This window comes from Tamandua tetradactyla, chromosome 1 (assembly GCF_023851605.1).
Source record: "Tamandua tetradactyla isolate mTamTet1 chromosome 1, mTamTet1.pri, whole genome shotgun sequence".
Lineage (NCBI taxonomy): Eukaryota > Metazoa > Chordata > Mammalia > Pilosa > Myrmecophagidae > Tamandua > Tamandua tetradactyla.
In genome coordinates, this window is record NC_135327.1 from 28759922 (window position 1) to 29048279 (window position 288358).

At 41.9% G+C, this 288358-nt stretch overlaps 8 protein-coding genes across 25 annotated transcripts; 2 read left to right on the forward strand and 6 right to left on the reverse strand.

The window, feature by feature from the left end:
• Positions 1-4474: 4474 nt before the first annotated feature.
• On the reverse strand, positions 4475-14085 carry TFAP2C (transcription factor AP-2 gamma). Of its 2 annotated transcripts, none has more exons than XM_077113332.1 (7): positions 13797-14085; positions 11722-12210; positions 11553-11604; positions 10051-10267; positions 9383-9501; positions 7570-7714; positions 4475-5985 (listed from the first exon to the last, which is right to left on the reverse strand). In XM_077113332.1, the coding sequence occupies exons 1-7, from the start codon at positions 13842-13844 to the stop codon at positions 5700-5702; spliced, it is 1356 nt and encodes a 451-aa protein (XP_076969447.1). In that variant the 5' UTR covers positions 13845-14085; the 3' UTR covers positions 4475-5699. The 2 variants fall into 2 exon arrangements, with proteins under 2 accessions (XP_076969447.1, XP_076969440.1); XM_077113325.1 differs by lacking the exon at positions 13797-14085 and adding an exon at positions 12439-13016.
• A 97847-nt stretch (positions 14086-111932) lies between these two features.
• LOC143644407 (protein FAM209-like) lies at positions 111933-113526 on the reverse strand. Its single transcript, XM_077113344.1, has 2 exons — positions 113176-113526; positions 111933-112282 (listed from the first exon to the last, which is right to left on the reverse strand). The coding sequence occupies exons 1-2, from the start codon at positions 113422-113424 to the stop codon at positions 112019-112021; spliced, it is 513 nt and encodes a 170-aa protein (XP_076969459.1). The 5' UTR covers positions 113425-113526; the 3' UTR covers positions 111933-112018.
• Positions 113527-117638: 4112 nt separating this feature from the next.
• On the reverse strand, positions 117639-167722 carry RTF2 (replication termination factor 2). 4 transcript variants are annotated; one of them, XM_077113391.1, is made up of 10 exons: positions 167538-167556; positions 161751-161826; positions 159828-159922; positions 159065-159158; positions 157270-157409; positions 153946-154024; positions 126018-126131; positions 119647-119701; positions 119444-119539; positions 117639-118469 (listed from the first exon to the last, which is right to left on the reverse strand). In XM_077113391.1, exons 2-10 carry the CDS (start codon positions 161751-161753, stop codon positions 118291-118293), a joined length of 855 nt encoding a protein of 284 aa, XP_076969506.1. In that variant the 5' UTR covers positions 161754-161826; positions 167538-167556; the 3' UTR covers positions 117639-118290. The 4 variants fall into 4 exon arrangements, with proteins under 4 accessions (XP_076969506.1, XP_076969516.1, XP_076969495.1 ...); XM_077113401.1 differs by lacking the exon at positions 167538-167556 and adding an exon at positions 165983-166247; XM_077113380.1 differs by lacking the exon at positions 161751-161826 and having other exon boundaries at positions 167538-167722.
• On the forward strand, positions 135977-146742 carry LOC143644420 (putative beta-1,3-galactosyl-O-glycosyl-glycoprotein beta-1,6-N-acetylglucosaminyltransferase 7). Of its 2 annotated transcripts, XM_077113421.1 has the most exons (3): positions 140044-141013; positions 142043-142138; positions 146247-146742. In XM_077113421.1, exons 1-3 carry the CDS (start codon positions 140044-140046, stop codon positions 146471-146473), a joined length of 1293 nt encoding a protein of 430 aa, XP_076969536.1. In that variant the 3' UTR covers positions 146474-146742. The 2 variants fall into 2 exon arrangements, 1 of the variants encoding a protein (XP_076969536.1); XR_013156688.1 differs by lacking the exons at positions 140044-141013; positions 146247-146742 and adding an exon at positions 135977-136156 and having other exon boundaries at positions 142043-142126.
• A 3511-nt stretch (positions 167723-171233) lies between the features above and the next one.
• Positions 171234-212573, reverse strand: CASS4 (Cas scaffold protein family member 4). Of its 2 annotated transcripts, XM_077113357.1 has the most exons (8): positions 212064-212573; positions 211432-211589; positions 189399-189821; positions 182868-182969; positions 180286-180366; positions 178098-179387; positions 177011-177088; positions 171234-174526 (listed from the first exon to the last, which is right to left on the reverse strand). In XM_077113357.1, exons 2-8 carry the CDS (start codon positions 211447-211449, stop codon positions 174119-174121), a joined length of 2400 nt encoding a protein of 799 aa, XP_076969472.1. In that variant the 5' UTR covers positions 211450-211589; positions 212064-212573; the 3' UTR covers positions 171234-174118. The 2 variants fall into 2 exon arrangements, with proteins under 2 accessions (XP_076969472.1, XP_076969480.1); XM_077113365.1 differs by lacking the exons at positions 211432-211589; positions 212064-212573 and adding an exon at positions 200579-201474.
• Positions 212574-221181: 8608 nt separating this feature from the next.
• Positions 221182-236103, reverse strand: CSTF1 (cleavage stimulation factor subunit 1). 3 transcript variants are annotated; one of them, XM_077113518.1, is made up of 6 exons: positions 235909-236103; positions 233395-233596; positions 226270-226547; positions 225916-226113; positions 224734-225124; positions 221182-221992 (listed from the first exon to the last, which is right to left on the reverse strand). In XM_077113518.1, exons 2-6 carry the CDS (start codon positions 233561-233563, stop codon positions 221733-221735), a joined length of 1296 nt encoding a protein of 431 aa, XP_076969633.1. In that variant the 5' UTR covers positions 233564-233596; positions 235909-236103; the 3' UTR covers positions 221182-221732. The 3 variants fall into 3 exon arrangements, with proteins under 3 accessions (XP_076969633.1, XP_076969639.1, XP_076969624.1); XM_077113524.1 differs by having other exon boundaries at positions 235884-236103; XM_077113509.1 differs by lacking the exon at positions 235909-236103 and adding an exon at positions 235707-235805.
• Positions 235092-256034, forward strand: AURKA (aurora kinase A). Of its 10 annotated transcripts, none has more exons than XM_077113486.1 (9): positions 235092-235150; positions 239817-239860; positions 239972-240251; positions 241545-241599; positions 242594-242785; positions 243660-243798; positions 252463-252611; positions 254796-254970; positions 255103-256034. In XM_077113486.1, the coding sequence occupies exons 2-9, from the start codon at positions 239822-239824 to the stop codon at positions 255286-255288; spliced, it is 1215 nt and encodes a 404-aa protein (XP_076969601.1). In that variant the 5' UTR covers positions 235092-235150; positions 239817-239821; the 3' UTR covers positions 255289-256034. The 10 variants fall into 10 exon arrangements, with proteins under 10 accessions (XP_076969601.1, XP_076969592.1, XP_076969572.1 ...); XM_077113477.1 differs by lacking the exon at positions 235092-235150 and adding an exon at positions 235835-235898; XM_077113457.1 differs by lacking the exon at positions 235092-235150 and adding an exon at positions 235839-236056.
• A 613-nt stretch (positions 256035-256647) lies between these two features.
• On the reverse strand, positions 256648-271198 carry FAM210B (family with sequence similarity 210 member B). The gene is made up of 3 exons (XM_077113537.1): positions 270963-271198; positions 259255-259430; positions 256648-259047 (listed from the first exon to the last, which is right to left on the reverse strand). The coding sequence occupies exons 1-3, from the start codon at positions 271146-271148 to the stop codon at positions 258831-258833; spliced, it is 579 nt and encodes a 192-aa protein (XP_076969652.1). The 5' UTR covers positions 271149-271198; the 3' UTR covers positions 256648-258830.
• Between the last annotated feature and the right edge of the window lie 17160 nt (positions 271199-288358).

A 288358-nucleotide genomic window follows, 5' to 3' on the forward strand; every position in this document is an offset into this window, starting at 1 on the left:
TTTTTCCTCACCACCTGAAGGAAATCTGTATTTATTGTTTGCCTTCTTTTGCTAGAAGTAAGTTCCATACAGCTAAGGACTTTTCACTTTTTTGTTCCACAGCACCTAAAGCTGTACTTGACCCACTGTCGGGGCCCAATGACCATGCCTTGAACAAATGAATGAGTCCAGTTCTCCTGCATGCTATAGGACCTGCAAGACCATTCCCTTTTCTGTACAGTGAAGATATGACCCTCAGCCCTACTAACCCTGAAAGTCTAGAGAATATAAAATAGGATGGGGTTGTAGGACTTTGGGAAAGTCCCTTCCTTCTCTGGGTCTTGGTTTCTCCATTTGCAAAATACGGTTAGACCAGTTTATCTCTGTTTCTGACATTCAATGTATGCAGGTGGTTAGAAAAAGGTTCTGTCTACTTGGTTCTGATAGATCCTCTCCCTATAAGTAGTGTCTCCCCATGAGTGATGGCTGAGTGCAGGAGAGAAGCAGAAGACATCCCTTCAGGTGGGTCAGCTTTGGAGGGTCACATGGCCCTGGGAGTGAAGAGACCGTTTGCAGGGACCACTCTGTAGACCCGATTTTGATCCCAGCTTGGCCCACAATTCAACAGTAACTTATTAACATCTATCCTGTGCTGGGTCTGGTGAGACAATAGAAAACTAAACAATCATCCAACCCTCACAAGCTTAGAGTCCCCTGGAGAAGACAGCAATGGGACCGCCAATTGTCCCAAGAGTTTGGTTGTCAATGGAATAGAAGGAGGCCAAGAGCAAGAGCACATTATCAGGAGAAGATGATGGAGACACAGAGCAGAGCCCTCTCCAGAGGCAGTCTGACCAAGTAAAATTTTGGAATCCGAAAAGGCTCCAGGCAGTGGTTCCTAAATTCTACTTACCATCAAGATCATTAAGAGCATTTTGTTTTTAATAAAATAGTTTCTTGATCCTACACCCAAAGTTTCTGATTTGGTATGTCAAAGGCAACAGAAGGGCGTGAGTACTCATTTTAATTCTTCTGAGTCCCTCTGATGATCTGCCAGCTTCAGAAGCTACAATTCCAAAAGTTAAGGTTGGGGTACCCAGACATACCCAGATACACAAAACAAGCAGAAGAGAAGAATGAATGGATCACAGAGGTATAGAATTTCTTTGGAGGAGGATGCTGAGTTGACTTCTGAGAAGCTGGCCTTCTCTGGAAAGGTCAGTCACTGGGGGAGGTGGGGTACAGTTGCCCCAGGAAGTCACCCATGCACAAATTGTAAAGAAGGAAGAAATGGGGAACTGAGGTTTTCATTTAACTATGAAGCATCTTTAAGCTGTTAGATGTGCCTGACCTGGATAGCCGAAGAGGAGGCTTTCTCATTCTTTGTGCAGATGACACCTCACGTTCAGGAAGCAACCCATGAAGACAATCGGGAAGGAAAAAAGAACTTACCCACAAAGCCCCAAAGTTCTTCAAGCCTGAGCAAGGGCCAAGAGGCTAAGGTACCCTCTTCATCAATCCTCCCAGCTCACATTCTCACACAGGAGGGCTACTCCTAAGACCACCTAGAGCTCGCCTCGGAAACTGAGCAGCCACAAGGAGTGTTGCACAAATCATGAAAGAATCACCAAAATTTGACCCCACAAACCTTTTCAACAAAGTTGTTCCTTGAACACGTCCCTGGAAATATGGCTTTCTATTCTTTTCTGGTACTGACCTCCTCCACAAGATACTATCCAGAAGAAGCCAGAAAACTAGTGTTTATGATGGTACCAAAAAATAATTGAGCATTCCAGGAACCTATGGGCTCTGTGATGGCGCTTTAAGAAAAAAAAACAATCACATGGTCGTTTGTTTCTGCAGAGGATAATGTTCCACGTTTCTAGCGGACATGGACTTCCACGGCGAGATCTACCTGCAGCAATATAGAGCTTGGGCACAATGCCAGCTTGGGTTGGCAAGACCGGAAAAGGGTCAGGCTTTGATGGCTCCTAGCATCAAGCCTCCTAGGGTGGGGGCCTGTGGATTCAGAGAAACAAATGAGGACTATGGACTAGAAGAGGAACCCATGGTAAACCGACTGAGAAAGGGAAATCAGTAACTGTCAATATCGTCAAGGAACAACATTTTATCCTGGGAAGAGGACATTCGGCATTGCAACGTCGAAATTTCAAAAGCAAATCTTTTATGACCTATTGAGGAAAACCCACCAAGCTCAGTTGGCTAGAGAAGACATTTGCTAAGGGTCACTGCCAGGCCAGAGGTAACAGAAGCCCCGTCACCTGTAAAACACACTTAAAGGAACCACAGGCTGTTCCTCATTTGTAGTCTTCCGAAGATCTCTTCTACCAATTTGAAAGGCAAGGCAAATTTCCCCCCCACCCCATAACCCCCAGCAAAAGGAAAAGATTGGAAAAATAATTAGTAACAGCAATGGCTACAGGAATTCACAGCAGCTGGTCACCAAAGTTTTTTCCTCAGACAAAATAGGCACCAGAATCCAACCACTGCCAAGTTTGAGAAGTGTGTCTTCTCACCCATCCATGACCCTACCTTACCTTGTTTATACCTTGTTTGTGTGTTTACATCTTAGAGCTTAACACTAGAACCTCCCAAAAGGTAAAGAATGGTGACGATTATTATGGAATCATTTCAAATAAACAGACCAGAGTAGTCCCTTTCCTTCCCTGCCACTTACATTGTATGCACGTGGAAGATAAGATAGCCAGAAGAGCTGTTGAAAACACCCTCTCCACTCATCACCCAGAGGGCTTGGGCACATAGACAACTGCCTGCGGACACAAGGGTACCTTACTGCCTTGATGGCCAACTCTATCATCCAGATACAATCCTGCTGAGCCATCTTAACAGAAATTTGACTTGAGCCTATGTGTGCTTTCAGACAACTGATCTGGATTTTATTTTAGTGCAACAAAGGGGGAAGTACAAGATGAGAAGTCCAAATTCAGGGAAAAGGAGTGGAAGCTTGGATTTAAAAAAAAAAAAAAAAGCCACCTTGGTCTATGAAAAGTAAGGGTCTACCCACATAATGGCCTCAGGATAGAAGTTGGAAATGCTTAAAGGGCAGGGGACAGCCTTTTCTCACAAGAGCCTGAGGGAATAGCTGAGAGGCAGCCCTCCCAGGAGTCCCCCCTTGGGAAGACATGGGGAGAGTTGCTTTGTGTGGCACCAGATCAGAGTTGTTACGGCCCGTCACTGGGCATCAGATACAAGCAACCCAGTGCCTGCCCAGTAGACTTCTGGTGGGAAGAAGGATCCAGAAACGAGCAAGTAGCCAGGCAAAAAGTCCTGCTTATGAGTCATTTCAATCCTTGGTTGACTTTGGGGCTTTTCCAGAACATTTTCTGCATTGCAGTTCAGCACAGGACCTGAAAGCCAGACTCCAATTCCAAAGCATGTTAAGATGCCGATAAGAAAAATGGTCTTTCCTTCAACCCTTTGCCCCCTTAACTTCCTTTTACACCCAAAATCTCAAGTCCTGATTGAGAAATAACTGCCAACTTAAGACCTCTTTTTGCTGCTCGAAAGCAAAGGCAATTGTGATCTTGACATATCAACCAGATAAATCCAACTTAATGGGAACATTCAGCCGCCAAGGACAAGCTGCCAAGAGCAAAGTATTAGGTTGGCAGAGTTTAAATTACTTAATAACATCTAATGCCAACAGTAAGGAATTGCTGAGCATTGGGTAGAGACTTATGAATTAAGGATTATGCGACTGAAGTTGAAGCAAGCCCCTTATCCAGTGTGGAAAATCCTCTTGCTCCCACTTCCCTTTGAAGCCCAGCCACTCAAGCCTAACTAAAAACATACAATTTCCTGGAGAATATGCCAGGCCACCTCAACTTGAGATCAAGTACTGGAATATATACATCCAAGATCTTTGCACGTATGCAGCAAATAGACAACCCTTGACAGACTCCTACCAGTACAAAGACCCAAAATAACTGTTTGGCCCTGGAGGACAAGCTGACTAGGGTGCCGTGGAACCAAAGATGGAGAACTTCAAGTCTTTGAAAACACCAATATCCAGACACAATTGTTTGCATTTGATTGAATGCCAAATTTTCTAAGGAATGTCTTCCCAAGGAATACCCACGATCACAATTCCATTTCCACTCTCACCATCTGGAGGTGGCCCCTTGACCAGAGTTGCCGTGTTAATTTGTCAGTATGACATTATATTTGAAACATTTAAAAAATATCTCTGGCCCTCTTCGTATCAATAAATGACCTTTACTTTACTCAAGCCTCCCTGTTGAGAACTATTGAGGGCTTAATGCTCTGTGTCAATTGAGTCAAGTCCCTCAAAGGAGATGAAAAGAACACTTGAGATTCCCTGCAGCACAGGACTTTACTCTCGGTCATATCAACGAAGCCACATCAAGCCGTAAATTAGCTCAGGCACTATTTCCACTCACCTTAGCGACTTTAAAAATAAAATCATAATCAGACTTTTACAGATTCTATCAAGAATACTTTTATTATACAGACGATGTGTACACAACAGAACTGTTTGGGGGATGTTTACAGGAATGGAGTTCAGTCACTATCCCACACACACCGTGCCACATTCATCTTAGGATTCCACCTAACTGGAAGTCACAAAAGTTATTGCTTTGTGAGTAAAGAGAGGGCTTCAATTAAGCAGAACCCTCCACATGCAGAATGGAACCCAGTATCCTCGCAAGACTTAATACCCTGTGTACATAACATATGAAACCTAAAGATGTGTTATAGACTACCCCATCACCTTTAAAAGTTAATATTAAAATCGAATCCCATTTCTCAAAGTTGTAAGAAGTTCACCAGTATTTACAGACCCCATTAAATTAGGCATAAATAAAATCTGTACACTCAACACACTTTCTCAAAATACAGAGCCTCCACGGGGGACTTGAGGACAACAGGCAGCAAAATGCTTCAGGCCTACCCTTTTTCAAGTTTACTCTAAAAAATCCAAGATCTGAAATAAATATGCAAATAAAGCTTTAGTACCCTTAAAGGATTATGTCATTTCAAAGAGTTTCTCATTTTGCAGAGTTAAACTTTCAAAAATTAAAACAAAACAAAACATAAAATCAGCAGGCTTTGTTCCTACAAGTGTCTTAAAACCAGAAGGCCCCCTTGAGCAAGGAGTTTAAAAGTGTGTTAAATGCCAACTATTCACTAGTTGTTAAGCAGACAGAACTTTTGCCTCCTCCAATTGTTAAAGGATTCGGTATCTGAAGAAGCTAAACACTTTTCGAAAATAGTGGACACAAAAACCAGCCGTTGTCTTAACACTGAAGAAAAAAAAGTGATTGTCTATCCAATTTGCATCCATTTGCCATTTTGACAAGTGATGTATGTGGCTTTTGTTAACTCAGGAAACGTTTAGCACCACTTTCAGAGAAAGAACAGGGTTCAAAAAAATAAAAAAGCTTAAATGAGTCAAGAACTAGTACTTGTCACCTTCTGATACTTGTCCAAAGTTAGGTGATACTTCAGCTCTAGAAATAACACAAGAATCCAGGAGGACATGTAAAAATCACTGCCGATCCAGAAATGAAATTAACGGAGGCTTCTTTTTGCAGGTAACAAACTCAGTCCCCAGGGCAAGAGGGGTTTTTCCCAGTCCAGTGGGGGTGGAGACGGATTGTGCAGTTGTGAATCGTCCTGTTCTTTTCCCGACTCTTCAAGCCCTTTGTTCACCCCCTTTACTTCCTGTGCTTCTCCATTTTCTCCAGGGTTTTGTTCGAATCAGCTGGACTCTGGTCTCCAGGGTTCATGTAGGACTTGTCAATTACTACCAGGGCTTCCTTTACGTAGTTCTGCAGGGCAGACACGGCGGCGCAGATGGCCTGGCTGCCAAAACCGTGGGTGATCAGGCTGAAATGAGACAAGCAGTTCTGAATGTTGGTCTCCAAGACAGGGGCGGGTCTGTTGTTCCCATTGGGTGTCCGGTCTTGATTGAGAAGGTCTGTGAATTCTTTACACACTTGCCTGTAAGACAGTCAAGACTCTGGTGAGCTACAGGTTCAATGGGCGCGTCTGCAGGACAAAACCTGAGGATGACACTACTGGGGGAGGGGGGCAATCAGTAATTTTGGACAAAGCCAAGGAAGAACAGCTGAAATCTGATCCTAATCGCTACGGTCGCTTGCACTCAGCACCTCTTCCGTGCCAGCCTGAGTTTTAAGCTCTTTTCAAGCACTAGCCCACTTAATCCTCTCCCTGTAATTAGACAAGATCCAAATATTCATCCCGGTCAGCTGGCCTGGGTCATCTCAGGTCAGGTGGTGCTGGTGGTTTGGGAGTGGAACCCCAGGCCATCACTTTCCAGAATTTAAGGATTAGATGTTTGCTTTGGTAGAAGTTGGTTCAAATAAACTTGCCAAGAACTGCCACGAAGAACCTCAGGGAAAATCAGACATCCCCCAGAAACTTGCTCTTTATAAAGTTTGTAAAGGCTGGCTTATTTGTTTCCCAACTTGCCTCATTTACCATAATTTAAAAATCAATTTACTATTGGTTTCTTTGAGAAATCCCACAGCTGCACTAAGGAGTTCTTGAGACATTTAATTGGTAAACAAAACATCACCTATAAATCTACCCTGATCATTATAATTTAAAGAGACAGAATCCAGAACATCAAATAGTTCCATCTCCCTACCCCATATAAGTGACAGAACCTTCCATATGAAAAATTTAATTAAAATCCAGTCTTAGCTATATAGCAAAACTGCAGAAAAAAAAAGAAGAAAAATTTAGAATTGCTATAACCCAAAGACCTCTTAAGAGAGAGACGGAAAGATCAAAGGTGACGGTGGAGTTATACAGAGAAGATAGGATTTAACAAATAAATATGAATGTTGAATCATTAAATTATATCTCTTTTAGTTGCCAGTATTTTAGAGCAGCTAGAAGTGAAAACCTGAAATTGTCAATTGTAACCCATATCCAAATCTGAAATATATTCTACAACTAATTGTGGTGCTGTGCTTTGAAATTTACAGGTTTTTTGTATATATGTTATTGTTCACAAAAGAAGAAGGAAAACAAGTAGATTGTGATAAAAAAAAATATTTAGGCCCTCTAGCCTCCTATATTCTGGACAGCTAGAAGGAAAAATCTGAGAGGATCTGGGATCTGTGCTGTAACTACTTGTCGAAAAGTGCTTTGAAAACTATTGCTTTTTAATTTCTTTGCATTATATATATATACTATACTATACTACACTATAAAGTTAAAAAAAAAAAAAGAGAAGTCCCGCATTCTTGATTGAATGTGACCAAGCAAATCACTTAACACATTTTTGTAAGTTACTCAAATACAATAATGAAAGTGCAGCTCAAAAAAGAAAATAGAGAGCAATATACTCATTTTGGAATCCCAAGTCATACAAAGAAGTTCAGATCTATTTTGATTTGTAAAAGAAGCTCCCTTGTGTTTTGTCTTTTTTCTTTTTGCCTAAGACAAAAGACATCCTCATTTATTAAACAACTATTTTTTTGAGCAACAAGGATTGTTTTGGACCCAGAGTGCCGACATGAAAACACAGCATCAAGTTCCAGGCTGGTTACTTACTGTGCAGCCAGCAGCATGTTCTTCCGAGTTGCCATCTCATTTCGTCCCCCTAGATGTGGTCTGGTTAAATATTCGGCCACCGGTTTACTAGGAAATTCTGCTTCACACACATATGCAAAGTCACGAGCCAAATGAACAGCTTCACCTAGAATAAAGTAATGGTAATAAAGGTTTGCATAGCCAACTGTCTTTTTTCCCTTTTTTGGCACTGTCTACCAGTTACTTCGCATGCTCAAATGCAATCCTTCAGCTGGTAGGGAGAACTTCCGGGTGCTCCCAACAGGTACTCTGAACCCAGGAATACTGAGGGTGAAATACTAAGTGAGGAAAGAAACCCCCCACCCCATTTTTAACTAATTGCAAAATTCTAATCAGTCCTTTGTCCCAAAACAGATAAAAATACAACCCCATGCTTTCTTTTAATATTTTAATCATTGTGAGAAGTAGGGAAGTTTAAAGGAGATGAGCACATGTGATAAAAGCAAACTGATTCTATCTAGGAATAAATGACAAGAAATGTTTCGCTGGGCACACTTCTTTCTAACTGGTAGAAAGTTGTTTTTAGGATATATCTAACAGGAGATTTACATATTGGGAAAGTTGAAGAATTCCAACCGTCAGCTTGGACTATCCGTCCCCCTTTGCCAAAAGTTTCTGCTGTGGGGGACACCAGGAGCTTTAAACATAGTCCTCTCCCACCAGTGAGGTGGTTAGTGTATTTTGTCTTTTATTTTTCCCAAAACCCAGATGGGTAGGGTGGCCCCCAGATTCACTAAATCAAAATCTGTGAGCCACCGTTGTGAGACTTACTTTCCTATTCACGCTGGCCAGCCTAGCCTGCAGGGGAACCTGGCAAAGCCTCACTTATGAGCCACACACCAAGAACCTGCCATTCTCTATGGACAGCATTTCTCCAGCAGGCAAGCTCCTTTCTCCTTGCCCTGACCTCCAGAGACACTCAAAAGGTAGAGCAAGGGACCTTGCCAAGTCTCTTTCAGCAGTTAAGCCATCAGAGCAGGGAAAGTGTTCAAAAGACAGCATTGCTTCATTTCCTCAGCCCCCAGCGAGAAAGAGCTCAGCAGCCTGGAGAATAAACCTCTTGGTGCTCGAACCCATCCTTCCCGTGTTCAATAAGAATGTGCTTGGTTTTTTTGGCTTTTAAAAATTTTACTCTATCCTTGCCTCTTCTTTAAAAGAAAAAAAATTGTGTTGCCTGCATTCCTAGCTATTTCCCAGGCTGTGGTGGGGTCCCTCCCAAGAAACAGAAACATCCTACAATCTTAGACTATGGAGAAAGGCTCACACAAAAACCGGTTTTCCCTGTTGATAGGGGAAAGGAATGAAGGAAGGGGAAAGGAATGAAGGAATTGGGATAGTCCTATCATAATAAAATGGGCCTTTCTCTTATGGTAATGGGGCACCATCCCATCATTCCACAGCTATGAAATGCAAACAGGAAATCTGCCTACCAGTAAACAACCAGCTTTTTTTTTCCATCAAGATATAGGATCGAGCCATTGGTACATCTTTCAGAAACTGGTTCATTTTTAACAGGAAATGTCTTGACACTCCGAGTGCGATTTCCGAAGTCAGGAAAACCATTTCTTTTAAACAACGATTTTCTGGGGAACCCAGAATAGAATATCTGAGCACCTGATATTATTTTGATGCTAACCTATTTGCTAAGGTTCTTACGATTTGTTATAATGAATTTATGACAATTCAGAGTGCTTTCACCTCTCACAGTTGCAAGCTTTTCTTTAGAGATTAAGCATTTGAGAAACCACGCAATTTAAAAGAACGCGAAACAGACCTTCAACTAAGGATGTCAGGAGTGTCACATGTGCAGCTTTCCGTCGGCCGGCAGGAAGATTCAACCCAATCTTGTCCAACTTCTCCCGCAGAGACCGGCCTCCATTTTTAGATTTGGCTCTGGAGAAAGTGAAGTGACTGTGGTTGTGGTGCTCAAGAAACTGCACTTTGAGGTCTTAAGGTACTAACCATCAAAACTGGAAAAGACTGTCTACATTATGTGGATCCTAGCTGAAAAGTCCTCATTTAATTCATCCGCTTAAAATTCAAAAACCCTTCCTAACATGGCCATTTTTTTTTAAAGTTACAGAGCACTGCAACTTGTACCAAAGCACTTAAATTTTCACTTATATAGCTGCAGCAGCCCAGTCCCTAGGGAACAAAATCCATCAAGCTTCCCTTCACTTTAATACAAGATACAACCACTTCATAGGTGGAATTCAAATTCTAACCAACGGCAATTTGTTAATGCGGTTTTAGCACTTCCTTCTACATTTGTCACTTTTCTAAAAGATAAGAAATGTACTAAAACTTTGTGTCTATTATAATTCAGCGTCAGGTTTAAAAGTTCTATCAATGTTAAAAATACCTCCCCAGCCCTCTTGGACCACATTTAATCAACCAACCACCATGTCCAGGTTTGTGCTCCCATGTGCCTTCCCTGTGTACCTTCTGAGAACACCTCCCAGTAATGAGGCATTTAAGCATTCAGGCGGCGACAGTCGCCTCTGTACTTCAGCAACTGTCACTTTATATTTGGATGTGGAGCTGAGGAGGGACAATCTTCCTGGGACTGAGCAGAAGACCTCACTGGGATTCATCACGGCTCCCACCAACTCCTTCTGACAGGGGAGACTCAGGGGGTTCTTGGTCATCGAAATAGGACCTGAAAACGAAGATCAGAACTGGCAATCAGACTGACACAAGAGCAAGAATGGCATTTTCAGAACCTCTGACCAAAGCTCTAAGAGATCTTGGAAGAAATAAAGTTGAATGTTGGGCTATAAATTGCAACCGCTTTTCTAAAAGCCATAGATTCTTCAAAGATAATGGAATCTGAAATTTACAGGTTAACACCTTGGAAAGTTAATTAGAAAGAGAAACCAAAGCAGCATGGGAAGGTTTTTTTCTAGCTACTATTAAAATTTGTGTTATTGGAAAATTTGCCTTCAGAATATTGCTTCAATACTAAATAGACCATAATTTTCCCTCCCAATGAACAACCAAAATCCCTGGACACATTCAGTTCCTTCGCCAAAACCATTCCGTGATTCATGGTAAATTTTAAAATACAAACAAACCCGTTTGAAGTTTACTGGGAAATTTATTTTTTGAGATGTTTTTCAGAGCTCTCTTTCTCTAATCAATTCAAGCAGTTCAAACTTCGATAATAGACCTTAGCTACCTTTAATTTTCAGTCTACTCCCTCCTGCAAACAGCCGACTGGTAATCCCGTCAGTATGTAACTTAATTTCATGAGCCACTCACCAAGTAATCCAATTTTCCAAATCCCCACCTCATCTTGCATAAACCCAACCTCTGTCTCGGCAGATCATTCCTGGTAGGCCAAACCGTTTCAAAACTTTTCTTGCAGGTCCTAATTGAGGACCTTTTCAGATGTGTGTGTTTGCAATCAGAAATAAAATCGCATCAAATCGGCACTTAAAATGTCAGAACCAACCACAAGACAGGGCTTTAAAAATTAGTCACATTGTTAACTCAATCTTGAAGATTTTCTATTAACACTAAAATACTGTAACAAATTCGGAGCTAAAAATGCTTTCATTTAATTCAGAGAAAACCTGTAAGTACTCTACTGGAACCCCATTTAAAAAAAAAAACCTTTTACAGAAAGAGTACACGTAAATTCACAGAAAACTCACCCAGAAAGTGAAGCTTCCTTATATAGCCCTTTTCGACAGTTTTCTCTAGAAAATTGCATTTTTAATGGCTTCCTTTTTCTTTTAGAACGCAATCTCCTCTTTTCAACTGCTTAATCCTACCTTCCTTGAATCCCCATGGTCCTCTCCATCCCAAATGTTTCTAATCGGTCACGAAGTGCCCTCCATGCCCTCCCCCACCTTATCAATACCTAGTAACCTCACAACACAATTAAGAATAAGTTCAGGTTGCAATCAAAGGGGGTGGGGGGTAACCCGCTCACTGCCTACCTTTGCGAATAACAGTCTGATCATGCAAGAGCAGGTGCGGGTCGTCGACATTCTGGGGAAGAAAAGACAAGTTTCCTTTAAGTCAAGGAAGCCGGGACCCGGCCCGGGTGAGAGTAGGGGGTGAGGCTAGAGGGCTGAAACGTTGTGCGGGAGCTGGGGCGCCGCATACCTGTACGTCGTCCACCTGGTGCGCCATATCGTGGAGCCCCAGGTTCTCCGCCAGGCTCGCGGGGTCCAGGGCGTGCGCGTGGGGCAGAAGCAGGTCCGAGCGGCGGTACGCATCCCTGCGGGATCCCACGGCGCCCCCCGCCTCCAGTCCCGAGAGGTGGGGCAACAGGCCGGCAGGGCGCCCGTGGTGCGGGGGCAGGCCGGCTCCGTCCTGGCTCTGGCGGCCAGGCCAGGCCTGCTGCTGGCTGCCAGCAGGCGCCGGTTGATGTAGGGGGTTGATGGCGGCGGCGTACGCTTCTCCCAAATGCGAGTAGGGGTCTGCGGACTGCGAGTAAGCCAGCTGCTGGTAGGGGGGTGGGAAGTAGGGAGGCGGCTGGTATTCGGCGACTCCGGTGTGGGAGAGAGGTGGCGCGGGACTGTAGAGATGTTGCCCCGCGGAGGAGAGGTGAGGGAGACGTGGGTTCCCATTGCTGCTGGCGTCGTGGCGATCCTGGGGGGAGAAAACAGAAGACCCTCTTAGTACGAAACCCGGTTAGGGCGAACCGTTCTCGACCGAGCGGATCCCGGCCTCTGCGCCTCCGGGGATGATCTGCCCGCACAGCCCCAACCCGCAGGGCTTGCTACGGGGTCGGGAGGCACCCGGGCGGTAATGCGCCCCGGGGAATTCGTTGTAAAACAGTAGGTCCAAGGAGAGAAAAAGGAAAGCTGGTGAAAATACCTGCGGTAATGCGCCCTCAAAGCCCAGCGGCGATTTGGGCACCCTGGAGCCCGAGGAGCCCGGAGGCGCCAGGTTTGAACCCCAGTCCTTGGGCCAGGGGAGGTCGGAGTCCCAGGAGGAAGGTGGCATGTGGCGTGCACAAGTACAGCGCACTCACGTTCACGAGTCCACACAAGTTGGCGTCGCCAGACGAAAGGCGGTGGGAGAGCGGAGGGGGGGCGCGGATAAAGCGCGCGGCGCGGGAAGTGCGCATCACGCCCACCCCAGGTACCCTCCCTTCCACGCCCTCAGGACAAAGACCTTCGGGCGGGCCAGACGCTCCCAAACTACCTCGCGCCGCCGGATCTCTCCCTTCCTCTACCCACAGCCACGCATACCCTGTTCAATTTGGTGTAGAAGGTGAGAGCGCCCTGCCCGACCCGGAGTAATGTTCCCGCACGACGGGCGCCCGTGGAAGAATGAAAGGCCCGCGAATATCGGGCACCCTTGGTTGTCCGCGCACGTCCCCTCGCCCCACGGCTGTCCGATTTAGTTCCTAAAGGATCTGTGCCTTTAGAGGGTCACAGGGGTGTGGGGTGGCAGGGACCCAGGCAGAACATGGCACCGTCGCCCCCTAGCGGAAGTGTCCCGGCCTGCAAGAAGGGGCAGCCCCTTGAGCTACCTTGCGCTCCGGGCCTCCCCCGGGCCCAGGTTCCCTCCCCAGGTCCTGGCGCTCGCCTCCCGCCGCCTGCGTCTTCTTCCTCTTCCCGCTCGCCGCCTCCCTCCCTCCCACCCACGCTCCGAAACTCTAGCCCAACCTGTCTGACAGGCTGGAGTACTCGTGAGCCTCACGGCCCCATCTGGCCTCAGGGTCCCCTCTCCCCAACACTCCCCCAGCCCCCCTTCTCTTGGAAGCCAAACTTCTGTCCTTCCCGGAGGTGGTAGCGGGGCAGGTGACAAGCCCGCCTTGGAGGAAACTCCGCAAAGGTGTCGCCGGCGGGTCGCCTCGTTTGACCCCCTTGGACGGAGATTTCGTACGTAAAAGCCACGTCTAAGGTTTGCAGACTTCGACCTCTTCCGAGAAAACGGGAAGAAAAGCTGTTTTCCTTCGGATGAAACCGACCGGGAAACTTTGTGGGTGTTATCTCCAGCCGGTTTCCGGGGGCCGGATAGTTTGGAAATGACTCGATTCAGAAGGGGGCCCCGGAGAAATGGGACGAAGGGGTGTCCCGAAGAATGGAACCCGTCCCACCGAGAGGCGGCGGCCGGTGCCTCCTAGCTGCTCCTGCGCCCTCGGCTCCCGACCGTGGACCGGTGGCCCCAACCACCCGGACTGGAATCGGGCCGGGCCAGGGTTGCGCCTCTGCGCCCCAGCTCACCTCGCAGTCCTCTTCATACTTCACATTATCGGTTATTTTCCACAACATGGCGTCCGGCGTCCCCCAAAACAGCCGCCAGTTAAATCCAGGCTCCCCCCACCCCCCGAACGGTAAATCCAAAATTGGGGTCACGGTGGCCAGGCGTCTGCCGCCGCCCTCGCCGCAAGCGCGTGCTTAGGTGTCCGGGTCACTGAACGCGCATTGGCGGCTTTGAGAACGTAGATGCTGCTGCTGCCGCGGGTGTAAACGCAGCTGCCGTGAAGCCGAGGAGCCGCGCCCGCACTGTCTGCCCGGGCGATAGCCGGGGGACCCGGGCGCCTTAATGAGAAGGAAATTATCATAACTCCTCCCCCAGGGCCGGCGCGAAGGCCCCGCCGCCGGGCGGGGCGGCCCCCAGCCAGTCCCAGTTTGGCTCCGCCCGCAACCCGGGCCTGGCGCGGTGCAGAGACCCACACCGCGGGGGACAAGGGAGGGGATCGGGTGGGCGGCACCTCCCTGACGGTCGCAGACCTGCGAGGCCGGCGTTCCCCAGCGCCTTCCTTAACTCACCCCCCTAGCCTGCGCGGACCTCAGACTCGCAGGTCTGAGCACCCGTCTCCTAAGTCCCTGCGGACCCCCTCCTTTGCCTGAAGTTCTTGCCCCCACCCTCTATTAAGATAGATGTGACTTTGGAGTTAGAGACCCACAACTGGAGTCCCCTTGTCACCTACTATGCGTCCTGTCCCACAGAGACATTTTCAGCTGGGGATCAAGTGGGGTGAGCCCCCAATCCCTCCAAGACACCCCTTCTTCCCCCTCCCGCGAACACAGCGCAGTCCGGGGTCTCCCCCGAGCGGTGGGGTTAGGCCGCCGCGGCACCCAGTGGTGCGTCTTCCGCGGCTGCTGCGGACTGGGTGGGGGGCGCCCGCGCTCCCTCACCCTGCCCTGTCCTGCCCTGCCCAGCGCCGGCTCAGTGGCTGGGTGCTGTGGGCCAGGCACTCAGAAGGTCAATCAGGAAAAGAGGTACGGGGCAGCGTACAACCCAACACTGCGGGCGGGTGGGACAGAGAAGGACCCTGCTGGTCAGGTGGGCACCTCATTTCCACAGAGGAAGGCACGTTAACGCTGCCTCTCCAGAATATGTAGATGCCACCCAAACTTGAAAACAACGGGAGATAGTAGTAAAATTTTTAAATAAACGAAATCCAATGGCACAGTTTTATTATAATGGATTTTTTTTTTCTTTTTAAGGGAGTGACTAATTCTCGAGGGTGAATTTTCTTCAGATGTCCCAACTGGCTCCCAGAGCTGTATCTAAACAATCTAAGGGCTTTAGGGGTTGGTGGAATCTATTTCGATTTGATTCTGATTCCAATTTTCAATAATCAATACAATCAGTTCGGTGTCCCCAGCCTGGAGTGGATGCGACTCTCCCCATCCTCAAGATGGAATCTACTCCTTCCGGTCCTCCTCGGATTTGAATTGTACCATTTATCTAGACCCAGATGGGCTTAAAAAATAAAATAACAATTAAAATAGGCGTCCTTCCTCGCCTTAGACAACAGCCCGTCCAAGGTGATACTCCTTCAAATGTGAAAACAAAACCTGGGAGTGAAATCACTTGGGGACTTTTCAGTCAACCGCATCTGCGGGACTTTGCACTAAGTAGAGGTAAGACACACGACCCTTGCCTGATAACCCCGGTTCAAAAACACCCGGCCTGGGGGCAAAAATAAAGAAAAAATAATAACGCAGAAGCAAGGCGCTAGCTAGACTGGTATTCTGGGATGGGAGCCCCAAGCTGCTGGGCAATGCGGGTTGCCTGCTCCCGCTGAGATATGGAAGGTTGGGGTCCCACGCTCTCCCTGGAAGAGAGGCTGCGGCACATCTTTCGGGTGCCCCAAATTCCCTAGACCCGAGGGGCTCGTCTCTTCTCCACGCTGGGCCCTCCTGCTAGAATTTGGCTCCAAGACCGGATCCGGGATGCAGCTTGAACAAGTTGGCTCGTCTGTGCCAACACTTTACCCCGGCAGGTTGGAGCCAAGAACGGGCAGAAAGGTGCCCACCCCCACCCCAGTATCTGTCTGTCTGTCCTTCATTCCCGCAATCAGCGCTCACCGAAGTCACGTGGAGGAACGCAGATTCCTCCCTGCCCGGGGAAGTCCTTGGCGGTGGCGAGGAGGGCAGATGGGCCCGCGCGTCTCGGCTCGGGGAGGCCCAGGAACCAAAGGTTTCGGAATCCCTTGGCAAAGACCATTCATTCCCAAGGAGTGCCCTGGATCGCTGCGCTACCCACCTCCCCCTCCAAAGGATAGCTTTCCGGTTGAAGTGTGACCTAGCGCACCCGATGCGGAAGGCGGCTGGAACAAATCATCTGCAGGACTGGACCCGGACTCCGAGCCCAAGGCACGCACGCTCTCTTTTCTGGGCTCCAGGACCCTCACCCTTCCTTGAACTCAGCTATTCTTTCTACTCAGCCAAAAGCGCTGGGAGCCGATGCTTCGGCACCCAGGACAGAACCGCCCTCTGTCCCCCCTCCCCCCGCCCGCCTAAAGCCCGGGCCTCTAGTGGGAGTGAAAAACCATGTGGGACTGAGCCCTTGGCAGCCAGCGCCCGGAAATGGTGCCCCCTCCAGACCCTGGAAGGTCTTGCAGCCGCCTAACTGTAAACATAATGTGGGGGTTCCGGGGACTATTCTCGCTCCACGCATCGTGAACAGAGGCAAGCAAGCAAGGAGAGTGGTTAAAGGATACCCCCACCCCCCTCCGCTCCCAGCGCGCTTGAATCCCCAGACTGCACCAAAACCTCGGATGGCCCAGGGAGCCAGACGGGAGGCAACCAGGTATCTACAAGAACAGTAGCGCTCGGACTTGCGCCACCCCGAAAAGGTGCGCAAATCGGGTGCCTCCGGCAACACTGTCCCCTGCCCCAGGCGGGAGTCCTCAGCAACCCCAGGCCGTGGAAGGTGGCCGGACGGGTAGAGCTGGGTCCAGTTGGCTTCCGACTCTTCTTCCCGCCCCAAGGAAGGGGGCGCCCGAGCAGCAGGTGGAGGCTCCCGAGAGCCCTCGCCGTTGCGCGCCGCGCGCAATCTAAGTTCTGCCCCTCCAAGCAGTTTGAGCTCTGGTAGGCACAGCAATAAGTGCCTGGGCTGCCGGGATCGCGCTGGGTGGGTAAGGTCCGATCCTGTAGCAGTCCGGGGGCAGGGGGTCCATTTAGGTACCCCCCCTCCACCACTACCCCCACGCTCCTTTCGCAAACGCTTGGCGTTAGACCCACAGCAGTCGAAGCCCACTAAGGCGCCCATCCTGGGGCGCCACACGAACCATCCACAGCCACTCCAAAATAGTAACAATAATAAATAGCAGATTTAAAAAAAAAAAAAACGGTGCGTGGGACTGACACGGCACACAACGTAGAACCCTCCTGTCTTACCACAGGGTTAAATACCACTGCTCGTTGCTGAGAAATACGCCGAGCGCCGTGCTTGAGGGGCTTCGCAACCTTCAGCTCTTCCTCACAAAAGTCTGCTTTTTACAAATAAGCAAAGTTAGGCGTGGTACTGACGAGGGCCTGTTGGTTTCCAGGTTTCCGAGCTAAGCCGGGTCTCGAACTCATTCCGGGCTCTAGTCCTGGCGCCCATTCGCAGAGCTCTCGCCAAACAAACGTGGCGGGTTTAAACTTTGCAACCATCCGCTCCATCTCACAGGAGACGAAGGCGCAGCTGAATTTTTTACTGTCCAACCACCGCAAAGCCACAACATTGCCAAGCATTCAAGGGCACCTTCCTAGTGACTCTCCTTAGACACAGGTCTGGCTCTCCCTCTCCCTGCCCCGGGGACCCCCGACTGCCAGAGGCCACATTTGGCAGCACGGAAAGAAGACGGCTGCAGAGAGCGTGTCACCTCTCCACTAACATCCCCGGGCCCAGCAGTCTGCACCCTAACCGCTCCAAGGGCAGGCGGGGTGACTAAGGCGGAGGCCGGGCGTCCCCCGAGGCCTTGTGGTCTCAGAGTTCTTGAACATCAGACACCTTCAGGCCAGTGAAGGCCGGCGGCTTTAACTGACTCGCCCATTCGCCGCAAGGCGAAGAGGCCCACTAGAACCAGAAGCGGGGTGGCGGCGACTCAGCTCCGCTCCCAGGAGCCACTTTGCACCCCGCACTGGCGCCCACCCCACCGCGCGGGCATTCCTCGCCCTTTCCAACCAGAGACTTCTCCGCCCGGCTCACCTCCCGGCCGGTGGCTGAAATCTCATCTGCCCTCCACCCAAACGCCTCTCTTCTCACCCTTAGCAACTGAAAATTCATGTTGTCAGCTCTTCAGCCCTGCGTGAGTCGGGACTTTTACGGACAGGAGCAACGCAGGGATCGCATCTACTAGCAAAGAGCTCCCCTAGGGCCGAGTCCGGTGTTAGAAAACCCCTGGGGCATTTATTTAATTATAAACGGGAGGGGGGAAGGGGGAACAATCTACAGCCACAACCAGCTATCGCGATTGGAAGACACACCTGAAAGGCCGTGGTCACCTCCTCTCTGCGCCCGCCTCCCCTTAGAAACTGTAAACTCCCCATTCGAAAAGGTTCTCTCCAGTTTTTGGAAAGATCTTCGTGTATGTAATGACACAAGCAGCACGCCTCGGGCTCCTTGAATCAGGAAATTACTTTAAATGTAGTTTATGGCATTCTAGCAAAGGACATTTTTATTTATTTAGTCTTCCAAACCAGATCCATTAATTAACATTTCCTTGAATTCGGAGTGGTTGTTGGCTTGGGCTTTCAAGGACCTGGCACATTGCTGGGCCCAGCTAAAATTGACCCAGGAATAGTAAATTCCCTGGGGGAGCCCATTAGGGTCCCAGTTTGAGGATCTTGGTTAAGTGCCAGGGAGATGTGTTCACACCTTGTCAATCACAGGCTATTTAACTTAAGGAAAGAGGCAAAGCACATGGGTTAAAAAGCAACCATAGCAACAACCTGCCGAGTACCTGGTAAAAGAGTGTACTTCGGCAGACTTAAGAAGACTAAAAAGAATTAACCCTGGTTGTAGGCTGTGCCCTCCGCAGCCCAGGCCAGGCGGGAGGAGATAAGACTTGCACAGAAGTTGGGACTCATTAGGTGGTGGGGGGCGGCGCCTTGAGGGTTTTCACACAAAATCCAAGGCAAACCCAACAGCTTCTCTGTGAGAGGTGAGTTGAAAACAGCCCTTGACTCCTCCGTCTGTGCTTTAGAAGAAAGAAAAGAGGATGTGGGAGTAAAACTAGGTTTCCACCCCCACCTACTGGGGAACAGAGAATTTCAGCATTTGCGAGAGGGTCTGTCCCCTGTAAGTAAGTCCCTTGAAAGGCATGGGTTTTGCAACACATCAAGCAGTTTTCATGATAGACTCAAGCACAGAGAGAAATGTGGATTTTTACATTGCTCAGAACAAAAAGGGATTTAAGCACCACCACAGTTTTGTGTAAAGGAATTTAAACATTTGCTCTGAACCATTTCTTTAGGCAAATAATAGGTAAGATTCAAAAATACAAAAAAAAAAAAAAGAGTCCTGGTTGAAGATGTAATTAGATTTTGATTATTCATATTTTTCCATTCTAAGAGCAATGCTTGCTGTGTTGTATAGTCCCACTGTGTAAATAGCTAACAGGACTCAGGCTCTATTTTCAGGGTAGCTAAATCCAGGCAACAAATAAAGCTGGGAGTGGGGTGTGGAGAGAAATCTGACTTTGTAAACTTCCTTATGGTTGGGGGTTTTGTCTTTGTTTTTGTGGAGGTTGCAATTTAAAATATGTTGTTTTAATTGTTTTGTTAACACCCAGATTTTTAAAAACTTTTAATTTTGAAATCATGTCAAACTTAAAGGAAAGTTGCAAAAATAACACACAGACAATGCACAGAACTCCAACCTATCCCCCAGATGCTCAGATTTACCAACTATGAACATTTTGTCACATTTTAAATATCATTTTATCTATGTGTTTTCTAAATATTTTAAAGTAAGCTGCATATGGCATATTCCTTCAACACTTAACACTGCCATGTACAATTCCTGAGAACAAGAGCCCTCATTTATGTGCTCCGGAAGTACAGTTATCATGTTCAAGAAATTTATCAATGGTATAAAGCACACAGTCCATTTGCCAGTTTGAAACTGTTGTGTACCCCAGAAAAGCCAGGTTCTTTAATCATGATTCAATATTGTTAGGTGAGATCTTTTTGATTAAGTTGTTTCCATGGAAATGTGACCCCCGCAGTTGTAGATGGGACCTTTTGATTAGATGGTTTCCATGGATGTGCGTCTCTGCCTATTCAAGGTGGGTCTTAATCTACCTACTGGAGTCCTTTAAGAAGGAACCATTTCGGAAAAAGCCTAGAGCCAACAAGAGACCCAGACGTTTGGAGTTGCAGAACCCAAATGCCCCCAGGGAAGTTGTTTGAATCCAGAGGCCAAAGGACCAGCAGACACCAGGCCAGTCATGTGTCTTCCCAGCTGACAGAGGTGTTCTAGACCCATCGGCTTTTCTTGAGTCAAGGTGTCTTTCCCTGGATGCCTTAGTTTGGACACTGTTATGGCCCTAGAACTATAAAGGTGTAACATAATAAACTCCATTTTTAAAAGCTGTTTCATTTCTGGTATATTGCATTCTGGTAGCGTTAGCAAACCAAAACAGTCCATATTCCAATTTTTTCAATTGTCCCAGTCACATCCTTTGGGGTATTTACTCCTCCATTCTTTATTAGATTCAGTCTAGCATCATGCATTATATTTCATTGTCATCCTCTTTGATCTCTTGTTTCTGTTTTTTTTTAAATTGTGGTAACATATATACAATATAAAAGTTCCCATCTCAACCACTCCCAAGCACACAATTCAGTGACATTAATCATATTCACAATGTTGTAACACCTAGATTTTAATTTAAAATTTAATCCAGAGAGGAAGATTTTTTTATTAGATGTTTCTTGGCCTTTTTTATTTTTGTTCCTGCTGTGATTGCATCTTACTTTTATAATTAAAAAAAAATGCAATAAGCACTGTTAAAGCCCAAATGCAGCGTTATCCTTTAGAAATTGGGGTTCCTGTACTGTGACAACACATAAGTTTGAAAGTTGGCACTTGGGTCAGATTCCAACCTTCTCCACTCCTCCTATTGAATAACGTCCTCTAGCAGGGTCCACAGGGAAAACCCCTTTGCAGAGGTCTCAGCCCAGCAGCAGCTGCATGCTGTTTTGTCAAATGTTTTAGACCTTCCCAGCCAAGCTGCAGTATCTTCCCCTTACCTGACTTCCTCCTCATCTGGCCCATAAACACTGGCTTCCCTGGCCCTGGGGCCAAGCTCCTGAGTTTGGCAAGTAAGAACTCATTTCAATAGGACTCCCAGCTCCTGAACAGTAACACAAAAAAGGCCAAAATGTCACCATGGCAACCCGGGGATCCAAAGACAAACCCTAGCCAGGAAAAATCAACTTAAAAGTAGAACCTAAAAGAAAGAAAAAAATAACATTCTTTAGATCCACTGTATAATATAAAATAAATATCAACTTTGTCAAACACATTTTGTACACCTATGATTGCTTTGTCAAATGTAAATCAGATAATAAATATGCATATTTTCTTAAATTAAAAAAATACATAAATAAATAAATATCATTTTCTCCAACCCTTTTTGGCTGCAGGCACACCAACTGGAAACACCAACCAATTTTAGAGAACACACATATTTGTTTTGTTTTGTTTTGCATTGTTTTCCTCTCCTGGATAAAATCTTTAGCCCCCAAGTCAAGAATTGGAAATGTCTTGTATCAATACTTCTTTTTCATGAGAAACTTAGATGCTCAAAGGAAAGTCGGAACTCTACCCTAATTTACTCTATAAGGAACCAATGAGTTTTCATTTTAGTAAAGATGTCCTACTGCTGCTTAAGTAGACCTGCTGCATCCATTTCCAGTTTCCTTTATTTGCCAGCTGGGAAATTGTCATCTTTTAGAATCTCAAACATAGCACAAAAAAGTGGCTTTCAAAGTGGGGTTCGAGGACCAGCAGCATCAGCATCACCTCCAGATTCCCCAGGTCCCACCCCAGACCCATTGAATCAAAACTTCTGTGGTTTGAGTCTGGCGATCAGTGTTTTAACCATCTGTGCAGGTGACTCTGGTGCATGCTGAAATTTGAGAGCCCCTGCATAGATGACTCTAATGAAAACAAGTATGAAGTTATTTCTTCCCTTATAGACTCTGAAATTGTGTTTAGCACATCACATTTCATGTTTCAAAACCATAAATGCATAAATTAAGGGACTTTTTTGTCCCAAGAACCATTTACCCTACTCAAAGCACTCATTTAGACCTTTGATTTTGTTTTGTTTAAAAAAAAGATTTTCATTCATGTACCCAATGTTATAGAAATTCTGTAGTTCATATGGATTTGGGGGAAAAGGGAAGAGGAGACAGAAATTTATCTTATTAACTCAAGTAGGATTTTTAAAAAAAAATTTATTAATAAAACCAATCAACATACAATATGAACATTCTTTTTGTTTTCATCACATAGTTGTATATTCATCATCATGATCATGTCTTAGAGCATTTGCATAAATTCAGAAAAAGAAATAAAAACGGAAAAAAAATTCATACATACCATACCTCTTACCCCTCCCTTTCATTGATCACTAGCATTTCAAACTACTAAATTTATTTTAATATTTGTTCCCCCTATTATTTATTTATTTTTAATCCTATGTTTTACTCATCTGTCCATAAGGTAGATAAAAGAAGCATCAGACACAAGGTTTTCACAATCACACAGTCACATTGCAAAAGCTATATCATTATACAATCACCTTAAAGAAACATGGCTACTGGAACACAGCACTACATTTTCAGGCAGTTTCCTCCAGCCTCTCCACTACATTTTGAACAACAAGGTGATATCTATTTAATGCATAAGAATAACCTCCAAGATAACTTCTCAACTCTGCTTGGAATCTCTCAGCCATTGACATTTATTTTGTCTCATTGCACTCTTCCCCCTTTTGGTTGAGAAGGTTTTCTCAATCCCTTGGTGCTGAGTCCCAGCTCATTCTAGGATTTCTGTCCCACATTGCTAGGAAGGGTTATACCCCTGGGAGTTATGTCCCACGTAGAGATGGGGAGGGCAGTGAGTTTGCTTATCATGTTGGCTGAGAGAGAGAGAGGCCACATCTGAGCAACAAAAGAGGTTCTCTTGGGGGTGAATCTTAGGCCTAATTTAAGTAGGCTTAACCTATCCTTTGTGGGGTTAAGTTTCATATGAACAAAAAGCTTGGGGGCTCAGCCTATTGCTTTGGTTGTCCCCACTGCTTGTGAGAATATCAAGAATTCTCCATCAAGTAGGATTTTTTAAAAACTAATGGCCTCTTAAGAATTAGCTTCTTTCTGATTGTGATTGCTGGGAATGGGAGTCCAAGTGAACTCACTCATTAGCACACATTGTCCCTAATGGTTACAGAGTATCTGGACCAGAATAGAAGTTTAGGAAAGAAAATCCTGTTCCACTTCTTGATAGTCTTACCAGGTAATCCATGGGACCTTTATTCACTTACTCAGCAGGCAGCTGGCCAGTGCCTCTCTTAGCGGAACAAGAGGTCAAGTTCCTGCCTTGGAGAATCTCAGGGTCTTGTGGGTGAGACAGACAATAGAACACACACATACATCTCTCATGTCAGGTGGCCAGAGGAAAGGACAAGGGCCCTTGGCCTTGATGGGGCATTTCAAATGGCCAGGTAAAGGAGACCATTCAGCAGAGACTTGAATGGGGAGTTTGCTTAAATTTCAAGCACCAGAAGAAAATAAATAAAATAGAGAGTCCCCAATTTTCCACCCTCCATGCCCTGAGATGAATGTCATTAAAATACAGATGCATAATTCCACTCTTTTTTTCTCTTCACAATCTACATTATATGTGATGTAGAAGATATAACAAGCATTGCATCAAATTTAGATATTAAGCAGAATGCCTTTTTTGTGTTCATATTTTTTACTCATCTGTCCATACCATAGATAAAATGAGCATCAGACACAAGGTTTCCATAATCACACAGTCACAATGCAAAAGCTATATCATTATACAATCATCTTCAAGAAACATGGCTACTGAAACACAGCTCTACAGTTTCAGGCACTTCCCTCCAGCCTCTCTAATACACCTTTAACTAAAAAGGGAATATATATATAATGCGTAAGAATAACCTCCATGATAACCTCTAGACTGTTTGAAATCTCTCAGCCACTGACACTTTAGTTTGTCTCATTTTACTTTTCCCCATTTTGGTCGAGAAGGTTTTCTCAATCTCTTGATGCTGAGTCCTAGCAGATTTCTTTTTTAGTAAGAATAATATTGTCATCATTACTTCATCTTCTGCAACTTGCTCTTTTTTTACTAGGCAAACGAATGGGACATTTTTCCATGCTAGTACTTAGAGATTCACCTCTTTTCTTTCCTTGCTACTTGCTTGCTTTCTAACTTTCTCTACCACCACTACCTTTTTTATAAACTAATGTTTATAAGCCTCCCATTACAATGATTCTGATTTTATTTTTTTTTATCTTACACATTTTAGCAGCTAATAGATAACATGCTTACTACGTGTTCCATGCTATTCTAAGCCCTGGGCCTGTATTATCTCATTTAATCCTCACATGAATCTGATGAGGTGGGAACTATTATGATTTCCATTTTACATTTGAGGGAATCCAGGAGCACAGCAGCGCAGTAATTTGACCTTCAGGGCCAGAGGGCAACAGAAATGAGTGGATGAGATGCTCGGTGCTGACCTGTGTGCTGCAGGCTCAGCGAACACCCTTATGGCTGAGTCAAGCTTCTTTTAAAAAAGCCTGTGGCCCAAACCAAATGTATCCACAGGCTATTGGGGGCCTACAGGCTGCCAGGGAGAGGTTCTGGGAGATTGTATGGGGCCTGCAGAAGCAAAGGGTTATCTGTCAGTGAACCTCTTGGGGTACCTTTTCCAGGGAAGATGCCTGGGAATAGTTGTGTCAGGGCTCAGGGCATCTTAACCTACACGCACTAAAAAGGTCCTGCAAATTTACACTCCCAAGGGCAGTGTAAAACAGTGGCCAATTTCCTCCCAGTTACATCAACATGGCAGGGAGACTTAACCAAAGCTTAATTTTTCCAATCAGATAACCCACTCTAAAAGATAATGTTGCTTCTGATTTGCATCTTTTCAAATATTTACTACTCATCTGTATTACTTCTATGAACGTTTTTCAATAAGTTATCTTTACTGCCCTACTTTTTTCTACTATCTTCATACATTTTTGTTAATGTTTAGATCTTTACTGCATCTGACAGGGGGAAGGTGAATGGGCGGTGGGTTTATTTGTGATCTAAGGTAGAAAGCCCTAACTTTAATTCTTCCCAACTTGGGAGAGGGCCACTTATACTCAGCAAGTGGCTCCTTTAATCATGTAGTAAATTAACCAAAGTATGTGGGTCTTTTTCTGGATTTTCTAGTCTCATTGATTAAATAGTCTATCCTATGCCAATGCCAAGATGTTTTAATTAGCCTAGCTTTCCATCTCTGCTTCCACATCTGCCTCATCTCCTAGACTTAAGACTTCCAAGGAAGGCCAGGAGCAGAGGCCTCTGTGGTTCTCCTACAGGGGCAGGGGGCTGGCCCCCGTTGTCAATATCTGGAGACTTTTCTGATTGTCACAATTGGGGATGGGGGTGGGAGTGCTCCCGGCTCCTGGGGAGTAGAGTTCAAGGATGCTGCTAAACGTCCCATGATACATAGGACGGCCCCACGACAGAGAATCGTCCAGCCCAAAATGTCAACAGGACCGAGGTTGGGAAACACTCGGTTAACAAATCAAAATCCGGACGTGTGACCCAAAGGATGGTCACAAGGGCTGTGTCCTCCGATGACTCACGGTGGCTTTGGCCTGGGGCTCCTTCTGGCTTCTTCCCCAGGACACAGCTCAGGGTGGGGTGTAGCAGTGCCTAGAGGTGAGGTTGAGCGGGCTCTCCAGGGTCGGGGGCAATTGATTTTCAGGTGAGGAATTACTCTAATCATCCTCCTTTCCTCTGAGGAAACCTCCATCACGGTGGGATTCGCGATAGCGTCCGTAAAATTAACCCTTAGCATACATATATTTTTCTTTTTAATCTTTTTTTGGGGGGAAGGGGGTGCATGGTCTGGGAATTGAACCCTGGTCTTCTGCATGAGAGGCGAGCATTCTACCACTGAACCACCCGTGCACCATCTTTTTAACCTTTTATAATCAACTTTTGGGGGTCTAATTTACATATAATAAAATGCAGAGGTTAAGGTATGGTTTGATGAGTTTTGACAAATGTTTACCCCTGTGAAACCACTGCAATCAAGATGTAAAACATTTCCATCTTTCCAAATAGTTCCCTCCTGCCTCTGTGAAGTCAGTGACCCCCATCTCCAATCCCAGGCAGCCATGAATCTGCTTTCTGACACTAACAATTATTTTAAAGTATTCTTATGTCATAAAAGTAAAATATGTGTAAGTATATTCTCTTGCATGCATGGCTTCTTTTGCTCAGCTTAATGCTTTTTCAGGTGCTCTGTATTTTGGATGTACTGGGGGTTCCTTCCTTTCTCTGCTGAGTAGTATTCCATTGTATGGAATACTTAATTTGTTTGTTCGTTCACCTATTGACTGAGGGTTTAGATTGTTTACAGTCTGGAGCTATTACAGATAAAATTGCTAAGCCATTCATGCACAAGTCTGTGGACATACGCTTTAGTTTCTCTGGAGTAAATATCTAGGAGTGGATTGCTGGGCCATAAGATAAGTGTATGTTTATTAACTTTATAAAAAATTCTGCCAAACTTTTTTCCAAAGTGGTCATACCATTTTACTTAGCAACCTATGAAAGTTCCTTTGGTCCACACTCACCAACACTTGGCATTATCAGTCTGTTCATTGTAGCCATCGTAGTGGGTGTGAAGCAGCATCTCCTGTGGCTTTGCATTTCCCTAATGACAAATGATGTTGAGTATCTTTTTATGTATTACTAGCTATTCCTATATCTTCTTTGCTGATGCATTTGTCCATATCTTTTGCTCACTTTTAAATTGGATTTTTAATCTTATTATTGAGTTGTGAGAGTTTTATTTTAAAAATATTCTGGAAACAAATCCTTAGACACCTTTTGATTTTTTTAACAGCACCTTCTGAAGAGCAAAAGTTTTTAATTTTGATGACTTCATTTTTCCTTTATAGCTTGTGGTTGTGGCATATTTAGAAATCTTTGCCTAGATCATGAAAATTTTCTTCCTATATTTTCTTCTAGAGGTTTTGTGGTTTTTGTGCTTAGATTCAGTTTTGTAATCATTGTGCATTTATTTTAATATTGGCATAATTTATTGGAAAGACAATTTTTCCCCATTGAATTACCTTTATTGAAAATTGATTGACCAAATATTTGTGGATCTATTTCTGGACTTTTTGTTCTGCTCCATTGATCTATATCTATTCTTACACCAACAACACACTGTCTTGTTTATGATAAATTTGGCAATCAGATAGTGTTCTTTAAAAGTTTTCAAAATTGTTTTGGCTTTGCATTTCCATATAAATTTTATAATCAGATTATCAACTTCTATGAAAAATTCTGCTGTGATTCCCATGGGATTGTTTTGCTTCTATTTAATTGTGGAGAATCACTGTCCTAAAAGATCTGAGTTTTCCAATTCGCAAGCATAATCTGCCTTTCTATTTATTTACAGCTTCTCTAATTTTTCTCAGCATTCTTTTATAGTTTCCTGTATTCAATCATGCACACATTTTATTGTCTTAATTATTTCAAATTTCAAGGTGCTATTGCAAATGATGTGTTTTTTTAATTTAAATTTCTTATTGCTTATTGCTGGTGCATAAAAGTACAATTAATTTTTTTATATTGAACATGATTCCTGAAGTCTTGCTACAAAATAAAATGGTATGGACACTTTAGCAAACAGTTTTGCAGTTCTTAAATAAAGCTAACCATAGCCCTCGTGGCTATGCTGGAGGCTCCTTAGGATTTTCTATATAGAAAGCTTCAATTCCTCCTTTCCTGTCTGCAGAGTGCTCTTCTCCTGCCTTTCTGCCCTGCCTAAGACCCAGTCCTTCAGGGGCTCTCAGGGCACCATTTCAGTTCATGGGGCCACTGTCCTCGTTCTTTGTTGGCCTTGTGAATTCTCACTCTAGGCCTGTGCAACTTAATGTCCAGGCAAAGACGAAAAGGAATCCCTATGAAGACTTTCATAGCTCTTTCTCTGAACAGCTCCCTCCTCTCCATGACGCTATCCCGCAAATTCTAGCAGTATTCTTGGCTTCCTGGAACGCTTATATTTGCCCCCAGGGCACAGCTACCCTAATTTGTGGACCCAGTACAAAATGAAAATACAGGGCCCTAGGTTAAGAAAATTATTAAGAATTTCAAGATGGCAACCACAGAGTGTTAACCCTAGCACAGGACCTCTCTAAGCTCGGAACTCCACGCTACTGCACAGGTCGCTCACTCTTGAAGCCCAGCTGGCATCCTCCTCAACTCCAGGAGCTGCTTTGCTCGCTCGGCTCTGCTCAGCTCACGCTGTGCTGCAGTCAGGACAGCATCTTGGGGGGAAAAGCTGGGGCCCTGCAATGTCTGTTGTCCGACATCTGAAACCAGTTGTGTCCTATATTTTTGTCCACTTTTATACTTGTCTAGAGCTGGAAGGCAAGTCCAGTACAGTTGTTTCATCGCGGCTAGAAGTGGAAGTTATCTTTTCATATATTCTTGGTCACTCTGCGCCAGGTAGGCCTTAGACAATTTAAATTATTTTTAAAAAATTGGAGCTCACAAGTAATACATGAGTGTCTTTGCTGAAAAATTCAGAATGTTACTGGTAAGTCTGTAGACCAATTCAGTCCCATTGCCAATTCTGGCTCCCTTGCCTCCCTCCCTTCCGCCTCTCAGGAATTGACTAATGACATTAGTTTGGAGCGTCACCTGGTTCTGCACCTTTGCCGAGCATTTACCTCCATGACTGTGAACTCACAAACAATACCGAATAATGAGGTCAAAACTGTGGTCCTCATTAAGTGTTTGCCTAGGAGAAATGGAGACCTCTGTCCCTGAGAAGACATGTACAAGAACACTCTTTGCAGCTTTCTTCATGACAGCCATTTTTAGTTTCCTAGGCTGTTCAAGCAAATACCATGTCTAGGGATGGTTTAAACAATGGGCATTTGATGGCTCATCGTTTTGAGGTTAGGATGAGCCAAATGAAGGTGTCATCAAGGCCATGCTTTTTCTCCAAAGACTGTGGCATTCTGGCTGCCAGCAATCTTTGCTTCTTAGTATATCACATGGCAAGGTGCATGGCAGTCCTCTCCTGGCCTCTCCCTCTCTTCCGGGTTCTGTTGATGTTCAACTTTTTGGCTGCTCTCTCTGTGGCTTTCTCTCTCTCTCTATCTGAATTTCATTCTCTCATAAAGATCTCCAGTGACTGAATGAAGACCCATCCTGATTGAGGTAGGCGTCACCTTAATTACTAAAGCAGACTCATCAAAAAGTCCTGCTTGCAAAGTGTCCTATGCAAGGGGGGAAATGTGGAATTATTAATCTTCTCTACCCAAGGAATTCCTGACATTCTCTCAAGCATTAGGGACTCCTGATTTGATAAACCGAGCCCTTGATCTTGGAGCTAGCCCTTATGAAACTTATCTGTAATGGCAAAGCTAAGCCTATTTACAACTATGCCTGAAAGAGAACCTCTTTTCTTGCTTAGATGTGGCCTCTTTCACTAAGCCAACTCTGCAAATAAAATCACTACCCTCCCCTCTATATGGGACATGACTCCAGGGGTATAAGCCTCCCAGACATCATGGGACATGATTCTCAGGGATGAGCTGGCTCTGGCATCATGAGACTGAGAATGCCTTCTTGACCAAAAGGGAAAAAGAAATGGAGCAAAATACAGTGTCAGTGGCTAAGAGATTTCAAATAGAGCTGAGAGGTCATTTTGGAGGTTGCTTTTATGCAAGTTTCAGTCAGATGCTGCAAATTGCCATGGTATGTGAAGACCCAACCAACCGTATTCCTGAAAACCTGAAAAAATACTCTGGACTCTATCTAAGACTCTAAATGTTTTACCTAGTAAGTTCGTTTTTTCAGAAAGGTTTGCACCTTGTTCCTATGCCAGATAAACCCTGAAACCCAGAGGTGCAAGTCTCTCCAAGAACACCAATCAGTTTCACACCTCTACCCCATAAGGTCAATATGGGGTACCCTTTTCTAGTATGAAGAAGTTAAAATGGTCATTGCCCAGATATCCCCAGAAATTGAAAGAATGATTAAATAAGAGGGAAATTTCTCCATTTCTCTTAATGGAGAAATTCAGATTTAACAAATAATTATGACTCTTGCCTCATTATATAGATATTTCCTTTGAGTTTCTAATGTATTAGAATAGCTAGAATGAACTACCAGAAATTGTTGAGCTGCAATCCAGGAGCCCTGATCTTTGATGATGATTGTATAGTTATATAGCAACAATAAAAAAAGTCAATTGCCTGTGTTTGTATGGGTCACTTCTGGATGCTCTGTTCCACTGATCTATGTGAATATTTCTGACAATACTACACCGTCTTAGTTAACCTACCTTTATTGTATGTCTTTAAATTGGGTGGAATGCAATACTAGGGATCAATAAGGGGGGATGAGTGGTCTGGCATGTTTGGGATTTCCTTTTTTTCTGTTTATTTCTTTTTCTGGAGTAATACAGATGTTCTAAAATTGGTCATGGTGATGGCTGTACCACCATGTGATGATACTGTGAACCATTGATTGTATATTTTGGATAGATTATATGGTAATATGAATATATCGCAATAAAATTACATATAAAAAAATAATAAAACCCAAACAAACTAAAAAAAAAAAAAAGTCCTTCTTACATTGGGTTCATGCCCACAGAAATGGATTAAGTTTAAGAAGATGTTTTTCTGGGGTACATACTACTCCAAACCACCCCAAATCCCAAACTGGAAACCATCAAATGTCTGTTAAAAATAGAATGAATAAATTGTGACATACGTGTATAAGAGAGTCCTGCATAGCAAGGAGGAAGAATGAGCTCCTGCTGCAGACAAGAGTACACATGAATCTCACAGATGTGAGAGGTTAAGCAAAAGAAGCTGGAGGCAAAGAAACAAGAACAGGTAGAACTAATCAAGGCGGTTGGGATCAGAATAAAGGTTCACTCTGTCTGGTGGATGGGGCCATGTGGATTGAGAAAGGGCAAGAGGGGGTCGCATCAGTGTGTTGGCTTTGTGAATGTTGATTGAATTGTAGATTTAAGATGCCGCACTTCACCCCATGACATTATAGCTTGAAAAGAAAGTGAAAAAATAGCATCCCTGACCCCTAGGAAGAAAATAATTGAATCGAGTATGGAAATATGTGAAGAAATGAATTGTCCCCTGGGACTGATAAGAATAGATTTCAGCAAAAGTATTATAACTTTTGTAAGGTATATCTTATAACACCATATATATATATATATATGTTTATATATATAATTTTTTGTTTTTGGCTTAAAGAATGAGAATTTATTGGCTCATGGTTTTGAGGCTAGGAGAAGTCCAAAACCAAGGCATCAGCAAGACAAAGCTTTCTCCCAGCAATCTGTGCTATGCTGGGGCTGGCTGTTGGTGATCCTGGGTCTTTGGTTTTCCTGTGTCCTGGCAATGCACAAGGAGGCATCTTCTTTCTCTTCTGGGTTCTGTTGACTTGTCGCTTCTGTCTGTTCCCTGTGGCTTCTCTTTCTGCTTACAGTTCCCTTGGTTTTTTGTTTGTTTGTTTAGACTTTTTTGTTGTTGTTGTTAAGTTTTTTTATTTGAGAAAACAAACAATATACTTAGAACCACCAACAATGGGCATCTTAGTTAACTTAACCATAGGCATATTTAAATAAAGTATCCATATAATCATTGTAAAGCCTGTGTTTGCACAGTAAGTTTCATAAACCAATTTAAAATTAAGGCATCATGGAAAAAAATCCACATATTCAGATAACAAAATTCTTAAATTCTAAGTATTAAACACTGATACCATTTGATCAGCTATCAAAACTGTGAATGTTCTCAAAATATCAAGTAGAAAGTTCTTACAAATATCTGCATTGCTATAGTAATGACCTATGTTACTAAATATTTTTCTTATTTCAGGAAAACATGAAGATACAAATATTTTTGCAATTAACATATGGAAATCTTAACAACCTAAAATGGATATCTTAGTTAACTTTTACATAAGCATATTAAAAAAATCTAAATAATCATCATAAAGCCTGTTTGTACAATACATTTCATAAACCAATTTAAAATTAAAGCAAGGAAGGAAACAATCAATAAATACAGATATCAGAGTTACTTGTTAACACCATATTTTATATAACATATTTTGTGAATCTATTTAAAATACTTGAGACATTTAAATGAATTATATTTGTAATAATGTTCAGGTATTTAAGATAAAAATATATGGTAGTTCTTTTAAATTATATAAGGGAATTAAATTAATTACAATTATAATTAATATTTACATGTAAGAGGAAAAAAGTGTTTTCAAGTTTATAAATAAATATCATAGATTCCTATACTGATTTTTAAAAATTTCTTAATGTTTTTCTTCAAGTGTGAAATATAATATATATACAAAAAGCAATAAACTTCCAAGTGTATTTTAACAACAGATTTTAAAATTTGGCATGGGTTACAGTTCCACAATTTTTTGGTTTTGCTTTTAGCTGCTCCACTGGAGATCAGCAGAAATATCAATATAATGATTCAACAGTCATATTCCTTTGCTAAATTCTAACTTCTCTGTTATACTCTTCTTCTTCTTTAAATAACATATATACACAAAAGCAGTAAATTTCAAAGCAATATCACAACAATTGCAGATTTCAGAGTTTGGTATGGGTTACAATTCCATAATTTTAGGTTTTTATTTCTAGCTGCTCTAAGGTACAGGAGGCTAAAAGAAGTATCAGTATAATGATTCAGCACTCATACTCATTTGTTAAACCCTTTATTCTCTGTGTAACTCCACCATCACCTCTGACCTTTCTCCCACTCTTCAGGGGTACTTGGGCTATGCCTGTTCTAACATTTTCATGTCGGAAGGGGCTGTCAATAATATGGGATAGGGGGATAGAACTTGTTGCTGCTCTGGAAGGGCTGGCCCCTCTGCTGTTCAGGACTTATCTGCTCCAGGGACCCACCTGGAGGTTGCAGGTTTTGGAGAATTACCCTGGTGTATGGAATCTTTGTAGAGTCTTATGTAATGCCTTAGGTATTCTTTAGGATTGGCAGAAATGGTTTTTTTTTTTTTTTCTTTTTTTTTATTAATCAAAAAAAAGAAAAGAAATTAACACAACATTTAGAAATCATTCCATTCTACGAATGCACTCAGTAATTCTTAGTATCATCACATAGATGTATGATCATCATTTCTTAGTACATTTGCATCGATTTAGGAAAAGAACTAGCAAAACAGCAGAAAAAAATATAGAATGTTAATATAGAGAAGAGAATTAAAATAATAATACTAATTATATATATATATATAAAGGAAAAAGAAAAAAAACAAAAACAAAAGATACAAACACACAAACAAACAAAAAACCATATTTCAGGTGCAGCTTCATTCAGTGTTCCAACCTAGTTACATTACACTTAGGTATTATTGTGCTGTCCATTTTTGAGTTTTTGTATCTAGTCCTGTTGCACAGTCTGTATCCCTTCAGCTCCAATTACCCATTATCTTACCCTGTTTCTAACTCCTGCTGGTCTCTGTTACCAATGATATATTCCAAGCTGATTCACAAATATCGGTTCACATCAGTGGGACCTTACAGTATTTGTCCTTTAGTTTTGGGCTAGACTCACTCAGCATAATGTTCTCTAGGTCCATCCATGTTATTACATGCTTCATAAGTTTAGTCTGTCTTAAAGCTGCATAATATTCCATCGTAGGTATATGCCACAGTTTGTTTAGCCACTCGTCTGTTGATGAACATTTTGGCTGTTTCCATCTCTTTGCAATTGTAGATAATGCTGCTATAAACACTGGTGTGCAAATGTCCGTCTGTGTCTTTGCCCTTAAGTCCCTTGAGTAGATACCTAGCAGTGGTATTGCTGGGTCGTAATCCATTCTGCCATTCTGTCTTTTGATTGGGAAATTCAGTCCATTAACTTTTAGTATTATTACTGTTTGGATAATATTTTCCTCTACCATTTTGGCTTTTGTATTATATATATCATATCTGATTTTCCTTCTTTCTACACTTTACTCCATACCTCTCTCTTCTGTCTTTTCGTATCTGACTCTAATGCTCCCTTTAGTATTTCTTGCAGAGTTGGTCTCTTGGTCACAAATTCTCTCAGTGACTTTTTGTCTATAAATGTTTTAATTTCTCCTTCATTTTTGAAGGACAATTTTGCTGGATATAGGAGTCTTGGTTGGCAGTTTTTCTCTTTTAGTAATTTAAATATATCATTCCACTGTCTTCTAGCTTCCATGGTTTCTGCTGAGAAATCTACACATAGTCTTATTGGGTTTCCCTTGTATGTGACAGATTGTTTTTCTCTTGCTGCTTTCAAGATCCTCTCTTTCTCTTTGACCTCTGACATTCTAACTAGTAAGTGTCTTGGAGAACGCTTATTTGGGTCTATTCTCTTTGGGGTGCGCTGCACTTCTTGGATCTGTAAATTTAGGTCTTTCATAAGAGTTGGGAAATTTTCAGTGATAATTTCTTCCATTAGTTTTTCTCCTCCTTTTCCCTTCTCTTCTCCTTCTGGGACACCCACAACACGTATATTTGTGCGCTTCATATTGTCATTCAGTTCCTTGATCCCCTGCTCAAGTTTTTCCATTCTTTTCCCTATGGTTTCTGTTTCTTTTTGGAATTCAGATGTTCCATCCTCCAGTTCACTAATTGTAGCTTCTGTCTCTTTAGATCTACCATTGTAGGTATCCATTGTTTTTTCCATTTTTTCTTCTTTGTCTTTCACTCCCATACGTTCTGTGATTTGTTTTTTCAGATTTTCTATTTCTTCTTTTTGTTCAGCTCATGTCTTCTTCATGTCCTCCCTCAATTTATTGATTTGGTTTTTGAAGAATTTTTCCATTTCTGTTCGTATATTCAGCATTAGTTGTCTCAGCTCCTGTATCTCATTTGAACTATTGGTTTGTTCCTTTGACTGGGCCATATCTTCAATTTTCCGAGTGTCATCCATTATTTTCTGCTGGTGTCTGGGCATTTGATCAGATTTCCCTGGGTGTGGGACCCAGCTGGTTGAAAGGTTTTTCTGTGAAATCTCTGGGCTCTGTTTTTCTTTTCCTGCCCAGTAGGTGGAGCTCGTGGCGCTCGTCTGTCTGCACGGCAGTCGGCCCGGGAAACCGCGCGTGGAGGGCGGGGGGTGTCGCCGGCCGCCCTGGCTTGGGGGAGTGCCGGTCCTAATTGCCCAGCTGGCCCGAAACGCCAAGCGTGACGGGAGGGCCCCGCTATCCAACGTTCCCAGTCAGACCGGGGAGCCACGTGCGTGGAGGGGACCCCAGTCGCCAGCCGCCCCAGCCGGGAAAACGCGCGCCCCTTGGGTAGCTCACCGCAGCAGATTCTCCCTGCCCATTCAGCTGTTCCAGAATGGGGTACGCTGTCTTTTTGGTCTCTGTCGTGACTCCGGGAGCTGTTTTGTATTGTTTCTGTTTCTTTAGTTGCTTTTCTGGAGGAGGAACTAAGACCCGCGCGTCTTACTAAGCCGCCATCTTCTCCGGAAGACCAGAAATGGTTTTGATTGGGGTTTGGCAAGTTATGATAGGTAGCAATGTCTAACTGAAGCATGTGTAAGAGTGACCTCCAGTGTAGCCTCTCAACTCTATCTGAACTCTCTCAGCCACTGATACTTTATTTGTTACACTTCTTTTCCCCTCTTTGGTCAGGATGGCATTGTTGATCTCACGGTGCCAGAGCCAGGCTCATCTCTGGGGAGCATCTCCCATGCCACCAGGGAGACTTTCATCCCTGGATGTCATGTCCCATGTAGGGGAGAGGGCAATGATTTCACTTGCAGAGTTGGGCTTAGAGAGAGAAAGGCCACATCTGACCAACCAAAGACGTCCTCTGGAGGTGACTGTTAGGTGTACCTATAGGTAGGCTCAGCGTAAATTTCACAGGAGCAAGTCTCAAGAAAAAGGGCTTGCCCTATTGATTTGGGTGTCCCTAATGCTTGGCACAGTATCCAGGGTTTCCCTGGTGGTAAAATTTAACAGTTCCATAATTTTTCTCCCATCCCTCAAGGGACTTTGCCAATATTTTTTGGTTATCTGCTTAATATACTCTGGAATGTATCCAGGAATTATATTAAACTATACAGGATTAAAGGCCCTCATTCTTATTCTGGACTCCCTGCATTTGGATTGTTTAAATGATCTGTCCAGACAGGTTGAGTTAGATTATGTGCTACAGAAAACCTAGGTTCTGGACGTAAAACTTTCTTCCTTTGGTCTCAAAGAGTAGGTGAAGTTCTAAAATACATGCAATGTCTTCCTTACCCCTGAATTCTGAATTACCTTAATCCTGACATGATCAGCTTCATTTTTACCTCTAAATGCCAGGTTATACATATATAAAACAGCCTCTCAAAATCCAGAAATAGTAGTTACCACTCTAGACTAAATCCTGTATTGTTTTATTACGTGCTTTCTGCACTTAATACATCTTGGGCTCTATGTTCTAATATACATTTTTTTAAATGCTGCAGAGAATTTCATCAAAAGAACTCTTTACGTATGTAGCCCAGTGTCAGGCACATAGGAACGGTTCAATAAAAGGTGAATAAAAATTCAACTTTTCCCTAAAATGTAGGTTCCACAAAGACAAATAATTTAATGCTTCAATTTATCATTTATTCTCTGCATATAGGAATTGCTAATAAAGAGAAGCCACTCAATAAAGACTGCATGACTGTCAGATCCCTTTGAAGCTGCAGAATGCCCCGGTGAGTGAGGTCTCAGTTCTCGCACCCATAAGGGGGTGGATGACACTCAGAGAGGCCACGCAATGTGCCCAAGGCCACACACCAAATGAAAACCAGAGCTACAGCCTTCAGATTCTGAAAAACCTGACTTAGTGTTTAGCTGGCAACACTGAGCTTGCAGGGAGGGATTTATAGTCATGCAGAGGAACACAAAGGGAAAGTCTGGGAAGGAGCATAGACAGGTGGGGTGGAGCAAAGCAAAGGGGAAGCGTGAAGGGGAGACTGATGGCAGCTTCAGTGGCAGGGCCACTCCAGGCAATGCCCCACCCATGACGGCGAGACTGGAACCTCCACCAGAGATGTGGCTTTGGCTGGCTGGCCCCTTCAGCAGTGAGGTCACAACTATTTTTATAATAACACTAAGATGTCATTTGTCTTTTCCATTCTGTAGAGTGGAATTTTCCAGAGGCTACATAGTTGTGAGATGCAACAACAGATTGAAGGCAGAGGAAGATCTGAGAACCTGGTTGCCTTCTATTAAGCCAGACATTAAAGGGATTTAAAAAAAAAAAAAAAAGTAAAACAACACCAACATGCTCACTCAATTTTGGGGTGGGGCGGGGAATATGGGATACATGTGTCATCTTCTACAGCTGACCTTCCCCAGGTGCCAGGTCCACCCAAATCCCCACGCTTCTCTATCTCAGCCCCATGCCATCCCCTTGTGAATACGCAGCACATATTCACTGAGCGCCCTCCAATGTGTCAGGCAGTGTTGGGGGATTAAAATTAAGGAAAGAGATTAAATCCCCGGCTCCAGGGACTTATCTTTTGCAGTGGGAAATGAAGGGCAAAGGGCAACACAACTAGTGGGACCACTACAGGGTGATGCAGGCTCCAGAGAAGCAGAGGGACCCTGGGAGGGTGTGAGGCAGCCTGGCCTAGTCTGGGAGAAGAAAAGACTTCCTGGAAGAGGCCAAGCAGAAATCCAGAGGATCTTAAAAGACAGAAAATAGATTGTTAGAGGAAGTGAGCTGCGGGGATGCCAAGCTCCTGAGTTGGAGCAACAAAAGGGGAAGTCAGGCATGATGGACATTTGCACACCGGTGTTTTTGGTGGCAGTGTTTGTGATCCTCAATGAATGGAGGTGGCCTAAGGGTACAACGAACAGCAAATGGAGGAACTATGGTGTATACATATAATGAATGGACTACTGAGAGGCTGCAGGAAGGAATGAAGTTGTGAATCATGCAACTAAATGAATGAACCTTAAGAGCTGAATGTTGAATGAAATGTTAGGAACAAAAAGACAAATATTTTCATGCCTCAATCTCATGGACTAACTATAATATAAAAATTTGGTGAATTAAAGTCGAGAGCATGGGTTATCAGGTTGGGGCCTATTGTAAAGGGTCCTAGATTGTAAGCTCTTACAGCAGTCACATATATTCAGGAATTGTAGCTGTTAATTCTAAATTCTGAGATACTGAGCTGTTTGTATGGTCTTTCCCAGAAACTTTGGGTATTTATGTGACACCAGAGACTCAGAGTTAGAGCTTTGAAGCTATGAAAGTCAGTAGTACCCCATACAGGAACTGTTTAAAAAGTTGGTCAGACATTGAGTAGAGATATGGATAAAGCTGATGTGGATAGGACAAAGGTAATCAGAATACAGGGTAAGGATGGTATCGTCCATATTTAAAACTTCAACTTCCGTGTGAGACTAAAGGGAAAGATGTCTATTGGGTGAAAAATTTGTATTTTGGGTAATACATTTCCTAATTTAACTTGTATGGTCAGTTTAGTTGACCATCATAAGTACGTGGAATCTTGACTAGGGCATAAGATTTTGTTGGCTTGTCCAGGTGAGTGTGAGGCCCTGATAAATACCAGGGTGATTTGGACAGTGAGTAAAGAAGTACTTGCAAAGTCCCCTTAGGCGAATGGAGATAAAGGGGGAAATATTCAATTTCCCCGTTTGGGGAATTTCTGATATACTCGCAAAGCAAGACAGACAACCAATTCAACCAGCCAACCCCTTGATCTTGGAGTTTGCCCCTAGGAAACTTATTCCTGCAAAGGATAGACTACTAAGCCTACTTAAAATTAGGCCTAAGAGTCAACCGCAGAGAACTTCTTTTGTTGCTCTGATATGGCCTCTCTCTCTAAGCCAATACGGCAGGTGAACTCACTGCCCCCCCCCACCACCACCACCATGTGGGACATGACTCCCAGGGGTGTAAATCTCCCTGGCAATGTGGGACAGAAATCCCGGGATGAGCAGGGACCCAGCATCAAGGGATTCAGAAAACTTTCTCAACTGAATGAGGAAAGAGAGAAATGAGAAAAAATAAAGTATCAGTGGCTGAGAGATTTCAAACACAGTCAAGAGGTTATCCTGGAGATTATTCTTATGCATTATAGATATCACCTTTTTAGTTTATGGTATATTGGAGTGGCGAGAGGGAAGTATCTGAAACTGTAGATCTGGGTTCCAGTAGCCATATTTCTTGAAGATGATTGTATAATGATATAGCTTTTACAATGTGACCATGTGATTGTGTAAATCTTGTGTCTGATGCTCTTTTTATCTAGGATATAGACAAATGAGTAAAAAATGTGGATAAAAAATAAACAAATAATAGAAGGGACAAAGGATAAAATAAATTATGTATATGGAAATACTAGTGGTCAATGAAAGGGAGGGGTAAAGTATGAGTTTTTTCTTTTTTCTTTCTTTTTCTGGAGTGATGCAAATGCTCAAAAAAATGATCGTGGTGATGAATATACTGTATGTGATGATATTGTGAGTCGTCGACTGTACACCATGTATGGAATGTTTGTATGTTAAATTTTATCAATTAAAAAAAAAAAAAGAGTGAGGTCCGGGGCTCATTCATTCAGGTCACAAACCTTTATTCTGTTATCTACAGGGCTTAGCAAAGCATTTGGTGGGTAGGGGATGTTCAGCAAATAAGATGCTTTCCTTAAACTGCCTGGATGGTGGATGAGATGTTTCTTTCTTCTTTCCTCTGTTCACACAGCAGATACACTCTGAGTACAACTGGGTGCCAGATCTGGCTGGGAAGACAGAGAGAACAAAAAGGACACAGTCTCCCTGCTCTCACAGAGGTTTCCATCCAGTGGAGGACAGCAGATAAACAACCACACACGAATACCTAAGACAGGGTCAGATGTCACTATGGAGGAAAGGTGCGGGGTAAAAAGTGAAGGGGGCATGGGGTACCAGAGGTGGTAGGGGGGTCCTCTGTGTGAAGGTGACTTCCCCGCTGCCCACTCAGGGACCCTGGGGCTTCTGACAGCAGGTGCCAAACTGCTTGCTTTAAGATTACACTATTACCTTGCCTCGTTGAGTCACCTTTGGATAGAGCCTGTGACTCAAGCATAACCCATCCACAGCCTACTTAAGGCCTGAGGGCTGTGAAGATTTGGGAATCTCCTCCATCAGTCCCAGATAGAATCTACAGAATTTACAGAAAGTACAGGTACATTTTGTAAGGTAAATGCCAGAAGCAAAGCTATTGTGCAAAGAAAGGGTGTGTAGCTTCTAATGAACCTTCTAAAATGCTCTGACCAATGCAGTTGGACCTCCACCCCTCCCCCCCTTGCCCCGTCCCCAGTACTGGGGAGGAGAACCATTTCCTTATGGGATGACTGAAAAATGGTTGTTCACGATTGGTATGTGCAGCCTAAGCTGCTGGTGGAACTGGTATGGTTGGGGGCGACTGGCAGCTTGGCATGTATTTATGGATCTCTTGCATTTCTGTGTATTGCCTGTTCATGCTATTTGCCCGTTTTTTGTTCTGTTTTGTTTTTATTAATTAATTTTTAAATTAAAAAAAGACAAGAAAGAAACACAAACATTCTTAACATATGATCATTCCATTCTACATATATAATCAGTAATTCACAATATCATCACATAGTTGCATATTCATCATCATGATCATTTCTTAGAACATTTGCATCAATTCAGAAAAAGAAATAAAGACAACAGAAAAAGAAATAAAATGAAAACAGAAAAATATATATACATGCCATACCCCTTACCCTTCCCTTTCATTGATCACTAGCATTTCAAACCAAAAAATTCATTTTAACATTTATTCCCCCTATTATTTATTTATTTATTTATTTTTTTTTTTTTTTAATTTTTTTTTTTTATTAATTAAAAAAAGAATTAACAAAACAATTAGAAATCATTCCAATCTACATGTACAATCAGTAATTCTTAATAACATCACATAGTTGCATATTCATCATTTCTTAGTACATTTGCATCGATTTAGAAAAAGAAATAAAAAGACAACAGAATAAGAATTAAAACGATAATAGAAAGAAAAAAGAACAAAAAAAACAAAAACAAAAAACCTATACCTCACATGCAGCTTCATTCAGTGTTTTAACATAATTGCATTACAATTGGGTAGTATTGTGCTGTCCATTTCTGAGTTTTTATATCCAGTCCCGTTGTACAGTCTGTATCCCTTCGTCTCCAATTATCCCTTCTCTTTTTTTTTTTTTTTAATTAACGGAAAAAAAGAAATTAACCCAACATTTAGAGATCATACCATTCTACACATGCAATCATTAATTCTTAACATCATCACCTAGATGCATGATCATCATTTCTTAGTACATTTGCATTGGTTTAGAAGAACTAGCAACATAACCGAAAAAGATATAGAATGTTAATATAGAGAAAAAAATAAAAGTAATAATAGTAAAATCAAAACAAAACAAAACAAAACAAAACAAAAACCTATAGCTCAGATGCAGCTTCATTCAGTGTTTTAACATGATTACTTTACAATTAGGTATTATTGTGCTGTCCATTTTTGAGTTTTTGTATCTAGTCCTATTGCACAGTCTGTATCCCTTCAGCTTCAATTACCCATTGTCTTACCCTGTTTCTAACTCCTGCTGAACTCTGTTACCAATGACATATTTCAAGTTCCTATTATTTATTTTTATTCCATATGTTCTACTCATCTGTTGACAAGGTAGATAAAAGGAGCATCAGACACAAGGTTTTCACAATCACACAGTCACATTGTGAAAGCTATATCATTATTCAATCATCATCAAGAAACATTATTTGCCCGTTTTTTCATCACACTGTCTTTTCACCTATATTGTTTCAAGTTCTTCATATAATTTTTTTCTATAAGTTTGGGTCTTTAACCCATACGGAACTGTGAAGATGTTTTTATGTGTTTGTGGTTTGAGAGGGAAGCCTCAACTCACTATTTCCAAATGCATAGATACCTGATTGATTGCCCCAAAAACACTTATTTAAAAAATCCCTCCAATTTGAAATGTCACCTTTATCATGCCCCAAATGCCTTTATAGTCCCTGTTCTACAATTGTACCAAGCTGGATAATTAGAACTTTTGGCCTTTTTTCTGTATCTGGCTCATCTCATGCATATTAGCTTCCAGAAGAGCTTTAGAATCCATTTGTTCTTCCCCCAAACTCTACCTATACCAGTCCCACTTCCCCCCTCCAAAAAAAAAAGTCTTGTTTCAATTTTGAGTAGGATTATTCCGAATGCAAAAATGAATGTTGCCAGATCTGAGATCTTTATACTAACGAGGGTGAGATTAGGTCATTTATACTTCCAGAAGGGACAGTAAAAAGACAAACCCTTGGAGCAGAGCCCTCGGGTTAAAAAAAAGTGATACTCCAGCCAGGTGACCCAGGGGATTGCCACAAGGGCAGAGAGTCCTCAAATGAGTCACCCTGGCTCTGGCCTGGAGCTGCTTCCAGCTGCTTCCCCTGGACGCAGCTCAGGGTGTGGCAGGGCCACGGCTCCCAGGCTGGAGGTGAAGTTGGAGCAGGCGCTCCAGCTCCAGGTACAATTTATTTTTAGTTAACAAGTTATTTGTGTCAGCATCTTTTCTCTTACAGCTAGGAATCACCAAGTTTAAAAACAAAATAGCCAATTCTCTATTAATTGCAATGGGTGCTTTTTTTTTATTCTGCTAATATATGCACAATGCAAAATTTCACAATTTAACCACTTTCATTGTACAGTTCAGTGACATTAATTATATTCACAGTATTGTGAAACTGTCACCACCGTTTATTACCAAAACTTATTACAACTTCATTCGTTTTTATGGCTGAATCATATTCCACTGCATATGTGTTCCACATTATGGTTACTCCATTATCTGTGGATCGACAAGTTACTTCTATTTTTAAAAAATCATTGTCACTTTCATTCAATAAGCATTTACCACATGCCTATAATGCCCGAAGTTTGGCAACGCGAGTGTCAAACAGACTAGGATCTCTGCTCAGTGGAGTTAGCTGGCGGAGAAATGCAATAAACAAATAAGTCGAGTCCAACTACAGGAAAAAGTGAAGCAAGAAGAGGGAGATGAATCTAAAATACAGGCGACGGGTGGTGGTACGGAATGAGAATTTAAGGCTTAAAATGTACAGAGTTCCTATTTGGAATGATGAAAGGTTTTGGTAAGGGATAGTGGTGAAGGTAGCCCAACACTGTGAACATAATTAGCTAACTGCACAGAAACAGAGATCTGAATGTGATTAAAAAGGGAAATGCTAGACTATAGATATGGTAACAGAATAAATATTTTAAAAAAAATCTGTATAAAACTGTGCTATACAAACAATAGACCCTAAGTTAAACCATGAACTTTAGTGAATAGTACAATTATAAAAATGTGCTGTCATCAATTGTAACAAATGTTCCACACCAATGCAAGGCATGGCTGTTGGGTGGTATATGAGAATCCTGTATTTTATTCATGATTGTTCTGTAAACCCCAAACTTCTCTAATAAGGAAAAAAAACTTAAAACGAAAGAAACAAAGAAGAAGGAGTTGCAGTGAGCAGTGGGGGAAGGAAGAGTCAGAGCCGGTGTGATGTAAACAGGGCCAGCAGGGCAGGCTTTGAGAAGGGATCAATCAAAGCTTGCAATTACCTTATTTATGAATTTACTGGATTATTGTCTGCGTCTTCCACTAGAACCGCAGCCTTAGAAGGGCAGGGACCTGGCTTGTTCACAAGAGCCTAGCAGATGCCCGCCGTGGCGAAACCAGCCAGCGAGGCCCACATCTCAAGGGAAAAGAATGGGCTCAAGCGGATGACCAGCCACTATATTATGCGGCAGAAATACTGAGTATCAAACTCTGACAAGGCTAAGACACAGCCTGTTTTTCTTCCAAAACTGGTGGTTCGAGTTCAGGAGATCTAGGCTGGAGCCTGAGATTTTTGCATTTCTAACAAGCTCCCGGGAGGCACCCTTGTCTGATCCCAGGACCAAGCTTGATGACATTCATTTAAGTACCTTCCAGCACTTGCCAATTGTTCAAAGCTTTTCAGGCCTTCCTCTGGCCTTAGTTAAAAAATACAAACTGGATATTAGATGGCCAGGAATTATCATTACTGCTATTCATTTCTGCTGGGATGATAATGGTGTTGGGGTTGGCTGTCGAGGATAACAAACAAACAAGTCTTTATCTTTTAGAGACACCTCTGGCGTGTTTATGGATGAAATGGTGTAAGTCTGGAGTTTGTTTTAAAGTCCCCACGGTGGGAGAGGGAGGGGAATGGCAGCAGTCCCCGCTGGCTGGGAGTGAACGCTGGGGCCAGCTAAGGGCTGGGCCATTTTACAGTTCTCTCTACTTTTGTGCGTGTTTGAAAGTTATTATAATAATCAAAAGAAATAGAAGGAGGAGGTGAGCCCCATTTTCAAGAGCAAGGTGTCGTTCGGCTTGGAGTTGAAACAGTTTCAGACACGCAATGGCTGCTAAGTATTATTCTAATTGACATCATTATTATTTAAAATACTTGGTGGCCGATTTTTGTGTCTGTGAAACTACCGAGGCGCATTTTCCCGGGGAATAGGGTCATACCTTGCTCTCCTTCAGAAAGGTGTACATTCTGTTGGGGATTTCTGTCTTTGTCTTTTCTGCTTTGCTTTTCTTTCATTCTTTCCTCCACCCTCCTTTATTATTATAATTATTATTATTATTTTTTGGTGGAAGGGTTTTCATTCCTTTCTCCTCCAGCTGCCACACCCAACACATACCCATGCAACTTTCCTGCAGATGACCCTGTGCTATTAGCATTTTCTCTTAAACAGTATTTACTTACAAAGAAACAATTAACAGATCTAAGGAACCTCTATTCTCCGGGGCCTCTTAGAAGGGGGGAGGGTGGACGACTGGCTGATGACAGGGTCTCACGTTTCCTCCACGTCATAACTTTATGTTGGTTTTTGTTTTAATGTTTTTTTTTTAATTCCCCATTAATACATTTTGGTTATAAGAGATCCTAAAAATATGTATAGATATACAGCTACGGAACATATAAATGTCTGTCCATGTCCCAGCTTCTTCCCAGGAGTAACCACTATTCCTGAGGTTAGCAAGTTGTTTGTATCAGTGGGTCTCCTCTGGGGCACCCCTCTTACTGAGTAGGATCCCCCCAGCTCCTACCCAGATGTACCAACCTGAGGAAGGAGTTTGGTAAATATTCTTTGAGTCCCTCTTTCTATATTTTCAAGTACATATCTGCACACAATTTTTATGAAGATGATCTTGTTCTTTGCAATTTTGTATGAATTTACCACCTCACAATATTCTTGGCCTTTCTTCTGCGTTATTATCTATTGCCATATCTCATTCTTCACATGTGTGCAATAATCCACTTTATGGAATTTCATGAACAAATACAAACAATAATTTTCTCCTGGGATAGAGGAGCCCTGGAGAAGTGGCCAAGACTTACAGGGTTTGTTAGGTTAGTAACTGAGAAAATATTCCAGAAGAATCTAGCACGTTCAGTTCCTGAAAAAGTGGCAATGAAATCGATCTGAGGTCAGTGATGAAGGGGAAGAGCTGTGAGTTGGGACACTTGGCTCAGGCCCCAGCCAGGAGACAGGTAACAAAACAGCAAATGAACCACCTCTGAGAGAGCCCAGTTTTGGGGCTCAATGTTTCTCTGCTTTCTGGGACCAGAATGTGCATCATTCAGAGAAACGCAGCCAAAATGATGAATATGCAGTTCTTGTAGGTTGTGTGTTCCTTGCAGACACGGGATCCTAAGACAAATGGCAGTAAAGGTGTGCCTGCTGCATGCCTAGAAGATTCCATGCTAGCCACTTGGAAACTCTGCCTGTCAGTAGAGAAAGCCCTTGTCAGTCCTAGGGGAGACAGGCTCAATCAAATGCACCGGACTACAAAATGTGACAGTGTGATGGAGGAGGGAAGGTTTGCCAGGCAAGAGAAGTAGCATGTTTCCTTCAAAGTAGCTCTAACTTGAAAAAACTTCATGAACTTTCTGGCAGGATGACTTTGGATGAGAAAATTAACTGCTCTGTCCTCATTTTTTCTCATCTGTAAAGTAACAGCAGTCACACCTGATCTTGTTATCACTCCTAAAGGGGAGCCTATGCCAGTGAATGGACGGGGCACATGCAGAAGCTCCGGGGATGGCAGGAAGCTGCCTGTCGCTGCTCCCCACACTGGGCACCGCTGCCTTTGAAATGCCAGCACCTGGCTGGGCCTTGCTCCCTAATCCTGCCCCAACCCTAACCCAGACCAACGCGTCTGGGAACTGGGATGCGGGGTCGGGGGAAATTACCACCCATGTGTTCTTTCAATATCGTTTACCACAAACATGTGTCTTTTGATGATAATATCCACCAATTAAAATTTTAAGTTAAATGATTGACATCAGTCCAAAGATAATCAGGAAACTTAACGAAACAGAGTAAGGCAAGGGGCATCCCATCCACATGTGTAGGGGTTGGTAAGTGATAAAAGGTATCATTTCACATCAGTGAAGACATAATTGATAATTAATCAGTGACTTAAAGATTAGTGTTTGGGGATTTAACACCTTACTCAAACAAGAGTACAGGTATAGCAAAGAGTTAAAGTATGAACTGAAAGCCAGTATCTGAGATGTAAATAAATACGTTGAAAATTTTACATAAAAATTTCAAATAGGAAATATTTCAGGCATAAAAAGAAGAAAGAATAAAAGTGACCACCCGTGTACCTGCCTCCCAGCTTTGGAAGGAAATAAAGCAAGAGTTAAGCCCTGCTCCCGACCCGAGGTAAACAGAACTTGGACTGTTTCCCCCGTGCATGTTTTTAATCTTTTATTTCCCGTGTAGGTGTCCATCGATCGGATGCAGCACGAAACTCGATAGAAATGCTATCCACTCTCCGCAGCCTTGTGCTGCGTTTCGCCCTCATGGTTCTGTCTTGATCTGGGTTGATACAGGTCTCTTCAGTGCCGGCGGATGTAAAACTGCCACAAAAGCCGTAAGAGGAGGCTTATTCCCCGCGGCCACCTGGCTGCTTGCCGAGGTTGTTCCATGGATGCCCCAATTTGACAGAGGCCGCCGTGGAGGCAGAGAAGCCACCCCGGGGGGGTCGCGGCTGTGGGAGCCTGGAGAACCCAAAGTAAGAGGAAAAGAGGCCAGAATCCCGACCCCAGTGGGGCCAGCGTCCCCCACCCCGGGAGCCGGGAGAATGCAAATTTCCAGCGGGAATAACAATGGGCGACTTCAGCCCAGGAAAGAGCTGCGGTTCTCGCTGCGCCTCGGAAAAGGCCCTTCCCCCTCTCGTCTGGGAATCAACGCATTTACCCGAAGTGGCTCCTTCCCAAACTCTAGAGCCGTGGTCCTCAACCTGTGGTTCCCCGCCCAGCACGGTCACCGGAACCTGGGAACGCGTTAGAAATGGCAAGTGTCGGGCCGGCGGGGCCCAGCCCTTCTCCCGGGATTGCGCTGGAGTTGCCGGTCCCCGGGTTTAGCTCCCCTTCAGCCAGTGCCCCGCAGCGCGTGGAGGGTCAGAGACGCTTTACCGACTTGTCATGGACTGAGCCCGGAGGACGTGCTGCATACCTACTGCCGACAGTTCCTTAGGGCACATTTCCTCAGGGCTCTCCACGTGCAGGGTCTTTACAACGCGAGGGACACGGGCCCCCAACATACGTGAAAAGGCGGGAGAAGGTCTCTGGGCTGACCCGGTCGCAGGCCAGCGGGGGACACCTGTAAGGAGGACAGAGGGACCTTGACCCTGGGGTGCAGCTGAGGTGTAGGGAACCAATGGGGGGCCTGCGGAAGAACCAGGCGGACCAATTAAGTCCAAATTCTGCTGGGTTTAAATGCCTATGTTATCGTATTTGGACTTAATTGTAATAAAGTAATTCGTTTCTAACTATAAAAACCGGGCATCTATTTGGCCCCCAGAGCAAATGAGATTAGAAGGAGGGGAGGAGAAAAGACCTGAGGGTTTCTTTATGGGCTCTGCCCTAATCCAATGCTATTTTAGTTATTACAGCTTTAGAGTGTGTTTTGAAATTTTCAAGGTTTGTTTTACTTGAATTTCAAATAGTCCTGACCCTTTATAAAGTGACAAAATTCCAAAAGAAACCTAGAATCCATGAAGAACATGTGAATTTAGGAATCACTTTTCCCAAGTTGTGTGACTCACTAGATTTTTTTATTGCCTTCTGTTAAATTTAGAGATTGATTTGAGGAAACTTGAACATAATCATGCATTACTCCTTTTAGTTTTCTAATAAATTATCATAAATATCTCCATAAAGGTTTGTGTACCTTACATTAGATTTATTCCTAATTTATTTTTGTTAAGAATACATATTAATTAAGTCTAGTTCTTAATTCCTTGTGCATAGAAATAGTATTGATTTTAAATACTAACATTTTCCTAACAATCTAACTGAACTCCTTTATTGTTTGTTGAGTCTCATGGATTTTCCAGGTAGTCAGTCATATTGAATAGTGGAAATTTTTATTTCCTCTTGATCCTTATGCTCTCTTTTCCCCTTACACCCCCTTTTTTTCTTATCATCTATTAATTCATCGGTTAGGACCAACAGGACATTGTAGAATAAAAGCAGTAACAGTTCTAAGAAATGACGAGTATGCAACTATGAAATAATTGAGAATTACTGATTATTTATGTAGAACAGAATATGTTAATGTTTTTGTTTGTTCTTAATTTTTTAAATTAATAAATTAATTTTTTTAAAAGTAGTAACAGAGGGGAATTTTTGCCTTAGGTTCCTAACTTTTGTGAAACATTTTCGCCAGCATCATAAGATGTTCTATGGGTTTGTTGTGAATGCTCTTTATCTCTTATAGTAGAAGGGTTGTTGGTTGGTTTAAATTTGAACATTTATGGAACTTTATTAAATGCTTTTTCTGCATCCATTGACATAATCAAGTTGCCTGTAAATATTGATTGAATGAATTCTCTTAAGACTCTTCAAAACAACCCAATGAGTCAGGTCTTTGTTTCCACATCTGTAGAATGGGCAGCCGAGGTTCACAGACATTCTCTAGCTCACCCCAAGGGCACTGTCCTTCAGAAGAGAAAGGCAGGTGTGTCGGGTTTCAGAGTCTGGCACCTGCTAACACACCACGCAGCTCCCATGGAGGTAACAGAACCTGGACATGGTGGCATGCTAGTATGTGCTGAGGTGGTTGATGGGAGAAATGAAAGGGGCCAGGGATGCGCCAGGCACTTGGCTCCCTGGGAGCAAAGGTCTTCTTTGATTTTTGTATCTCCAGTGGCTGCCACGGTTGGTCCCAGAACTTAGCTGAGAGCTCTGGAAGTCCCCATCGAAACCCACTGCGGTACATCTGACATCATGGGCCTCCTCACCTATGACCTTATGATTTTAACAGAGCATCCCCTGTGATTTTAACCGGGCTGCCAGTTCAAAATAGCCCACCCAGTTAAATTTGAATTTTAGGTAAGTAATGAGTAAATTTTAGCATAAGTGTATCCCAAATATTGCATGTGGACATACTTATGCTAAAAAAATTCTTGGTTGTTTATCTGAAATTCAAAATTAGGACATCTTGTATTTATACTTGCTAAATCTGGCAACCCTACCTATAAAGAAATATTGACAAAAAATGTTTAACCTGAAGTTAATTAAGCCTATAAGCCTCACTTCCAGTTTACAGGAAATGTGAGAAGCAGGTTAAAGACACCAGGAGGGAAAAGTGAGACAGGCTACAAGGTGGCCCATTCTAAAGCTCAGCTAGCCAGGTCTGGGATGCTGTTCTAGGTGAGTGGGGCTAAGGGGAAATAATTAGCAAATACAATGAGTGAATTCTTATTTGATCAGGGGTGGTGTCGGGGTGGAGAGGGGAATGAAGTCAGGGGTGGGTGCGGGGCAGTGAACAACTGTAAAATATACTTTTGATGTGTTTTATTGAGCACTGATGGAGCTTTGCAACCCAGCTTTCTAAAGGAAGCCTGGGGTTGGGCACAGGAAGGAACGGTGGAGGATATTGTTTTGCAAATTTATTGCTAATAAAACACTTCAAAATAAAAAAAAGAAAGAAAGAGAAAATTGGGAAGTGAACAGCATGGGGTTGGAAGAGTCTACATTTTACTTTCTATTTTTTTTGTACTCTTGAACACTGATTTATTTGGATCATGGCCATGTCATATTTGTAATGAGAAAATAATTACCTTATTTTAAAATAAGACATTATTTTAAATTAACGCATTTTAAATGTAGAAGCATAAAAGCCTAACAGATAATGCTTTAATACAAGCCTCAGCTCTCTACACTTGTGCACCCAGCCCCACCCCTCGCCTCCTACACCCCAGCAATACTCAGTTTCAGGGCCATCTGCAAGCTGGGCTCCTTTGTGCTCCTTTGTGCTTCTTTCCTTGTAGACTACAGCTTCTCCAAGTACAGAGATGACTCCCTCTTCTTATCAGAAAGGACCTCCTAGATGCCAAGTTCTGTGCTAAAAGGGAAATGAGCCTATGGCACCATAGTTCGAGGTGGTGGATGAATGACCAGACAAATTCAGGCAAAACGGGTTAATTCCCAGCAGGAAGCAGTTCTGACCCAGAACCTTAAGTTAGGCTCTTTCCTGGCTGCTGATACCCACTGTTAGTCCCACTGAAGACAAGCATTTCCCAGTCATCTTCCTGGGCTGCTAAGCCAGCACTCTGTTCTCCCAAGATCTCTTAAGGAAAAAAAAATACAGAAGATTAACCTAAAGAGAAGTTACAACATTTTTTTAATTCTCAGTGCCATTTTTAGTTTTTAGGAGAACACTGGTTATTAATGAAGGAGTGGCTTAATTGCCTCTTAGTATGGATTTTCTGGACCTCAGCTGCTTCATCTGTCAAATGGGGCGCTAAGTCCCCCAGTGTCATGGGACAGATGCCACCAGTAAGTGAAGTAATATGTGTGCTAAATGCACAATCACCATCAGCTACTGTTGAAGCTTTCCACGTTTCCTGGTAAAGCCACATACACTCAAATAGGTATTGTTAAGGAAAAGAAGAAAAAGCAAGTTTCAAAAGGATATGTCACATACCCACTAGGATGGCTATAATAATTTTTTTTATTTTATTAAACATAACAGCATACAAACACAAACATTCTTACCATATGATCATTCTATTCTTGATATATAATCAATAACTCACAATATCATTACATAGTTGAATATTCATCATCATGATAATGTCTTAGAACACTTGCATCAATTCAGGAAAATAAAAAGAAAACAGAAAAAAATTCATACATACCATACCCCTTACCCCTCCTTTTCATTGATCACTAGCATTTCAATCTACTAAATTTATATTAACATTTGTTCCCCCTACTATGTATTTTTAATTCATATGTTTTACTCGTCTGTTGATAGGGTAGATAAAAGAAGCATCAGATGCAAGGTTTTCACAATCACACAGTCACATTGCAAAAGCTATATCATTATACAGTCATCTTCAAGAAACATGGCTACTGGAACACAGCTCTACATTTTCAGGCAGTTCCCTCCAGTCTCTCCATTACACTTTAACTAAAAAGGTGCTATCTATATAATGTGTAAGAATAACCTCCAGGATAACCTCTCAACTCTGGAATGTCTCAGCCATTGACACTTTATTTTGTCTCATTTCACTCTTCCCCCTTTTGGTTGAGAAGGTTTTCTCAATCCTTTGATGCTGAATCGCAGCTCATTCTAGGATTTCTGTCCCACGTTGCCAGGAAGGTCCACACCCCTGGGAGTCATGTCCCCTGTAGAGAGGGGGAGGGCAGTGAGTTTGCTCGACATGTTGGCTGAGAGAGAGAGGCCACATCTAAGCAACAAAAGAGATTCTCTTGGGAGTGACTCTTAGGCCTAATTTTAAGTAGGCTTAGCCTATCCATTGCAGGGTTAAGTTTCATATCAACTAACCCCCAGATTGAGGGCTCCACCTATTGCTTTGGTAGTCCCCACTGCTTGTGAGAATATCAAGAATTCTCCACTTGGGGAAGTTGAATTTTTACCCTTTCTCTCCATTCCCCCAAGGGGACTTTGCAAATACTTTTTTATTCACTGTTCAAATCACTCTGGGATTTATCGGGGCATCACTCTGGACAAACCTACAAAATCCCACGGCCTACTCGAGCTTCCATGTACTAAGGTGTTCAATTAAGCTGTCCACCTAAGTTATACTAGGAAATGCACTAGTCATAATATAAATTTTGTACCAAATAAACATTTTTTGCTTTAGTCTCACACATAAGTTAAAGTTTTAAAATATTATTTACCATCTGTTTTCAATACCCTGCAGTATTGACATTCCTTTGTTCTTCTCATGCAAAAACATTTTTAAATTTGTACATTTAGTCACTATCATTATACACTCTAGGCATTCCTAGATTATACCATCTCAGTCTTTATCATCTATCTTTCTTTCTGATTTCATTTGTGACCTCAGGCCTCCTCCCTCATTCTCACATTCAGCTTTATTCAGTGTTCTAACATTATTGCATTACAGTTAGGGAGTATTGTGCTATCCATTTCTGAATTTTTACAATCAGTCATGTTGCACAATCTGTATCCCTTCAGCTCTGATGAGCAAATATCTACCCTATTTCTATCTCCTGATGGTCTCTGTTACCACCTGAAATTCTCAAAGTTCATTCACTAATGTCAGTTCATATCAGTGAGACCATATAGTATTTGTCCTTTTGTTTCTGGCTAATCTCACTAAGCATAATGTCCTTAAGGTCCATCCATGTTGTTACATACTTCATAACTTTATTCTGTTTTACAGCTGCATAATATTCCATTGTATGTATATACCACAGCTTGTTTAGCCACTCGTCTGTTGATGGACATTTTGGCTGTTTCCATCTCTTGGCAACTGTGAATAATGCTGCTATAAACATTGGTGTGCAAATGTCTATTTGTGTCCTTGCCCTTATGTCTTCTGAGTAGATACCTAACAATGGTATTGCCGGGTCATATGGCAATTCTATGCTTAGCTTCCTGAGGAACCGCCAAACTGCCTTCCACAGTGGTTGTACCATTTGACATTCCCACCAACAGCCGATAAGTGTGGGATGGCTATAATAAAATTAAAAAAAAAAAAAAGGAAAATAATAAGTGCTAAAATTGGAACCCTAAAACACTGCTGGGGAGAAATGTAAAATAGTGCAACCACTATGGAAAATATTTGGTGGTTTTTCAAAAAGTTAAGCATAACATTATCATATATGATCCAGCACTTCCACTCCTAGCTATGTACCCGGCAAAACTGAAAACAGAACTCAAATATGTGTACATGTATATCCATTGCAGCTGCATTTGCAATAACCAAAAGGTGGAAAGAGCCCAAATGTCCATCAGTTGCTGAATGGAGAAACTAAATATGGTTATTCATATAATGAAATATTGTTCAGCCATAAAAAGGAATGAGGCTCTGATTCATGTACGCTATGTGTAAATCTGCAAAAGATTATGCCACGTGAACATTATGCCATGTGAACATTATGCTATGTGAACATTTATATGAAATAAATATCCAGAATAGGTAAATCCATAGAGACAGAAATCAGATTGGTGATTGCCAGGGGCTGGGGGGAGTGGGGGAAATGGGGAATGACTTCTTAATGAGGACAGGGCTTCCTTTTAGGGTGATGAAAATGTTTTGCAGTTAAAGGGGTGGTTGCACAGTACTACGAATATACTGACCACCACTGAATTGCTCACTTTAAATGGGTTAAAATGGTGAAATTTATCTCAATTTAAAAATAAGATATATTTGGTATGAGAGCATTTATATCAAGTTTGAAATATGCAGAAGAAATAGCAATACCTCCACCAGAAAAAGAGGATAAAAGCATGGAGGGAAGGAAGACCTCCGATTCTCAGATTGCTTACCTTTGGTTCAGGAAAAGCCCTGGGGTTCCAGTGCCTGCTCTCAGGCTCCCCCCCGTAGCTGGAGGTCAGCAGACATGGAGCCACAGCTTTCTTCCCTCTTCTTGCTTTAGGTCTGCAATTTTCATCTTTCAAATTTGTATCTTTCAAATCTGTATGTGATGAAACTGGTCCTGGTGTTTTTATCATTACCACCACTTCTCTTTTCTCCTTCCTTTTTTCTACCAAGGTCTCACTGTGTGCAGTCACTCACATGCTCTATCTCTCTTAGGGAGTAAAGAATGAGGTGTCTTTTTTTTTTTAACATGTAGAATTAATGTCATTTAAAAAAAATAATCCCCTCTTTCTCTATTGATGGGAAGTGACATCTTTTACCATGGACCAAATCCCTACTGAATTGTCTCTTTTTCCTTTTACAAGTACCAGGTTATCTTTTTTTCTCATCAAAAGTTGGAATAATCAGTACTTTTAGAGAAAAGGATATACGTGTTTGTGGTAAAGTTGAGACAACAGATCGAGAGAGCAATTTCCCAGTCCCTGTCAGTCTCCCGAAGATAAGGTCTGGGTTAGAATTCTAGGCAATATTAGGGAGCAAGAGCTCCACGGCAGTACCAGCATTTCAAAAGCAGCGTGCCCAGCCCAGAGACCAGCAATTTCCTGGCCAGTTTATTGGACATGGAGTCCTCCCCAACACTTGTATCAGGGGGTCTGAATGACACATCCCCTTCCTTCAACTTCTCCCCAGTGCATTCAGCACAAACTCCACTGGGCCAGGCCAAGGGGTCAGCAGCAGAGCCAGCAAGAGGGACCACAGGCAGTTTCCCTAATCTATCTGTGCCTGGGTTTCTACACATCTATAAGGAAAAGGCAATTCTCAGCCTCGTGACATTTCCTGGAGGAAGAATTGCAAAGCCCTGCACGAGCCCATCGGAAGTAGGAACTTTGACCTTAAAATGGGCCTCAGTTTACAGTGTTGGTTGCCTGGCCAACTGCATCCTCCTAGAATGGGATGGACATGTCACCTTCTCCACCTGACCTTCCCCACCTACCCAGTTCCACCAAAATCCCTCAATCCTGTGTTTCTCTAGCTCAACCCCATGCCGTCTCCTTTGCATCCATTCATTCCACAAATCCTCTGCATGTGCTATATGATCTACACGGGTTCTATTTCAGGCATTAGGGACATAACAGTGAACAAGATGGACTTTAAATTATCCCTGCCCTCCAGGCGCTTCCATTCCATCAAACAGACCTCATAAATAAATGAACAAAATATGGAGTATCAGAAGATGAAGAGAACCAAGGAGAATAAGGCAGGTAAGAGTTCAGGGCATGTGGGGAGCTGATGCACTGCAGCAAGGTGCCAGCCAACACGTCACTGAAGGGTATTTGAGTTACCCTCGTGGCAGGGTTTCATTTGTTTGTCAGTTTTTCTTATTTATTGTCTGTTGGTCAGTGCCAATGCCCTGTACTCTTCCACTCAGGTAGGAGCCGGAGGAGAGGGCTAAGGTTCATGGCTGCCTCTCCAGGGTTCACCTCTGTCCCTGGAACATCTGATCACCCAGTATTACTTATAGAATGGCAGGAAATCCCCACTCTATCAATACCCAGATCTCACGGGAGAATTATATTATAGTTTGAGAACTATATTGGCTCAATCAGCCCATTGAGGGTTGACTGATTTCCCCTTCAAGGCCCTTCATTCAAATACTTTCTAGTGTTTTGCCCATTTCCCAAAGCTTCCCAATTTTACTTTGGCTTTAAGACAAATTGAAAAATACAAGTTGGACCATGGAAATGAGAATGATGGGTGCCCAGATTTCAAAGAAGGTAGCAGTTTGGCTGAAGATGAATCTGATAGAGACACACAGCAAATGCTAGTTTTTACTGGTAGAAATGTTTTATTATCCAAGGGAGCTGACTGTCTAGGCATCATCAGGGTTATGATGCCACAAGCACAGGCACATTTTTCTAGGAAGAAGGGTCAGAGTCGGGGTGACTTTATCACTGATCGAGCAGGGCCTTTTTGAGAGTGAAAGGGGATGTTGTTAGTAGTTTTCCCAGGACATGAGATGTAAACCAGGATGATTCCCAAGTCAACCTGGATATGGAGCCCTGTGGTCCAGTTGTTTCCCACAAGGGAAGCGCAGGGGGATTTTTGTCCCCCAAAGGACATTGGGCAGTGTCTGCGGACATTTTTTATTATCACAACTTGGGGGGTTTACAGGGATCTAGTGAGTAGAGGCCAGAGATGCTGCTAAACATCCCATAGCGGCCGCCACCACAGCCTTATCCAGCCCAAATGTCAACAGTGCCAAAGCCCAGAAGCTCAGATCTAAGTAAGACTTTAACTCAAGACAGGGTGGAATATTCAGGCGTTTTTTTGAGGGGATGGGAGGAAATTCTAATTTACTTCCTTCACCTGTAGGTCAGCTCTGGCAAAACAATCTAACCTGACAGAGAAAGCCCTTCAGCTATTCACACCATTGTCTAGTTACAATGGAAGCATTACAGGTCTAAAGAACCTACCTTTTATAGTTGTTACCTTTTGTTCAATTTTGGTTGGTTTCAATGCTGCATTTAATGTGAGTTTTTTTTTCAGAATGGGATGAGTAATTCCTGAATACAATCTCTTTATAAAATTGAAGAGGTAACTAGACTTAGGCAATTTGCATTTGGAGGCCCTTTTCAATGTGGTGATATACATATCTATGTGCAAACATATATCATGTTAACATTTGCTTTGTGCTCAGTTATACTAAATCAGGTCGTCTGCCTTTGATACCTGTCTTTCCTTCGCCTCCTGATTTTTAACACCTGGGTGTGGTTCGCTTCTATTGCATGGATGTGCCCTGCTGCTCGCCCGCCCCCCCCCCCCCCCCCACTTTGGTGGACATTTGCATTACACTCCTGTGTCCTAGAGACACCTGTTGGTCTGGTTGATTTCTAAAGACAAGGTTCCAGGAATTGGAGTGGCTGAGTCATATGGTCCCCAAAGACTTTGTCTTGTGTAAAACTCTTCTGTGGTAGGTTGAAGTTTTAATACCAGGACCATAAATTACTTTCATCCAAATACATATATAAAATTTATTTCCCTCCTGGGGTAGGAGAGTCCTGGGAGGAAGACCAAGGCATGAAGCATTTGTCAACTATCTACTAGTTTTAAGCAGAGAGAGACACGATTTCAGCGGAGTTAAGAAATCCCATCTGGTTGGATGATGAGAACTCTGAGGGTCAAGTCCAAAAAATGGTAATTAGAGAAAAAAATTCCTGTTTACTGGGGATGGATGGGGTTAGGCAGCAGCCAGGAGCACAAACGGCACAGTGGGTCTGCCCTCCTGTGGAAGGCACATCTGTATCCAAACCCTTTTAGTGGAAGTAGAGGGACAAAGATGGACAGTGGCACTCACTAATTCTTGAGGACTTTCACGAGCAGCGGATGCCGCGAATGCACGTCCCCTCGTGGGATGCTAAGCGCCCCAGAGAACTTTGGTGTTGGCCCTTTTGAGGCTGCGTCTAGGAAGGGAAATGCTGCTGGTTTCTTGTGAACACACTTGCAAGGCGTCAGGCTAACCATTTTTTATAGACATGCATCAGCTGAGCCCTACAGCCCACTTCCCAGCAGGGACAGGGTAGTCGAGAGCAAAACAGACCCACGCTGGTCCCGAGGGGCTTCTGATAGAATAGGGAAGACAGGTTTAATTTTTGTAAAAAATCACGCGTTTGAACATTGTGCTGGGGCGATGGGAGGCTCCTCGAGTAAGAAGGATCAGAGTTCAGCCTGCCTCGCAGCTTTCACGCAGAGGGAGAGGTCTGCCCACTCTGTAATGGGCGGTGGAGGGGAAGGGGGTGGGTCTTAAGCCAGTGAACCTCTGAACTTCCCTCCTTGCACCCACAGAGTAAAAATAACAATCCTTCCACTGGCTTGCTGCCCTGCCTATATGAGTTATTCGCCTAAGGAAGGGCAACTGTGAGAGTAATAAGAACCACATTGGTAAGGGAGAGCAATCTCAACCAGGCCTATTTCAGAAGTCTGGGACTCAGGGCTCCTACTTGTCCACACAGGATGTGCCCGGGCGGGGCCCAAGTGTCTGTTCCTTCTCCCTGGAGGAGGAACCATTACTCCAGTTCTACATATCAAGAAATGGATTCTTCCCAGAGAAGTTACCTGCCTTTATTCACAGGGAGGTAGAAGGGAGGAGCCAGGATCTTTACCCAGGACTTCTTGACTCCAAAATCAGGGAGAGGGATGATGATGCTCTCTAATTAAGATTAGGCTACAATACCAGCTGTCAGGGTGGTTGTGAAGGCCAAAATGATCTCAAGTTGGCTGGCCTGGAGGAGGTCCTCCAAAAAATAGGAACGACTTTCTATCGTTATTAGTGGGAATTACCACCAGCATAATCCCTGTGTTAAGCAATCCTGGGACCAGGCAAAAGTCACTGAGCTGCTTGTTCCAGGAAATACCTGCTCCGGAAAGATAAGATTATAAACCGGCTCTCACCTGAAACCCGGGCCTCCACGGGCCCACCATTCCAAAGGGGTTAGGTCAGAAACTGTCCACCCCCAACCAGTTCTTGGCCTTATAAGACCCCAGCCAGGGCTCTAAAATCCTATAAATACCATTCCTTAATTTCCCCAATCTGAGACATTACTAAAACTTTGAAGTGCTGTTCTCCTTTAGGAGGGCTAATAAACCTAGCTTTGCTTGATCAACAGGTTTTTCTGGTAGAATTGAACCAATGGGATTAAGGTCTAGAAAGGAATTTTAAAATGGCTTTTAGTTGTTCTTATTCTACAAGATGGAAATAACCGAATGTGGATGGCCCATGTCTTAATCCGCAGGATCTGACCAGGCAAAGGAGACTTGGCAGATGTGATGAAGGTCAGGAGCTTGAGGTATGGAGAGGGTCCTGGATTGTCCAGGTGGTCCCAGTGTCATCACAATGGCCCTTAGAAAGAAGCAGGAAGGTCAGAGTCAAAGGAGATGTGAGGATTGAAATAGAGACTGGAGAGAGATGTGTGTCTGTGTCTGTGCGTGCACACACACAGCTCTCTAGTAGGATTTCTCAACCTAGAATCTGAAAAATGGGCTTCCTGAGCCTGCAACGGCCATGATGCTATGGGCAAAACCTCGGGGTCCTGTGTGCTCAGCCTCTCTCTGGAGCTGGGGCCAGCGCTTTCATCAGACCTTCCTAGGGGTTTGGATTCCCAAAGTTCTGAGCCTCTGATGTAGGAAGTCCTGAGAGGTGGGCCACTTGTCCTCTTCTGGCTCAGACGTGGTGCCCGAGGGGGGTGGCAACGCCCACTTTCTAAAACGGGGACCATGAACCTTCCCGGCCCAAGGGAGCTCCCTGCAACGTGCGTGTCAGCACTGAGAGAGTCTGTTCCATTGCAGCACACACGTGGGAGGTACAAACATGGGCCTCACCGCGGCCACAGAGGTCCCACCCACCCACAGGCTGGGGATCACCCAGCAGCTTGGGGAAACCATGCAAACCAAGGCTGCCTTTGAAAGGCTGGCATCCGGGCTGGACTCTTGCCTGCCCTGAACCCTAACCCAGACCACCGCTTCTGGGCCCTGGGATTGGGTGGGAGGTGGCCAATTAGTATATTACCTCAACACTGTTGAGCATTTTAGAAACAATAGCACTTGTTTTTAACATTCTGAAAATATTTTTTTTTTCTGGAAAAAACTAAATGATATGGTCCTCGTTCAAAGGTGAGCAAAAAATCCATAGAAGGGCATATCAGCACCTAAATATACTCGAGATTTGGGTACCTGAGAAAGGTATCATTTGCACACCAGTGAAAGCAAACTGGTTATCCAATAAGTCACATTAAGCCCCATTTGGAAAAAGAAAGATAAATGAGTACAGCAGAGACTTAAAGTGGGAAAAAGCGACTTGATGTGTCCAGCACATTCTCAGCCGCGGCTCCCAGCTGGGTCATTGGGAATGCAACCCCCTGTGAGATGACAAAGAGCAACAACAGCCCAGGAAAGAGCTGAATTAACCCATCCACCCCAATGGGTGTCCTTCCCAAACTCTGGAACAGATGTTATCAAATGTTAATGTGCACCAGAATCACCTGCATTTATTGGGATAATGATGGGTTTTTTCTTTTAACTTGTTAATATGGTTAATTACTTAATAGACTTTCTATCGGTACACTATTGTGACTTGCTGAGAAGTCATTACCCGTGGAGTGGATTCCATATTTGTGAGTTCACCTAAAATTTGTTACCCCAAAGCAATAGCTGTGGCATTTACAGACACGTGCAAGTGGTGAAAATTTGAGTTGCCCAATGTGAAGTTCCCAGCTGAGGTCAAACAAGGTGAGGCTCTGGCTTCTGAGCTCAGCCCAGGCTACAAACAAGTGTGCTTTTTGTGGTATATTTACTGCCGTGTTTTCTGCATTTTCGTGTTTTTGGTTGGTGATTTCACTCGTTAAAATGGCCCCCAAGCACAGTGCTGAAGTGCTGCCTCCTGTTTCTAAGCTGTGCTGTGCCTCTCTTCACCTTCGTTCAGGCCTGAGCTATAGTGCTGAGGCTGTGAGTCCAATGTTAATGAATTAACGATATTTATTAAACATGGTGTCCTTGGACAGAAACCCACCTAAAACAAGCTTACGTATCCATCACTTGACAAAAATGTAACCAGAGGCTCTCAGGACCCTAACCGTGAGTTTCCCCTAAGAACAATGGTTCAGTACTTGCTAATGCAGAATTCACAGCAACTTTATAGAGCAAAGCTACTGCAGATGAAGAAAATCAACAGTATATATGAATAGTTACTATTTTTTTAAACTTGTCATTTAGAAATACTTTGAAACTTACAGGACAGTTACAAAAATAATACCAACTCCATACAGAGAACTCCAGCTTACTTCTACCCTCCACCCCCAGATACCCAGATCCACCAATTTTAACATTTTGTTACATTTGCCATTTCATTCTATCTATCTATCTATCTACTACCTACCTATCTATCTATCTATCTATCTATCTATTATCTATCTGTCTATCTATCATCTATCCATATTCTGAACATTTGAGTGTAGTTTGCTTACAGCATCCTCCTTGAACACTTACTACTGCCATGGTACATTTCCTTAGAACAAGGATATTCACTTATGTTGTAGCGCACATTGCAGCAGACACGCCTCCTAGCTGACTGCAATGTAACCACCTTAAGTGCAGTTACAAAGTTCAAGGAATTTAACATTGATATAAAGTTTACAGTCTATATTCCAATCCTTTCATATGCCCCAATAATGTCCCTTTTCAGTCTTTTCTCCTCCCATGCTAGATCCCATCCAGAATCATGTATTACTTTTAATTGTTATTGTCTCTTTAGCTGCTTTTTCTTGTTCTTTTTTTAATTGTGAGAGCACATACACAATGTAAACATTCCCATCTCAACCACTCCCAAACATACCTTTACACCTTCCATTGCTAAAACATCCCCATGCCCCAAACAGAACCCCTACACCCATTACCCCAGCCCACCCCCCAAGCCCCGCAATCTGTACTTTAATTTGTCTCTATGAGTTTACATATTCTCCAATATTTTCTAAATCTATTATAATCTCTTTTGCTTTGATACCAACTTAACACCAACAGCACATGAAAACTATGTTCCTAAACCCCTCCATCCCCCCTTTATGTAGTTTTTGCTGCAGATTATAAGACCAAAATCTTATATCATTACCATCACATTTTATGGCTTTGTCTTACTGGAGATTTGTATTTCTTCATGAGGCTTTGATCTATTATTTACTGTCCTTTTCTTTCAGCCTTCAGGACTCTCTCTAGCATTTCCTGTAAGGCTGGTCTAGTGCTGACAACTCCTTAGCTTTTGTTTATCTGGGAATGTCTTAATCTTCCCCTTCTTTTTGAAAAACAATTTGCCAAATATAGAATTCTTCATTGGCATTTTTTTTTTGCTTTCAGCCCTTTGAATACGTCCCATCACAGGCTTCTTGCCTCCGTGGTTTCTAATGAGAAACCAGCCCTTACTCTTACTGAGGCTCCCTTGGACATGACACATTACTTCTCTCTTGCAGCTTTCAGAATTCTCTATTTTCAGCAGTCAACAATTTGATTATAATACATTGCAGTGTGGGTCTATTTGGGTTTATCCTGAGCATCATTGAGCATCTTAGATATGTGAATAATTAATATTTATAATATAAAGGACTTCCATGTACCTTCAGTTAAGAGTTTTGCCAATTTTCCCAATATTAAAAGGATCCACTCAGGACCATGCATTGTACCCAATTGTCATGTCTTTTGAGTCTCCTTCAACATGGGAGTGTGGTTCCTTAGTCTTTCCTTGACTTTCATGACCTTGACATCTTGGAGATTCCAGCGCAGTCATTTTGTACAATGACCCTCAATTTATGTTCATCCACTGTTTCTGCATGTTTAGACTCAGGCTACAATTTTGGCTGAAAACGGAAGAGATGCTGTGCTTTTCTCTTTGTGTCCTATCAGGTGGCACATGATTTCAACTTGAACCATTACTGGTGATGTTAGTATTGATCTCTTGGTGAAGATGGTGTTTGCCAAGTTTCTCCATAGTAAAATTACATTTCCTACTTTTGTAATCAATAAGTAATTCAGGGGAAGATTGAGGCTATATAAAATTCCCATTTCTATCCCATTTTCACCCACTCATTTTAGCATCCATTGATACTTCTTGCCTGAATTATTTCTAGGATGATTACCAAATGGTGCTATCCTAATTCCATCATTATCTCTACATTTATTAATTTGCATTATAGTATAAGGAAGAGCTTTCTCTTTTATTTACTCATTTTTTCATTTAAAAATTTCTATTACTGTGAACTCAAATATTCCTGTTTTCCTTAATAAGTTTTAATTTGTTTCTATTATTATTTATTTTGAAGTTCAATTTGTTCCAGATTTGGAAGTGGTAGTCCATTCAAGCTGTCTTCAGTGGCTTTTGACATGATCTCCAATCATTGAGTACTTCCTTATTTTCTAGCATAAAACAAAGTTCCAGGTTCATCTTGTTCTTTTCCTACTCCAACATTAGAATCACTCATTACCCCTAGGAGTCCTGGTTCCTTCATTGCAGAATGATATTTAGAAACCAATATCTGGGCACCAGGCATGTTCATCACTACTGGGATATACTCTCAGGCCTTCTTAGTAGACAAAGATGAGAAAGAGGTGTGTGTGTACACATTTACATCTATATTTATTTCTATTTTTACATCTACATTGAAAAACATGCATTCATATTGATCCCTCTGATTTCAATTCAATTCCATAGGATCCATTCTAGTGTTCCCTATTTACTTACTTGGACTTCTTTCCCTAAAAGTAAAAATCCTGGATTCCATTATCTCAATATATTTACTTATTCACTCCTATATGTAGCAAAGTTTCTGAACCAGTGGACCACTGTCCACTTGGACATCCTCTTGGGTGAGCTCCAAGCTTTCCCGGCTGCCACCCCAGCCTGTTCCAAGGGCACCATCTCATGTACATTACACATATTTAGTTGCATTTACCTCAATGGTATTTTATTTAGATTAAAAAATATTTTTTATTGACAAATCTTCACACATATATGTCCATACATGGTATATAATCAATGGCCCATGATATCATCACATGGTTGTGTTTTCATCACCATGATCATTTTTAGAACACTTCATCACTCCAGAAAAAGAAATAAAAAGAAGAAAGAAAAAACTTAAACATCCCATACCCCTTACCCCTCCCTCTCATTGACCACTAGTACTAATTCCGATTTTTGAGTTTGGTCTATGTTCATAAGAAGTCTGGGCCATGGCTTTCATTTCTCATAGGTTTTTCTCTGACATTGTATCATGGTAGATATTGCTTTATAAAAAGGGTTGGGGAGTTTTCCTTTACTTTTTACGCTTTGGAACACAGCCTCTGTGTGGGGCCATCAGTTTGCCAGGCGGCTGGACACTCTGGAAAAAGCTAGCCAGTGAAGCACCGATGTCGGAGAGAGGGTTTTGGACCTGCCATGGTTGGGGGACTCAGTTCCTAGGAGCCTCTCAGGACGGTGTTTGCCCCCCCACCCTCAGCCCCACCCACCGTGTTCCTCCATGGGGCTTCTGGGGAGGATGCTTTTGTTCTTCATTAATGATGGGTGTTGCTATCATCCCTCAGCGAACTGGGTATTTCCAGCAAGGGATGTCCCTACTCCTCTTCCCACGAGTATCCTGTGAAGGGCGGAAAGAAACCACAGATCTACTCCTGGTTCATTCCCTCCTGAGTTTTGAGCCATTGGCCAAGGGTACTCAGTGCTTCATTCCCCTGACCCTAAGGCGGGTGGTGGTGGGAACAGCCGAGGCCAGGGTGGATGAGAGGAGGAAGGGCTCTTCATTTACTTGAGCCCCTGTTCTGTGCAGAGGCACTGAGGCAGGAACTTTCATAGCTTGAATAACCCCCCAGAAGGCAAATTTTGTATCCTTTATTTGATTCTTCAAAGAGTAGTAAGTGGGGGTAACTTTTTTTTCCAGGTCACAGAGAAGGTCTGAGGAAACTCTGAGGGCTCTTTACCACCTTTTATCCTACTTCTGAAGAGCTCAAAGTACCCCAGGGGCTGTTCATTCCAGGGGCTATGAGCCCAGCGCCCCATCCAGTGGGTTCCGCCCTGCACCCCACACTTCCTAGTACTGCGCACATCCCATCACCTCTCCCAGCCCCGTCCTCATCTGTCAAATGGAATCTGCCTATTTACAAGGCTGCTGGGAAGAGAGAATGAGATAACAGGTTTGTAAGGGGCATAGTCAGGTGGTGCCTCTAAGAAAATGAGCTCTTAGGTCAGAATAGGAGGAGTGACCGCTGCCTCAAGCCCCCAGATGCTGGTGTGGGCAGTCCCTGAAAGTGGCTGGGGCACCTGGCCAAGGCCCTTCCTCTCCCTACCTCGTTTCCCCTTCTGTAAAGGTGGCGGTGGGGGGGCGAGATGGTCACTCACTGCCTGAAATTCTGCCCTCCGGTGGGCTGCCCGGGAGTGCCCAGCCCCACGCCCAGGTGGTCTGGTGCCCGCCTTCCAAAGGCCTTTCCTGTAGGACCCCATTCCTGACCTCCATTCTAGGGCGCGCTCCTGGGACCTTGGTCCTCACTGTTCAATCCGTCCGGAGCCCACGTCACCCACTGCGGGTCCGGGAGCGCCAGCTCTTGCGTCCTCCTCTCCGAGTCTTGGCTTCCAGTTACTTCTCGTCCCTCAACCTCCAGCTTTTCCCTGGTCTAACCTAATCACCTCCCAAATCCTTTCCAGTCTCGTTTTATGGCAGTACTGAAGAGAGATTCTTATTTCACCATCAGAAAAAATAGCAACCATCAGCCGTGTGCAGGAGTTTACAAAAGGCTTTGAAGCGGCCATCTCACTTCTCACTTGGCTTCATCCTGAGGGACCAGTGCAGCGGCCCTCGCGGCTCAGATAAGGAACCTGAGGCCCCTGGCTTGGTCAGATGGCTGGACTGGCCAAGCCAGGACTGGAACTTGGGCATTAGACCTGGACTCTGAGGGGACAAGAGACGTGGATCCAAATTCTGGCTCCATCACCGAACCTGGGAACCTAGGATCGGAAACATGCAGTTCCCAGGTTTGGCCAAGAGGTGGCGCATGGACTCTAGGCATTGCCGCTGGAGAGGAAATAGTGCATTTCGGAGCCACAAATGGGTGTTGACAGCCCCAACCCAGATCTTACCCTGCTCTCTCCAGACCTGGATCTGGTTTTACAGAGATTGCCGTGATCTTAAAAATAAGAAAGAAAGAACAAAAGAAAAAGGAAATCAGGTCAGGTGATCTGTTTAAATGTCCCAGGGCTTCTCAGTATACTGAGAAGAAAATCTATAAGGTCAAGATGTTCTGCCTTCTTCCCACGTCCCCGACGTGTTCTTCCACCTTTGGCTCCGTGGAATGCGGCTTTGCCAGACCTCCAAGGTGAGCGAGGCCTCTCATTTCTGTTGGTCCAGCCAACCAATCCCTGCACTGCAACTTTAGGGCAATACTTGTCTTTTGAAATTCATTGTCGGTCAATGCTCAGACCCTGCTCGGGCCTGCAGCGGAGGAGGAAGTGACTCGGGTCAGGCAGCTGGAACCTGGCAGGGTTAAGCCCCTAGAGCTGCTTGCCCCACACATGGGGACCAGGGCTGGGCCTGGAGCAGAGGTGCGAAGAGCTGCTTGTCCTAATCAGTCCACCTGCCTTATGGCTCCACTGATAAACCAGGGCCGGGACCAGAGATGCTTCCGAGACCCTCCCAGCCTGAGATTCTACCCTCCCGTGGTTCTGAGAGCAATTCCATGTTTGCTTCTGAGAATCTGAGATGTGCCTGGCCTTCTGTGTGCTGAGGAAATAACCAGTAATATGAAATCTGGAATTCAGGTTTGACAGTGATTTCTTTCTTACATTCAGTCATTCGTTCATCCATTCATCAAAGATTGATCCAGCCTCACTAAGTGACAAACACTTGGAATACAACTAGTAATGATGCAGAGGGATATAAAAGAGAGGCTACAGCCACCTTCCAACTCCCTCTGTGTCCCAAGCCCCCCAAATAATAATATAAACAACAACAACAAAAACCTAACCAAGGATATGTTTTAATTCCAGGAAGATGTAATATCTTAAAGGCAGGGATCAGTTCCACAGTCTGTTGTTGAGCAACTTTGAAGAAGAAAAAAAACCTATGTCCCACTTTTTATAAAACCCAGTTAAGTATCTTCAGGTGAATAAAGTATGCTTTTTATTAATCGAGTCTCTGCTTCTATTTATTTTCTGATGATCTGTCCCAATCAGTTGTTCACATAAATCATGTATCTGGTAAACTTTGCGGTTTTTTAGAGTTTATGTTTTATTTATGTTTGTATACTATCCTTACCCCATTCAGACTAATTTGTAACATAGAAGGCAAGTAACAATGGTGAGCTTTTTATGCAGACACAGCTCTCTGGACCCTACCTTGAGGAAGAAAGGAGTACATGACTTTGTTTTGTGTGTGTGATTTGATTTTGTTTTGGGGGAATGGGGCAAGAAGGACTTCCTGGAGGAAGTGACATCTAAGCCAAATCAAAGACAGAGGGGTAGGTAGCGTTAGTAAGAATGGGGCGGGTGGGTGGGGAAGGACACCCCAAGTGTAAAGGCCAGGCTGGGACCAAGGGTGCATAGTGGGGAGTGGCCACTGGGGGACAGGAGACACCGGGAGGGGCCAGGCCAGGAAGGATTTCAACCAAGTCAGAGAAGTTAGACTTCATCTTAAGAGCCATAGGGAGCATTTTAAAGGCTTTAAAAGCGAGGGGTGGACTCGATTCCATTTTCATTTTAGAAAGGGTCCAGTGGTAGAAACAAGGCTTAGCGATTATTTAAGAGATTGCTCCAGTCATCCAGGTGAGAGGTAAAGGTGAGATGAAAGAAGTGTTGGACCTGAGGGACATCTGGGAAGCAGCACTGGCTGATGGGACTGGCTGCCTGGGTGTCAGGGTTCAGGGGGTGGAGGGAAGAGTCAGGGACGACAGCTTGGGCAACTGGGTTGAACGTCGGTACAATCTCCCAATCTGGGCAAGACTGGGGAGGAAACAGGGTTTGGAAGAGCAGTGGGAATTCTGTCTTGGCCACATTGCATGTGGCACGCCTAAGAGCCCCCCAGATGGAGCGCTAAGTAGGCAAGAGGACACGAGTCCCATGGCCACAACCCATGGCCACCCGAGTTGTGAGGTGGCAGCAAGGGTGGAGATAGAGATGTGGGCGTCCTCTACCGTTCAGTCATCTCTAGAAGCAGGGTGGTGGGTGAGAGCACCTAGGAGAGTCCAACTAGAGAAGAGGATCCCAGGCCAAACCAGACCAGAATACACCATCTAGAGGGCAGGAGGAAGGAGAGGTGACGATAATGAAAGGTTGAGAAAGGGGGCCAAGGAGGAGCCAGGAAAACCAAAAGCATGCCAAATATGGGAAGGGGGGAGGGAGTTTCAGAAAGAAGAACGTGTCAGCTGTGTCAACCTCAGCTAAAAAGACTCTAGGATGGGGACATAAAAGTTTTATCATTCAACATAAAAGTTTTTTGGTGACTTTTGCCAAGAGCAAATTCGGTGGGGGTTGGGGGGGTGGTGGGAACCAAAGAAGGATGGGAATTGAGGAAACAGAGATAGCAGGTATAGCTCTTTAAAGATATTTGTCTATGAAAGGAAGCAGAGGAATGAGAGTAGAAGGTAGAGGAGGATGCACAGGTCAGAAGGGTTTTTGGTTTGGTATTTGAGGGGATGATGATAAGATGCAAGGCAGATGGAGAGATGGATGACTCAGGACAGAGTAATTCGAGACTTGACGTTCTTGAGAAGGCCAAGAACGTTGGGATTTGGGACACAAATGGTGGTGGTAAAACGAGGCTGTATATTTACTCTGTAGCAGGAGAAGGGAAAAAGAGAAAACCAAGGCAGGAGCAGACTAGGGTGACTACATGAATGCACCCTTGGGCACTGGAATTGGGAAGCAAAAGTCCTCTGGCATAGCGTGGCTTGTCTTCACAGTCTGAAACAGCAGGCCCAGGAGGTGAGTCGCTTTGGCCCTAGAATGGAGACCCACTCCAAAGCAGCTGATCTGGCTCACCTCTCTGCTGTTGGCAACCCTCAGCTCACACCCTGTGAAGATTACACACAGTGGGTGCTCCACCCAGCGAGAGGGAATCCAAACAAGGCCTGGAGAAACAGTTGTTACCAAGGGAATTCTTTAGCAATACTTCAGATCTTGTCTCTGCAAAGAGGAGATGAGAAATTGACAAAGGGCTTTAATCCCCCCCTAATCCTGCCCTGTGCCAACCTTGATCACTTGCCTGTCTTACTTATTTACTTACTTATGAAAAGGTATTAACTGACTTTGGGTATTTAAAGAAAAAGAAAGGGAGGGAAGAAAGAGGAGCAAAAGAGGAAGATTCCTTAACAACAAGGAGTTTTAAGGGCGCAGCTTCAGAGTGACTGATCCCATCCATCAATGTACTACCAAGGCATTGGTAGCTGCTCCCTGGGATGGAACCACAGCTTCAAGGAGCTCAGTTCAGAGATGCATCAATGACTGAATCCCGGCACAGTGCCTGTTCCCACCACCCACCTCCCACGGCAAGCTCTAAGTGAGCACCAGCTGTCACAGCTTCCCTCTATTGAGCACCAACTAGGAGTCAGATGCTTTAAATGCTTCCCAACCACCCTACAATGACCCTCAGTCTTCAGGTGAGAAAACCAGGTCTCAAAGAAGCTAATTGCCCAAGATGGTCCAGCTCGTGAACTACAAGTCCAGTATCGGAGTTCTCTGAAGGCCAAGGGAGTGGCTTAGCACAGTGGTTATGGAAATCTCTCTGCACCAAGAGTCCCTGGTTTGAATCCCAGCCCTGTCACTTGCTGGATGTGAGACTTTGGAAAGATTGCTTAAGCCCTGGGTGTTACCATCTTCTCATAAGGCATTTAAAAGGACTTACCTCATAAGGTGTTACAAGCTTTAAACGACTCATTATTTGCAGTAGCTCTGTTCTATAATGTCACCGTGAACCCTGAACTAGGGAAGAGTGAACCACTGCTCCCAGGAGAACACAGTGGTAGGTTCCTGTGCCTCTGACAACATTTTCATCAACCAGCCAATACATAAGCTTGTTTTATGTATGTTTCTGAATGACTCCCTCTTTCGTATATATTGTTGATTCATTAATGCTGAACCCATGGCCAACAGCACTAGAACTCATGCCTGAACAAAGCTTACCTAAAATGCATGCTTTCTCCAGAAGCCTTCTGGAGCTTTGGAACATGAGGCAACACTTCAGCACACTGTGTTCAGGGGCCCCCTTTTTTTGTCTTTAAACTTTTTTTTTATTATATAGTATAACATATATACAAAGCAAAGAAATAAAAAAGCAATAGTTTTCAAAGCACTCTTCAACAAATGGTTACAGGACAGATCCCAGAGTTTGTCATGGGCTACCATACAATCCGCTCAGATTTTTCCTTCCAGTTGTTCCAGAATATAGGAGACTGGAGGGCTTAAACATTTTTTTATCATCACAACTGACTTTTTTTCTTCTTTTTTTTTGGTGAAAAATAAGCTTTTTTTATGTATAAAAAAGCTATAAATTTCAAACCACAGCATCACAATTAGTTGCAGAAGATATTTCAGAGTTTGACGTGGGTTACAATTTCACAATTTTAAGTTTTTACTTCTAGCTGCTCTAAAATACTGGAGACTAAAAGAGATATCAATTTAATGATTCAGCATTCATATTCATTTGTTAAGTCCTATCTTCTCTGTATAACTCCACCATCACTTTTGATCTTTTCATACCTCTCATTGGGGTTGTTTGGGCTATGGCATTTCTAAATTTTTCATTTTGGAAGGGTCTGTCACTAATATGAGGTAGGGAGATGGAACTATCTGATGTTCTGGAGAGGCTGGGCCCTCTAGGTTTCAGGACTTATCTGGACTAGGGACCCATCTGGAGGTTGCAGGTTTCTGGAAAGTTATTCTAATGCATGGAATCATTGTGGAATCTTATACATTGTCCTAGGTGTTCTTTAGGATTGGCTGGAATGGTCCCAATGGGGGTTGCAGGTTATGATAGGTAGCAAGGTCTAACTGCGTAAGAGCAACCTCCAGAGTAACCTCTCAACTCTATTTGAACTCTCTCTGCCACTGATGCTTTATTAATGATCATTTAATAAAGTGACTAATTAACGCTTCTTTCCCCCCTTTTGGTCAGGATGGAATTGTTGATCCAACGGTGCCAGGTGCTCAGGGGCCATTTTAAACAGCGAAACTACCAACAAAAAGCCCAAAAATGCAAACAATATGGTGCTAAATAGTCTGCAAAAAGGACACCTGTTTATGGCATAAGAGCTGAAACACGAAGGCAGGGGGTAGCCTCACCCAGCCGCAGCTGGGCATACGCAAATCAGGAGACTCAGGTTTTTCTCTGGTCTGCACATGTCCATGGATGACCACGAAAGCGTCATGATTATTGATTCGGGAGTTACAAATAAATTCTAACAAGTAAGCAAATTCACAAATACAGAATCCATGAACAACGAGAATCAAGTGCATTTAAAAACACACTAGAGATGATTGTATACTTCGGGTGGTTTCTATGGTGAGTGAATACATCTCAATAAAATAAAATAAAAATACACTGGAGAAACTTCTGGGGGAGATGGTGGAATAGGGAGCTCTAGGACTCAGTCTTTCCACCAAAACTAGTACTAAATGGGCAGGAGCTGTCTGAAACAACTATTTTGAAACCCCAGAGGAACACTGTACAGCATCCAGGGGAGAGTGGGAGGAAGAGACTGATAAATTATACTAAATAACTGTAAATTGCTCTCTCTGCATGGTGGCCATTGGCACCCACCCTGCACTCCCATGGCTAGCTGCTGGCAATGAACAGGGGCATAAAAATCCTCTTCCTCCAGAATGGGGGTGGGCACAGTCAATCGCCGATCATGGCTTTTGATTAGCTAATTTGGATCTCTGGGTCCTGTTCTTAGAGGAAATATTGTTTCAACCCTCCCTGGACAGGGGAGGAGATTGTGAAGATTTAAAGAAGCAGAGCTTCCTCAGGATTGTGGGGGACAGTTAGCCGAAGGGCTGCATTTGCTGGACGGACTAGGACAACACTGGGGAACTGTTGGAGAAGATTTTGGTGCCCTTCTGATCAACTCCCCAGGACACTTTAGAGCTGGTCTCCCTCTGTGGGTCCCTGGCCCTGTGTCGACTGCACAAGACTGACTTGGGGAAGTCTTCTCTGGGGTGAGCCTCCTCCCAGAATTTATCCTGCAAGCAAAAGCTATATGAGACAACAAAACGTGTGTAAAAAGCTATAAAAGCAGTCTGGGATAAAGGCCTTCCAATCTATGAACATGGGATATCTTGACATTTGTGGTAGTTAGATTCAGGTGTCAACTTGGCCAGGTGAAGGTGCCTAGTTCTGTTGCTGTGGACATGAGCCAATGGCATGTGAACCTCATCTGTTGCTGATTTCATCTGCAGTCGGCTAGGAGGCGTGTCTGCTGCAATGAATGATGTTTGACTTAATTGTCTGGTGCTTAAATGAGAGAGCTATATGTAGCACAGTCCAAGCAGCTCAGCATACCTCATCTCAGCACTCACAGCTCAGCCCAGGCCTTTGGAGATGCAGAAAGGAATCACCCCGGGGAAAGTTGTTGGAACTCAGAGGCCTGGAGAGAAGGCCAACAGAGATTGCCCTGTGCCTTCTCATGTAAGAAAGAACCTCAGTTGAAAGTTAGCTGCCTTTCCTCTGAAGAACCATACGTTCACTAAATAAATCCCCTTTTATTGAAAACCAATCCATTTCTGGTGTGTTGCATTCTGGCAGCTAGCAAACCAGAAAAAGTCTTCTCTAATCTTTTTCACAGTGTTTTGTAGCTTTCAGTATACAAGTTTTTTTTTGTCATCTTAGTTGAATTTATTCCTAGATATTTTATTCTTTTAAATGTTAATGTACTTAATTTACTTTTTGGATTGTCATTGCTAATGTATAAGAATACAATAGTTTTTTTATGTGTTGCTCTTTAACCATGCCACTTTGCTGAATTCATTTATTAAGTCTAATAGTTTTCTTGTGTATTCCTTTGGGTTTTCTATATACAAGATCATGTCATCTGCAAATAGAGATAGTTTTACTTCTTCTTTTCTAATTTGGATACCTTTTATCTCTTTTTCTTGCATAATTGCTCTGGCAAGAACTTCTAGTGCAATGCTGAGTGGCAATAGTGAAAGTGAGCACCCTTGTCTCATTCCTGATCTTGGGGGAAAGTTTAGGTCTTTCACCATGGAGTATGATGTTAGCTGTGGATTTTTCATAAATAGCTTTTATCATGTTGAGAAAGTTCCTTTCCATTTAACTTGTCTACGTGTTTTGTCAAAAAGGTATGCTAGATTTTGCCAAATGTCTTTTCTGCATCTAGTAAGATAATCATGTGTTTTTATATTCTATTCTATTTACATATTATATTGATTGGTTTTTGTATATCGAACTACTGTTTCCTGCTCACAATATATAAAGATCTATAATTTTTTAAATATGCAGTTAGATTCAGTTTTCTAGTGTTTTGTTAAGGATTTCTTGCATCTATATTCATAAAGGAAATTGGTCTGTAATTTTCTTTTCTTGTGATGTTATTACCAGGCTTTAGCATCAGAGTAATACTGGCTTCATAGAATGAATTAAGAAGTTTTCTTTTCTCTTTAATTTTTTTGAAGAGTTTGAGAAGGATTGGTATTAATTCTCCTTTAAATGTTAGAATTGACCCACGGTGGAAGGGTTTTTTTTTTTTTTTTTCTTCACTTTCAGATAGTTTATTAAGAGGTAAGGAATGGGAAAGCACTCACAGCTCCCAGGATAGATTTTTGAGTGCTGAGGTCCACCCAGTGAACTTGAGACTCAAGTAACCAACCCTTGAAAATACATTTACATCATGGAAATAGAAGCGCCAAGCCTCAGCTGGCCTTCATGAGCAGGGAGGAAGGTAAAGCCCGTAATGAAAACATGGCACCTCTGGGCGAAGCAGCTTTTTCTTCATTTCCACTTGCCCCTCTCATTTGACCACAGACCCAAGCAGTCCCCCAGAATTTGGTGTGTGAGGCAGGGGAAAGCTCCTGTGCCTTCAGGCTGGAGCTGACCCAGACCTAGGTGAATCCATCTTCATTAAACACGCACATATTTATTGAGCACCTACTAAGTGACGGGAACGGAGTGCAGCATTAGACAGTTTGCAAAGATGTCTGCAAAGATGGACATTAGAATTTAGTAGGGAAGATAAGACCGATGCATAAAGCACTCTGATATATAGTCAAAAAGACTCAGTGCTCCCCCCGCCCCCGTGCTCCCACTTCCCTTGGTGCTTGTAACCATTAAAACAGTCATAACAATAACAATAATAGGAACCCGCTTATAGAATGCTTTCAGTGGCCTCCTAGGTTTTATGAAGCAAATATTATTATCACCTTATTTTCCTTATGTGGAAACCAAGGCACAGAGAGGTTAAATCACTTGCGCTGGAAGGTTTTTTATTATTGATTCAATCTCTGTATTTGTTATAGGTTTGTTTGGTATTTCTATTTCTTCTTGAGTCAATTTGGGTAATTGATGTATTTCTAGGAATTTTTCTGTTTCCTCTAGATTTTCTAGTTTGTTCAATTGTTCATAATATTCTCTTATAGTCCTTTTTATTTCTGTGAGGTCATTTGTGGTAACACCATTTTCTTTTCTGATTTTAATTATTTGGATCTTTTGTTTTGTTTTTTTTGTCAGTCTAGCTAAAAGTTTGCCAATTTTTTTGTCTTGTTTATGCTCTCAATTGTTATTCTATTCTTTATTTATCTCCACCCTAATCTTAATTACTTCCTTTCTTCTGCTATCTTTGTGTTTACTTTGCTGATCAAAAGACATCATTAGCAAAATGGAAAAGTAAGCCAAATAGGAAGAAAACTATTGATCTGACAAAGGACTGGTATACAAGATATATAAGGAATTCCTATAATACAGTAATAAAAACACACACAACCTAATTTCTTAAAGAGTGGGAAAAGATTTGAACAGATACATCACAAAAATGGATGGCCACTAAGCAAATGAAAAGTGTTCAGAAATCTTTCGTCATCAAGAAAATGCAAAACACTGTGTGCAAAGAGAGACTAAAGAGACATTGACAATTAAATGCAATACATGATCCTGAACTGGGTCTAATAATGGAGGAGAAAAGTGCATGGAAGTATTAAATGTTCAAGGAATATGGTGTATGCAACCCACTCTCAAATGTTTAGTAGATAGGTAGATAGATAAATAGACAAGATAGATAAAGAATGATGTAACAAATATGGCAAAATGTGAAAAGTTGGTAAAACCAGGTATCTGGGTGTGGGGGATATTTTAGAGTGCTCTATTATTTTTGCAACTGTCTTGCAAGTTTGAAATTATTTCAAAATAATAAGTTTTTAAAAATATTTGTAGATAAGTTGGGAATTTCGTTTATCAGAAGTTTCATAGTAGAGAGACCTGGGAGGAAAGTGAGCAAAGTAGGACAAGAGGGGTGTGTTCCAGGAGGCAGGAGAGAAGGCTGGGGGCCTGGGGCCTGGGAAAGGAGAGGAACTTGGAGGAGTGTGGTGTTGAGGAACTACACACTCAGTGTTGGTGGAAATGAAGCAAAGGAGAGAGTGTTCTAGAGCTGCTTTGAGGGTGGACATTTGAGAATAGGGAGAGGTGTTGAACAAACAACTTTAAAACTTTTGCATAGGGGTTGAATAATGTGTGCATTTCATCATGCATATTTCACAAGAGGTGGTAAAAACAGTATTTCTTTTTTTTTAAAATTTTTTATTAATAAAAAATAAATTACAAGAAGCACAAACATTCCCAACACATACTCAGCAATTCACAATATCATCACATAGTTGCTTATTCATTATCATGATCATTTACCACACATTTGCATCAATTCAGAGAAAGACGTAAAAAGACAACAGAAAAATAAAACTAAAACAGAAAAAAAAAATTTTACATACCATACTCCTTACCCCTCGCTTTCATTGATTGCTAGCATTTCAAACTAAATTTATTTTAACATTTGTTCCCCCTATTATTTATTTTTATTCCATGTATTCTACTCATCTGTTGACAAGGTAGATAAAAGGAGCATCAGACACAAGGTTTTCACAATCACACAGTCACATCGTGGAAGCTATATCATTATACAATCATCATCAAGAAACATGGCTACTGGAACACAGCTCTACATTTTCAGGCAGTTCCCTCCAGCCTCTCCATTACATCTTGAATAACAAGATGACATCTACTTGATGCATAAGAATAACCTGCAGGATAACCTCTCGACTCTGTTTGGAATCTCTCAGCCATTGACACTTTGTCTCATTTCACTCTTCCCCCTTTTGGTCAAGAAGGTTTTCTCAATCCCTTGATGCTAAACCTCAGCTCATTCTAGGGTTTTTCTCAATCCCTTGATGCTGAGTCTCCGCTTATTCCAAGATCTCTGTCCCACGTTGCCAGGAAGGTCCACACCCCTGGGAGTCATGTCCCACGTAGAGAGAGGTAGGGTGGTGAGACTGCTCATTGTGTTGGATGGAGAGAGGGGCCACATCTGAGCAACAAAAGAGGCTCTCTTGGGGGTGACTCTTAGGCCTAAATTTCAAGTAGACTTGACCTATCCTTTGCGGGGTTAAGTTTCATATGAACAAACCCCAAGACTGGGGGCTCTGCCTTTAGCTTTGGTTGTCCACACTGTTTGTGAGAATATCAAGAATTCAACTTGGGGAAACTGAATTTCTCCCCGTTCTCACCACTCCCCCAAGGGGGCTTTGCAGATACTTTTCCACTCACTGATCAAATCACTCTGGGATTCATTGGGGCATCACTCTGGACAAACCAACAAAATCTCATGTCCTACCTGAGATTCCAGGTAGATCTCAGGTAGATGTCCTACCTGAGATTACTTATGGCGTTCATCAAACTATCTACATAAGTTATATTAGGAAATGCTCTAGTCAAAACCTAAATTTTGTAACAAATAAACATTTTTGCTTTAGTCTCACACATAAGGTGACATTTAAAAATATTAATTACCATCTATTTTCAGTACCTTGCATAATGACATTCCTTTGTTCTTCCTCATGCAAAAACGTTTTAAAAATTGTACCTTGTACATTTCACTGTTATTATACACTCTAGGCATTCCTAGATTATACCATCTCAATCTTTAACATCTATCTTTCTGATTTCAATATGTCCCCAGCCCTCCTCCCTCTATCATTCTCACATGCAGCTTCATTCAGTGTTTTAACATAATTATATTACAGTTAGGTAGTATTGTGCTGTCCATTTCTGAATTTTTGTATCTAGTCCTGTTGCACAGTCTGTATCCCTTCAGCTCCAATTACCCAATATCTTACCCTATTTCTATCTCCTGATGGTCTTTGTTACGAACAAAATATTCCAAGTTTATTCACTAATGTCAGTTCATATCAATGAGACCATACAGTATTTGTCCTTTAGTTTTTGACTAGTCTCACTCAGCATAATGTTCTCAAGGTCCATCCATGTTGTTACATACTTCATAAGTTTATTCTGTCTTAAAGCTGCATAATATTCCATTGAATGTATATACCACAGTTTATTTAGCCACTCATCTGTTGATGGATATTTTGGCTGTTTCCATCTCCTTGCAATTGTAAATAATGCTGCTATAAACATCGGTGTGCAAATGTCCGTTTGTGTCTTTGCCCTTATGTCCTCAGAGTAGATACCTAGCAATGGCATTTCTGGGTCATATGGCAATTCTATATTCAGCTTTTTGAGGAACCGCCGAACTGCCTTCCACAGTGGTTGCACCATTTGACATTCCCACCAACAGTGAATAAGTGTGCCTCTTTCTCCACATCCTCTCCAGCACTTGTCATTTTCTGTTTTATTGACAGTGGCCATTCTGGTTGGTGTGAGATAATATCTCATTGTGGTTTTGATTTGCATTTCTCTAATGGTCAGGGACGTTGAGCATCTCTTCATGTGCCTTTTGGCCGTTTGTACTTCCTCTTCTGAGAAGTGTCTGTTCAAGTCTTTTTCCCATTTTATAATTGGATTGGCTGTCTTTTTGTTGTTGAGTTGAACAATCTCTTTATAAATTCTGGATACTAGACCTTTATCTGATACGTCATTTCCAAATATTGTCTCCCATTGTGTAGGCTGTCTTTTTACATCTTTTTTTTTTAACATGGGCAGGCACTGGAAATCAAACCCGGGTCCTCGGGCATGGCAGGCAAGCATCCTTACCTGCTGAGCCACCATGGCCCGCCCTGTCTTTTTACTTTCTTGATGAAGTTCTTTGATGCACAGAAGTGTTTAATTTTGAGGAGCTCCCATTTCTTTCTTTCTTTCTTCAGTGCTCTTGCTTTAGGTGTAAGGTCTGTAAAACTAACACCAATTATAAGATTTATAAGATATTTCCCTACATTTTCCTCTAACTGTTTTATGGTCTTAGACCTGATGTTTAGATCTTTGATCCATTTTGAGTTAACTTTTGTATAGGGTGTGAGATACGGGTCCTCTTTCATTCTTTTGCATATGGATATCCAGTTCTCTAGGCACCATTTATTGAAGAGACTGTTCTGTCCCAGGTGAGTTGGCTTGACTGCCTTATCAAAGATCAAATATATCCATAGATGAGAGGGTCTATATCTGAACACTCTATTCGATTCCATTGGTCAATATATCTATCTTTATGCCAGTACCATGCTGTTTTGACCACTGCGGCTTCATAATATGCCTTAAAGTCAGGCAGTGTGAGACCTCCAGCTTCGTTTTTTTCCTCAAGATACTTCTAGCAATTCGGGATACCCTGCCCTTCCAGATAAATTTGTTTATTGGTTTTTCTATTTCTGAAAAGTAAGTTGTTGGGATTTTGATTGGTATTGCATTGAATCTGTAAATCACTTTAGGTAGAATTGATATCTTAACTATATTTAGTCTTCCAATCCATGAACACGGTATGCCCTTTCATCTATTTAGGTCTTCTGTGATTTCTTTTAACAGTTTTTTGTAGTTTTCTTTGTATAGGTCTTTTGTCTCTTTAGTTAAATTTATTCCTAAGTATTTTATTCTTTTAGTTGCAATTGTAAATGGGATTCATTTCTTGATTTCCCCCTCAGATTGTTCATTGCTAGTGTATAGAAATGCTACAGATTTTTGAATGTTGATCTTGTACCCTGCCACTTTGCTGTACTCGTTTATTAGCTCTAGTAGTTTTGCTGTGGATTTTTAAAGGTTTTTGACATATAGTATCACATCATCTGCAAACAGTGATAGTTTTACTTCTTCCTTTCCAATTTTGATGCCTTGTATTTCTTTTTCTTGTCTAATTGCTCTGGCTAGAACTTCCAACACAATGTTGAATAACAGTGGTGATAGTGGACATCCTTGTCTTGTTCCTGATCTTAGGGGGAAAGTTTTCAGTTTTTCCCCATTGAGGACGATATTAGCTGTGGGTTTTTCATATATTCCTTCTATCATTTTAAGGAAGTTCCCTTGTATTCCTATCCTTTGAAGTGTTTTCAATAGGAAAGGATGTTGAATCTTGTCAAATGCCTTCTCTGCATCAATTGAGATGATCATGTGATTTTTCTGCTTTGATTTGTTGATATGGTATTTTACATTAATTGATTTTCTTATGTTGAAACATCCTTGCATACCTGGGACGAATCCTACTTGGTCATGATGTATAATTCTTTTAATGTGTTGCTGGATTCAATTTGCTAGAATTTTGTTGAGGATTTTTGCATCTATATTCGTTAGAGAGATTGGTTTGTAGTTTTCTTTTTTTGTAATATCTTTGCCTGGTTTTGGTATGAGGGTGATGTTGGCGTCATAGAATGAATTAGGTAGCTTTCCCTCCACTTCAATTTTTTTGAAGAGTTTGAGCAGGATTGGTACTAATTCTTTCTGGAATGTTTGATAGAATTCACATATGAAGCCATCTGGTCCTGGACTTTTCTTTTTGGGAAGCTTTTTAATGACTGATTCAATTTCTTTACTTTTGATTGGTTTGTTGAGGTCATCTATTTCTTCTTGAGTCAAAGTTGGTTGTTCATGCCTTTCTAGGAAGTTGTCCATTTCATCTACATTGTTGTATTTATTTGCATAAAGTTGTTCATAGTATCCTGTTATTACCTCCTTTATTTCTGTGGGGTCAGTGGTTATGTCTCCTCTTCCATTTCTGATCTTATTTATTTGTGTCCTCTCTCTTCTTCTTTTTGTCAATCTTGCTAAGGGCCCATCAATCTTATTGATTTTTCATAGAACCAATTTCTGGTTTTATTGATTTTCTCAATTGCTTTCATGTTCTCAATTTCATTTATTTCTGCTCTAATCTTTGTTATTTCTTTCCTTTTGCTAGCTTTGGCATTAGTTTGCTGTTCTTTCTCCAGTTCTTCCAAGTGGACAGTTAATTCCTGTATTTTTGCCCTTTCTTCTTTTTTGATATAGGCATTTAGAGCAATAAATTTCCCTCTTAGCACTGCCTTTGCTGCGTCCCATAAGTTTTGATATGTTGTGTTTTCATTTTCATTTGCCTCGAGATATTTACTGATTTCTCTTGTAATTTCTTCCTTGACCCACTGGTTGTTTAAGAGTGTGTTGTTTTGCTTCCACATATTTGTGGATTTTCTGGCGCTTTGCCTATTATTGATTTCCAACTTCATCCCTTATGATCTGAGAAAGTGTTTTGTTTGATTTCAATCTTTTTAAATTTGTTAAGACTTGCTTTTTGACCCAGCATATGGTCTATCTTTGAGAATGATCCATGAGCACTTGAGAAAAAGGTGTATCCTACTGTTGTGGGGTATAATGTCCTATAAGTGTCGGTTAAGTCTAGCTCATTTATTGTAATATTCAAATTTTCTGTTTCTTTATTGATCCTCTGTCTAGATGTTCTGTCCATTGATGAGAGTGGGGAATTGAAGTCTCCAACTATTATGGTAGATGTGTCTATTTCCCTTTTCAGTGTTTGCCTCATGTATTTTGGGGCATTCTGGTTCGGTGCATAAATATTTATGATTGTTATGTCTTCATGTTGAATTCTTCCTTTTATTAGTACATAGTATCCTTCTTTGTCTCTTTTAACTGTTTTACATTTGAAGTCTAATTTGTTGGATATTAGTATAGCTACTCCTGGTCTTTTCTGGTTGTTATTTGCATGAAATATCTTTTCCCAACCATTCACTTTCAACCTATGTTTATCTTTGGGTCTAAGATGTGTTTCTTGTAGACAGCATATAGAAGGATCCTGTTTTTTAATCCATTCTGCCAGTCTATATCTTTTGATTGGGGAGTTGAACCCATTAACATTTAGTGTTATTACTGTTTGGGTAGTACTTTCCTCTACCATTTTGCCTTTTGTATTTTGTATGTCATATCTAATTTTCCTTTCTACACTCTTCTCCACACCTCTCTCTTCTGTCTTTTTGTATCTGTCTCTAGTGCTCCCTTTAGTATTTCTTGCAGAGCTGGTCTTTGTCACAAATTCTCTCAGTGATTTTTTTGTCTGAAAATGTTTTAATTTCTCCCTCATTTTTGAAGGACAATTTTGCTGGGTATAGAATTCTTGGTTGGCAGTTTTTCTCTTTTATCAATTTAAATATATCATCCCACTGTCTTCTCGCCTCCATGGTTTCTGCTGAGAAATCTACACATAGTCTTATTGGGTTTCCCTTGTATGTGATGGATTGCTTTTCTCTTGCTGCTTTCAAGATCCTCTCTTTCTCTTTGACCTCTGACATTCTGACTAGTAAGTGTCTTGGAGAACGTCTATTTGGATCTATTCTCTTTGGGGTGCGCTGCACTTCTTGGATCTGTAATTTTAGGTTTTTCGTAAGAGTTGGGAAATTTTCAGTGATAATTTCTTCCATTAGTTTTTCTCCTCCTTTTCCCTTCTCTTCTCCTTCTGGGACCCCCACAACATGTATATTTGTGTGCTTCATGTTATCATTCAGTTCCCTGAGTCCCTGCTCATATTTTTCCATTTTTCCCCTATAGTTTCTATATCTTGTCAAATTTCAGATGTTCCGTCCTCCAGTTCACTAATCCTAACCTCTGTCTCTTGAAATCTACCATTGTAGGTTTCCATTTTTTTTAATCTATTCTACTGTATCTTTCATCCCCATAAGTTCCATGATTTGTTTTTTCAGACTTTCCATTTCTTCTTTTTGTTCATTCTTTGCCTTCTTCATATCCTCCCTCAATTCATTGATTTGGTTTTTGATGAGGTTTTCCATGTCTGTTCGTATATTCTGAATTAGTTGTTTCAGCTCTTCTATCTCATTTGAACTATTGGTTTGTTCCTTTGACTGGGCCATATCTTCAATTTTCCTGGTGTGATTTGTTATTTTTTGCTGGTGTCTAGACATTTAATTACCTTAATTAGTTTATTCTGGTGATTGCTTTCACTTCTCTTACCTAGGGTTTTCTTGCTAGATGAATTTGTTGTCTATTTGTTCTTTGACCTTCAGTTCAGCTTTTTCTGGACCTCTAGCTTAGGTTTTGTTTAACAGAGGATAATTTTTCAGTTCTTGTTTTCTTGTTTCTTGCCTTGCTTATATGGTGCCTTTTCCCTCCCCACCCTTAGGAGGGTCTACGTAGGTATTATAGATTCCAGCCGGGTTTTCCTGGACTAAACTGGCCTCCTATCAGGGGCAAGGAGTCACCTGTATCAGTTTTCCCTGAGGGTGAGACCCAGCAGGTTAAAAGACTTTCCTGTGAAGTCTCTGGTTTCTGTTTTTCTTATCCTGCCCAGTATGTGGCACGTCTGCCTGCAGGTCACACCAGCAAAAGATGTTGCAGCACTTTTAACTTTGGAAGACTCTCCCTGCTGGGGGCGTGGTGGAGATGGAGGAGAGGTTGCAGGCTGTTTTTTTTTTTTTGTTTTTTTTTTATAATTTTTTTTTATTAATTAAAAAAATTAACTAACACAACATTAGAAATCAATCCATTCTACATATGCAATCAGTAATTCTTAATATCATCACATAGGTGTATGGTCATCATTTCTCAGTACATATGCATCGATTTAGAGAAAGAAATAGCACGACAACAGAAAAAGAAATAAAGTGATAACACAGAGAAAACACAAATAAAAATAAAAAGTACAAAAATATATAAGAGAAAGAAAAAAAAACAAAAAAAAACTATAGATCAGATGCAGCTTCATTCAGCATTCCAACATAATTACATTACAGTTAGGCAGTATTGTGCTGACCATTTTTTTTTTTTTTTTTTTTTTAGACATCATACCATTCTACATATGCAAATATGCAATCAGTAATTCTTAACATCATCACATAGATGCATGATCATCGTTTCTTAGTACATTTGCATCGGTTTAGAAGAACTAGCAGTATAACAGAAAAAAATATAGAATGTTAATATAGAGAAAAAAAATAAAAGTAATAATAATAAGAACAAAACAAACAAAACAAAACAAAACAAGAACCTATCGCTCGGATGCAGCTTTGTTCAGTATTTTAACATGATTACTTTACAATTAGGTATTATTGTGCTGTCCATTTTTGAGTTTTTGTATCTAGTCCTATTGCACAGTCTGTATTCCATCAGCTCCAATTACCCATTATCTTACCCTATTTCTAACTCCTGCTGAACTCTGTTACCAATGACATATTCCAAGTTTATTCTCGAGTGTCGATTCACATCATTGGGACTATACAGTATTTGTCTTTTAGTTTTTGGCTAGACTCACTCAGCATAATGTTCTCTAGGTCCATCCATGTTATTACATGCTTCATAAGTTTATCCTGCCTTAAAGCTGCATAATATTCCATCGTATGTATATACCACAGTTTGTTTAGCCACTCGTCTGTTGATGGACATTTTGGCTGTTTCCATCTCTTTGCAATTATAAATAACGCTGCTATAAACATTGGTGTGCAAATGTCTGTTTGAGTTTTTGCCCTTAATTCCTTTGAGTAGATTCCCAGCAATGGTATTGCTGGGTCGTATGGCAATTCTATATTCAGCTTTTTGAGGAACCGCCAAACTGTTTTCCACAGTGGTTGCACCATTTGGCATTCCCACCAACAGTGGATAAGTGTGCCTCTTTCTCTGCATCCTCTCCAGCACTTGTCATTTTCTGTTTTGTTGATAATGGCCATTCTGGTGGGTGTGAGATGATATCTCATTGTGGTTTTGATTTGCATTTCTCTAATGGCCAGGGACATTGAGCATCTCTTCATGTGTCTTTTGGCCATTTGTATTTCCTCCTCTGAGAGGTGTCTATTCAAGTCTTTTTCCCATTTTGTAATTGGGTTGGCTATCTTTTTGTTGTTGAGTTGAACAATCTCATTATAAATTCTGGATACTAGACCTTTATCTGATATGTCGTTTCCAAATATTGATTCCCATTGTGTAGGCTGTCTTTCTACTTTCTTGATGAAGTTCTTTGATGCACAAAAGTGTTTAATTTTGAGGATTTCCCATTTATTTATTTCCTTCTTCAGTGCTCTTGCTTTAGGTGTAAGGTCCATAAAACCACCTCCAATTGTAAGATTCATAAGATATCTCCCGACATTTTCCTCTAACTGTTCTATGGTCTTAGACCTAATGTTTAGATCTTTGATCCATTTTGAGTTAACTTTTGTGTAGGGTGTGAGATATGGGTCTTCTTTCATTCTTTTGCATATGGATATCCAGTTCTCTAGGCACCATTTATTGAAGAGACTGTTCTGTCCCAGGTGAGTTGGCTTGACTGCCTTATCAAAGATCAAATGTCCATAGATGAGAGGGTCTATATCTGAGCACTCTATTCGATTCCATTGGTCGATATATCTATCTTTATGCCAATACCATGCTGTTTTGACCACTGTGGCTTCATAATATGCCTTAAAGTCAGGCAGTGCAAGACCTCCAGCTTCGTTTTTTTTCCTCAAGATGTTTTTAGCAATTCGGGGCAACCTGCCCTTCCAGATAAATTTGCTTATTGGTTTTTCTATTTCTGAAAAATACGTTGTTGGGATTTTGATTGGTATTGCATTGAATCTGTAAATCAATTTAGGTAGAATTGACATCTTAACTATATTTAGTCTTCCAATCCATGAACACGGTATGCCTTTCCATCTGTTTAGGTCTTCTGTGATTTCTTTTAGCAGTTTTTTGTAGTTTTCTTTATATAGGTTTTTTGTCTCTTTAGTTAAATTTATTCCTAGGTATTTTATTCTTTTAGTTGCAATTGTAAATGGGATTCGTTTCTTGATTTCCCCCTCTGCTTGTTCATTGCTAGTGTATAGAAATGCTACAGATTTTTGAATGTTGATCTTGTAACCTGCTACTTTGCTGTACTCATTTATTAGCTCTAGTAGTTTTGTTGTGGATTTTTCCGGGTTTTCGACGTATAGTATCATATCGTCTGCAAACAGTGATAGTTTTACTTCTTCCTTTCCAATTTTGATGCCTTGTATTTCTTTTTCTTGTCTAATTGCTCTGGCTAGAACCTCCAACACAATGTTGAATAATAGTGGTGATAGTGGACATCCTTGTCTTGTTCCTGATCTTAGGGGGAACGTTTTCAATTTTTCCCCATTAAGGATGATATTAGCTGTGGGTTTTTCATATATTCCCTCTATCATTTTAAGGAAGTTCCCTTGTATTCCTATCCTTTGAAGTGTTTTCAACAGGAAAGGATGTTGAATCTTGTCAAATGCCTTCTCTGCATCAATTGAGATGATCATGTGATTTTTCTGCTTTGATTTGTTGATATGGTATATTACATTAATTGATTTTCTTATGTTGAACCATTCTTGCATACCTGGGATGAATCCTACTTGGTCATGATGAATAATTCTTTTAATGTGTTGTTGGATACGATTTGCTAGAATTTTATTGAGGATTTTTGCATCTATATTCATTAGAGAGATCGGCCTGTAGTTTTCTTTTCTTGTAATATCTTTGCCTGGTTTTGGTATGAGGGTGATGTTGGCGTCATAGAATGAATTAGGTAGTTTTCCCTCCACCTCGATTTTTTTGAAGAGTTTGAGGAGAGTTGGTACTAATTCTTTCTGAAATGTTTGATAGAATTCACATGTGAAGCCGTCTGGTCCTGGACTTTTCTTTTTAGGAAGCTTTTGAATGACTGCTTCAATTTCTTTACTTGTGATTGGTTTGTTGAGGTCATCTATGTCTTCTTGAGTCAAAGTTGGTTGTTCATGTCTTTCCAGGAACCCGTCCATTTCCTCTAAATTGTTGTATTTATTAGCGTAAAGTTGTTCATAGTATCCTGTTATTACCTCCTTTATTTCTGTGAGGTCAGTAGTTATGTCTCCTCTTCCATTTCTGATCTTATTTATTTGCATCCTCTCTCTTCTTCTTTTTGTCAATCTTGCTAAGGGCCCATCAATCTTATTGATTTTCTCATAGAACCAACTTCTGGCCTTATTGATTTTCTCTATTGTTTTCATGTTTTCAATTTCATTTATTTGTGCTCTAATCTTTGTTATTTCTTTCCTTTTGCTTGCTTTGGCGTTAGCTTGCTGTTCTTTCTCCAGTTCTTCCAAATGGATAGTTAATTCCTGAATTTTTGCCTTTTCTTCTTTTCTGATATAGGCATTTAGAGCAATAAATTTCCCTCTTAGCACTGCCTTTGCTGTGTCCCATAAGTTTTGATATGTTGTGTTTTCATTTTCATTCGCCTCGAGGTATTTGCTAATTTCTCTAGCAATTTCTTCTTTGACCCAGTCGTTGTTTAGGAGTGTGTTGTTGAGCCTCCATGTATTTGTGAATTTTCTGGCACTCTGCCTATTATTGATTTCCAACATCATTCCTTTATGGTCCGAGAAAGTGTTGTGTAAGATTTCAATCTTTTTAAATTTGTTAAGACTTGCTTTGTGACCCAGCATATGGTCTATCTTTGAGAATGATCCATGAGCACTTGAGAAAAAGGTGTATCCTGCTGTTGTGGGATGTAATGTCCTATAAATGTCTATTAAGTCTAGTTCATTTATAGTAATATTCAGATTCTCTATTTCTTTGTTGATCCTCTGTCTAGATGTTCTGTCCATTGATGAGAGTGGTGAATTGAAGTCTCCAACTATTATGGTATATGAGTCTATTTCCCTTTTCAGTGTTTGCAGTATATTCCTCACGTATTTTGGGGCATTCTGATTCGGTGCGTAAATATTTATGATTGTTATGTCTTCTTGTTTAATTGTTCCTTTTATTAGTATATAGTGTCCTTCTTTGTCTCTTTTAACTGTTTTACATTTGAAGTCTAATTTGTTGGATATTAGTATAGCCACTCCTGCTCTTTTCTGGTTGTTATTTGCATGAAATATCTTTTCCCAACCTTTCACTTTCAACCTATGTTTATCTTTGGGTCTAAGATGTGTTTCCTGTAGACAGCATATAGAAGGATCCTGTTTTTTAATCCATTCTGCCAATCTATGTCTTTTGATTGGGGAATTCAGTCCATTGACATTTAGTGTTATTACTGTTTGGATAATATTTTCCTCTAACATTTTGCCTTTTGTATTATATATATCATATCTGATTTTCCTTCTTTCTACACTCTTTTCCATATCTCTGTCTTCTGTCTTTTTGTATCTGATTCTAGTGCTCCCTTTAGTATTTCTTGCAGAGCTGGTCTCTTGGTCACAAATTCTTTCAGTGACTTTTTGTCTGAGAATGTTTTAATTTCTCCCTCATTTTTGAAGGATAATTTTGCTGGATATAGGAGTCTTGGTTGGCAGTTTTTCTCTTTTAGTATTTTAAATATATCATCCCACTGTCTTCTAGCTTCCATGGTTTCTGCTGAGAAATCTACACAAAGTCTTATTGGGTTTCCCTTGTATGTAATGGATTGTTTTTCTCTTGCTGCTTTCAAGATCTTCTCTTTCTCTTTGACCTCTGACATTCTAACTAGTAAGTGTCTTGGAGAACGCCTATTTGGGTCTAATCTCTTTGGGGTGCGCTGCACTTCTTGGATCTGTAATTTTAGGTCTTTCATAAGAGTTGGGAAATTTTCAGTGATAATTTCTTCCATTAGTTTTCCTCCTCCGTTTTCCTTCTCTTCTCCTTCTGGGACACCCACAACACGTATATTTGTGCGGTTCATATTGTCCTTGAGTTCCCTGATACCCTGTTCAAATTTTTCCATTCTTTTCCCTATAGTTTCTGTTTCTTTTTGGAATTCAGATGTTCCATCCTCCAAATCACTAATTCTATCTTCTGTCTCTTTAAATCTATCATTGTAGCTATCCATTATTTTTTCTATGTTTGCTACTTTATCCTTCACTTCCATAAGTTCTGTGATTTGTTTTTTCAGTTTTTCTATTTCTTCTTTATGTTCAGCCCATGTCCTCTTCATGTCCTCCCTCAATTTATCGATTTCATTTTTGAAGAGGTTTTCCATTTCTGTTCGTATATTCAGCATTAGTTGTCTCAGCTCTTGTGTCTCATTTGAGCTATTGGTTTGTTCCTTTGACTGAGCCATATTCTCAATCTTTTGAGCGTGGACAGTTATCTTCTGCTGCTGGCGTCTGGGCATTTATTCAGATTTCTCTTGGTGTTGGACCCAGCAAGGTTGTAATATTTTTCTGTGAAATCTCTGGGATCTGTTTTTCTTATCTTGCCCAGTATGTGGCGCATGTGGCACACGTTTGTCTCAAGTGTTTGGAATGGGTCTCCCCCAGTCACCGATCTCCGTGGCCTGGGGATTTCGGATCCAATTCTCTCCGTTGGTTCAGGGGCCGCGCGTGGTGGGGGCGTCAGCTGCCGCGGCTTGAGGGGACCCTGTGGCTGGTTGCGGGCCGCAGCGGGCCTGGGGGATTCCCCACCAGACCAGGAAGCCTCCCGTGGGGGGGGGCTACCGCTGCTTGGATAGCCCTCCTATCCGAGACTCGTATCCGCGGACTCGAAGCAGAGACTCGAAGCCGCCCGCAAAAGAGGGGTGCCGCCTGCCTCGACTTGGGAAACTTGCTTCTCCAATACTCTCAGCCGGCCCGGAAAGGAGGGAGGGAGTAGCTCGGACCACCGCAGCTGCCGCTGATCGGGAAATCACGCGCCGCTCGGGGGTCTCACCGCAGCCGAGTCTCGCAGCCAGTCTAGCCAGCCCAGACTTTGGATAGCCCTCTGATCTGAGATTCGTAGCCGCGGACTCAAAGCCGAGACTCGAAGCCGCCCACAGAAGAAGGGCGCCGCCTGCCTCGGCTTGGGAAACTTGCTTCTCCGATACTCTCAGCCGGCCCGGGAAGGAGGGAGGGATTAGCTCGGACCGCCGCAGCTGCGGCTGCTCGGCAAATCACGCGCTGCTCGGGGGTCTCGCCGCAGCCAAGAGTCGCAGTCAGACTTGCCAGCCCAGACTTTGTATAGCCCTCTGATCCAAGACTCGTAGCTGCGGACTCGAAGCCGAGACTCGAAGCCGCCCACAAAAGTGTGGCGCCGGCCGCCTTGGCTGGGAAGCTTGTCTCTCCGCGTCCCTCAGCCAGCCCAGGAAGGAGGGAGGGATTAGCTCGGACCGCCGCAGGTGCGGCTGCTCGGGAAATCGCCCGCCGCTCGGGGATCTCACTCACCGCAGCCGAGTTTCGCAGTCAGACTAACCAGCCCAGACTGGGTTACGCTGTGTGTCCATTCCCTGCTGTAGCCCCGGGAGCTGTTCTGTACTGTTTCTGTTCACCTATTAGTTGATTTGGAGTCAGAGGAACTAAGACGCATGTACCTTACTAAGACGCCATCTTGGATCCCCCCGTAGGCTGGTTTTAATGGCTTCAAATTGCCAAGCCCTGGGGTCTGAATTCCTTGAGGGAGGGATTCCACCTGAGTTGGGCTTCACCCCTCTCCTGGGGAAGGCACAGGTGGGAGACAGCCCTGAAAGCAGCCTGTTTCTGCCTATGCCTGGGGCAGTTGCAGCCCGAGAAGTCCCTCCGCTGAATCCAGAGGCTGCCAAGTCTCTGTAGAGACGCAGCCACTAAAGCCTCTGTTTCCTCCCCTTTCCTCTTTTTCTGTGAGCCCAACGAGCAACCTCTGCCTTGACCAGGTTTAGAGTCTCTTTCCTTTCCCTCTGGGAAGCCGTCTGTGGGGGAGGTGTGCCAGGTGCCGGCCACCGCGGCTTGGGGAACTCACGGTTTTGGGGAGGCTCGCAGCCAGTCCAGCTGGTCCCGACTGGGGTACGCTGTGTGTCTGGTCACTGACGTGGCTCCAGGAGTTGTTTGGTACTGTTTCTGGTTATTTAGTAGTTGTTCTGGAGGATGAACTAAAACGTGCACATTGCTAAGCCGCCATCTTGGCCTTCATTAAAAAAAAACAGTATTTCTTGTAGTCAAGAAGGCTACTTGTGTTCTTGAAGGCCACATTCCGTGGACGCTGGGTGATACGGGCCTCATCATTTTATTTGGTGATATACAAATGTTGAGAATGAAAATCGAAAATAGGCTCTGCTCAGAAGCAGAGAAAGTGAAGAAGGGGACTCACTGACAACCAGACGGTGATGTTCCCAATAGGATAGAAATAATTCTCAGAGCAGGTCTTAGACAAGGCCACCCAGGGACTGCAAAAATGATGAAACACCCCTTCTTCTAACTCAAAGGAATAATTGCCAATTCTTTACCCATGGTGATTTCAGCCGTGTTTTAACCCGATCCAACCCTGCTCTAATTGTTGCTAATTGCCCAGCTTCTTGACAGTGTCCAGCCCAGGTCTAGTCCCTATTTCTCTCATCCGTCCTGGGAATCACCCAGCACAAGCTCAAACTTCTGCCTCCCGCCTCCTCCCCTTGCCAAGAATCTCCCACAGGTGCCCCTGGGTGCTTTCCACTTGCTGCAGTGAGCTAAATAAACCTGGCCTTATCTCACTACAGGTCTGTTCCTAGAGGGAATGGTATGGTGGATGTCAACAATCGCATACACACACACACACACATAAGTATTGGTTAAAATCTGCCATGTTACTTTTGACGGCAAGTAACAGGACCCTAACTCAGATTGGTTGAAAATTAAGGAATGTTTTCTGTCACCCAGTGAGATGTTCAGAGGCAGGACAGGCTCCAGGCATGAGGCCGGGGGCTCCTGCTCTGTTTCTGTGATGTTCTGTTGCTACTCTCTTCCCTAGGGCTGTTCATTCTCAGGTGGATGGTGAGATGGTGGCTGTGGCTGCAGACATCACCTCCAGTCACCGCAAATGAAGAGCCGCAGGGTCCTTCTCTTTCTGGACATCTCGTTATGGAGGGAGGAGACCTCGGGGGAGGTCTCCTCCCTCCATAGCCCCTCCTTAGCCCCTCGCTGTAACTGCATCCCATGCTCAGGCCTAAATCAATCCCTGGGAGGGAAATGGGGCCACCATGATTGATTTTATCCGGGATTAATCGGGTTTCACTCTTGAATCAGCTGTGGAGCGTGGATGCCAAAACAAAACTGGGGGTCTGTTAGGAAAGGGTAAGGAAAGTTGATGTGGAATAGACAGCTCATAGTGCCCAGCAGGTATTAGTGATGGTTGGAAAATTCATCCTACAGTGTTACCTGGGTTTACCCCTTGAACATGGGCTGATGGCCATGGTTAGTTTGCTTACCAGTCTAGGTTTTCTTATTTATTCTCTAATGACCACATATCATTTTATAATAAGAACATTCACATATTATTTTAATGGACTCATGATTAATAGCTAACATGCCAAATTCCAACACTGGAAAGAAAGGAAAAAGACATTGCTGTAAATTTGAGAAACTAGCATAATGATGACCTCTTAGTCTTTTCTGGCTTTAACAATAGGCCCCAAAGTCTTTTGGGAGGTGACATCTGCATTTTGGATGCAGGAGCTGGTAGAACAATGCTTGAAGCTTTTTACCTCTTACAGGTGACTAGAAGCATCTGGAAACTCTGCTGTTGGTACAAGAGCTACTGTCCTCCGTCGGGGCGGGGGAGTGACTCTGCTCCATCAAGTGAAACGTCTATCCAGGAAAGTTGAACGAGTCCAATGGAAGAAAGACCACGATTCCTCTTTTATAACAAGGAAAAGCCAAACAGGCAACTTTCTCCAAACAACCGACTTCCCCAAGGGCCCGGAGAGGGATCTTGGACCACAAAGAGCCCCATGCTATTTGTAAGCCCGGGGAAAGTTTCTATGAAAAGTCAGCCTAAGAAAAATCTGGGAACTAGAAAAACTGGTTCAAGTCTTGAATCTTCCTCCTTAATTCAGCAGGGAAAGCCCCCAGCCTGGTGAAGTATTATGGCCCCTGGCAAGCAAGCAATCCTTTACTCCCCACCAGACTAACTGTAAACTGTAATTAAGTGGGAAAAAAGTTCAAGGAGCTCATTGCAAACAGCTGACAAATAGGCCTCCTGCGGAAGGGACTAGATGACCGGGAACAGAAGGCTTTGTTCTGGGTGAGCTCAGGACTCAGGATTACTCTGCAGGGGGCCTAGTTTCTTGGGTTGGCAAAGTTGCAAGCTTTTGGGTCCGGAAACGGGGGAAAAAGACTGTCAGAGCGTAGAGATCAGGGCTGGGCCCGGAACGAGCCCAGGCAGGGCCTTAGGGACCCTTTTCCCATTGCTTCCCAAACTCAGAAGGTATCCTCCTTTGGCAAACTGTCTAGAGAATATTTGCTGGAGAAATGAAGGGCTCAGCCTTGGAAGGACACTTTGGTGTAAGGGAAGCGACAGGTGCCTGATAACTGGGGTATAATCATGACAGCAAACGCAGCCGTCGAAAGTGACGGTAAGGAAGGGTATCGATAAGCTCCAAGAGGTGTTCAGGGACAGGGCTGGCAGACTTTTCTCTTAAAGGGTGGGAGAGCAGATATGTTCTGCTTTGAGCACCATGCGATCTGCGAAATAGCCACAGCCGTGAGGTAAATGAATGGAAGTGGCTGTGTGCCAATAATATATATTTACAGGTCAGGCGGAGGGATGGCTGGTCTGCGGAGCCCCGGCAAACTGCAGGGAAGGAAGAGTCAGTACTACAATGTTTACTTGATGGTAACCATTTCCTGCCAGATGCCCTAGTAGGAGGAGGAAGCCAGGGTTTCAGCCCAATACACAAATTCAAAGGACCTATTTGACAGGACTTTCAGAAAAGGTTAGAATGTGTGAAAGCTACAGGGTATCCATACCAGCCATGAAGGAATAATGCCCACAGTTAGAGGTTCTTCTGTCTCATTTCTTGGAATGTGAAGTTCCCATCACCAGATGCATTGCCTGAGCCCTTCATTAGTTTCAGTGGCACCCATGACGGCTGAGACACCTGAGTCACACAACCCAAGAGATCACCTCTAGCAGATGCGTAGAAAGCACACAACATGCTGCCTGGAACATTTGACGGACCTTAGCTTTGATTTCGGTTGTTGTTATTATTATTATCATAGATAGAGTGTCTGCTAGGTTCAATGCACTGAGCCAGACATCCTTGGGTGGATTAATGAGCTAATTCAGGGGTTAGCAAACTATGAACCAGTAGTCAACTCTACGGCCTCTTTTTGTAAATAAAGGTTTATTGGAAAATGGCAATGCGCATTTGTTCATGTCCTGCCTATGACTGTTTTTAGGCACAGCAGCAGAGTCAGTGTAATACTCGATGGCTTATAAAGTCTAATAGATCTCCTATTTCTGGTCAATTACCAAAAAAAAAAAAAAAAAAAAAGAGTTTGTAGACCTCTGCGTGTTCGGGTAAATTGCAAGTTCATTTGAAGATGAGAGCTCAGGAGAAGCACCTGCCCTTGAAGAATCCCTGCCCTTCCAATATTGTCAAGATGAGCAGGCAGAACTCTCCCCGAGCCATAAGCTGCAGGCAGGTGGGCTGCCCAGTGCTACCCCCTGGGCCGGGGGGCCCTGGCAGTTTCTTGTCAAGGAGCCAGGAGAGCATACATAGCTAGTGACTGGCTCTCCCTGGGTCTCAGAACCGGCAGGAGATGGGAGAACGCTGGCTCACATCTTCCGGCTGCACCTCGGCTGCAAACCAAGCCTGACCCTGCCCTCACCTCCTACCCCCCGTCTGGCCTTACCAACCTCCTGAGCCTCACGCTCTGGGCTTTCACCCCATGTTCCCACCAAGACACACACGGTGTCTTCGCTGCCCGGCTTCCCATCCACGTTCTCCAGAAATAGTGTCCTCACCTCTTCCCAGGAGACCCCCTTTCCACCCCCAGTCCATGGTTTGCCCAGTAGGCTCCCCTGGCCCAGGGATGGGAGATACGACTTCAGCCTAAGCCAACCCTAACTGGCTCTATCACAGCCGCAGTGGTCGGTTTAGGGATGGGCAGATGACCTGGATAGAATGAGTACGATCCATCAGCAGATGAAGGATAAACAGAATACGGTCTAGCCAAACGATGGCATATTATTCAGCCCTAAGAATAATGGATGAACCTTGAAGACTTATGTTGAGTGAGAAAAGCCAGACACAAAAGGATATCGTGATTTCACTTACATGCAATGTCTAAAGAATACCACATAAAAATAGTTACAATGGCAAATTTTATGTTACATATATATGTAACCACAATCAAAAAAGAAAAGCGACGAGGGAGGCCAGGAGACATTCAGTAGAGCAGCCAAAGCAAAGACCTTGCTTTTCCTACCTGCGGTGGTGGGACGTGTCTCCGGCCGGCCCAGGGGACAGCCCACCTGAGGATGGGGTCAGGACCTCAGGAACCAAGGCTCAGGGACAGAGGAAACAAACAGGTCCCACGGTGTTGTGTGACGAGCTGTGTCCTGTTGCTTCTCTACCCCCATCTGAACTTTTTGGTTATGTGAGCCAAGTACATTTTCATTTTGTTTAGCCAGGTTTGGGGCAGAAACACATGTGTGATACATCTGCCTTCAATTCTTGGCACATCCCATGATATGCCTCTGTCTGGAGTGCCCTTCCCGGCACGACTTGCCCGGCTTGTCCCTGCTCGTTCTCTGGGCTTAGGTGTGATATCAGCCACCTCCTCCAGGAAGCTTTCCTGACCCTCCATTATCGCTGTCCCAGGCCCATTAAGCTACCCCAGCTTAGTGTTTGTGGAAAACTCTCTCTACAACTGAGCTAGAGAATAGGGTTTGGGCAGTGATACCCCATTATTGTCTTTGCATCCTCCCATTATCCTGGAGTAAGACTCAGGGCCAGGGACAGACACCGGTCTGTCACTAGCAGTTCATCTTCAGGCACGTCAGTAAACGCCGGAGCCTCGCTTCCCTCATCATAACAGCTCCCTGCAAGGCTGCGAGAGGCCAATGGGATAATTATGTGACAGTATACAGTGCTCAACACAGTGAAATATTTTTAGCTTTTTTCCCCCTTTAAACCACCTTCTACATGGGTTTCCCACTGCAGCTGTAACAACTTTCCACCAGTTTACTCTTGTACGCTTTCAGAGGTCAGGAGCCGACATAGGTTTCCCTGGGCTAAAATCCAGGTGTTGGCAGGACTCTGCTCCTTCCAGAAGCCCCAGCGGAGAATCCCTTTTCTTGCCTTTTCCAGCCTCTGGAGGCTGCCTGGCTTCCTTGGCTCATGGCTGAAGCCAATTCAACCTCTGTTTCTGAGGCTCCAACTTCTCTGACTCCTGCCTCTTTTTCACCCACAGGGACCCTGTGACGACCTAGGGCCACCCTGACAATCCAGGGTAGTCTCCTCATCGCAAAGCCCTTAATGCACCTTTTCAATCTACTCAATTTATTTTAACCTTTGTCCGCCTTATTACTTGTTTATTTTATTTTATTTATTTTTTTTTTTTTTAAAGGAAAGACAGAGAGAAGGAAGGAAGGATAGAAGGAAGGAAGGAAGGAAGAAAGGGAAACATTTTTTTAAACATTTTCTTGTTTTATTGTATTCTGTTTCTCCGTTTTTGTTACATGGGCTGGGGCCGGGAATCGAACCGAGGTCCTCCGGCATAGCAGGCAAGCACTTTGCCCGCTGAGCCACCGCGGCCCGCCCTACTTGTTTATTTTTAATCCATATTTTTACTCATCTGTCCATACTGTAGATAAAAGGAGCATCAGACACAAGGTTTTCACAATCACACAGTCACTTGTGAAAGCTATATCATCATACAATCACCTTAAAGAAACATGGCTACTGGAACACAGCACTACAGTAGCAGGCACTTCCCTCTAGCCTCTCTAATACACCTTAAACTAAAAAGGTAATATCTGTATCATGCATGAGAATAACCTCCAGGATAACCTCTCGACTGTGTTTGGAATCTCTCAGCCACTGACACTTTGTCTCATTACTCTCTTCCCCCTTTTGGTCAAGAAGGTTTTTTCAATCCCTTGATGCTGTGTTCCAGCTCATTCTAGGATTTCTGTCCCATGTTGCCAGGAAGGTTTACACCCCTGGGAGTCATGTCCCATGTAGAGGAGAGGAGGGCAGTGAGTTTGCTTGTCATGATGGCTGAGAGAGAGAGAGAGAGGCCACATCTGAGCAACAAAGAGGTTCTCTGAAGTTGACCCTTAGGCCTAATTTTAAGTAGGCTGAGCCTATCCTTTGTGGGGATAAGTTTCACATGAACAACCCCCAAGATTGAGGGCTCGGCCTATTGATTTAGTTGTCCCTACTGCTTGTGAGAATATCAGGAATTCTCCAAATTGGGAAGTTGAATTTTCCCCCTTTCTCTCCATTCCCCCAGGGGGACTTTGCAAATAACTTCTTTATTCACTGTTCAAATCATTCTGGGATTTATCAGGGCATCACACTAACCTGGACAAACCTACAAAATCTCATGCCCTATTCAAGGTTCCATGTACTTTATGGTATTCAATTAAACTGTCCATATAAGTTAAATTAGGAAATGCACTAGTCAAAATATAAATTCTGTACCAAATAAACATTTCTTGTAGAGTCCTTAATTTAATCACACATGCAGAGTCCCTCTACCATGCAAGGTGACACTATTCATAGGTCCTGGGGGATTGAGGCGTGAATGCTTTTAGGAGCCACTCTCTGCCCAACTTAGGATCAACTCCTAGGGTTCTTTGATCCTAAGCAGAAATGGGCTCTGGCTACTTTAGGCCAGAAAAGAATCGATTCTGGAAGGCTAAAAATAGATCACAGGAAAACCTCCCCAAGAGGTGAGAGGCAGGACGTCCACCGGGCCACCTTGGTCAGGGGCTGAGAGCTTCAGAGAGCTGAAGGTGCTTGTGCTCTTCTCAAGAATTGCATTCCGGGGGTGGGGCTCGCCGTATGAAGTTCATTCCTGCACACCCGCTGGCCTCCTTGGGTCCCCTTTGCCAGAGAAGGAGAGGGTGGCTCGACGGGGGTCACACAATGTAGAGGTGGTGGAGGGCTAGGGTCGGGGAGGAGTTAGTTCTTCAAGGGGAAATTAGGGTGCTCTTACAATATGGGGTCTGGGTACTGACCAGTAACACTCCCAGGCACAGTACACATCCTCCCTGTCCCCAGCAGTCAGAGGGCCCTAAGGGAGTGTCCTCTAGGGGTGTCCTCCAGGGGTGTCCCCTAGGGGTGTCCTCCAGGGGTGTCCCTCAGGGATGTCCTCCAGGGGTGTCTTCCAGGGTGTCCCCCAGGAGTATCCTCCCGGGGTGTCCTCCAGGGGTGTCTCTTAGGGGTGTTCCCCCAGGAATGCAATCCAGGGGTGCCTTGCAGGGTGTCCCTTATGGGTGTCCTTCAGGGGTGTCCCCTAGGGGTGTCCCCCAGGGGTGTCTCCCAGGGAGTGTCCTCCAGGGGGTGTCCCCCAGAGGTGTTCCCCAGGGTGGCCCCAGGGCCAGGGCTCTGTTTTCCTCATGTTGGACTTACTAGAATCCGACAGAGGCCTGGACTCCTACACCAAAGTCTTGCTTGTTTGTTTGCTTTTTGTGTCAATTTAAAAATTGTTTTAAAGTTCTCTGGACATATGCACACACGCACGTAAATTTACATAATACATAGTTGTGCCTCCATTACTCTGATTTTGGATTTTTTGCTTGGGGCTTTTTGTTTTCTTTTTTTGCTTGACTGCCTCCTTCTCTTCCCTCCTCTTCTTCTAACGTGAGCTCCCCACCTTGACAAGTTGCCCATATTAGTGAATTCCATAGTTTTCTCTAGAAACAGGAAATCACATAAAATATATGTCCTTATATACACACATATTGCATTTTTTCAGAACTGGGATTACACTGTAGATTCTTTTGTGCATCTTGCTTTTTCCACTTCACACTACCATGTAGAAATTGCTCCGTCAGCTAATATCTCTAGTTCATTCTTTCTATTTGTTGCCAAATATTGCAAATGACATTTAATTATGTCCCTATTTATAGGATTTTTTCTAACCTAGAAAACCCAAAATATATTAGCTATTTAAAAAGATACAACCCTAGAATAAATAAGAGATTTTGGTTAGGTGGCCAGTTCGAGATACATAAACAAAAGCAACCTTTTCCCCAACCTCTAGCTACAAACACTTGGGAATGAAAATAAAAATTATTTCAATGATGATACTGAAAGAATCTATAAAACATTTAGAAATAAATTTTATAAAGTCACAGGGCCCTCATGAAGGAAATAAAATCTTATTGAATGCTATTGCACAAAATAGTAACGTATCATGTCCTTGAGTAAGGAAAAGTTAATTATCCCAAAGTTATATAAAAATTTAATACAATTCTAGTTAACATCTATGCCAATTTAAAGTTATTATGTACCCCAGAAAAGCCATGTCCTTTAATCATCATTCAGTATTGTTGGGTGGGATCTTTTTTATTATTTCCATGGAGATATGACCTGCCCAATTATGGGTGGTAACTTTTGGTTAGATGGTTTCCATGGAGATGTGTCTCCACCCATTCAAGGTGGGGTTGCTTACTGGAGCACTTTAAGAGGGAACCATTTTGGAAAAAGCTTTAGAGCCACGAGAGTCACAAGAACAAGCAAAGCCCTGGGGAAGCCATTGAAGATTCCTGCAGAGAAAGCTAGCGATGTCGCATGTGCCTTTCCGGCTGAGAGAGAAACCCTGAACATCACTGGCCTTCTTTGAACCAAGATATCTTTCCCTGGATGCCTCAGTTTGGGCATTTTCACAGCCTTAGGGGTGTAAACGTGCACCTTAATAAGTTTCCCTTTTTAAAAGCCATTCCATTTCAGGTATATCGCATTCTGGCAGCTTGCAAACTGAAACAACATCCCCATAATAAGTTTTTCTTGGAGGAGGTGGAATTAAATAAATATTGAATGAATGGAGAAAGTTTAAAGTCCTGACTCAGAGGTACAGAGAAAAATTTCCTTTTCCCAGGAAAAAGGACATTCTTGGCAAATTTTCCCCAAATCGCAAATAAAAACACAAAGCTGCACAGAGGGGATTATCAGCTCTCTCATCGGGGCCAGGAGAGCTGCCACAGATGGGAACCACCTCCCTGGATAACTGTTAAAACTGCCCCAAGATTTACATCTTGGTGGAGCCAGTGTTGGTAATGGGGCCCCGGAAGATGTGGCCCCCTGCTGCCCCCTAACACACCCCGTCCCACCAGCTGTCCCTACGTCTCCCTCTTAGATGGAGGATCCAGGGGAAATAAAGTCCCTGTGCCTGCTCCCAAGTCCTAGGAGCTGTGGCCAAGAGGAATGCTGCCTTTCAAGGCCACACCCAGGGGTTTTCCCACCTGGAAGTTATGAGAACCGCCTTCTCCCCTGGCGTATGAGGCCCGCATTTCCCCAAGGCCTATGAGAGGGTTTCTGTGATGTCAAAGAGTCACCTTGAGAGTCCCAATCCGGTCTGGTCAGTGCTCCTTCCCCACCACAGACAGACACACCTTAGGGGACACCCTAAGACTTGCCCACCAGACTCAGGCCTCCTCCAGTGAGGGTTTCCATGGGCTCAGGACAATAGGGAAAGAAAGCATGGGTGTCCCCTGGTCTACTAGGGGTGCTGTCTTACCCCTTCAGCCTGGCACATCTGGTCCCGAGCACAGGATGCATTTGTGGGTCCCACAGGGAGAGGGCAGGCCATGCTAGGACTGTCCCCACCACAGCCAACTTCATGGGAGGCCTTGAAATCCTTAGTCATTTTAATTTTGAACTTGTGTTCTGAGAGTGCAGTTCAACGGAATGACGGGGCGTGCATATGGGCTGGGAGCGTGTCCCCCAGGCTCCCTCGCGGCCCTGTTGGCAACTGGTATTGGACTCCAGAGCACCCCGATGTGCCAGAGCTCAGCAAGGGTCAAGCTTCAGATGTGCCATGCTACACGGGAGCACGCCGGGCTCCACAGCCCCACAAGGCCATCCCTTCCAGCCAGAATGTGCTGTGAACACAGAGAGAAGTGTGTATCGGAACTGCTATTTCTTTTTGTGGCTCAGTAATATTCCATTGTACTGGACAGACCACATTTAGTTTATCCATGTAACAACTGATGGACAGTTGGGTTGTTTCCCCTTTTTGGCTATCATGAGTAATGGTGCTATGAACATTTGCATGCAAGTTCCTGTGTAAATATATTTTCAGTTCTTTTGGGTATAGACCTAGAAGTGGAATTGTTGGGTCATATGGTAACTCCATATTTACCATTTTGAAGAAATACCAAACTGTTTTCCATCGTGGCTGCACTATTTACATTTCCACCAGCGAGGAATGTGTAAGGGTTCCAATCGTTCCGCATCTTCGCCAACACTTGTTATTGTCTGTCTTTTTGTATTACCAGTGGGTGTACACTGGTATCTCATCATAGTTTATTTAGCATTTTCCTAAAGATGTTGAGCATCTTTTCATACGCTTTTTGGCCCATTGTATATATTCTTGGGAGAAATGTCTATTCAGATCACTTATACATTTTCTATTTTTTTTTGGTCTTTTTGTTGTTGAGTTATAAAAGTTCTTTGCACAGCTGGGATATTAGGCCCTTAGCATAGATATGATCTGCAAATACTTTCTCCTACTCTGTGTGTTGTCTTTTCACTTTCTTGATAGTATCCTTTGAAGCACAAAAGTTTTTAATTCTGGTGAAATCCAATTTATTTTCCCATTGGTTGTTTGTGTCTGTGGCCACACTGCTTTGGTAATTGAAAAAAGGGAGAATCAGGAACATTTTACAGAAAAGCAGGCCCAGACATTCTGTGGTTTATTCATTTGACAGCATCCTTGTCCTCGAGGAGCCAATCTCAGCTCTCATCCCCCTCCCACGGGGCTTGCTCTCAGCCATTCAAAATGCTGTTTGAATGCTGTCTTCCTCTTTGGCATTTTCTGGGTTGCTGGGCAAAGTCTTTCATTTTCTGATGGACCAGATGGCCCACTACACAGTTTTTAATGTAAGTAGGATGAGTTATCACTAAACTGTGCTCAGAAATTCTAAAATGAGTCCAGTGTAAGCCCCCCACTCCCCACCCCCTGCTTTCTGTTCTCAGTGCCTCTGAGGCTGTGCCCGCAGCGTTGCTGACTGTGGAATAAACCCAAACACTGGCAGATGGTGGTTTGAAGTTGATCCCAGAAAGCGCTGCCCAATCTGGGGAAGCATGTATCATCTGTGTTCATAATAACAAAACGTTAGGAAAAACCCAGTGCCCGTCAATAGTGGACTAATTACATTATGGCACACCTAAACCTTGGAATAACAGCCTAAATGTATTGATGGCAGAGAACTGGAAACATAGGTCCACACAAGAACTTGCACACAAATATTCACAGTAGCATTATTTGTAATACCCAAAAGGTGAAAATAACCCAAATGGCCTTTAACAGATGAAATGGATAAACAGAATGTGGTATATCCATACAACAGAAGGGTACTAGGCCATAAAAAGGAGTGGAGTGCTGGTAAACGCTGCAGTGCAGCTAAGCCTCGAAGACATTGCGCTAAGTGAAAGAATCCAGTCACAAAAGGCTACACATTGTATGATCCCATCTATCTATAATGTGCAGAATAGATAAATCTATAGACACAGAAAGTACATTAGTGGTTGCCAGGAGCCGGGAGTGGGGAAAGACTACTGATGGGTCTGGGATTTCTTTATGGTGTGATGAAAATGTTAATTATGGTGTGATGAAAGGAATCAGATAGTGGGCATAGTTGCACAGCCTTGTGAATAAACTAAAAACCACTGAATGGTACACTTTACAAGACTGAATATTATGGTAGGTGTTCTAGTTTGCAAGCTGCCAGAATGTGATATACCAGAAATGGAACGGCTTTTAAAAATGCGAATTTATTAAGTTGCAAGTTTACAGTTCTATGGCCATGAAAATTTTCACATTAAAGCAAGTCTATAAAAATGTCCAAATTAAGGCACCAACAAGAGGTTACCTTCACTCCAAAGAGGCCAATGAAGTTCAGGGTTTCTCTCTCAACTGGAAAGGCACATGGCGACTGTGGCAATATCTGCTAGCTTTCTCTCCAGGCATCTTGTTTCATGAAGCTGCCCCAGGGGTGTTTTCCTTCTTCATCTCCAAAGGTCTCTGGCTGTGTGGGCTCTTGTGGTTCTCGTGGCTCTGAGGGTCTTTCCAAAATGTTTTTTCTTTTAAAGAATTTCCAGTAAAGTAATCAAGACCCACCTGGAATGAGTGGAGTCACATCTCCATCTAATCAAAGGTTAATACCCATAATTAGGTGTGTCACATCTCTGTGGAGATAATCTAATTAAGTTTGCAACTTACAGTCCTGAATAGGGATTAAAAGAAATGGCTGCCTCCACAAGACAGATCATGATTAAAACATGGCTTTTCTAGGGTACATAATCCTTTTAAACAGGCACAGTAGGTGAACTATATCTCAATTTTTAAAAATGTATTGTGGGCTTGGGCTCATGTTGAGAGGTCACATGGCCAACCTATCACCACAGAATATTACAGTAATTTCATTTATTAAGCATTTACTTTGAGCCAGGTCCTGCTTGGGCTTGTCACTGGAGAACCCATGTTCTGCCTTCACAGAGCTTTCCCTAAGGAGGGAAGTTGAGTTACAATGCTAATGAATGTGAAATGGAGGACGTGGGAAGTAATTGGAAGGAAGGACCAGGTTTCTAGGAAGCCTCAGGAGCCTTCTTGCACTTACTTTTCCAGCTTCCCGGAGTGTCCTCACTTCCTGCAGGTCTGTCACTTGAAGGAAAGTCCAGATTTTAGGAAAGTTAATCTCCTGGAGATGCTCAGAATGGCTGGGAAGACCCAGAGCATGGGGGTGGTGGGGGGGCAGGGGGTGGGAGGGAGGCAGGTGGGACTGTGGTAGTAGACTAGAGAGAGAACATGAGACCAGAGATTCTGAAAGCATCGTTCATCCATTTATTCATCCCAAACTCACCAAATGTTCACTTCTGCCAGATCCATTAGGTGGAAAAGGATAAAAATAGAGGGTCTGCTCTCATCACTTTGTATGCAAATGGAGACTGCACCACCTTGTGTCACTGTCATCTGAGTTGATGAGGAAGCAGAAGAGGGCATCAGGAAGGCATAAGTGACACTGTGGGTCACCTCCCAGGAGCTTTGTCTTTTCTCTCCCTTTTTTTGTGAGCAAAGCTCTGAGCTGCTCCACATGCTGGATCCTGTGATCCTGGGAGGACAAGTACCCCAACCCCACCCCCAAGTCTAAGCCCCTCGACAGAAACAGGGAAAGTGACACATCCTTGGCGGTGAGCTTAGAGGCACATCTACCTGGTAGGTGCAGGGTGTTTTGGTTTGTTAAAGCTGCCGGAATGCAATATACCAGAAATGCCTTGGCTTGTACAGTGGGGATTTGTTAGATTACTAATTTACAGCTCTAAGGCAGTGAAAATGTCCCAATTAAGGCAACCACAGGACAATAAATCCTCTATCAGAGAGCAAAGCATGTGGCCGGTGTCTATTGGTGCTTTTCACCCGGGTTTCATGGCTTCAGCTTCTGGGTTCTCTGTCTGCAGCTTTTCCTTTAAGCTTCTCTGTGTGTTTCTATGTGGGCTTCTCGGAATTTCATCCCTTAGCTTCTCTGTGTCCTTTATCCTCGTATAAAGGCTCCACTAGGAGGATTAAGACACCCCCCCTCTTGAGTTTGGTCACCTCTCAACTGAAATAACGTACCCCAAAGGTCCCACCTACAGCAGTTCTGCACCCACAGGAGTGGATTGAAGGATCATGGCCTTTTCTGGGATACAACCACACAGGGGAAAGGTTTCTTTCTCTTCATTGGAAAAACTTTGTTCGCATTTATTTACTTTCTCTCCCAGACAGAAATCTAAAAGTTATCATATAACTTCACAGCGTAATAGTAACATGTTTTTGTTTTTTTTTTAAAATATTGTATTGACAAATCTTCACACACATGCATTCTATACATGGTATACAACTAAAGGCTCACAATATCATCAAATAGTTGTGTATTCATCACCATGATTTTTTTAGAACACTTTTTAGAACACTGCCTTGCTCCAGAAAAAGAGATAAGAAAGAGGATAAACTCACACACTATACCATGCCCTTAGGTCTCTCTCTCATTGACTGCTGGTATTTCATCTACCCAGATTTTTTACTCTTTCTCACCCCTATTATTTATTTATTTTTAATCCATGTGTTTTTTTACTCATCTGTCTATATCCTGGATAAAAGGAGCATCAGACACAAGGTTTTCACATACACACACATTGTAAAAGTTATATCTTTATACAATCATCTTCAAGAATCAAGGCTACTGGAACACAGCTCAACAGTTTCAGGTACTTCCCTCCAGCCTCTCTAAAACATCATAAACTGAAAAGGGATATCTATATAATGCATAAGAATAACCTCCAGGATAACCTCTTGATTCTGATAACATGGGTTTCTTTGCTTGAAAATTTGGAAGTCTCCCACCCATCCCAGGTGCCCAGGTTTCCTCTCCAAAAGCAGCTAATGCTATCAATTACTTCTGTATTCTTCCAGGGATATATTATGCATATACTATCAAAGATATATATACACACACATACACACTTGCATATCTTTTTTCTTCTTCTTTTGAATAAACAAGGGACTGCATAATATTTCACACTTGGCTTTTTTCACTTGTTGATGTATGTTGAAGTTTGTCCCATTTCAAATAAGTCTTTGTTCCCTTTTCTTTCAGTTTTTTCTGTCCCCTTTTTAACAGCTCCAGAGAATTCTGTCCGTATGTCTGCCTGACATGTAATCTATTAAACTCATCCCCTATTGATGGATGCTAAGCTTGTTCAGGGTTTTTGTTATTACAAACCACACCTCAATGAGCAAAGGGTATCACAAGAAATTTTAAAAACCTCAGAGTGAAAATAAAAATTACTCAGACTGACTCGAAAAGAGATAGGAAACCTAAACAGAACCATTATCTTAGAATAAATAGAGAAAGTTATCCAAGAGAACTTTCAGAAAATGCTCTCGGTCCCCAGGGGTTTCAGAGGAAAGGCTGGGACAGTTCACAAGAGAACCACGGCGGACAAGCACATGGCGGTGGGTGGAAAGACTCAGAAAGAGCCTGGAGTTGAAGCCCTGAATTAACCAGCCTGGAGAGAGCTATCCCATCTACCAATCTCTTATCACCTGACATAAATTCTAGTTGGGTTTTCTAACACGGCCCAAGGTATCCTCGCTGATGTAGAGGACCCCATAATATAAACTTGGTTGTATACTGGAGACTGATGGGGGCTGGAGGAACTGTCCCAAGGTAGAGGTGACACCCCAAGTAACACCTTCAGGATGAGTAAGAGTTATAAAACAGCCAAAGGGAGGTGGGGGAAGGGTGACTGCAGGAAGGAATTACTGCCCCTCCCTGCCTTCCTTCTCCAACCCACATTTTCTCCTCATTCATTATTTTTCAATGCACTAGTGGGTTCTGAACTTTAAAAAAAAACAAATAGTTACAGATTTATTTTTATTATGACTCTGATATATTGGTTTCCACTGATTCTGGTTTTCTAAATATGACAGCAGTATAACATTTTATTTTAAAACAAATTTACCTACATCTTTTTTTTTTTTTTTTTTGCATGGGCAGGCACCGGGAATCAAACCCGGGTCTCCAGCCTGGCAGGCGAGAGTTCTGCCGGCTGAGCCACCATGGCCCACCCCCTACACTTTGTATTAGAGCAAGTTGTTTTAAGGAAAACTATTAGGTAAATCATTGCACAGGCAATACTTAGCGTTGATCTTTGTTTCACCAAAAGACCACCAAGAAGTCTGCTGATCAGCCAAAGCTGTGCCTACTGTACTTAGAGCAGCAGGACAGTCCACCCCCTTGAGAGGGCCTTCGTAGCCTCTCAGGGAGGTGGAAGTCAGAGGGTGATGTCCGTAGAGTTTCAGGCCTTGAATGGGTGGTTTAAGGTGGGTCTCGCAGGTGAAGGGACAGGCTGGGACTGGGCAGAGCTGGGACCTAATGGCTTTGGAGGCAGACCCAGCAGCTCAGCAGCCCAGGGCAGGTTCCAACGAGCCAGCGAGTCGTCTTGACACACAACCTGTTGAACTGATCCACAGTCCAATCTTCCAAGGACAGGAATTTCTTGGGGTTCTCAGAGAAGGCAAAATTCCTGAGAGTTACACAGCCAAAAACTGCAATTTAGGAAACAGCAACCAGGTTAGTCCCAAAGCATCTCCCAGGGCTCCCCTGGTGCCCTTAGGAAACATCCCTTAGCCTCTCGGACCAGGTCAGAAGCCCCTGCTCTTCCTGCTCACGGCCCTGCATCCCTGCTTTCTCCACACTTTTCATGGCTGTAGTTGTGCAATGGTTGATTGCTGCCTGTCCCTCCTTCACCCCACCCCCCCAAGTGAGCTCAGCGAGGGCGGGAACCGTGTGGGTTTTGCTCACCCTCGTATCCTCAGCTCAACGCCGTTCCTCATGCACAGTGATGCTCGCTAAATATCAGTTGAACGATGAACGGATACATGGCTGAAAGAACGAATGAAGAAGCTAATGAACAAGTAGATCGGAAGGGTATTTCTGTAATAACGAAGTGATGTGAGGTGGGTACTGACTGCTTAGTCCAAGTGAAGGGCAGAAATTCCAGAAGCACCGAAAGTCCTGCTCCGCACATCCAGGAAGGCACCGAGCAGCCTGGTGGTCTCCGCAGGGGCAAGGGATCCAGAAGTCTCTCCTCGGCCCCCAAAGTCTTCCCAAGCCCATGTCCCCATCTGTCCACAGGGGGCAGGGCTGTTTGGCCATGCTGCCAGGGCGTGGAGGTGGGGCCTGCGAAGCCCCCTCTCTGCAGACCTCAGCCCCAGCCAGGCGAGCAAAGGTCTCAGGTGTGCGCAGAAGAGGAGGGAGGGTGACGGAGGGGTGGGGGTGCGGGGGGCGGTGCTCAGAGATGCGAATGGGGTTGGCAGTGGCAGCAGAAGATGTGTGAAGGATGCTGCTCAGGTGACGGGTCTTTGAGCCCCAACCCTGCCACAAGTGCCAACTGCATGAAGACCAGGTCTGGCCCTTAAGGGGCTCCACCTCCCATCTCACCCAGCCAGCGTGTCAGCCTCCCAAATCCCTCCCAATTCGTCCAAATCCACCCCACCCACCCCCAATTCGTCTGCTCCTCCGCGCCTCCTCGACACTACCCTCAGGCAGTCACACCAGGTTTGGGCACCTGTGAAGGTGAGAGGAGGGACTGGGCCCAGCCTCCCTGCCTGGCCAGTGGCCACTGCTCCTCACAGGGATGTTCTTTCAATTGAGATATAATCATCCAAAGTGGTGGATAATCAGTGGTCCCAGGGTCATCATAGAGCTGGGCCTTCATTATTATAGTCGAGTTTTGAGCATTTTCATTAGTCTAAAAACAATAAAAATAAAAGTAAAAAAGAACCCTCTAAAATCCCACCCCCATCCCCCCCAATTGCTTTTTTTTCTTTTTTTTTTTACTCATCTGTCCATACACTGCCTAAAGGAAATGTCAGTTACGAGGTTTTCACACTTCCATGTTCATACCTTGTTCTAGTTTGCTGGCTGCCAGAATGCAACGCACCAGACACAGATTGGCTTTTAATAAAAGGGAATTTATTTTGTTAATTCTTCAGAGGAAAGGGAGTTAACTTTCAACTGAGGTTCTTTCTTATGTGGGAGGGCACAGGGTGATCTCTGCTGGCCTTCTCTCCAGGCCTCTGGGTTCCAACAACTTTCCCCAGGGTGATTTCTTTCTGCATCTCCAAAGGCCTGGGCTGAGCTACCAGTGCTGAGGTGAGGTATGCTGAGCTGCTTGGGCTGTGCTATGTTGAGTCTCTCATTTGAGCACCAGCCAATTAAGTCAAACATCATTCACTGCAGCAGGCACGCCTCCTAGCCGACTACAGATGAGACTGTAATGAGCAACAGATGAGGTTCACATGCCATTGGCTGATGACCACAGCAACAGAACTAGGCGCCTTCACCTGGCCAAGTTGACACTGGAACCTAACTACCACACACCTTAAAAGGTCTATAGTTATTCAATCATCTTCAAGAATTAAGGCTACTGGGTTACAGTTCAACAGTTTCAGTTATTTCCCTCTAGCTACTGTAATATACCAAAAACTAAAAAGGGATATTATAATGCATAAGAATAACCTCCAAGAAAACCTCCTCGACTCTATTTGAAGCTTGCAGCCACTGAAGCTTTATTTTGCTTCATTTATCTCCCCCCTTTTGGTCAAGAACTCTTTTTCATTCCCATGATCTCTGGGAGTCCTGTCCCACGTTGCCAGGGAGATTTACACCCCTTGGGAGTCATGTCCCATGCAGCAGGGAGGGCAGTGAGTTCACCTGCGGAGTTGACTTAGCCAAGCCAGAGCAGACTGTTTTTTGCTGGATTTTCAAAATGGGAGTTAATCTAATTTATCTGCCAGAATAACCTGTTTGAGGCATCTTCATTTCCATACCAGTGTTAGAAAAGTTCAAAGCACCATTAACAGGAGAATGTTAAAAGAGAGTGTAATTGTGATTCTCATGATTATGATAAAATGGCAAAAGATTTTATTTAACTCCTTAAGGAGGGAATCAGTAAGGTGCTACAACCAGTTCAATTTCCAGAACCACATACAGACCAGTGGTCGGGAACATCAACCTGAATTTACGGACTGAGGCAGAGCTGGACTAGGGCACTGCACTGGCACAATTCCTTTGCATTCTTATGAACAACAATTAGCTGAATTCTTATCAGTTTTCTGCAATTTACAGAATTGTTAAAAGGCTCAAAGGCAAGGAGATGCAGAGGTGGCTGGAGGGGAGCGCCAGACCACACCCAGTCTCCGCTGAGGACCTGGCTCCCCTTGGGCCCCTTTCTGCGCCCTTTGCCCTTCGAGGTCTCCTGACAGCCCTGCCCAGGCGTCACAAGCCCCTCTCTGATGCGTAGCCCCCACCCTCTCATCTCACCCTCTTCTCCCTTGGCTCCAGGACTAGCTTCCTTGCAGCCACTCCATCAGGCCAGCTCCTGCCTCAGGGCTTTGCACTCCCACTTCCTCTATCTTCCACGCTCTTCTCCAGATTGTCCTCGTGGCTCACTCCCTCAGCCCTTCTCTGAAGGCTCTATTTAGGGTCGCAAACCAACCACCCCACTCTCCAACCCTCTCGTATACTTTCTAGCCCCCCCTACCTTTACCTCTCTCCTCAGCACTTATCCCTAGCTGACACTTTCTCATCATGTCTTTGTTTATTGTGTCTCCCCCAGTAAAATGCAGGCTCCATGCTGGCAGGATGCTTGTCTGCTTTCTCCCATTTCCTCATCCTCAGTGGCGCACAGACAAAATACACACTTGAATGAATGCATCACAAAATTGCGAAAGTAAGTTACCTTTAAATTAAAATGTTATATTTTTAAATAAAAAGTATGGTCAAAATGTTTTAATAAGAAAGCTTAATAAAAATAATTACTACTAGCTGTGATTAGTAATGAAAACATTACAACTATTACTTCAACTTATACTTTTGTTATCAATGGCCCCAAAGCAAAATTGCTGGGAACGCGTTTGCTCCCGCTTCTCTGAGATGGGCTTTGTCTGCCATCTCGTGGCAATCTCCAGTCACTGCAGCCCAAACAAATACCTCTAAAAAAGCGGTTTACCAAACCAGCCTCTAACCACAGATTTGATTAAATCCCTGTATTGTCATTGCTGGTGAAAATGAAATTGGTACAATGAATAACTTTCAATAATGAAATGAAATCCAGATAAGGCTAGTTAACAGTGCCATACCAATATTAATCTGGTTTTGATGATTGTACTCTGGTTGTATAAGATGTGAATGTCAGGGGGAGCCGGGTGAGGGGTGGACAGGAACTCGCCATACTATTTTTGCAATCTTTCTGTGAGTCTAAAATGAGTTCAAAATAAAACGTTTTAAAAAATCTGGATGGGGCGGTGCAACGGTGGCTCAGTGGCAGAATTCTTGCCTGCCATGCCAGAGACCCGGGTTCGATTTCTGGAGCCTGCCCATGCCAAAAAAAAAAAAAAACAATCTGGATTGAGGCTGCATCATGTCCCCCGCTCGGTTCCAGGTGCTGAGGACACGGCAGGGAACATGAGGCACGTCGTCCCTGCCAGCCTGGAGTCTACACCTGGCAGAGAAAGGACACACAGTAAACAGGGGAACGGAGGGAGTCACGTCACACAGCGCCAGGTGCTGTGAAGAAAAGAATGTGGCAGAGCGATGTGCGGGAGTGATTGGGGACAGGAGTGCAGAGAAGGCTTCGCTGAGGTGGATCCTCAGAGCCAAGAACAGAAAGATCCAAGCAGGGAGCCAGCAATGTGACTCTCAGGAGGAAAAACTTACCCCAGGGAGAGAGGCCAAGAACAAAGGGCCTGAGGCAGAAATGGGTTGACCTGGTGCAGCTGGGCAGAGACAGCTCCAAGAACTGGGAGGGGATGAAATCCGCAGGACACTGCTGAGGAGGGAATACTGTAAATTGGGTGGGAAACCTCTGGAGGTTTCAGAGCAATGCCTCTCATATTTATTCACATACTGTAGATTCACTGCCTGTCCCCCTCACTAGAATATAATGGCAATCTCATTGCAAAATATTGGCTCAAGATTTTTAAAAAGATTACTGTGGGTCAAAACATACCCATACCATATGACCCAGTATAGCCCTTCTGGGCATTTATCCCAGAGAATGTACGGAATCCATGAGACGGAATGAATAAAAGGACTCTTCTTGGCTGAGAGAGTTCAAATAGAGTTGAGAGGCTACACTGGAGGTCACGCTATGCAAGCTTCAGTTAGACATTGCTATCTATCATAACTTGCCAACCCCCAGCCAAAACCATTCCAGCCAATCCTAAAGAGTACCTAGGATATTATACATGATTCTACAAAGGTTCCATGAACTAGGGTAATTTTCCAGAAGTTACCTCCAGATGGGTCCCTGGAACACATAAGTCCTGAAACGCAGAGGAGCCAGCCCTTCCAGAACATCAACTAATTCCATCCCCCTATCCCATATGACTGACAGCCCTTTCCAACAATAAAAAGTTAGAATGGTCATAGCCCAAATACCCCTAAAGAGTGGGAGAAAGATCAAAGATGATGGTGGAGTTATACACAGAAGGTTGGGTTTAACAAATGAGTATGATTGCCAAATCTTTATACTATTACTTTTAGCTTCAGTACCTTGGAGCAGCTAATAAAAACCTAAAATTGTGGAATTGTAACCCACACTGAATTCTGAAATCTGTTCTTCAGTCATTTGTTGCGATGTGCTTTGAAATTTATTGCTTTTACAGTATAACAGAGAAGATAAGATTTAACAAATGAGTATACTGCTGAGTCATTATGTTGATATTTCTGTTGGTCTCCAGAGTCTGGGAGCAGCTAGATGAAAAAACGAAAAATCGTGTAACTGTAACCCACACCAAACTTTAAAATCTGTTCTATAACTACTTGTTAAAATGTACTTAGAAATTTATTGCTTTTTTGTATATATGTTATATTTCACACACACACACACACACACACACACACAAAATGTTAAAAAAAAAAAAAAGACTTTTCTAGGGGTAAAATAATTAAAATGATTCTAGAATCCCCTTGCCATCTCCTGATTTCGCCTATAGTTAAAGATGTCCTTTGTAATGTAGTAAGTCAAAAAGATAAAAACTAGTCCTTTCTTTTGCACAAATTGCACTTTTTTTTTGCACAGGAAGGCACTGGGAATCGAACCTGGGTCTCTGGCATGGCAGGCGAGAACCCTGCCTGCTGAGCCACTGTGGCCCACCCTTCACAAATTACACTTTTAAGGAAAACACAAACAAGGGTTTGTTTCTATGAAAATGAGATCAGCATCTTATCCTACTCCACCCAGACCCTATGATCCTACGTGGACCACTGTGCCATGGTCAACAGCATCATCGTGGGCTTCAGTGCAGCTCTCGGTACCCTGCTCACCACCCAAGGCTGTAGAGGAAGCCAGAAACAAATACAAAAGCAAAACAAAATTCTATGATGGCCACTGGTCTCACATGTTTTTTCCCTTCTATTAAAACCAAGCAAAAGCTATAAAGAAAGGTCTCCAATGAGAGAATTCTTTTTCTTCAGAATAGTTTATTAATTTGCGTACTGTTTGTCAACATTCAACTTTTTCTCTCCTACTTTGACACACGAATCCATTCACTCGGAGTCGTCTTCTCCCCATATTTCATATATTGTAACATTGTTGTGCGGTTCTGCAGGCACCTCTGCGCTTTGAAGTTTGAGATTACTGCCAGCTGCCATGGCAGCTTTAAGATTCCGCACCTTAGATACAAATTTCACAAGGTCCATCTCAAGTTGGGTCAACGTATTGAATGCATAGTCTTTGTTGGGGGAAGCATTTTGGTTTTTCTTTAGTGGAGTGCGAAACGAACAGCGCCGAAGGCCAGTAGAAGCCAGATCCTGTCAGGAAAGATGCCCAGCGTGAATAATATCACTGACTCAGCCAGTTTTGACCCTATTTCAAGGCTGTTGGACAGATCTAAGAAAAGAGGCTCCTAGAATTGCTCTTGTCCAGGGTTGGCAAGCTTTGGCCCAGTCCAATACACTACCTGTTTTTAAATAAAGCTTTACTGGAACACAACCAGGCTCAATCACTTACTCCAGCCTACAGCTGTTTTTAGGCTGTAACTGCAACATGGACCATATGTCCCACCGAGTCGAAAATATTTACTGTCCCTGTACAGAAGAAGTTTGCCACGTCCTACTCTAGTCATTCTGGACACGGTCCATTGAGGCGTTGCGCCTGTCTAGGAAGAAAACGCAGCCACCTTTTTCTCCTCTTTCCTGTCTAACTGAAAGGTAAAGGGACAAGTCACTCCTTTACCTCTTTCACCTCTTATTTCCTTTATTTGGGATGATGATTCCATTTCCATTTAGTTCAGCAACTTGTAGTAAGCCATACGCTAGGGAAATTAAAAAGTCGGGGGACGGCAAATTTGGCTTTGTGTGAATTAATTCTGACCTGAAACCCATCAAGCTATCAAGCTCTTGACTCTATCCTCAATTCAGAAAAAACAAAAAAACCCTCATTTAACATGATAAATACTGAGCTAAGGCTTTATTCACCCCAGAAACAGAAGGTTGTCTTCACCTATTAGTCCCAGCCTGTGTGCATTGGGGAATTTTTGTCTTCACTGACTGGCACATCAGGAAGCGAACTTGCTAACTTTGTCAGGACCTCGAGGTAGGAACTTTCTGTCCAAATTTGTCAGATTAACAGTCCTGCCTGTTTCTCCGAGTCAGAGATGTCTGAGCCCGAATCAGTGTGGTTGAAAGAAGGAGGCCATCCTTACCTTACTCTTCTCACTACCTCCTTGAAACTTTAGTACCACAAACAGCACAACAACAAAAAAGAGCCACAGCCATTTGCTCCCAAGCCAGCCTTGGGTGTGCTCTGGGAGATTCTGCCTAATTCGAAAGTGCCCTGCGCAAGGCACCGTTCCCTGGGGTTCCTTGGCTTTATCGCTCAGAGGAGAAAACATAAAAACTGAGCCGCAGGAGAGGCACAGTGGCAGGAAAAAGAACCATTTCAGCGTCTGCATGGTGAGGAGAGATGGGGGAGGAAGTTGCTCATGGTGGGGTGTTTGCCCTCGCAACTGGGAGACTGAGCCTCTTGCTTGGCTATTGGTGATGTCACAGAGGGCCTAAGCCAGAGGCAGCTCCGGGGCCATTGTGACTGCTTCAGGGTCAAGGGTGCTGAGGCCCATGGCACTGGCCTGGGCGTGGATTTAAAGGGAGATGGAGAAATTTCCAGTAGGCAATAAAAAGAGAGAATGGAACGAGGCTGGGATGCCACCTCCTCTCCAATACATTCTTTCAGCCCCTGGTGCTCTACTGAGGAGGCCCTCCACTACCTCATTTCTGTTTTTCCTTTGCTTGAGCCATTGTGGTGAGCAGAGAAGACATGGCATGTGCCCCATGGAATTAAAAGTCAATTGAGAAAGGCAGACACAGAACCAGAGATTACAAACCAGGGGCCACAGATGAAACGAGCTTTGTTTGGCCTACATTGTTTTTTTTTTTTTTTTAATTATTTGCCAACATTCGGGAGTGGACTTCACTTAAAAAAATCCAAGTTTCTGGTTCCCTTGGAGAACATGGAAGATTTGAGAATTTCAGGCCACACTCTCACAGGCTGGCCTGTGCTGGAGCCAAGTCGAGACTGCCCACGAGATGGGTGTGCTGCCTCCAGTCCCTACCCCTCTCTCCTGCCTCATACTCACACTCACTGACCTGGCTGCCTGCCTCCCTTAGGTATCTGACTGTGCAATCCCTCCATTGAGTAGCACTTAATAAAACTGTGATAAGAATGGAGAGCTTTAGAAGCACCTAACAAGGAGACTGAGCTAGGTTAGAATGTCCAGGCAGGCTTTTCTGAAAAGGGTATTTGAGGAGGGTTTGAGGGGGACTAGGAGCTGGCCAGGTGGACGGGGAGGGGGGTGACATCCAGGCATATATGAAGACCCCGAGGGAAGACCACAGCCTGTGCAAAGCCTGAGGCTAATGCCAGGAACACAACTAGGACCCACTGGCCAGTATGGCTGAAAGAACCTTTTTTTAAAGTTGACATGAAAAAGAAAATGCTGGCTAATGGAATACAAGGCTTGCGCTTGCTCCCCTGGGCATCAGCATCAGAGAGGCCCAACATAGGGCCTGACTCACCACTGCTCACTAGAACTTCCTGCTGAGTGTGAAATCAAGGGTCTGCCGGGCACTTTCGCTGGGCCCCAAACCAGGTTGTGCTCTAGGCAGGGATGAAGGTCGACTTCTAGGAACAAGGGGGAGAGTTTCAACTGTGCAGAGAGGTCATCCATGTGCCAGATGCTGGATGCTTTCTGCAGGGGCCTGGCCAGACAGGATTTGGGTGGTGCAGGTCCACAGGACCAAGGAGCAAACAGGCTTTGTTAGGTGAGAAGCAACTGTTCTGAGACCTGCGGCCGCAGGCTAGAGAGTCTGCCCTCGTTTGAAAGCATGTTTTCTGTCCCCAGTCTCACCTGACCAGCCCATACGGCGCTGGGGGGAGAGCTCAGGTTCACTGCCCCCCCTGACCCCCCCCCAGGTTTGCATGAACCCTGCATTTTAAGTCAACTACCCAAACAGTACTGCCAAATGTGGTGCTTATGGTATGGCATAGTAAAGGGCAAACTGACCTCAATCATATACATAATCCCAAATAACAGCTCAGTAAAGTTTTGTCACACATGACAGTTATTTGGAAATGCTTATGCATATTTAATGCTAAGAATCACATTTTTTTCCTACATCTTATGTGAAAGTCTGAAGTGTTTTTAAACAGAATAGGGACCAGTGGTGAAGTAGGTATTCCTAGAAAGATCTCTGAGCCAGAATTCCTTCTGGGTCAAAATATTAAGTGGTTTGTGATGACCTTCTCCGTTCATTTTGGGGAGACTTCAATTTCACTGAAAGAGAGCAGTAAGTTAAATAGACCACACTGTGGAGATTTTCTTCATCTTCTTGATTCTCACCTCCTATCTCCTTTATGGCTGAAAAAGCTAAGTTTGGGTCCTGGTGGTGGTAGGGGGTACTAGGGGAGAGCTCTCAGGGCCCCTTCTTTCCTTTCTCTTAAGCCCAGCTCCTGCAACCTTGGCTCAGTGTCCCGGATGGAATCCTGTAGTTTCCACTGATTACTCACTTGGGAGTGTTTGTCAGAGAGACCAGAAGTGTCCTGTAAGCTTCAGAGCAGACAGGACTGTGAGCTTGTGGGCTTTATTTGACCACCTGTGAAATGGGACAAGGGTGAGGGTCCCAGTTCACTGGGCTGCCAAGAGCCCCAGAAGACAAGCATAGCACATACCTGGCTCTTCCTGTGGGCACTCCAGCCTGCCTTGCTGCCCTCTGAGTGCCGGCACACAGCAGACACCAGCCTCCCCAAGCAAATGCTGGTCCCTCACCCTGCGCCCATCAGAGTGACCCTCAGGCTCCAAGAAGAGGCATGCCTTTGCTAAATAGTAAAAGCTGCAAAAATCTCCAAAGAAAGTTCTTCTCTGGAGAGCTGCTGAGCACTTGAGGGGCCGTAAGGGGTTGGGGTTGGGGAGGGGGACAGTGAGAAAGAAAATAGCGGGGGGGGGGGGCATGTTGTGGGGATGAGAATGGGTGAAGCTGGAGAGGGCAGCAGAGCCAGGTCAGTGCATGAGGAGACTGGGCTGTATCTTGAAAGGAAGGAAGCAGGGCATTGAGAAGTGCTGACGTTTTGAGGCTGAGGACACTGTGAATGGGTAGCTGGAAGAGCTGGACATGGTAAAAATAATCAGTGCAAAAATAAGTCAACTGATTAAGACTAAAATCAGGGAAAGAAAAAAGAAAAAGAAATAAGGCAAAAGAACAGACTAAAATCAGGGAAATTGAAATTGGCAAAAATAATGGCCACAAAAAATAACAGAAAACACCTGAGGGCAGAATACTTATAAAATCTGGCTGAATGGATTAATCTAGTTTTCTTTGCAAAATTTAAACTGTTTTAAAAAAGGCAATTTTAATCAAATTAAAAAAAGACAATTATGATGAAAATAATCTAACAAAACCAAAAAGGCAACAAAACAAAACAAAAACCCCAACTAGAAAATGGTTTAACTGGGTTGCACAGAAAACTAATCAGGGAAACAGAATAGCTAATTCATCAGTTAGCAATTCCAAGTCAAATGCTTCTGTCATCACAAAGTTGCAGTGTCCTGGGGACCAGGTCCTCCCATCAGCTCCCAGCATAGAATCACAGGGTAAGAGCAGGGTTTGGAAAGAGCAGCAGGTGAATTCCAATTTCTTACCCTTTTCTTGGATCTCGCCCATGGCTTCTCTGACACAGAATTCTCCTGCCTACCTCCAACCCCTGATGTGCCATCCCCGACTCCTTTTCCCACCTTTTAAGGGAAGTCAGTGACCTGCAATCTGGAATAAAGAACCAGCTGAAGCCTCAATGATATAATCATCTGAAGAAAGCAATGCTGAGAGCCAGTGTGATGGTCTGAAGCTGTATGTCAACTCAGAAGAGATCATGTTCTGCGGATGCAGACCTATAGTGGGTGCAGCCTTTTGATGAGGTTATTTCAGTCAAGGCCTGCCCCAGGTGAGTCTTAATCCTTTTACTGAAGTCCTTTAAAAGAGGATAAAAGATAGAAGACACAGAAAAAAAGCCCCCCAGAGAAACGTGGAGATGAAATTCAGAGAAGCACCCAGAGAAGATGAGAGAGAAAAGCCAGAGAAGCTGAGAGATGGAGCAGCCAGGAGCTGAAAGTTAACGAAACCTGGGAGAAAAGGACCAGCAGACTTTGCCATGTGACACAGGAGCTGTGGATTACTGGGGGCTAGTCTTTGGGAAGAAAGATGAGGATACCAGCAGCCTTTCTTCAGGAAGAAGGTATCATCCTGTGGATGCCTTGATTTGGACATTTCCATGGCCTAAGAATTGTAAACTTGTAAGTTAATAAATGCCCATTGTAAAAGCCAACCCATTTCTAGTATATTGCATTTTATCAGCTCTAAAACACCCAAATATTCCTTCTTGGTTGACAGTTAGCAATCTCAAGGGAAGATTCAATAATTACTGACACCATGATACATCATAGATAGGCAGAATACAACAATTTTAAGTACAATTCCCCCTTTTACCTTTGTCTGAGGGAAAGAAAAGTTGGAATTCATATGATATTGTGGCACTTGTTCCTTTTCTATCACCATAATGGTTGCAAGTTTCTTACCAAAACATTCATTGAAGGTAAAATCAAGAAAATTCTAATAGAGATGAGAGAAAAGACAGACTTGATTGATTTATTTATGTATCAAATCATTAGGTACCCAATTAAATTTCTTCTATTTTCAAAATGAAGGAAGTAAGGAAGATTTCTCTAATCACTAGGGCCTCCAGTCCTTCTCGGGCTGGAACAGAGAGATGATACTCATAAAAGACTCCAGCAGACATTGTGGAAATTCATTCTTTCTTAAAGTTCGGTTTCACCTGTTCTATTATTTACTGTTGGTGGCAAAACCATTAGAATTTTACTCAAAATAGGCCAACCACACACCAGTAAGGAATCTGGAGTTTTTAATTATTTCAAGGATAAAAAGTGCAGCCAATACAACTCTCTTGGCCTTGGAAAGGTCCAAGTGCAGCTACGGCTAGAAGCAAGCATAAATGCAGGCCCGAGAAGAGGGGACAGGGGCAGGTGCCCAGCATGGTCCCTCCGCAAGTCATGCTCCACGGCTCCTCCCGGAACTCACGGGGCCCTCATGGGCAAGACTGACCACGGCCAGCTTGGAAGTTCGGGAAGACAACTTTATAATACCAGTAGAGAGCTACACCAGATGAGAAACAGCACACCGAAATGATTACAACGACCTGCCTACAGGGAAAAGAACCTGTAGGAGGAAGGACCTGCAATTGCTGCTGGACGTATTCAAAAGCAGTAAGATGTGTGCGTGACCCAGTGGGCCGACTCCTCCTTGGAGCGCTTGGCTGAGCTGTGTGTTGTGAAAAGGGACTTGTAGGCTTCGGATTCTTCACTCTCAGCAATGGACCGCTTCGTGGCTCCACATGGAGGCTTCCCAACTTTTCCAGAAGAGCTCCCATTTGTTGCTGGAAAAAGAAAAAAATTTAAGTTTGCAACTAAGGATCATTCCAAACATCACATTCTCAACAAAAGGGGGGGAAAAGTAAGTTAAGGGAATCCCTGGCATTTCCCCCCAACTTTCTTGGGAAATGTTGAAATTTAGCATCTAAACTGCCAACTCCTAAAAAATAGACAAAGCTACTAGATTTAAATCTATCATTTACAATAGTAACTAATAACTTTAAGAGCTAATATTAGCATCTCCTATGTGCTGGGATAACATTAGATAACCTGCATGGGGTGGTCTGACTAGCCCCATTTGCAGAGGAGAGAAGTGAGGGGCCAAGGGACTGAATGACCCAGCCCAGGTCAGATGGCGACTAAGTGCAGAGTGGGGACTGCAACCCAGAGCCTGCCGCTCTCTTCACCACTACTGACACTCTTTATAACACACTACCATGTATTCTTTTCCCTAACGAATCTGGGTTTTTCTTTTTGTGCAGTAAATACTATTTTCTTTGAATTAAAGCTAGTGAGTTTCAAGAAAAACACCCTGACTTCTGGATGGTGCACGAATGGCTCTATGGTAACTGGCCAATTGGTAGACAGGAGGGAGGGGCTCCCAGAGCCAGGTGCAGTGCACTCAGGGACCCGACCTTAAAGACATCAAGGGCAGCCTCAGTTCATATTCCAGTCTCTAGGGGGTGCTTGAGGCCAGTTCTCCTTGTGGCCTCTGTAGGCAGGTACTAGTGGACACTTCAATAGGAAAATGGAACAATGAGCTTTCGTGGACAGATCCTTTCAATCCTGACAGGATTCCTGATTTGAGGCATATTATATATTTCTTAGTCATTTCCCTCAAGAGAACTCAGTGAGCCATTTAGACACAGGATTAAAGATAAACTAGAGTTTTCTCCATTGTTCAAGGCAATAAATCATGTCAAAACCATCAGGGTTTCCAGCTTTCTGAACAGTTTGTTTTTGTCTCAACAGGACCAACCTGGAATCTTGTGAGCTGTGCTGGATTTCTTCTCTTTAGAATCAAGGCCAGTTTCTTCAGGCTTTCCTGTCATGCCTTTTGATGGCCCCGGGAATTCTATAAAAACAGCAGCAAGCAAAATAAAAACAAAACAAAAGCATGAATGTAGGAAAGCGGCACACAATTCTGTTTTACTAATCCAAGTACCTCTGTCAGCATCTTACCTTCGCTGGCATCTGGCTTTGAGACAGACTCCGCCACCTTGGGTTTCTTTGCTTTCTGTAATAAGGAAGAGGAAGTCAGAGGACGTGGTAGGACTCCACACCATTTCAAACTTCAGTCTAGACTTTAATTAACAGTACAATTAGAAAAATGTGCCATCATCAATTGGAAACAAATATTTCATATCAATGCAAGGTATTGTATTGGTATAAGGGGAATCCTGTATTTTAAATTTTATGCATGATTGTTCTGTAAACCCACAACTTCTCTAACAGAAGAAAATAAGAGAAAAAACTTTCTGTCTGGCTACCTGCCATCCTGTGAGCCCTATTTGTCAGGCTGAGTCTCTTCATACAAGACATTTACTCTTCCTAAAAAAAAGACTTTTCATACTTCATAAATTCTAATCTTTTACATGTGTTTCCAGTTATGCCTTTTTTGCCTCACCCAAGAACCCATCTATAGAGATTTGACTTTATTTTTATTTGCCTAAATCACAGTTGCAAAAATTTTTAATGAAGATGACAGATTTCAGTGATAACAGTCAATATGAATGGTGGTATTGTACACAAAAGATCAGTTAGATGAATAATACCCAAAGTTATATATAGTTACATTTATAGTTCAGTCAGCATGAACATGTACTGAATCTCTACTGAATCTTACCCATTCCAGTAACTCTTTTTTTGAAGTTGTCCAACTGCTTTGATACACTCTGGGTTTCCTTGCTATGATTTTTAAATTTCAGGCACTAGAATTCTGTCACTTATAATAGTTATTTTGATCAGCAAAAGTAAACAAAATTATAAAATTACACAGACGTCTCTGTAGTGATTCAAACACAGAAAAGAAAACAGGGCTATACTCAGAGAACGTACTTTAAAATGCCATTTTCCATAGAACCCAAAAGGTGGCGTAAAGATACACAGCCTAATTCAGAAGGCCCTTTTTCAGGCAGCGGCCTTAAACTTGGAATATATGCATGCAATGTGATTTATAACACTTATATAACAAATAAAAACCCTCTGTTCATTTCACATATGCGAGACATGCATATAAATTTTGGAGGGAATAACCAGTCCTTCAGAGAACTGAGACAACTGTTATTTCTAAGCCCTCTCTAATTATTGCTGGAATTATCTTAATAAGCAATACCGAGTTACAGAGGAAATGCTATGCCCTGTTTCCTGCTTTGGGGCTATTTGGGAAATATTTTGGTATCCTGGTAGCAGTATCTAAGAGGCATTCCCAGTAGTTCCAGTGAACATTTTGCACAGAGAGGGGCATGTAATTTCCATGGAGCTTTGAACAACTTGGCAGAAAGCCTGGGGCAGGGGAGAAAACTCACTAAAAAAAAAAAAAGGTTTAAATACTATATGAACATTTCCAGTAGTTTCCACTAAATACAATTTTGCCCTTTCGAGCAAACAGAGTTTGATCAATGGCAGCAATGACAAACAAGCAAAACATTTTTTTCCTTTCGTATTTTGCTTTTATGATAAAATCACAGTAATTTAGAAAACCAATTTAGAATGAATGCACTTACATTTATTTTAGTAAACAAACAATCCAGTGGTTCTTTAAATGTCTCACGAATGTTGTATATAAGGTTTTATAAAACTGCTCCATAGAATATTACCATTGGCATTTGATTATAAAATCTGGGTATACTTTCTACAGAACTACTTACATGCATTATTTATTTTATACCTGAAAAAAAATGATAAAAGGAAAAAATGCAGTTGGACCTGGCTCTTTCTGAGAATCTCGGATTCATGAAGAATAACGATAATAGCCACCAGGCACTCAGGCATCAGCTTTTGAAACCTCACGACCATAAGTCCTCTTACATACATTGTTCTAGTAAGTTATAGTGCTGCCTATTTCCCAACTACGTTTTTTATTAAAAAGCCCCTCTGAAAAACTTAAATTATTACAGACTTTTATCTTGACACTGCTAAATGCCCAGCAATATAAAGCAGAGTATCTTTCTCACATTATTATTATTATTATTATTTTTTTTAATGTTTGACACTGTGGCCTGTAATCAGACGTTCAAACTTAAATTGTCCCAATGGCCAAGCAAATTACAGATTTTTAAGAAGTGCTGCTGCTATTATAACATGAGGGGTTATTGACTTACAAATTTCCAAATGTCTTACAAAACATTCAAATCTGAAACAACATTTTGCATACAAAAAGGATAAAATACTGACAACTTTAAATTAATCAAGAATGGTACTAATAAAGCATTACAATATTCAGAAGTGTGCAATCCATATTTTTTAGTTTGTTTTATTGATCTTCACCACTATGAAGCCATGCTGAATTGTGAATCTTGCTTATAGCACCAATTTTGTTGCCTGAAAGGCAATGTAATATTTGTGGTCACTTAATTTATAAGTTCAGATTCATGGACAACACAGACTTCAGTGATATAATGACAGGTTTCATTAGGAAAGTAATTAAAGAATATAATTAAAAGATAGTAATTGAAAGAGATTTTAAAAGTAAAGCATAGCTATATCACCAGATACGATGGCACCAACACCTGAACAGAAGTACTGGAGAGTTTCAGAAGCAGCATTCCAAATTTTATGAGTAAAATCCACAGCAAATTTGGAGACAGCATTTAGAGTCTCCTTAGTTAAAATTCATAAGATCCTGATGAGGGGAACTCCCTCTCTTTTTATTTTTTTTTTTAATTTTTTTTATTAATCAAAAAAAAGAAAAGAAATTAACACAACATTTAGAAATCATTCCATTCTACACACGCACTCAGTAATTCTTAGTATCATCACATAGATGTATGATCATCATTTCTTAGTACATTTGCATCGATTTAGGAAAAGAACTAGCAAAACAGCAGAAAAAGATATAGAACGTTAATACAGAGAAGAGAATTAAAATAATAATACTAATAAAAAAATATATATATAAAGGAAAAAGAAAAAAAATAAAAACAAAAGATACAAACACACAAACAAACAAAAAAACAATATTTCAGGTGCAGCTTCATTCAGTGTTCCAACCTAGTTACATTACACTTAGGTATTATTGTGCTGTCCATTTTTGAGTTTTTGTATCTAGTCCTGTTGCACAGTCTGTATCCCTTCAGCTCCAATTACCCATTATCTTACCCTGTTTCTAACTCCTGCTGGTCTCTGTTACCAATGATATATATTCCAAGCTGATTCTCGAATGTCGGTTCACATCAGTGGGACCATACAGTATTTGTCCTTTAGTTTTGGGCTAGACTCACTCAGCCTAATGTTCTCTAGGTCCATCCATGTTGTTACATGCTTCATAAGTTTAGTCTGTCTTAAAGCTGCATAATATTCCATCGTAGGTATATGCCACAGTTTGTTTAGCCACTCGTCTGTTGATGGACATTTTGGCTGTTTCCATCTCTTTGCAATTGTAGATAATGCTGCTATAAACACTGGTGTGCAAATGTCTGTCTGTGTCTTTGCCCTTAAGTCCTTTGAGTAGATACCTAGCAGTGGTATTGCTGGGTCGTAATCCATTCTGCCATTCTATGTCTTTTGATTGGGAAATTCAGTCCATTAACTTTTAGTGTTATTACTGTTAGGATAATATTTTCCTCTACCATTTTGGCTTTTGTATTATATATATCATATCTGATTTTCCTTCTTTCTATACTTTACTCCATACCTCTCTCTTCTGTCTTTTCGTATCTGACTCTAGTGTTCCCTTTAGTATTTCTTGCAGAGCTGGTCTCTTGGTCACAAATTCTCTCAGTGACTTTTTGTCTATAAATGTTTTAATTTCTCTTTCATTTTTGAAGGACAATTTTGCTGGATATAGGAGTCTTGGCTGGCAGTTTTTCTCTTTTAGTAATTTAAATATATCATCCCACTGTCTTCTAGCTTCCATGGTTTCTGCTGAGAAATCTACACATAGTCTTATTGGGTTTCCCTTGTATGTGACAGATTGTTTTTCTCTTGCTGCTTTCAAGATCCTCTCTTTCTCTTTGACCTCTGACTTTCTAACTAGTAAATGTCTTGGAGAACGCCTATTTGGGTCTATTCTCTTTGGGGTGCGCTGCACTTCTTGGATCTGCAAATTTAGGTCTTTCATAAGAGTTGGGAAATTTTCAGTGATAATTTCTTCCATTAGTTTTTCTCCTCCTTTTCCCTTCTCTTCTCCTTCTGGGACACCCACAACACGTATATTTGTGCGCTTCATATTGTCATTCAGTTCCCTGATTCCCTGCTCAAGTTTTTCCATTCTTTTCCCTATAGTTTCTGTTTCTTTTTGGAATTCAGATGTTCCATCCTCCAGTTCACTAATTGTAGCTTCTGTCTCTTTAGATCTACCATTGTAGGTGTCCATTGTTTTTTCCATTTTTTCTTCTTTGTCCTTCACTCCCATAAGTTCTGTGATTTGTTTTTTCAGATTTTCTATTTCTTCTTTTTGTTCAGCCCATGTCTTCTTCATGTCCTCCCTCAATTTATTGATTTGGTTTTTGAAGAGTTTTTCCATTTCTGTTCATATATTCAGCATTAGTTGTCTCAGCTCCTGTATCTCATTTGAACTATTGGTTTGTTCCTTTGACTGGGCCATATCTTCAATTTTCCGAGCGTCATCCATTATTTTCTGCTGGTGTCTGGGCATTTGATCAGATTTCCCTGGGTGTGGGACCCAGCTGGTTGAAAGGTTTTTCTGTGGAATCTCTGGGCTGTTTTTCTTTTCCTGCCCAGTAGGTGGCGCTCGTGGCAGTCGTCTGTCTGCGGGGCAGTCGGCCCGGAAAACCGCGCGTGGAGGCGGGGGTCGCTGGCCGCCGCGGCTTGGGAGAGTGCCGGTCCAAATTGCCCAGCTGGCCCGAGATGCCAAGCGTGACGGGAGGGCCCCGCTATCCAACGTTCCCAGTCAGACCGGGGAGCCACGTGCGTGGAGGGGACCCCAGTCGCCAGCCGCCCCGGCCAGGAAAACGTGTGCCCCTCGGGTATCTCACCGCAGCGGATTCTCCCTGCCCGTTCAGCCGTTCCAGAATGGGGTACGCTGTCTTTTTGGTCTCTGTCGTGACTCCGGGAGCTGTTTCGTATTGTTTCTCTTTCTTTAGTTGCTTTTCTGGAGGAGGAACTAAGACCCGCGCGTCTTACTAAGCTGCCATCTTCTCCGGAAGTCCTCTCACATTTTTTTCAAACATCTTTTGCCTAAGTTTTGATCATCTAAAGTTTTCTGCCAAGTTTATCCTTAGCCTGATCTTTTTTTTTTTAAAGGAATGAAAAGTCTGCTCTTCATAGAAAGTGTATTACATAGCTATTAACCATAAATACTTTTAAAATTGTATTATTGGTATTATGGAAACTGATTATTTCTCGTCAACTGTATTTCCGCTTTCTGTTTCAGAGCCTGCAGATGAATACCTAAGCCCACGTGGTGGTTGTTCCTGCCCATTCAGTGCAGATGCCATCACTTTTCCTCTCGCAGGATTTCTGTTCCATTTGGAAGTCCAGAATCGATGGCTCACTGAATGATTTCTTAGCTGATAAATTGTTTTGAACCTACATCATATCTTAAGCAATTTCTAAAAAGCACAAAACGAAGCCTTCACAGTTGTACATCTCCCCAGAGGCTTTGCTTTCAGAGGGAGCTGCCGCCTGGGGCACTGTCGGCAGGGCTATCCCTGGCGAGCCCAAGGGCCCTTAACCACTTATTACACCACCTGGCCAGACTCCCCCGAGGGAGGGACTTGGGAAGTGAGGGGGCTGATTCCTTCCTACAAGTGCAGCATCCGCCTGGCCTGGGAGTGGGTGAGAAATGCAGACTCCCAGGGCCCACCCCAGACCTGCTGGAGCCAAGATTCCCAGGTGACTCCCGTGCACAGTAAAATCTGGGTAGCCTGGGCGATTCCCACAGTGGTGGGAAGAGGGTGACTTTTATTTTCCTGTTTTCTGAGTTATGAGCACTGTTGCATACTCTTCATAAACTCAATGACCATGACAACAACTGTGGGCTCACCCAGGTACAAGCGCTTTACAGGCATGAGCTCCTCAATCCACCTAACAACCCAAAGCCCCCTTGGAGGCTGGGACTCTCCCCAGGGTGCTGATGAAGGAGCTGCCCCAGAAAAGCTGAACTACTATGCCCAGACAGCGAGGGTGTGGCTGAGTCAGGCTGCTGTCTTCCTAACCCCAGGGCCTTGTAGGCTGTAAGAAATCACTTTTATCGTGACCATCTCCTAGGCAGCTAGTGGTCACACCCTGGCTAGGCGGAGGGGTGGGGGGTAAGGGGAGCTTGCCTGAGGCTCTGGGACAGAGGAGGCAGCTGGGCAGACCTGAGGAGCAGCAGGAGCACATGTGAGGGCTCTTGGAACAGGAGGGACACAAGCAAGCACTCCCCTTACCTTTCCCAGCTTCACTTTCAACCTTCTTTCCTCCATCCTCTTCTTCAGCATCTCCACATCCTCCTTGGTGCCATTGAGCACAATGACATCGTCTTCCTGAAAGGCAGCCCCACACTGGAGAGGGCAGAAGACAAGACAGATCCTGCTACTATGGAGTGGGAGCCACCCCTCAAACCCTCACTCAGCCTGATCACTGCCGCTCAAGCCCCTGGTAAAGTCACATTTGTTGCCCTCCTGCATCTACTGGTTCACTCAGTTCCTGTGTCAAAGCGTTGGCTTTGAAGTCCCTATGTGCAGAAAGGAGTTAGTATAGCAAGCCCAAGAGTACTATCTTTAAAAGGTTGGCCCTTGGCTGGCACCTGAGGACTTGGATTTCGGGAATGTTCTTGCAGTTCTTTAACCAACCAGAGGCCTTGCTGTGCCTAGACAGTTGGTATAAACTACGTGGTTTGTATGGAACACTTGCTTTCCTTCCAGAGCTCTGGAATTTTGGTGTGTGTGAGGCAGAGGTGCCTGCATGACTCCCAGTAAAATCCTTGGACACTGGGTCTCTAATAAGCGTGCCTGGGCATCGCATACGTATTGCTGACTTTTCGCTGCAGGGAAGAGGGCAGCCTGGGTGACCCATCATGGGAGGGTGAGAGCAGAAGGAGGTCGGCACGTGCAACCCTCCAGACTCCAATGGTTCATTTCCCTTATGGTCTTAACCCGTCACTGAGATAAACCTTAGTTGTGAGCCCAGCTACAATCCCACAGAATCTCAAACAAGAGGGTCATCTGGGGGACCCCAAGACACCCTGGTAGAACAAGCCTGAGGGTGGGTCTACACCACCTCCATGTTATCACGGTGGTTTCTACCTTGCATAAGGTTGTGCCAGAGAACTTGTCCTCTCCTCAGAGGGGCTTCTGTGAAGACGCTGTCTAACATGGTTGCCCCCCAATTCCCTTGGCCGCCAGCCTCTCTCTGTTTGCTTCAGCACTGCTCGCTGTCTGAAACCCCTTCACTGCTTTGTCTATTTACACTGTCTTGCTCACTGCTATATCCCAGTACCAAGCCCAGTGCCTGGCACACAGCAAGTACCCAGTGATAAAATTTTTGGAATGAATTTAATGAGATCTGTAAACCAGGGGTGGGGAAAGAAGAAGGAAAAAGAATAAAAACATAAGGGCAAGAAGTGGCTTTTCCTGCCTCCTCCATTTTGAATCGAGGTTTCTGCCATGCTCTGTCTCAGCTGCCTTCACGGAGTAAGTCACTCTACCTTTCTGGGCCTCAGTTTCCCTACCTGGAAAAAAGAGTGTGGAATATTTTCTGAGAGTGCAGCCCTCAACTGTGGGCAATTCTGCCTCTCCCCAGCCCAGGAACACTGGAAACGTGCGCAGACATTTTTGGCTCTCACGACTGTGGAGCGGGAGTGTGCTCCTGGCACTCAGAGGGCAGAGGCCTTGGAGGCTGCCAAACCTTCCGAATGCCCGGATGGTTCCCCCACAGACAATGATTCGGACCCACTGTCAACAGTGCCGAGTGACAACCTCTGGACTAGAGTCATTAATACCCAAATATAAAAAGAAAACCTATAAAAGAGTAAGAATTTACAGGAAGAAAATGTTTTATCACTTGGGTAAGGAATGTCCTCTAAAGCAAGATCATAAAGCTTGATAAGTTTTTTTACAGAATAATACAAACGTTTGCATAACAAAGCTACGCTAAACAAAGAAAAATACAAGCCAAAGGCTAAGGAGAAAATAAGGATTAAAAGATAGAGCCTATAATGACAAATCTTTACGACACTGAAGAGAAAAAAAGCCACTGAAACAGGTAAGTCTGGTGCAGGACACAAACCCACCAACCGCATCCTCCCACAGCTCCTTGCTTCTCAAACTGCTGGCTGGGAACCACCACATTCAGGCAGAATCTCCCCACTGTCTGATCTGTTTAATAAGTCTTATTCTTAAAAAGTCAACTCTCTTCTTGAAAGGATTATTTTTACTATTAACTGAAGAGACACATTCTAGCTAGGGTGAGTCACTGTCATCAAATCTCTGAGAGTAACTGGTAAAGTAAGGATATAAAAGACGTACAATCTCACTCTCTTACTGTTTATTACAAAAACAAATTACTTTTATTGCAATGTAAAGTGTATTAGGTAATAAGGTTGATGAAGATGGCCATTTTTTATCACATAAATATTAAAAAGTCTGGGGGGTAGGGGTGGGCTTAAAACCAGTTTTTTTTTATTTCAGTCATTTCACGGAGCAAGGACTAAGCACTGCACCGAATAAGACATGGTCCTGTCTTCTATGTGCTGGGTGAGCATTTCACAAAAACAGAGAATGGAAGAGAAGTAAGCTCACTAAGGCTGCCTTACCCATGAAACTTGCCTTGATCTCTACTCCCGTCTCCTCTGAAATCTCCTCTGAAAGCTCATTTCACTTTGGGGCTTTTTAGCTCATAGAAGGGCATTCTGGAGTTTTATTTGACATCTCCTGATCTCCAGGAGTTTCTGCAGGGGACAGCGAAGCCACACTATATCTCTTAGCTTGCAGCATACTGGTAAGGAGACAGAAGATTGTGTAGGTTCTAAAAAGGCAGGCAAAAAAAAAGGCAGGCTCAACTACCTAACATGTCTGTTTTTTAGAGCTTTATTGAGATATGTGGCATATGCATACCATAAAGCTCACCATTTAGTGTCCAATTTAATGGCTTTAGTACATTTATAAATTATTTTAAGAGTAATTTTAAGAGTATTTTTATCACCTCAAAAAGTTACCCATTATTAGCAGTCACTCTCCATTCTCTCCCTACCCCCCAGTCCCTGGCAACCATTAATTTGCTTTCTGTCTCTACAGATTTGCCCATTCTGAACATTTCCTCTAAATGGATCATTCAATATGTGATTTTTTTGTGTGTCTGGCTTTTTTCACTTAGCATAATGTATCAATTGTACGAATATATGACATTTTATTCCTCCATTCATCAGGTGACAGACATTTTAGGCTATAACTTTTTGGATATTAGCCAAAAAGTTTCTGCATGCACAAAACCTGTCATTTCTCTTGAGCAGATACCTAGTGGTGGAACTGCAGGTCATAAGGTAACTCTATGGTTAACATTTTGAAGAAATGCCAAACTGTTCTGCAAAGTAGCAATACCACACTGCACTTCCACTAGCAGTGTGTCAGGATTCACTTTCTCCACATAACTGTCAATATTTGGTACTGCCTGTCTTTTTTATTCTAGTCAGCCTAGTGGGTATAACATGGTATTTCATTATAGTTTGATTTGCATTACCCTAATGGTTAATGATTTTGAGTATCTTTTCATGTGCTTACTGGCCTTTTATTATAAATCTTTGGAGAAATGTCTATTCAGATCCTTTGCCCATTTTAAGAACAGGTTGAGGTTGGGTCACGGTGGCTCAGCAGGCAGAGATTTCACCTGCCATGCCAGAGACCTGGGTTCAATTCCTGCCCGTGCAAAAAAAAAAGGTTGATTTCCTTCTTAAGTTCTAAGAGTTCTTTATATATTCTGAACACATGTCCCTTATAGATGCTCTGTAAATATTTTCTCCCCTTCTGTGCATTATTTTTTTAAAAAATTATTTATTTTTTACTGATACATATTCACATAACCATGTAATCATCCCGGGTGTATAATCAATGGTTCATAATATCATATAGCTGTGCATTTATCATCACAATCGACTTTTGTGAAAAATAACATTTATACAAAAAAGCAATAAATTTCAAAGCACATCGCAACAATTAGTTATAGAACAGATTTCAGAGTTTGGTATGGGTTAAAATTCCACAATTTTAGGTTTTTATTTCTAGCTGCCCTAAGATACTGAAGACTAAAGGAAATATCAACATAATGATTGGGTAATCATACTCATTTGTTAAGCCCTACCTTCTCTGTATAACTCCACCATCATCTTTGATCTTTCTCCCACTCTTTATGGGTAGCTGGGCTATGTCCATTCTAACATTTTCATGTTGGAAGGGGCTGTTGATAATATAGGATACGGGGATAGAACTAGTTTATGTTCTGGAATGGCTGGCCCTTTTGCATTTTAAGATGTATCTCGTCCAGGGACCTATCTGGATGTTGTAGATTTCTGGAAAAAAAACCTAGTGCTTGGAATCTTATATAATGTCCTACATGTTCTTTAGGATTGGCAGGAATGGTTTTGGTTGGGGTTTGGCAAGTTATGATGGATAGCAATGTCTAACTGAAGCTTGTATAAGAGTGACCTCCAGAGTAGCCTCTTGACTATTTGAATTCTCTCAGCCACTGATACCTTATTTGTTACACTTCTTTCCCCATTTTGGTCGGGATGGTCTTGTTGATCCCACAGTATTAGCATCAGGCTCATCCCTGGGAGTCATCTCCCACACTGCCAGGGAGACTTTCACCCCTGATTGACATGTCCCATGTAGTGGGGAGGGCAATGGTTTCACACACAGAGTTGGGCTTAGAGAGGTTACATCTGAGGAACAAAAGAAGTCCTCCAGAAGGAACTCTTAGGCATAGCTATAGTTTCAGGTTAAGCTTCTCCACTATATACATAAGCCTCACAAGAGCAAGTTTTAAGATTAAGGGCTTGGCCTATTGATCTGAGTGTCTCTAATGTTTGACACAGTATCAGGGGTTTCCTGTGGATTGTCTTTTTACTTTCTTGATGATGTCCTTAGAAGCACAAAAGTTTTAAATTTTGATGAAGTTCAGCTTATCAATCTTTTTTTTTGCCTGTGCTATGGTGCTATTTCTGATAAATCATTGCCTAACCTAAGATCACAAAGATTTACTCCTATGTTTTCTCCTCAGAGCTTTACAGTTTTAGCTCTTACAGTTAAAAAGTGATCCACTTTGACTTAATGTTTATGTATGGTATGTGGTAGGGTCCAACTTCATTCTTTCACATGTGGCTATCCAGTTATCTCTGGACTATTTTTTGGAAAGACGATTCTTTTGCCATTGGATTGTTGAAAATCAATTGACCATAAATGTGAGGATTTATTTTTGGGCTCTCAATTCTATCCCATTGGTCTCTAAGATCACCCTTATGCCAAAACCCCATTGCCTTGATTACTGTGGCAACTTTAATGTTTATCAGCTACACATCAAGCGCTATAGCCAAAATAGATTTTTTTTCCCCTATAAAAAGCAACTGGATTAAAATGTTGTATTTGTAAATATTTGAAAAGGGTCCCAAATAAAGCCTACTATTAATTAAAATATTTACTCCTTCACATATTGCCGTCGAAAAAAGCAAGATAAGTATCCAAACAGTAAAGAATGATGTTTTTGAATAACCGGAACAGTGACTTTAACCAACTGTCAGAATCTCTTTTATATAAAACATTCTGAGCACGAGAAAAGATATGGAAGTGCTTTTCTTTTTAAAAGTTGTCAAAGATTTTCTATCACCAACACATAGATGGTACCAATAAATGTTTGCTAAACTGACATAAGAGAAAGAAAAGACCCTCTTCAACCTCCTGCCTTGGCGGGGTTATTTATTATAGTTCCTGTCTCCAAGAGTGATTGTTTTTGGTCAAATTCAGCTCTTTTCTAGGGATGGACTGGTAAATTTTCCTGTTGGAAGAGACTTCCTTTAACCCACAAGTCCCAAGGTGGGTGCCATAAATAAGTGGTGTCATAATAACTCAAGTGGGCAGCGAAGGACAGCATTTTAGCTGGTTTGGCTCTGAAGATGAGGAGCTTGTTTTCAGCCCTCACTGCAGGGAGTCTGGGCCTGTGGGAGGAGGAACAGCCTGCTCCGCAGGGTGTAGTCCCCTGGGAAGTGCCACGCTACAGGAGATTTGGGTAAAGCCTTCCTCTGGGGGTCTCTTCCTTGGAGGGGAATGAACAAGAATCTGCAGGAACAGTATCAGGTGGTAGATGAGGCCCGCTGGGTCCTGGAGCTGGGGCAATGGCGTATATAACCCTCCTGAGTATACAACCAGGAGGCAGGAGTAGTCATGCTCTTATTCCTTCCTTAGCCTTGCACTTTTTTCTTCTCCTCCAGGTTTTCTGCTGCTGTTTCTTTGCACTGTTCCTTGCTGCCCTTCTCTCCTATAGTGCCATGGGTCAGCTGTCTCTTTCCTGCAGATGTGACTGGTTTGAGGCTGTGGATCTTCCCTGCATATGATTATGTTTAGTTTGGCCTGCCTAGAGTCACTGCAGGTTTTTTTTTAAATCTCAATTGTATCTTACACTCCCCAGTTTATTCTGAAAACAACTTTTTCTGGCATATACACAAATGAACTTGAAATTATAGTTATCTCAAAGTACACAGAAATTATCTATAAATTTGTTGTAGTTTTAAAGTTGAATTAGCCACTAGCAATAAAAAGTCAGGAATCCTCACATTAAAAATCCAGATATCCTGGACTTTCTCTCCCAAATTCAAAAGATTCGTTAACACCAAATCCTCATGGTCAGTGACCTCAATTGCTTGGATCCAAATAGGGCTGGCCCCTAGAGACAGGGTACATGCTCCACCTGCCACAGGTCCCGGCTCTCATTCCTGGTACCTGCTGAGGCCTTTGTAGGCTTTTGACTAACCCTGGGGAATTTGGGTGCAGTGGCTGATCCCCAAAGGCCAAGTAAAAAACAAGCAGGAAACAGGTAATCATCTGCTGTGCCAGCTGCCATTGTGGGGCTGCTATGAAGCCATAGCTGGCCCAAAAAGGACTGCCCTCCACCCCCACTGTAAATGCAGTATGCAGAAAAAGGAAAAAAATACCCGTATTTTCTTCCCAATGCTTTTTTCTATGCATATACTTGTTGCACAGCTGAAATTGTATATTCTTTTTATATTCTGCTTCCTTTTTTCCTTTTTAATTTAAATGCCCCGAAAATGGGGGAAATGATTAAATACATCCAAATACCTTTCTAAAAAGAAATAGCATTCAGTTATTTTAGAGTTTTTGACAATGTATAAAAAAGGCTTATCATGGTAAAAAAAAAAAAAGGCAGAACTGTAATTGTATATCCAGATCTCAGTATGCTTATTACCTTTTTTAAAGTATAAGAAAAAAAAAGACCAGTAGGTAAAGTACCAGAATGGAAGAACTGAGTACTGTGTTGCTATATATTTATATTTCTATCACTTAAACAGATGGAATGGTGGTTTTCCAATCTCTGCTCTTGTAAACAGTATGTGTAATGAATATCTCACTGCATGGATCCAGAAATTTCACTTCTGAGACTCGGTTATTCTGTCATAGAACCCGTTCATTTCCAGAATAGTACTTCATGGCTTGTAAGAAATGAATATCTGATCGTATATTTGAATTGACTTTAAAAATAGTGTGTTTCCTCCATTAGATTGCAAGCTGCAAGAGGGAGGGATTTTGTCAGTACCAACGGTTAGAATTGGTACAATCTAGAGATGTAAGCCCATAATTTTCTGAGGTTCTCCCTGACACTGGAGAGGAACTCTCTGGCCAGCAGTCCGTACTTCTGTCCTCCACAGGCTGGATCTACACAGAATGTGGCAGACAACACATTCTCCAGCAAAAGAAAAGCCTGCCCTGAAATTGGCTAGCAGTCACAGAAATGACTTCTGTGTTTGGATTACCCAAAAAGGTCCCTAATCAGTGGAAGACGGGTAAAGTGTGAAGAAAGAGAAGGGAGGCAGAGATGCAAGACAGCAGCTGGTGTCATTCATATGTTAACTGGCCTGTAAAGAATACACCCATTAGCTGAAGGCCTCTGGGCAAATGTACAGTAACATTATTATTACAGTCCAAACCAACTAAATTAAACCCAGGGGCTAAACACACTAAAAAATTCCCATAAAAGGAAGGAAGGGAAAGGAAGAGGGTCATATGAGGTGGGGAAGGAGGAAGGGTGAGGGAGCAATGTGTGTAAAGGAATGAAATAATCAAGTAACAGCCAAACTCAAAAGATGGACTTAACTGCAAGACTTAGGAGCCAGGAGGCATATATCCTCATAAAATTGGGCTAGAGGAAACTTCCCACTTTTCAGTAAGCTTTACTTAGTATAGTATAGTATATAGGTCATGCCTCTATGCATTGCATTTTCTGTTCCCAGTAAATAAATGCCTATTTGTCCATTATAACCCAGGTTATAAACTGCGTCCTCCCAGAAGCCTTTTTTGGTCCTTTCTACCTCTGAAGAGTTAACTGCTCCCTCTACTAAGCTCCCTCTCCTCCTTTATATAATTATATAATCAAATTTATTAAACTAACTTTTACGTATCTTAAAAAAAAAAAAAGAGGGAGGGATTTTGTCTTTCTCTCTCATGACTGCAGACCCAGGTTTAGCCCAGGTGCACACAGTGGACATTCAGTAAATAATGGCTGAATGAATGAATGACTGCGACCAGAGCCTAAAGGGATACTTCAAACTAGGATGGAAGGAATAAATATTTTAAAGCCAACAGGTCTCCCATGAGGTTGTGTGAAATTTACTCTCCTTATAACATGTGAGAGTGCACCTCTCACCATAAATTCTGAAAGGGGAAAAAAAAACTCTTGCTAACTTGAAAGGCAAAAGAAGATAGTACTTTCTGGCTTTGATTAATAAACAAAAAACCCCACTGCATTCATATTGCCACTTTTGAAAATTATCTGTATATGTCATGTATTCATTTTATTAGGGTCTTGGTTCTGTTTTTTAAATTTTAATTAGTCTGTATAAGAAGTTTATATGTACTGTAAGCCTTTTAACCCTTAGTCCATTCATTACAAAGCCCCTCCAGTATGCTTGGTCTTTCTCCTGTTAGTTATCTTCCTTTGAGCTCTGGAAATGTACAACTATGCATAGCAAATCTCTTCATCATTTTCTCAGTTGTTTCTTCTGCTGCTTCTAGGCTTAGGAAATCCTCCTCCAGGTTTAGGACATAGGTAGGAGGTAAAATTCAGCATCTCTGTGTATCCTCTGGGGGGCCAGCTCAAAAGCAACCACAGTGCATTTTTTAAAGCCCGTACTCAGGGGATCAGGCACACAGCTGCAGCAAGACTTCCCAAGCTGGCAGCAATACCTCTCCACGTACAGGGTATTCCTTTCCTGATTCTTGCTAGATGAGATTCAGACCCAGGGAATCTGAACATCTTCACACAAATGACGTCTCATCACTGAAGAGCTGCATGATCCCACTTTCATATGAAAACCATACATGTCACACATGCAGCAGTACTGCAAGCCCTTCATTTTAGAGAGATGACATCCTATCTGCCCATTAGGAAACTGGCAACAGCAACACCTGTTTTGCAAAAGAGCAACCTGCACCTCAGAGTCACCCCAGGAAAAGGTGAACAAAACCAGCAGTCATGTGACCAAATAAAAAGCTCAGGTGTCCGGCTATATTCCAGGAGATAGGTCTCCATGATCTGATTTATGTCTCCTGGCTCCACTTTTCTTCTATTATGTTAATCCTAAAGAGAGTAGCAGCATGTAGGAAAACCTTTAAAAGCAGAAAAGGAAAGGATCTTAAGAAGAAAAATATCCAAAGGTGGAGAATAAAAGGAAAAGTCGACTGGATGGGAAAAGGAATGACTCCACCTCTGCAGCATGCTGTAGCGTACACTCACTCCTTGGTGGAGCTGCAGCATGCTGTAGCGCACACTCACTTCTTGGTGGAGCCAGAGAGAAGAGAAACGGCGCAGGTTTCTCTGCCTCCCGGATCTAAGGTGCTGAGAGCCACTTAGGGCCGCCTGCATTTTCCTGTATCCTATTTAGGAAACATACAAGGTTTTAAAAATTCTTTAGTGAAAAGGGGTCAGACAACTAAAGTTTTCCTCCTGTTTTTAAAAACACTTAAAAAATGTGACCCATGACTGCTGAAGTTTTTGGAATATGGGTTACTCTGCTTTGCCTGTTAGCAATGTCAGGTATTTTCTGCATTTAGTTTTTTTAAGGCAGTGATCCGGCCCTGAAGAAATACTCAGAGACGCAAAATCATCGACTATGTTTCAATCTACAGGTCAGAATCAACAAGAATGAAATTCTCAAGGGATGTCAAGGCAACAAAATTTGCCAAGCAACTTGGTTCACATGATTTAAGCTAGAGTCACTGATAGAGAAGCAACTGGTGGAAGAGAGAAACCAGGCCGGGCGGCACATTGCCTGGATTTTCGCCCAACGGAACCTGAGAAACATCTTTGGGTAAGTGTTTCATTAACCACACAAGGACTGTGTTAAGGTATATGCTAAGCAGGTATGTCTTTTTTTTTTTTTTAAATAAAAAATGTTTTTCTTTCATCTCCATTTGGCTTTAAGATAGAAATACTGGAATACCAGTTGCATTTTGAAATGCAAATGCTGCAGGCATCTATTTCCCTCAAAAGGAGTCTTTACTTTCTGGTTAAGTAAAAAAAAGTGGAACATGTTCAAAGTATAATATCAATTCAGTTTTCAAAACGCCACCACTCATTAATTCCTCACATGGGAAGTAGTAATTAAGTGTGTCTCAAGGCCATGTTCAAATCCTCAATTCTTGTGGTATGCCAATCATAAAATCAAAATTTTATTTTTGTGATGGTTATTTTGAGGGGATGCTAAAATGAAAATCCCCCCTTCAAACCAAAAGGGCTAATAAGAATTTATATACATTTTGGGAAAAAGTCTGTTGTGATTAAGACACTTTTTACAGGACAGTTGGACAGTCTCTGAATCAATATCAGTTCAACTAATGTCAGCTCAAAGAGTTTAGAAAAAACTGTGCTTTGGACATCATTCTGAGCCCAGAGACAACAAACATAGCAGACACTCTCATTTCACTGCTGTGGCTCTGGTGATGTTTTCAGGGCACGCAGACAGTAAATGGGCTGGGGGGGGTCACAACATCAGGGCTGGAGGTGAGAGTGAGCTGCAGGCACCTCCATGGAGCTAGGCTTAGTGCGGGACTCGCATCCATCGGTCTGTGCACTATCATATGCCTCACTGTGCAGTGGAGAAAATGGAGACTCAGGGAGGTCCTCTTACTTGTCCAAGATAAGCCAACCAGCTATGATTCCAACAGAGAGACCCTGATGCCAAACCCCTTTCCTCAGCCAATCAGCTAGATATTAGGCTCCCAAAAGTAAAGCTCTGAAATTTTTCTTTGGGTATTCACTGTTTATTTTGCTTAAACAAATGCTAAGGCTTTAAAATGGCAATATTTTAGATTATAAGGCAAAATATGGTAAGTTCAGCCAAAGATGTCCATTGATTATCTATTTACTCACAGGGATTAGCTATTTTTAAAAATCAAAGTATAAAAGATTCAGCAAAGGGAGTTTATATGGGACACTGCCCAGTCCTTATAACCAATCAAATTCTATCCTAACAAATTCAAAACGAGCCTCCTCAAATGAATTTTGCTAATAGTCAGACATGATAATAAACCCATATTGTTTAGTGGGTAAAGGCCTGTTGGAGGTGGGCAGAGGGGGAATGTGGAAGGATAAAGCAGTAAGAAAAAAAAAGAAATACATATTCATTGGTTCTAATAAAGCCAATAATACGCTTTGAAACAACTCCTTGTAAATGTTTTATGACTGGGCAAAAACACAAAATGTAAAACAATTCCATTCTGAGAACTCTAATTAGAAGTCATCTCTGTTATTGTATCGATTCTAGCACTACATAAAGGAAAAAAATGTAAAATACTATACCTAATTATAACTGACAATTGTTTTTTACTGAAAGATATTCTACAGTATCTCTTGGATGTCATACATCTTAGTCAACTGAATGTATATCTTTAAAAACATTATTCATTGTTTCAAAGCTATTTATAGATATATAGTATAGTATATGTGTGTGTATATATATATATATATATAAAACAAAGCTACTTAACAAAGGCTGCAGATATGAGAGAGCTAAAAGATTATTAAAGTATACAAAGCTTTGGAAAGACAGTTCATGGGAAAAGTCCTAAAATGCTTTCACCAAAAAACACTACTTTAATAACTTTTAGAAACCACTTGTGATCTCAGTAATATATACAGAATACTGGAATGGCAAAAATGGGTCTGGTTTGGGCAAAGAACTTGTATATGTGCTCCCTTAAAACATAGGATGACTGCTACTCTTTCTAAAGTCTATAAAATAAAGAGTTTAAATATAACCTTTTGTGGAGAAAAATAAATGGTTTAAAATCAGTTTAAGAACTGTAGTTTTTATGAGCTGCATATTCTTCACACTTGGAAAAAACACCTAAATTTCTTGGAAATGAATTTAGTGATCAAAACTCACATTTAATAAACACAGTTCATTATAGTCAAAACAACTCATGATTTAGAAATAAACAAAATAGCAACAACAAAACACCCACCAAGAACCAAGGACGTGAAACATGTGTAACCTGAAAATGGTGCTCATCACTTTCCATTAAAAAGGAAAAACTGCCAGGTCCCAAAGAGTTTATCCCTCTGGGAATTTTCATATTATCCAGTAAGTATTATGTTAAAGCAACAACAAGAACTATTTATATTCAGCAGCAGTGGTGTCTCCATAGACCTCACTTACAAAACCTGACCCGACTGCTTCAAAAACTTGCGATGAAATGACAAAAAACTTGCCTGCTGGCGACACGGCCCCGGTCAATGTGGCAATCTAGTGGGCACCCAGTTCTAAGTGCTAAAGTGAACCTAAGCCAGGAGGAAGATTCTCCCAGGCAGCTTATGAAAAAGACCAACAAACTAGAGGCAGCCAGGTGAGAAATAAACACTTCACAAAGTGCCTCTATACAGAGAGGAGAAAACACTTAGCCCACATTTACCCTGAAGGACACTGGACTGCACATGGGACTTGTCCTCATTTAATTATTACAAACAACTAAAATATCCAGTTCCCTAGGCTCTGCACAGGAGTAATTTTATAGGGATACAATATGTTAGTGAGATGGAGCTAACATTTCTGTGATGGGGCAAAACATTGCATTTCAATATAAAAGCTTAAAAAGAAAAACCTAGACAAACTAAAACCTATTTCCTAAAGTTTTAATACAGGTGAGGATGTAACACACTGTGGTACATGGTTTATCTTTAATCAAAATTCTTAAAGAGAAGCAAGTAGTTAAAAGCTTTATTTTAATTTCATTTTAAGAAAGTATTTCCTTCCTATTGAATTTCTTCCTTTATGAATAGTTTTTTTTATTTTAGAGGACAGATACAAAATGTGTTAATTATGATGATGGAGATTATGTTCAGTTTTGTACCTCCCTAGACAAAGGTAATAACACACGAAAATATGCTCAATATTGGGAATGCAAAGAAAAATGACAATGAATAACCAATACACATCTATTAGAACAGCTACAATTAAAATATTTGACCACATCAAGTGTTGGTGAGGGTATAGAGTAAACCTAACTCTCATGTGGGAAGGTAAAATGGTACAACCACTTTGGAAAAGTTTAGTAGCTTCTTAAAAAGGTTAAACATACAACTTATATGTGAGGCTAAACATGCTTCACTGTATGCGACCCAGTCATTTCACTGAGGTATTTCTACTCAAAAGAACAAAAACATATTTCCATACAAAGATTTGATAACAGTATCTCTGCTTGTAATATCCAAATGCCGGAAATGATCTAAATGACCATCAAGAGATGAATGGATAAATAAATAGTGATATGTCCATATGATGGAATACTACTCAGCAATAAAAAGGAACAAATTGGTGATAAATGTAATGACATGGATGAATGTCAAAGTTATATCTTGAATGAAAAAAGTGAGGCAAGAAAAGCAGATACTGTGTGATTTCACTAATATAAAATTATAGAACATGCAAACTAATTTACGGTGACAATATATATTCAATGGTGGCCCAGAGACAGGGACAGAAGGAGATATGGATTAAAAGCATACAGGAAAAGCTTTGGGTGTGATCAACTGTACCCTTTAAATGTATGTAGTTTAGCACACTTCAATTTTATCTCAACAGGGTGGAGGTTGGGGGATGGAGTTGCAGTGCCCTTAACTCTATTTGCTGTTATTTTAGGAAGCTTAAGCGAAAGCACTGCAAACTATGGTAAGAAGAAGGCACTTGGAGCTCAAAACATGAGCCAGCTGCGAGCCAGCAGGTCTGGACTGCTCGTGGGCATAGTCATTTGCATCTTCATTTTTCTTTATTTAAGGAATTCATCTCCTGAAGAACCAGAGGAGGAACCTACGTATCCAGTAGTAGCGGAATGTGGATTTTATCCAGATGAATTGTGTTCAGCTTTATTTGAAGGGAAAGGAGCAGCCCCCCAAATTGCAAAATTTTGTAAAAACCCTCATCGATCTGAAATACTTGCTCATTTACACACACCAGGAAACTGTTCCAGGATTTCCCATGGGTTGCATTTCATAACTAGACCCCTGTCTCTAGAAGAGAGTAATTTTTCCTTGGCATATATTATAACTATTCATAAGGAGCTGGCCATGTTTGTGCAGCTTCTCAGAGCTATTTATGTACCTGAAAATATTTATTGTATTCATGTTGATGAAAAAGCTCCAAAGAAGTATAAGTCTGCTGTGCAAACCCTGGTTAATTGTTTTGAAAACATTTTTATTTCATCAAAGAGAAAGAAGGTGGTTTATGCTGACTTTACAAGGCTACAGGCAGATATCAACTGTATGAAAGATCTAGTTTACTCCAAATATCAGTGGAATTATGTCATTAATCTTTGTGGACAGGATTTTCCAATCAAAACCAACAAAGAAATCATACACTACATTAAAAGGAAATGGAATGGTAAAAATATCATCCCTGGAGTAATTCAACCGCCTAACATTAAATCCGAGATGAGTCAAAGTCATTCTGGAGTCACCCCTGAAGGAAACGCCTATGCATCTCCAAATAAAAGATTCATAGACGAACCACCCCACAACTTAACAGTTTATTCTGGAAGTGCTTACTTCGTACTAACAAGAAAGTTTGTAGAGTTTGTACTGACTGACATCCGTGCAAAAGACCTGCTTCGATGGTCCAAAGATATCTACAGTCCAGAGCAGCACTACTGGGTGACCCTGAACCAATTAAAAGGTGAGAACAATCCAAACATACGGATCTGTTCAGATCAGAAGCAACAATGGGAAAAGTTTCACTCCTAACTGAATGTTCTTCCTATTTCAGATATTTTTTCAATGGCTTTGTAAATTGCTCTACATTTTGCAAGACCGTCTGGGGAGCAGAAAGGCAGTTCTTTGATTTTAGCAGTCTACAGTTAGCTGAGCCATGTTTTCAGATCAACATGGCTAATTTTGTTCTCACTTCAAAAAGAAGAGCAAGCATTTTGCAACTCCTCAGATAGAGCCTTTCAGAAATCCTGAGCCCAAGTCTTTAAGGTCTTCATTCTCCATCATTTAATAAATATTATTGGGTGCCTACTACGGCCAGGCATTGTGATGAGGGTTCTTTATTAATGGAAAAGTCACCATGTCAAAACTAGTCATTTGGTGGCAAATATGATACTTCAGACAGGTTCTCTAAGAGGGAAAGGGAAATCTAAGGTCCTCCTTTGAGCGGGCTATTTGGCTCCTGTAAGGACTATGGCTTCAAGCTTGAACAACTAAGCTAATCCATCCAGACAACAGTGCAAATGATGAATCCATCAGAAATTGGTCAGAACTTTTTACAATCTCTTTTATTCATTGTAATTCTATTTCCAAACCACCCCAGAAGGTGCAATTACAGAGAAAACACAATCTCCAAACATCCAACACAATCATGAAGAGCACTTTGTAAACATCAAATGAGTTATGACAGATGGACAGAGGGATAAAGATGAACTCTAACTGCAAAGCTGGAGAGTCAGACCCTGGTCACCCAACACCACTGTTAGTGCAGTGCTGTTACCCAACAGCTTTAGCTTTTTACCAGCTGATAATGAAGGAAACTTTTTTTTTAAAAAAAGATTAGTCTTCTCCAACTCACTCACTTAACCAGAAGACAGTATGATTCTCTCTGATTTGCTTATCTAGACAAAATGGAAATGAAAGCACAGAAATTCTTGTACTAAAAGAACTTGTTAGCTGTATTCTGGACTGTAAACTTGTTTTGTTCCTCCCTTAGATGCCCCAGGTACTATACCAAATGCTGGTGGGGAAGGAAATATTCGAGCCATTAAATGGAAAAAGGAGGAGGGAAACACTCATGATGGATGTAAAGGTAAAAACCAACAAAAAGTTTTAAAACTTCAAACTGTACAATAACTATACAGCTGCTACCTCAACAACAAAGAAAAAAGACTGATGATTCTATAATAGTTTAATATAATCTGGTGCTTAATGATTATAAATTAACACCACCATAAATTTTTAAAACTTTTTATTTGAGTAAAATACACACATAGAAAAGTGCACGGATTATAAATGTCCAGCTGATTTTCACAAAGTTAGCACACAACAGTGATGCCATTTTTAAAGCTTTAAGATAAAAATAAATGAGTTTTCCTGCCTTTTCTATCTGCTCCTATTATCTATACACTGTTTTAATGAAAGTGTTTACTGAAAAGCCTGGTGCCTCCCTGTTTTTCTCAGTAAGAATACAAAACTGAACAACAAGCACATGCTCTAAAGCAGGGGTCAGCCAACTAGGGGTCTGGAACAGCCTGTTGTCCGATTTTGTAGATAAAGTTTTATTCGAAGACAGCCACGCCCATTAGTGCACATACTGTCTACTGCTGCTTTCGTCTTACAAGGAAGGAAGAACAGAATTAAGCAGTTAAAACAAGGGCCATCTAGCCCACAAAGACAAAAATATTTACTCTTTGGCCCTTTGGGGAAAAGGTTGCTGTGCCTGCTCTAGATCAGCAGACCAGGAGATTATTTTGCTTGTAAACTCCCTAAAAGAAATTGGGGAAAAAATGTATTACAGGTTAAACTGTTACACAGATGTTATTTTTCCAATCTGTTATAAGTTGCATATGTATTTCCATCAAAACTTTGAGTTGCAGATTTAATTTAGCTCATTCTATTTATGTGAAATGCCTGCATTTAACCTAACTGGCACACACAGTGCTCATGGTTAAACCAATCAAAACAAACAAGATCAGCTTTCTCTCTGAAAAAGTTTGAATTCACTTTTAGATTCAAATATGCACTGCTGTGACAACCTTCTCACTCTAAAGTCTTAGTTTAAGGTGGTAGATAAGACACAGAGCCTGACCTGCTTGTTTTGCTCTCATGGGATCCTCCCTCAAGGAACGAGGAATTCTCCTTTTGCCCCATGTCTCCTATCCCAGAGGTTTGAGTAGCCAGAGATACAGGAAAGCAAGAATTAGGATGGGGGAGAGTGATGCCCTTCTCTTGGGAGAGAAGGTCTGAAAGAGAACTGGCCCACTGTAAAGGATTCTCAGGCACCCCTCTGAGAGTGCTTGGGAAAAAATGCTATTGAGGTTGAGGAGCAGGCAACTCGGCTCCTGTGGAGCTTTTATTCCTGTCAGCACTTCCAGGGGCAGGTTTACCCCATCCATGACCACCCCCAGTTTGAAGACAGCTGCTTGAGAGGGGCAGACACTTTCATGGGAGGAGAAGAGGAAGGGTAAATCATTCACAGCACAACTACAGGTAAGTTCAGCAGAGAGCTGTGCAAATGCTCCCAAAATTCAAAGAAAGGGAAATGCAGGGGACCTGACTTTTATGGTATCATAAATTGTGATGGAGAGAGAATGTTAGGAAAAGCAGAGCAAAATCACATATGTAGGGGGTGCACAGGTAGTTCAGTGATGGAATTTTCACCTGCCACACAGGAGACCTGGGTTCCACTCCGAACCCATGCATTCCCACCCCCTTCACCACCAAAAAAAGAAAAAAACATTCAACAAACAATGCTATGATAAGGGGATATTCACATGGAAAAGAATGAATGACTTGTGATCCCCCAATGCACAGCATACAAAATAAAAAAACAAAAAACCATTACATTTGTAGATGGCTATTTCAGAGCATCCCTCTTCAAGGAAACCTGCCATTTCTGACTATAAGCAGCTTGCTGACCGGCGGCAGGAACTACTTGCAGAGATATAATGACCTATTTTAATAGTGTATTGTATATAGTAAACCAGATTTGCAAAATACATTTGATTTACCCGATTTTCAAGCTCTTTAAAAGACTGACTTAAAATAAACAGTCTGTAGACAAATGAAAAACATAAAATCAAATACCTGAAAAGATTAGTAATTCCAGCTGAAATGTGCATAGCCATCTACCTCTGAGAGGGACTGGGTCAGAAAGGTGGGAATATTTTTCTAGTGAAGTATTTTTTTAAAAGGTAGTATGATTCAATTAGGTGACTGTCCACATAGTAAGAAGGTGACAGTTTAAACAACAGTCTAACTTCTTTAGAAAGCAGTTGTTCACTGTCATATAGGGGCTGATAGGTTTATTAAGTAAAAGATAAGGAAAAAAAGGGCTCAGATTCTTCCTGAAAATTCAAGTCCCTTAGTTGTGTAGATGGCATAAGAAGTCATGAAACATTGTTGCTGCCAAAATGAAGTAATGACTCAGAATTTTTATAGCAGCAGCCTGAATGTTTGAAAAAAAAATTTAGTTATTCTAAATCTTAACAAAATCACCATTCCCTAAAAAGTAAACACTTGGAGAAAATTCTTACCATCACTAGCTTTAGCGATAAGAAGATAATCTGCAGCAGCTCCCTAGAGCTTGGTTAAGGTACTTGGGCTAAACACAGCTGGAGCGTTGGTGTGTAAACCCTTCCTGGGCCCTGACTCTGGGTATGCAGTCTATATACACATCTGTGAGGTAGGAACTATTATTAGTCACACTTCACAGAGTAGAAACTCAGAGAAGTGGATTCACTTCCAAAGTCATAGGAAGTGGCATAGGAAGCAGCAAAACTGGTTCCTAAACAAGGTGCAGCTGCCTCCCCATGACATGCGGCACGCTGACACCCTAAATGCACACCCAGAACGCCAGCCACCCCATTACAATCAATGCCAAATAGATGATTTTTAATCCCCAAAATAGCACTAGAACAGAACTTGGAAACCTGCCATTTGTTTGGGTTCCCTTCTAGTTCTAATCAACTCAGTGTATAAATTCAGTCATAATCAGGGCGTAAATGTGGTTCCTGTTTCATACGCGTGTCATCGGTTTTTTGCACTGCTAGTTTTTGTGTTTAATTATAATTTTTAACTGGCTAAATGTAATTCCATTAAGGTTCCATCACACTGTACCTAGAATGTCTATCAGTAAACATTTTTTTTTTTGGTGCGGGCAGACACCGGGAAACAAACCTGGGTCTCCAGCATGGCAGGTGAGAACTCTGGCTGCTGAGCCACCGGGGTCTGCCCTATCAATAAACATTTTTAATTATGATTACACTTATATAATATTCACCATGTGAAAGTCCTAAGTCCTTCACAAAGATGAAGGCCTACCTGGCAGGGAAAAGGATGCTGCTGACTTTTTTTTCAGTCAAAGAACACTGGACCTTTCAGGAATTCAGTTCCCTCCCCTTTTCGTGATATTTCCTTTAGATGAGTTTTTAGAAGCAGGATGACTTGTTTGGAGTGAGGAAGAGTGAGCAGGGCAGGGCTGAGCAGAGAACAGAGCAGGGACTTGGAAATCACAGACCTGCACATGTGGCTAGTAGTTCCATCACTTACTTACTTAGCTGAATCTGTTTGTGCATCTGCAAACTGAGGGTGATGATAGAAAACATCTTTGAGTGCTGTTGTGAGGATTACACAAGAGTGCTGGAAAAGCCAAGCAGTGCCAGGCACCTGAGAAGTGCTACTGCGCTCGTCTGGAAGGAATCTGATCAGCAGAGGATTCTGACGGCAATTACCATTTCAACTCTTGTTTGTATCAAACTCTCACTTCGCAAACATAATAAAGGATAAAAGTGATACTTTGTTAAAACCAATACTATTCTCATAACTACCCACAGCCAAGGAAAACACTTAAATTTCAGGGAATTTAAAGAAGAAACTGTCAGAATTTTTACTTTAGGGACAGAAATCAGTGCTATTTTGTCTTCCTTATGCTCGTCATCAGGCAAAAATTGTATGGTATTTGCCAACAGCAGCTATAAAACATTTAAAAAGAATCACTAGCAAAAAAATGACAACTTCCCTTTCCATCATGAGTTTAAAATTCAACATAAAAGCTCCTGTCAAAGCCATTTTAAGATCACATTTAATATGAACCTCTCTCTGTGAAGCAAAGTGGAGAAGCAAGCATTGACTTTTTGGGAAAATGTAAAATAGCTGGGGAAACACAAGCAGCTAAGTCTTTGTATTTGTCTTTGCAGGTCAGTATGTCCAAGATGCCTGTGTATATGGACTGGGAGACCTGCCGTGGATCATTCGATCACCTTCCTTGTTTGCCAACAAATTTGAGCCCTCAACAGACCCACTTGTGGTGACTTGCTTGGAGAGGCGGCACAGACTTCGAGTACTGAGGCAGGCGGAGGTCCCTGCAGAACCTCACTGGCATTTTCAACAGGATGTCCATTTTAATATGAAACCGCATGGCTGAGCTGGATGTCATAAAAAAACACTTGCTTCCTTAATCTGTTTCCTTGACTCGAAAAAAAAGGAGTGTTCAACCAAAGAAAAAAGAATGGGAAAACGATTCCTTGTAACAAATTAGACCTAAACAAGTTCAGAAACATACTATTAACAAGGCTTTGTTATTGATTATAGATCACTTTCTTGGCTTTGGGAAAGAGATTATAAGAGAGAGAGAGAGAAAAATAACTTAAGCTACCACTGATAATGTCCTGATAAGGATGACTGGTTGCTTCAGTAAACAGTTGCTAAAAACAAAAATTCTCCATTTAGTCCAGATTCAAGCTAGAACAGGAAGGCTCTTGTTTTGAAGGCTGTATGCTATTATACATGATATATTAATAGAGGATAAACTTTTGCTGCAAATATAAACGTGCTTGTTTAAAATAGTCCTCTTTGGCTGGAAACCATACCTTTGTTCTTCCTAGAAAAATATTGAAGACTGTATTTCTTTTGGGTAAAAGAAAATCTAACCTGGAGGGGGACTATGGTAGCACAGTGGTAGAATTCTCGCCTGCTATACAGGAGACCTGGTGTCAATTCCCAGCCCATGCACTCCAAAAAAATAATTTTTTTTTTCCAAAAAATGATGCTGGAGAATTGGATAGTCACATGGAAAAGAATGAAATGTGACCTCCACCACACAGCATACCAAAAAAAAAAAAAGATAATCTGGAGTTGAAACACAACTTGTTAAAAGGTTTGCCATGAGTTTCTTTAGTCTTGCATGGTAACAGTACTTTCTGTGATGAAGGAAATGTTCTGTGTCTGTGCTGCCCGATGCCAGCCACAGTCAAGGTAGCTCTGAACACATGCAATGTGGCTAGTGTGCTGAGGATGTGAATCGCGATTTTTATTTAACTTTAAAATTTTTAATCAATTTAAATTTAAATAGTCACATGTGGTTAGTGGCTGTCTATTGAACAGTGCAGGCCTACAGCATAAAAGGTCTTAATCACTTCCACACACAGATTCAGGTCTCTTCCCTTTAAAAATCCATGACTTTTTTTTTCTTTGAGGACTTATATATACTCTCTCAAAGAGTTCATGGCATCACATAAGACTGAAATGTACAACTATTAAATAGCACAATATAAAATGACTAAAATAAAGGGAAAGCAGGGCCCAGAGGAGAGGAAACTAAAGAAACAAATGTATAATTTGAAGGCATCTTATTACAAGCACCAGTAACCTGAGGCATCTCTAACATAGAAATGAAAGCCAATCCACTTAGAGGCAACAAAATAGCCTTTGAAAAATATGAAGCTTAATAGAAGGAAGAGAGACTTTGAAAGCAGTTATCACAAATCAAATTTAAGCTTACCACAGAATACAAAAATCTTTGTTTACACAAACATTTCTTCCTTGTAGATTTTTTTTATTTTTTTCTTCCCCATAGATATTTAATTCTGATAAAAGCACACGCAAGAAATGGTGAGACTGTCAAAGATAAGAACACAGGAGCCCCTCAACTACAGCTTTCTCATGCACCTTTATTTACAGCCCAATGACAATACTCCTGGAAGGTGTTAACTGCCTACGATCTGACTGGCTGTTGAGGAGGTTCAGATTCGCCACAATTTTGTCCCCTGAATTGCATAACAACTCGCTAGCAAGTAAGTGCCAACCCCATTTTATAAAAAAGAAAAAAAAACCTGAAGTAGTGAAAGTTACCTAAAACACAAAGCTTCTTCCTCTAATTTCCATGTCTATTCATCATATATATATTCATAGACTATGAAAAGGGCTTCATCAGAGTATCTACCTAGCAGGATTTGTGAGGATCACATGTAGAACTGTATGGGAAGCACTTATAATAGTGTCTGGCACTTCTCAGGTGAAGAAACATCATGGGTGAGGATGGAACTTTCCCCAAGACCAAACAAGTAGGAAGCTGGCGCTGGGCTTTGGACCCAAGCTATCCGGCTCCAGGTGCATGCCTTTCTCTAACATTTCACCTTTCAAACAAAGATGTATGAGCTGAGACACACAGCTGCCCCCAAGGGGCAACACCATACTGGAATAAGCCACCTGAACAGACGTCAGTAACAGTTGATTAATGAAATTAATAGAAGTAACTGAGAGGCATGGTGGAATGGAAGCAGCAAGAGGCTTGGGGAGTACAAGCTGGGTTTCAGTGGATCATTAGGGGGAAGTGGCAGAAAGGGAGGCTGAAAGACAGGCAGCTGCTGTGACTGCAACAGACCAGGTTGACCAAGATTGGCCACGATAAACCAGCACCATCTGTCAGTGTCTGAACCAAGAGTAAGGAGGAAAACATCCTCAATTTAATCTAACTGATGCCTACTTCACCCTGAATCAGACTCTCACTGTAAAGGAAAAGAACAAAATTAAATCACATGTAAAAGATTCCAGAAATGTATCACCAAGGAATGTATCTTAAAGGTGATATATAAATAAGGATTTTAAGTTCATGTTTTCTAGGAAGAGAACCCTCTTACTAACATAGTGTATTACTCATTTTTTCTACTAAATTTTTCTTACATGGAAAAGTTTAAGGCTTCCTGTGCTATATACTGATATTCCCTGAGCCTCAAGAGTCACAGAGACCATCAAGATGGCAGAAAGCTAAAATGAAAGGTCAGAGCCTGAAAATCCAAACCAGCTGCTAAGCAGACCACTTTGAAGACACTCCCTTCCCTAACTTAACTTTCCCCTTCCCATGCCACCTCTCTCCAAGTAAAGAACTAAAAACAAAATCAGTATCTTGTATACATTTGTTGTTGCTACTTTTGACTTTAAAACACCCCCATACACCATTTATTTATCTATGAAGTGTAAATAAAGGAAGGCAGAAGGCTCGCAAGTTAAATGCCACCGATCACACCTCTGATACAGATTACCAGGGCTTCTCAAACCTTACTGTGCACACAAATCATCTGGAATATTGTTAAAAGTGTAGATCCTGATTTAGCAGGTCTGGGTTGGGGCCTGGGATTCTGCATTTCTTAAATAAACAAAACAAAACAAACCTCCCAGGTGATGCCAACACCGCAGGTCTGGGATCCTACTTTGAGTCGTGAGTACAACATCATTTATTTGCAACCTGTAATTACTCCAATGTGTTTCTTCTTATTACAAGAAGTAAAGAATACAACAGGGAATACAGATAATTTTTTTGGCTAGAGAACTGTTTATATTGAAAACAAAAAAAAAAACCCTAGCAACTACATACATCTGTTTGGATCCTGTTTACTAAAATCAAGCATTTACACCATGTATTTGAGAATGCAGAACCCGAGATATTTCAAACCCTCTAGTCTCCTCTAGTGAACAGAAAACCAAATGTAGGTAGAACTACAAGCTGAAGGGTAGAGAAAACGCACACCGAGTATCACTGAGGATCTTGACGTTGTCCCTATGGCACTTCTTTCTCTCAATTTCAGACATTACATAAAAAATAAAATAGTATTTGATTTTAATTTGACATTGTGGATTTCTCTCACTTTCAATCATGTTTTCATGGAGAAACCACCAATGGTGATGGACTGCAGTTCCTGACACTGGACCATCACTGCCCCTTTTGGCAGTGTTTGGCATAAATAGCTTGTATCCTGGGCACCCAGCTAGACTACATTTCTCAGGCTTCCTCGCAGTTAGGTGTGGCCTTGTGACCAAAGTGATGTGTGCCACTTCCAGGTTGGCCCACAAAGACCTTATAAGATAGAGCCTCTCCTCTTTGCCCCATCAGCCAATTCGATAGGGAGGACTCCAAACACCAGAGGAATCAGAGCTATAAGATGAGAGGAGCCTGGGTCCCTGAATTATCCTTGCAAGAAAGCTGCTCAACGAGCCCCTTAAATTTTGGGACTGCTTGTTATAGCAGTTAGCCAACCCTGACAGATATAGTTTGTATGATTAAATCTGAGAAACTTTAAATCAGAACTAGGGGTTTGATTCCTGATAACAGTATACTGATTTGCCATTTATGTCCTCATGTTAAAGTGTTATTGTTTAAAATTTTGGATCTAGAAGGAAGCTGTTAGATAAGTGACTTTAGGATCAGATTTTAAAGTGATCTTCCCAAGGCCAAGACTGGTGAGCTCCAGCTCTCACCAGCAGCTGTGTGTATGAACGAGTGATACCCATCCTAGAGTGCTACTCACTGTGCCGGCTCTGTGATTTTCTAAGGTCACAGTATTCAACCTAGTTCTGCAAAGGCAATTTCTGTATATATTATATAGGTGGGAAGCTCTCGTTAACTTGCTCTTCTGGCAAAAAAGTTATTTTTAAGAAATTTTTTTCGTGGAGGTAGTCCTGAATCACAGCCAGTAACCCAGTTTAGCTGGAAGGGTTCACAACAACCACTGCAGTCATCCGTAGGTGACAGGAAGTTGCCAGCATTTCTTTCTACTACCTGGTCTCTGCCTTCCCTTGTGCAACTCTGACTGTAGTTCTGTTCCCCTTTTCTCCTGACTTGTTCCTTTTCCTTGAAGTGCTCTAGGTACAGATTTTACAAGTTTGCTAGCTTTCAGTTACGTTTTCCAAGCACCAACAAAATGATCTCAGAGTTACTTGCAACGTTGAATTCCCATACAATAAGATCTACTTCTCAGTTAAGCTCTCTGAAGACAGCAGTGTTTTGCTATTCACTCAACATGTTTTAGGTCAGTCAATGCAAAGGAGAACCACACACCAACCCAAGACACGGTTACCGTTGTGGTTAGAAAGACAACATGTCTGACCACTTCAGATTGACTGGTGAGGTCCCCAAATCGGGCTGTCCACTAGAATTTTTCTGAGAATTTTTAAACATCAGAATTTCATGGGACTCTACTCCAGCCTAGAAGATTTTGATTTAGTGGGTCTCTGACAGAGACTGGGGATGTGAGAAGTTACTGCAGTGAATAAGAATGCAGCCAGTTTGGGAGTCACAGACTTAGGTCATTTGGCCTCTGTGATACATACCAGCTTAATTTTCTGCCTTCTTATATTCTTTCAAGTAGACTCCTGGGTATACTTATAAATGGGTTTAACCCTTCAACAATATCTGACAGACTACTTGTTACAACATGCACACATTTATACAGGGAGTTTGCGAATTCCCCTTCTCACCTGAGGGAATCCCATGGCAGCTGAGGCCCCTGTCCTTCAGGATGCTTCTCACGTAGGTTCCTTTATTCCTACCTGCTGTCATTATTCATGCTTTTGTTCAGTCTTTTCTCTCTCTGTCTATCCTGCAGAGGTCTACATATTTATATCCCAAAGCACCTTCCTGATACATTCCCAGCTGTACCTACTTGTTGGTCGGGCATTCGAGGTTTCCATGGTCCAGTCCGACTTCCGCCTTTGGTTCCTCTCTCTGCTCCTACACCCCCACTTCATAGTCTGTCTCCATTTTCATGCTATTTCCAAAAGGTCAATTTTTTTTCAAAAGGTAGGCAGAGGGTGGGCCATGGTGACTCAGCAGGCAAAGTTCTCATCTGCCATGCCGGAGACCATTCCCTGTGCCTGCCCATGTAAAAGAAAAAAAAAGGTACGCAGAAAAGTGGCAACACAGTTTCTGGATATTCTCAAATCCCCACACAAAAAGAGAGAACAACTAGACAACGAAGACAAAAACCTATGGGCTACATTTACAATTAAACTAGGTGAAAATGCATCTGTGCTGGTTTGAAAGGAAGTATGCACCCCTAGAAAATCCATGTTTTAATCAAAATCCCATTTCATAAAGGTAGAATAATCCCTGTTCAATATTGTATGTTTGAAACTGTAATCAGATCATCTCCCTGGATGATGTGATTTAGTCAAGAGTGGTTGTTAAACTGGATTAGGTGATGACATCTCTCCACCCGTTTGGGTGAGTCTTGATTGGTTTACTGGAGTCCTATAAAAGAGGAAACATTTGGGAGAACGGGAGATTCAGAAAGAACAGCACCACAAAGCAGAGAGTCCATGAGCCAGTGACTTTTGGAGATGAAGAAGGGAAACACCTCCCGGGGAGCTTCATGAAACCAGAAGCCAGGAGAGAAAGCTAGCAGATGATGCTGTATTTGCCATGCGCCCTTCCAGATGAGAGAGAAACTCTGACTGTGTTTGCCATGTGCATTCTCACTTAAGAAGGAAACCATGAACTTCATTGGCCTTCTTGAACCAAGGTATCTTTCCCTGGATGCCTTAGATTGGACATTTCTATAGACTTGTTTTAAATGGGACATTTTCTCGGCCTTAGAACTGTAAACTAGCAACTCATTAAATTCCCCCTTTTAAAAGCCATTCTGTTTCTGGTAAATTGCATTCCAGCAGCTAGCAAACCAGAACAGCATCTTTATGAACCCCAAACACAGGAGTGAATAAACCACCTACAGCTACAAGATCCATGTCATTACTGCTGTCCAGCGACTGGAGAGATCACAGGGAAGAATGGGTACCTGACAGCCATGGAAACTCCCAAAAGAGCCAAGCATATTCAGAAGAATGCAGAGGATCACCTAGAGAACAGTACCTAAAACTGGAAGGGGTCTTGCCCAATCTAATCTAGGGGGAGGGAACCCCAGAAGCCCCCTCATGCCCACCTCCAGTCATTTCCCCTGGCCCCAGGGTAACCACTGACTTCTTCACCACCCATTAGCTGCTGCCTACCTCTGAACTTATATATCTAGAGTCATCCAGTGTGTCTTCCTCCACTTCTGACTTTTTACAGAAGGAGAACCAAGACAGTGAGGCCTAATGAAATCCAAGCAGAGTTTCCAAAGATGAAAATACAATCAGGAGGTGGTCTGTATCTGCGATATTAATGTAACTGCCTGGGTTGACATGGGCCAGCAGAACACCAAAGCTCAAATGTTCTGGGCGTCAACAGCAACACTGTTAAAACAATTACTGGTATATCCTACATGGGAGCTGAAAAGACTCTTTGACATCAAGTTTTTTCCACTTGTATAAGCATTTACTGAGCATTTTTACTGCTGTATGTGCTGGAGATAATAAGCCCTGGAGATAAAGAGATGAGCAAGCCTTGCTCCCCACCCTCAAAAACTCACAACCCAGTGGGAAAACAGACACACAAATACACAATTACATTATGATGACATAAGTGAGATAACAAGGTGCTCTGGGAATAAGGAAAGAGGCAGCAAGGATTCACAGAGGAAGTAATAACTCTGAAACTAAAATTCATGGTGGTGGTGGTGGGGGTGGGGAACAGGAACCCTCCAGGCTGGCAGATCAAGGTGGATGGACAAAGGCACAGAGAGATGGGTAGGAAGGCAAGGGTCATGTCACAAGAGGCAGGGTGAGGCAGGTCATTTCAGTCACAACAAGCCACAGAAGGGTTTTAAGCAGAGAAGCAACCTGTTAGGTCTGTGTTTCAGAAGAACTGAAGGAAGGTTAAATGACAAGTGGAGAGAAAGACTCTAAACCACCTGACTTTCCAGAACGACTATTGAGAAGGCACAAATCATATAATAAAGAACTCACTGTGTGACAGACTTCTGCTTTTATCTCTTTCAAGGCTCGTTCAGAAAACACACAACCACAGGACCGCAGGAAGCAAAACCTGGAGAAATAATTTAAGGTGGAGAATGACTTTAAAAATAATTTAAAAATTGTTATCCCCCTTATCAATTAACATGTGTTCAGTTTACACAAAGGCTAAGAATTATAAAGTTAAAAATGATTACATTTGATTCTATTAAACCAAATAAGTATGTCTGAAATGTCTAAAAACTCTGAAACAAAAAATTGAAAGACAGAATAGGAATTCAAATATTTAAAAAAACATTTAAAATAAATATGAGATTCAAGACTTATTTTACGAATATTCAAAAGAGACTTAGCAATAACAGACAACATAACAGAAAAACGGGCAAAGGACATTGGCATACAATTCATAGAAGAAATATAAATGTCAAAGTATTTAAAAAGATGCTTAGACTCGATCACTAATTATAGAAATACATTTCAAAAAAACAACATATGATTTTTACCTATCAAGCAATAATTAAAGAGACTGAAGTTACCCAGTTAGAAACTAGGCATACCCACTGGTGGGTGGCTACGATGTAGTACAACCTTTCAGGAGGATGATTTGGCAATATCAGTAAAGTACCACTTTTAAGAATTTCTCCTATAGAAATGTGCCCACAGGTGCACACATGCATAAATATATATATTTATAACAATGTGCAGTATTGGACTGTCTGTAACAAGGAAAAGAAAGAACAATCTAAATGCTTGCCTAAATAGGGGAATAAAGAAATCATGAATATCCATACACCTACTAAAAAGAATATGGTAAATCTGTATGTAAGGCCATGAAAACATGTTCAAAATTAGACTGAGAAGTAGGAAAAAAACAGATTATAAAATGTGTATGTGATCCCGTGGCAGCTTGGGAAGAACAGATATTTATTTGTATGCCTATATGCACAGGTGCAGGGATGTGGGCATGTGGTGTGTGTGGGGAGAGGGGTGAATTAAACACCAAACAATTATAAAACTATCAATGGTGGCTTAGGATTGGGAAAAAGGGACAGCAAGAACTTTCACATCTTACTTTATAATGTTTCCTTAAAATGCCTCAACAAAAACTGGCTCTAACTTCTCAGGGACTATTGTGGATATAAAATGGCCTGACAAACTCAATTTAGTATTTTACCAAATTCATTCAATTCTACCTGAGACCAAAAAATCCTATTTCATATGGATGCTTACTAATCATTAGTAAATTAGGAAACTTTCTTTTTTAAACAAAGACCCAATGCATTTATTACATTAGCAATTTGTTTCTATTTTTCTGTATATTTAAATAATTATTATAGATGCTACTAAATATATAAAAGACCATGGTCAGTTTTTCTAATCCTAAGGCTCTATAAATAGCAGGAGGACAAAGCCAAAACATCAAACTCAGTTAATTGTGAAGAAAAAAAAAAGGAGAAGAAATAAACCAGCAAAATGAAAGGGAAAAAATTAGAGGAAGCCACAATCAGAGCAACAGGCTATAGGTAACCCCTTCTCAAGACCCCATAGTTTCTGGTGCCTGCCCAAGAAAAAAAAAAAAAAGAACCCATAGTTGAGTTTGTTTCTACTAAGTTCCTTTTCTGGGGTGAACCACGATTTTCCTAAAATGAAGTTGGAAATCAGATACAAAAGGTCACATATTGTATGACTGCATTCATATAACATATCAAGAGGTAAATCCATAGAGACAGAGCAGAGTGGTTGTTGCCAGAAGCTGAGGGAAGAGGGGAATGGAGAGTGAATGCTTAATGGGTGCAGGGTCTTTCTCTTGGGGTGATGAATGTGTCTTAAAACTAGATGGAGGTATGGTTGCAAAACACTGTGAATGTACTAAATGCCATTGAATTGTATGCTTTAAAATGGTTAATTTTATGTTCTCCGAATTTCATGTCGGTAAAAAGAAAAAATATATATATTTATTGAAGTGAAATTCACATGGTATTTTATATACACACACACACACACACACACACAAAGAAAAAAAAGAATTTGGACAAGGCCAGGTAACATGAGGTCTGGTTTCCCAGGATACATCCTGCTTGACTCAAATGGTGAAGTTTAAAAGAAAGCCAACAGTTTAAATTTGGATAACTTGAAGAAGAGTACATCTTTAAAAGCGAAATGTACTTGGTCTTAAATCTTACCTCTCTCCAAACCCATAAAGCCACAGGTTACTTCATGTCAGAGCACAGTGGTCAGTGCCTCTGGCACAGTCTGCAACACACAGTAGTGCTCAGCAGGGAGAAGAGGCCATACTGATCTTTCAATGAATGAAAGATGGCAGAATGCTCAAGATGAAATATGGCTGTCCATAGCTCAATCAAAGCTTTTACTTTTCCACCTTGCTTAACAACTGTACTTACTTTTTTTTTTTTGACACGGGCAGGCACTAGGAACCGAACCTATGTCTCTAGCATGGCAGGCTGAGCCTGCTGAGCCACACAGTGGCTTGCCCTGCACTTAATTCAAGTGCATTGAACTTTTGAACTCAAAAGTTCACTGTAATGTGCACTATAGTTTACCATTTGCAAAATACCATTATACAAAATAAACCGTTTAACACACATACACACACACTCCCACACATTTTACAAGTTGTCACTTCATGGAGATGCTGTCTCCCACTCCTTTCCTGAACGACAATAGCAAAAAATGCTATCATTCAGTATGTAATGTGTTAGAAAATTCCAGAGGATGGTTTGGACTGCCAGCTATTAAAGATATTCCCAAATGCTGGGAAAAGGGTTAAAGCTTTTTCTTTGTGAGAGATATCCTATAAAAAAAGGCACCTACTAATTCATTTAAAACTATATTTTTTAAAGGAGAAAATATACTGTTGACTTATATTTGCTATATAAATCTTAATGGTGAGATTTCTGGTGCTCCAGCCACAGAATTTGTTAAATACTAATTCAGAGCAAGTTATTCCAGTAGGGCCATGAATACATTGCTCAACCATATCTTCTATAATACTGTTTTCTACTACAAGACTTTTGAGCAATTATAAAAAATGAGATTTGTCTGGTGGGAGATATTTGCCCTTTGTTTTTTTTCCATAGGAAAACATAATCAAACAACCAAACTCATACCTCCTAAGTGTACTTACAAGTTTTAAAATCTCATTTTACTTTACATTTCTGTTCTTAAGAACAGCAGACCAGGAAAATAATAACTTGAGTGGGCTTGGAAGTCAAACTACAGATGGACCGTGAGGAATAAAACAACACCAGTGTATTTTCACCAGACTCCCACATCATCTGTCCTGCACCCTCTACTGACCTGTGCCGGCCATTCATCTCCAAGCCCACAACGGGGCAAATGAAACGTGCCCGCTGGAGGTCATCATGCTTGTCCCCTTTTGTGTTTCCTTTATCCCCTTCCCAGGCAGGATTATCAGAAAGCTTTAGCTCTGTGACATTCTGCAAAAAACCATCAATATTGTAATACTTCATATGATAAACGGGTCATCCTTTGCCTTGGTAACCATAACCACTGAGTCAATAGAGAAATTGTTACTCTAGTGTGTTTCCACCCAAACCTCTTCTTTCTAGTTACTTTCCTTCAGTCATTAATTAGTGTGGATATAAAATTAAACCACAAATTGTGAAAGAAACTAAGATTTTTAAAATCTTTGACTAGCAAATAAATTAGGTAATTTCTATTTTACAAACACTTTGCTATTTCAGAGAACGCAATGTCTGACATTAAAAACTACCCCACTAAGAAACTCTGCATTAGCTCCATCAATAAAGGAATGCTTTCTTTTCCTGCTGATGAACTCTCATTAAGGCTGTTCCATATTACTGACCATCTACCTTTATATACTAGTTGACCAGACTGTAAAATCTGTGATGCCAAGGCCTACTGAGGCCAAGGCAGAATATTAGCCAGAAAATAATGATAATATTTCAAAATACACTTGTTCAGGTTTTCAAGAATTCAGTTTTACAAGGAACTGATTTAACAGCCCAAAGTTAGCATTTGAGGCATTTCTTCCTATTTAACCAGACCCATTTTTATTCCAACACTCTGGAGAGTAGCTGAGGGTCTTGAAAGGAAATTAATGGATTTATGGTCATCTTCCTGGTTGACAGCTGGAATGGATCCTTTTGTCTTTACTGCTGTGATTTCTTGGAGGGTTTCTTTTTTTTTTGCGTTAAAAGCTCACCAACCCAAAATTGAATATTGTGTGTGTGTATTTTGTTAAGTATAGAACTGTATGAATTAATTTCAATATTTAGGATTTTGAGGTGAGATAATGCATGCTACCCTAGAGTTTCCAGGAATGAATTCCCTTCCCAAGATAAAAGAAGACTAAAATCAGCATGATTATTTCTATAGCACTATCATTTCAGAATTAATTTGGCCAAAATAAACACATCCTGTTTCCTGGAAATCTGCCCCCAAATTAAAATTTTTTTTTTAAACTGATATAATAAAGAAGGGGAGAGAGGAGTGGAAGGGAAGGGCAGAGGACAGAGACGGGGGAAAATACCCCCAACCCCCGACTGGGTGTCAGGCTGTGGGTTCTGGCTCAGATACCTCACTGACTAGCCATGTGACCATCTGACTAGCCATGTGACCTAAGGTGAGTTATTTACAATGAACTTTCCCAGCTTGAAATGAAGTGTTTGGACCAGACTGATAGTTCTCAAATTCTCTACTACATTTCTGATTTTTTTTCCCACTGACCAGACTCAAAAGATTTTATCTGCTTAACAAACTTCACTGACTAAAACACTTGTTTGTCCACTTTTCAGATAGAACTTTGAATACCTATCAGAACTTCTACTCAGCAGGATGCAACCATCTCATTTAATAGTGATCTACCCCTGCAATTGTCTAATTCTATGACCTTCCAAATCAAAAAGTCAAGAAGCTGATGTTTAAGAAATAAAATAACATCTCCTAATATTAGAATATTAAAATTTCCAAGCACTCTCAACTATCTTGAGATTTAAGTGAACTCATCCATGATCATACTTTTATTAGGTGGCTGGATGAGACTGGAATCCTAGATTTCTCAGGTTAGTCTATGATGGTTCACTGAGACCCTTGGAATCATCAGTCTTACCTTAATGCTTTTAATGTGAGATGCTGCCTTCCCAAGAGCTTTCTCGGAAGATTTGTCCAATAGAAACTCAATGACAGCATCTTTGTTGTAAAGTCTGCAACGATAAGCACTTAACATAATGACAACAATCAATCTTCAAATAACCAAACCAAAAGAGGATGGATTAACTGACTGAAGCAAAAATGAGCACAATCCAGAAGTTATCTGATATTTTTATTTGATAACAAATAAAATATTTGATAACAAAAATTACTAAAAAGTATATTCAGTTCAGAGCACATAAAGAAAGAAACTATCAAGGGTTGCAAACTGGCAATTTGAACGCTGGATGTAACCTAAACAAGGGTTGTAAAAATTGGGAAATTTAATGTAAAAGTATATATTTTTAACTTTTCTTGAAAAATATAAGATCTAGAGCCATGATGCTCACATTCTTGAACGAGCAACAAGTAACCCTTTAACAGGACCCGTACCATCAGTTTCCCCAGTCTCCCCATTCCGCACTATAAGTGACAAGACTTCCTCATGCACTAATGTTTATGCGTTAGCTCCTACTGGCATCTAACTTTTCAGCCTGTAGATTAAATAAACCACACTGATTAGGTGAGTACAGAGTATGTTCAGAGACAGGGAACAATAGCCTATGCATCACAAATTTATGTGGCTTAATTCATACTGGATGAATCAACAACTGCATATATACATTAAAATTCCCTTCAAAATCACTTACTAGACTCTTCCCGAATAACTAAAGGAACCATACCTGCCAAGTTCACAGGCCACTATTGGTCGCCTTAATATTTCTTGACTTAGAGTACAATAATTCCACTGGGCCACTAATTCAGCATCTTTGTCAACCTAAGAAAAGAAAAAAAAATCCATCCTGTTACCTTCCACTTCTGAAAAACACATGGTCAATAGTTCCATATATAAAGGTTTATTCAGTAATACTACACTGTGATGATTTTTGTTTAAGTGACACATGAAACTGGGATTTCTAAGTCACAAATAATCAATACCATGTCAAAGACCCATTTGAAACATGAGAAGTACAAAAAAAAGTTTCTATTAAATCATTAAAGTATTTACATAACTTATAAACCTATTATCAATTGTACCTCAGCAGTAAATTAGGGAGGTCATACAAGAAAAAAAATTAGTATTGATTAATTTCTAACAATGGAAAAGGCTGCAAAGTTGTAGCAGAATTTAAAGTGCAAGATATGAGATTAGCCTTTTTTTTTTTTAAGTCCTGCACAAGACTACAATATTCATTATAAAGCCACCATTTTAGCAGAAACTGTTTTCTTCAAACTGTTCATAGGGGACATATCAAACCCTTACCCATACTATGCAAATCCGTACATAAGATGTTCAATAGCACTCAAATGACATTTTCACCTAGGATATTTCATGCCACTCTGTTTTTCTAAATTAACTTTTAAAATTTTTAATAAAAAATGTAACAACAAATGCAAATATTCTTAACTTCTGATCATTTAATTCTACATATATAATCAGTAATTCGCAATATCATCACATAGTTGCATATTCATCATCATGATCATTTCTTAGAACATTTGCATCAATTCAGAAAAAAGAAAAAGACAGAAAAAAATTTATACATACCATACCCCTTACCCTCCCTTTCACTGATCAATCAATTTATTGAAAATAAATTTCAATCTAAATTTATTTTAACATTTGTTCCCCCTATTATTTATTTTTGTTCCATATGTTTTACTCATCTGTTGGTAATGTAGATAAAAGGAGCATTAGACACAAGGTTTTCACAATCACACAGTCACACTGTGAAAGCTATATCATTATACAATCATCTTCAAGAAACGTGGTTACTGGAACACAGCTCTACACCCTCAGGCAGTTCCCTCCAGCCTCTTCATTACATCTTGACTAACAAGGTGATATCTATTTAAAGCTTAAGAGTAATCTCCAGGGTAATCTCTAGACTCTGTTTGGAATCTTTAAATCACTGACACTTTATTTTGTCTCATTTCGCTCTTCCCCCTTTTGGTTGAGAAGGTTTTCTCAATCCCTTGATGCTGAGTCTCAGCTCATTCTAGGGGTTTTCTCAATCCCTTGATGCTGAGTCTCAGCTCATTCTAGGATTTCTGTCCCACGTTGCCAGGAAGGTCCACACCCCTGGGAGTCATGTTCCATGTAGACAAGGGGAGGGCAGTGAGTTTGCTTGTTGTGTTGGCTGGAGAGAGGGAGGCCATATCTGAGCAATAAAAGACGTTCTCTTGGGGGTGACTCTTAGGCCTAATTTTATGTAGGCTTGACCTATCCTTTGTGGGGTTAAGTTTCATATGAACACACCCCAAGATTGGGGGCTCAGCCTACAGCTTTGGTTGTCCCCACTGCTTCTGAGAATATCAAGAATTCAACTTGGGGAAGTTGAATTTTCCCTCTTTCTCACCATTCCCTGAATGGAACTTAGTAATATTCACTGTTCAAATTACTCCGGGATTTACTGGGGCATTACTCTGGACAAACCAACAAAACCTCATGCCCTACTGAAGGTTCCATGTACTTATGGTGTTCAATTAAGCTGTCTACATAAGTTATATTAGGAAATGAACTAGTCAAAATATAAATTTTGTACCAAATAAACAGTTTTTGCTCTAGTCTCACACATAAGTTAAAATTTTAAAATATTAATTACCATCTATTTTCAGCACCCTGCAGTAATGACATTCCTTTGTTCTTCCTCATTTCATGCCACTCTTTAAACATCAAACCTGAATAATATACGGGATAGAAAATTTGGGAGAAAACAAGTAGAGAAGAGAAAAAAATAAGGATATTATCCCCTAAATTTAGTTTTTGTAACAACTGCGTATGTGTTTGCCATGCGCCAGGTGACTGATGTGACTACGTTAAACAACTGATGTGACTTAACATTTTAATTCTCACACAAAATTCATGAGTATCTTTACCTTTGTAGATGAGGAAATCAAGTCACTAAGAGACACACATTGAGTAAATGAAAGAGCTGGCTTTGGAGAACACACTTTGAATCACTACTCTCTTTTGTTAAAAACAAAAACCCCAAACCAAAACAAAAAACAAACAATGACATTGCAACTGTTATTCTATTCATTCTCCAGATCCAAGAGCCACATATTAGGTAGCTTAAATGGCCTTTGTTAAAAATTACTTTAAAAGAGGGTTGGGGGGAGAGTCCAGAGAAAGGGCTGCAACTAGTGAAACAGATTCAAAAAGCTACATCTGTCAAGTCTAGGATTCACTTTGCAGACACCCCCCCCCCCCCCTTTTATACAGGGTCCTTTACTTATCCAACAACACCTGGGAGATTTGGGGATAGGGAGAAGTGATAAACTACTTCTTACCCAGAGATTTAAAAATTGGTTCCCTGAAAAAACTTTCAAAAAACTTTTTAAATTTACTGATGTATCCTCAGGGCCTAGAATAGTGTACATGGTAAACAATAAAGATTTCGTGAATGACTGTGGATATTAGTAATCCATCCTGCATGACCATTTCCAGTTGTTTCAGATCACCCTTTACTCCTCCCAACCTCCTTCTACTACCTGCTTCCTGCCAAGCCCTTCCTTAAGCTCCTTCCCCTCAGGCCTAGGCAAGGATAACAACACTGAGTTGACTGTGGGAAGATCACAGAGTAGGAAGGTCCAGGAATCAGTCCCTCCACCAAAACAACAGTTAAACTGGCAGGAACTGTCTGAATCAACTATTTTGAAACCAGAGTCTATGGAACAATGTAAAATGTCAAGGAAAAAACTGGTAAATTGCCAAATATCAAGTGCATTTCATCCTCTGTGCAGCAGCCACATTCCCTGTTCCCCAACTGCATGGCAGATAGCATACTGGTGCCAAGGGTAGGCTGTAACGACCTAGTCCTCCAAAATTCAAGGGTATATTTGATTCCTGGTCACTCCTTCAGCTATTTCAGAGCTCTGGGGGCTGGCTTGAGAACAGCCACTGGTCCAACCCCCTCAGGCAAAAGCAGCAGAGAAGTCTTAAACAAGCAATACATATTTTTTCCCCCTCATTTCTCTTTCTGTCCCGTTTGGGAGCAAAAATAGTTTGGAAAAGTCACAGACTGAGGGTCCAGCCCTCAACAGTGACAAAAAACAACTAGTATCCCAGGGTATGTTGAGCAGATAATCAAAAAGTATTGGCAAAGTCCCTTCAGGGATGGGAGAAAAAATTTGGAACCATTAAACTTTACCACCAGGGAAAACCTTGATATTGTCTCAAACATTAGGGACTCCCAAGACAATAGGCCAAGCCCTTGATCTTGAAGCTTGCTCTCGTGAAGCTTATTTATGTAACTGAGAAGCTAAGCCTAAGAGTTATTTCCAGAGGAGCTCTTTTGTTGCTCAGATGTAGCTTCTCTCTCTGTAAGATGAACTCTGCAAGTAAAATCATTATCCTCCCCACTACGGGGGACATGACATCCAGCGTGAAAGTCTCCCTGGCAACGTGGGATATGACTCCCAGCCTGCTCCTGGCACCATGGGATGTCTTCCAGAGCAAAGGATGGAAAAGAATGGTAACAAAATAAGGTATCAGTGGCTGAGAGAGTTCAAAAAGAGTTGAGAGACTATTCTGGAGACTACTCTTATACAAGTTTCAGCTAGATATTGCCATTTACATGGTTTGCTAACTCCCAACCAAAACCATTCCTGCCAACCCTAAAGAACACCGAGGGGTCTGTCCGAGATCCTACAAAGGCTCCACACACTATGATTTTTTCTAGTAACTTATAATGTCCAGATGGGTTCCTAGGCCAGATAAGTCCCAAAACCCAGAGGGGCCAGCCTCTCCAAGAAAACCAACTAGTTCCATCCCCCTACCCTATATTATCGCGAACTCTTTCCAACATGAAAAACTTAGAATGGGCATAGTCTAAATATCCCTAAAGATTGGGAGAAAGATAAAAGGAGAAGGTGGAGTTATAACAGAGAAGATGGGATTTAACAAACGAGTATGAATGACTGCTGAAACATTATATTGATATTTCAGTCTCCAGTGTCTTGGAGCAACTGGAAGAAAAAACTAAAATTTAAGAGTGTAAACCATATCAAACTCTGAAACCTGTTCTATAACTAATTGTTGCAGTGTGCTTTGAAATGTATTGCTGTTTTGTACATACGCTATTTTTCACAATATAAATAAATAGCAATCCTGGAGGAGTGGGAGAACTAGATTATCAGAGTTATAAAAACAATCCTCAGAATATCCAGTTTTCAACAAGACATTATAAAACACACAAAGAAACAGGAAAGCATGGCCTTTTCATCAGAAAAAAAGAATCTGCCAGAAAGCATCCCTGAGGAAGCTCATACATTAGAACTATTAGTCAAAGACTTTAAATCAATCATCTTAAATATGTTCAATGAGCTGAATGAATCCATACACAAAGAACTAAAAGGAAATTAGGAAAACGTTGTCTGAACAAAATTAAAAGATGGAATCAAATGGAAAATTTGGAGCTGTAAAGCATAGTAATTGAAATGAAAAACACATTAGACAGATTCAACAGCAGATCTGAATAGGCAGAAAAAAGGATCAGCAAACTTGAAAACAAGATAATTGAAAAATAATAAGGAAAAATGAACAGAGTCCAAGGGACCTGTGGGACACCATCAAATGTACAATGTATGTATCACTGGAGCCCTAGTAGGCCAAGAGAGAGAGACAGGAATAGAAAAAGTATTTGAAGAAATAATGGCCAAAATCTTCCCCAATCTGATGAAAGATGAATATACATATCCAGGAATCTCAAAAAAAAAAAAAAAAAACACCAACAGGATAGATTGTAAGAGATCTAGACCAAGATACATTATAGCCAAATTGTCAAGATCCAAAGATAAAGAGAGATTTTGAAAGCAGCAAGACAGAAGCAACCTATCACATACAAGGGATCCTTAAGATTAATAGTGGATTCCTCATCAGAATCCACAGAGACCAGAAGACAGTGGGATGACATAAAGGAATGCCATGATTCCTGATGTTAAAGGAAAAAACATCAATCAATAAATCTATACCCAGCAAATGTACTAAAAATAATCATGGTGAGGAATACATGACTATGTGATGATATTGTGAGCCACTGATTGTACATCAGGTATGGATTGTATATATGTGAAGATCTGTCAATAAAAACATTAAAAAAAAAAATCCACATCCAGCAAAATTATCTTTCAAAAATGAAGAAGAGTTGAAGAAAAAGTGTTCCATACAAGATGGGACTGGAGCCAGGCTCTCAGCTCAAAGGCAAAAGACATTGGAGGAATTATCTTTAAAGCCCTAAGGAAAAATGAGTGTCAACTCAGGATTATAACCAGCTAAACTTATGTTTAAGAGGACAAAAATAGGACATTTTCAGAGCTACAAAGATTAAAACATTTATACACAACAGACTAAGAGAATACAAATGTTATGTCCTTCAGCTGGTAAATGGATTAAAAATGTGGTCTATACATACAATGGAATATTATTCAGTCATAAAAAAGAAGTAATGTGCTTAAACATACTATAACATGGATGAACCTTGAAGACATCATATTGAGTGAAATAAGCCAGACACAGAAGGACAAATATTGTATGATTTCTCATATGAAATATGTAAAATAAGCAAATTCATAGAGACAGAAAGCAGAATAGTGATTACCAGGGGTGGGGTTGGAAAGAATGGGGAATTACTGTTAAATGAGTATGAGTTTTGGTTTGGGATGATGAAAATAGTTTGGAAATAGACAGTGGTATAAGTTGCACATATTGTCCAAGTACTTATTGTAAAAAAAAAAAATTATTCACTTAAAATAGTTAAAATGATTTTTATGTTATGTATATTTTACCACAATTAAAAATAAATAAATTACAAATTAAAAAAAACGAGTTGAATACCTTTTGGCAAAAGCTGCCATCAGTGCCACCTCTCCAGCATTAGCCTAAACACATGAAGGTCCGATTAGAGGGCATACTCCCTCTACCCTCTTGGGGTATTCCTTCATTCTTGCAATCAATACATATTTACTAGGTGTCTATTATGTGCCAGAAACATAGTACAGATGTAAGACATACTAGGTCCTTGTCTATTAAGGAAATAATACTCTGAGCTGAAAGAAAAAGGCTTATGTAGCTGGGAAAGAATGAAAGAGCTGAAGAGGATTCCTGTAGCTGATGAGGTTAGAAAGAGAGGCAACAGTCTGATCACACAATGGCCTTGAGTTCACATAAGGACAGAGCTCAGAGGTGAAAGGGAGGGTTGGGGAAGACTTCCCTGAGGAAACCAAATCAGTATATACAAACTGTTCTTCATTTTTGGAAGACAATTTTGCTGGACATAAAATTTTTAAAAATATTTTTGACACATCTTCACACACATACAATCCATATATGGTGTACAATCAGTGGCTCACAATATCATCACATAGTTGTGTATTCATCACAATGATTATTTTTAGAACATTTGCTGGGTATAGATTTCTTGACTGATGTTTTTTCCTTTAAGGACTTTATGTCATTCCACATATGAATGTGAAAGGAAGTCACTGGGGCATTCCGAATACAGTAGTGACATATGTGATTTATAGTTTAAAAACATTTCTCTGGCGGTTGAATCTAGAATATATGGATTACCCATGTGTGCCAGGGACGATGCTGGGTGTTTTACATTATTATTGCAAAATAATTACAAGGGCTAACTTTGGAATTCCAAGCTTAGGAAATCTACCAGTGGTCTACCATTGATCATGTTATTTAACTTTCTTGGACTCAACTTCCCGGTCAGTGACATGGGAATCGGTATCCATAATTTGCTCTATTTCTGCTGAGAATTGGGGATCGTCTACTCATTCATTTATTCAAAAACTTCACTGTGTCAGGAACAGTGCTAGTTGTGGAGGAAAGGGGCTGCAGCTTCTGTCATCAGGAGTTTTATCGTCTACCGGGGAGACAAACTAATTAACCACGAATGCAGACTGCAGGGTGGTAAGACAGTTCACATAAGGACGGAGCTCATAGGTGAAAGGGAAGGTTGGGGAAGACTTCCCTGAGGAAACCAAGTCAGTGTATACAAAACTCAACAAACAGTAGCTATTTGTATCATTGTTACTAACCACAGATTGGGTTCAACTCCTGGTTCCTCCACTTACTAAGTTTGCAACTTTTCCCTCTTGATCTTCAATTTCCATGTCCGAAAAACGGGAATAATGACAGTATATACCTACCCCACGGCACTGTTGAGGATTAAATAAGACATCTTATGTTAAGCGTCTTGCAGGGTGAATGGTAACTGGAAGCACCCAATAAACATCTGTTATTGTTAATACTGAGTTCCCCGAATGGCATAAACGAGCGTATCTGCGTCGGGAACCCCGCTGGCTACCCTTTCCTATCTTCCTTCCCTCTCAGGGGGCGCCCGCACTCCCCATCAACCTCCGTTCCCCACTGGACCCACCTTCTCAACCTTCTTGGGCCCCTTCACCAGTTCGTGCCTCTTGGGGATTGTTCCCCCGTCGCAACCCATACCAAACCAGGAGGCAGGGCCAGCAGCAAGCCCCAAGAAGAGCTTCTCCGCAGTCCGGGCCGACAGCAGCAGTCATTTCCGGCGCGCAGCAGTGACGCAACACGCCCGTCGCGACTCGGCGGGGCGGGGCCGTTGCCAAGTTCCGGTTGCCATGGAGAGTGTTGTTAGGAGCTGGGTGTGTCCCCGCGGCGTGGGTGCCGGGGTGCTGGGAGGCGTCATCTTGCGCTAGGTAGGGTGGGAAGCTTGTAGCCACCCCCAGGCCGCGGCCCGTCCCTTCCTCTTTCTGTCGCATAATCACGATCGCTCGCTCACGCAATGGGAGGGCGGCGAGGGCGTGGGTGACTAAGGCGCACGCGCCGCTCTTTGCCTGGCCCCACCCCCACCCCAACTTTGTCGGCCTTTTACATTCTGAGACGGTGAGCGTCTTGAGGAAAAGGGCCACGTTTTATTGAGATAATGAATAGTTTATATTAATGGCATTGATTTTCCATTTAACATATTTACAAAGAAAACGCATCTTTATCGAGCGCCAACTGTGAACCAAGCATTCACAACAAATCCTATCAAGTGATGGTGAAGGTGCAAGCCCTGGAACTTTTTAATACTGCCATAAAATGACTTTTCCCCATTTAAGAAGCAGATAAAATTAACAGCCAATCTACTTGTACTTATAAAAGTTACCCTGATACCTCCATGCTCTTTCCAAGAGCCAGGCTGTTATATCTGCAGTCAGAACACAAATCCCTTGAAAACCCTTGCTGCAATCATGATGGCCTGCTCTCCTGCTCTTGACCATCTATCTCTCTATTTGGTCCATTACTTATTACAAATATGAGAGGAAAGCCTATTCTCTAGTTTTCAATATGGCAGACTTTCATGATTGGGTGTTAACTTAATTTTTGACCTAAGTAAAACAAAAATAGTACGAACATTATCCACTCAGAAAGAGCCATGCCCCCAAGAAAATATGGGGATGTGAAAACTTCATAGGCTATAAACTTGGAGCATCTGCTACTGAAATTAATGTGAATGAAAAGAAAAGAAACCCTCAGAGGCTCTCATTGGCTGATGATTTGTTTTTATGCAGTCACAAGAATTATAAGAACCATGAGGGTAGAAACTGTTTTATTAACTGATGTACGCTCAGTGTCTAGAAGAGTCTTTGGCAAACTAAAATACATTTCTTTAATAAACCAAACAAAATTAGGGAGGGGCAACAACCCCAGTTTTAGAAAACCGCAAAACTGGTAAATATTGTTAGTATTCCATTTTACAGGTGTTGAAACAGAAAGGTTAGTTAGTGTTTTAGTGTCCCAAGTGCTAAAACAAATACCGTACAATGGGTTGGCTTAACAATAGGAATTTTTTGGCTGGTGGTTTTCAGAGGCTAGAAGGGCTTGCTTCCTACCCAGGTCAGTGTCGTTTGGCAGGCAAGCAATCTTTGGGGTTCTTTGTCTTTTCTGCCAATGCACATGGAGGTATCTTCTCCATTCTCTTCTGGGTTTCATTGACTTCCCGCTTCTTGCTGTTCCCTGTGGCTTCTCTCTCAGGGAACAGCAAGTAATAAGATTAGTAATAATAAGATTAGTAAGTAATAAGATTAAAACTCATCCTGATCCAGTTGGGTTTCACCTTTACCGAAGTAACCTCATCATAAGGCCTTATGTGAATGCATACCTGAAGGAATGAATTAAGGACATGCTTTTCTGGGGTACATAACTCCAAGCCACCACAACTTGTAAGTGAGAAAACTGGAAATGGGATCCAGGATTACTTCTCTCCAACAGCAAAATGCAGAAGGTCAGATGGAGAACAGCAAAACCCCAAAGATATCTTTAGACAGACTCTCAAACTAGTGCTTGCTCTTTTCTGGCTCCTCACCTAGGTAAATTGGCTCCTCACCTAGTTCCTTTACTAAAGATAATAACAACTGTTCTTTATGAAACCATGACTATGTGCTTACAGATTTACAAGCATCTGTCATTTTGTCCTCAAAATAATATTAGGAGGTAAGGGACATCTACTTCACAGATGAAAAACCTGAGAACCAGATACCCAAGGGCCGCCCAGCTAGTGAGTAGGAGATGAGGGACTTCCTCAGCTCAGGCCTATCTGAATCATATTCCTTAACCTCCCCCACCCTGAGAAATTGCTGATGAAACCCAGCGGCGCTAACTGTGCTGCCTTTAAAGCTAAAGCAACTGTTTTTTTCCCTCTTCCTTCTTGATTTCCTCTTTTAGAATGTCCATCTCTAAGCTACTCTGTGCTTCAGGCTATACACAGCTAAGACTTTCGTGTGCTTTATTATCATTATCAATGGCAGGTGTCATTATTGTCTGCTACATCTTTCCACTGCTTTTGTTGAAGGAACTAGGAAAACATATTCCCTTACAAGAATTCTCAGGGATGACTTTGCCCCACTCAAGCTGTGGATTTAAGGGGCAAGGGTATGAAATCATGAAAAAGAAAACAGTCACCCTCTAGTAAACCAGTACTTCGTAACTTTTCTGAAGTCACTGGACCTGTTTGAGAGTTTGATGAAAATTATGGCCTTCCCCCCAGCCCCATCCCCCCCCCCCAAATGCTAGTTAGCACATATGAAAATCTGCATGGGGTTTGGGAGTTCACAGCCTCCTGAAGCCCAAACTAAGAACTTTACATACCTTCAAAGGCAATCTATGGCCACTAGAATGGTTCTCGAATATTTCAGACTTCTAAACTGAGGAATAATTTCCTATGAGCTAGGTCCATAGCAGAAGTTTAAAACTCTGGAAAAGGCTGACATTCAAAGTAACTCATTTTAAGAAGATGGATAAAAAAAAAAAACAGCTATATGACGTATTTTAAAAATACATAATTTAAGATCATATTTTGGAGGACGTGCCAAAGAGGATTAAAATAAAATGGAGAAGTTGAGGCAATTGCTGAGATAATTATGACACAAATTGCTATTAATTTGCAGTTTTAGGGAAATAGTCCTACAAAAAATTCCAGGAATATACACAAACTAACCCTGGAAACCCCTCCCAGCTCATAATGATCACTTTTGCTTTCCCTCACTCAGGCCCAGCCACATCGGCCTCTCCCCCCATCTTCCTCCACCATGCCAGTGACCAGTGCCTTACTCTCCTCACCCTTGAACTGGTTCTGATTCCATATCTCTCTCAGCTGGAGAAAAAGCCCCTGAGCAGAGCCTTTGTCCTGCTCCCCTAGAGTTCAACAGAGGCCTGGCAAATAGGAGGTGCTCAATAAAGATGGATTAAATGAATGAATGAAAGGAAAAGGGACATCCTCTATAAGTGCAGACGCAAAGGGGGCAACTTTTGTAGACATGTCCATGCTCACACAAGGACAACAGCAATTTTTAAAAAGGTGTTTTGTAAAAAAACACCGCCCCCCCCCCAATCAGACACATGACTCCTCGGGGCTTGTGATACTGATCACATCACCACTTCCATCCTCCCAATAAAATTCAACTTAATTGAGGTCCAGTTGCTACCACCACCTTCACCACATGCCACCCACTATCACCACATGCCACCCACCATTTCCTCTTACTTCCTGGGAGGAAACGGTACAGAACTCCAGGTATTAAACAACAAAAAAAGTTAGCAATAATTTGCCAAAAGTGAAAAAAAATGTGATTTTATTCTATAATACAAAAATTTTCAGAAATAATTATCCTATTGAACGCATCAGTGGAAACTGTCCCTCTAAACCTCCCTCTTTCAAAAAAGGAAGGAAATACATTTAGCTAAGAACAGCAGTTTCATGATTTTAAACCCAATAGTTTTGTACTTTGTGAACAAAGATTCTTAGTTTGAACTCATATTTTAAATATAAATGCATAAATATAGTGTTCTGAAACCAGAGAGCCTGTCCATTTCCTATGAGCAAGTATGGTACTTAGGGAGGGCTAAACGTGTTAAAATATCTAAAGAATTAGAACAATGAATGGCATGTAGTTATCACTTAATGAATAGTTGCTATTAATATTATTATTGTGTAAAAACAATTTTGCCCACAGGAGTAAAAATTGATTGTCTGCCTCCCTGCAACAATTTCTCCTTCTTTCAACAATATTCTAGGGGATCCTGTGGGGAGACAGTTCTTCGTGGGTCTCTGCCTATCTTCTGAATAGAGGCAAAGTTTTGCTATGGATTATCTTGTCAAAGATGTTTGCAGCAAACAGCCTTGGAAGATAGAAATAGTGTCTCTTCTGCCAGAACAGAAGTACAGGTTTGTTTGCTGTCCAGTATCACAAAGATAATGTCTCCCTCCAAGGTAAAGGTTGGGCAGTTTGCCTGAAGACCATTATAAAGATTAGAGTTTCCTAACTTGGGGTCCCTTGGCTGTGACACAAACCCATGTGTTTACAATATCCACCTACATCCACCTCTGGGAATTGGGGGACATGGGAACTGATGTGAAGATGAAGTTGAAACTGCTTGCCATACGATGAAGAATACAGTCCTTGTCTCTGACCCCAGAATCTCCTGTCTTCTGCCAGTACCCATGAAACTGGCATGCTAACTTGTTGGTTTGCAACTGGGTAAAATCCCACAGTTCGTGAAAGAGCCATCCCTTTGCCTTTCTCAGGATATATGGAATGTGTGTGTGTGCGTGTGCAGGGGTGAATTCCAGCTTTATGCCAACCTGAACCTCACAGGACCCTGCTCATCGCAGGATTTTCAGAGGCAGGACCTGGTCCAAGCAGAGTAAGGTAAAAGCTAGTCCAAGCAGAGTAACAACTACGACAACAAAAAATGTGGGGCAGCCACATTGTAATCATAGCAGTTAGCCCAGAAAAAATGGGACCTAGAAGCTGGGTCTCAATGATACTGTTGCAGCCCCTGTAACCAGTCAGGCTTGAATCCAGCCTACTCCTGGATTATTCTGATATAGCTTAAGTCAGTAAGTTTCCAAGAAGTTCTAACTGACACAGACCAGGGCTGTTCACTTATGTGGTCTTCTAGGATCTCTCTGTGCAACTGTAGAGAGCTGAGCCTCACGAAGATGTGATTCTTCTTTTAGGACCCTGAGACCAACTCAGTAGAAATAATCAGCTTTCCTGTTGTCAGTATTTTGAAAGTGTCTACCAAGTGCACAGTAGCAGATAGGAGTTGGATTTGGTACCATTTGGGGTGACTTCCAGCTTGGAGATGCTGTTCCCAGGCTGGCAAAGGTCTTTATATGGCTGACATGAGCATAGAAGACAGTGACCTTCACTTCGAGTAAAGGGATGGTGTAACCACAGCAACTGGAGCTAAAGATCTAGCTGTAAGGAGAGGAAGAGAAGGTGGTTTGACTTGAGGGCAGCTCTGCACCACTTCCAGATATGTGCCCAGCAATAGGTATCCTGTCCACACCACACCTTCTTCACTGCACCACCATAGGCAGCCTGCTTTTCCTGTGCTAGTCTTGCACATAAGAATCTGGCCGTTGCTGCATCTCTCTGCAGGTCTCGTGGGAAAGCATTCAAAAGACAAAAGTAAATATTGGAGGCTTGAGTTTAGTACCAGAACATGAGTGAAATGGGTCAAAGACTTTTCCAAAGAAAGGAATGCTGCAAATAATGTTTAAATACCTGATCACATTAAAATAATATTATAAATTATTACAGAGGATTTGATGCTGTTGAAAGGTATAAACCTTTTTTGATTGAGCACACAGAATTTATCAACCCAGACTCTACAATGACAAAATAAATTGAGTACACTGAATTTATCAACCCAGACTCTATAAGGTACAAAATAAATTAATAGGGAATCAAAAAGAACATGCTATGTTGTAAATAGAACATGAATTTTTAACTAGGTTAAGATGGAATAGCAAAAAATATATGTATTCTTTGGTATAAGACATAGGTAAACTTTTTTGTATCAATTTCACAGAAATAATTCAATCCAAAAAGAAAAACTCATTCTATTTCCTAATGGATACAAGAGAAATTAATCACCTAAAAATAAGCCATCCTTCGCTTAATCTACTTTATTTTCTCCTTTGCATTTATTATCACTTGACATTCTTCAGAGTTCCTTGCCTGTCTCCCCCACTAGCCTGTAAATTCCCTGTCAACAGGGCCTCTGTTTGATTCACTGCTATATCTTCAACATCTAAAAATTGATGGTGCTCAATAAATAAGTGTTGAATGAATGAATTCAAAACACACACATTTAACCAATATAAAAAGTGATTTTGGCAAAATCACTCCATGCCGGGACAGTGTCTGAGCTAAGTGCTAAACTTAGCAAGGTCCTTAAAACCTGACTTTCTTCTCTGAACCCCTATGGGGTACATCAATGTCCTGGGGTGCTTAGCCACGTGGGGTACATCAATGTCCTGGGGTGCTCAGCCACTTGGTAAGGCCGACTTTGGACACTGTGGCTGTTTCAGTGTTGGCGTACCCCACCCCACGCTGCCTTTTCCCAGAGTACAGAGTGACACAGGTTGAGGGTGCGAAGCTGAGGCTAAGAGGTGAAAAGGTAAAGGAGTACAGAAGGATGACTTCATTACAACGTCCCTCTGAATTGCTGCGCGTGTTGCTCCAGCTTCTCTGCCTCGGCCTGGAGGTGCCTCAAGGCTTCAGGGCTCGGGTACTTGAGCACCGCGTTCTTGGTAGCCAGTGCCAGGTTCTTGAGCAGGCTGCAGAGGTGGCTGCTGCTGCGCAGGATCTCGTTGCGCACGTCCCTCTCCTGGGTCTCTTTGCACAGCACGTCCACCAGCTTCTGCCCGACCATGATGACCAGTTTGCTCTGCCTGATGATGGTCTCGGGGGGCTGGTTGATGCCGAGGCTGCCATGGAATACACTGATGGCTTTGAAGAGCGCCCCAAAGTAAAGCCGGCTGTGCTCAGAAAGGTGGATTTTCATCTCGGGATTCTGCTGACTCAAGAGTTGGGGTGTAAGAGAGTTAGGATTCTAGAGATGGGGAAGAAAAAAATATAAAAGAAATAAAATCAGTTGACAGACTGTGGTTGTCTGTTTCGCTGTTTTTGCTCAGTTTGCAAAACCTTTTATATGAAAACGTACAGTTTTGTTTGTGAAGCCCAATACTGCACCATTTGTCTAACACCTTAACATTTTCAAAGCACGTTATATACATATATATTATCTTATTCAATCTTTTCAACGAACCTTAGGAAAACCATTCTAAGAGCCACATTGACAATGACTAAATTTATCATTTTCAAATACCCAAGCAAACTTGAAAGTTGAGATTTTAAAAATTTATTCAAGGAACGGATTTTAAAAGTCATTTGTAATTCCAGTATCAGAGGTAAACCCCAAACCCCAAAATTTCCAGAACAAATCCAATATCCTCATCTATCTGCATTGATATTGCCATATTTACCTTACTTACTAATAAGGTTTCATCTAGACTATTGCTTTCAGGAATTTATTTTCTGGAATATGGAACCAATGTCTTCCAAAAGCTTATACGCCATTGAAAGATTCTCAACATCTACTTTTTTTGTTTTTGTTTTTGTTTTGAAATCAAACCTGGGTCTCCTGCATGGCAGGCAAGAACTCTGCCTGCTGAGCCACTGTGACCTGCCCTCAACATTTACTTTTACAGCGACCACTCCAGGTAACAATTGAAAGGCCCCTTGTTATTTTATAGATGAGGAAACAAGTTCAGAGAAGATAAGTGGCTGCCAAGAAGTCATTCAATTGAAAAATTAAAGAGCTCTCATTCTTCCATTAAACTGTGTACTTTCTCATCTACCTATGGTCTCAAAATTCACCACCTGGAAGCACTCGGACAAGTCTGATATAAAATAGTGACTTTTCCAGGGGCGGTAGTGTTGGAGTTGAAATATGAAAAGGAGGAGGAAGATGTACTTTGGAGAAGGAAATTCATTATTAGAATTTCATATTTAGAAAATGAATAAAATACTATTTTCATAATACAAAGTCAAGAAAAGGTTGTGGTTTTGGTTGAGACTCTTTGGAGGCAGAGAGGATGAGATGCATAGAGCACAGGTTAGGAAAAAAGAGAAAGATCTAAATATTGGAACATCAGAAACTTAGCTTGAAAAGACTAACTATAGGGCGGGCCACGGTGGCTCAGCAGGCAAGAATGCTCGCCTGCCATGCCAGAGGACCCAGGTTCGATTTCCGGTGCCTGCCCATGTAAAAAAAAAAAAAAAAAAAAAGAGAAAGAAAGAAAAGAAAATACTAGCTACAGGTAAATGAAAAATGGACTATGTTTCTCAGTCTGGGGCGTTGGAAACGTGTGGAGATGTTTCTGGTTTCCACACTGACTAGGGATCACTGTAAGCAGTTAGTGGGCCGGAGCTAGGGATGCTAAATAGTCCATCCATACCATGGAAAATTGTCCCCCCAAAGGTCAATAGTGCCCCCTCCCCTCATTGCAAAGCCCTGTCAGTCTAAAGCAGTGGTTCTCCAAGTGCAATCCTTGGACCAGTAGCATCAGCATCACCTGGGAACTTACTAGAAAGGAAAACTCTCAGGTGCACTTCTACTGAATCAGAAAATCGGGGAGTGGGGCCCAGCCACCTGGATTTTAATAAGCCCTCCAAGTCCTATCATGCATGCTCAAGTCTGAGAACCACTGGTCCAAAGCATAATTTATGTTGAGCAAAATAGCATGTTAGCATTATGGCAAGCTCAAAGTGTTTGGCGTTTGGGGGTCTGAGCACCAGGAGACCTAGGTTTCAATCTAGTCCGCCTCTGAAAAGTAGCAGGACTGTGTCTGAGCAATTGGATATATCTCTCCTTCTCTCTCACTCCCTGGGCCCCATGGAGTTGAACTGGCTCACCATTTCCCAGGCTTCATAATTCACATATAACTTTCAGAATTTATGCTCTTTCTGCCTCCCTCTCAAAAAATTCCGTTTTCTTTATCTTCATCTTTAATAGAGTCATGGTTTTTAATTAATTTCAGGGGAAACTTTACAAAGCTGGTAAGTGGAAAACTACTATCATTTGCCACAAATGGAAGATAACCAATTTTTTAAAAGCACAATGATAACATCTTTAAAAAAAAAAAAAAAAGGAAGAACATTAAGTGTTAAAAAGGTGTTGTAGATACACAAGGCCCAAACCAAAATGGTCTCTTTTCTGGTAATCTGACACATTGAAAGAAAATGTCAGAGGGAACACAAGTCCATGCTATTTAATGCCATGTGGGTAACCTACCCCCACCTCCACCCCCTTCAGTAAACCTGCAGAGCACTTGGAATCATTTCATTAGTGGTTAAAGGTTCACAGTCCACAGCCTGAGTCTCCTTCTACCTCTTAGAAAGGAAAAAACAAGCACAACCCCCCCCATGTGAGTCATCTTTTTATTAAAATGTCAAATTGTATGTAGCAGGATGAAAGTCTCTAAGGTTGCTTTGTATTAATCAGGAATATTGAAGAGTGAGCACCGTGACTTACCTTGGTTCCTAAGTCGTTGTATTTTTCTGCCCTTTGTTCCAAGCAGGGTTTTTCTTTCTCGTCTGGGTTAAACGACTTCTGAAAGTTAAAAACCCTTTGAATTACCAACTTGAAGTTTTTAGACTTCTATATAGCTCCTTGAGTTTAAGACTTGAGCATTCAACCTTATATTTTTGTTTGTGGTTCTGCCAACTGATGCCATTTTCAACCAGAAGAGACTTTGGCTGTCAAACTGGCAGCCTAAGGGTTGAATTTTACCTACCAACATAGCCTCATATAATGGCCCACACAGTATTTTTTAAAATTACATAAATGTACATATATATATATATATATATATATATATATATATGTATGTATGTATATACAAATGTGCACTATATACCCATTTAAGATATTGTGCAATGACAACATCCAGACTTCTCACTTCTCTAGACCTTGTCCTGGCTCTTACATCATTATGCATTTTGGGAGAGCAGCCCCCTTTATTCAGAGTCCATGGCTCCATGCTATCTCTCTGATACAGAGGCCCAGCCCTCAAGTAACCTGCTAGGCTTCTTGAGGCTTGTGATTCCTGAATGAGTGGTTCTCCTTCTATAATGTCTGCACACATCCAGCAAAATATTTCTAAGAGTAACTAGAGTCTGGAGACTGATTTGACCATTAACAATGTGGAAAAGTGTTTATACTTCCTCTTCTGTTTCTAAGAAACACATTGACTATGACTAAATTTGTAACTTCCAAAAATGCAAGGAAACTTGATGATGAGTTTTTAAAGTCAGAGAACAGATTTTAAAATATTTAAAAAATCATTTCTAATTCCTGTACCAGAGGTAAACTCAAAAATTTCCAGAAGAAATCCAAATATGCTGACCTATCTCCCTTAATATTAAACAACTTATCTTACTTCCTAATAGGACTCATGTACATTTTTACTGTCATGAATTTGATTTTCTGGACTATGGAACCAATGGCTACCCAAACCCTATAAACTATTGAGAGATTCTCAGCATCTAACTTAGTGTTGACCACTCAAGGTGACAATCAAAACCCCCCTTGCTGTAACCACTTGGAACTTTGAACTCACCTGTCCACAGACATTTGTCCTATTTTTCTTTAATAGTTCAGGGGACTGTTCATTTCCCCTTTGTTCATGAAAAGGAGTGCTCCTTTGGTGTGATTCAGGTTCTCTTTGAGGAAGCTGAATGCATTTTTCAGATTTAAATTCTGCATTTGGGATCAGTTTGTCAGTCTCTTCCTTGTCACAGTTCTGCTTAAAGAGGAGCCTGCCATTGGCGATGACAATAGAGGCAAACTTCTTGGTGTCTTCCGGAACCATCCGCGCCACCATGACAAATCTCTCAAGGTCATCTGGGGTGCTTTGGACTTTGTCAGTCACAAGAACTTCCAGGGCCCAATTGCAGGCATTTAGGCTTTCCTTTGTTTCAAGCAGGGTCTGGTAGGAGTTGGAGATTAACTGTAGTTGCCCCCTAATTCTGGCTTGAAGGTGACTGTCAGTGAGGTTGCAAGCAGCCCCACAGACTCCTCGGGCAAAGTCCAAGAATTCTTTTAAAGACTCTTCTATGTGGTCAGACGCCCTGTGAATTGCATCAAGGTTGGCTTCCAGACTCTCTCGGAACCTCCACTTCCTATTCACAAAGAGCATCAGGCCTGCGACAGAGCTGACCACCTTTTGCTGCAGAGCCGTTACTGTCTCTTTGGCCATGTCCAAGTCCAAGGAGAGCTCCTTTGCTAACTCCTCCGAGGACGAGGAGCTAGAGGAGTCCGTGGATGTGGAAGAACACGAGGAAATAATGCTGGCTCTGCTGTCAGAACTGGAAACGGATAATCTGTCTGGTTCAGGAGATATGGATGTCACCTGTCTGGAGAACCATGAGGAACTGTGGTCCTTGTGGATCTCTGCAGCCCCATCAGCTTTCTCCAGCTTTTTCACAGTCTGAGCAGCACTTGATGTGGCTTTAGGAATGTCGTAAATGTTTGGCTTGGTATTCTGCTGTTCTGCTCGAAGAATCAGAAAGCTTGAAGGAACCTTGTAGCTGACACCTTCAACCAAAGGGAACATGTTCCTGGGTGCCAAAAAGCCATAGCCAGGAAGCTCTGGAAGGCTGAGTTTTTTCTGCCTGGGCTCATCTTTATACAGTTGTTGATCAGGACACCCTGCTTTGCTATTTGGAGGAGTATGGAAAGTAGAAGTAGACATGGGGACATGCACAAAGCTGATTAGAGATGCATTTCTTAGAGTGGCTTTTTCTGGGGACACTGGTGTGTCGTAAATCCATTCTGACTTTTGAGGGTTTGGTAACATATTGTAGCCTCCATTTCTTATGATCGGCAATGTCGAGGGAACACTGTGCCCCTGTGGAAGAATCACATGAGGTTGTCCAGTTTAGTAGCAATAAAAAGAGTGTTTGAAGGGCTCACTCAACTAATGTGAGTGATACCAAGGGCTGGGAACTGAGCTTCTTAGCAATTAGGTTGTCACTGCCCTGCTCAGACTCCTTCCATGGCTCCCCATTGCTGTCATCACTCAAGGCCCTTCACAATCTGGCTCTGTCCTCCTTTCAAACCTCTTCTCTCCACTTTCACCACAGCTATCCGCCCCCTTGCCTCTAATCTCCTTGTAGATCCAACCCCCGCCCCAGCTGTTTAGCTTTCCCTGAATACAAAATGCTTAATTTAATTAAAATTTTCCCAAGCTGGTCCTTTGCTGTAAGTGTCTTTGAAACCCTTTTGTTTTCATCTAACAAACTCCTGTGCATCCTTCAAGACACAGCTAACATGCTACCTCTTTTGTAAGGCCTTCCCTAATAATCCTGGGATTAAATCCATTCCATACATGTGGAAAAATCCAGTAATAAACAGGGGATATACAGATTTCACATGAAATTATCTCCCCTATATACAAATAAAAATCTACTTTAACACAATGCATTGATGGGGTATACAATAATGAGAAGAAATTACCTATTAGGTTACTGTTTTGTTATCACTTTATGCTAGGTCCTTTGCAGGAATTATCTCATTTAATACCCTCAGCAAGACTATTAGAAGAAACTAAGGCATTGAGAAGTGACTTTTCCAAAACTATACAGCGAGTCCTATCCCCAAACACCATGGAAATTAAGGGGGTTTGCCTCAAAAGAAATGTTCTGCTTCAAGGCATTTACATTCCTATTTTTGATCAAGCAAATAAAATTTCCCAGAGGAGCTTCAGGTTTTAATAACAGGGAATCTCAGCGCCTCTCTTTACTTACACTTGCTTGGCTGAGTGGAAGAGAGAGTCCTGCCTTTTGGGCGCTGGCCGGTATATCATATACCTGCTGCTTCTCTGGCTCCTGGGGAAAGACCACAAAAGAGAACAACTTGGATTTTTTCCTTCCCAATGGCTACACATCACACACCAATATTTTTTCCAGATGAAAACACAAGTCACTGAAGACTCTGGGGCCTTCAACTGTTATGTAGAAGTTGACATGCTATAGTAGGTGTACATTCTGCAGTAGACTTTGTGCTTTAAAAAGTGCCTTCTTGACTGAAGGTAAGGGACAAACTAGAGGAAGAGTTAACTGGAATTGCTTGAGTTAAAAATAATAATTCATTTCTTTCTGTGAGTTAGCCTTAAGGTTGAATTAAGCCAGAATTAATAAGATTGGGACCTAAATATGTCTTCTTTCAGGTTTTTTTTCTCAGTAGAAATTTTCCTGTGTTTATTATTCATTTATTCATCCTATAAATATTCATTGAGTGGCTACCATCTCTACACAAAGGCCAAATACATACACACACACACACATATATACACACAGTCAAAAGCAAGAATCCATGGTCCTGGTACAAATAATTGCTACTGATGTACATCAATTAGAAAATGTATATATTAAAATGTGAAAAATAGGGTCCTAGTTCCAAAGCAAGGTGAGAGAACATCAAAACAGGCTTTGCAAAGAAAGAGAAAAGAGCTGGAAATTGGAGAGGGGGTTTCTTTGGAGAGAGTTGGAGGTAAGTCTCCTACTGACCTCTCTTTAGTTGGGGAAAGATGGGAGGCTTTGCATTCCCCTCAAGCCAAGTAGAAAGTTCTCCATGGGACCATTCAATGACTTGAGAGGTGCCACCTGAGCTTGGGGCCCCAGTGCATGGGGCCCAACTCTGGCCAGAGAAAATGAAAAGGTGAGAGGCTGATGGCAAAGCACAGAGTGGTAGCTGAGCCAGGGATGGATTGTCCATAGGGCTGGGTCTAGGATGAGGCAAGAGAGGTACTGACCTTGGGTGAAAATTTTCAGGGGGTGCCAAAAAACTCAGCAGTTAAGATGAATAACACTTTATTGAAATATTTTCCAAAACTGCAGTTAATGTAAAAAAAAAAAACCAGAATAAAATATAAAAATTTTCAGTAAAGACAGAATTCCCCAAGGCTGAGATTGGGGTGAGGTGAGTGAGGTGAGTTGGGCAAGTGTGTCTTTATCTAAAAGTGTTGCACCTGAGTGAGTGCCTTGCTGGCCTCACCTGGCTGGACCTCGCCTGTGCTCCTGGAATTTGTCATGGCAAAGGGAGCTTGCATGGTTTCCATGGACCACATATGGGCCATGCGAAAGCTGGAACACAGCCCTGGCAGGGATGAATGAGGGGCTCTCAGGAGCAACAGGCTGACGAAGTCCTGCCTGCCCAGGAGCTCAGGACAGAGCTTAAGCCCCTGGCCAGAGAGGGATGCAGGTAAGAAATGACCAGCAGTGAGGTGGGCACAGAGAAGGGCTAGCACTTTCAGGAACATTCCAGAAAAGACAGCTTTCAACACATGCCACTTCCGAAGATCATTACTGCCACTTAGCCACAACAGAATCACGCAAGTATGACATTTCTGCCTGGTTCTCTCCCCCTCCCTCCCTGCCTCCCCTCAGCTCTGGAGGAGGCTGAGAGAGTGAGAGAGGAGCAGAGGTGATGGATGATAGATGGGAATGAACAGGGAGTCCACCAACCCTCAGTGCCTGCTGTGGGAGCCAAGGTGGGGAGGGCAGAAGCTTTTGCTTTAAATGAAGTAGGAAGTCTGATTATTTCCTTGGCAGGATATTTAGACCCCTCAACTGAAACTGGGGGGACTACAGTGACTTCTTACTACCTGTGAGAGACCATGAAGTCACAGAGCTGCTTGAAGTTTTCCTTAGATGAGAGCTGTGGTTCTCACCCTTGGCTGAGCATTAGAATCATCTGGGGAGTTAAAAAATCCCAGTACCCAGGCCACCCCCAGACCAGTTATATTAGAGTCTCTGGGATTGGGACCTGGGCAGCAGGAATTCTTAAATCTGCCAGGTGATACCCCTGTACAACCGAGGTTGAGAATCCTGGAGAGAGGCTGGGGGCAGTTAGGACGGGCTAGGAAATGAGTGGAGCTGTTTTCTGAGCATATAATGCGTGTCTTTCCAATTTGATGTACCAGCAACTACAAATAAATTAAAACATACACACACACACACACACACAAATCTCTTCTAGCGATAAAGGTGAGACTGTGGTGTGTGTATGTATGAATATGAATATGTGTATCTACATATACACAAACTTTGCAAAACACAATATATATTCAAGTGAAAAGTAAAAAACTTAACACTATCCAGAATTCAAACAGTGCTAACTTTCTCTTAAGCAGGTGTGGGCTCTGTGGGCCCAAAGTAGATGACAGAGTTGGCCTCTGAGTACTCATGTGTATTTTGGAGTTGCTGCAAATGGAAGCTCCCACAGATCTCCTGCAGTAGAGCTGAAATGCAACGTCCGTGGGACAAGGAGATCCCCCCGCCCAGTGCCAGCATGTCTGGGTGGCGCCTGGTCACTGATCGAGGCTCACCTTGAGGACTGAGGCGACCCGGCTCTGGACAGGTACATCGTACACCTGGGAAGACAGAGCTGGCAGCGAGGCCCGAGCAGGTCTGGGAAGCGTGAAGACGGTCTGGGAGAGAGAAAGAAGAGAGCAAAGCTGAAGGAGGCATTGGTGCTAGCTATAACGACCAGCAGAGACACTCAGCCATTGTCGCGGGGTTTGCCTAACACCACTGACCAGCAGGCCCTTCCCTTCCGGGCCTGGGAGAAGAAATCACGGGAGGTGATGTGGGGAGGGCGGCCCTCCTCGCCAGTGGCCCACAGCTGCCTGGCAATAGGATTAAAATGCAGATTCTCAGGCCCCACTTTGGTTGTGTCAAATCTCTGAGTCCTGGGGTGGAGACTGGAAATCTGCAGAATAAACGAGTTTCCCAGGTGATTCTGAGGGTCTGTAGGAATCAGGAGGCTGCGAAGCTGATGGTGGTTGTTCATGTATCATCCAATGGTGCCGAGGACAGGGCAGAGAGCGAGACCGGCAGGCAGGGACTTAGGGGTGTGAAGTGGAGGGACTGAGGTCGGTGGGGGGAAGCTGAGGTCTGTCCAAGCAACGTCCCTCAGGCCAAGGGCTGTAGGGGGAGGAGAGGCCAGAGGACGACAGCCAGCCCCTGTTGCTGGGCAGAGGAGAACCTGACTGTGATGGGAGAGAGAGTGAAGGGAGGAGTGGAAGTCGGAAATGTGGCCCAGGAACAGGTCACAGTAAGGAGTATGGATTTTATCCCACAAAGGGTAGGATTTGCAATCAGATTTGTGTTCTATTAAGAGCACTTTGTCAGTTTGTCAGGCACTGGTTTTGGAAAACCTGGCTTCTCAGTCCTGGAGTCCACACCTGTCAATGGGAGCCTTGGATTCCAGCTGACTCCATGCCAGGCCCCGCTGGGTGCTAGAGAGCTAGTGGGCTTCAGGCCCGGCTGCAGATCTCAATTACCTGGTAAACTTAAAAAATAATACAGATGCCAGGGCTCCCACCTCAGATATCTTGAACCAGAATGTCCCTGGGCAGGGCCTGGGAATGGGCAACAGTATAGGGTAGGGACCCCCATCTGTTAGGTATGGACACACCTAGGAAACAGGCTGGAAAGAGGCAGGGCCTGGAAGAGAGGCAAAGGTGAAGTTCCGGAGTCCAGCGAGGGAGAATGGAGCCTGTCATCAGGCTAGGGGGCTTTGCAAGTTGGATGGTGGGGACGGTTAGGGTTTAAAAAGGTGAATCTCGGTGGAGAGACAGGTTCATAAGGACCAGATCAGGGTCCCTTTGTTCAGGACGATGTCCCAGGACCCAGCCCTGTGACCAACCTGTGGTAGGTGCTAGTATTTATTTGTTTGTTTTGGTGAATAGGTACAGGCTGGAGTAGCAAAAGTGAGCTCCAATTGTAAAAATCTCCCTGGGCATTCATCAGGCTGGACTTACAGACCCAGAAGCAGCCAGCTGTACAGTGACCAGGAAAAATAACAGGAGAGTGCAGCTGGCAAGTGTTAGAACAACTGCCTTCTTTGAATGACAAATTCTTTCTTACTGAGAAACCTCGTTCTCTAAAATCCTAGACTTTCAGAAGCATTGCTGTTTGAAATTTATCAGTAAGAAGGAAACATCCCACTCTTGCCTGGTGGATCTGAGTCATTTTGACATAGAGGGGCAGCCTCAATTCCCAGTCACCGGGCGAGATTTGGATAAGGGGTCTCTGATACAACATCCCATATCCCTCTTAGCTTTGTAGCTCCCCAGGAAACAGCAGCCTGAGCCCACTTTGCAGTCCCACCCAACATTGACCCTTTATACACCACCTGGCTTGGCTTTGAGCCAAAGGACACAAAGTTTCTTTTATAGTTCACCTTCATTCCATTTTTTCCCCATCCCATGATAACTCTACCTACTCCTTTGTTTGTGAGCTGCCCTGTGCTTCCTTTGCTCTGGGCAGTCCCTCCTGCTGTGTATTGAAATGATATTAATGGTCTTTTCCCCAAATACTGTAAACATGCTAAATGTAGTTAATATGTCAACAAATTGAGAAAAACAGGTTTTTTGTAACAAGTGATAACCAGCCATGTATGCAAGGACATAAGGACTGGCTTGAGACCTGTCAGAGGGACACTCCCTTGATAAGAATATTGACGGCCAGTCCTCAGAGGCATAAACACCAGTGCAGGTATCACTCCAGTGAGTGTCAAGCAGGGTGACCCCCAGTCACCCTGACTTCCGGCTCCAGTGTCCCTGCTGTGCTGTGCGCTTCTGCTGGCCTGAACGCATGGACATCAGCGCCTCCCACCCTTGGCTTTGGACCCTCTGTTGATGCCCTGCTGGACGGGCCCTGAGACCTTTCCTCAGAGGTCCCCGCCCACCTTATGTCCTCCCTCAGGATGATGGACTTTAGAGACTCTGGCATCCTCCACCTTTAAGGGTGCTGTGTGCCCCTGACCTGGTTATTGTGTATTGGTTGTCTTGGCCGTTTGCAACAAAGCAAGCATTTTATTATGCCCTGAGCATCCAAACTATTGTGCCAATTCTGCTTTTGAGTTGCTACAACACTTTGGGACATCTTGGTGCAAGGGGACAATAAATCCGATTTTGTCAGACCATGGGTTTGTCTCTGGTGGCCTTGGGTAGATCAGTCTAGGACAAAATCCCTCAATGATTCTCCCTTGCATTTTGACCCAAACGCCATGCATGACAAGTCCATGCATAGTCATCACCCATTGCCTCCAGCCCCTTTTGATACCCTCCTCCTCCCTCACTGCCCCAACTCATTCCAGCACACCAATCTATCGCCCACTCCAGAGCCTTTCCAAATGTGCTCCATTGCCTATTTTTCCCCCCTTACTTCAGGCCCATTTTACTTACATAGCTGATTTTGTAGGTCACAAATGTAAAACCACCTCAGAGCTAAGGGACTTTCCTGTGGGGGACGGTGGGGGTTGGGGTGGGGGGTTACCACTGTAGAGGAATTTCAGATGGAAGGAAATCAGTTCAAAAATGCTCAGTGTTTCTTGGAAAATGGAGGTTTAAGGTGACGAACAATTAAGGAACAAGCTTGAACAATAGGGCTTCAAAAAGGTATAGGGAGCTAGAAGGGAAGTCCAGTTCAGGAACCTGTGGGTCCAAGAGCAATTTCATTAGTAAATCTGGCCCTTGCTACCTAAAACACAAGACTTCCTTCTCTGAATTTAAACTGAAATCAAATATGTTCTTTAAGTGGCTATTATTATTTTTTTTATGTCAGCATATTATATTAAGGAAGCTGGAATAAAAAGTAAAACAGAGCTCAATATGGTGGTTTCCCGGGGTGAGGGGAGGGGAAGTGACTTCAAGAAGGCTGCTGGGGTGGGGGTATCAGGTGGGGTGCTGGTTGTGTTCTGATTCCTGGTGTGGATACGAGTGACTCGGACTGTCCACCTTGTGAACATTCACAGAACTGTACCCTTAGGGTCTCTAAGCTTGACTTCATATAAAGCGCATTGGAAAGAAGAGCTGTTTCCAGCCACAAGGTCAAGTGAAATAACAGCAGGGGTGCACCCGTGGTTGAGATAAGGGCTCTGTCTTTGGGGCATCGACAGTCTAGGGAGTGGACAGATAAGCAGACAACCACAATAAGCTTTAGTTCCAGCTCAGTATTGACTGGCCACATGACTGTGGATGAGCCAGTTCACCTCGCTGGCAGTCAGCTTCCTCATTCGTATAAAGCAGGGTATTTGTTGAATCTGAAGACCACAGAGGTCTCTTCCAGGTATAGAGACATCTGATTCTCATACAGGCTCTCCTCTTAAAGAGTCTGGAGGACTCTTGGGGAAAGTGATGTGAATCAACTTTCTTCGTTTTTAATTTTGGCTCCCCTTAATCTAGAGAGAGTCAAAAGAGAAACATAAGAGAGACAGGAACTGGTCTCCCTAGGCCGTGTCCACGTCTGTGAGCTGCCCATTGAAAGGAGCCCAGAGTTAGGGACTCGGACTTGCTGATTTCTACTAATGACCACTTCTGTCGAGAATGGACTTCTGAGGCAGCTTTGGACTTGGGTCTGGACACTGGAACACACAGCAGAAAGGAGATGGCCTGCCTTTTTTTACTGGCAAGAATGTGGGCTTCACTTTTATTTTTAATTGCTTATTAGCTATTCTTCTCATTCGTATGGCTCCTTCCTTCTTATGGAAGAAGCAGTAGCTAAATCATTTAGAATCACCAACAGGTACATCTGCAGGCAACATTAGGGTCGAACCTTCTCATATGCACAAGAAGAAAGAGAAGCCTGGGGAGTGCTGTGATGCCTCCAGACCAGTCCAATTGTCACAGGACTTCCGACTTTGAAGCCTGAGATGGGCTTCAAAAAAAAGCTGGGGAGTGAAGGAGCAAAAATGCAGACAGGGCAGACATGGAAGGAACTTATGGCAGGAATAAAGGGCAGGAAAGTTCCCCAGGTGTTTTACTGTGGCAACCTCAAAACCACGCAAGAGTGGCAGAGAGCCCCTGGTTCTGAATTCCCCTTTGGTGCCGTGGTTTCTGTCTGTCACCTCGGCCTGCACCAGCGAGGGCTCAGTCGTTGAAAGTCAGTGGACCTTCAAATTAAGCACAACTCTCTTGTAGCTAGTGTCCCTGACTGCTTTTCCAAGTTAAGTTTCAACAGTAGGCTTTTATCTTTCCATTTATACTACTGTCAGTCTAGAAGTCAACAGGGAAGCCCATGGTTATAAAACCCTACGTTGCATTGGTCTCTTCATTCATTCAACAAATATTGATTACATTTGTTCAATATTGTAGGCCTGGTGGGCCCGGCTCTGTGCCGAGAATACCTGCAAACAGCAGACAATGCATCTGCTTTTCCTTTAGGGAGAGGAAAAATGAACCCCCCCCCCCGCCAATTTTTTTTCCTGTAATGGCTTTGAAAATAAATTCAAATTAAAAGAAAAATTCAACCTCAACGAATGTCGCTTGCAATTCTTTGTGGAAAGACAGACAAGGCCCTGCTTGGGGTCAGCTGCTCACACAGCAGCTGAGCATGCCAGGCTTGGGTCTGGGCCATCTGCTCCAGCCGAGCAGCTCAGGGTCCACTGCATGGACCGTGGGAGGCTCATCAGCCTTCCCGCTGCTGCTGGCCGCCAGCTGTCCTGTCGACCGGCTGTCTCCTTCTGGGCCTTACAGCTCAGGGAGTTCGAAAATCTCAAGAATTCAAAATCTTTTACAGAATCAAACACCTTCCTATTTGAAGGAGGTATCAGAAGTAGGCTTGGAGGAGGCCCGATTGGTAGGTTCCCCGCACCCCCCTGCACACACATGGTGGGGGGTGGGGTGGGGTGGGGTGGGGGTCTTTCCTGGGCACAGGCTGAGGCCAGATGGGCTGTGTCATTTCAGCTGAAAGCAAAGTGTCTGATGACAGGAAATACCAGCAGTGACGGGGACCATGCAAATCTGTTCTGCATTCTTAACACCTCATGAAGGCCAGGACTTTGCGGAAGACAACACTTATTTTTTTCTTTCGTCTTTCAATTCCTTTCCTTCTTTAAATAGGTTTTCATTCTGCATTTACTGAGTGCTTCTTTGCCTTTTTAAAAAAAAACTGATAATTTAAAAAAGTATAGATATACTATATGCTTGCTATAGCACACGATTTTTTTCCTAATCTATTTGTTCACCTAACATTTCTTGAGTACTGACCCCATGCCAGGGATGAGTCCATGTCCTGGGACACTTGAGTGACTAAAATAAGGTCCAGCTTAACACCTTCTTTCACCTTCTCCGTAACCAATGCCACCTCCCAAGGGTAACCACTATTAGCAATTGGGCGTGTGTTCTTCTAGATCTTTTTCTATGTGTGAAAATACACACCCAGGCTGAAAATTTTTCTGTGGTTTTGTTATTGTTTGGTTTTTACTTAAATGGCTCTTTCTTTCCTCTTATAAACACCTCACGTAACTATCTCAATTTCTTTAGAACCACATAATATCATTTCACTGTAGTGATATGTCAAAATTTATTTAACCAATTGCTCCATTAATGAACATTTAGGCTTCTTCGATTTTCCCCCTTGATGAGCAATTCTATCATGACCATGGCCTCCCTTATTCACATACATATTTGCCTACTTGTGTATTTCTGTAGCAATTCTAAAGTAAAATTTCTGCATTGAAGGGAATGTGCATTTTTTAATCTGATGAGCAATTTCTTCCCTTTGAGCCCATGGAGATGCAATGCCACCATTTATCGCTAGTGGTCCCAGCGTTGCCTCATAGTGAAAAAAAGCCAACATGGAGACCTGTGACACTCTCATGCAAAGCTTGACTGAAAATGGCTTTCCCACAAACCGGGGGTGGGAGGTGGGGGGGGGCGTCACAGGGGAGGCTTCAGTCTTCATCACGGTGGAAGTGGGACCACCGGGCTCTCTGGCTCACCATGCACTCAAGCTCACACGGTTGCTGCAACCATCCCGACTCCCATTTTACACATTTGGACCTCCTCCTGATGAGCCCTGTGGGTTCCCATACCGTTTGACCCATCTGTTCTATTTAGAAACAGGCTTACCTGTTGTGGAAAGCTTAGAGTCTTTTCACAGATGATTCTGGCATTGGCAGAAGGGTCGGGGAATTCATAGACCTGGGCGGTGGATGGCAGGGGCGCCTCCACCCAGCTCTTCATCTGCTCATAGACGGGGCCTGGAGGTGGAGGGCTGAGTAGGGAGGGCACCTGGTAGGCTCCCTCTGAACCGGAGAGAGCTTCTTCTGGGCTCCTTGGGAAATGGGGACAGGGTCTGTCTGCAGGAGCCTCCAAGAGGATTTGGAGGCGGTTGGCAGGAGCCAGGCCGCGTCTTCCATGGAGCCCGCACTTCCACCAGCCCTCGCTCTCTGGCACATTCTGCTCCAAAATGGTCAGGATGTCTCCTTTGCAGAAAGCCAGCTCTTCGGAGCAGTCCGGGTGGTTGTCATACAGCGCCTTGGCCAAGAGGGCCTGGGGACAGGGGGAGAAGAGAACTCATCATTCTTACCATTACCAAGGACTGTGACCCAGGCTGCTCGTTTAGAGGTGTGAGAGCAGCTTCGCCACTGCTACTTTATTTCACCCCTTTGCCCTCAGGTGTTCTTGTCCTTCCTCTTTGCCTGATTTATTCTTGCCCATTCTTGGGGTCTAGCCTAAATGTTACATCTTCGAGAAAATCTTACCTCTACCCTGAGAACAGCTTGCGTCTCCCTAAAATATGCTCTTTAGTCCCATTTTCATTGGACTATAATCCTGGTAGTTAAATAATTGAGTGCAGCACAACATGTAATTGAAATCTTGCTTCTGTGACTTCCTAGTTGCAGAATCTTGAGCTAAATAAATTAGTTAACTTCTCTGGACTTCAGTTTCCTCATCTGTAAGATGGGAATTAAGAGTAATGCATAATTGAGAGTATACAATGGGTTGATGGGTGCAAAGCTCATCACTAAATGACTGGCATTTAGTGAGTGTTATTTATCTAGCTGTTGTTGTGATTTTTCTCCTGAATTGGACTGGAAGTTCCAGCATGCCTAGGACCATACCTCGCTTATTTGTTATTCTGTTCCCTGCATTGAGCATAGGCCCTGGTACATGGGAAAGCTGCCAGTAAATGTTCATGAATAAATGAAAAATAACGCAAAGACTCAGAGAGGTTAGGTGATTTGTCTGTGGTCACACAGCCAGGATCAAAACTCAGGCTTCCAAATTCTCAGATTTGCTCTTCCAGTAAACCACGCTGTCTCCCTAAAAAATTGCCTTGTTGAGACATCAGGGATGGGTAAGTACCTTCTTTATTTAAACTGTAATTGTTTCTGCTGTAATTAAGTGAAGGCAATTAGTTTCTACAGAGTTTTAAAATTAATAATGTTTTCCCTTATTATATCAATGTATATTCATTAAAGAAAAAGTAAGAAATATGAAGAAGCAAAAAGAAGAAAATGAAAATTACCCACAATTCCACTACGTAGATTTAGTCATATTGTGTTGGTATTTACCCTTCCAGTTGTTTTTTCTTTCTGTCTTTAAATAAATTTAGTTAATTATACTTTTAATACCCATTAGCACCTAAAAATATAGTTTATAAGGAAATCAAAGCAAAAAATGATCAACCCTTCCATTACATTTGCTGAGAATTCAGTTGCATTGTTTGCAAAATATGTTTTTGTTGTAACAGAAATGGAATTGGATAGTCAATTTCTGATAAAATCCATCTTAACCATACAGGCTTGTGCGTTCTTAGGGAAACACTACATTGAATATATCTGAGAAGCATAAATGGAATTAAATCCCTCATGTAGACAAGAACGCGTTGAAAATCCCCCACAAATCTGCAACGGAGATCCTAAAAATTTCTGTAAAAGCTTCTTTGTTTTTATTACTATGAAAACAATAAAAACTCATTAAAGAAAAAAATGCAAACTCATGATAAGCACACCGAAGAAATCTGAAATGCCCACAGTGCCACTGCCACAGACAACCGTGCCAATCCTCTTGTTGGTGTCTTCCGGATCTTTCCTTGTGTAGTCGTAGCTATGTATTAAAACCTAATAGCTCTGCATGATTCTTCTGTAAACCTACTTCTTATTAATAATAATTTAAAGAACTAATGGGATCATACGACTCATAGTTCCAATTTTTAGTTTTTTCCACTTCAAAATAGATTGTGAATGGCCTCCCATGTCAGTAGTCTTCTTCAGTAGCCTTTTAAATACCTGCATGGTATCCACTGGGTGGATAAACCATACTTGTCCTTCCTGATCTTGGGGACATTTTAGTTAATCCCAGTTTTTAGCTATTATAAACAATGTAGAAATAGTCATCTTTACAGCCAAATATTTGTAAGCCCCTTTAATTGTTTCCAAGGATAAAATTCTGGCCCTGAAGTTGGCGGGAGGAAAATCATCAGGGCTCTTTCTTCACTCCAGCAAGGTTTTAATCAATTTACACCTCCGCCCACAGTGGCTGAGACTGCCCATTTCTTTGTACTCTCATCAGCCCCATGCATTAGTTTTTTTGTTGGATGGCACGTTTATTTAAAAATCTTTGTTAAGGAAGCTTGGAATAATTTTTTAACACGTTCTTTTGAAATACCAACTACCTAAAACCACAGAATCCACCAAAGCCTTTCTGCCACTGAAAGTCAATAACTTGTGTAAAACTTGGAAAGTGCCATCTCCCCTGCTGCCCCCACCCCCATCTTTAACTCATTTAAAAAAAAGAGAGAGGTTTGAAAGAGTTATGGACATGAGTAGGATGAGGGAAATTCCTGTCTGGAGAGATTTCCTCTCCTACCCATGGTGAATCAGATATCCTCAACTGGAAGGAATGATAAAAAATCATTTGGTGTCTGATATTCAAAAAGTGAAAAGCAGAGAGCTGAGATATGGCTGCTCCAAGATTCAGGCACCCTGAGCTGTCTCCTTGGGTCAGCTGTTTGACCCTTTACAAATGTAGCAAACATTTATTGGATGTTTGTCGTGCACCTTGGTACTGGAGTTTTCAGAAACACAAATTTTGATCTTGCCACTCCCACTTGACAACTTTTCAGTGGCTCCTCAGTGGGCTTTGGATGAAGCCCCAGCACCACCCAACCTTCAAGGCCCTGTGCGATTTAGTCCTGCCCACATTTCCGGCCTCATGGGTATCACTTCCTTACCAGACTGCAAGAGCACCACACTCTCTGGCAGCTGGAGTCCGTCACAGGCTGCTCCCTCTGCCCCCAAACAGTCAGCAACCCGTCACCCCTGGCAATCCCACTCATCTTTCCAGACTTATCTTAAATGTTACTTCTTTAGAAAAGAATTCCCTGATACTCTCCCTCAGACCAAACTAGCTGCCCTGTGTTCTTGCTTAACACCCTTTCATGTCAGTACTTATCCTATTTGTACTCAGTTCATTAAGTTGGCCATCATCTATTCGCCATCTGTCTCCCCAACCAGAACATAAGCTCCAGGGGAGCCTGGCCTGCATTTTCCTTGTTCTCTGCTGCATGCCCAGGGCCCAGCATGTAGTAGGCGTTCATTAAACACTTGTTGAGTTTATGGATGAATAGGGTTTGGGTACAAAGACGAATAATGCAAATGCTTCCATTTTCAAGTCTTTATAAGGTAGAAAGACACACAGCACCAAGAGCTCCTATTTCCCTAGTAGACTAAGGAGGTCATGGAAGCTTTGTCTGACTCTTGGTCCACCTTCTTAGGTGGACCTTAATAAGGACACCCCCCATGATGTCCAGAAGATGGACCTCAAGTCCTGGCCAGTCACATGCTGAATTACCATTCCTTGAATGTCTTGAGAGTGGGTTTTATATTAACATAGGGACTCAGCTTGGTGAAACTAGCAGAGATGAAGCTTTTGAGGGTATAGAGTTTTAGAATCTTATAAAGATTATTAATTAAAGGTTAAGTCTCAGTGAATTTATATGCTAATTTATAGATAGTTTTTCCCTTAAAGATGCAAATAATTTCTGTTCAGTAGGAAAAGATAACCCCAAAGGATGCAATTTATTACTTTGTAGGTCTTTAACCAGTTTTGTATCTAAACCTATAATCACGTCCTAATAGTCCTTTATTAAATTGCCTATGAATACTTGGTTTGTCATCCTTTAACTTGGTTTTAACATATTCTGATTCCTTCATTTATTAATCAGTTGAATAAAATCTTTGACATGTGTTCATTTTACATTGCATGAGAATTATGGTTTTACCTTTTTGGAAATTATACTTTAACAATGTACATTAGGAGAAAAAGGGAAAATAAAAACATAGTCTCCAGCCAATCACCACAAGTCCACAAAAGACATTTAAAACAGTTTTGAAAGCAAAAGTCCATCATCTGAAACGTGCTTGCATTTGTCTAGAAATAGGATAGTGTATATCTTTAGACAGAGCAGTTGCTGCAATAGGGCAGCTGTGCGTGTCCAGAGTTGCAGCAGCTTAGCTGGTGGATTTGCCTACCGTGAAAGGCAGGGACCTTTTCCCAGAGGATAATGGCTTGTTATGATCATTCACCCCACGGGGCACCCCCAGCTGTTCAAGATGGACAGCAACAGTCTTCCTTCTTGAGGCATGCTTTAACTTCACGTGCCTGTCCTGTGGGTTAGGCAGAGCAGCCCATTCTTTCCCTTTCTCCACAAGGGAAAACCCTAAGTATTTTGCAATAGCATAATCTCCCCTAAGCATAGCATTCCACTATAATTTGGAAGGGGTTTCTCCAGATACCTCAAGCAATAATTAATGTTTTAGTTTTAAAAGCAAAGACCATCAAAGTTTATGTTACAAAAGAAGAATAAAATCCAGGTGGGAAGCCTTGGGGAGTTCTGACACAGAAAGAAGGGAAGGAAGCGAGCTAGATTTGAATGGGGACCTATTTTGGATTGGGTGCACAGAAGCCATTAAAACATTGAATCCTCAGAAGTCTCGGAGGCAGGTTTTCTTATCCCCATTGTACAAATGGAGAAACTAAGGGTTGGAGACATCAAATGACTTGTCTGAGGTTGTGCGTTGAGCCAGGGGTAGACCCAGGATTTTCTCTTTTCTGGTGCATTAGAAAGAGATATAACACCCCCTCCTCTAACTGGCATCCTCACCTCCATTCTTCCCACCATCCAAGGGAGCTGGCTCATCGCTAGACTCCTCCCCAGACTCCTCCCCACAATCCAGGCAGGACTTGGAGAGGCTCATCCTCTGGGCTGTTGAAGAAAGAATCCTGGAGGGACCAGTCAGGCTTTCACAGACTGACTTGAGGGGAGAACAAGAAATTGTAGCAGCAGCCCCGAACATTTGGGGTGCACCTGTGTGCCCGGCACAGCGCTAAACTCTTCAGAGTCGAGTGGACAGACCACTACCAAGGAATCTATTTCCAATTCTAATTGTTGCCGAGGCTTTGCCCAAGACACTTTTAATAAGGCATTAATGGAAATATTTAAGAAATAGAGGGCATATTATGCATAATTTTGTTTCCCATGGGAGCACAGGCAGTTAGATTCCAGGTACAATGGAAGAAAGGGTCTTAATTTCCAAAAAGGACCTTTCTCCCAAATGCCCATCTTCAGACAACAGCTGGAGAGGGGGAAAGGAGACAAGAGGAGGCATTTGGAAGGGAGAGTGGAGGTGGGGGAGAGGTTGAAGTTTGTAGAAACAAAGGCAAAGCCTAAGAGATTGAGAGATTGCCTGCCATCAGGGTGGTGAGCTCTGATAGGGAGGCATTTACACAATTGCCAGAATAACAGTGTGTGCATCTATATTCATCAGCCATGAGCCTGGGAGTGCAGAGGAAGGAGTAGTTCACTACAATTGGAGCAATCTGGAAAGCCATTAATCATTCATTCACCTACCAAGATTGCATTGAGCATCCTCTACAGGCTGAGGGCTCTGCTAGAGACCGAGGGGTGCACTGAGCAGATCCTGGTCTCCTGACACTTACAATCCAGTGGTGGAGACAAATTCCAATCAAATATTCACAGAAACAAATATAGGGTTTCTACTTAAAGGAACATATAGGAAGTAATGAACACTTATGAGTCGCGTTGGGAAGCGGTGGTGGGTGAGGCACTGGGGAAGGTTTCTCTGAGAAAGTGGCTGTGGAAGCAGAGATCTGGGAGCGAGTAGGCATTAGTCGGATCAAGAGTTGGGGAAAGAACATCCAGGCAGAGGAAGCATGTGTGTGTTTGTGGGTGAAGTATGTGGTGAGTTGGAGGAACTGAAAAAAAGACCAGGCTTGCTGGAGGCTCTTGGTAAACAAAGGCTCTGGGTCTTGATTTATATGTTGGCTGCTATTTATAAGGGTTGTTGGTTGGAGAACAGATTGGAGGGGACAAGTTAGAAACCCAAGAGGCTAATCAGAGCCAATTATCCAGCCCAGGTGGCATGGATGACAGTGGAGGCTGGGTTTAGAATAGCTGTAGATAGGAGTTGGAGAAGGAATGGATGTAGCCTTTGAGCTGAGCTTTCAAAGAGGAGGATTGTGTGCTAGAGAAAGGAGGAGGGAATGCTACTAAATGGACTAGGATAAGTGAGGGGAGAGAGTAAATTCAGTTTGTATACATTCCGTTTTGAGCTAGTAGAGTTTTCTGCTTCTCTTTATCGCTATTACTAGGATGGTAATCCCCTCTCTGGGCGGGGATGGTGGGCTCAGTTCCTCAGTGACGGCACCCACGCTGACTCTCCAAGAGCCCGGCTTGCCTCTGTGCTTTCCTTTCCATTAAAAATTTTTTTTCCATTTACTTGAAAGACAAAGCTACAGAAACTCTTCAGTGTTAGAGCTGGAGAAGAGCCACAGTGGGAGAGTGTGTGTGTGGGGGTGGCGGGGCGGAGGTTGGACATATTTATCCTGGTAGCCCTAATTTAGAGCTTTGAGGACCTGAGGCTAGGAGCATTTAACACCAGCCCTCTGCTGGGGTTGTAGCTGCCCCTCCCTAATTTACTTTACAAACCAAAGTTAATAGCCAGGCCCCCCCTTCAGCTCCGCCCCAAGCATTTTTGCCCACTGCAGGGCTCCTGTAATGAGCAATGTTTGCTCTGAAGCTCCCCTTTGGGTTACCCTCGACTCTTCCCATGCTTTGCCTCTCAGTCTGAGGCTTTCTCTGCCCTATTCAACTCCTTCCTTCTCTCCTTTCACAGGGGCCAGATCAGCAATGCAGCCCAACCACGTTTTCTCTTTTTGTCATACACAGGTGCTCCCCCCACCAAAAAAAAAAAAAAAAAGAAAGAAATCAAAACAAAACCAACAACCACATGAAAAACAAAAGAAAAAAAACTTCTCGTACTCCCAGGTGAAAAAAAAAGTTAATATCCAGGGCATAGGAGAGAGAAGTCATGCAGTGGTTTCCTTCAAGGGAGCTCAGAATAACATTATTTGGGGGGGAAAGTCAATCAAGCCAGGAGGTCAGCTCCCACAGCAGGGGAGAGTAAATAATTAAGTGCCCAGATGAGCAGTACAGACTGTAAATACAGAGGGCGTCCTCAGGGGGAAGCAGGTGGGGTCAAGTATCTCTGAAAGCTGAGGAACGCAATGCCATGAGAAGTATTTTTCTTTTACTAAAATCTTTCCTTGAAAACTGTCTATGTTTAATATTTGAGCTTCCTTCTCACAGATTCCATGGCTTACTTCCACGATTTGTCTTAGTTTTAGGGAAGGTGACAGAATTGTTCCTACTTCTCCTCTGAGGGACATGAGAAAAGGTTACTTGTACGAAAACCATGATTATTTTTAAGCCTATACTGTTATTTGACAAATCCTTTGATGTGTGGGAAATGGGAAACTCTGAAGCTCATGAAGGGTTTTCCTTGATGGAGGAACTTTTACTTTGTGATCAATGAAATATTCTCGTTTTAAAATATTCTGTTATTTTGAGGGAGCTGAGCACAGACTCAAATGCGTGGAGTAAATGTGGAATGGAGAAAGCTCTTTGATCATTTTTAAGGGCAACTGTCTCTCCTTAGATGTACTGGGAAGTATTTTTGTATTATACTTTGTATAATACTATCTTTGTATTATGTAAATACAAAGATAGGCTAGCAGAGATCAAGGCAAAGAGAAGAGTGTTATCTCTTGGCTTATGAGTATTTATTTTCCATCGATTTTTGAAAGCGTGTTAAAACAAATGAAAAGTTTCTGAAAGCATAAGAAAAATCCCCTCACCATCTCTTGTTTTTTTTCCCACCCACATTCTCCAAAAAGGGAAGAGACAAGAGGAGGAGGGACAACCCACAGAAGAAGCAAAGTATCTACACTACACTTCTTTTATGAGAGATTTTTGATGGGAAACAACATTCTGGGAGGTAACTTCTGGAATTCAATAGAAAGATTAGACAGGCATCAAAAATGTTTTAAGGAGTCACAGCAACCCCACCTAACAATACGGATGTTTTCCATGCTGTGTGTCAGCTAATATTGTTTTCCTAAAATTAATCAAAGAGAAAAAGCATCCACTTTAGTCTTTTTTTTTTTTTTAGGTCTGGATGAAACCAGACAATTTGACCCAAAAGGAATGCCAGTGGTGCTTCAAGAATCAGGAACCATGCTTTGTTTTGTTTTGTTTTGTTTTGTCTACTATTTAACTGATGCCTGCACATAAATAAGGAGGGCTCATGCTTTTGCACTGTGTGCCAGGCACTGCAAGAAGTAATTTACGTGATCTCACTTGCTGGTCACAACTCAACGAAGCAGGTGCTAATATCCCATTTAAGAGATGAGGAAGCTAAGGCCCACAAAAGAGTGAGCAGCCTAAGGTGGTCCAGCCAGCAAGGGACAGGGTTAAGATTAGAACACAGGCAGTGACTCAAACATGTGCCCTTATAGCCTACCATCTGCACTGCTTAGCACAGGATCCACTGCAGGATGATATGTGCCTCTGACAGATATCTGATGAGTCCGTAACAAGAATTCCTCCTGAGAGAGGGGTGCTGAGCTGATGAAGACATTTTAACTCAGCTGGATAAGTTGTATGGTTGTTTACCAGAAATTGATTCTGCACCGAAAATACCTGAGGAAGCCTAAACGTAATCACTGGTAAATAATGATACATTTGCACAATGGAATACCACACAGCCATCAAGAAGCACGAGGTACAATTTAGATGAGTTGAAATGGAACCATCTCCAAAATATGGTATTGCATTTTTTAAAAAAGAAAAAGATGAGAAACTGTGTATATGGCATGTTCCCACTTATGCCTAGAAGATATGGGGGGACTAGGGAGCCCCCTCTGGGCATGGTAATAGGTGTCTATGGAACTAGAAATTTGAGGTGGCAGGAAAACACATTTTCAGTTCAATGTTCATTTGCACAGTTTGGATTTTAAACCACACTGCTTTTTCAATATACAAAATCTATTTTTTTAAATGAAGAATTCAGTTCTGTTGGAAAAAGAAAATGATTTCTGCCTTGCTGAACTTAAGCAACTACTTTTCATTATGGCCCAATCCCTTCCTAGTCCTGGCTTTGATAGAAAGGCGCCTCAACTCAGAGTCAATCTTAACCTTATCAGACTGTACCTTGCCACACAAAAAAGCAATATTGTTCACATCCTGAGAAACCTGTCATGAACTTCAGTTCCAGGACGATTAGCAGCATAAAAATGCTACTCAACAGCATGGATGCCCATTGTCCAAAGACTCGTACCATGTATAGCACAGAAGGTCCTGAAAAGGGCTTGAGCAGGCTCTGAGACCCAGCTGATTCTATTTCTTTCTCCCCGGCTTCTTGAAACACAGCATTTATGCACATAGAGAAGGTAACAACTTTTCATTTAATTAAACAGGGTCATAGGGTAGATGTATTAACAATCACAGAACTTTAAGCTTTAAGGGTTTGTCTGGCAAATTAGGGAGGCATTGAATGCGTGTGCAAGCAATGTGTGTGTGTGTGTGAGACTCACTGTCCTTCCCTCCACTGCATGGCCTTCCCCTCCTCGCCCCCACCCCCTCCTTCACCTTAGCCAGGTGCAGAATGATCGGGGACCTGGGTACAAACATCCTGACCAGACGGAAGGGCCCTCATGGTGGGACTTGCTGTCAACATCCAGAATTAGGTGACGTAGTAACAGGACTTTGTAGCCATGTGTTGTCAATGTGTGACATTGAGGAAAATATTAATAACAACCATTTGTCCACTTTCCTCCCAGGTGGAACTGTACCTGGGAGATCTACAGTTGAAAAGGGAGAGCCAGTCAACCAGCACATCTCCTTCTTCTCTCTCTCTTACTTCTCATTCATTTCTCTCCCTATCCCACCCTCCTTTTCCTTAGCCAATACCTGCCTTCCTTTTGTCTTTTCATCTTTCTCTCCTCTTTAATCACTTCCCTTTGAAATTATTTTCCAAGAAAGGACTCATTATATTAAACTTTGATTTCCCCTCACGAATTTCAGTAGCTTTTCATATTCACATTTACATTTAAAAGTAAAATTCCAACAATTTTGGGGAACAAAGTCACTTAAAGAAAAATGGTATGGTATTTCATAACCAGAACTTGCCCTTAGAATTTGCAACTATATTAAATTATTTTCCTTTCATTTGTCATGCCTAATGTAGTGAGAGAATAAGTTTACAGTTTTGGAAATCCTGAAACAGCATTGCTTCAATAATCTGCATTTCATTATCAGACATATTTAGAATTTTTAAAATGAGGTGACAGCTAATTAATTTCTTGCACATCCTGAATTATAAAGGAGAATTCTTTTTCTTGAAGCTATTTATAAATAAAACTTAATAAGTTAAATGCTGAAGGAATACTGCTGTCTTCTTTTCATGATTAAGACTGATTTGCCAAATAAGCCAAGAAGATAATTGAGCTTCTGCTTTAGCTACCCCTGTGAAAAAGTTGAAAATTCTTGAAAGAAAGGCTCCAAAATATGTGGAAAATAACCTAAAGTCGCTGAACTGAACATGAGATACTGAAACTCTCTTTCCCCAATAACTTTGATGCTTAAAGTAAGATTTAAGCTTATAAAAAAAAACAACTTAATTGTGAAGAACATATTTTTTAAAAAAACAGCATACAAATTCTCTCTTTTTTTTGTTTTAAAACCTGGGACATAAAACGCCTTTCAAATGTTTCCAGTTGTGTCATAGTTATTTGAAAAACATCATTACTGCCTTCCTTAATTTAGGGAGAAAATTTTGAAATAAGTTAAGGACTGCTTTATAGGATTAATTCAGAGTCCCAAGCAATCAAACAGTTGTAGAAAAGAGATGTCCGGAGAGAGAAACTCAGGTATTCACACTCACCTTCATCTTGCTCCTTTAAAGAAATTATTTTTCAAGGGGACTATTCCATATACTGGGAAACACCAGCAGAAACCGCTTCTGAAGAGAGAACTCCTTCTGTGGTAGTCAGTGCTGGAATCTGTGGGGTTTGAGGTTCCACTTGCCCTGAACGGTTCCCTCCTGCAGCTGTCCACGCTGACCCATCTGGACTGAGATGGGTCACTGTGGAATGCAGTTCCACACTGCATTCTCTAGGACATTCCCTCTCGTCCCCTCCCATCTACTGCTTGCCAGTAGCCACAAAGAGAGGAGGGTTTATCTCGAGGCCATCGTGAACCCAAAAGGAAATAAACCTGGCTAACTTGTCCTTGTGAGCAGTGGATGAAAGAAAAAGAAAAAAAAAAAACTTTTTTGTACTTCCTGGCTTTTCCTGACACCTCTAAAACCGACCCTGCGAAGAAACAGAAACCTTAAGTGATTTCTCCTCAGTCCAGCTTTTGAATTCTTTCACATTGTTCAGATGAAAAACTTGTGTATTACGGGGATTTTTGTCACCGCAGAAGGTACTACTTACTGATGGGACTTGGAGGATGAGGCTGTGTCCAGAAAAAGTTCCAGAGCCCACCAGTGGAAAGGAAATGTTTTCTCCCCTGATGCCTGAATGCCCTGGCTTTCCAGTGGGTTTAGATCTTGGTCAGATCAGCTTGCTTGAATATACTTCCTCTGTTCATGGCGACCTTGCCAAAACGCACTTCTAGTGATTCACGGATCAAGAATTATTCACCGAGTGCCTCCTGCGAGTCTGAGAATGTGTGCCGGCAAACGAGGTCCTTTGATCTGTGCGCAGGGTTGAAATAACGCTGCAGCAAACCAGCCTGGGCCTTCTGATCACTATACCAAACTGTATTCTCGAGTTAGTAGTGCCCAAGACCTCCCAGCAGGTTAAAAACTTAGAGCCTTCCCCAGCTCTGACAGCTCCTTCTGATCTAGACCTTGGTTTTTGGGGTCTAGGATGTTCAGTTTGGGAAAGAGAGGGGTGGGGAGGAATATGGAGTCAAGGGGAACAGGTGAAAACTTGGCCCTATTCTGACTCCCCCAGCATGAGGGCAGGGGACTGAGGATTTTTCTGGGCCTCAGTTTTCTCATCTGAAAAGTGAGGTCGCTTTGTAGGGCAACCTCACCTTTAGCAAAACCCCATTTAGCAAAACCCTGCATTTTGCATGGCTTCTTTTCTTATTCTTACCTCTTAATTCATGAATGTAATCAGAGAAATTAAAAAGGAAAGAAAGGTCTCTGGACCAGATAAGCCCTGAAATGCAGAGGGGCCAACCCTTTCAGAACATCAACTAGTTCCATCCCCCCATCCCATATTATTGATAGCCCTTTCCAACACGAAATAGTTAGTATGGGCATAGCCCAAATACCCCTGAAGAGTGGAAGAAAGATCAAAGGTGATGGTGGAATTATACAGAGAAGGTAGGGCTTAACAAATGAGTATGAGGGGTGCACAGGTAGTTCAGTGGTAGAATTTTTGCCTGCCACATGGGAGGCCTGGGTTTGATTCTCAGCCCATGTACTTCCCCAAAACAAGCAAACCAAACAAACAAAAATTCAACAATAGGTGCTGCAGTAACAGGATATATACATGGAAAAAGAATGAAATATGACCCCTGCTGTACAGCATACAAAAACAGAAACAAACAAACAAAAATCCAAATGAGTATGAGTGCTGAATCATTATACTGATATTTCTCTTAGTCTCCAGTACCTTAGAGCAGCTAGAAATAAAAGCTTAAAGTTGTGGAATTGTAACCATACCAAACTCCGAAATCTGTTCTACAACTAATTGTTGCGATGTACTTTGAAATTTATTGCTTTTATGTATATATGTTATTTAAAGAGAAGGAGGAGTATAACAGAGAAGATAGGCCTTAACAAATAGGTATGACTGCTGAATCATTATATTTATATTTCTGTTGATCTCCAGTGTCTTGGAACAGCTAGACGAAAAAACAAAAAATCGTGGAACTATAACCCATACAAAACTTTAAAATCTGTTCTATAACTGCTTGTTAAAATGTACTTCGATATTTATTGCTTTTTTTGTATACATGTTATGTTTCACACACAAAAAACGTTAACAATAAATATCTTTTATTCCAAAAAAAAGAATAATGAAAACTAATTTGGGTTTAAGAAAAAGAATAGAAAAGAAATGGTAGGTTATTTTCCTTTCATTCTTTCTTTTTTTGAAGGGAAAGGGAGAGGAAAGGCATGGAGATGGAAGGTGTTTTATGTTATTTGATTGGTCATAAGCAATTATACCAGTTCCCATCAGGAGAGAGCTTTGTCTAAGACAAGCTTCATGTATCCAGCATGATTTCTGCCATACCCATTTGTCACTTGCACATTTTTTTTAACTTAAATTTAAGATATTAAATTGAGCCAATTTTTTTTTTTTAAAGATTCACTCTAAGCAATACTAGCTATAAATTACGGGTTTAACATACTAGTTTTAGTTTTTTCCTAATGCCCATTAAAATACATAGCTAATGTAAAAAAAAAAAGTTCTATCTGAATTTGAGTATCACCTAAAAGCATCTTGTATATCATCCATAAAATTCCCTGATTTTTTTCATCTGAATGATCAGGAAGAATTTGAAGCTGGTTCCACCTGTTTAATATATCACAGATAAATAAGTGAAGGTTTAGGCTTGTTTACTGATTTCTCCATTTTTTCCAGGGTCATTTTTAGAGGTATTAGGAAAGCAAGGTGCTGCCTTGTTATTTAAGTTTTCTTTCTCTCATTCTCTTAGCATTTATTTCAGGTCACTGGATTTACTCATCTTTGTTGATAATGGACCTCTCTTTTAAGCCTCCAGCTAATTAAATTGAACATCACTCATTGCAGAAGGCATTGTCCTTAGCTGACTATAGATGTAATCAGCCATAGATGAGTTTCACAAGCTAATGATTCAAGTTCACAACAACACAATGAGGCACCATCACCTGGCCAAATTGACACCTGAACTTAACTACCACAATGTATTTCATAACAGATGGAAAATTTCAGGGATTATTTCCTCCATTATTCTGCTCCTTTTCCCTTCTCTTTCCCTTCTGGGACACCCATATCATGTATATTCATGTGCTTCATGTTGTCATTCAATTTCCTGAGACCCTGCTCATATTTTTCCATTCTTTTCTCTATCTTTTCTGTGTTGGATTTCAGATGTCCTGTCCTCTAGTTCACTAATCCTTTTTTCTGCCTCTTTAAACCCATTGTTGGTCTCCATTTCTTTTTCATTTCTTCTTTTGTGCCTTTTATTTCCATATGTTTTGCAATTGTTTTTTCAAACTTTCAAGTTCTTCTTTATGTTCGCCCAATGTCTTCCTTATATCCTTCATCTCTTTTGCCATATCCTCCCTTAACTTGTTCATTTGATTTTTGATGAGATTTTGCATGTCTGTTCGAACATCCTGAATTAGTTGTTTCAGCTCCTGTATCTCATCTGAAATGTTGGCTTGTTCCTTTGGGCCTTGGCTTCAGTTTTTCTAGTATGAACTGTTATTTTGTGTTGGCATCTGGGCATTTGATTTCCTTAATTAGTCTATTCTGGAGGTTGTTTTCACTCTTTTACCTAGGGTTTTCTTTTTGTATGGCTTTCTTCTCTATCTGTTCTTTGGTATTAGAGATGTTCTAGATTTCTAGCATACGTTTTGTTTAAGTGATCAGAATTTTTCAGCTCTTGTTTTTCTGTTTCTTGCCTTGCCTATATGGAGACTGTTTTTTTGAGGAGGGTTTCCTCAGATTGATCAGCCGCAGTCAGATTTTCCCATACCAGACAGGCCCATGTCTCAGGAGGAGAGAGTAGCCAGTATCAAGTTTCCCTAAGGGTGAGACTCAGCAGGTTGTCAGACTTTCCTATGAAGCCTCTAGACTCTATGCTTTTCCTATCCTGCCCAGCATGTAGAACTTTTCTACCTGCAGCTTCCCAACAGTATAAAGCGATGCAGTGCCTTTAATTTCAGCAGCCTTTCCCTGTCAATGGTGTGGTTAAGGCAAAGGCTGAGGCAGAGGGTGGGCTTTGGAGGCTTCAATTTTCCAGGCCCTGGGGCCTGAATTCCCTGAAGGAGCCCTTTCAGTTGATCTGGGCCCCAACCCTTTTTCTTGGGGAAGATAAAACCTTTAGGGAAGTAACCCTATTCACCTATTTACTTTGTCTCTCAGACATACCTTAGTTCTGCCGTTGCCTGGAGCAGTGCAGGAGCCTGAGAGTGCTAGCAGTTTTATGTAATGAGTTGTTAAGAAGCTAACCCCTGCTGAGTTTGCCAATCAAGAGCTGGAGTTGGTATAATGTTCTATGTGTCACCAGGCTCTACATGCTCCCTTTTCTTGGGCCCAGCCCTTTTCCTGTATTTTGTGCTGTCCAACTAAAAAAGCCTCTTTTTAAAAAAATTTTCTACCAGCCCCACCCCCCTCTCTGCTGGTTCTTTTAGTGGTTACTCCAAGTTTATCTGTGCTCAGGGCCTATTTTCAGCAGTCAGAATTTGTTAATTAATTCCACAATTGGAGCTTGGTTGAGCTAATTCCTTGCTACTAGTAAAGTCTGTTTCCTTTCCCCTGGGGGAATCAGCCTGCTGTGCACATGGGGGAGGGGTGCTGGCCTCTCTGGCTTGTGAGACTTAGAATTTGGTGTGGGATTTCAGCCATTCCATCCATTCCAGACTGGTGTACATTGTGTGTCTGGTCACTGATGTCCTCCCAGCAGTTGTTCTGTACAGTTCCTGGCTATTTACTAGCTGCTCTGGAGGATGAAGTAAATTTCACACCTTACTAGGCTGCTTTCTTATCTCAATCCCCCCACCCCAGTCCTAAAATGGCAGACTGCCTGGGCAGCTTGACCTGACAGTAACAAACAGCTCCACTCTTGATTCCAAGGAAAAACAACAATTTAAAGAAAAAGAATAATATTACATTCATTAACTTCCCTAAACTCATGGAGAAATTCTCTCAGGGTGGGGAGATGAATAGCCCAGGATTGCCTAGTGGTCTGCACACATCTCCTCAAGGAGTTTTAAGAGCGTGCAGGACCCCTAATATGAGGGTCTGGAGCTGATGCCCCGGGCACAGGACGACATACTTTATGCTTTAAATCTTAACTCTATCCTCACATGTGTATGTAAGAGTCCTCTTCCCCTGAACACATGGTTTATGAACAATAGATTTGGAAGTGGTTCTTAAAAAATTTAATTCCCCTTTTTGCAACTCATGTCAGAGTCTTCTAATATCACCCTTTCCGGCATCTTTTTCCCCAGCCTCCCACCATACTCCTTTTAAGTTCTTTCCCCCTCCAGCTTATCATTTCCTCCCTTAGTCATAGCAGCTCCCAGATGACTGCAGTATGTTACTTTGGTTGCTTCCCTATTCCATTATCATGCTGGCCACTCTCTTTTAGATAGTCTTTTGGCAGACTCTTTTTTGGGGTGTAGTGGTGGTGTTCTGTTAAGCTTTTTTTTTTTTTTAAGTGAGCTTTATTAGAAATAAAATGTTAAGGGAAGAGGGGCTATTGAACAAGGACAAGAACAATGATCATGTAATTTTTTAAAAATTAACTAGAATGACAATTCATTGACTATTGTAAGAGGGGACCAGACACTTTTATCTTTTGTGACCAGACCTTCTATCATTTAAAATAATATGTGGCATGTTGTAGGCACTTGGTATTTGTTGAATGAATGAAAGGCCCATATGCTGTTAAACTGAATCTATTTCCTGCTTTAGTCGCTATCTGATCACACCCAGACAATCTCAGACACCAAACATTTAATTTTTTTCAAAAGACAGAGCAGACAATTCTTCTCCATGCCCATTGAGAACAGAATGAACTATCTGAAACAGAAAGTGAAGCCATCTAGAGCTAAGTCTCCTAAATTACCTCCCTGCTTCTGGTCCTTTCTCCCTCCAGTCCATTTGAGACATAGAATCCCGAGTGATCATTTAAAAAATGTAAGTCAGATCATGCCATCTCCTGCTTTAACTGTGACAGTAGCTCCCCTTTGCAACTAGAGGTACAGGAATGTTCTTAGCACACTCTACAAGACCCTTTGTGAACAGGACCCTGCTTGCCTCTCAGATCTCTTTGCTGACCTCACATTCCCCTTGGTTCATTGGCTTCAACCACACTGGTCTTTTTACTGATACTCTGTGTTGACTTCATTCCCACTGTAGGGCCTTTGCACTTGCTGACCCCTCTGCTTGCCATGCCCTTCCCATCATGCAGGTCTCCATTCACATGTCCCCTCCACAGAGGGAACATCAGTCACCTCTATCAGATCATTCTGTTTTGTCTTCTCTATGACAGTTATGAAATCAGTGGGCCCATGTACTCATTGGCTGGCTTTCATTAGCCAGCGAAGGAGATGTGAGATTGACTATTTTTGCCATGTAGAACATTTCCTCACTGCAACATCAGCTTTGTCTTGATCACCCTGAGCCCTCAGAGCCAATAAATATTTGTTGGGTGAATGGCTAGATAACAGACAGTGACTTGTGATTCAAGTTGGGCATTGGCTCCAGGCTGTTTCTCCTTGTGACACAGGAATACAGTTGCTGGCTAAGGTCAGAGGGAGGCCATAGGTTCTTTTGACCTTGACTTCAATGACAATGGCTCAAGTCTAAGGCAACATCTGATCATGGGAGAAGGAGGGGACCTATTCTCAAAAGTTCAGATTGAGTGGTAGGTCAAGCTGGGGCCAGGCAGGGTTAGAGAGTTGAGACATTCTCTGTTCTCAGACAACTGAAAAATAGGAAGTGCTGTTCCTGCCTTCATCACAGGGCAATGTCACAAGGGCTCCACCTTTACCTTCCGTCCATCACAGGCACTAACCCAGAGCATGTACTGAACATGGGAAACATTCTGTATGTGATACCACTTGCCTTTCTTTGGCAGTGACTGAGTCCTGCTACAGGCACAAGGACAGCCTGAAATTGCTCCCACTCACAAATGAAGCCCCCCTGAGCTTTCCTCCCTAGATGCATTGAAGCAAGCCCAAGAATCCCAGCAAGCAACAGACATGAGTATCTGATGCTAGCGCAGTAGGTTGGCATCGAAACCAACCTTGGAATGCTGAAGATGTGGGGGTTTCTTTTTTTCTTTTTCTCAAATTCTTAGTCTTTAACTTGACCTTTCTTGAATGGTCTAGACCATTCCATTCAGGGATGAGATAGAAGAGAAACAAAGGATATCTGCTCTTTAATTGAGGCTGAACCTGAAATTCAGCATTCTTAAAACACAAGTACTGGTTTGGTCAGTTCTCTGGATTGGCCACCTTTCTGTGACATGATCAACATATGTGTTTGAAAACTTCTTTCAGAAAACCAGTGCGCACACACCTGTCTTAATAAAAGAAAGTATGGATTGTAAAGAAAATACTATGGAAAGTACGTTTAAAATAGAATCAGATTTCAGAAATTCTCAGAAAGCAATGGAAAACAAATGCCAATACCTATTTGACTCAGTAATCCTCCTTTAATTCTTGGACATTTAACCAAGTGAGAAAAACAACATTATGGGGCGGGGAGGGGAGGGTCTGCACCGAGATGCTAATTTCACTATCATCTCTAATGGCCCATTGCAGGTGCACATGCACACACACATCAACACATACTCTCAAAAGTAAGCACGATTTGCAACAAAGGGGATCAGATCACTAAAGTACATCAGATGCAATATCCATCATTTCAAAATGCGTTTTTGAAAGTGCCAAAAATCTAAAACAAGGACTTGCATATAATAAAATAAAAAAATCCACCTTGTTTTTTTTTTTTTTTTTTTTAAGGAAAGACAGAGAGAAGGAAGGAAGGATAGAAGGAAGGAAGGAAGGAAGAAAGGGAAACATTTTTAAACATTTTCTTGTTTTATTGTATTCTGTTTCTCCGTTTTTGTTACATGGGCTGGGGCCGGGAATCGAACCGAGGTCCTCCGGCATAGCAGGCAAGCACTTTGCCCGCTGAGCCACCGCGGCCCGCCCTCCACCTTGTTTTTGAGACCTAATTTTTCTAGTGTTTCTTGAATGGGGTTGAACATGGAGTCAAACAGCTAGTATTCAATTAGCCAGTGAAGGAGATGTGAGATTGACTATTTTTGCCATGCATAACAATTTCTATCTTCATTGCAATTGCACTGTTGGAGGCCAGTGTTTCCTATCACTAATATCATCATGTCTACTTTTCAGTTTTCTTTTCGATTTATAAAACAATTAGGGAAAAACATCATGCAACAGTCAGGTAATTACATGAATTCTGCTATGCACAAAGACAGATGCTCTCCTAACGTGGAACCATTGGTTGATAGGCCACAACACTTGGAAACAGCTCGACAGAGCAGTCGTGGTATAACGTCTGATGTGCAAAAGCCAATTTCTAGGTAGGAAAGTCTGATCTGGGAGTGCCCCTATATGAACGTGAGGGCTGCTTTAAATTTGGATGGCCCCAATCTAATGATTACCCTTTGAGCACGGTGTTACCATTTAAAAAGCAATGAAACAGCTATGTAGGCATTAAAGATAATGAGGTAGAACAATTGCGCTAGTGTGAAGTGAACTCTACCAGTAAGGGGGGAGAAGCTGAGCAATTCCTTGGTTACTCTTATTTGTGTAAAACCTGGAAGGGAAAGTATATGATCTTGTAGATGCATTGAAGTGTCTGTAGCGATGCTCCAGAGCCTGAGCTGCCTCTGGACTAGGAGTTGAAAGATGTAGATTCCTGTCTGCCCTGACACCGCCAACACTGGACAGACAGGTGTTCCCCTTTTGAGCTGAGATGATTGTTCATCTAAGACATGGGTTGGCAAACTATGGCCCGTGGGCTAAATCCGGATGACTGACATATGAGTCAAGGATGATTTTACATTTTTAAAGCATTGGTAAAACAAAGATGAATATGCCGCAGAGACCTTGTGTGGCCCTCAAAGTCTGAATTCCTAACTGATCCTTTAGGAAAGAAATTTGCTGGGCGGGCCACAGTGGCTTAGCAGGTAAGAATGCTTGCCTGCCAAGCCCGAGGCCCCGGGTTCGATTCCCGGTGCCTGCCCATGTAAAAAAAAAAAAAAAAAAAAAAAATTATAGACTAGGAAAGAAGTTTGCTAATCCCTGAAGGAAGAGTTGGAATGCAGTGAGCAGGTTAAGAGCGGGGGATCTGGGTTTAGTCTGCCTGGGTTTGATTTCTGTCACTGCCACCAAGTGCCAGCTATGACTTTGGGCAAGACAAGTAAGTCTGGTTTTCTCCTTTGTAAAGTGGGAATAAGGATGATATCTGTACCTTGTGGAGGTGTTGTGAGGATATAATGAGAAAGTACAAGTGCAGTGCTTGGTACAGGGCCTGGCACGAAAGGCCATCAGTAAGCATTAACCATTCTCATCTACACAATAGTGAAAACAGGACTTTATAGGGATGCTGGGAATATGAAATAGAATTGTGCATATTATTTCAAATTTTAATGTACTGCAAAAGCTATTTAGGCAGAATAAAAAGCACATAAATATAAAGAAGTCTAGTCATAAAAAACTAAGATATCCAGAAAAAATGTGAGCGTTATGAAGGAAAGGGAAAAGAAAGGTAATGGGCTGTTCTAGACTAAGGACCACAGAGCCAATCAGCAATGCTGTACACGACCCTGGACTGAATCCTGTGCTGGAAACACAAGCAAACAAGCAAACAAACATCAGCCCCAAAAGCCTAAACCGCCGAAAAGCTAAAATGAGTATTTTGGGGGCAGGTTGATGTGGGCTGAATAGTAGGTGTCATTATGAAATTAATGTTAAGTTTTCCTGAGTGTGAAATTGTCCACGGTTGTATAGGAGACAGTCCTTGTTCCTAGGAGATGCGTGCTGAAGTCGTTAGGGCTAAAAGGTCAGATACCGGCAATCTATTTTCAGATGGTTTGACCACAAGGAACCAAAGTTTGTGTCTGTGTCTAAACCAAAAAAAATGCATGCCCACAAAATGCCAGCAATCATTGAGTCAAGGTGAAGGATACATAGCAGTTTACTGATTTTATCCCATTTTTCCAATGGTTTGGAAATGTTCAGAGTAAACAGTTGGGGATAAAATTCTGGGGCAGCAGAGATATTTACACGCCATCCACATATAAGAGCATATCATGCCTTACTCAGCCATAAATTGCACTATGACATCTCTTATCAAATAACATAAAATTAATTCATATAAGCAAGCTCCCCATTTACTAATTGCTTCATTCTTTTTTTTTCTATTCTACTTACAGTTTAAAAAGGGTGTAACAAGATCAGAAATATTAACTTTGCACGTCACTTTCCTTGCCACCAAGTAACTTTTTTTTCTGGTAGCCAGTTCCACTTTTGAAATAGCAATTCTTTTTGATTCATGACACAGACCTGAGGTTTGTATGAAATTTCCATCTCTGTTCACACACATCAATACAAAAGTTAAGGTGAAAATAGCAGGCAGGGTGCCTGCTGTGGACTCAGCTCTGGAGGCTGAAGCATGCAGGCTGGGCTCTGCTCTTGAGTAGCAAGTACAGAAATCAATCAGAGGACCTTGTGAGTCTCCTGAGGGTCATTGGGGTTCAGAGAAAGGAGAGGTCAGGGTGGGTAGAGGTAGATTTGCCTCTTGCTCAAAAAGTTTGTTACGGGCAATGGATGCCAAATGATGGATTTTGTTGTCCCCCAAATAAGCCGGTTTCTACTAGAAAGCAACTTTCACCAATCTCTGAATTAAATAGTTAGGGAGCTTTCCCACACTTAAGCTTACACTATACACACATCCACCCTTAGGCTAACCTGGAACCCCTAACCACGACGATTAGGTGCCCGGATAGCACGCCGTCACTCACCTTGCACGTGCCATCCATGGTACTTGTCCCTTTCACGTTGCTGATGTGAAGCTGCTTCTTTGAGCGCTGCGGCTGATATCTCTGGGCTCAGAGGTGGATTATGCAACCTCACGGCATGTTTGTGACCGGTTCTCAGAAACGGAATTCTATGTAGCTACCTGATAACATATGGGAAATTGTCAAAAAGATTTTCCCAGTGGGCTCGTTTGCTGCAAAGCACGATAAAAATAAAATGGAAGGGATGAAGAAAGGGGCACTAGAAATTCAGGGCACATTCATTCCTTAGAGTCTGACATCTCAGTATGTCTTTAGTAGAGATTGTCACACATTTGATGTACAAAACCACAAAAGACGGAAAAAAAAAAGACTTCTGCTTTATAGGGTGAAGTTCCTACTTAAAAAAGTTCAGTGTAAGAACGCACAGCAAAGTATGGTTGGGCAGATAATTAAAAATTATTGGCAAAGCCCCTTGAGGGACTGGAGGAAGAAAATGGGTCTGTTAAACTTTCCTACGGGGAAAACTCCTGGGTACTGTCTCAAACATTGGGGACCCCCAAGTCGATAGGGCAAGCCCTTGATCTTGAAGCTTGTTCTTACAAAACTTATTTCTTTAATGGAGAAGTTTAGCCTACCTATAGTTATGCCTAAGAGTTGCTTCTAGGAAACTTCTTTTATTGTCCAGAAGTGGCTTCTCTCTCTCTCTCTCTCTCTAAGCCCAACTCTGCAAGTAAAATCATTACCCTCCTCGCTAGGTGGGACATGACATCCAGAGGTGAAAGTCTCCCTGGCAACGTGGAATGTGACTCCCAGAGATGAGCCTGCCCCTGGCACTGTGGGATCAACAATGCCTTCCTCAACAAAGGGGGAAAAGAAATGTAACAAAATAAGGTATCAGTAGCTAAGGGAGTTCTCAAATGGAGTTGAGAGGCTACTCTGAAGGTTATTTTTATGCAAGTTTCAGCTAGATATTGCTGATTACCATTGTGTGCCAAATCCCAACCAAAATCACTCCTTTTAACATAGGGCTCGTTTTAACCTAGGGCTCTAATTGAGATTCTACAAAAGTGTCACACACTAATATTAATTTCCAGAAACCTACAACCTCCTGATGATTCCTAGACCAGATAAGTTCTGAAACCCAGTTCCATTCCCCATCCTATGTTATCAATACCCCTTTCTGACATGAAAAAGTAAGATTGAGCATAGTCCAAATACCCCTGATAATTGGGAGAAGGATCAAAGAAAACAGAGGAGTTATAACAGAAAAGATAGGCTTTAACAAATGAGTATGACTGCTGAATCATCATATTGGTATTTCTTTCAATCTCCAGTGTTTTGGAGCAGTTAGAAAGAAAAGCCTGAACTTGAGGAACTATAACCCATACAAATACTGAAATCTGTTCTATAACCACTTGTTACAATGTACTTTGAAATTTATTGCTTTTTTTGGGTAACATGTTATATTTCACAATAAAAATTTTTTGTTTTTTTTTTAAAGAACACACAGCATTCTCATCTGTTGAACATGGTGGAACAGCTCCCACTGAACAGACCAGGCTTATTTGCCTGATTAGAGGCCAGCAGGCTAAATTTCTGATAGTGGTCGGCATTTCTTCCTTCCTGCTCCCTAAAACTTGCTTACAAGTAAGGCAAGCAGAATGCCTTGAAGTGCTCAGTCTCCACCAAATCTATCCAACTCAATTGCACATATTTCTTCAGGCTCTGAACCCAAGCCCACCTCCGTGTTACCCCTCCTCTTGTAGTAGAACAGGCAACACCAAATGTTACGGTTTATTGCTCTATAACACATTAAAACCAATTAAAAAAAATCTAACACTGCAATCTTGTTTTTAAATTGAAGATGTTGTGGGTTTTCAGAACAATCATGCATAAAATACAGGATTCCCCATACCACCCTTTCATTAATGCCTTGCATTGGTGTGGTATATATTGAGGAAAGCACATTTTAATAATTGCAGTATTAACTATAATCCGTGGTTAAATTTAGGGCTCACGGATTGTGCAATGCAACACCCCTGGGTCTTTGCTCATAATACTTAATGTTTAACATTTTCTGAGGGCTGACTCCCCACCTGGGCCTATGTTGAGCATTGTACCTGTATTCTGTCTTGTAAATCTAGCAAACCCATGGGTGTACATACTTTAAACCACCACACTCTCGCAGTTTATCATTTGTCTTTTTTTTAGCTTTAGACTCAACATTTAGAGAGGACCTACAGAGTAGCACACTCAGTGTTAGGCATGTTCACACTTTTATTTCGTTTAAACAAAGTCATACCCTTCCTTCCAAGCCTGGCTCGAGTTCCATCCTCAACAAACTATTCTCCTCTCATCCCTTACTTCTTGGGGTTTCAGCACTTACTTTTCTTCTTCTTATCTCACATGTAGTACCACAAGTCTGAGCACTAGGAAGTTTCTCTGATTGAGATAGTGGATGGATTTCTGGCCAAAACAATCTATATTTTAAAAGGCTACTGTCGTTGGAAATTTTGGGGGCCAAGTAATGGATGTGCTGCAGATGGTAGCAGATAAAAGGGTGGGAACAGTGACCAATGGAATGAATGCAAATTAATTTAGCAACAAGTACAGAGTGGAGATCCCTGAAGAGGAGGGCAGAGATGGGGGAAAGAGGAATGATTTAGGGAAGGCTTCATAAAGAAGGCAAGATATGAAAGAGGGAGACATGGATCAGTAGAGGCAGAGCTCAGCCCTGACTGGGTCATCGTGAACATGCAAAAGAAGAAAACAGAAAAGCAAGTTCCATTTTAAGGAAAATAAGCAGGTACCTTTGAAAGAGCAATGACTCATGAAGGCTGAGCTTATGAATGACAGCTTGGATTAGAAGTACTTTATCCTATTAATCTTTATGGATCTGACAAATCATTAAAATAACACTACTGTGATAAGCATAGCTAGTGCTATTTGGAAGGCAACTACAAAATAGCAGATTATCTTGATACTGACAAATGTGAATCTGGACACCCTTCTGAGGTAGGCCTTTTCACTCTTGCTTTCTAACTCTTCCAGTTCTTCTGATTCTGGGCGTGGATGAAGCAGTGGCTTGGATAAGGAAGATACAACTGCATTAGAAAGCCAACACTGAGGTCCATGTTTCAAGATAGGATTCTATTAAACCTAAATTTGATACTTCAAATTTTACACACTGTGGTAGTTAGAGTCAGGTGCCAACTTGGCTAGGTGAAGTTGCTGTGGACATGAGCCAATGATTGATACATGAACCTCATCTATTGTTTATTACATCTGCAGTTGGCTAGGAGGTGGTATGTGGCTCTGTGTGTCCCCAGGCTCTACGTACCCCCTTTTCTAGGGGTCCAGCCTTTTCCAGTATTTTGTGCTGTTCAACTCAAAGTCTTTGGTTTTGTTTTCTTTTTCCATCAGCCTTGCCCCCTCTCTGCCGGAGCAAAAACTCCTGGTTCCTTTAATGTTTACTCCAGGTTTATCTGTGCTTGGGGCTTATTTTCAGTAGTCAGAATTTAATTCTGCAACTGGAGCTTGGTTGAGCTAATTCCTTGCTACTAGTAAAGTCTGTTTCCTTTCTCCTTGGGAAACCAGCCTGATGTGGGAAGGGTGCCTGCCTCTATGGCTGTATGGGAATCTCAGCCATGCCATCCATTCCAGATTGGTGTACGATGTATATTTGGTCACTTCTGTACAGTTTCTGGTTATTTACTAGCTGTCATGGAAGATGAAGTAAATTCCACACCTCACTTTGCCACCACCTTGTCCCCTATTCTATCATTCTTAATTGTTACAGAAGCTGTTAATTCAGGGGTGAAGCGATGTTCCAGGCCATCCTATGTACCCAGATCACAGACACAGTGATAGGTTTACATGCTAGGGAAGCAAGACATTCCACTTGTGGTCAACCTGTCATCTTGAGAATATCAGGAGGAATGTTCTCTTGCCTTTTGAAGATGGTGAGATTGAATTCAACCTGCTGCATGCTGAGACCTCTTGGTGGATGGCTCTGCCACCACTATGTGGCATGTCTGCCCACACTTGGACAGGGTGGGTAGAGAAGTGTTCTAGTTTGCTAGCTGCCGAATGCAGTATACCAGAAATGGAATGGCTTTTAAAAAGGGGAATTTAATAGGTTGCTAGTTTACAGTTCTAAGGCTCAGAAAATGTCCCAGTTAAAGCAAGTCTATAGAAATGTCCAATCTAAGGTATCCATGGAAAGATACCTCGATTCAAGAAGGCCACTGAAGTTCAGGATTTCTCTCTCAAGTGGAAGGGCACATGGCAAACACAGTCAGAGTTTCTCATCTGGAAAGGCACATGGTGAACACAATCAGGGTTCCTCTCTCATCTGGAAGGACACATGGTGAACACGGTGTTATCTGTTAGCTTCTTCTCCTGGTTTCCTGCTTCATGAAGCTCCCCAGGAGATATTTTTCCTTCTTCATCTCCAAAGGTCACTGGTTGGTGGACTCTGCTTCTCGTCGCTATGTCATTCTGCTCTACTCTCTGAATCGCTCATTCTCCAAAATGTTTCCTCTTTTATAGGACTCTGGTCAAGACCCACCCAAATGGGTGAAGACATACCTCAACCTAATCCAGCTTAACAACCACTCTTGATTAAATCATATCTCCAGGGAGATGATCTAATTACAGTTCCAAATTTACAATGCTGAATAGGGATTAGAAGATACGGCTGCCTTTACGACATGGGATTAGGATTAAAACACAGCTTTTCTAGGGTACATATATTTTTTTCAAACCAGCACAACAAGAGAATGAAACACTAGGGTTCAGCCAGGCTGAAAGAGCAGCTCCAGGTTTACCAGTTACCTGAAGGGCTGGGCTTCTGACTTCTGAAAACAGCAGCTCAAATGAACCCAGTGCTTTTTATGTGCCAGGCACTGTTCTAAGCACTTTGAATATATTCATTTATTTAATCCAAACAGCAGCTGCAAAAGGTGGCTACCACCATTACTTCCATTTTACTGATGAAGAAACTGAGGCAAGAAAGATCAAAGAATTTGTCCAGGGCGGGCCACGGTGGCTCAGCAGGTAAGAATGCTTGCCTGCCAAGCCCGAGGACCCGGGTTCGAATCCCGGTGCCTACTCATGTGGAAAAAAAAAAAAAAAAAAGAATTTGTCCAACCAACCAATTTAGTTTCTTCAACAAGTAAACTGCAGAGGGGGGAAAAGATTAAGGTGGAACCTGAAGAGGAAAACACACTTAAAAAGACAATTCACAAAGCATGAGCCAGGAGTACATGGAAATTCATTATATTATACTGTTGTCTTTGAAAAAAAAAGTAAAATAGTACCAGCTTTATTGAGATACTGTAAAATTCACCCTTTCCAATAGAACAATTCAGCAATTTTTAGTATATTCAGTTGTGCAACCATCAGCTCTAAATTCAGAACGTTTTTGTTACTCCAAAAAGAAGCCCCTCTCCTTTTAGAGATAACGCCTCATTCCCCCCCTCTCTCAGACTCTGGCTACCACTAACTTACTTTGTTTCTACTGTACTGTTAATTTTTGTATAAATTTGAAACTCTCCATAATAAAAAGTAAAAAGAAAGGAAGGACGTATAAATTTACTTACAGTCACACAATTAAGTGAGGGAGTCAGAATTTGAGCCTGTGTTTTGTGAAAAGATAGACTCTACATTAATACAAGTTTGGGCAGCTTACATCACCTTGGCAAACTCCAGACTGAGGTTCCCAGTATTGAAGGGTTTACTCCGAAGTTTACAGTAGATGAGAATGTTGTGATTTACACGGAGGTGAGGGGGTGTAGAGGGAGACCAAAACACATGATGCAAAAGTAATAGCATTTTGCCCTAGAATTAAATAGAGGAATTACTTCACACACACCTAGTATAATATTCTATAAATGAAAGGCTTGACCTTTCAGTCTGGTATTTGACCCCTCTACAATTTTTTCTGAATCAATGGTATGAGAAAGTGTCTTAAACATTTTGCTGGAATCCATTCATACTTAGTTTTAAAGCGAATGAGTCTCTTACGTGCAAACATTGCAAAAAGGGTGGCTTTCATAACATCCGGTTGTGTGAACAGTCAATAGCTAGTATTTAAGAGAACTAAGTCAAGAAATGAGGTAATGTAAATCTGACCAATGTGCTGCTGAGAACATTATCTTGGACTAAACTTTCTGATCCTAGTCTGTCACTTTGCTTCTCCATAGCTCCTAATGCATGTTCAGGAAAGCAAATTGCTTTTGTTAATTGAAATATGTTTTTGTACGCTTTTATATGGTTTTCACAGACTTTTAACTATTAAGCACCTTGAGTGGCAGTATGCAAATACTAGGCACTCAATACCTGCCTTACAAAATGCAGCTGAACACCAGACTTAAGATGTTCAAAGCATCAAAGGGCTGGTTAGACGTTTCATACGACACTGTGATTATCTGGCAGATTTTAATCTTAATCCCATAAAGATAATTTATAAAAATAGCTCTTTTTACCCAAAGTAGAATTTCATAAATTGACAACAGATTTATTGAAATATCCTACCGTAGGGATACAGGAATGGTTGGGACTCTATTGCCACTGTAATGATTAGGTACAACTCAATTTACAGCCTGAATTTTTATCTCAAGATTGATAGGGAAAGGAATCAGAGCAGGAATGGAAAATAAAAAGGATGCAAATGAAAAGCAGCAGGTGTGAAGAGAGGACCTTAAGCCAGAGGACAGGGTGCAAGTCAGCATGGAGAACCAAGGAGAACTAGGGCAGAAACAAGACACAGGCAAGCAGAAAGTGGGGAAGGGTAAATTGGCTGGGAAAGAGGCTTAATGAAGGAATAAAATGCTTCCTAAGTGAGTAGGAAAGCAGAAAGCTAAAAGCTCCAGAAAAAGGTCGAAAGCATTAACTGTGAAAATTACAGAAATACTAGATTGGTGTAGTTACATTATACACATACATCCTGCATGTGACAATCCCATTGACTAAGTCTGATCCTGTTGTTTCTTGTTTCTGCTGATTCCTATCAATAGCAGCCATTTCCTCATATATTTGATTATGAAACCATTATTCTCAGAACTTTGGGAGAATTATTTAAGGCCTGGAGTTATGATTCTCCCAAAGAGAATTTGTGCTGGCTTTTGCCAGCAGTTGTGGTAGTAGTTGTGGTCACTACCAGTTGAAGATTCAATTTAAATTCGCAGCTTGATTTTTGCTCAGGCCGCACAGGTAGTGTGAATTGTTGCAAGCCTGCTTGAGGAACAGTTTGTGGTTAGGATTCTGAGAAAGGACCCTTTCCCATCCCATCAGTCCTGTACATCCCACCCAACTGCCCACGGTCAGCGCTGAGCCAGACAGGTTTTCTTTCTTTTTGAGGCAAGGTTTTTGCTATGTTTACCATTTTACCTTTCGGGTCCCAGGCTTCCTGGATCTTAATAAAAATTTCCACCCTGTGAAGACCCAGCTTTCAGTTCTGTTCAGGAATCATAAGGCTACAAGGGAATGGCAAAAGTCCTTGGTGCAATTAGCTCTAGTGTTACATTAATGCTCTGAATTTGTGCTTTCTTCTTTTCTTCCCTGCCCCCCTCAGTTTCTTAGCTCAAGCTACCTAATTAGAGATTAAAAAGAAAATAGATTCAGCTTGGTACTGAAAGGGTTCTCAGAGTAACTGGTTTACCATATTTTCAGAAACAGAAGTCTCCTCGCTTAAAGTAAATACTTCCCCACCCCCAAATATCCTGATGCATTAAAAATAAAAAAATAAAAAAAAAGCTTTTTTGTTTGAAATGCATGTTGGACATTATTTTGATCAAGCCCTTTATCCACAGAAATGGATGCTTTAGCCTAGAATATAAATGACTTGCCTTACGATTAACAAGTAACAGAATTGGGGGACAGCTGAGCCTGCACTTGTGATCCCAGTTCTGGGAGGGGCAGAATTGGGGTTGGACTGTCCCAGCTAGAAACCAAAGTTTAAGGTAAAAAGTAGTTTTCTCTGGATGACCAAAGAAACAGAGTCATACTTAAACTCTTTAAATTCATAGAGGGCAGATGTAAAGAGCAAAGATAACCAGCTAAAGGTAATTAAGCTATAGAAACTTGACTTCTAATACAAAGTACTAAAGAAACAAAGTAAAGAGGACCAGTCTAACGATACAATTGCTGTTTAAGAACAGATATTCAACTACGGAAACATTCAAAGCAAGCTCCAAAAAAAATGAACTGGCTTTAAAATATCATTATATATAAAAAGTTTATTTTAGAAATCACATATCTTTAAAAAATAACATAGAAGTTATAAGTTCATATCTTGACTGTTTATTATTAGCCATTTGAATGCCAGGGTGTGTGGGGTACAATTAATGAGGTGAGGATACCAAGTCCATGTATTATCCCAGCATTTATATCAGCTCAGAACATTAATATGACATATTAAAAAAAAAAAAAGAGACAGAGAGAAAAAAAGAAACCTATTTCAGAAACATGCAGAAGTATCTTGATCTTATAAATAGAAATCCTGAAACTATATACCCATTGCTGAGACTATTCTGAAAACTAAAAAGCAGGCATTATTACTTTAATTCATAAGCAGTTGAAAAGTTCCAATGAAACTTAAAGTAGGAGAGCAGTGTGGTCATTTTAATACATATGCCAGAGTCAAATGATAGAGTAATGTTAAACCTCAGCTTTACAACTTCATAGGTGGAAAGCAAAAAGAAAGTCAGAAAAAGAAGTGGGGCATTCCAATTGGTAATTTTGCGGGGCAGAACTGGTAATGCTTGTTCCATTTCAGTATCGATTTTAATCCTACAAATACAGCATCCACAGACCAAGTTCGAATATTGGAGAATCAGGATGTAAAATAAAACTACAAATTTAAAATCACTGTGGATCAAACTAAAAAGCTCTTTGGAAGCCTAAACTAAAACCTGTGATTTAACAACACATTAAGGATACTTAAAATGGCTTTATAGACCAAGGAATTAAAATGATATTCCAGACTGTCGACTAAAGAACAAATTTTATGCAATAATGTTAAGATAAGTTTGAAGTCCCTATGATATAAAGCAATTACTTTTACTTCAATCTACTTAACATTTTAATCAAATGATCCCGGATTATACGTATTTCTAGGTACTCATACCCAGATCATGAGGTATTTGTTATTTTTTAGGATAAATATAAGCCAAAGTTTATGTTCACAAGAGGGAATTCAGGGTTCTCTGATCTAAGCTGGAGTTGAATTCATAGAAATAATGTCAACTTCAAAAATTTCAAGAGAAAGAACACTTCTATCACTTGGTTAATTGCATAAATCTGAGAGTGTGGTTACCATATGTGTGTATGCATCAACGAGTAGTTATAGTTCATGCTGATGGAAAGTGAAAAATAAGATTTAAAATGACATGTGAGCAGGGCAGGCAGTGGTGGCTCAGTGGCAGAGTTCTTGCCTGCCATGTCGGAGACCCGGGTTCGATGTCCAGTGCCTGCCCATGTAAATTAAAAAAAAAACAAAAACAAAATCATGTGAACAAAGTTAATCATTTGTTAAGATAAACACCTGAGAGCAACAGAGTGATCACCTAATTTGATTAGATCCGGATACAATGAATTTGCAATATTTACCATCAAATCATAATCTTACCAATATTTAGTGAAGATAAACATTCCAGGTAATGATGGAGGTATGATGAAAGATACATCTCCTCTAAAATCTTTAAGAAAAAAATGACTATTAATTTAATTAAAGTGAAAAATATATAACACTAAAGTTGCAGATCTGAAATTTATTATCAGAATGATGTTAGTTTAGAATAGAATTGATATAATCTTTAAAATGTTTTCCACCTGGCACAAAACTCTTGCTTCTCAGAGCTGCAGGACTAGTATTTGAAAGGAAATAAATATACAAACAAGGTGTAGAACAGGTACCATAGTTGACAAAATAACTAAATGAAAATTCTTTATGACATCCATGTGAGATCTAGAAAGCACTTTAATACTCTATTCTTCGTCAAACGATCAAGAGTCAAGAGAAATGGCAAGTCCTGTATTTACAAAACTGATGAAAATCACACTGTAATAATCAGTGAATGTGGAACAATTGCACAGATCTGCATTTCCAACCTTTTCCACCATGATTCTACATCAAGGTAAAAAAAGTTTCTTTTGTACAAATCCAAGAAGGCTGAGAAGTGGCAGTACAACTGCTGAAGATGGTACAATGACTTACCACTGAGGCTGATGACAGGACTGTGGGGGGAGGAGGGGCAGAGTCCTTGAGAAAAGAACCCTAACTTAAAAGACCTACAGTGGCTCTAGTCGGTGGTTGATCTCCGGTACCAAAACCGTGCTCTGAAGTCATCACTGCACGTCATGAAACCAGGGTTGGTGGGCGAGTGCACTATACAGCGGACGATGTTGTTGTGTCCCAAGGAGAGCAGGTTTCTCCGCTCTGCCGTCCTCGAGTCCCAGCAGCAGAGACTGATCGTCCTTTCGTCAGGCAGCAACACATAGTCCTCAGTGTGGTTAAAGACTGCTTGTGTTCGATGTACCTGCCGTCCACTCAAACCGGCACCTGTCACAGAAACCAAGTGGTTATGGTTTGTGGACCTGGAAACAGCTTTGTAAGTTCACATCATAAACCCTCAGAATTTTTTACTCCAATTTGAATCCTTTCAATGTTTAAAAATAGCATCTGAAAATTTTTAATGTAATACGAATCTAATGTACAATTTCGGAAACTCAAAAAAGTATAGAAGAAAATTACTTCTAGAACCACCATTAAAAGGCAACCACTGTTAAGTTCTGATGAACTTCTAGGCATATGGATTATTTTTTAATATCAAATTGGTATGTCATTTTACATATTGTCTATAATATTTTAAAACAACTTTATGTTGGGTGCATTTTTCCATGTTTTTTATAATTGCAAAGTCTCCCACCATTTGGACACACCATTAATTATTCAACAATTCTTTTTCTACTAGGCATTTAGGCTGCATCTGTTTGAAAGTAGTGCTCTGGTAAACATTTTTTGTACAACAAGATTTCCTTAGGATTAAATTCCTAGAAACAGAATTATTGGACAGAATATGAATATCCACTCTCTTAAAAGGAAGCTTTACCCTTTTTTTAATGATCATGAAGAAACTACATATTTTACGCTTAAAGTACTATGTAAAGGATACAGAAGAAAACAGTAACTGCCCAGCAATTTCACCACTCAAAGGTAATCATTGTCAATATTCTGGTGAATATCCTTTGAAAAATCTACATTGTGTATTCACATGTAAAATTATTTAAGTGAGAGCAAACATCACTTAACTCAAAGTATACATCATATGCTGTTTTCATTCAACAGTACATAGAGGCAATTTAAAAAGAGGCAATATAGTTTAGTGGATAAAGGCAAAAACTTTGGTGTCAGATAGTTTTGGATTCAATACTTAACAATGATGTGACCTTGGGAGAAATTACTTAACACCCCTAAGCCTTAATTTTACTATCTGTTCAGTAAGGATAATTATAGCATCTAACCCACAAGATTGTTGCTCAGAATTAAAATGAGGTAATGCACAAGAGCTCGGCAGTATACATACACTAATAAGTATAAATACTCAATAGATGTCAATATTTATTTTTTAAGGCAGGAATATATATATATATACTGGCCATTTTTATTTCTTTTGTAAAATATGTCCTTTGGCCATTTTTCTGTCAAATTTTGGCCATATTTTTCTTAATTATTTATAAAGCCTCTTTATATATTAGGCTATTAACCCAATATCTAACATAAGCTTATTACATACGCTATGCATGTTTTCTCCCTAGTCTGGCATTTTATTTATAGTGCCTGAAATTAATTTTTAATATGAAAATTTATGATACTTTCTTGATAATTTTTCCTTTTCCTTCATTACTTCAAGAACCCCCTAAATTCTAACTAAACATTAAAACTGGAAAGAGAAATCTAACTGTGCTAACAAGAAAGGATCTTAACGTAAAATAGAAAAAAGGGAATTTGCATACAATATCCAATATAATTCTGCTAAAAAAATTTAATTCCAATTCTCCACCAAAACTAATTCACCACATGCTACCATAAAACAGCCTAAACATTCAAAAAGCAAAACAAATACAGTAAATTCTTGTCAGAGGGCTTGTATTAGCTTTCCAGTTACTCTCATATGCCTTTACTTTGATCACTTTTGTGTTTTCATTTTGCAACAAGCATACAGCCCTTTAATAAAAATGATTCAAGATATTTTTCAAAATAGCATCATATAAAAGGGCTTCAGTGAAGCCACAACAGAACACACAGAAATGGTTTTTCACAAGACTTTCTAGTTGCACTATATAGACTGAAAGCCAGAAAAATGACACAAAAGCAAACTCTAGTTACATTGAGACAAATCTAACATAGGTTATGCTGCACCCTAGTGGCTCAAATGCCACCAATTCTTTAATTTTCTTCTCTAAAATTCTAAATTATTAATAAGGACAGTTGTGGCACAGTAAAGCCCCTCACACATTTTCATTCTTCTTGTTTTCTGAGTTACAGCGACAAACTTTTAGTGCATGACACCAAACTATCTTACAAAAGAGTAAACTAGGTAATGCTGAAGTTTCCTATAGATTTATCCAAACAATAGTCTTTGCTGCTACAAGGAACAGAAGAAACAATATTTTAACACTCGCTATCAACCATTCTTGAATCCTGACTACTAGTGATAGAATAATAGATTTCATCACAAAAAGAGCTCACAAGTATAAATGTTACCAATAAGACCAACACGAATCAATGCCAGAGAATTAGATGAACTAAGTTTTTTTTTTCTGTCTGAGCCCACTTTATATATAGAGGCCTTATTTTTAGGGGCTACCTTTAGTCTCTTAGAAATGAACAAAGATCTTCCAGTTGAGCCCTACTTTCTCTAACTCATACACTCCCTGAGATCCACTAAGGCTTTCTCTGGACTGCTTCCATGTTTTTGTGGAAGAAAGCAGGACATCAGTCTACAACTGGCCCACCAGCTTTCTAAATGTAACTTGCATGAAATTCAGACCTAGTCTAAGCTGTAATGTATTGGAAAGACCAAAGTTAGAAAACGGGTTTCTATTTCCAGTTCTAAAGAGGCTTTATGGACTGAAACCTTAGCTAAGTTATATAACCTTATCTAAGCTGTGGTTTCCTCTTATCTAAAAGAGGGAGAACATCTGCCTTGGGCAACATACAGATTTATTATGAGGATCCAAGAGAGCTCTGGAAACTGCCTAATGCTATACTAGTGTCAAGTAGTATCTACGTTCACATACCTGTGTATCTGACCAGTGTTCGTCCTGTTGATATTTCCCAAAGTTTAGCTACAGAGTCTTTTCCACTTGAGAGAATGTATTTAGAATTTTTTGAGAAAATGGCAGAACAAACTTCAGCACCGTCATGTGCTTTCTCAAAAGTTGTGATGCATCGATTTGAAACACCATCCCATAATTTGATGCAGCCATCCTTGCTGCCAGTTACGTACATATTGGCACTAGGATTGTAATTAACAGAACATATAGCATCGGTGTGTTGATCTTGAGGATTGCAAGAGACAAAACACTGAAATGTGTTGATATCATAAAGCCGAAGAGTAGGATGCTGAGTCCCAACAAGTATAAAATCTCCAGAAGGATGAAAAGAGATGGAGCGTAACATTTCAGCCTCCTGTTAGGGCATAGACATTAAAATAAGTGACCAACTGGTGAACAATGAAATCCAGAGGTAATGTGGAAAACATTTGGCTGGCGCAAAGAATTGATAAAAAAATTATCAAGTATTACATAGATATGAGAAGGAACAAAAGGACTCCCAGGAATATATGAAAGTATCTTTTAACTGAGAATTCCAAAACTATACAATTACTGGTGACATTATTTTAAAAACCATAGAAGTGAGCTTCATTATTGGCAAATGAACACGAGGTGAAGTCAGAATGGACTATTATCAATTTATGACATACTCATGCAAGATTTCTGAATGAAGATAAACAAAACTTGCGTTTAATAACTTCTTTAATTTGTCCCAAGGCTCTAAAAAATGAGTAAAATGTTAAGTTTAATTATTAAAAGGTGGAAACCGCTACTAAAACATTAGTACTTCTAAACTGCATATTCAAATTGATTACCAAATGCCACTTTTCCAGTAAACACCTGACAGTTTCAAATGAGTAACTTTTTCATTCCCATTAGTTATACTTGAGTGAAGCTAGGACTATTTGGTTTTTTAAGAAAACCTTTAAAGAAGCGAGTGAATTCCAAACCCTTATATATGAATGGAGACCAGCAGCAGTCTTGACCAGCCAGAGGGAGTGGACACATAACTATGTGATATTTGCAATGCTTCCTTGTATTTGTGTTTTAGATGACCACTGGGATTACTTTTAAAAGAATAGTCATACAATGTTCACTGCAGTTAAAAAAAATTTTCAAGCTTCCTTCCAAACAATAAATTCTAACCTGAATGTATTTGAAGGCTCTTTTTGCAGATGGCTTGGAATAATCAAATAATTTAAGAGTATAATCCCTTGAGCCAGAGGCCAGGATCTGTTCTGTTGGGTGGAAAGCAAGACATGTGACTTCATCCACGTGGTCATAAAGAGTTCGAATAACTGGATGGTTTTCCATATTCTGTTGTGCTGTCTCGTTCATCATGACCTAGATCAACAAAAGAGACACTTAAGATAAAATCTGGCTGAAATTAAAGTACATGATCTAGAATCACAATAAATTAAGGCTGGTTTAAATTATACACTCATTCTACCCGAGTATGAACAACAAAAAAAGTAAATGGTATCTTACTGAGATTTTTACCTCTATTGGCATAGCACTCTTGGCCAACATTCTTTCTGTGTCAAGTATCTTTATGGAGGCATCAGCAGATCCAGTAGCTATTAACTGCCCATCTCTACTATAGGTAGCTACACGGCATGGTCCTTTATGGGATGTGACATAGCATGTTTCGTACTCCGAAGCTTCTGGAGACATCGTTTGGACATCTGCATCAAATTCCAGGTCAATCCCCGTGCCAGGGGCAACCGTATCTGAACGACCAATTGCATACTGAACTGCAGTATCGTCATTTTCCATTCCTGAAACAAACCAAAATTAAGGGCAGGAAAAAGTAATTTCCAAAAGGCCAAAACAAAGCTCTGGATCCAAACTGGTCAATGTCAACTTACTATTTCTTGGGATTGCAGAACACTTCACAAAATTACATACATTGACTACTCTATTCAATGCTCACAACACAAGGTGGTGGAAGGTTAAGTTTCAATAGCCATTTGCCGTTTTTGCCTCCAGTTTACTGCTTTTACCACAACTCCAGAGGTGGGGGGGGGGGGGGTGGAATGGAGAGAGGGAATTAGTTTTAAATTATCCATTTTCCCCCTTTCAGATTTTACTAATTTTAGTGCCTCAATCTGTTTTTAACAACTCTGAAATTCACTAAGTCAGGTATATTGTTATCACTACCATTACTGAAACATTTCTGAAGGATTGTTGATAGCTTGTCAAGAAAGTGCATTTTATTATCATTCTTTGTATGCTGTATGCTGGGGATCAAATTTCATTCTTTTTCTATGTGAGTATCCAGTTATTGCAGTACCAATTTTTGAATTTTTGTTTGTTCTTTCTTTATTTTGCTTTTGGGAAGTACATGGGCTGGGAATAGAATCCAGGTCTCCCTTATAGCAGGCTAGAATTCTACCACTGAACTACCCCTGCATCCCCAAGAAAATGCATTTTAAATTCAAGGATAACTTCACGTATCATAGAAACAATGTTTATTAGTTAAGCAAAAAATAGAAATACAGATAAACAAGAAGAAAATAAAAATGACCTAAAATTTTACCAGAAATGATTACTGTTAACATTGTGTTGTGAATTCTTCTGCACCTTTTCCTATGCATAGAATTTGGCTTTTGTTTTTAAACAAAAATAGAACTGCAATGTTCAAAAAATAACATTTTGTGACTTGTTCATTTACTTGTACAGAACAAAAATCTCTCCAGGTTAATAAATATTTATTTATAACAATTTGTTGTTGTACTGTTTTCCATGTTCTTAGATATTTCAGTTATGTCTTTTTTTTTTTTTTTATGCTGTATGGCTGTATGGTGGGGGTCATGTTTCATTCTTTTTCCATGTGAGTATCCCATTATTGCAGCACCATTTGTTGAAATTTTTGTTTGTTTCTTTGGGAAGCGCATGGGCTAGGAATCGAACCTGGGTCTCCTGCATGGCAGGCAAGAATTCTACCACTGAACTATCCCTGCACCCAGTTAATCTATTTTTTTGCTATTATTTCCTCAGAACAAAGTCTCACAATCAGCACTGCAAAGTCAAAGGGTATTTCCATATAAATAACCAAATTCTATGTAAATGTAAATAACAAAATTGTCTTAAAGAAAAGTTGGAACAATCCATACTTGGATAATGTATGAATGCTAGTTTTCTCAGGCTCTTACCAACAATAATAAAAAGTTTAATCTTTGCTAATTGGGTGAAAATAGTGCTTTCGTTGTCAGATGTGCAACTGTTAAGATTTCTACTGAATTTCAACAATTTTTAGATGCTGACTCGTGTTTCTTTTATAAATTTCTTCTTCTGTTCTTTGACCATATTCCTCCCACACTTAATCTGAAGGGCCCTTTTTCTAATATTTGGTAAAACCCCTCATATGTAACAAGGCTATAAACAATTATATTAATTTGCAGATACTTTTGCTCAATTGTATATGACTTTTAATTTTTAAAAACTTTCACTTTTTTGCCCTAATGGAAAATTATCTTGGTAGTAGCTGAGGAGGAGAAGGTAATCCATTGAAGAGTCAAATGAGAAAAACCCCTGGAGTTAAAAAAAGTGGTGCGGGTGAAATCTCTTATATGTGAGAGTACGCTCAAGAGTGAAAGGGAAAGAGGTTATGTGTGATACATGTTTGACCCTGCACACCTGAGAAAACAGCTGTGTGGGCTGAACAACTAGAAAATTAAGAGCTCTGGCCCTAGTAACCTTAGCAAGCAGCTCATCTGGGCTGAGGGAACAGGACTATCCTCCTTCAAAGGTCTACTTGCCATCCTTGATCAGCTCTGGCTGTCAGTGAGTGGGCCTCACTGACTTGAGAAACACTGGCAGTCACCTGGTGTGAAAGCTAACCTCAGGTCCACCTTTCTGGGCTATAAAGCCCTTCCCAAGCTGCCATAGCAGTGCTAGGGGTAAATCAAGGGGGCACCAGGGGCTGCCACACTTTTTGAAAATCTGGCAAGTAGTGACCCTTGGTAGCATTAATTTAGTTGCAACGGTAATAAAAAAGAGATGTATTTAAACTCAAGGTCTGTGGACCAATTTTTTTTTAATACTTTTATTGCCAAATCTACACACACATACAGTCCATACATGGTACACAATCAATGGCTCACAAAATATCACATAGTTCTGTATTCATCACCATGATCATTTTTTAGAACGTTTACATCACTCCAGAAAAAGAAATAAAAATTAAAAACTCATATATCCAATACCACTTACCCTTCCATCTCATATTTCTAGTGGAAATACCACGAGAATATTTCAATCTACCTAAATTATTAAACCCCTTATCCCCCCCAATATTTATTTATTTATTTATATCAATATTTTTTTACTCATCTGTTCATACCCTGGATAAAAGGAACACCAGACACAAGGTTTTCACAATCACACAAGTCACACTATAAAAATATATTATTATACAATCATCTTCAAGAATCAAGGCTACTGGAACACAGCTCAACAGTTTCAGGTACTTCCCTCCAGCCACTCCAAAAACTAAAAAGGGATCTCGATATAATGCATAAGAATAATCTCCAGGGTAACCTCTTGACTCTGAAATTCCTCAGTCACTGAAACTTTATTTTGTCTCATATCTCTCTTCCTTTTTGGTCAAGAAGGCTTTCTCAATCCCATGATGCCAGGTCCTGCCTCATACCAGGTCCCGCCTCACCCAGGAGTTCTGTCCCATGTAGGGGGGAAGGGCAGTGGGCTCACCTGCTGAGTAGGCTTAGAGAGAGAGGCCACATCTGAGCAACAAAAGAGGTTCTATGGAGGTGACTTTTAGGCATAATTACAAGCATACTTAGCTTATCCTTTGCGGGAATAAGTTTCATAGGGGCAAACCCCACGATCGAGGGCTCAGCCTATTGATTTGGCTGTCCCCACTGCTTATGAGAATATCAGGAATTCTCCAAATGGGAAGTCGGATATTTCCTGTGGAGCAGTTCTTGCTAGCTCCTTGCAGTATTTGGGATATACAGGGAATTTTTACACAGTTATAGGTACTGCTTTTTAAAAATAGGTTTTGCCTAGAAAAGTATTCCTCAACTCTAAATTAAATAAACAAGCACCCACTTTCTCTTCTAATGCTTTTGTGATTTAAAATTATCAATCCATTTGAAGTTTATTTTTGTATATTGGATAATGAAGGCTCATTTTTCTCCCTAAATTTCAGCTAGTTTATCCAGTCATCTGATGAGTGAATCACCCTCACTCTGATGATAAAGTATATAAATTTTTGTATTCACTTTTCTTGTTCATGGGCTAGTTTTTTTCCCACTAACTGTCCATTCCTGTACCAGTATGAATGTGTATTTCATAAATTTTAAAAAGAAGACAATGATCAACCTTGCCCATCCAGCTATTAAAACATACATATATCTTCAGTGGCAGAATGCTCACCTTCCATGCAGGAGACCAGGGTTCAATTCCTGGACCATGTACCCAGAAAAAAAACAAAAATCAAACCAAACCAAACCAAACCAAAACAAAACAAAATGCCCCTAAGGGAACTCTATGAAACAAGAAGCCAGGAAAGAAAGCTGACTTTGCCACATGCCCTTTCAGCTAAGAGAGAAACCCTGAACTTCATCGGCATTTCTTTAGTGAAGGTAATCTCTTGTTGGTGCCTTAATTGGACAAGTCTATAAGACTTGCTTGAATTGGGACGTGTCCTCGGCCATAGAACTGTAAACCAGTAACTTATTAAATTCCCCCTTTAAAAAGGCTTTTCGTTTCTGGTATATTGCATTCCAGCAGCTAGCAAACTAGAACAGATTTTGGCACCAGAGGAGTGGGGTACTGCTGCGGTTTGAAAATACCAAATATGTTGGAATGACTTTTTAAATGGATAAGGGGAAGATTCTGGAAGAGTTGCAAACACTTTAATAGAGAAGGCCTAGAATGCTTTGAAGTGACTGTTGGTAAAAACACGGACTCTAAAGATACTTCTGTTAAGGCCTTAGAAATGAGACACAGGTTATCGCAATCTGGAAAGAAGGTAATCCTTGTCTTAAAATGGCTGATAATCTAGCAAAATTGACAAGTGGCTTTGGCTGGAAGGCAGATTTTAAAAACCATGAACTTCGATATTTAGCAGAACAGATTTCCAAATTAAATGTGGAAGGTGCAGCCTGGTTTCTCCTCACAGCTTACAGTGAAATGTGACAGGAAAGAGAACTGAACTCTTTGGTACAAAGGAACTGGAAACTGATGTTCTGGGCTTCCAGGAAGGGAGACCCCAGAGAATAGTGCCCCACATGAGGATTTAGCCAAATGTGGAACCAGTCAGCCATTTCAGAGAAAGCCAGGATTGGACATGAAGTTATCCAGGAAAGATTTGTGGAAACTCCTTATGTATGATGGGCTTGATCTGAGGCTACTGCATAGAAAGCCAACAAGAGTATTGCAGGATCTGTATAAAGAGAACCACTGCCAGATGGGACTGAGAGGGTCAGAGAAGAGACACATTGGAGGAAAAATAAATTCAGAGGCAGAACCATGGAGGCTGAGGTCTGAAGTCAAGGCTAGGAAAGTGGACCCACTCAAGCATGTGGAGAAGGTGAGTCTGCCCCAAAGGCAGAAGATAGGTCTTCACCTCACTGCAGTGGAGCAGCTGTGCCACGTCAGGTCTTAGAGAGGGTGTAGTACATCTCCTGGAGATTTGGGACAGCCAGGGTGCCATCATATGGAGGGGTTGAGTGTGTGCCCCAGAGATGGCAGAGAGCCTAGGTGCAGCCCCAACGCATGGAGAGGGTGGAGCCGAGAAAAAGGTGATATCCCCAGTGGAGAGAGGTGGGCCACTGTGAAGGTCTTTGGAGAGGGTGGACCGACACTTTCTAAAGCCCCGAACATAAATATACTCTCAGACTTTGAAAATCTAATAGCGTTTGCCATGCAGGTTTTAAAAACTGCTTGGGTCCAGCGACCCCTATGTTCCTTCCAATTCCTCCCTATGGAAATGGGCTTATGTATCCTATGACTGTCCCTCTTTTGTAAATTGACAGCAAATAACTTGTTCTGAGTTTTATAGGTCCACAGCCAGCAGAGAAAATTTTGCCTTAAGACTGTTCATGTCTGTAGCTGATTTTGATGAGACTTTGTACTGGTTTTAACCTTGTACTGTATGTGTAATGTTACTGAAATGGTTTAAGGTTCTCTGATATTGTTATGGAATGAATCTATTTTATATATGGGGAAAACATGTCTTTTTTAGCATTCAGAGGGTAGAATGCGCTGGTTTGAAAAGATTTATGTACCCTAGAAAAGCCATGTTTTAATTCTAATCAATCTTGTGGGAGGCAACTGTTTCTTCTAATCCATATTCAGCACTACAGATCGGAAACCTGATTAGATTATCTCCACGGAGACGTGACTCAATCAATTGTGGGTTTTAAAGCATGATTAGATGGAGATGTATCCCCACCCATTCTATGAGGGTCTTGATTAGTTTGCTGAAATCCTTTAAAAGAGGAAACATTTTGTAGAGAGAGTCCCTTTTGAGAATGAGGAGAGAACCACAGAAAGGTACAGCAGAGCCAAGCAGAGCCACGAGGCTGAGAGTCCATGCTGCAAGAGACATTTGGAGATGAAGAAGGAAAATGCCCAGGGGGAGCTCCATGAAACAAACCAGGAGAGAAAGCTGAGAGACTTCACCTTTCTGCTAAGAGAGAAACCCTGAACTTCATTGGTCTTTCTTGAGTGAAGGTAACCTCTTATTGGTGCCTTAGTTTGGACATTTTTATAGACTTGCTTTAATTGGGACATTTCCTTGGTCTTAGAACTGTAAACTACCAACTTATTAAGTTTCCTTTTTTAAAAGCAAAAAAGCAAAACAAAAAAACCCAACAACAACACAATTTCTTAATTTCTTGACAATGCTATAGCATAAATCTAACTGATCTCCCAACCTCCATGTTCAGACGTTCACAGCTCATCCTCCAAATCAGACCCCAAATACTTTTTAATATAAACCGAAAATATCCTCAAAAAATAAAAGCTCCTTTTTGTCATAATCATATTCTCATACAAAGACATAGTTCTGTAGGGTTTAAAACACTGATAGTTCATACCATGGATACTCCTCTGCAGTTATCCACAGTTCTGCACAGTGACTGCAAATATATCACTCCTGGACTTACATGTCCCAAGGTTGGTAAACATGGAGACATGCCATCCTTATTTCCCTTCAAGAAGGGACTGCTGCTCACCTGTGGGGAATGGGGTAAGCTAGCAGGGAGGAACAGGGATTGCATGGAAAACAATGCAAACAAACAAACAAACAAAAATTCTGTTTTGAAGAAAATAGACGTGATGTTTATGGTAGAGAAACTGGGGAGGTATGGGGAAGAGAAAGAGATTACTTTAGGAGTGTTGGGTACTCAGAGATGACATATGAGTTGAGACTTGAAAGAAGTCAATAATAAAAGACAAAGTGCTCCAGATAATGACAATGTGTATAAGCTGAGGCTGGAACCAGCTTCAAGTGCTCATAATGTGCACTTTGTTTCCAACTTTAGTATCCAGCATTGTACTTGGCACTAAACTAAACTAATTCTGAAAAACTGTGATGCTTGGAAAAGTTTAAATCTGTACCACCAGAGCTATACATTTATATTCACATGGTACCTAGTTTGATGAGATGCAGGAGTTGCTCGGAGGGCGCGCACACAGACTGAGGCTTGATTTCATTGATGAGGCCATTAGCAATGCTGATGTAGCCGTCATAGAGCAGCTGGCTAATGATCAGCTTGTAGAGTTGCTGGCGGTCCTTCAGGCCCACCTTGGTTCTATACATCTTGGAGAAGAGGAAGATAATTCTTCCTGTCAGCTGCAAGAAGAGATAAGAGGTAGATGGTGAAGGGGAGAGGCACTAGTAAATCACAGACACAGTAAATCAGACTTGTGGAGCTAAAATCCTAGCTCTACTATCTGCATTACCTTTGGTTAGTGTCCTCATTTCTCCAAACTTCAGCTATTAAATAAGTTACTGAAGGTTAAACGAGAAGGTACACAGAGAACATTGCACACAGTACCTGGTACACAGAAGGTATTCAAGTCATGTTAGCTGAAATTTACAGCAGACTCTCTCTTCATCAACTTATTCTTCCCCTTTTCTTTTCGGCCAAAGTTACCCACCTAAAAATTTATTCTTTATGGCTATCCCAGAATCTTTTATTTCTTCTGTTAATAAAAACACTGACTGTTGTTGTCAACAGGTAAGACAGCTGCTATTCCCTTGAAATATCTAGGAACTACTATTTCTACCAGCTTAGCCACATGCTTAAATTCATTCCTAAAATCTGTTTCATGACAACTGGGCTTATTGCAATTATATAATTTAAACCAGAGTATCAGGGCAAAAAGCTATTATTTCCATGAAAATGAAAGCAAACTGAATGCTTTGAAATGACTCAAGTGAACTGCTTAATATACTATTGGCATATAAGATACAGACAAAACAACTAAAAAATGGAAAAATTGTAAAAATCTGGAAGGACTGCACACCCTGATTGATTCACAAGTGTCTAAGTTCTCCTTCAAGCTAAAAAGAAAAACAAACAATAGAGTTAACAGTGGTACCTACTGGTATTCCTGTACATTAACAGGAGTGACTGGGGAGAAGGGAGAAGGTAGGGGTATCAAGCACGTTTTCTAACTACATAGTCCCCTCTGGAGAACCACTGAAATTACTGATCCTAGTAACAGCCAGCATTTACAACATCTTTACCATGTTTTTCAAGTTTTACTTTATTTAATCCTCAAACCATCCTATAATGGAGGTCCTGTAATCTTGTTTACAGATGAAGGGGGAATATAATTTTGCCAAAGATCTCACTAATAGTGTCTGGAGGAACCAGGACTAGGATGTAGGTGGTTTGACTCTAGAGTCTGTGTTGCTTCTAACTACTAGGTTGTAGTGTGCCCTAAAAACTTAATAATAAAGGCTAATAGTCACTAGACATTTAACACAGTATATAAAACACACTGTGGAAGCAACTTATGTGCATTAACTCATTCACACCTCATCCAGTATTATTTTAGAAATAAGCAAACTGAGGCCCAGAGTGGTTAATTAATTCACTCAGGATTAAATAGCTGTGAATGTCAGAGACTAGATTCCAACCCAGGCAATGTGGTCCCTGAGCCTGAGTTCTTACGCACCATATTACACTGACGAGTGTTTATGTAACATTTATGGAGCACTTCCTACGTGCCAGACACTGTGCTAAGCACTTTACAGTGAAGCTCATTGGACGGAATCAATAAATGCATGCAAATCTACGCATGTAGGAGCAAATGCTCTTAAGTCTATCTGCCGAGAACAGTGGGACACAATAGAGATGATGAAACGGGCTCAGAGAAATTAGGAAACCTACTCAAGGTAAAGTGTGCCTGGGTAACTCATCTGAGGTTACGTGGTCGTCAGGACGGTCCACTCCAAAGTCCAGAACTTAACCACCACTCCAACCTGTCTCTTCACTTCTGTCTGGGGCATCGTGAGATGTACAGGGACAATGAGAAAGTAAAAGAGAGGGCGAGACTCCGCTTCTCAACTCCTTTAGAATGTTCACTCGCCAGGCTGTAGGAGCCTCTTAATCACCACCCCTAATTTGCAGGGGAGAACACTGAGGCCCGAGGACAGGAATAACCCTACTCAGGACCGGTTACACAGGAAAGGGAGATCAGGACGCCCCTTCTGCACACGGCGCAACCATCCCAACGCAGAAGTTTATAAGGATGGGGTGGCGTGGGGCTGGGAGGTAGGCCCTCCAAAGGGGTGCGCAGGCCCAGCCCGGCAGCCCAGGAGCACTGACTCAGGGCGCACGCCTCCCCGCTCACTCTCGACCATTCCCACCTCGACCCAGTCCTTCCCGTGGGCCTCTGCAGACCCCAGCGGACAGAACCCGCTCCTGCCGGCGCATCCCGGGCTCCCTTACCCGCTGATCCGGCTCTCGCGGTCTCCCGCTCTCTCCCAGAAAAATGGAGGCGCGAATCTTGCCCGATCGATCGCTCGAAGCGCAAGTTCACTGCGCACGCGCAAAGGGCATAAAGCCGAGTACCGCGCTATCCATCGCTCCCACCCCCTCTCCGGCCCTCCTCGCCATCTGACTTACTGGCACGTTCAAGAGGTTCGGTTACCTGCTCCGACTTTATCTCCTGTACGACAGCCCCGATGCTAGAGGCTGCTCTCTTACGGGCAAATTTCCGATCCGGAGAGCACCACTGGCGATAGAACGTTCACGGGTTTGGTGGGTCGTTGGGGCCCCCTCTTCCGGGGCCCTTCGAGGCAAGTGCGCCTGCGCTTCGTCTCTACCTTCTCCTATGACTCAAGACAGCGAGTTCGTTGTTGACCAATCAAAAGGCAGCCTTCCTTCTAGCCTAGGCCAATCAGCGTCCGGAGTAGAGGGTTTAACTTGCATTTAAAAAGAAGAACCTTTGACTCTTAACGGCTGAGCTCTCTGTAGGACTCGGCTCCGTGGGTTCGAGACGGTGTCCGACGTGTGCGTGGACCAGTGGGGTCAGGTTTATGTGGCGGGTGTGAGGCCTGGGTGAGGGGCGGCTGATCCGGGCGGCCTACGAGCGGGTAGTGGGATCTGGCTGGAGCAGAGCCGAGCGGGCGATGGGGCTGCGGGGCGGGAGAGAAAGAATCAGCGCGAGAGGTCCTCCCTCCCTGCCGACTACGTGCCTCTGCGGCCTCATCTGTGCTCCATCTACTCGTGGGTTCCGAGGGGCTCTGTGAAGGTTGCTTATGGTTAACGCTAGAGGCAGATGGGGTTGTTGGGTGGCATTGGGGAAGGCTTTCTGCATGGATTCTCATATTCAGTGGGCACCTAGGTAAGGAAACCTCAGAGAAACTTCCGCTGTCTAGGAGTTTACTTTGGAGGAACGGGGAGAGAGACAGCAAACTAAACATGATTTCCAATTGTGACGAGTATTATGCAGGATGTAAAACAGTAGTATGGTTTAAAGGGGGCTACGTTAGATAGAATAGTCCGGGAAGGCGCTTTCCTGGCTGGATAAATGAATGGATGGATGAATGAATGAATGAATGAATGAATGGATGAATGAATGATAACCTCTACGCAGAGGCCTTCCGGAGCCCGTGCTTATCAAATCCTGGCCCTTGGACTCACCCATATCAGGATTACTTGGGGGTCCTTGTTAAAAACACAGACCCACGGCAGGTGGAATGAATCAGACTATTTTGGCGATAAAACCCAGGTGTCTACGTTTAACAAGGTCTCCAAGTGGTTCTGATATTTACTTCCAACACCTACCAGCCATCTGGGGATGTTGCTAAATGCAGAGTTTGTTAGGTCTGCGTTGAACCTGAGATCCTCAATTTCTAACAAACGTTCAGTCTTGACTTTTAATCATGTCTCCTCCTCAGGGTTCCTTGTTCCTTGAACTAAATGTTTTCAGAAGACACTCAGTTCCTCTCCACTCAGCCTCTTGGCAGATATTTGCAGGTTTCCTGTGGTGGGGGGAGGAGGGACAACTTTTTTATCCTAAACTCACAGGGCTATTAAATCTAACAGTTTTTCTGTTTAGAATTGCAGGATCTCTGTTTAATGGATTTTGAAAAGGCCATTTAGTTATGCAGTTTCCAAATCGCTGTAGATCAGAATCGCCTCAGGGGCTTTTTCCTGGGGACCCTCCCTGGATTTTCCGAATCAAAATCTTATTCCATTCTGTTTATTGTTCATCTTCCTGAGACAGAAACTATAAATAAATTCAATATGAAAAGAAAAAATTGGGATAAACATTGATAGCTTTGGTCAGAAGACTGTTGAATAAATATTATGAGGCTTATGTGCTCTCACAGTATTCTGCTACTAGGAATTGTTGGGAAAGTGAAAGTAATAGAGCAAGTTTAGAAAATAATGGTGCATAAAGTAGGCATGTATTTCCTCTTCTGTTTTTAGTTTATTTTTATCAACCAACTAAGGACTCTAGGTTCTTTAGTCCTGGCTCTGTCTTATGGAGTTATTTGCTTATTTTTGAAATGGATGTAGAAGCATTGAGGGTGGGGAAATCCTTTCTGATTAGATTTTAGTAGTCACAGAGCACCTGGGTAAGAAGAATACTGGTAGATTTCTGCTGTCTTGGTGTTTGTTTTACCTACTTGATAGTGTGGTGCCTGACTCATAGTATGGGCTTACAAAGTGTTTTAATAAACTATTTTTATTATTGATTTGCTTTAATTTATTCCCAGAACATTCATTGCCTACACTATGTGCTGTTCTAGGTTTCTTGGGCACAGTGGTGAGTAAAATGTGACTAAGCAAGCCCTCGCTCTTGTGGAATTTACTTTCTAGTGAGGGACACAGACAGTATATAAATATGCATATACTTTGTGTATGATGCTAAGGGCTATGAAGAAAAATAAGATAGAGATGGTTCTGGAAGGGGACATTTGAACAGAGAATAGCATGAAATGAAGGCGCAAGTGATGCATTTGGGGTAAGATCCTGATGGAGGAAAGAGCAAGTACAAAGGCCCTGTGGCAGGGGACCTTTTTGAGAAAAGATATACTGTGTGTCTGGTGTGCAGTGGACAGGAAGGAGGAGTGTGAGACTAGGTCAGAGAGATGGTCAAGGTTCACATTTTGTGGGACTTCATTGGTCTGTCCTTACCAGTTGGAACCTGTATTTCATTGAGTTGGGAAGCCATGAAAGTTTTGTGAATGAAGGATTGACATCTGACTTAACAGGATCACTGGCTGCAGTGTTGAGAATGGGTAATAGTGGGGCAGAATGAGAGGAGGAAAATCATTGGGAGCCAGTTGCAAATAGTCCAGGGAGGGAGGACTGTGGTCTTACCAGGTGGTGGTGGTAGAGGTCATATTCTGAGGGGATATCTGAGAACAAGAATGGGGAGGTGGAGATGGGAAGGATCGTGAGTTCACCTTGGGACATGTTAACATCGACCCCTTAGATAATCAGATGGAGATGCGAAAGTGGTAGGATATTTATATCTGGACTGGAGATGGAAATTTGGGAATTTTCCACCTATGGATATTATGCACAGCCAATAGACCAGATGAGCTCTCCTGGAGAGTGAGTATAGGAAAAGAGAAATGGTTTGGGAAAGAGACCAGCACACTCCCATGAGTAGAGAGTGGATAAAGAAGTTTGGAGGAGAGAAGAGGTTCCATTTTTGATGTATTAAGATTTTGATGCCTTTCATACCTTTCTGTGGGGTCCAGAGCAGGTGGTTGGATCTTTTGAGTCTGGTGGTCAGAGGAGAGATTAGGCCAGAAGAGGTTAATTCGAGGTATCCTGATAAAGATGTTCAGAGCAATGGCATTGGGTGAGGGTCCCTAGGAAATGGTTGTAGATGGAGAAGTGGGGGTGGGGATCCAAAGACTCATTCCTATATTATCTCAGGCATTTTCAGAGTGGAAAAGAGGGTGAGAGTGGACAGCTAGTGAGGTAGGAGACAAATCTGGAAGGTAAGTGAAGAAAGATGTTCAGGAAGAAATGATCAACCTTATCAAATGCTGCCTAGAACGCAACATAAAATGAGGGTGGAGAATTGACTGTTTGGCTTGGTAACAATAGGGGTCAGTCATGAACTCAGCGACTTGGTGGGGATAAAGCCAGGTGGGAGTGGGCACAAGGGAGGGTGGGAGAAGAAGTAGGGAAGATAAGCGTAGGCGACTCTTCTGGAGTTTTGCTGTTGAAAGGAGAGGGGAGAGATGGGGTCATTGAGGCAATTTGTGGGGTAAAGAGGATTTTTTCTAAGGTATTAACAGTAGGCTTGTATTCTGATGGAAGTGATCCATTGGAGAAGTCGAGTGAAATTTGAGTGTGTGAGAGGGGACGGGATGCAGTATACGAGGGGAGAGGTTGGACTTGGGAAACGGGTATATACCTGCATTCTATATTGATAACAAAACACTATTTCCTATTGGCTTCTTGTGGACAAAGAAAAACTTTAAAATTCTCCTTGAGGTTTTTTCCAGCAAGGAGCTTTTAACCTTGATCTAACATAATGTTTTGAACCAGATGGATTTGTGTAAATTAAAAGTTCTTTCCTTTCAGGCATCATGAATAAATCTAAAGAAAACATTTCAGGACCCATTAAGGTAAATGGAATAATCTGTACTCTCAATCACATTTATTCATGAAATTCTCAAACTATTCAGCTATCTTTCATGAAGACTTAGTCTTTTTTCATTTTCCCCCCCACAACCTAGACTACCCTTGGTGATGGTCCAAAACGTGTTCTGGTGGCCCCACAGTTTCCTTCTCAGAATCCGTTATCTGCAAGTAGTGGCCAGGCACAGCGGGTCTTGTGTCCTTCAAATAGCTCCCAGCACATTCCTGCACAAGCACAAAAGCTCGTTTCCATTTCCAACCGTAAACCTGTTCAGATTCAGAAACAGAAGCAATTGCAGACAACACCTGTGCCTCATCCTGCCTCCAGGCCACTGAATAACACCCAAAAGAGTGAGCCGTCCAAGCCACAAGTATCTGGTAAGCCAGTTTTTTGAATCTTGTTGAATTGTCATTATTTTTCACATTGCTAAAGAAGCAAATGAATAAACTTGCATTTCTTGATTTGGAGCCCCAGCTTTTGTCATATCTGTTGAGATTGGGGAGAAAATACAATGTTCAGGCTGAAGTAATAAGTCTATTCTGGGCCAGTCTATGTTGGAAATAGAGCCCTGACTACCAGCCTTGTGGACTGTTGGGCTACTGAGAGAAGGTGATACTAATCTCATGTTCTTTTCATTGCTTAATAGTGGGTTTGACTGTTGGGTGGTGTTGTAGCTAGTACATTTCATTTGAAAAATTGAAAAGTTCAAGGTTCTGTGTATGGGGGAAGTTGGGGAAAGTGGATGTACTGAAGCAGGCTGGGGTGAGATGATGTTTTGGCAATGTTAAGCAATGGGGTCTCATGGATCCAACAGTGCTTCTCTCCAATGCATTGGGAAGCTGCTGAAGGGTTTTTCAGCAGAGGAGGGACATGACTTGCCTTTTAGAAAGCTTATTTTGAATGTGTTCAGTGAACTGGAGAGTAGCAATACTACCTCCAGGTGATTATTAGATAAGAGGCTGTCCTGTGGTTTAGGCCAGAGATGGTGATGGCCTGAACTGGGTGGAGTTGGGTGGCAGTTACTCTCTGCAGCCTCTGTGATAAATTATTCCTTCATCCAGGTTGTCTTGTTCCGTACTTGTTACGATTCTGTGAAGTAGCCAAAGTTATGAAATCCATTTTACAGAGGAGGAATCTAAGACTCAGAAGAGCTTAACTTATTCAAAGACATAGCTAGAATGGAGAGGTACACACAAATTGAGAGCCCACTTTGGTTGTAGGCTGAATAGAACTGTGCAGTAAATTGGACATAATGGGAAGATAAGTGAAGAGGGATTTAGGGATGGATGGTGACATCGATGCCATTAATTGAGATAGCAAACCATGGAGGAACAAACCAGCTTGGACCCACATTCAGATACTTGAGCAGAGCATATTCTGTTTGAGAGAGACAAGTAGAAATGTCCTTTCTCTCATGGCAAATGAAATAGTAACTTTAGTATGCTATTTTATTGTACGTCTTGGTGGGCTAATGCCTTATACTTTAAGGACTTCACATGGTGGAAGCCAGATTAGGATGTAGTAGTCTTTTCTCAAAGTATAAATAAAATAAAAATAAAAAAAAATAGTCCAGGTTGACCATTCTTGATAAATACCATTAATCTTTTAGTGACCATTCTTTGTGTCATCTCTATTTGTATATCAACATTTTAAACTTATTCATTCTGTAGGAAACAATCCTGGAAAGGAACTAGAATCAAAACAGAAAAAAGAAGAATCAAAGAAGTAAGCTGGCTCCAATCTTTTTTTTTTAAAAAAAGAGAGAATTTTGTTAATGATGAGTGTTTATTAGCAACTCAAGTTTTCTTTTTAATGTTTTTCAAATTTAGAAAATGCTTGTATGACTCTTTTATACCTCGAATTGTGTAAAATAAAAAGTTTCCTTTTATTCCCCCGAAATGACCACTGTATGTGGTTTATGTATGTTTTTAGACTTTTTTTGCTTTTAGACTTTTTTCTGTATACAAAAGTGCAAATTTAAAAAAAGGCAAAACACAAAAATGGCAGACCTACAATGCATATGTTTGTATGATTGTTTTGACAGTGCCAATATAATTATTGTATTTGTTCATTATAAGGTTGGATACAAGATTTTCCCCAGAAATTTTCCCAATTTCCGAATTATGTAAATTCTGGAATGTAGTAGGAGGAACCAGGAATGAACCTACTTTTTTGCTTTTAGCTGTCTAATGAAGGCTTTCAGAGTCTTATTTCAGGGATTCTCTGCACCAGCTGCCCTATGGTTCCCTTTGTAACAGTGGCTCAGTCTACCCCCAGAGTGGGTCTCAACCCAAGAGGATGTTAGCATCTTTGGAGATGCAGAAGGAGGATGGAGAAAAAGCTCAGAGATAATGCTGAAGCATTCTTCTCTCCCAATTGCCTATCAGATCCTTTTTTATTTTCTTAAGTGTTATGTCTTTGGTAGGTCTATACTCTTGAGCATAATACAGCTTTGAAACATTTCCCATTTGATTCTTCAGCTCTAAAAGTCTAAGATGTTTCCCATCACTGATTAACACAGCTGATGGCAGTTGGAGGAAGTGGGCGTTGCATGTTTGTGGTGATTCATGAACTGTGGTGATTGGCTTGATTCTTACGAAGGATACAGATCAAGTACAATTCTAGATATAAAATTATTTATAGAATGTTATTTACTTGTTGATAAACCATTAGAAAAATTGTTTTCTTCACATTTTAAAATGCCCATGTTCTCTCCTAGAAGGCAATGGGCTTTGGAGGATTTTGAAATTGGTCGCCCGCTGGGTAAAGGAAAATTTGGTAATGTTTATTTGGCAAGAGAAAAACAAAGCAAGTTTATCCTGGCTCTTAAAGTATTATTTAAAGCTCAGCTGGAAAAAGCAGGAGTTGAGCATCAGGTGAGAAGAGAAGTAGAAATACAGTCTCACCTTAGGTAAGTCTTCAGATGGATGTTCAAAAAAATGGTATATAGAGCTCAAAGCAATCTTTTTCAAGGCGTGTGTCATGGTACCACAAAGAGTGAATAAATTTGTGATTTTTTTTTTTAAAGACTTATCTAGACCTAAGTGGTCTTGAAAAAAAATCTCTTGACAATTTACTGTTTTGTTAATGGAGTAATTTACATGAGCAAATATACTTTAATACTTTTATTTTTTGGTGGATATGAAGGATAACAATGCCTCTTATCCTTTATTAAACAGGGGTTGCAAACTGGTAGTCTGTTGTGGTTTTGTTTTTGTTTTGCTTTTCCAGCATTTGACAAATTTGAATAAGTTGCTAATACTTAAAGTCTGGCAGCATGAGGTCTATATCTGTGCATGACACAACTGCTGGAGTCAAGAAAGATCGGGAATTTACATTCTGGCCAGCTCCTCTCAGCAGCACAGATCTACTGCCCTTATTGAACACTGCTTATTTGTTGTCTCAGTATTTGGGTAGCAGACTACTGTGGAAATGCCATGTCCTTTTTTTTTCTTCTTTAATTTGTGTGGAATTAATATTTAACTGAATCTCTTCCCTAAGGAAAAAGATAACTAAAAGGCAGGAAATATTAGTCTTAACATATTGAAACCCATTAATATCTTGAAATTCCACATAAAATGATATGTGGATATGTGTATTTTTCTTTGGGATGGGTTTATGGCTTCATATTGTCAAGTGGGACTGGAGGTAGAGGGTGGGGGAGTCCATGACCAAAACTAGTTAGAAATCCCATTGATTTCACATGAGGGATTTGCTTGATATTTAGTACATATTTTTGTATTGGCTTCAAGACCAGATATTTAAGTATTCATCCTTCATTGCAGGCATCCTAATATTCTCAGACTGTATGGTTATTTCCATGATGCCACCAGAGTTTACCTAATTCTAGAATATGCACCTCTTGGAGCAGTCTATAGAGAACTTCAGAAGCTTTCCAAGTTTGATGAACAGAGAACTGCTACTGTAAGTTTCCATTTATCCAGTTCCCCCTCTATCTGTCCTACATAGCAATATACCTTTCATTAGAGTCAAGTGGGTTTTGTCTTATAGAGAGATACCTTAATAGGATCAAATATTTGAAATGGAGAAGGCAACATAGCTTGATTGTACTGTAAGCACAGATAATCAGGTGCCAGGTTGAATGTCATGGCTTATGTTTCCAAGTTGTCTTTCTGCAAAAATTTATGTAGCTACTTTGCCCACTCCCCTCCTTTTTTTTTTTTTTTTTTAAAGTAAAACATTTTAGAATAGTTGAGAGATTCACAGAAAAAGATAGTTCAGAGTCCTCACATACCCTATACTAGTTCCCCTTATTTAAAGTCTTCCTTTAGTATGGTACGTTTGTCACAGTGAATGAACCAACATTGATACATTATTAACTAAAGTGTATACTTTATTCAGAGTTCCTTAGTTTCCCCCATGATTAGATGGGGGTTATGGTTTTGGGAGGAAGACCACAGAGATAAAGTGCCCTTTCTATCAAGGGATACCAAGGATGCTTATTGTCAACCTGACTGAACACTCCTGGTGTGTTGACCTGAATTCCCTGGCTAAGGGAGTATTTGTCAGGCTTCTCCATTGTCAAGTTCCTCTTTCTCCTCCCGTTTTTATCTCATGCTCTTTGGAAGGAAGTCACCGTGCACACAGCCCATATTTAAGGAGTGGGGTGTTATGCTCTGCCTTCTTAAGGACAGAGTATCTATGTAAACTATTTGGAATTCTGCATGGGAGCTTTGTCTCTTCTCTATTCAATTATTTATTCACATATCAGTGTCAACTTAGTATTTATTGTATACTTTGGGATATAATCCGATACTGCTTTATTTTATGGCTCAGATGGTCCCAGCTTTGATCATCGAACACTCTTTCATTTGGCTCCTGTGTCCTTTTAACACTACCATCTTTCTGAGTTTTTTTTCCCCTTCGCATACTTTGAGCACTTCAAGGTGCTCCAGGTTTATCTGCATTCTGTAGTATCTATATTAAATGACACATGAGTTTATACAGTTGTCTCCAACTCTAATATACTGCCACATGGATCATTCTGGCCTCCTCCCCTTGCTTATCTGTATTCTTTCCAAAAGTGAGCAACCTGGCTCCTGCCATCCATTTACTTGATTGATGATTTTCAGTGTAATATTTAATAGTATCGAAATTGTTAACCTTCACCCCTTTGGAAAACAATTTCATCAACTAAAATACAGTGCTTATGTGCAGTTCCTTTTGTTTTTAGTCCTACAGATTGCATTCATTTCTCTTATTATTCAATGAGGTTTTTCTATGTTTGTAATATGGTTAGATTATTTCATCCCAGTTGCTTTCCTTTCTGGGATCCCTGGACCTCCTAAATGATTTTTTTTTTAATTTGCATACATTAAGGTTTACTTTGTACTGTAATAGTTTATGGGCTTTGACAGATGCATAATTGCCATGTAGTCACCATTACTATTTGATACTGAACAGTTTCACCACCCTAAAAATTCCTCTATGTTTCAACCATTCAACCCCTCCTTTCTTCCCCCCAAATCCCTGACAACCACTATCTGTTTTCCATTTCTATTATTTTGTCTTTTCTAGACTATCAGGTAATTGGAGTCATAACAGCATGTAACCTCTTTTAAATTGGTTTCCTCTCGCTTAGCAATGTGCATTAAGATTTATCTGAGTCTTTTCATTGCCTACCAGCTTATTCCTTTTTATCACTAAATAATATCGCATTGTGTGAATAGCCACAGTTTATCCACAGATATCTTGGTTGCTTCCAGTTTCTGGCAATTATGAATAATGCTGCTTATAAACATTTGTGTGCAGGTTTTTGTGGGGACATAAGTTTTCAGATCACCTGAGTAAATACTTAGGAGTGTGATTCCTAGATTGTGTAGTGAGACCATATATACATACACATTTGTAAGAAACTGCCCAGCTGTCTTCAAAAGTGGCCATACCATTTTGCATTCCTACCAGCAATGTATGCGAGTTCCTATTGCTCTATATTCATACCAGCAATTGGTATTTTCAAGCCAGGGCTTTTTTTAAAAAAATTATTTTTATTTTAGCTATTTTAATGGGTGTGTTATGGTATCTCATTTGAATTTGCATTTCCCTAGTGACAAATGATGTTGAGCATCTTCTCATATGCTTATTTGCCATCTGTATATCTTTGATTTGTCTGTATTGTCTATACTTTAAAGTGTTTTTTTTTTTTTAATTGTATGTTCTTTCATTTTGGATACAAGCCCTTCATCAGATGTATTTTGCAAATATTATCTCCCAGTGTCTGGCTGGCCTTTTCATTCTTTTACTTGTGTTTTTTGCAGAGCAGAGGTTTTTAATTTTAATGAAGTTCAGTGTATCATTTTTTTTTCTTTCATGAATTGTGCTTCTGGTGCCCCTCCTTTCTTTTGCAAATGAAATTGTTATAAGAAGTTAGTCTTTGGGCTGTGATGGATATTTTGATTTGTAATTCTGTTTCCTAGTGGAGAGCTCTAGGTTATGTACACTAATTTTCTCTCTTTTTGGCATTTATTTAAATGACATTTAAATTCAGGTCATTTTACTTCTGTCATCTGAAACCCCCCCACTATTGGTGAATGACCCTCTGGTCTTGTCTCTGTAATAACTTTTTTTTTCAACTTTTTTTATTGTATAATATAACATATACACAAACCAAAGAAAGGAAAAAGCAATAGTTTTCAAAGCATTCTCAACAAGTAGTCACAAGACAGATCCCAGAGTTTGTCATGGGTGACCATACCATCATCTCAGATTTTTCCTTCTGGCTGCTCCAGAACATTGGAGGATAGAAGGAATATTTTTTTTACCATCACAATTGACTTTTTTTCTTTTTCTTTTTTTGTGAAAAATAACATATACAGAAAAGCAATACATTTCAAAGCATAGCACAACAGTTAGTTGTAGAACAGATATCAGACTTGGGTTTGGGTTACAATTCCACTGTTTTTAGGTTTTACTTATAGCTGCTCTAAGATAATGTAGACTAAAAGAAATATCAGTATAACAATTCAGCAGTCATACTTGTTTGTCAAATCCTACCTTCTCTGTATAACCCCACCATCACGTTTGATCTTTCTCCCACTCTTTAGGGGCATTTGGGCTTTGCCCATTCTAACTTCTTCATGTTGGAAGGGGCTATCAGTAATAAGGGGTAGGGAGATGGAACTAGCTGATGTTCTGGAGAGGCTGGCCCCTCTAAGTTTCAGGACTTATCTGGTCCAGGGAGGTTATAGGTTTCTGGAAAGTTACCCTAGTGCGTGGAACTTTTGTAGAATCTTTTTTTGTATGTTGTATGGCAGGGCCACATTTTATTTATTTTTTTCCATGTGAGTATCCTGTTATTGCAGAACCATTTGTTGAATTTTTGCTTATTTGTTTTTTGGGGGGAAGTCCATGGACCAGGAGTCAAACTTGGGTCTCCCGCATGGCAGGTGTGAATTCTACCACTGAACTACCCTTGCATCGCGCCCCCCCCCCCCCCCCCGCCTTCCTTTGTAGAATCTTATATTTTGCCCTAGGTATTCTTTAGAATTGGCTGGACTTGTTTTGGTTAAGGTTTGGAAAGTTGTGATAGGTAGCAATGTCTAACTGAAGTTTGCATAAGAGTGATCTCCAGAGTAGCCTCTCGATACTATTTGAACTCTCTCAACCACTGATACATATTTGTTACCCTTCTTTTCCCACTTTGGTCAGGATGGCATTGTTGATCCCACAGTGCCAGGGCCAGACTTTCACTCCTGGATGTCATGTCCCATGCAGCCGAGAGGCCAGTGATTTCACTTGCAGAGTTGGGTTTAGAGAGTGAGGCCACATCTGAGTAACAAAAGAGGTCCTCCAGAAGTAACTGAGGCATAGCTTTTGGTAGGCTAATCTTCTCAGCTACATATATAAGCTTCACAAGAGGAAGCCTCAAGATCAAGGGCTTGGCCTATTGATTTGGGTGTTCCTAATGTTTGATACAGTATCAGAGGTTTCCCCAGTGGTAAAGTTTAATACTTCTATATTTTTTCTCCCATCCTTCAAGGGACTTTGCCAGTACTTTTTGATTATCTACATAATAGGTCCTAGGATGTATCCAGGCATTAAATTAAGTTATATAGGATTAAAGGCTCTCATTCTTATTCTGGGCTCCCTGTATTTCGGTTATTTAAATGAGCTAGCCAGATAGGTTGAATTAGATTATGTACTATAGAAAATTTAGGTTCCACCAAATATGTTGTACAACTAATTGTGGTACTGTGCTTTGACATTTATTGCTTTTTTGTACATGTGTTATTTTTCACAAAAAAGAAAGAAAAAAGTCGATTGTGGAGATAAAAAAAATATTTAACCTTCTAGCCTCCTATATGAACAGCTAGAAGGAAAAATCTGAGAGGCTCATATGGTAGCCCATGACAAACTCTGGGATTTGTCCTGTAACTACTTGTTGAAGAAGAGTGCTTTGAAAACTATTGCTTTTTTATTTCTTTGCTTTGTATATATGTTATACAATAAAAAAGTTTAAAAAAAAAAAAAAAGGAAAGCCAGGTTCCAGACAAAATAAACCTTTCTTCCTTTGGTCTCAAAGAGTAGGTGCGGTTCTAAAACACAGACGATGTCTTCCTCACCCCTGTGTTCTGAACCACCTTAACCCCAACCTGATGGGCTTTGTTCCTATCTCTAAATACCCGGTTAGGGCGGGCCTTGGTGGCTCAGCAGGCAGAGTTCCCGCTGGCCATGCTGGAGACCTGGGTTCGATTCCCGGTGCCTGCCTATGCAAAAACAAACAAACAAACAAAAAAACCCAGGTTATACATATATAAAACCACTCTCAATCCAGAAATAATAACTACCACTCTGGACAAAATGTGACTGCTGTAAGAGTTTACCAGTCTAAGCTCCTGTTTCCTTATAAGCGTTTTCTAGAGGAGATCATACAGTAATTGCTCTTTTGCTTCTGGCTTATTTTGCCCCACCCAGTGTCCCGTAGGTTTATTTATAGTGTTGCATGCCTTACATCTTTGTTCCTTTTTGTAGCAGCAAATATTCAATCATATGTATACATCATCGTTCACCAACTCAGTCAGTGCATCCTTCAGCCACCTGCATTCATTAGGCATCATGTATAATGCCCAAAGTCCACAGTCCATCAACACTGTCAATTTTAGATAATTTCATTATTCCTAAGAGAAAGATAACCGATAAACACCCCTTCACCAAATAGGATATCTAAACCTCCCTTAACTCTTGTCCCTCCCCCCATTATTTATCCCTGCTGTTGCTGTGGTACTGCTGATGTTTTCCTGTTAAACATAGCCCATAGCATACAATAGTAGTTTTTCCCCTGTGTCCTGAAGTTAAACACTCTTTGTACAAGAATCATAACTTTGAAGATGTTCATTCAAGAACTTATTTATATTTGTAGTGTTAATCAGTGGGTTTATATAACCCCTTTCAATCATGTTCACCTTCAGTATGGTAATATTACTTATAGACCCACTAGTGAACTGCCTTCATTTCTATCTATTCCCTTACATTTGAGTTCAACCTCATTAGCTAACCGTTCACCCATCCATATGTAGCTTCTATGTACCTCTTAGTCCCCTATATTCTGTATTATAAGTCTCTGATTTTACCTTTACCATAGTCATAAAAGTGGAGTTATACAGTATCTATCCTTTTGTGTCTGGCTTATTTCACTCAGCATTGTGTCTTCAAGGCTCATCTGTCTTGTCACGTGCTTCAGGATGTCTTCTCATCTTATTGCTGCAAAATATTCCTTCATACATATATGCCACGTTTTGTTAATTCACTCTTCTGTTGATGGGCATTTGGATTGTTTCCATTTTTTGGCAATTGTGAATAGTTCTGCTATAAACATTGGTGTGCAGATGTCTGTTTGTGTCACTGCTTTCAGCTCTTCTGGTTATGTACCAAGTAGTGCTATTGCTAGGTCATAGGGCAACTCGATATTTACTTTCCTAAGGAAACGCCAAGCTGTCTTCCATAGCAGCTGCACCATTCATTATACATTCCCACCAGCAGTGCATAAGTGTCCCAGTTTCTCCACATCCTCTCTAACATTTGTAGTTTCCTGTTTGTTTAATAGCAGCCATTCTTACAGGTGTGAGATCATATTTCATTGTAGTCTTGATCTGCGTTTCCCTTATAACTAATGAAAATGAGCATCTATCTCTTCATGTGCTTTGAGCCATCTGTATTTGCTCTTCAGAAAAATGCCTTTTCATATCTTTAGCTCATTTTATAATTGGGTTGTTTGTTCTTTTGTTGTTGAATTGTGTGATTTCTTTATGTATACAGGATATCAAACCTTTGATGTGTGATTTCCAAATATTTTCTCCCATTGAGTTGGCTGCCTCTTCACCTTTTTGACAGTCTTTTTGAGGTATAGAAGCATTTGATTTTGAGGCATTTTCATTTATTTATTTTTTCTTTTATTGCTTGTGCTTTTGGTGTAAAGTTTAGGAAGCTACCTCCTATTATTAGGTCTTGAAGATGTTTCACTGCATTTTATTCTAGGAGCTTTATGGTACAGGTTCTTATATTTAGGTATTTGATCCATTTTGAGTTAATTTTTGTTTAGGGTATAAGGTAAGGGTCCTCTTTCATTCTTTTGGCTATTGATATCCAGTTCTCCTATGCCCATTTATTGAAAAAACTATCTTATCCAAGTTCAGTGGATTTGGGGGCCTTGTCAAAAATCAGTTGACCATGCAATAACATTTTATTTTTGGTGGGGTGGTGGGGGGTGGCGGTGTGTGTGGTTCAGGAATCCAACCTGGGTCTCCTGCATGAAAGGTGAGTATTCTACCTCTGCATGCAATAACATTTTAAAACTTAAGGAATCATATTTCTTCTGTTGTTATCTATAACTTTTTTCACTGAATGAATGTTATTGACATTTTTCAGGCCAAAAAATTCTGTATAATTTTGTTAATCATAAATGTTTGCCCTCTGACAAGTAGAAATAGATCTGTTTTATTTGCTGTTTTAGTATTCATAAAGCAAGTTGCCAAATTTAATTGGCAACTATTCTTGTGAATTGGCCTATAGGGCCAACTTTCTCTTAGATCAATAAGGAAATCTGCGCTCATTACTGATTGTGATTTTGCCAAAGGTATTTGTATTTTTTTCCCGGGTTTCTTTTTCCTTTAATCTTACCTAAGATGAGTATTGCTTATTTATTTTGGTAGGTTAATCTTTTTCTTTAGTTTCTAATATTGCTGTCATACTTGGAAGTTCTTATCCCACACCAAGAATATAAGAATATTTACATATTTTCTTCTTGTTAGTTCTGTTAGAAGACTAATTCTTCCCTTATATCTAAGGCCTCTCTGCAGATGGAATTTATTTTGGTGTAAAGACATAGCTCTTTGAAAGAATGATAGACTGATATTCCTTTTAGATTATCAGAAGATTATCAGTTAGGGAGATGGGGCTGTAAGTGCATACATACATATATATGCACACATACACTCATATATATGTATTTCAAAACCTGTTTGTTTTCTGGCTAACTCAGATAAAGTTAGAGAAATTTTAGGAACTCTCTCATATCTACTGTCTAACAAAATATGAGGTGTGGAGTAGGTTTCAGCTTGCTTAAAACTGCAGGGAAAATCCATTACCCTCTGGAATTCTAATGTGCGCTCTCAAGGCAGTCATCAACTCAAGGTGTATGATATGAGACCCTCTTTCTTTGTCTTCACCTTCAGTTTATTATGGTCTAAATTTGGGTCTTTGGCTTTGAGCTGAAAGAATGAAAGATGTCTTTTCCAATGGTAACATTTGGTTTCTGTCCACTTGTTCAGTAGACCTTTTTGTTGTAAAATGTTCCATTTCATCTACCAACTAGATGAAAACAGTTCTTCTTTAACCTTAGCTAGAGCTAAATACATACTTTGAAAATACAAATTATTCTTATTCTTATGTGAGAACGAATTGTTGACCTGCTTGCCAAATCTTTCTGAGTCTGGTACTAGAAACTCTTAAGAGATTGGCAATTTAAGGAAATAAGAGTAACTAACAAAAGGATTGAACTGCTTATGTACTTAAGTTCACTACTGAATTATGTGTAAAAATGCTCTTTAACCTACACTTAATTTTATTTTCTGTTGTTCAGGATTATTTTCCTCCTGATATTCTGCAAAATTTTTAACTTCACAAAAATCCTTTTGTTGTATTGAATGATCTTTTAAGAATGGGAATTGACTGCACTTGAAAGTTTTTTGGAGTGCTTTTAAAACTCATTGTTCATGTTCCTCCATCTCTAACTTTTACCTTAGTTAATTGCTGCTGAGACATAAATTGTCATGTGGAGTTGTAGTGATAGCTCATCAGTGTTCTGCCTTTCAGTATCACATCTGCTGCCTCAGCCAAATTAACTTAATGCTGAGTAATTGTACTTCATGCTAAACACTACAAATAGGTTCATTTGATTTATGCAGACCATCCATTGTTTCTACAGTGTTTTTTTTTTTTTTTGTACAGTGCTTGTTTTAAAACCTGCAAAACTTGTTTAAAATCTATGTTGGGTTTCTTTCCAGAAGAGATGTCTAAAATGAACTTGTATAAAATCTAAAACTTGGACTTTCAATATTTTTCTTTTAATAGTATATCACAGAATTGGCAGATGCTCTGTCTTACTGTCATTCAAAGAAAGTTATTCACAGAGACATCAAGCCAGAGAACCTGCTCCTCGGATCAGCTGGAGAGCTTAAGATTGCAGACTTTGGGTGGTCGGTACATGCCCCATCCTCCAGGTACGTCTTAGAGTTGGAAGTTGTTTGGTGTAGCAAAAGCCCCGGGGATCATGAACTAAATGGTAAAATAGTTAAGCATAATTTTGTCCCTAGCTATGCTAAGTTGGGGCAGGTGATTGACACAGAAATACCTTGGAGTAATCTAGGTCTAATAATAAGTTCCTGTCTTTAAGATAACTTTATTTGCAACCATTTTTTGGGTATTTACAGTGTTCTAGGCCTGCGAATAAAGATGCATAAGGTCCTTAGAGGGTAATAAAGGAGACAGTAAGGAACCAGATATGACAAGTGAGGTACAGAACAGGATGAGCAGAGGGGGAGGAGTTTCTACCTTGGTGGACAGAGACTCTGGCTCCTTCCTGGACAGGGGAAACGGAACAAGTCTCAGGGTAGCATGTGTAGAGATCCAGAGCTGAGGGAGCCCAGTATTGTGGGCATGGTTAAGCAGAAAATGGTTGGAGGAACTGTGAGAGTTCAAGATTCTCTTCAGTTTTCTTTTTGTCCTCTCTTGTCCTCTTTTAAAGCTGAAGCAGAGAGATCAAGTAAGGAAACAATTAAGACCTTACATGAACTTTACATGGGGGGAAAAAGGCTAAAGTATTCTCTATTGGGTTAAAATATGCTTTTGAAACCTCATGTGTTGAGGTATTCTAAAGCATACATTAACTGATTAGAGTTGGTCAACTTTGGGGGAAGATTTCAAAATTATAGCTAGATTCTTTAAAAAATAAAGCCAGTTTTTAGGAAACTACATAGCTTAAAATAGATGACATGGGCCGGGGAAGTGGGGATTACTGTTTTTGTTACTGACCACTTCTAATCTCCAACAATGCACTAGGTCTGTTGCACTCTTCTCCCCCCCCACCCCACACACCTATTGTTAATGAGAGCTGTTGTCACCTGGTGATGTAAGAATCTTAGGTATCATAGAGTCACAGGGTTAAAATAGACTTTAACATGTCCAGTGGTTCTCAACCTTCTATATCACAGATACCATCATGATAGAAAAGAAATAGCTTATTTCCTTTCTGAAAAGCACATCTATATAAATGATTTATGTACTATTGTTTGAGAACTCCCTGATTTAGTCTGTCTCCTAACATTGGTGATGAGGGATTAGATGTCCGGAGGGGTAGCTCCTTGTTCCCAGGTCACAATTCAATTGAGTACACATTTGCATGCTCATTGAGGGCCAGGCATGGATAAATACTGTGCCAGAATTGATAGTTTAATACCAGTTGCGAAGAATGACTGATAAAAGCGACAAAAATCTACATGGTCTTTGCTCAGGATTTGACCTCTGCCATCCCCAGCTTTTTTTTTTTTTTTTTTAAACATTTTTCATTGTGAAATATTAGATACAAAAAAAGCAATAAATCCCCAGCTGATTTCCAACATTTGTTTTGAAAATTGAAACAGAAATGTTGAATGTAGTTAGTTGAAAGCATATCTGACTATCCAGTGCATACATTCAGTAGCATTTTGCTATACTTAATCAGAACGCAACCAAGGTTCATGCATTGTATTTGATTGTCTCTATGGTCTTCAATCCAGATCAGTTTTTAAATGGAATTTTCTGATTGTGGTGTCACTTAACTTGGTCCTTGCACTTTCTGAAAACTGAAAGTTAGGTCTAAAGATCTGAAAGATTCAGGTTAAGAATTCTGGGCTAGAATACTGCATAGGCGATATATTGCCACCTCAAGGATTTCAGTATTTCTTGTACCAGTGATCTGTCAGAAGGCAATGTGCATGTATAACCCAAACCGAGTGCTTTCATGATGGGACAGTTTTAGTTTCGTGTTATTAAGTGTCACCTTAGCTTCTTAAGGTCTATGCTTCCTACATATCTGTAATATGAAAACACATGTAGAACTTCAAATTGTATTTACAGAGAATTTTGCATGCTACTCTTAGGTAGTAATGATCATTCTAACTAATTATATTTTAGGATTATTCAAGGAGGTTCTAGAGTTGGAAAGATTTGGAGCCAAGCTTGGTTGCTACTTGTATGACTATTTTCTATTCTAAAAAATGGGGATTTCTAATAGTACCTACTTCATAGGATGGTATTTGGCCTAGAGAAAGTACTCAAATGTTAATATAATGGTTAATGATTTTTTTAGGCGCTATCGTGATAACTTTAGAAAACATGTCAGCCTGCATCCTTCTCTCCATTTTTAGGAGAACCACTCTCTGTGGAACCCTTGACTACTTGCCTCCTGAGATGATTGAAGGCAGAATGCATGATGAGAAGGTGGATCTTTGGAGCCTTGGAGTTCTTTGCTATGAATTTTTAGTTGGGAAACCTCCTTTTGAAGCAAATACATACCAAGAGACTTACAACAGAATATCAAGGGTAAGACATGACTAGAGAGGATCCATCATTTCCCTTAGAATTCTTTCCCAATGGGATCTGAATATATATGTATATATATATTATTTGGTATTTCTGAAACATGTTTTGTGACCATAATCTATTTTATTTCAGGTTGAATTCACATTCCCTGACTTTGTAACGGAGGGAGCCAGGGACCTCATTTCAAGACTGTTAAAGCATAATCCAAGCCAAAGGCCAACTCTAAAAGAAGTACTTGAACACCCCTGGATCACAGCAAATTCATCAAAACCACCAACTGGCCAAAAAAGCAAAGAATCAACTAGCCAACAATCTTAAGAATCTTGTAGGGGGAGAATTCTTTGAGCCCAGGCTGGTATATACTCTGGCAAGAGAATGCTACTGAAACTCAAGCCTACCCTTAATCACCATTGCTACAGAAAATGTTACTTTATTATTATTTTTTAAAAATTTACTGAGCAGGCAGTACTTCAGCTATTTCTATTCAGAAAGCTCTTCTTCAATAAACATGATACTCTGAAGTGAAAGTGGCAGTGATAATCGTGCTAATTTTACTGGCCTTATAACCTCGAGGCAGGGTTCAACTGCAGCTGCCCCAGCAACCCGTGCAGCGTGAGGAATCTTGTGGAAGAAACAGAGTCTGGTTGTGGAAAGTGACGACTTCCTGACTTGATCAGTTCAAGAGCAGTGCAATAACCTTCCAAGTACCTGAGTGTGTGTGTAACTTATTGGGTGGCCAAGGCTGGCAAAGCTGTTGGAATGAATACTTGATTCTTTTTAAAGACTTTTGCATAGATTTGTATTTTACTTCAATAGCATCTCCTCAGGAAGGCTCTCAATGTCTGTCTATCCTCCTGTTAGGCCTGGTTGGGTGCTTAATCTTCTTTAACCACTTATCCCCTATGAGACTTTATGAAATAGGAGCACGTGCTCTACCTCCATTTCGGGACTCACTTGGGACATCTGCAAAATATCTCAAAACGTTTCTAAATGTTAAGGCCTTTTTTTTATTACATTGGAGATACAGCATGTGTGCAAACTTTAAAAATAAATGAATAAATACATCTGCGGTGCACTGTAAGCTTTTCCACCATCTATTCATTATGGCCTTGAAATGAGCAGGCACCATGAGTGTGTCTACTCTTTTGGTCTGTCTCTCAGGTTCAGTGTTCTCCTAATTCATAGTTATATATTTGTGTATGTAATGTGCCTGTTTGCCAACAACTTCATATGTTCGTCAACCAAAAAAAAAAGGTGAATTTGAGAATGATGAAGGAAAACTTGGAAGTACTGAACTTTGAGCTAATAGAGAGTAGGCTTTTATGGCTAACTCAATGGAAGAGACTAGATAGCAGAAATAGCTAAATATAAGTGATTAACATGAAGAAACTTGAAAATAGGACTGGGTTGAAACTGCAGTGTTCACTTTGTCCTCTTAAAACAGAAGAGCTGTGGTTCCCGTAGAAGTCTTGAGCTGAACCATTTTTCTATTTCCAAAGTAGTCCTGTCTCATCCATCCAAGCTATAGTTGACATGACTAACTTCACCAGTGATACTAACAGAAACTTCTATGATATCTTCCCAAAGAGAATCCCACTCAAGCAAAGAAAATATCTCCTTGTAGCACACTAATACACTGGTCACAATCAGGGCTTACGAGAATAAAAAGACACAAAATTTACAAAGATGTTTATTTGTTTCATAGAACTTAAATGGTTCACTTTGTCAGATAAAAAATTAGAGGTGAATAATGGCTTGCCTTTTAAAAATAAACGTTTTGGGTTCCATTAGAACGATATAAATATAAGCAATTTGTACATCTTGCTGGTGAATTCACATAAGCTCTATTTCCCTGATCCTTTGACATCTCATTCTCTGTCTTTACTGTTTTGACTACTGGCATGGGAGTGGAATGGACTTGGGGTTTAGAAGATCACAATATGGCTATCTGGTACAATAGTTGCATTGCTTGTCCTTCTGGTCCACTCCCATGTCTTCTAATTAAGAGTCAAAGTTTAACATTTAAACTTAAACCTGTAGGGGTCAGAATTAGCTTTTTGTGCATAGGCATAACTAGGAAATTGAATGGTAGGGAGGGTGGTGTAGAAAGTGGTTAGGACCCTGATGCAAACAGATTACCGATTAAACAACACAGGATGAGCCTAAACTGCTCCAGTCCTTGTAAGGACTAGTAGGCATCTTGTTCAGAGGCACAGGTGTCCTTGGAATTGAGTTCCAGAAGGCTTAAATCTGTAAAACCTTTTGGTAATGTGCCAGATTGCTTGAAAAGAAAAATTACTCTTTAAAAATCTTGCAAGTGGAGAACTCGTCTCCTCAAAGATTCTTTTAAAAGTTAATGAAAAAGGGCGGTGCAGTGGTGGCTCAGTGGCAGAATTCCCACCTGCCATGCCAGAGACCCGGGTCCGATTCCTGGTACCTGCCCATGCCAAAAAAAAAAAGTGAAATAACTGAATGATGTTGGTTATGGGCTCACTATGGAGCTGTCAATGGCCAGAAAAAACAGGAGGGTCAGTTCACAGTTTCTTTAGTTTTCTGAGTGGCCCAAACGTAATGTTTAAAAAATTTTGTTTTTTTTTAAAGACTGAAGAGCCAGAGGGACAAAATACAACTCTGTCAACCATGGCACAGGGCAGAACTGGTTAAATCGGGGCTTCCCAAAGTGTGGAACTAGAGCCCAGGGTACGGCCTGGGGCAGCATCTAGTGATGCTGAGTCACACAGGAAGGAATTCCTTCTCACCTGCCTGCTCTGACTTGGGAGTCTCAGCTGGGGTCTAGCAGTGCTTGAATTTCTACACTTAACTAATTTCCATAACAGAGAGGTTAGGGGCCTCAGGTTACTTACCAGTCATGGGGCAAAACTGGCTCAGAATTTAATTACATTGCCCCCCCACCCCTCTTTCCTGCCAACTTATTTTATAGTTGCCTTCCATTTATAACAAGTTATACTAATTTTCCTTTATGGGGGGTGACAAAATTTTTTACAAACAATTTTAAGTCAAATATGGGCAGCTATACAATTTGTGATGGTAGTTCTGAGATATGAATTTTGAGATACAGAGGATTAAGCAGAGGTTGTCTCAGCTTTTCATATATGCAGTATCTAAATTCCTCTGTGGATATGGGTGTCGGGAGCCAAACTACTGGACAAGGTTCCCAAATTGTACTTAATCAAAAACAAATGACTCTAACCTACTTCAGTGAAATATTAGGATATCCCCGAGAGGTCCTGTCCTGGCCACATTTTAAGGTGTTTTGGAAGCACAGAAATACCTATTTTTTTAGTTTCCCCCAAACAAGTGTAATGAATGTCTAAAATGTTGATTCTAATTTAGATCCTGATTACATATTGTCAAGTCATAAATATTGCTTCTTTAATTGTAGCACTAGCAGCTGCTTTGCAGAATATTGCATATTAAACCACAGGCAGCCTGGAAAGGGAATTTTAAAACAACCTAATTAATCATTGCTCTTTCAGAACCTGAGCAAAGATGAACCCCTGGGGTGTCTACAGACAGACCCTCACCAATAATCTTTCAGAGGGAATACTTGGTAGGCTGACAGTTTTGTTTGAGATAACAGCTCATTTCTGATGTTTTGCTGACATTTTAGAATAGGGATATGTGCCCTGTGATGAACAGCATTAGCAAGATGGATAAAACAAAAAGTGACAGTTATTCAAAACACCTGAATTTTGCTGGCAAAGATGAAACATCCGTGAGAAGGATAGAGCCACTAACCTCCCACCCCCATTCCCCGCATCAACCCATACTCCTAAAACCAAGCCAAAATATGGAATATGAAAAAAATAGGTTGTCCGTGCCCACAGTTGAAGAGTTCATCAAGGCTTTGCAGCTGGAGGTTTAAACAAGCCCACTTTCCGAAAATACCTGACAATCAAGGGCACAGAGACTAAGGTAATGCTGACCCTTACTGGGGCAAACAGCTTGTGGATGGCATAGGCCACCACAAAGGTACTCGTGCCTGCTGCCATTTTCGACTGTACCAAGGACTCTTTAAATCCAAGTTTCACCAGGACTGCAGACATGTCCACGCCACTGCGGGGAAAAACCAAGAAAACGATTGTAGCAAGGGTATTGAATTAAGAAGTCAATCTGTCTGAGATAAATGACAGTATTTTTGAAAATGCAAATGAAAGTCGCTAGATGAATAAAAGGTCTTAGAGAAAAAGCAAAAGCTCTTATTCACAGAGAATCTTACATGACAGCAAAAAAATGAATATTTATGACTCTCAAGACTCTCACCTTGAAATAACCATGTAGAATATGCCCAAGGAGATCAATGAGATTCCGATGTGCAGTGACACGCCAACAGCTCCATATTCTTTAAAAATCTTTTTCAGCTGCTGCGACTTGCTTTGCTTTCGCTCCTCTGTGTTATTTCTCTCCTTACCCGTGGTCTCAGTGATTCTGCTGGGCTCCTGTGCATCAACCAAAGAGGGGACACCATAAGGCAGGAGTGACAGTCCGTTCTTGGTTGTTCTGAGTTGAATCATGCCCCCGAAAAGATAAACTGAAGTCCTCACCCCAGTACCTCAAATGTGACCTGACTTGGAAATAGGGTCACTGTAGGTGGGATGAGTTAAGTTAAAATGAGGTCATACTGGAGTAGGGTGGCCATTAATCCAATGTGACTGGTGTCCTATGGGAAGGGGAGACAAAACCAAGAAAAGCAGAGAGAAGACAGCCAACAGGGATTAAAGGCTGGGATTAAAGTGCTACAACTGCCAGCCAATGAACACCAACGACTGGCAAACCACCAGCTGCCAGAAGAGGCAAGGATTCTCCCCTACAGGGTTCGGAGGGAGCGTCGCCCGGCCAATCCTAATTTCGGACTTCTGGCCTCCAGAATGTGAGATAATACACTGTGTTAAGACACCCAGTTTGTGGTACTTTGTTATGGCAGTGCTGGGCCCTAGACAGTGGTCACCCCAGCTTTGATCCTCAGGCAATGTTATCCTCTCTTACCTACCCACTGAGAGGCCCGTTAACCTCTTTATTAGTGAGGCTGGACTAACATCATCAGCAGAATGAAAAGCAGGATCCTAGCATCCCAGATTTGTGGACAATCATGATAATTTATTGAGCACTTTCCCTGAGCCAGGTGATCCTCTAGATGCTTTCTCTCTCTTCACTGCTGCATGTAAGCCTCATGACAACACTCTGAGGCAGACAGGATTATTTTTCCCATTTTACAGGAAGACGCACAAGATCTTGGCCCAAAACCAGCAAGATGAGAACCCAGGCCATCAAGAGTTCACAAGTCTGAGCACATGGTACCTATGCTAGTCTCCAAATAAAAAAGGACAGTGTGAAATAAATGAAGCAAAAGCTCAAGATTTGCACCCAAGATCTGAACTGATAAAGAGAGGGCTGATTCCAGCTAGTGTACTAACTGGGTGTCATGGTCAGGTTCATGTGTCAACTTGGCCAAGTGGTGGTACCTGTTTGTCTGGTTGGGCAAGTGCTGGCCTGTCTCTTGCGATGAGGACATTTCATAGAATTAAATCATGATCAGGTCAGCTGCATCCACAGCTGATTTCATTTGTAATCAGCCAACGGGAGTGTCTTTTGCAATGAGTGATGCTCAATCTAATCACTGGAAGCCTTTTAAGGAGGATTCAGAAGAGACAGGCTCTCTTCCAGCTTCGGCCAGCGAGCCTCTCCTGTGGAGTTCGTCCAGACCCTCCATGGGAATCATCAGCTTCACAGCCTGCCCTGCAGATTTTGGACTCTGCATTCCCACGGTTACGTGAGACACTTTTATAAATTTTATATTTGCAAGTGTTTCCTGTTGATTCTGTTTCTCTAGAAAACCCTAACTAATACACTGGGATCTGCACAGAAGTAATTCACTGCATGTGGCATCTGTTAATATTTTTCGAGTACCTATAGGGCCTATAGTACCTATAGATGTTAGGAGGAAACACCTCCACCATTACTTGGATTAAAAATAAAATAACTGTTTCTTTATTTTTTAATTAATAAATACATTTAAAAAAATAGCCACTTCTTGATAAGGCCCTTTTAATCACATGATAATTTCTTTAAGTCTAACAACAATCTCCACAGCTGATTCAATAGACTCTATCTGGGTCAGTTAGCTTGTTACTGACTTTGCAACTGTATCTCATCATTCTTATATTTGCAGAGAGGCTGCAGCAGAGCCACACTTCAAAGGCAGAAGGAAGAATGTCAGTCCAACGCTCCCAGGTGGTAAGGTCGGCAGCCTCCAAACCCAATGTCTGTGCACTGGCACACCAAGGCCTATCTGAGCTGGAGGGGAACCTCCTGGCCTTGCCTCTGATTTGGGGTGGGGGTGGGGGGCTCTGAGCACGTGTTGTGTGAAGCCTGAGATACTAGTTTCTTATGAGCTCCAGAAGCTGCAGCTGCCAAGAGAGCTTTTCTGTTGTACCTAGGCCCAGGCACTCAACCCTGATTTTACCTATCTGGGGTGAGATTTGGGCACTGGGATTTGTTATCAATTCTAACAGGATCATGCAGGGTTGCCAGGTGTGATGGCTAGGTTTTGGTGTCAGCTTGACCAGATGCTCAGTCTTTTGGTCAGGCAAGCATTGGCCTGTTACTGCAAGGGTATTTTGATAAACCAGAAGGCTGGTATATTAAATCATCAGTCAGCTGATTGCAGCTGTGGTGGATTACACTGACGCTCAACTAAGGGCATGTCTTCCACAAGAAATAATCTAATCAGCTTGGATTTTAGCTGATCAGTTGAAGGCTTTTAAGGGAGAAGAATTTTCACTGCTTCAGCCAGTGAGCCTCTCCTGTGGATTTTGTCGAAACCCTTCATCGGAGTTGCCAGCTTCACAACCTGCCCTACGCATTTTGGACTCATGTATTCCCATGGTTGCATGAGACACTTTTATAAATCTCATATTTACAGCTATAGTCTGTTGGTTTTGTTTCTCTAGATTACCTTGACTAATATACTGGGTGTGATGGTTAAGTTCTGGGGTCAACTTGGCCAAGTGATTATGCCCGGTTGTCTCATCAGGCAAGCACTGGCCTGACTACTGCTGCAAGCGTATTTTGCGACTGGTTGATAAACTGGAAGGCTGGTGTATTAAATCATCAGTCAGTTGATTGCATCTACGGTGGATTACATCTGCGATCAACTAAGGCATGCCCACAAGGTGATAATCCATTCAGTTGAAGGCTTTTAAGGAAGAAAGGATACTCTTTCACTGCTTCTTCACGAGTAAGCCTCTCCTGTGGATTTTGTCGAGACCCTTCACTGGAGTTGCCAGTTTCACAGCCTGCCATATGGATTTAGGACTCTTCCATTCCCAAGGATGCATGAGACATCTTTATAAATCTTATATTTTCGGATATCTCCTATTGCTTCTGTTTCTCTAGAGAACTGACTAGTACACCCGGTAAGCCCCTGCTTGCCTCTCCGACCATTTCAGTGTACTTTCCACTCTGGCTCTCCTCTTCCTCACCCTGTCCCCCACCCACTGAGTCCCCTGTCTGGGGCACTCCCCATCCAACTGACTCCAATTCACATTTCAGATGGAAACGCAAATGTTACCTCCTCCAAGAGGCCCTCTTTGATCAATCTAGCTGCAACTGCCACCTTCCACCATAGCAATTTTCTATAACATCGCTCTTTTAGTTTGCTAAAGCTGCTAGAATGCAACACACTAGAGATGGATCGGCTTTTAATAAAGGGATTTATTTAGTTAAAAATTTATAGTTATTCAGAGGAAAGGCAGCTAGCTTTCATCTGAGGTTCTCTCTCACATGGAAAGGCACACAGTAACATCTGCTGATCTCTCTGGGCTTCTCGGTTCCAATGGCTGTCCCTGGGGTAATTCCTTTCTGCATCTCCAAATGTCTGGGCTGAGCTGTGAGTGCTAAAATGAGGTATGCTAAGCTGCTAAACTATCTTCTGACTTCTCTTTTTTAAGCCTCCAGCTAATTAAGTTAAATCTCACTCATTGTGGAATGCATGCCACAGATGTAATTAGCCATAGATGAATTTTGCATACTGATGATTTAAGTCCACAGAAACAGAACAATGGTGCGTCATCACAGGCCTACCTGACACCTGAACCTAATGACCACAGTCATCCATTTCCTTTATCACAGCCTGTACATCTGAAGCAGTCTTATTTCATTGTTTGCTATTGGCTCTTCCCCACGGAATGTGTGAGCTCCAGGCTAGGGACCTCTCTGCTGAAGCCTTGGGTCCAGCCCAGTGCCTGGCCCACAAAAGGTGAATGAATGAGTTGGAATCTGATGAGGGGTCTAGGGTGGGGGATGGGTGGAGAAGTAAGGGGAGAATTTTCAAATTTTACATTTTAACAGTGTGGGCATTTGCTGCATGGAATGTATTCTTTAGAAGTGCAGCATGCCCCTCCTTGTGGGATCCTTTCACCGCCTGCCGTCCTGCTCACCCTCACTCCATCCTCCCTTCTCATTACTCCCACCCTCCATGCTCCAGCATACATCCTGCCTCTCGGGTGCTGTCCCCTCAGCCTTGCCTACAGCCCCGGGCCCCAGCTCCTCTCCAATCCCCAGGACTCGGTCAGTCCCCCTCTCGGATCAGGACCTTGCCCCAGGCAGAGGCCACTAGTCAATGTGCTCTCAGGTGTCTAATTCAATTTGCCTCCTGTTTCTTCTCTCCCAAATGAGATTCCTTTCTTGTTGTCTTTTTCCAGACCACGACTGCCAAGAAACACCCTGGGTTGCAGGCAGGGACTTAAAACACCAGTGAGGAGCCCCTGGAACAGGTCTCATCCTAAAAGCAGAAAACTTGTGGCTCCTGGCCTAAAAGGTATGCTTGAAGGGTACAGGGGCCATGACTTTAGGGGAAAATACATGGAAAGGGTCTGCCAGCAAGCAGCCCCTCAGTTCTTTCTACAACTTACGCAGTGTCTCTACCCAAGGGAGGGGCCTGGGAGCCAGGTGGGACCTCAGCCAGGGTCCGGCTCCACCCCCACCCAGACCGGGGACTTCCAGGTTTGCAGCCACGGAGGCCAATGTCAACGGCCCAGGCAAAGGATCCAGGGTGGAGCCCCGTCCGCCAGCCTCCTCCAGCCCGTCCCCGTTCCTTTCCACCAGCCAGATCCTTCATGCCACTAGGACTCCTGTCCCTTTCCCACCCACATCCGATCCATCAGCAACCCTGGGGGTGGCTTCCACCTCGTATCTGGATTCCCACCCCTTTTTACCTCCTGCTGCGACCCTGTGTAGGCCGCCTCCTCTCTCACCTGCAGTAGTGCCGCAGCCTCCCACAGCCCCCGCAGCCTCCCACGGCCCACCGTCTAGTCTCCACTCAGGGGTCACAGGGGCCTATTACACCCCATTGGAGCACAGTGCCACCCTACTCGAAACCCGCCCGGAAGCCACAGAGCCCCCTGCCCCAGCCCGACCCCACCCCGCGGCTCCTCTCTCTCTTCCCATCCCAGCTGTGCTGCCACTGCAATCCCCTGTGCCAGGACTGCATCCCCCCAGGTACCCTCAGGGCTTAGCCTCACCCTTCAGGGCTGTATCGAATGAGGCCTTCCCCGACCACCGTCTTTAAGAGGCCCCCCCTTTACACTCCCTGGCCTGTTACACTGTCCTCCCTGGCGTTCCCACCCTGAAGTCCCACAGGTTTATTGATTTTCGTTCTCAGACTTGAAGGCCACCCACCCCCTGCTGCATAACTGTGTGTGTCTTTCGCTGCATCACCTCGAACAGGCCCCGGCAGTCAGGGGTCCACAGTGAGCCGCAGACGCGGCTTCTGCATCCCCGGGGGAAGGGTCTACCCACGGCGGTAACTACTAAGGTGGAGCTCTTTGATAACAGCTTTATTGACAATGTAATTGACATACCTCAAAGCTCCCCTATTCGAGCGCACAGGTCAGTGCTGTGGTGGGGGACAGTCCTAGCGCGGCTGCCGCCTCTCCCTGGGACCCACAAATACCTCCTGTGCTCTGAACCAGGTGTGTTGGCCTGGGGGATAAAAGAGCACCCCCTAGTAGATAAGGGGCCTGTGGGGAGCAGATAAGGGGCCTCCTGTGCACAGAACCCCTCCCCATGCAGGCCATGGATCAAGGCTCTTGGCTATGGGAACCCACGCCCACTAGTGAAGCGGACTGCGCCTCTTCTCTGTGTGAGTTAGATGTCTTTCCACCAGACCCTGAGTGAGTCGCACTTTTGCTGGCGACCCTCCACCTGCACTGCAGTGGGCCGACATCTCTTCAGGTGTCTCTCTAACTGACAAATAGGCTTTGATATATTTCTGGTTGTGCAATTACCATAATCTAATTTTAGAACATTTTTATTCCCCCTAGGAGGAAACCCCATATCCATTAGCAGTCATTCCTCATTACCCCTTCCCGCTGGCCCTGGCAACCACTAATCCACTTCCTGTCTCTACGGATTTGCCTTTTCTGTACTTTCTTGAATCATACAGTGTGCCCTTTTGTGTCTGGCTTCTTTCACTTAGCATAATGCTGTCCTGGCTCATTTTTTGTTGACATCTGCATCAGCAGTTCATTCCTGTTCATAAGAATTTGATTCAATTGAAATACACAGTCAACACTTTTAATATTTCACAGGGTAGGCTGGGTACCTCAGCCCACCTCCCCCCTTCCAAAGGAATGTCCACTCTGCCCGGAAGAGCTGCAGCCCTTCTGGCCAGCCCTGGGGAGGGGAATCTTGGTCGTCCTTGCGCAGCATCAGGCCACATGCCGACTAGAATGATGATTAGCAGTTTAGGTCTGGAGAAGATAAGCTGTGGCTGTTGCATGTTTGTGGAAGATAAGAAGGCCACAAAGCAGACCTTTCCACCATCTCCCAAAAAGAGCCAAAGAGCCAACACTGTGAAGGTCTGCATTCTGGGCAAGGCAAAGAGGGGAGTAGAATTCATCCTTGGATTAAATGTGCTCAGAATCAGCCTTAATTTCCAATCACACACAACAGCCACTCACTTGTTCCCCCTTCCGAAGTCTGTACAAAAGTCAAGTTTATTAGTTAGAAGAGTTTTTCCTTATTTCCCCACTAAGACCGTTTTTGTTCCCAAGGTATAGCTGAGGCTAGAAAAAGACAAACCAACCAACCAAAACCTGCAATTATATCTCTCAATTTCATTAAAGCTTCTCAGTCCAGGAGTATTGAATGTCCAGACAACAGGGATGGTTTGGTGCTCTGAAGCTGTACGTACCCCAGAAAAATATGTTCTTAAATGTAATCCATTCCTGTGATATACTCACAGGAACCTATTGCAAGTAGGGTCTTTTGATAAGGCTACTTCAGTTAAGGTTTGACCCACCTCATTCATAATGGGACTTAATCCTATTACTGGAATCCTTTATAAATGGAATGAACACACAGAGAGAGAGAGAGAAAGAGGAGAGAGAGAAAGCCAGGGAAGCAAGAAGCTGAAAGCAACAAAACCTGAAAGAGAAGGGCGAGACCAGCAGAAGTTCTCCTTGACAAAGGAGCCAAGGATCACAAGAGACAGTCTTTGGGCAGAAGGCACTGTCTTGATGATGCCTTGATTTGGACATTTTCACAGCCTCAAAACTGTAAGCTTGTAAGCTAATAAATTCCCATTGTTTAAGCTGAACCATTTCATGGTATCTGATTTAAGCAGCTCAGGAAACAAACAAAACAGATGGGGATGAGCAGTGTTCCATCCCTCCCATTTAGCTTTTTCTCTGAGTTATTTCAGAGTTATGAAAACCCTTAAAAATGTAGGGGGAAATATTTGGTTATGGTGTTCCAAAGATTAAATTCCGATAGGTATAAAGCACAACACTTTTTTTTAAGATCTAAGGCAAGTCGCCTATGTCCTCTTGTTTTAGTCTGCCAATGCAGCCAGAATGCAATGCACCAGAGACGGATTGGCTTTTAACGAGGGGATTTATTTAGTTAAAAATTTATAATTCTTCAGAGGAAAGGCAGCTAGTTTTCATCTGAGGTTCTCTGTTACATGGAAGGTTAAAGTGACATCTACTGGCCTTCTTTCCTGGCTTCTGGGTTCCAACGGCCTTTTCCATGGCAATTCGTTTCTGCATCTCCAAGCATCTGGGCTGAGCTGCATGCCAGTGCTGAGATGAGGTGTGCTGAGCTGCTTGGGCTGTGCTGTGCTGAGCTCTCTTCTGTTCTCTTTTAAGCCTCCAGCTAATTATATTAAACATTACTCACTGCAGAAGGTACCCCCCCTTAGCCGACTGCACATGTAATCAGCCATAGATGAATTTCACATGCTAATTATTCACGGGCATAGCAACAGAACTAGGCAGCATCACTTGGTCAAGTTGACACCTGAACCTAACTACCACACCTCTTGACAGGCTTTTATTTTGAGCCAGGTGCTGGGCTAAGCACTTTAACAGCACCACTTCATAGAAATCTTCAAGACCCCTGGGCGGGTGACCCATGGTTACTCCCATTTTGACAGCTGAGAGAGACTGAGGTTCAGAGTGGGGAAGCAAGTGCCGGTGGCAATGCTGGGACTGGGTGCTGCGCTTGTCACCACTGTGGCACAGGGCCTCGATGTGCTCGTCACCGCTGTGGCGCAGGGCCTCGATGCGCTCATCACCACTGTGGCACAGGGCCTCAGAAATGATCAGACGGCCCCGCTTCGTGTCCTGTAAAAGTTTCCAGGACATCAAGGCATGCTGGAGCGGAGGGCAAGGAAAACCGCATCAGTCTCCATTTTGTGAGCCAGCACATTCATCTCCTGCTTTCTGTGAAGACTTCTGAGGTCTGGCGGCCACCACAGCCAGAATGTCTGCTTGGGGCTGCAGTTCCTGCTGACAAATGTGCCCTGCCCACCTTTGAGCAGCTGCTGAACGTGCTGTGTGTGTGCAGATGGGCGAGCCGCCAGCCACAGGGTGCTGAGAGATGCACCATCTCCAGACCAGCCCATGTGCCAAACAACGCTTTGAGGCTGATGATGTGAATAGGCCTTATCTTTTTCCACCCTTCACCCAGGGCCCAGCCAAAATTATGCCCCCTTCTGTCTGGTTCCCAGGACCAAGGCTGCTGTCTCGGTTAAGGAAGCTTTTCTTTTCAATGTCTATTTTGGCAAACGGCCTCGGGCCAAAACAGAAAATCAAAAAGGCAGCCAGACTTCCAGCTACCCTGGAGGTATATAACAATAGTAAGCATCCTCTGAGCGTGTGCACTTAGATAAAATGCTTCCATTTACTGTGCATGTGTATGACACTCCCAATCCCCAGTATTTATTAAAACACAAAGTATTGTATTAGGAGAGGCAGGAGGGGTTGACAAATGAGCCAAAGACCCTGCCCACAAGGTGCTCACATAATTTGGAGTGATACCTATTTTCATTTCTTCAATAAATCACATTCATAATAAACACTGTATTATGTTGACTTTGTACCACTATTCTGAGTGCTCTGAAAATATTTAATCATATAAATCCTCACAACAACCCTGTGAGATGGGCACGGTTATCAACCCCACTTAACAAAGAGGATGTTGGAAGGCCGGAGAGATTGAGTAATTTACCAAGAATCATACCAGTTTTTACTGGCAGAGTGGAGATTCAAACCTTCCCCCCCGACCCCCGGGGTCTGGTTCCAAGGTCTCTGTTCTTTCTTAACTAGTAAGCTGCACATACTCACCAGTGTCCACTCTGTGCAAGGCACTGCTCTAGGTATCAGGGACAGCAACAAACAACACAGAAAAACCCTACCCTCAAGTTGCCTGTGAGGGTGGGAGGAGGGGGCAAGTGACAGAAAAGTAAAATGTCAAGGCAAATGCTATGGAGAGAAATGAGGTAGGGACAGGAGACAGGGAGGGCTAGGGGGAGGGATGCTGTAAGTTTCCATCAGATCACCAGGGAAGGCCTCCCAAAAAGAGCATTTGAGGAAGAACTGATGGAGGGGAGGGGGAATGGGGGCTGAGAGAGTTCAAGTTCTTGGCCCAACACTTACAGCTGACGTGGGCAGGCTGGTTAATACAGCACAGCATAAGGCTAAGGGAAAAGGCAGGTTTCTCCCTGGCCACACAGCCCCCATCCTGTTTTGAGCAGAGACCTCCTGCTGAAGGCAGAGCTGGTGTGCCAGCTTACTGAGCACTTAATGAAATGTCTGGCACCTTTGGAGACCTTAGCTGGGCACTGCACACTCCTGCCTCCCAAAGACAAAACGGGGTGCCTGAGGCTAGCCAGAAACAGCTGGCAGGGGAGGTACTGGGCTCTGGCCAAAGTCGGGGCCCTCCCTTCATCTGCTCCCAGGCGGCGCTTGGGCACAGTTTTCTCAGGGAGATGAATATCTTTTGTCCTAAACTAATGTTACATTCTAATCCCACCAGCTTGGACTCTGCCCCTTTGCTAGAGAGCAGGAGAAAAAAGGACAGATTACAGGGCCCTGCAACTTTATACATTTACTGTGATTATAATAACAATCATAGCTAACATGATTTTAGGATGTACTGGGTGCTAGGAAGACTCACTATCTCATTTTACACTCACACTCTATGAAGTATGAATAATTAACATCCTACTTTATAGACTGGGAAACTGAAGCATAGAGAAGCGAAGAAATTTGAATAATGCCACTTAGCTAGTGATGCACTAAGACAAGAATCCAGGCGTCTGAGAACATGCTCGTCACTACTGAACATACACACACACATCAGATGTCAGGGCTTGGGCTGGGGACAAAGCTGACACGCCCTGCCCTCACTGCCTGACGGGAGATAGTTCCACATAATGAGTACAGAGAAGACCCACATCCATGGTGCCGAGAGGCCCAGCAGAGGTAGCCCAAGCACCACCGCTGTCAGGGAAGACTTCCTGGAAGAAGGGGCAGCTGGACAGAGCTGCAAACAATCACCAGGAGGCAACCGGCTGTGTAGAGAAGGTGTCAGACCCATGAAGATTCTCAAACAGACTTCAGGATTTAAAGGTCCATGTGCTGCCTGTCAGTAGAAGGCAGCAAAGGGTAGGACACATGGTAAGGGTATGGGTCAAGTCCTACTCTGCTACTTACTGAAAATGTTGTGGAACATTCAGGAAGCACTCACTCCGTGTGCGGCACTGTCTCAGTATTTGGCCAACATTAGCTCACAGAACTGTCCCCCAAATTCTTTCTCAGAAGGTGCTATGTTCAGCTCCTTGAAAGCTCAGGAAAAGGCTCAGAGACTTTGGATGCTTTGTCAGTGCTGGTAAATGGAAGGCCGGGTTCTGTTCCAGGCAGGAGAACTCCAGAGTCCAAAGCTTTAAGCACTCCCCCAACCCAGAGTGAGTGTCCCAGTTTGTTATTTTTGTCTCACAGGCATAAACTTGCTCTTTCTACAGATCAGCTGCCCCACTATTGATCACTATTTTTACTTTAAAGAGAGCCACTTAAAAAAAAACTGTAACAGATTTTTCTTTTAAAGGACAGCTCGTATTAATTACCCTTCTGAATTGAAGCCAGTTTTCACTACATACATGGAAGGCAACCAAAAGGAAATCTAATGAAAGAACACAACACTATAGATTTCTTGCCCGAGTCTTGTTCTCAAGCCTCTTAGCTGGTAGGACAAAAAAGGGAGTAGCAGCAAGTGTTCGGGGGCGTTAAACAGAGGCACCCATTCGAGACTTTCTCCTTGACATTCAGTGACTTGAAAAGCCAGCGACACCGAAGGCCATGCAAGGAAGTCAACACCAAGTCGAGGCCCCACCTACAACCCTCTCTTTGAACTCCCACGCTTTGGGAACCTGGGGCTTTACTGCGGACTGTGCGACCTTGCGCCCACCACCAGACCCCCCGATCCTCAGGTTCTCTGGCTGTCCCCCGGATGGATCGCTTCCTTGCTTGTAGGGAGTTGGGGCCGCGTGAACCTTGTAGGTGGTCGGTCTGGGGAGCTGCAAGTGCCAAGCTCCCTTTGCGGCGGAGGTGGCCGGCCTTTGGCCCCGTGCTCTGGCGACCAGGGGATCGGGGCGCTCTAGGGACCAGAGTGGGGGCGGGGAGGCTTACCTGGCGACTGCAGCAGTTCCCACAAGCCGTGCGCAGCAGCCGGGCGTCGGGCCCCGGCCGCAGCAGGGGCAGGGCCAGGGGCGACGGGGCGCAGGGGACGGTGATGCCCAAGATCCAGGTGGCGCGAGGCCCGACCCGGACGCCCACTCTTCCCGCAGGGCCCAGCAACGCCAGCACTCCAGCCATGGCGCGGCGGCGCAGCCTTCCGGAGACAGTCTAGTGGGAGGAGGGTGGGGACCGAGCTGCGCGCCCTTCCCGTCCCGCCCACCGGCCCTGCCCCGCCCCGCCCTCCGGGAGGCCCGCAGCCACGGCCAACTGGGCGGGAGTAGCGGTGCGCGCACCCGCGTTGGCCCCGCACGCGGCTCCTCCCCTCCGGAGTTTTCGCACAGGGGGTAGTGGGCGGGGCTGGAGGCTGGGTCTCGCACCTCCGGAGTCGGAGTCCAAAGCGGGCTGGGCGGGGTGCCCGAAGCTGGAAAGCACCCGTCCCCTTGGTACCACCCACCGGTCCCATTGTGTGTGTGTGTGTGTGTGTGTGTGTCTTTTGTAGGTTCTCCCAGGGGCCTTGGGTTTCCACCTTGTGGGCCCAAGGGTTTATGCCTGTGGGTTTCCCTACAGAGATAGGTGAAACCTGAAAATTTTGCAGATATGTTTGTGTGTTAGCTCAAAAGAAGAGAAGAAGTATGAGAACTGGCATGAAAAAAGTTTACTTAAAAGGCCTCTAAAGGACCCCCAGACATTGTTGGTGTGAATGCGAAGTGGAACATACTTTGGCAGTTTCTTAAAAAGTTAAACATGGCCTAATCGTGAGATTCAGCAACTCCCCTCCTAGCTTCCCAAGAGAAATGAAAACTCACATTCACACAAAACCTTTCACAATAATGTTCAGAGATGCGAATGCTCATAGTGGGTTTATTCATATTAGCAAAAATCAGGAAACATCCAAATAAATTTCCACCAACTCAGGGTTAGATAAACTCGTGCCACAACTTGACAGTGGAATATTATTCAGCAATTTTTTAAATTAACAAAACTGCTGATACATGACCCTCAAAGGTGTTATGATAAGTTAAAAAAAAGCCAGGCAAAAAACACCACACATCATAGAATCCATTTATATGGAATGCCCAGAAGAAACAAAATTATAGAGACCTAAAACAGCTCAGGGGTTGACTGGAGATGGGACTGGGAGATGGGATTGACAGCAAACAAGGGAACTCTTTGGGGTGATGGAAGTATCCCAAAACTGGCTTGTGGTGATGGTGGCTCAATTGTATAAATTAAGTTAAACATCAACCTGTAGACTTAAAATAGGTGAACTTTATGCTCTGTAAATTATACTCTTGTTTAAAAATATTATGTTAATCAACTGCAATTCAACTCAGCTAAGCTCATAGAAATCATATAGAATGCATGTGCATTTTAATATTTTATTAAAGTTGGTGAGATGGAGTTACAGCTCTATAAGTAAGACGGTCTGCAGAAGGTCTAAAGCAGCGTTGGATACAAAAGCATCTGTTTAAGTGTGTACAAGGAGGTGGTGGAGAAGAGTGAATAAGATTATAGGCTTTCATCTGGCCCTTTTCAAGTGCCAGCTCCAGGAGTAGCAAGCTGTGTGTTCTGGTATTAGTGGCTCAATCTCTCTGAGCCAGCTGCAGTCTTCTCATCTATGAAATGAGGATAATAATATTCTCCACCTCATGGGATTATGGGTAGAATTCTTTGACACAATGCTTGTACAGTCTCTGGACGGGGTCTTTGGAGTTGGAGTTGGGGCTGCCGAATGGCAATGAGGGGGTAGGATCTGGCTGATGAGCCAAGGTGATGAAGTAGTTCTACTTATGTGCTCGCACCTGGATGCACAGGGTCTGGAGGCTTGCCATTGGTCACGTACCATGGCCATGACTCAATTGGATGTTGTTCCCAAGAGCCTGAGCTCCTGCTGCAAAATGACCCCAACAAAGAAAAGGGCATTCAGGAAACCAGTCTCCTGCGGGGGGAATAATGATTCCAGCTTGAGCCAGCAGGGAGCATGACCTATTTAAATGAGTGAACACAGATAAAGATACAGACTAGTTAGAAAATGTCTGGCATGGTGGGGTGGAGCTGGGGGTGGGGCTGGTATCCATTGTTCAAATGATTCGAATTTTGGCAAGGGTTAGGAAAAGAATTTTCCTCCTGTGTTCTAGTTTGCTAGCTGCTGGAATGCAACACACCAGAGACGGATTGGCTTTTAATAAAAGGGGATTTATTTTGTTGGTTCTTCAGAGGAAAGGCAGCTAACTTTCCACCGAGATTCTTTCTTACATGGACGGCACAAGATGGTCTCTGCTGGTCTTCTCTCCAGGCCCCTGGGTTCCAAGAACTTTCCCCGGGGTGACTTCTTTCTGCATCTCCAAAGGCCTGGACTGAGCTGCTAGTGCTGAGATGAGGAATGCCGAGCTGCTTGGCTGTGCTACATTGCACTCTCTCATTTAAGCACCAGCCAATTAAGTCAAAACGTCACTCATTGCAGCAGACATGCCTCCTAGCCGACTGCAGATGTAATTAGCAACAGATGAGATTCACCTACCATTGGCTTATGTCCACAGCAACAGAACTAGGTGCCTTCACCTGGCCAAGTTGACAACTAATCTAACTACCACACTCCTGTTACTGATGTTTTCTTCAGGGCGTTCCCTTGGGCCACAAAAGTTTCCACATTCAGCAAATAATTATAATGGTAATAGTCACAATTCATACTGAGAGTTTCTTCATGGCAGGTGCAGTTCTAAGGCGAATTTACATGTGCTCACTTATTTATCCTTCCAGCACCCCCCCTGGGTAGGCAATATAATAATCCCCATCGTAATAGTGAAGAGGTCTAAGGCTCTGAGATTAAACGAATAACTGGCCTGAGTCTCACGGCATGAGGAGTTACTGGTTGCTTACAGACTCCAGTCAACTCCGGTCTCACCTCTTTCAGGCCTCCCGACAACTCTGAGAAGAGCTATTCTCTTTACCTGGCAGACTGAAAGAATAAGGTTCAAAATCAAGGTATTCCGACACACTTTTACATGGGGATTTCTATTGCTGTGGTTATTATCCAACCCATTCCAATTAGTGGCAGATTATCAACCACGATAACAGTCGTGATAGTAGCTAATGTTCTGTACCAGGTGTTGTGTGAACACTTTGCATGATTATCTCATTTTAATTGTCAAATAATCCTAAAAGATAAATTCAGTTCTTGTCTCTGTTTTACAGCAAAGGAAACCTTGGCTTATTTTTACTAGAGGAGTTGTAGATTTACAGAGAAACCATCCAGGAAATACAGAGTTCATATACCCACCTGATTACTTGTTTTGTTTTATTAGAACAATTGTAGTTTCATAGAAAAGTCATGCAAAAAGTACAGAGTTTTCATATCCTTTCCTCTCTCACACACATGGTTTTCCCTCTTATTAACACCTTGCATGAGTGTGGTAACTTTGTTACAATTGAAGAAACAATTTTATTATAATTATGCTATTAACTTTAGCCTACTGTTTACATGAGCGTTCACTCTCTGTGTTGTACAGTTCTATGGGTCTTTTAAAAAAAGTTTTATATTAGTAACATATATACAATCTAAAACCACATTCAAATATATAATTCAGTGCTGTTAGGGTTGTGTTACCACAACCACCGTTACCAATATTTCTCCATCACCCCAAATAGAAACTGTACAAATTTAAGCATTAACTTCCCATTCCTTCCCCCACCTCCACCCGCCCTGGTAACCAGTATTCTAGATTCTGACTCGAGTTTGCCCATTCCAGTTATTTCATATCAGTGAGAAACATAGTTATCCTTTTGTAGCTGGCATGTTTCGCTCAACATAATGCCTTCAAGGTTACATAAGAATTTTTAGCATCAATGGCAGCTGATACACAGAACTGATAATAAGAAAGATAGGATAGGGTTTCTCGGTAATCAGTGTTTCTTAGAATGATATTGACATCTTTCTGCATTCCAAGGAAGTTCTAGTTCAAAGGGAAAAGGGTGGCCTCTCGGGGCTGTCAGAGTCCAGGCTTACTCAGTAGTAGATAGAACGTGCTTGCCTTACACTTGCTTTGTGTCTTGTTGAACTCCCACGCATCTGGGTCCGCTGGAATTCTGTTCTCATGGAGTATGATGAGTGATGTATGTGAATAGGGCATCAAGGAACCTAGAGGACACGCCTACTGTGTGGGTCCCCTCTGCTCCCCTGTGTGCTCGCCAACATGTCAGACTTCACTTAAGAAGCACAAAGGCAAAGACAAAATTGTTACAAATTTCAAGATGGTGACGGTAGAGCATTAAACCAGACAAGGGACCTTTCTGAACACAGGTTAAATGCCCATGGGACATTGCAAACCTTGAAATCCCAATTTCAGGAGGCCTGGGAAGACTGTGATAGAACTCGGGGACAGGGAGAAATGCTACCGTATTTTCTGAAAAGTATTAAACAATTTAAAATGATGAACGCATAAAAAGAGCACAAAAATACATATTTAAGCTTCAAGGAGGAAATAAAATGAAGACCTGTGCCCCACCAGCTGGATCTAGAAAGCTTATTGCCAGCATGGAATTCCCCTGAGTAATCTCCCCATCCCACCCCACCCAACATGGAATGACCCTAAATTTTGTGCTTATCGTGCTTTAATTCCTCTTTATGGTTTGCATTATTGCATTCCTAGGCAATATATTGTTTATTTGTGCATCTTCTTGAATTTTATTTATATGGACTTATACTTTAGGTATTTTTTGACTACTGGCTTTTTCATACCCAGAGTTAAGTGTGTGACATTCAGCTGTATGGGTGCATAATGCTGTCATTCATTCATTTTCACTGCTGCTTCATATTCCATTGTATGGATTTAACACAATTTATCACTTTTCCCTGTAGATGGACTGATTTCTTTCTTTTCTCTTACAGACAATATCACTACAAAACTGTGTCCTGGTTTGTAGGTACAAGAAGTTTTTCTGAGTGGGATTTCTGTCTATAGGGTTTGTGCATATCCAACTATACTAGATAATGCCAAATTGTTATCTAAAGTTCTTGATCCAATTTGTATTCCCACTTAGAGCTCCTGTTGCTCCATATCCTTGGCCGTATTTTATCTTTCCTTATTGAAAATCTGTTTTGCCAAGCAGACTCTTGTCACTTGGGTGCTGTTAGTTTTCAGTGGCTGCTGTAACAAAGTACCACAAATTGGGTGACAACAGAAATGTATTGATTCTAGAGGCCCAAAGTCCTAAGCGAGGTGTTGGCAGGGCCACACTACAAGAATCCTTCCTTGCCTCTTCCAGCTCCTGTTGGCTCCTGACCTTCTGTGGCTTGTAGCGACATAACTCTATTCTCTGTCTCTGTTTACATGTGGACCTCTCCTCATGTCCCTGTGTCTTCTCTTCTTATAGGGACACCTGACATTGGATTTAGGGCTCATGTTTACTAAGTATGCCTCATCTGGATCTTAGTTACATCTGCAAAGACCCTTGTTTCCAAATGAAGTGGCCCTCTGAGAATCTGGTAGATATCAATTTGGGGTGTGTGCTGGTTTGAAAGGATTATGTACCCTAGAAAAGCCATGTTTTAATCCTGATCCAACATATGGAGATAGCCATTTCTTTTAATCCCTGTTTAGCACTGTAGGTTGGAAGCTTGATTAGATCATTTCCATGGAGATGGGACTCATCCAATTGGGGGTATTAACCTTTGATTAGAGGGAGATGTGACTTCATCCATTTCAGGTAGGTCTTGACTACTTTACTGAAGTCCTTTAAAAGAGGAAACATTTTGGAAAAAGCTTCAGAGCCACAGAGCCCATGCAGCCAGAGACCTTTGGAGATGAAGAAGGAAAATGCCCCCAGAGAAGCTTCATGAAACAAGAAGCCTGGAGAGAAAGCTAGCAGACATCACCATGTTCACCATGTGCCTTTCCAGTTGAGAGAGAAATTCTGAATGTCATTGGCCTTCTTGAACCAACGTATCTTTCCTTGGATGCCTTAGATTGGATGTTTCTATAGCCTTGCTTTAATTTGGACGTTGTCACAGCGTTAGAACTGTAAATTTGTGACTTAATAAATTCCCCCTTTTAAAAGCTGTTCTGTTTCTGGTATATCACATTCTGGCAGCTTGCAAACTAAAATAGGGGGAGACACAATTTAACTCACTACAGGTGCCAAACAATTTAATCATCAGACCTAAGTCCCGCAAGTGCAGGGTTTTAAACCAGGAACTAGTTCTCACACACTTTTATGTCTTTAGCCCCAGCACAGGGTCAGTAGGCACCAAGCAAAAGTTCAGTAAATGCGTGTTGAATGAATTATTCCTCCAGCTAAGGCGCACCAGGCATTTCAATGTGCCCGGAACGATCCTAAGCACTTCAGACATGTTAGCTCATTTAGTCTTCACTGCAACCCTGTTTGATAGCCGTGGGATCCCCATGTTATAGAGAAGGAAGCGAAGTCTACATAGATTGGGTGGCCTGTCCCAGCAAAGGAGTCACAGAGTCACTCTGAAGTCAGGCAGTCTTTCTTCCCCCACACTGCTCTGTGCTGGTGCCGCTCTTCTGTCTGGAAGTGCACCCCAAGGACTTCACCAGTCAGCCGAGGCAGCAGGCATTGCCTGGCTGTGTGGTAACGAATCCCCTGCAATTTATAAACCAGCTCCCAGCGCCTCACCGGTTGACCGGCATAACCAAGGATCCCTGCAGGGGGCGCTGTGGTCCTCGCCCCGAGGGCTCTCTCCAGCTGCTCTCCGGGCTCATTCTTGTCTGAGCTTTTCCTGCAGCCTCGGAGCTGTCTGTCCTGCTGTGGCGGGGAGGGACCCACGGAGGGCCGGGGAATTAGCCGAGAAGCGGAGCCCAGAGGGCAGGGGTCCCTGTCCAGGAGAGTCGCCAACCAACATCAACCCCTACGCGGCGCCCTCGTCGTCTCGGGGACTTGGGAGACCGCGGGAATGGCTTTTCAGGCCGGGGGACTTTGCTTGTTCCACGTCCCACTCAGAACAGTATCAGCCGCGCTTCACTGCGCGCTGGAACTGGCTACATCATTGCAAACAGCCTGGAAACGAAATGGCTGAATGAAGTATTGAATTTTCCCATTAAGAAATGAATTAAAGTTATAACGGTCGATGGGAAGGATTTCTTCCAGATAATGTTGAAAGGGAAAAAAAGCAAATAAAGAAGAGAATAATTTAGCCTGGAGCTAAATAATGGCGAAATGGCTTGTATACACACGTGTACATATATAGATCAGTTTAGGACTGTATGAGAACCCAGCCCTGACTAAATGGATGATAACTAATCTTAGGCTTGATAACTAAATATTTTGGCACTCAAGTGGCAAGAATCAGTTTGGCAAAACAAATCTCAAATAAGAAAAGGTAAAGTATGGTCAAGGACACGAAGCGATAGGAACTTGCTTATACTCCTTGTTGGAATATAATTTGGGACAATATGAAAGAGCATATATTTTTTCTGTGTGAATAAAAAACCGAAATGAGCAAGGAGTTCAGCGCATAATGAAAATGTGGGGTCCCGTCTTAAGAAATTATTGAAAATTTCAAGATGGCGACAGCTGAAACCAAGTATGTCTTGCACGCTGAGACCTGGGTGGGTGGCTCGCCTTGGGGGCCAGCCCTGCTGTACCCTGGCCACAGGCTTTCCTCCTGAGCTCATCCGGTCCTCACACCAGGCTGATGAGGAAGAAATATGGGCATAATCCATCGTGTAGATTGTTTAATAATTATAAGCTCTTAGGCATGATTATAGGTTTCTTTGGATGGTGGGACACAACACAAGGACACTGAAAAATAAAAGGCAAAGTCTTGACTGCTCACCATTCCAAAGGAGAGAAAGCTGCCATGTAAGACCTTGCAGGGTTTGCATCTGGGAGAGGGTTATAGCAGGCTGGAACTGGAGGTGGCAGCTTAGGTTTGGCAAGCCAGGTGGAGTTACCTAAGTTTCAAGGGTTCCCCCTGGACTGGCTAAATTGAATAATTTCTTGGGTTCTGAGCTCCAGGGCATAGGATCTGTCCTTAATTGTTTAATACTTGGTTCCAGAGTATTTAGGGAAAGTGCAAGGTGGTCTTAAGGGGAGTGGCTGGGGTATGGGGCTTAATCAGCTGCTCAAGGAGAATCGACAGGCCTCTGGCCAGAGCCTCAAACCTGTGTAAAGAATAAGAAAACTGAAGTCTAAAGGGGCTAGGTAAACTGGCCAAGGCCATCCATCTGGTGAGTAGCAAAGTCTGTCTGAATCTACCATCTCCACTCTTAACCAGCACACCAAGCTATGCTCATGACAATAGCTACAAATATCGGGTCTTCCTATGCACCAGGTGTTCTAAGCTTTTTGCAAAGAATAACTCATTTAACCTTACAACAATCCTCGCAGGTAGGCTGGGTTGCTTTTATTACCAACTAGGAAACAGGAGCAGAGTTAGGGTAGCTTCCAAGGTCACACAACCAGGGAATTGGATTCAAACTCGTTTCTGCCCAGCCAAAGTTTCAGCTCTTAGCTACTATGTACCCTGATGATTTAGTGGGTGCTTTGCTTAGAGGTTTCAGAAGGTGTTCTTCACAGTGAGTGGTCAAGCCCTGAGCCTTAGGCTTAGATCCTAGCTCTGCTCACCATGAACTGAGCCCATTTCCTGTAACTCAGTTTCTTCATCTGCAAAATGGAGATGAGCATAGCTACCTCGCTGGGCTTTCTGAGGCTTAAGCAGCACAGGAACAGTCTGTGAATGTGGGTGGTGCACGAGGACAGCTGGTGTAATGCTGGCCGAACCTGAATTTAGGGAATTTTTTTGAGGAACACTCAGAGTCTTGGTGCTGAGGGAGTGGTGGAGCGGAATGAGTTCCAAGACCTTAATTCTCACTGTTTAAGTTCTCTTAACACTGGATGCCTGCTCCTCTTCCCTACCTCCTGTCCTTTCCTTTTACCTTAAAAAAATACATTTGTTCGTTTAATTTCAATTCTTTATCAAATAACCCTACATTTACGTAATTTTATGTATGAGAAGTACTCCTGTTGCAGTCAGTGCCTAGAACACCAAGAGCCTAAGAGCACTGGCAGAATGAATAAATGAATAAAATGGGATGCTTGCTTTTGTTAAAATGCAGGTTCTTTCCTTTCTTTCCCCTGCCTCCCTGTTTGTTTTCTTGGCTCCCTCCTCCCTCTCTCCTTTTTGCCTCTTTTCTCCCTCTACTTACCCCATTGGACACTGCCCCCAGCCTCCTCACTCCACTAAGAATTTCGTGTTCTTCCATATTTTTTCTATTATCACATAATCCTATATAGATTTATTTACATACTCATATACATATTAGGTGGATTTAATTATGTACCCCCATTTAGATGTGTTATCAGTCTTGACCTGCATTTCTGTGGGTGTGAACCCATCCTCAACAGGATCTCTTGTGGATGTCAATTTAGTTAAGGCGAAGCCCAAGGAAATGAGTGTGAGCCTTCATCTGGTTTACTGGAGTCTTTTATAAGCAGAAGAAATTCAGACAGAAGAGAAAGCTGCCGGGAGGAGCTGGAAAAGAAAGAAGAGGATGTCACCATGTGCACTGCCTTGTGACAGGAAGCCAAGGATCAAGGATCTCCTGGCAGCCAGCCCCAGAGTACCATGTCATTGGGGAGAAAGTCTCTTCTTGCTGACACCTCGATTTTGGACTTCTCCAAGCCTCAAAACCGTAAACCTATACAGTGCCATGTTTTAAGCCAACCTATTCATCAAAGTAGCCTGGTAAACTAAGACACATGTATAGCAGCTGTTTCGTCATTGTTTTATAAAAATGGATAACATTATGCTGTTTCTCATTTTGCTTTCCCACTCAACATAACCTGGTGGAAATCCTTTCCACCAACTGTTATAACTTTAATACATTCCTTGATGTGAAAGTATAATTGTTTATTTAGTCCCTCTTCTGTTAAAAGACATTAATTTTATTTCTCTACTAACAAGGTGATGATAAAGAGTCTTGTTCTTATGCCCCTGTGAACCGGTACTTTATTTATATGGAGTGCATGTCTAGGGTAGAATTGCTAGAGATATTTTTTTTATTCTAAGAGATGTTGCTCAATTGTTATCAAAAAGCACTTTACGAATACTTCACTATTTATCTGAGAATACCCTTTCCTCCACACCCCCACCAATGGTTATGAAACCTATTTTTTACTTTTTTCTGTCTGATGGATATAAAGTACTATCTCATTGCTTAAATTTGCATATCCCTGATGTATTAGTTTTCCTATTGCTGTTGTGACAATTTATCTCAAATTTAATGACTTAAGACAATTCAAATGTATCATTTTCCGGTTCTGAAGTTCAACATGGATCTCTGTGAGCTAAGGTGAAGGTGTCAGCCAGGTGCATTCCTTTCTGGAGGTTCTAGGGGAGAATGCAATTCCTTGTCTTTTCCAGCTTCTAGAAGCCACCCACCTTGGTTCATGGTCCCTTCCTCCATCTTCTAAGCCAGTGATGTTGGACCATACCTCTGGTTCTCCCTTCTAATTCCTTTCACCACTTTTAGGGACACGTGGATAATTGGGCCCACCTGGATAATCCACGATAATCTCCCAATCCTAAAGTCAATTGATTAGCAACCTTAATTCTATCTGCAGCCCTAATTCCCCTTTACCTGTAACCTAAAATATTCACAGATTCTGGGGATTAAGATGTAGACACCTTTGGGGGAACCATTATTCTGTTTACCACATTTGACTTTCTTGTATATTGTAGCATCTTTTCATGTTATAGGCCATTTGGATATTTTTATCTGTGAATTTTCTATCCATATAATTGTGCTTTTCCAAAAAATATTTTTTTAGTTTTTGTTGTGAACTTTGTAACGCATATATTTTTCCAGATCCACTGATGTCTGCCATGCAAAACTTTTTATTGGTTATGTAGTCAAGGCTAGTCTTTTACAATGTCTAGATTTTCAGTTTTGAGCTTCTCTGTGTCCAGGAACTAAAAGCAGAAATTGCTTGAAGACAGTTATTGTCCCTATATTTCACACAATCTTAAGCAGGTTGGGGAGACTATTCCAGATGTCTTAGAAGGAGAAAGCCAGAGAGGCCAGTGCCTTTGGGAGGCAAGAGGCAGGAGCAGCAAGAAAGGAGCCGAGGGTTCACCGTGCTCAGTGGGGAAATGGGACCAGTGGGTCCTTGAGTGGTGGGAACCAGCGTTTCCTTTCTGCTCTTTACCCACCTGTGTATGGTACATCTTCTTGGGGCAAGGTGTGTGTGTGTGTGTGTGTCTGTCTGTCTGTGTATGTGTGGTGGTGGTAGTGGGGGGCAATGCTGGACTCTGGGTACCTGGATGGGATATTTTTGGAATGTTAACTGATCTTAAAATTATAAGATTTCATCATGAAATATTTTATAATACAGATAAAATATGACATTGTTCTAGTTGGCTAGCTGCCAGATGCAATATACCAAGAACAGAATGGCTTTTATAAAGGGGGAATTTAACAAGTTGCTAGTTTACAGTTCTAAGGTCGAGAAAATGTCCCAATTAAAGGAAGTCTATAGAAATATTCAATCTAAGGCATCTGGGGAATGATACCTTGATTCAAGGAGGCCAGTGAAGTTCAGGGTTTCTTTCTCGACTGGAAGGGCACATGGTGAACACGGCATCAACTGCTAGCTTCCTCTCCAGCTCCCTGGGAATCGTTTTCCATCTCCAAAAGTCTCTGCTTTGTGGTACTGCAGCATTCTCTGCTCTCTCTGAATCTCCTTCCTTCTCCAAAATGTTTTCTCTTTTATAGGATTCCAGTAAACTAATCAAGATCCACCTAGAATGGGTAGAGACACGCCTCCACCTAATCCAGTTTAACAACCACTCTTGATTGAGTCACATCTCCAGGGAGATAATCTAATTACAGTTTCAAACATACAGTACTGAATAGGGATTAGAAGAAACAGCTGCCTTTACAAAATGGAATTAGGATTAAAACATTGCTTTTCTAGGGTACATACATCCTTTCAAACCAGCACAGAAATTTAATTAGTATAATAAAATAAGCAACTATTAGCAAGACCTACATCACAAATCACCCTGTGGTGCCATCATTGCCAATTTGAACTGAAGATTTCAGGGCCCTTCTAGAATATTCTGCTCAGTGTGAAATCCCTGGCACCTTTGCTTGACTCTTGGGGGGAGTTGTATCATGTAGGGAGGGGGAATGAAAACCCTAGTAATAACCAAGATGGAATTTTCCACCAGCACGGCTTAATGATGGCTCAAGTTATAATTTAATTTAGTTTCCAGAAACAAAAAATCATGACCACTTATATAACAACAGAGATAGTGAATTAAAATTTATAGCTGCGATGGATGTACCTGCTTTTCTATCTCTCTGTACCCTGTAGTGGGAAACTGTAATTGATATATAGCAAATGTATCTGGTGATTAAGAGTTATTGTTGCACTTTGCTTCCCTGCAGTTGTTTGTCTCATTTTGTCATCTGGAAGGGTACTATTCATTTGGCTCTTCGTGCTCATGTGTCATTGTGGGAAAAAATATAGAAAAACATCACAAGATTCCTGCAGCTACTCAGCATCTGATCTATCATGGAAACAGAATGGAAGATGAAGTCAGGAGAGAAAAACTCTGTGAAAGCAAACTTAGGTACGTTCAGTATGTGTAGCTCACTCAGGAGGCTTTTCAGAGGTGAGTAAAAGAAGTATATGGAAATCAGCATCATTAAAGCCTTGTGCTTAAGCTCTTTTTTAAAATTTAAAATTAAATTGAAAAATGTGATTCTAGAATGCCACACCTTAAAATCCTTGATGGCCAAGAATTGTGGTGGCAACAATTTCAAATGGAAGCGTCACCTGCATGACAGTAAGAGAACAGTATGCAATCAGAGGAAATTAACCCCAGGTCATGCATGAGCAAAGGCTAAGAGTGATAATGAAGTTTTTTTTTTGCAGGAGTAACATGTAGAGTTCATTACAGACAATGAGTTTCTCAAGTCAGAGGATCAGAAGAGGAGCCTCTGGTGTGGCTTGAGCCCTGAGCTGGATTCCTTATGGTGCTCGGAAGGGACCATTGATCCCCACACCATCCAAGGCCAGTGCCAATCTAGTGCCTGGCACAGCCCTCCAAGAGACCCCCTGTGATCCCTGTGTCATCTCCTTCTCTGAATGTGCGCTGGCCCTCCGTCCTCACTTCTGACTAAGAAAATAACAGCAACACTTCTGCGATCAGGTTATAACAAGGTTGTGGCTTCTATCTTGGGCAGCTTCTCTGGCTCTCTCACGTCCCCCAAGCGTAGCCAGCTGCCATGTTATGAGATGCCCTGTGGAGAGGCCCAGTGGGTCAAGGAACAGAGGTAGCTCCTGGCCAACAACCAGTGAGGACCTGAAGCCTTCAGTTCAGTAGCTGTGTGGGTGACCCTGGAAGCTGGTCCTCCCCTTCTGAGCCTAGAGGTGATGGCAGCCTTGACCAAACTTGACTGCAGCCTGTGAGAGACCATGGGTCCCAGGGACCCAGCTGAGCTGCACCTCACTCACAGAAACTGAGATGATCAATGTTATTATTTTTTTAAAGCAAAAAAATAAAAAAGTAATAGTTTTCAAAGCACTCTTCAACAAGTGGTTACAGGCCAGATCCCAGATTTTTTTATAGGCTACCATATGAGCCTCTCATATTTTTCCTTCTAGCTGCTCCAGAATATAGGAGGTTAGAGGGCTTAAATATTTTTTTTCTCATCACAATCAAATTTTTTCCTTCTTTTTTTGTGAAAAATAACATAGATACGAAAAAACTATAAATTTCAAAGCGCAGCACCACAATTAGTTGTAGAACATATTTCAGAGTTTGACGTGGGTTACAATTTCACAATTTTAGGTTTTTACTTCTAGCTGCTCTAAAATATTCGAGACTAAAAGAGATATCAATCTAATGATTCAGAATTTACATTAATTTGTTAAATCCTATCTTCTCTGTATAACTCCACCATCACATTTGATCTTTCCATACCTCTCTTTAGGGGTGCTTGGGCTATGTCAGTCCTAAGTTTTTGATATTGGAAGGGTCTGTCGCTAATATGGGGTAGGGAGATGGAAATTTCTGATGTTCTGGAGAGGCTGGGCTAGGTTTCAGGACTTATCTGAACCAGGGATCCATCTGGAGGTTGTAGGTTTCTGGAAATTTACTCTAGTACGTGGAATCATTGTGGAATCTTATATATTGCCCTAGGTGTTCTTTAGGATTGGCTGGAATGGTCCTGGTTGAGGGTTGGCAGGTTATGATAGGTAGCAAGGAATACCTGAAGCTTGCATAAGAGCAACCCCCAGAGTAGCCTCTTGACTTTATTTGAACTTTATCTGCCACTGATATTTTATTAATTACATTTCCTTCCCCCCTTTTGGTCAGGATGTAATTGTTGATCCCATGGTGCCAGGTCTGGATTCATCCCTGGGAGTCATCTCCCATGTCACCAGGGGGACTTTCACCCCTGGATGTCTTGTCTCACATATGGGGGAGGGCAATGATTTCTTTTTTTTTTTTTTAAATAAAATAATTTTATTGAACTGGTTTAATTTTTTTTGAACTGGTTTAATTTTGAATTTTTCTTTCCTGTACTTTCAACAGTGGCTTTGTAATTTTTAAAAGTGTTTTCTCCTTTTGGCATTGACTGTTGCTGTTGATGGATAATCTTGATTAGAGTAAAAGCTACCAACATATATTTCTAGAACATAAAGTGCTGATGAATTAGAGGGGAGTAGGTTATTCCTTAATGCCAACATTATGACTGTGGAGAGTGTCTTAAAAGCAGATGAATAGGCTACTTTTGCTTTCATTGATGCTTGCTAGTCATGTTTTCCCTCTTGTTTTTCCAGTTCTGATTGAACAGGTGCTCACTAATTCGAAAATCCATATGTAAACTTAGGGTGCTGTGCTCTTGTACTATTTCATGGTGGATGATTTGTGTAAAACTACAACTGACTGAATCGCATCTGGGTAATAGGAGCCTCGGTGTGAGTCCATTGCTAGAAACTGTTTTGTTCTGAGTGCACTGTTTGATTCTTTACCTGCAGCCACAGAGCAGTGATCGCTCATCCCACTGCACACATCATATCACAGTTCACTAACCTGCTTGGCATTGCACTAAAATTCTTGTCTTTTGCTTTTTTCTCTCAACAGCATGTGTCTAATGTTTGGTTCTTTGTATTATCACTAATAAACTAATTTTACTGGCTCTGATGCTCTTTACAGATCAAACAGCATTTTTAAGTTGATAGGAACCCTCAGCCCTGATGTCTTCTTTTTTTATCCACACCCACACAGTCACATTAATGAATATGACAGCTCTTTAACTTAGTTCTCTATGCATATAGATATGTTTCCCAGTGCCCAAAGACACAGTGGGTAGAAGTATTGACATTGAGGTTAGAGATTAAAAATAGTGACTTAAGTTAATAAAAAAACAAAGCCTAAATCTATCAGTAAGACTTTGTTTATCCTCATTGTAGCAAACTCTTATTCATTCATTAAATAAACCACTAATTCCCTTCTTCCTGGATTTTGTCCCTCAAGCAATATGAAGCTTCTCCTTTCCTACTTTTATTCTATTTAGTAGTATTTTTTTTTTATACTAACATCAGATTCAAAGTTTTCTAAGGGCTTTGCCCTCTGGTTTTTCATCTGGCCTTTGTCACTCAGAAAGAATTGCACTGGCATTTTTGAATAAGCATTTTCACCCCTGCCCCACTGCTTGTACTCAGGATGTTCTTGATTGAAAATTTTCTTCCTTCTGTTCAAATCCTGTCGTGAGGAGCCAGCTTATACCCCTTTTCTTTCACGAAGCCTTCCTCTGTCATCTACACTGACCACTCTGTTCCTGAACACTTAGCTCTTTTTTTTAGATTAAAAAAAACATAACAACAAAAAAACACAAACATTCTTACCATATGATCATTCCATTCTACATATATAATCAGTAATTCACAATATCATCGCATAGTTGTATATTCACCGTCATGATCATTTCTTAGAACATTTGGATCAATTCAGAAAAAGAAATAAAAAGAAAACAAAAAAAGTTCATACATATCATACCCCTTAGTCCTCCCTTTCATTCATCACTAGCATTTCAATCTACTAAATTTATTTTAACATTTGTTCCCCCTATTATTTATTTTTAATCCGTATGCTTTACTTGTCTATCTAAAAGGTAGATAAAAGGAGCATCAGACACAAGGTTTCTGCAATCACAGAGTCACATTGCTAAAGCTGTATCATTACACAATCATCTTCAAGAAACATGACTACTGGAACACAGCTCTACATTTTCAGGCAGTTGAGGGCAATGATTTCACTTGCAGAGTTTGGCTTAGAGAGACTGAGGCCACATCTGATTAACAATAGAGGTCCTCCAGAAGTAACTCTTAGGCATGCCTATAGGTAGTCTAAGCTTCTCTACTACCTACCTAAGTTTTACAAGAGTACCCTGGACAGTCTTTATACAAGAATCATATCTTTGAGGTAATTCTTGTGAGAACTAATTCTTATTTCAGTATTAATCAGTGGGATGTGTAGGTCTATACAATCCCTTTCAATCTTGTTCATCTTCAATATGGTAATATTGCTTATAGACCCACTAGAGAACCACCTTCACTCCTATCTATTCCCTAACATTAGAGTTCAACCTCATGATTGAGGGCATGGCCTATTTATTTGAGTGTCCCTAAAGTTTGACACAGTATCAGGGGATTCCCTGATGGTAAGGTTTAATTGTTCCATATTCTTTCTCCCATCTCTCAAGGGACTTTGCCAATACTTTTTAATTATCTGCTTAATATACTTTAGGATGTTTCTAGGCATTACAATAATCTATACAGGATTAAAGGACCTCTTTCTTATTTTGTGCTCCCTGTGTTTCAGTTGTTCAAATGAGCTATACATATAAGTTGAATAGAAATATGTGCTACAGAAAATGTTAGTTCCAGATCAAATAAACCTTTCTTCCATTGGTCTCAAAGAGTATGTGTGGTTCTAAAATATAGACACTGTCTTCCTTAACCCTATGTTCTGAATTACTTTAACCCCAACCTGTTTGGCCTCATTCTTATCTCTTAATAACAGGTTATATATATATAAAACAGCCTCTCAAAATCCAGAAATAATAATCACCACTGTGGACTTATTGTGTCTGCTCTAAAAGCTGACAATTTAGGCCCCTGTTTTCTTATAAGCATTTTCTAAAGGTGACCATACCCTTGTTGTTCTTTTATTTCTGGCCTCTTTTGTCTCACCAAATGTCCCACATGTTCATTAACATAGTTACATGCTTCACGACTTTGTTCCTTTTTGTAGCAGCACAACCTTCCTTCATAAGTATTCACCATCATTCGCCAATCTATCACTT

What these genes read in the sequence shown, in the direction of transcription:
- LOC143644420 (XM_077113421.1), top strand. Translation starts at nt 140,044, where the DNA reads ATGAGCCAGCTGCGAGCCAGCAGGTCTGGACTGCTCGTGGGCATAGTC. An exon ending in GACCCTGAACCAATTAAAAG is followed by an intron (nt 141,014 to 142,042) that starts GTGAGAACAATC and finishes TTCCTCCCTTAG; the next exon opens with ATGCCCCAGGTACTATACCA. An exon ending in CACTCATGATGGATGTAAAG is followed by an intron (nt 142,139 to 146,246) that starts GTAAAAACCAAC and finishes TTGTCTTTGCAG; the next exon opens with GTCAGTATGTCCAAGATGCC.
- CASS4 (XM_077113357.1), bottom strand. An exon ending in CTCTAAGCTTTCCACAACAG is followed by an intron (nt 182,970 to 189,398) that starts GTAAGCCTGTTT and finishes TCTCTCTCCCAG; the next exon opens with ACCGTCTTCACGCTTCCCAG. An exon ending in GGACAAATGTCTGTGGACAG is followed by an intron (nt 177,089 to 178,097) that starts GTGAGTTCAAAG and finishes TTTAACTTTCAG; the next exon opens with AAGTCGTTTAACCCAGACGA.
- TFAP2C (XM_077113325.1), bottom strand. Translation starts at nt 12,567, where the DNA reads ATGCCACCTTCCTCCTGGGACTCCGACCTCCCCTGGCCCAAGGACTGG. An exon ending in TTGAGGGCGCATTACCGCAG is followed by an intron (nt 12,211 to 12,438) that starts GTATTTTCACCA and finishes TTCTCCCCCCAG; the next exon opens with GATCGCCACGACGCCAGCAG. An exon ending in CTGGGAGGTGTTCTCAGAAG is followed by an intron (nt 9,502 to 10,050) that starts GTACACAGGGAA and finishes CACTTTCTCCAG; the next exon opens with AGCCAAATCTAAAAATGGAG.
- FAM210B (XM_077113537.1), bottom strand. Translation starts at nt 271,148, where the DNA reads ATGGCTGGAGTGCTGGCGTTGCTGGGCCCTGCGGGAAGAGTGGGCGTC. An exon ending in GGAACTGCTGCAGTCGCCAG is followed by an intron (nt 259,431 to 270,962) that starts GTAAGCCTCCCC and finishes GTTGATGCACAG; the next exon opens with GAGCCCAGCAGAATCACTGA. An exon ending in TTCTACATGGTTATTTCAAG is followed by an intron (nt 259,048 to 259,254) that starts GTGAGAGTCTTG and finishes TTTTCCCCGCAG; the next exon opens with TGGCGTGGACATGTCTGCAG.
- LOC143644407 (XM_077113344.1), bottom strand. Translation starts at nt 113,424, where the DNA reads ATGCAGACGCTGAAATGGTTCTTTTTCCTGCCACTGTGCCTCTCCTGC. An exon ending in GAGGTAGTGAGAAGAGTAAG is followed by an intron (nt 112,283 to 113,175) that starts GTAAGGATGGCC and finishes CTTTCCTGACAG; the next exon opens with GATCTGGCTTCTACTGGCCT.
- CSTF1 (XM_077113518.1), bottom strand. Translation starts at nt 233,563, where the DNA reads ATGTATAGAACCAAGGTGGGCCTGAAGGACCGCCAGCAACTCTACAAG. An exon ending in AGAGTGCTATGCCAATAGAG is followed by an intron (nt 226,114 to 226,269) that starts GTAAAAATCTCA and finishes TTGTTGATCTAG; the next exon opens with GTCATGATGAACGAGACAGC. An exon ending in GAGCCTTCAAATACATTCAG is followed by an intron (nt 225,125 to 225,915) that starts GTTAGAATTTAT and finishes ATGCCCTAACAG; the next exon opens with GAGGCTGAAATGTTACGCTC.
- RTF2 (XM_077113380.1), bottom strand. Translation starts at nt 167,606, where the DNA reads ATGGGTTGCGACGGGGGAACAATCCCCAAGAGGCACGAACTGGTGAAG. An exon ending in GTGGCCTGTGAACTTGGCAG is followed by an intron (nt 159,159 to 159,827) that starts GTATGGTTCCTT and finishes TTATCGTTGCAG; the next exon opens with ACTTTACAACAAAGATGCTG. An exon ending in TGAAAGTGAAGCTGGGAAAG is followed by an intron (nt 119,702 to 126,017) that starts GTAAGGGGAGTG and finishes TCCTTATTACAG; the next exon opens with AAAGCAAAGAAACCCAAGGT.
- AURKA (XM_077113434.1), top strand. Translation starts at nt 236,390, where the DNA reads ATGGGGCTGCGGGGCGGGAGAGAAAGAATCAGCGCGAGAGGTCCTCCC. An exon ending in GTCCAAGCCACAAGTATCTG is followed by an intron (nt 240,252 to 241,544) that starts GTAAGCCAGTTT and finishes TTCATTCTGTAG; the next exon opens with GAAACAATCCTGGAAAGGAA. An exon ending in CTTACAACAGAATATCAAGG is followed by an intron (nt 254,971 to 255,102) that starts GTAAGACATGAC and finishes ATTTTATTTCAG; the next exon opens with GTTGAATTCACATTCCCTGA.